The sequence below is a fragment of the Penicillium chermesinum genome (genome assembly GCF_028974085.1).
Source record: "Penicillium chermesinum strain IBT 19713 chromosome Unknown utg000008l:1.0-1752722.0:1.0-1753981.0, whole genome shotgun sequence".
Lineage (NCBI taxonomy): Eukaryota > Fungi > Ascomycota > Eurotiomycetes > Eurotiales > Aspergillaceae > Penicillium > Penicillium chermesinum.
Window position 1 is genome coordinate 1 of NW_026695318.1, and position 262,678 is coordinate 262,678.

Consider the following 262,678-nt stretch of genomic DNA (forward strand, 5'->3'; position numbering starts at 1 on the left):
CCGGTGTATTGAGAAGTCGCATTAAATTTGCCCGCACGCCAGGAGTCAATACTTTACTATCGTCGAAACTGTGATCCTGGGCAAGCAGAGGATGGTGAAGATTGATGGGCAAGTAGAAGGCACCGTATACCATTGGGCCAATGACTGGGCCGCGACCAGCTTCATCCACACCAAGCACACATGGCGTACTCTCTCCAGCATCACCAGCTGCCCCACGAGGGGTGATGGCCACTGGACAAGGCGTGTAGTATGTGTAAGACTCGCCCGCGACTAACTGGGCCGTATCCACGCTGGGAGGAATAAAGGCCAAATCATCATTGACGGTTTCCATCGGGGCGTTTTTGTTTGCCTTCATGTTCGATTGAGGATCGGACGAAGCAAAACAGGAATGTTCAAAAGAAAGGTGTTGGACAATGCGAGTGGTTCAGGAAGGCCATGTTAATTGCGGTATGTGAAAACGCGTCGACTGTTCGGGTTTAGCGGCGGCGCGCGTTTCTTCTGCGTCTCCGGAGTCCCCATCGCATCGTTCCCTGCTATGAACATATTCGTCGTTGGAGCCCTTTCAACCCTCCACCTTTTCCCCTCACCGGATCCCAGAATTGTACCAAGTTGATTCTTCCTTCTTGATTGGATTGGTCTTCTTCGCCGTGACACCCTCTCAAAATGGCACGTGGGGCGGCGAAGCCCCGCGATCTCGACTACTCGGCCCTGGGGACGCTGGGAAGGTAGGCCTGCGCGGTCCTATTTCATTTGCGCAAAAACTCCAGAAATCTAATTGTGGTTCTGATAGACGTACCGGTATATCCTTGCAGGAGAGAAAGCGCGACGAGGATGGAATGGAGGAGATGGATGGACTCTTCTCTTCTCCTGAGAAGTCTCCCGCCAAGCTGAACGGATTTGACGACGGTGACAACGAGGACTCGATGGGCTCCGATGTCATGTCCATAGATGAAGGTATGTTCGAATGACTGGGTATGTGCGTACGGTGTCTCTAATGACTTGAATTTGAGTAGGTAACGGCCCTGCCCCGGCGGACTTCTTTCATTCAGCGAAGCGCCCTTCTTTACTACCTGCCCGGGTCGGTCGCCAGCCAAGTATAATCGAGCCCCATCTGCGCGCAAGTCGCCTGTTTCGCGATCTTCTCCCGAGGTGGCAGAGGACTATGCGGCATCGAGCCCATCAGATGGTAAAGGCTTGAATGCAAGCGCTCGCCAAGAGACCTCCCCATTAACTACTCGCTCGGTGAACGCAGGCCCAAATCGACCGAAACCTAGCGCTCAGCAAAACAGCAAGCCCCGAGTGGCATCCAATTCAGCCGTGAACGACTTTTCCGACGATGAGGGCGACGAGAATTCTTACTCATTCCCGCCCGAGGAGAATGACATCGATGAAAGCATCAATGCGGGTAATGAGACAGTGATCCCGGAAGACGATGTCTCCAATGTTTCAGGAAACAACAGTGGAACCGAGAACGACTCGCTTGGAGTAGCGCCAGACCCTCCGCAGAATACAAAGGCCGGCACGTCAAGTTCAAAGGAGACCAATAAAAGCCGAGCGTCCAAAACTGCTGATGGAAAGAGCAAGAAGGCCAATGACGGGAGACGCGGCCGGCCCCCGAAAAACTCGCGTCCCCACGACGACGACGAATCGTCCAACAACAGGCCTCCAAAGAAGGCTAAAACAACAAATGCAAAGTCTCGGGCTCCCCGCGAACCCTTAGACCCCGAGCTTAACAAAGTTGTGGAGAACTACGCGCAGCGCTCGGGCCCATTGAAAGGCCGGAGCCTTTACATCTTGAAGAAGGAACATCCGGAGGATACTAATTCTACCCATACACGGTCGGGCCGAGTTTCAATCCGACCATTGGCTTATTGGAGAAACGAACGCTGCGTGTTTGGAGACGGTGAGGCTGCTGAGGGGCAACGGTACCCGATGTCCACAATCAAAGAAGTCGTGCGCACAGAAGAACTCGAACCAGAAAAGTCGAAGAGGGGCAAGCGCTCCGGGCGAAAGTCCAAACCCAAGAAGCAGCACGAGGAATCATCTGATGAAGAGGACGATCCCAATGCCGATGTATGGGAGAAAGAGGATGGAATTCTTCACGGTTATATACCAACATGGGATTCCAAAACTCAAACCACCACTGCAGATGAAGAGATTGTCGGCAAGTACAAACACTGGCATAGTAGAAATCCATCGCTAATACCCCATCTACAGATATCGCATATGCCCCCTCTGGTATCAAGACCAGAGAGGTTAAGGACTCTACGTTCCGCTTTGCCAAATTGCTCAGCTCGCACTTTATTGGTTCCGGTGTGGTAGAGCTACCAAAGGACGGTATTAAAAGACCCAAGAACTCCAAGAAGATGCATATGGTCTTTTATGTTACCCACGGCCGTGTTCAAGTAGATATCTCTGGCGTGCAGTTCAGCGCAGGCAAGGGGTCCGTATTTCAAGTGCCTCGAGGTGAGCAATGATCGTTGAGCGAGGGGATTCTGCAAGACTACTCACACTGTTATTTCTCCGACAGGTAACCATTACAGCTTTCAAAATCCCTACGAGAGAGAAGCCCGCCTGTTTTTCACCCAGGGTTGTATTCCAAACGAGGGCGAGCAATCAAACCCCTCAGAAGAATCCCATGCCGCAGCTCCAGAGAGTGGTCTGGAAGGCGAAAGTGACCCTGCTACTTCCAAAGCTTCAAAAAACAGGGGACGCCCCAAGGGCAAGGCCAAGGCCAAATAGATCCGTCCTAGATCACTTTTTTTGGCCTGATCGTCGATCTGTTCTACATCACACTCCTGTGTTGACGATGTGTCACGATACCCTATGTTCTTTTCTCTAGCGTGATATTTGTCTCCTTTCTTCCTTCCTTCCTTTTCTTTCCTCTTTTAAGTGCTTCCGGTGGTCAACGTACCAACGGCATCATTCTAATTCATTTGTATCGGGCATGGTAGGGCCGGGCTGAGGTGTTTAGGATTAGCATGTTATCTACATCAAACAAATCAAGTTATTCGACTTCAGGAATTCTGAAACCGTGAAATTTTAGATCTCCTCCATTAAGTCATCTAACTCGTCGTCCAGTCCCAAAGGAGGGAAATCCCCGACTTCCACCTTTTCAGGTTTAACAAATACTCCCCGTTTCTCAGGGCATTTGAAATACCGCTGCCCGTTAACGCTGCCGTCATTCTTCCCTGTGGGTTCATCCAATTCGATGCCAACCCAGATGGGCTGAAGCTCCGCAGGAAGGTCTCCTTCCTTTGCAAGCTCGCGGCCAGGACCCGTAATGGGAATCGCAGGCACGGGGCCTACAAATTGGATCGTTCCACGCCGGACATGCGGCGGAGACGATGGTAGGACAATGGCTCTTTTAGAGACACTAATGCCTATAGGTGCATAAGACGTTCCGGATCAGCAGGAATAATACAGGTCAATAACGACAAGCTTACCTCTCGAGTCGACTTCGCCCTTATCTTTCGTAACCTGCTGGCGTAAAGACTCCTCGGCCGATAGCGCATTAGGGTCGAAACGGCCCAGCTTCTGGTTTCTCTTCCAGGCCAAGACGGAGTCTGAGAGGGACTCGTAGGCCTCAGCAGGAAGTTCATACTTCTCGACCGACGACAGGTCTGTGAAATTGGGCCGCAGAGCTTGCGGGCGGGTATCGTGCACCTGAGGACCTTGTCAGCCATACAGTACTCATCTCGCATTGAGCCCATGGCACAAATTCACCTCGAATTCAGTTCCCTTGACCAAGCCCCAGTCCCCGATAATACGGTCATCGTCATCGGCCCACTGGTCTGGTCGGCCGGGGGTCTTGATACGCAGTCGCTGGCTCCCAGGGGGGATTCCGGTCATAGTCTCCAGCTTCGTTTTGACCTGCATGACCGTCCATGTGGGCGTTATGCGGCGTTCGGTCACGAAGCTGGGCTCTCCGCTAGCAGAGCCCAGAGCTGCATTGGTGATAATAATGGAAACATCTTTAGGTGTTGGCTGGAATGACATGGCTGAGGACAAGAATTTCGTCCAAACCGCCAATTTCCAGCGGTTGTGCGTTAGGGCTAGAATTCGATGTTGAGCACGGAGTTGAAGCCTGTAGAAGCGGGACAAAATATGGGCGGAACCTGAAGCTCAGGCAGCCAAGCTGATGATGCATAAATTGGCGGGAACCCAATAACATCGGGGCGGTGGCATAGTGGTACTGCGTGAGATTGCAAATCTCGAGATCCTGGGTTCGATTCCCAGTCGTCCCTGTTTTGCCGGTCAATTATTTTTACGTCTGGTGTATACGAACCGTGATTTATCCGAGATGTGGATTTCTGGATTTCTTGATTTATTTTTAGACTTTTTTTTTTCGCCTCTACCATCCAATCGTGGAGTACTGGATGGGTAAATTCCTCAGTGCCAATTTGGGTGGATTTGTATACTTCGGCAGAAGACCCCGGCCACGTGATGTCTTCGCTAGAACTTCTTTCCCGCACGAGCCCAAACGATTGCAAGAACAAAATCCGGGGCATCATGGAATCCCAGGCAGAAGCTTACGAGCAAGAGAATGTGCATGAGGTCTACCAGAATATCGCACAGCATTTCTCAGCCACTCGCTACAAGGTACTGAATCTCCAAACAAAACCGCGATCCAGCCACTAAGATCCCCCTCCAGCCCTGGCCTATCGTTCATCAATTTCTCCAAAATTTGACATCTGGGTCAATTGGACTGGATGTAGGCTGTGGTAATGGCAAAAATCTCATGGCAAATCGAAATGTCTTTATCATCGGTTCAGATCGGTAAGTCTACCATACTACATTTGCAAAGTTGGGGGGAAGATATAATTTCTGTTCTTGGTATGCTTTTTGCTTGCGCTTTTCTTTTTCCTTCTGGTTTTCTTCTTTTTTTTTTATTGGATTGGCATTTTTGTATCCCAAAAATGGTTCCTCTAAGAGTAGAACAAATGCCTGCATCACCGTTTCCTGCAAACTCTCCTTCCGAGCACTAGACTCATTCATCCTGAGCAGATCAGAAAATCTGGCCCGGATAGCTCTGAAGCAACATCCCCATTCAGCCATAGTAGCTGATATTCTTCGTCTGCCGCACCGGGATGCAGAGTTCGACTTTGCCATCTGCATTGCCGTCGTGCATCATCTGTCCACCCCGGAACGGAGAGCGCAGGCCATTGCGGAAATCCTGCGGACGGTCAAACGCGGTTCAGATTTGCAACCTGGAGGACAGGTCCTCATATATGCGTGGGCACTCGAACAAAAAGATAGTCGCCGTGGGTGGGCCAAGGGTGATCAACAGGACGTCATGGTGCCATGGGTCCGGAAGAATCCTACCGCTCCCCAGGAGTCCCAAACTTTCCACCGTTATTACCATCTGTATGAAGAAGGAGAATTGGAAGGGGATGTTGAGCGGGCCGGAGGCCAGGTGGTGACGTCCGGGTATGAGAAGGATAATTGGTGGGTGATCGCAACACCCAAGGTCATCTCATGAAGTCCTGCGTGCTGCGCGAGCCAGCCGCGCGCCCTGCAAACCGGGAGGGTTCATGAGAGAGGCAGAAATGGTCTGCCAACAGAAATCCAATGCGACTCCACCCGGAAATTCTCAAAATAAAACGTATAACGCAAGAGGGTGTCGGCAATCTCTCTACTGGCGCCGTGACCACTCATCAAAGGACGGTATACCTCCAGCCGACGCTATGCAAAATCGTATCAAAAGATAACGGAAATCCGAGGGGGGAAGGAGAAAAAAGAAAAGAGAGAAAAGGAAAGGAAATGTGAGAATCAATCCGAACGTTGATCATCAAATCATCTCAAGGCATCGTCCGTGGGGGCAGTCCCATGTGTGGGCCTAACATACCCGGTGGAGGAATGCTCATCTCTGGTCGTCCAACTCCATAGTACTCTCGCGGGGAAGAGGCACAGGTGGAGCATAGGCAGGCACGCCTGCCGTTAGCTCCTCGAGGAAGGAAGCTGAGGAGCGAGGCCAGGTGGGTGGCCTGGGAGGGTGCGCGAAGTAGAACTTTTTCGTGGTCGAGTCAAAGACGTGCTGGCCCGACGCGTTCGGGTGGTTGGGGGATCGATCGCATGGCTCGATAGAGAGAATGGCACCACGCCGGCGCGGCGGGCCATCTCCTGCTCTCCAAGCTGCCAGTGCATCGCTTCTGCCGCGCGCCATGGAATGGCCATTTCCTCCGCCACTTTGGACCACATTTCTGCTTTGAATCTATCCCGGGGCCTCGTTAGCGGGATTCTCTCTTGAGGCGAAGGAAAGGCGAGGGAAGGGCGAGGGAAGGGCGAGGGAAAACCTACCGTTCATATAATCGGGCTAGTTTGTTCTTCTTGTCTTCATCCCATTCGCTTCGACGTTCGAGGTAGTTTTGATAGTGAAGACGGCAGCTGATCGCACTGCGACCTGGCAACCGTTTGCTGATATCCTCCCATTTCATGCCGCTGCCCCGCAGCTCGATGATGAGAGCATCCTCTTCGGGAGACCATTTGGACTGCTTCTTGGCCGGGGATTCGGCGGTATGAGCAGGCTGCAGGCGTTTGGGAGCCCCCGAGGAGCCCGGCTTGGTCAAAGGCGGGGCTACAGACGGAGCCGGACCTGTCAAAAGGGGAGCTGCTCCTGGCGGGGGGGCCTGGCAAGGACCTCGGCGTATAGAGAGGCGGGTTGACCGGGGGGGCTTTCTTCCTCATCCTGGGGCTTGAGTAGTAGTGAGATATCCACTTTGGCGGGCGGCAAGATAGGCCGATTTTGTAACGCAATCATATGCGCGATGGGGGGCGAACGAGAGTCGAGACGAAAGTAGAAGCCCCAGATGTAGAAGAGCACAAGCTATCAAGCCTATAGTCTCCCGCTCTTTCCTTCTTCTTCCTCTTCTCCTCCCTCTGGATTTGGCAGGTCTTCAGACGGTCAAAAAAATCAAAGAGCGGTCTCGTGCAACGAATGATGAGGTCAGGCCTCTGCTGTCCTGTCCAGGGCTACGAGTCAAAATAGGCGGAAGAAAGCGTGTGTACCGTGGGAAAGAAGGTGCAGGAACCAGGAACCCCGGAGAAGAAGAGAAGTCGAAAGACTAGAAAGAAAGAAGGAAAGGCATCTGCAGAAAAGGCCCGAACATGAAGGTAGACGAAACGATCGAGAATCTCCGGATGGATCTTAAGGGAGTCTAAGACCGTGGAGACTTATACGGTAATGGTATGGAAATTAAAGCATCTAAATTGAGGTAAAAAGGAAAACGGGTCTTATTCTGAGGTGGGGGGGAGGAGGATTTGGAAATTGGGGGTTTTGGGAATTGGGGAATTTTGAATTCAGAAAACCCCCATTTTAAGCCCAAACGAGCAAAGGCCAAACATGGCCCAAGCAAATAAAAAATACAAGATTAAAAATAACGCCCTTAACCCACTATATCTCCGATCCACTTCGGCCGCCTTGAATCAAGCGGTCAGGGTCATTGCAATCCTGGCGGTTGAGTTCCTATCAATCTATGGGTTTCTGGGAGTTCTGCGATGCCCGAACCAGAAGGACCTCTAGTGGGTGCAGATGTCATGACGAGACCCGCCATCATCCTTGGGAGAAATGAAAGCAGAGCACTGACCACGTCAACGGACGCTAAACTCGCCCTAATGCCACCATGCCGTTGTGACTAAAACACGCCTGAACCCAGATCGCACTTGCTTCAACGGTTGGGGCTCCACTCATCATCACGAGGGGTCGAGAGAAGGTAAGAGGGGGTGATGCAACAGACCCTAAACCAGGATCTGGGGTGTCGTTCGCCTCGTCCCACCAGAGCTCCTTGAGCATCCAGTGCAACCTATCGGGGATTTTTGCTCCTTTCTTAGGGCTTCACGCTTAACCCTTTCCCTTGATTTTCCCCTTGATTTCCTTTTTTTTTTCCGCGGTGGATCCTGTTACGGGTTCCCGAGGCGTTGGGTGGAGGTTTCGATGGTCGCCTTTTCCCCCTCCTTCATCTTGTTCCGTCACCTTTCACTTCTTCAGCTTCGGGAGCAGAATGCCGCTGAGGGGGATGGGAGCTGTGTCGGAGCTGTGCGCGACCAACAGAGATACCGGCAGTTCTTCCAGAACGCCTATTCCGTCGGCTCAACATAGGATAAACTTGACGCTGTAAGACTCCCGAATGTTGTGCCGCAGAGCTGTCGTTCGCAGTTATTCGTTTTTGGTCACACGGCGTCGCAATTTGCCTGAAGGGCCAGCTCTAGGTGAAATTAAATGGTCTAGAACTGATCTTCTGGAGGCTCCAACAGCTTCACGAACCTCCCCGTGGTTCTTAATTTGCGCGTGAAGGACCGGATCGTCTCGGCCTTCTCCGCCTTTGGATCATCTACTGCTTGCCTTCTTGTGAAGGGGGGCCTGGCCAAAACTAGGCAATGCTGCCGAACCGTGGTACATGTCGAACGACGGGGCTAAAGGGAAGGGGGGGGGAAGTCAGTAAGTGAGAGGCAGGTTTACTGCGTAGTAGATTAAGGGACCGGTGGGTCTTGTTGGGCTGGAACACTCTTTCCCTTTTTCTCCTCCCCCCAAACAGCCCACTCTTCCACGAGCCCTTTGACAAATGCTTCAAAATTGCAAGATAAGGCAAAACGCAAAATCACTGAAGGAAACTTCCCCCCCCCCTTAGGCAGTCTCAGAACGGACTGACGCCAACGGGCAAGCTGCAGCTGTGGAAGGTCGAGTTGAACCTCCGTGATTGGGCTGCTGCACATGCAAGAGGCACGGAGCCCCAAGTGGCAAAAGCATCGACTCATCAAAAAGTACCGGCAAATGTGGTGGAGATTTTCCTCGAACATGAGTTCCTGCCAGGGGTTCCGTTGTCCTTTTTTTTTTCTGACCATCAGATATAAGCTACCAGTATATGAACGGGGGACTAGAATCCCAGCAAGACCGAAATAACGGTCGTGACTGTACGTGCCGATCTCAGTTTTGAAACAGTCCAAGCGCGAAGGATCGACATGCAACCCAGTAGAGAGCGGGCTCTGATGGATCCAGAACTTGATCAGAAATTGGGCATTGACAAGCCGCGAAGGGCTCGCCCTATCGCGACGGAGAGGACAAGGATCCCTTCATAAGAGGTATGACGGATGAGGCAACGTCAAGGCTCGAGAGGGGCTGGTCCATTTTTCTGACCCGAAGCGAGGTCGATCCGCGATGATCCCGTGGAGGTTTTTTCGTCTTCAGGCATCTCATAGGAGGGAGGACGGGAAGCTAGAAACTGTCTCGCGTATGCGATACGTCTTCTCGAGCTCTACGGATCAAGGTCTCTCTAGATCATGACTAGCACCTAAGAGGAAATACGCAGTAGCCTCTGAAGACATTCGACTTTGCGGGTTTCCTCGTCCTCGCCAGGCCTCATTTCCCGCGCGTTTCAATGAAATTAATTGCGATGCCGAGACCCATGGATTTCGTCCCTTCCAGGGTTCTCAATTTCCAGCACACTGAGATTGCTTGACCCTTAGGAGACCATGCCCATCTTATTTTGTACAAAGTACTCCGTATACAGAGCACCTATGGTCTAGTTCTCCACCTGAGCTGAACGTGAAAATGGGGAGAGAAAAGTGGCGCTCCGCCGTTTGAGGGCTCGATGGGGCTGTGCTTCGCGTAACGGCGGATCGTCGGTAGACGCGAAGAACGCCGCCGTCAAAGCTCTTCGCAAACGGGCAAAGAGTGGTGGGAAAGCTGAAGAAAACGGGAGGGCCGTTCGGTCTCGAAGCTCGTTCGCTCCGGCTCAATCGAACTCCCTTCCCTCAAATCCCAACCTTGAGACGATGCGAAATGCATCGATAGAAGTCTTGTCAGCATCCTGTACGGAGTAATGAGGAGCAGACGGGCCGCAGGTTTAAGACTAGTGTGTCTTTCCAGGGCCTATAGGAAGTTCGTTCTTGGGGAGTTACCAACCGGGGGACGCCCTGAGAGATCGTCCCCCGACCCAGAAGCCTCCTCGGAGGAGGACTCGGCCGGATCTTGACTGCGATCGAACCGGTGATGTACTTCATTTCCGCCTTCCCCATAAGGAACGGGGGAGGCTCCACTTGGGTTGAGCCACCTGAAACACCCGAGCCCTTGTGGGGAAAGCACACTCTAGGCGAAGACACTTTGGGCCATTGGGCTTCCTCGAGACCTACGGGAAAGAACCGGTTCATGAGAACACCCCCAGCAGGGATTGGAAGATGTTGGATAATGGGCAATTTTTGGGTACTTTGGGTGGTACTTTGGTTGTTCTTTGGGTTGTACCTGGTTGTAGCTTGGGCCTGTACAGGGCCCGCTTGTTGCCACAATCCCCCATCCAAGATTGACACCGTCGATCTTTCATAGCTTGACGTCTTTGGTCTAGACTCCCAGAGTCTGCGACAAGGGTCCATGATTATGATTACAGCACTGGGCTAATTAAAAGCGCCGGAGGTTTTCACAGTCTAGGCCCTCCCTCGTGGCGATCGTCCTGCGTGACAGGGGGTCCAGTCCACGGGTTCCGAGAGTGACAGCCTCTCCACAAGGTGGATAAGGGTGATGTACCTCCTGTCATTGTGAGGAGTCACAAAGAGCACGTATGTTTAACGGGATGTCCCCTCGAAGGGTCGCTGTTGCAGGGCCATGACCTACATGGAACGCCGATTAGCCTCGTAGCAGCCTTGCGATCTATCAGGTCCGACGGGATTATCCCGGCTATACCAGGTGCTCTTGTGGGTTAGTCCTACCGGGTTGGACCAGGTTGCCTCGTGCAATGCCCAATCCACCTGGGGAAAGTCGGTCTGTAGGGGCCAGACAGCACAGAAACAAAGGGAGAAGGAGTTGAAGGAGTTTGGCTATTCAGAGTCTGTGACTGAGTGGTATCTATTTGCGTGTAGAATCGTCTCCCGGGAATGACCACCAAGGGGTAATAATAGGAACATCCAAGTCCATTTTTCATTCCTTAAAAGGCTTTGGTGCCTCACCAATCCGTTCCTCGAAGCACCAAGGAATAGTTGTCTCTTTGCTCTAGGTTCCTTGAGATGAATGGTCAAGTCCTTCGAAGCTTTGGTCTCAATCAGCAAGGCCGTTTTCGTTCATGGGCTGCTACCATAACCCAAACGATCATAAGATCCTCACTTCTCGCTCTTCTTTATCGGACGTGGGAAATTGGTCGAAGGGGCCGTCTCCAAATTGTACTCGGGAGTTTCTAATCAGGTCGCAACCACTCCCTATCCATCGCGACCATAGCCACAGCCACGGTCAGGTATCTCTCTATCCTTGAGTCCTGTATGTTGTATCCAGCATGTCAGCTGGAGAGCTTAGCAGCCGTCATAGGAAGACCGCTCTGACGATATGGTGACTCCCTTGGGCCTGAAGCCTCTTGGGGCCGGAGTAGATATAATGCTGAACCATTACATACATATATGGAGGCCATTCAATCAAGATGGGGGATGAGGCCGTCGCGACCTCTACGCCAACCGCAGCTGCTAATCGCCGAGCCACGGATGTCACCGAATTGTCATTTTCCAGGCTCGTCTTCATATAGCAGTCTTCATCAGCTGGCTTCGCTGGTTGTTAGAGTGTCACATTCCGTAACCCGCATATGTACGAGCCCTAGATGCAGATGTAGACATGTCCCCGATGTTGACCAACCTAGATCACGACCGTGTGAAAGATACCTGCGATGGGATCATCAGGCAGCCCTTTCTCCTGGGACTGGGTTAGGGCTGAAATGACCGGTCCGCTTCATGGATGCTACAAATTCCTATCGAACTTCCTTCATCAGGGACTAGCCCCTTGCGAGCAATGTTTAAGAGGGCCAGCAAGGCGTGGTCAGGATCTGGCAAGAAATGTAGGGAGCATCTGGAAGACGTGATCTACGAATTATTGCAAATTTTATTTGCATTATTTGGAATGGCCTTGGGGGAATGTATAGCACTGACATCTTCCCCAAGCAAAAGCGAACTGCTTGCCCCCGGCTGCAGAAAGCAGGCAGGTAGCAGCAAGTATCTGGGCCATCCACTGGAGTTTCCCATGCTGCATGTCAATCGATTGGACTTCGACGTCAAAGGAGCCATCAGTAAGAATGCGCATAACATAGATGCTTAAGACCGGCAGCAATTTTCTGCGGACAAGTATGACGAGGGTGTAGCATCCGAGAGATCTCCTGCCCAGTATGAACGGGCAGAAGTCAAATTCCACAACGAAGAATCTGGCGCAGGCCATTATTTTGCTACCACGAAGCGCCATGCTACGCCCTGGACAATACGTGGGGCTTGCGAACGAAAAGAAACGAACCCGGGAGTGGAAGAGCAAAACCATCGTCTACGGCACCCTCCAGATCTCCTTCTGAGGCCAGAATGGAAAGATACGTAGACAACCCCAGCAGGGGCATCCATAGAGTGGTGATTTGCGCCGTTGGTATATGAGGGCAGTCATATATATATATATCTGAACAATTTAACGTTGTGGAGCTGTCGTCTTCCCGCTTCCCATTCCCTCCATTTCCCTCCCGCCTCGTTCAATTTATCCCGAGCCCATGGCCCCTCCATCGCTTCCAAGATTCGTAGACCAGCTCATCACCGAGCTGATCGCATGCCACGACCCGAATGCTAGCATAGATGATGCGAGGGATGCGCAGGCCCAGAATTTCCTATCCACCATCGCCGGACCACAGCTAGCACAAGCCAAGTCGCTGATGCTCACATTGCACTGCCTCTTCCCCAATGATCTTCTGCCTGCACTGGACATTCTGGACCGCCGGCTTGTACGGCGCCTCGTACGTGCGGATAGAACCATGGCCGATCAGCGCCCCCGAACCGAAGATACTGAAGATATCTTCCTGGTCATGTCAGCCTCGTCTATCCCACAACCGGGAGCCTCATCGACCACGCATGTGCCCGAGAAAGGCTACGAAGTCCGGCTGGATGCGTGGAATTGCACCTGTCCCACCTTCACCCTCTCGGCGTTTCGAGATCTGCAAACAAGAGCAAGCTTGCCTGTCGAGTCACCCTCCAACCCGGACATGTGGTGGGACCAGGATGAACCCCGCCGCTATCCATTCGGCGGGACTCTCGCCTGTGCTATAGACCTGGCATCCCCTCCGGTCTGCAAGCATGTTCTGGCGTCTCTCCTGTTTGCACGTTCGCCTCAGCTCGGGGGCCGCGGAGAGAATCTGTGTCTCGTTTCAGCAGAGGAGTTGGCTGGCTGGTGTGCTGGATAGGCCTCGGTTCTTGTCCCGAGAACCTGATGAGACATCCTCGCTCATCATGATCATCAGAACCTGAAGAAGAAGCCAGAAATATGAAGGTACCTCTCAGCTTGATCTTTGAGGTGGGGGGAAACTGATCTATGTTCGAAATCACGCCCCGCCCTCTAATGGGTTTTGTTAGCTCCGTGGTGTATGCACCCCGGGGTCCTTGCTATTCCATGTCCAAGGGCCGAGCCCGTTTATGATACCTATGGATTGTCTAACCCACATCTAAGCTTGTTCTCTGATGACCGACTCTGGTGGAACAAGCGGTTCAAGCACGAATGTCAGGGCCGCGACACCTTCGTCCTGCGGTTGTTGTGTCAGCTCAAAAGACAAAGTCTCTTGCCGCGAGTGTACGCGGTATGGGATGCTCATGCACACATCTATGTGCGGGGACACATTTACTTCGACTTTTATGGCCACCGCTATTCAGCTTGTTACGTTTTGGGCTGGATTAGTAGTGTATACACCTACCAACCGGAGGAGGACTGAAGCAAATGGCAACATGAAAACTAAAAGCAAGCCTATGGCCTGTGAAAGCCACAGAGCTGCGTGCTCGATTATGAACTATCTTCACCGAGACAGATGGGACTCTTGTATCTCTGGTGAGGATTCTTACTGGAATGTGTCAATTTACAGCTCGGTCCACTTCCTCGATCAGCCGTACTATACCACTGCAAAGCAGTTCTAAACGGTCATGTCGTATTGATGGGAGTTGCCTCCGAGCTATCGAAATCATATGCCTTGCTTTTTCCTTAGCTCTTCTTCTTGTTCTTATCAGAGCTATCTGGCTCCTCCTTCTGTTCGCCATTAGCGGCCCCAGTGGCCTTCTTGGCATCCTTATCGCCCTTACCGGCATTCAATTCCTGTTCCCGCTTTGAGTCGCTCTCCTCCTGTTGCTGCCGGTTCTGGATCTTGTTCTCAATCAAATCGTGGAACGCCGTGATCGCCCGGATCAAGCTGCTGATGTAGATAGCCATCAGCTGATCGTTCGTCTTGACACTCATGGCGCGTGCAAGCTCGCTATTCTCGATTGGTGCCTCCTGGCCACTGATTCCCGGTGCTTGAGTGGGAGTCGTCAGGTTGGGCAGGAGGTTGAACACATCTTGCAGGTTGCCCAGGATAGCGTGGTTGATGGGGAGCTCATGGTCAAGCACCTTCTGAAGGTACTGGCCAATGTCACGTAGTCGAAGGTGTAACCCTTGCAGCGATTGGAGCTGTGAGGTGATGCGTGTAGAGAGGGTGCCCACAGCAACGTCTCTGATATCCCGGAGAAGGTGTTCAACGCCGATCTCTTCGGCTTCTTCGGCCTCGATTATGGAAGGCGTGTGTACAAAGGTCTTGGAAGTTGTTGTTCCGTCCTGTTATCAAATCGACCGCTTATAGTTAGTATTCTGCTTAACACGCAGCGCCTCTGGGCCAGAGGAGGAGGAGGAGGAGGAGGAGGAAGCGGCTCAACAAGACTTACATCCTTGATCTCATCCACAGCAAAGTAGGCGTCTGTCGGCACTCCAACCTCCTTGGGCTGCACGTCGACAATGACCAGCAAAGGATTCGGAGTATATTTTTTGAAGAGCTCGTTGATCTCCAAGTCTGAGGCACGAAGCTTCGGGCCCGAGTGGTACCAGCCGACCAACTTCTCTCGTGCATTGATCTTCTTGAACATGTCTCTCATCGACTCAACAAAATTGTGATCTAGGAACCACACGGATGGGTCCTTCTCATCCTCCTCAAAGGGCACTAGAAACAGGGTGGACCTGTTAGATCTTCTGCTTGCCCTGCGCATGGAAGAAGCTCATGGCCGTAGACCTGGGGTAAACTACCTGCCTCAAAGCTGTTGGACACGCGCACATTGTTCCCTGAGTTCTCGCCCAGTAACACACCCACAACACGCTTCCGGGTCCCCTTGGCTGTCCGCCCATAGTGATCGGCGACGGAGAGCAGGACTAACGGAGCGACCGTGACGCTGCGGTTGACGAGGGATAATGTGTCCGCCGTGGTGGCAGGCATGGTGGAGAACGGGGGAAATCGACAGGTGCGTGTGAATGACTTCTCTGGAATCCAAGTAGAACAGTCGATTAGATGGAGAGACTAGGAGCTCTTTGACTGATCAACAAGGTTTGGGTGAGAGCCACGCAGGTGACGATGCTTTCCTGGAGCTTCTGAGATGCGCCACAGCTTGAGGCTGGAGCGGAATGACTAAGCCGGGCTTTGGTTTGCGGGCTAACCAGTTAGCGAGAGATCGAGATTGATGGACGGCATAAGTGCTGTCCAAATCTGGTCTAAAACGATCTAGCTGAAGTATAGTCGTAGCACATACATCTAGAAAGAGGAGACAGGAAGATCTCGTAGTCTTGCCGTTCGTCCGTGATGAGTTGGCCCCGTAAAAGTTGGCCGTACACCAGGAATCCGATCCGCCGAACCTCGGACGCTAAACCTTTCCCTGCCCTTGCTGCAGTTCCCCATCTTCCGCTTTACTTACTCTCCCACCACCCTCAACCTTTTCTCTGCTTTCTCGATCTTTTCGAAATCTCCCCTCTTCTCTTCGGTCACAATGGCTCCTATCACAGATGATGTTGTCTCTGGTCTGAAGGACACTATCGGGAAGCTTGAGGCCCGGGTTGTTGAGCTGGAGGGCCGCTTGGTCAATGGCGACAAGAAGCCCAAGTCGCTGACTGAGCAGATGCGCATCATTCTGATGGGCCCCCCCGGTGCCGGTAAGCAGCAATTGTTCTTGCGGTACTAGTCATCATAGGTTAATTTGTCCCCAGGCAAGGGTACCCAGGCCCCGAACATCAAGGAAAAGTACTGCGTGTGCCACTTGGTATGTTGGAATATCTCTTTCGGAGACAAGGGAAGACCGTGTGTGTTGGAATTTTGGCTGACGATGTTTCGCTCTTTTATTCAATTGGAATAGGCTACCGGGGACATGCTGCGCTCTCAGGTCGCGAAAAAGACGGACCTCGGCAAAGAGGCGAAGAAGATTATGGACCAGGGTGGTCTTGTCAGTGATGAGATCATGATTAACATGATCAAGAGTGAGCTGGAAAATAACACTGAATGCAAAAACGGGTAAGAAAGACCGCGTCAGCCTGATTCGTGTTGACCGGGGAACCCTCTTTCCCCCCAGTACAATCGACTAACGCGCGGACAGTTTCATTCTGGATGGCTTCCCTCGAACCGTCGCCCAGGCCGAGCGTCTGGATGACATGCTTGCGGAGCGCCAGCAGAAGCTCCAACACGCCGTGGAGCTGCAGATCGATGACGCTCTGCTCGTGGCCCGTATCACCGGCCGTCTGGTCCACCCTGCTTCCGGTCGCTCGTACCACAAGATCTTCAACCCTCCCAAGCAGCCTATGACTGACGATGTCACTGGCGAGCCTTTGATCCAGCGCTCTGACGACAACGCCGATACTCTCAAGAAGCGCCTGGCCACCTACCACGCCCAGACCTCTCCCGTTTGCGACTACTACAAGAAGACCGGTATCTGGCGCGGCATTGATGCCAGCCAGGAGCCCGGCCAGGTTTGGAAGAGCCTGCTTGGTGTTTTCAACAAGAACTAAATCGGCCATGTCTCTCTCACCCGAGACGCAGCCCGTAGGAGTTCCATCCCCCAAAATACAGGGAGACAAGCCGGCCAGCTTCCCTAATGCTTCCTTTTCTTTTGTTGGTGTTTGTTAATCTGGGAGCACATGGAGTCTGACTTGCATGGTTTCTGCATATGATCCGCAGAGTCATGTCTCTCTTGAGGTCATGTATAGTAGGTGTACTTATCTAGTACCAACACGCATTTTCGCTGGCATGTATCACTCTTAGCTTAGTGGAGAATCAGAGAAAAAGCTGAAATGTCTATTCACATATTCCCAATGATCCCACGTAGGTCTATTTTCAAGACGTCGGTGGATATGAGATAGCTACAGCTGCAACGGGTACTTGGTGGACTCGATAGACTCGGGGTACTTCAAGCCACCCTGTCTGCGGACCTCATCCATAACCTCCATGATGACTATACTCTCCTCCCACGGCATACCTGCACTCTCTAACCTACCGTCTCTGAGACAGCGGGCTACCTCGTCTGCCTCCCAGTACATACCGCGACCTCCCGCCGGAAATGGGCATTCGACATCGCGCACTGCTCCCAGGCCCTTCTTGGGAATGACACGGTATTTGGTAGGACGGAAAGGATTCCCGAAGACCTGGATCTCACCTTTAGTGCCCTGAATGCGGATGTTGGGTCCTGCAGTGCCCTGTTCATCTGGATCGCCTGCACAACGGATGTTGGTCAAGGCTACACCTTGGGAGCGCTTAGGGTGAGAATCATTGCTTGGGGTAGATGTAGGGAAGCTCAGCAAGATACTGGTAGACTCATCAGCCCCCGTGAGGTGGTAGGGAGTGATTTGAGAGGTGACGGCGGGAGCCTTCCTCTGTTCTTTGGGCAGAGTGTGGTAGAGAGTTTGGAACACCCAGGTCAGAGAGTAGATACCCACTGTCGACAACGAGAAGAGAAGTTAGTTTTTTTTTTTTTAGTCTTTTTTTGCGATGGGATAGCGCCTCATCCAAGGAATACTGGACACGCACAATCTAATAGAGCGCCACCGGCCAGATCGGGGTTCACCATACGGTGTGAAGGCGGGAATGTATTTTCGACGTCATCCCCGAAGCTTGTATCAGCTACGACACGCAGCACTTCACCGATGGCACCCTGCTGGATCAGCTGGCGGACCTGGATACTGAGCGGGAAGTAGCGAGTCCAGACAGCCTCCATGAGGAACAGATTCTTCTTCTTAGCGGTCTCGCACAAGATTCGAGTCTGAGCTGCGTTGACAGTGAAGGCCTTCTCGCAAAGAACATGTTTGCCAGCTTCCAGTAAGAGCATCACATTCTGATAGTGGTGAGAGTGAGGGCTTGCGACGTAGACCACCTGAACGTTCGGATCGGCTGCAAGTTCCTCGTACGAGCCATACGCGGCGCAGGGGCCGGGTATGCCAACGCTCGAAATGAATTGCTCTGCTCTTTCCTTGGAAGAGGACGAGGCAACGGCGGCAACCTGGTGGGCAACGTCACCGGCATCACGGGCCTTGGGATCTAGGAGGAGATCGCGAACGAACGCTGTCGAGAGGTGTGAGAGCGCTGGTAGTACAGGGTATGGGAGGGAGATATACTGTCGGCGATGCCCCCGGTGGCTTTTCGAGCTCGATTAGCATAAGATCACGACTTTCGCTCGAAGCGCCTTACCCAAGATACCCCATCGGATTGTATGCGTCATGCTGGGCGGTACTAATGGATTACAGAGACAAGAGACAAAATGATGGCCAGGAGGTATTTATTTTCGTTTTGAGAAAAATGCGATGCGGGGCTTCGGAAAGGCAACGTCATGATGCTACGCGCGACATGTGGGGAAGCTAAAACTTTTATGTTACAAATATCGAGATGTTACACCTCACATCTCATATCTCCGTTTTAATGCGCACCTTTTGCCCTGGAGAATCAACACCCTGGGCCAATGGAGTTAGTAGGATCATCGTGTATTTCAGTCGAGGGACTATACCTCTGCTTTGCGTTTCCCTAGTACGGAATCTGGCGTGCTGGTTCTTGCTTGCGGTTCTGGATTGCGCGCAGGCCCATCCTTAGTCACTTCATTGTAGCAACTGGCGTGGTAGATTCGAGGCCCGACTCGCACGGCGTCCTGCCAGATCCAGTCCTGCTCTTCTTCGGACCATGTGGGCTCGAACTTCTCCTGGCAAATGGGACAAGGAGTATTCCGCAGCGTGGCGTCATTGGGGGGCTCGGATCCATTGCTTTGGTGGCCCTTGTTGAGTGGCGATTCCATCGGCGCCTGCAGCGCCTTCAGCCGTAGCTTCAGCTCCGGTTGCATCCTGCTCATCATCCGCCTCACGCGATTTAATCCAGTCCTGCAACACACAATTAGGTTTTCATAGGACAGATACTATGACAGAATGAAGACACGAACCCTTTCGTCAACATACCAACTACGAGTCTGTGCTCGCTTGGCAGCTTCGGTCATGCGTTGATTGGTCTTGAAATGCCAGTCTAAGTGCCTGGCCTTCTTCTCCCGGCCTTCTTCCGTTGCTAAAAAGCGGCGTCCACAGGTTCCACACCGATTGGACTTTGCGTCGTAAAGAGACACCACTAGATGTAACCGAGGGCTATAGGTGATTCCTCGTTAGCATGATGACGTGAGACACGTTGGCGATCCTGATGGAAAGACTTACATCTTCATCGAAGCCGTGTTCATGGGCACGGATGAGGAAGAGCCGTTCATAGCAGGGGCCTGCGGCATCGGAACAGGTGTAGATTGAAGTTGACCAGGGATAAAGAAAGGCAGAGCTCCCGCGGTGGGAGGGGTGTTGTTTGAAGGGGCCATCATTGGTGGCGCCGAGGCAGAAGGTAAGAGGCCCCGGGCACGTAAAGCTGCGATAAGAGGATTTTCCACTGAAGGCGCGACATTTGGATGCACTTGGGGCATGGACGGAAGAGCTGCTGGAATCTGGGGCGGAGGTGTGGGCTGTTGGTTGACGGATGTCTTTTTAATGAGTTCGGCTAGGGTAGCTGGGTTCAAAAGCTGCTGCAATGGCTGAGAAGTGGTTTGAGCTGGCGGAGTAGATACGGGAGCAGGAGCCGAAGGTACTGGTGCAGGCGGCGGCGGGGCAAAGGTTTGAGGTGCTTGCCGTGGGATGGCAAGGGCGGATAACTGATCTCGGATGGCCTTGCGTTGTTCGAGACTCAACTGTTGATGCTGTAGAATGTTTTGGAGATCTAGTAGAGATCGCAGACGTTGCTGGGCCATAGGATCATGCGGTTGCTTAGAGAAGTCATCGCGTGCGGAAGCGATCAATCCCTCTAGTTCTCGATTTATAGCAGCCAAATCAGCATCTGAGCGATGGCCGGGGGGTGGTGTCTAATAGGATCCTAAATCAGCATGACGGGAATAGGTGGGGGATATCTCCTGCCTTACCGAAGTGCTAGGTCGCTGCCCGTGGACCGCATAGGGCTGGCTCGGTCGCCCACCCGGCGGGGTAGGAGCATTGAAGTGCGTGGGAGTGCCGTTCGCTCGCCCACGGGAAATGTCTAGTTGACTCCGAGAATGCGTCTGCTGGTTTGTGAGGAAAGCTGTTCGGGCCTTGATCAAGGCGTTTTCGATGTTGCGGGTGATTTCTGGAGGAAAGACGGGACGTGTGTCTAAAGACCCTGGGACTGGTTCTTTCCACGTTTTGAGCATCTCGTCCAGCTTGCGGCGAGTTTGCGCATCAGAGAGGGTATAGGCATCCATGAAAGTCTGATACATGTTTCTTCCCAGGAAAAGCGTGTATGGGGTCCCGATATTTTTGACGATCGAATCGACTACATAAAGCGCTGGTAGTTTCTGCAGCGGTCCGGTCTATAGAAGCGAGTTAGAACAACGCCTGATCATAGTTCGTTCCGGCGGGTTGTCTTACCGAGCGAATGTGCTTTTCTAATACTCTCGAGATGGCCATCGCGTGTTCCGTGTTTTCTTTGGCGATCACGGTCAAGTTGCTGATCTGGAACCGGTCGTTGGTGGTCAAGTCCTCCAGGGAGCTTTTGTAGTCTTCAGCGACCTCATCAGATACCAAGCCTGCCATGGTGAGTTGATGGCAGGAGACAAACGGGGAGGGAAAGGAGCTAAATATGGGGAATATGTCAGGTTGGTTCGATTATACGTGTTGACTCGGAACAGGTCCTGTGTGTCCCTTTGCGCGCTCTCTGCGTTTTTGTTTGGAGGTTTCTGCCTTCTTTCTTCGTTCTTCTCTTCTTCCTTGTTTTTTTTTTTTCTTCTTCCGTCTTTCGCTTCCGAGGCTTTTGCTCTTGTCTGCCCTGCCTCCTCTGGGTTTCGAGCCAGCCCGTGTGAGATGTTCAGGTGGCGCTTGGCCGCACTATCGACAATATCTTGTCCTTCTTAATCCGGGTGTTCCAGGTGGAAGAAGCCCTCCGGCACACAAGATTGGAGAGAAAAGTCGGAACTTGTAAATGCTTGCTAGCTAACTTTGCGAGACTCAAGAAAAAACAGATGTGCTTAGCTCCTCCGATGGACCCAAAGCATTCCTTCACGTCCAGAAAAACCGGGAGATGCAAACGCTGAGAGGGCCAAGTCACCGCAACCCCAAAAGTAACTAAAGATTAGATTAGAGAGAACCAAGAGACCAATGCAACGCTGAGGAAACGTGAAGGGGCGCGAGGGGAGAAGGGGCGGACGTTGAGAAGAAAGTGAGGTGGAGTTGGAGTTGGGAGTTCCGGTATCACGTGACACAGATGACGTTCCATCCAGAGGCATGTTGGACAAAACTTCCCTTTCACAACTCTTCCGTAATTCATCATGAAGTTCTTCCTGACTGCTCTCTTTGCTTTATTGCCTCTGGCGCTGGCTTCCAAGTCGCTGAAATCAGTGATTGTCACTTTCCCCAAGGGCACGCCATCCTCGGTCGTTGACCAGGCAAAGGACTCGCTTAGAGCCGCAGTACGCCTTGCATAGGTCACCGCGATTGAAATTCTTTTAACTAATAGCTTGACAGGGTGGCATAATCACTCATGAATACCGTAAGTGTCACTTCTTTCCCTTTGTCTAGCATTTCTAATCATGTCTTGGGTATAGATCTAATCAAGTATGACCTTATCCTTCTATGCGTCTCCAAGTAAATATGATGCTTACCATTATCTAGTGGGTTTGCGGCCGACGCTCCTGTGGACGCTCTGCAGACTCTCTCCACGCAGTCCACTCAGTACAAACCAGAGATTGAAGACGACAAAATCGTTTCCACAAATTGAAATGAGTGGACTCGTCGCAAGGGACGAGAGATGGCGGCAGTACCCGCTTGGGGATGTAGGAAAGTCCGTACTGCAACTGCCGATTGGTACAACAATGTCACGCCATACTTCTTTCTCGAGCGACCGCTAGGTATACAACTTGATTATTCCATGCTGCACCTATGATGTACATTTATCATGATCTATTAATAGCGAAAGATGTATGTTGGAAGCTGGCTGAAAGGGGCCAATGCTTACTTTGTTTTTCTTGTTTACTCTTTGCAACGCAGTGGGAGTGAGTTTCAGCCTAGTCTTATTGCATGCTGCAGTACATTAGACAATAGTTTTGTTCCCGATTGTAATCCACGACGTAAATGTACACACAAGTCGCGAATCCAGGATGGTGGTTGGACCAAAGCGAACTACGAAAACCGGAGACGATCGTCTCTCCCCACTAGTGCCCCCCGAACGCGCTCGCGTGGATCCACAACTTCCCACGTACGAGTAAGGCCCCGGCTTGCTCCTTGGAATGTTGCGTCTGCCACCAGTCTTTTGAATCATTCCTTATTCGCCATGGCCTCGGAACATAATGTGACGAAGGTTCTGCTGGAATGGATCAACAGCTTCTCCCTCGGCAAGACACTCCGGACCGTGGATGAACTGACGGACGGGGTCATCCTCTGGGAAATCCTCCAGGACATCGATCCGCAATACTTCCTTGACGAGATTCCCGAGCGCAACCCGGAGAACCACTGGGTGGCCAAATGGCAGAACTTAAAGCACCTCCATAAGCTCCTACTCAGCTACATCAAGCACCAAAACGATGACTCCCTACCCTCCGGCCTCGACCCGTCCCCCGACCTCGAAGCTGTCGCAGAAAAAGCGACTCCCAAGGAAACCAACAAACTGCTGAAACTCCTCTTGATCGCCGCGATTTCCTCCCCCAATGCCGAGACCTATGTGCAAACCCTTCAAGGATTGAGCACGTCGACTCAGGAGGGCTTGAAGGACATCATTCAGGAGGCACACAATGGCCAGCATGAACCCCTGGATGCGGCTGATGAACTCAGACAGGATTTGGCGAATCGCGATCATCCAGTAGATCTGGAGCTGCAGTTTGAGGAGCGCGTGGGCAAGGTGCTAGCAGAGAACGATCGGCTGAGCCATGAGAAAAAGGAGCTGGAAAAAGCGCTGGAGGATCTTCATAACCGGCTGGCACGTTTGCAGGAGAATAATGATACTCTGCAGAACCGCCTTGCATCCACGGAGGATCGTTTAGTCACGCTGAAGTCTGGTAAAGGAGACGTGGGCTTCAATGCTAAGGCTTTGGAAAGTAAATCACGTCAGCAGGAGGACATCATTGCGTCGCAAGAAGCCAAGCTGTCTGCTGCCCAAGACGAAATTGACAGCTTGCGTATGACAGTGGAGTCATTGAAGGTCAAAAACCAGCGTTACCAGAAGCTTCAAGATGACTACGACGAACTCCGTACTGAGCGAGACCAACTGGCACGCAAGGCGAACGCGGCAGAGAAATACCGCCAGAAGCTTCAAGCCAATCAAGATTTTGAGAGGGAAAACCAGAACCTGAAGAATCAGATCAAAGATCTCCAGCAACAGCTCAAAGACGCAGACTCACAACAGCGTTGGACTTCTGAACGTGATGTGGAGCTGGAGGAATATCGTAAACTGCTCCCCCGTATTGAGCAGGAGTGCAGTGAGATCCAAAACTTGAAGAAGCAGCTTGAGTTCAATAACCACGCGCTTACCGAGAGGCTGCAAAGTGCTGATGAGCAGCATGAGAGAGATGATGCTCTCATAAGCGAGCTTCGTGAACGCCTACGAGATGTGGAGGGTCTGCCAGGCACGTCTTCGCCAGGTTCTGAGACACCTAACATGCAAGGAACTCTGTCCAAAGACTTTGAAGCTATTGGCATGAAGGAATCTCAACTGTATGTTCTGCAGATTCAGTTCTCCTCTCGCTGCCTCGCTAACACCGCTATAGTAAATCTGAAAACGATGACCTGAAACGCGAACTGGAATCATCCAAAACCCTGTCAACAGCTGTACGTATTCTCATCACACTGATATCACTGGAGCATTGCTGACAGCTGCTAGCCGGAGTCTCAGCCCGAGGTCTTTTCGGAGAATTTCAATTCATCTGTACAAATCGCACGCACAAACTCTTCTCAAAGGTACGTTGATCCCATGTGGGCCTTTACACTCAGGGAACTTCTCATAACATATGCAGCGACGAGTACTGGAAATTATATGAGACATATACCGGTACATTGAAGAGGCTTGCCGAAGTACAAAACACCCTTGAAAACAGCAAGAAGGACCTCTCTGATGCACAAAATCAAAGTATGTGGCCCAGGCTCTTTGATTGCCCTGTGCACTGGCATGATACTAACGAAAACTCAGTAAATCTTGTCAGCCTGGAAAAAGCAGACATTCTTCAAGAAATTGAAGAACATCATTCGGCCGAGCTTGCTAGACTTCGTGAGAATTGGGATAGTCTCACGCAAAACGTGCATCATCTGGAGGCTGAAGTTGATGCCAGCCAGACTCTCGTCCGCGAAGTCTGCGCCGAGAGAGAAGAGTTGCGGAAGATGCTCGATACGAAACAAAATGAGATCAGCGCCGAGGACCAAGAAGTGATGAATGAGATGCAGATGCTGCTGGGCGAATTCGAAACCCATAACGGCGAGAGTGGCGATGCTCAAAAATCTAGCTTTGAGCTCCTAAAGCAGTGTGCTGGCGTCCTGGAGAAGAATGTTGAACGCCTTGCTCAACGTGCGGAGGTGAGTTTCCATTGCCGTATAATCTACCCAGTGCCATCTTTTGACGCGACTTGATTTGTACAGTACATTCAACAACAGAATGAACTCATCAAGTCTCTGCGCGAGAGCATGAAGAACTACGAGGAGAACCTGGATGATGGGATTCCCAAAGAACGTGAAGTAAGTCTCCTGCACTCGAAAATCTCAGGACTTCCACTCATCCTATCACAGCTGGAATTACAAAAAATCATTGATGACCAAGCTCGTGAGCTCAGCCTTGTGAGCTCGGCCTGGTACCACCTTCAGAGCCGCTGGCAGAATAATAATATGACTGTGTCTCGATACCGACATGGGGCGAGTTTGTCAGATCCTCGAGGTTGGCTGGCTAAGCAACGAGGTGCAGTTGCTGGCCAATAAGCCCGAAAGGGGTAGATTAGACTGGTCCTTTCTATTGCTCTTTTTTTGTTTTACTACTGTCCTATCCATATAGAAATTCCCCCTCCCTTTTACAGGCAACACTGAAGACTGGCTATGTTTCCCACCAAGGCTTTTATCCTAAACCTCTTATAGCCTATTCCCGCTGTCGTAGGGCTCTCTTTACATTTCATCTAATCTATTCTACGCATACGATCTCGTCCGAAGCCTTATACAAGCCTGAGGGCGAGGGTGTAGATCAGCCATCATATACGTGCCTAAGCCCCAGTGACACTGTACTCCTGGTATCTCCGACCAAGAGGAAGATTCGCACCCAACTCGAACACCTGAAAAAATCCGTTATGAAGCCCTATTCCCGCTCTGCGTATATTTGAGGCTCACCGATATTGAGCCCACCTTGTTGGATGAGCTGAAAGCCAAGCCTGGGCCATTCAGAGGCGTTCAAACAACAGTAGATCATTCGAACCGGGAAATCCTCTACAAAGTTATTGGTGGCAGACCACACGAATATATCATAGGCTGGTTCCGCCAGTACCTGAGCGAAGAACTGATACAGATGGGGCTCTCCGCTAGAAAAGGCCACTTTACAGATTTTGGGTCATCCCATTGGGAGGGAAATATGTGCGACAAAGAACCAGATTGGATGCTTGTCCCAGGAGGGACCCCCCTTTGGGGTACAGGATGCGCCATCTTTAGTATTGGAGGCTGGTGTATCAGAATCATCAGAATCACGGAGACACTTGAAGACGGCCGCTCGCTGGTGATATGCGAATACCAACAAGCAGACGAAAATTGTTGTCATGATGCATGTAACCCGCTCACCGGAGTGGACAGTTGGAATTGATCTATGGACGGAGACTGCGAACGAGGCACCTGGGCCCGTTACCCACGATAGGCCTTCCCATGTCCTATCATGCATATCAAGCCACTCATCAAGAACGGAAGCGTAGAGGGAGCACCAATCGTGATCGCGTTTGAGACACTTTTTCGAAGAAAGCCCCGCCGTGCGAGTGAGAAAACCATCGTCATTGAAGCTGATAGCCTTCAGACACTTGGAAGATTTACTTATTGACCTGGAGAACTTGAGCAGAATGTCTTATTGGGAATGCCCGCTTAGGAAATTGTGCGTTGCTTTTGAATACAGCGACAATGACCCGGAGATTATTAGGCAGGGAGGTTATCTGAAGAGGGTCGAGGGGCGGGGTCTCGGCGTATCATTATCCTATATTTCTTTCTTTTGTCTCCTTGCTTCAGATTGCTTCGTCTGAACAGGTTGAGCGGGCAGCGTATTGCTATCCTATACCCTCCTTTTTGCTGGCTCCTTCAAGATCGATTTGCTTTTTAGGAAATAGTACACCACGCACGCAAAAAGTCTCTGTGCACTCAGTCCCATTACCATCACCGTAACAACCACCCACATTTTTATTGTTTTTCCTACACCTCCCCTGGCCTAGATCGCTACCAACCTGGAAGGGTATCTTATCAAGATAACACAAAGATCCATATAGCGAAAGATACACTGGATTAGTTTAAAGAGCACAGGATTTACATTCAAGGTTGGCCTGTATACTGGCCTGATCTTAACCCTATTAAACCGGCCTGGAACATACTAAAGCGTGAACTTTTTTCGTAGATTCGAAGACCTTATGCACACGGACTTTTGCCCCACTAGTGTAGTATTGCTTAGCATCCATAGTCAATCGATTCCGTCTACTAGCACTTGTCTGGAGTCCCTGGCACTTTCAGCGCAGAGGTACTAGGGTACAATGATACGTTCAACTTGGAAGCCTGAGCCTCGGAATTGAGAGGTACAGACTGGCATTGTAATATGCGTGGGACGACTTTTCTGAGAAAGCCCGGAATGAATTATCATGCACTAGAGTACATCTGTAATGGAGTTTTGGAATACTGTACATCAATATACATTCCCATATTAGATGGGATTAGAAAAGAAAGTGGCAATAGCCCAGGGAGAGAAGGGACAAGCCTTTGCCGCGGATTAGAATGTCCAAGGACTCAGAAGCAGGGATTTGGAACAGCGATTATGCCCACTGGCGTGGATGTTTAAGCACATCCATTATCTCCTTCTCTTTAGTCTTGTCATCCGTCAGCTCGTCCTCATCAGTAGGCATGCTCTCGGTTCTCGTGCCTGATACAGCATCCATGTAAGCCCAGCTTGCGGTGCGGGGAAGGCTCATCAGGATACTCTCGACACGAGCATTGGGAGTCCGCAATCCAAAGCTAGTACCACGGTCATAAACTAGGTTGAACTCCACGTAGCGACCTCGGCGGAGCTGTTGCCACTCTTTTTGTGCGGGAGTATATGGCATATCCTTTCGCCTTTCGATGATAGGTACATAAGATGGGAGGAAAGAGGCCAAGCCGTCCGAGACGAACGAGAATAGGGTCTCCTGTGGATTCGACGAGGAGCTAGCAGAGGATTGGAGGAAGCTGGCGTCCAGATCATCGAAGAAGATACCACCGACACCCCGAGATTCTCCGCGGTGGGGTATATAGAAGTACTTGTCACACCAGGTCTTGAACTTCGGGTAATAGGTAGCGTCGTGGCGATCACACATGTCCTTGATGGTTTTGTGGAAGTGCTGAGCATCTTCTGGGAAAAGGTAAGACGGCGTCAAATCAGTCCCTCCCCCAAACCACCAATTTTTGTCACCGTTAATTGGGTCCTTCGGGTCTGAAGTCTCGAAGTAGCGGTAGTTGAGGTGTACAGTAGGGGCCATCGGGTTGTGCGGGTGCAGAACAAGGGAAAGGCCAGCGGCAAAGAATGCCAGAGATTCGACATCTGAGCCAACGAAAGATTTGTGGTCGGCGCGCATTTTCTCAATAGCAGGCCGTGGAAGCTCGCCGTAGACAACCGAGACATTGACGCCGGCTTTCTCGAAGACATTTCCATCCTGCAGCACGCACGAGACTCCGCCGCCGCCATTGGGACGTGTCCAAGTATCTTGTTTGAATTCCATTCCGTCTATTCTACTGAGCTCCTCCACAATCTTCTGCTGGTGATCCTTGATGAGCTTCTCCATTCGGAGGCGCATGGGCGAGGTTTCGCTAATTGTGGACGATTGCTTTAAAGCATCATCCAATTCGACAATCGACGGGGGATCGAGCTGAGTAGCTTCTCCAGTAGCCTAGGTAACGATTCTCAGCCAACGCTCGAACGCACGGTCAAACGATCTGGTCTCTTACCATTGAGTATATGATTGCGCCGATGAAGGGCACACCAATCGCAAGCCGTAAATAGGGTCGCCACACAGTGAACTGAGCCTTTTGGGGAGGCTGACCACTAGCAGAGTAATTACGGAACTGTTTCGGTGCATTGCGGCCTGCGATTCGGACATGACAAGCTAACGGTTGAACCAACGCTCTTCGGAGTGGCATGAGAGATCGGGAGGCCATATTTGTGACAAGGAGCCCAATGGGACCGGAGGACAGATCAGTCACACTGAGAAACACAATACCAAGTAAGAAAAAGAAGATTCCAACGCAGGGAAAAGAAGAAGGGAAGTATTTAGATCCCTGCAAAGGTTATGCGCAGACTCAAGAAGAACCGGGTGGTACGACATCAGACCATTGGCTGAGATGGTGCTCTTGTTTGTCTGGTTTGCTTCGATGAGATAAGCGATAAGGCAGACCGGGGGCTCCAGGCTCCAGAGAGATCTTGTGACTGGTACGGACTCTACTGTCCTTTCTGCGTAGCACACCCGGAGGGGAGAATGTAAAAGACAGACATGGCAGTACGTTTGATGCTTTGTGAATATCGATATTCGCAGTCTAGGGAATCTTATAGTCTTCTGCTGTTTAAGGCTTACCCAGCTGCTCTCGGTTCGACCAGCCCGCCGGGTTGCTTTTGATGCATAAGCTAACTCATTTCACGTTCAGAGTATATACGTATGCCTGTAGTGGACGGTCCTGAGAAAAGCCGTCGAGGCATATTCGGCTACAGGCACATCGAACGGCAATCAAGAAAGCTGGCAAAGTACAAAATGTGGATCGCCGTTACGGCGGGGACGCTAAACCGCTCCCGGGATTGGACTGGTGATGGAGGCTCCAACTGCAACACAATACCTGGCAGAATTCTCGGACTGGGTCCATTCATTAGGTGGTTATCGCCTGCTAGGTACTTCACAGGACAGCCGCCTTGGTGGAGAGATAGCGCTGTGCACTGTCAGTCCGGTTGCCTAGATCTCTGGTAATATAGTGGAGAAGCCCACATCGTCTGAGTCTACCGAGGGTCCGGAGGTGTGCCCGGCATGGATCCAGGGGAGAGTAATATACTGGATAAAGTAAGAACACTAGGACAATCAAAACCAGCAAATAGAGCTTTGATGATGGTCAAAAGGAGATCTTCGATCAGGAGTAAGAAAGAGCAAATGACCCTAGCCCCGTGACTGTGCAGCGCGTGACTCACCGCCTGGTGGACGTCAGCGGGGGTTGCCTTTTTGTCATCGATCTCCCCTCCTACTCATCTCTCACTTCCCTAAGTTGATCACTTCTTCCATCACTTGGCTTCTATTCCTGCAGCCCACATCTGCTCCATCTCTAAACTGCTGTTGCTCGAGCGCTCACGCTCTTACATCTACCCGACGCCCCCGCTTCACTTATCAGCCTTATCAACCATGCGGTCCAAGTTCAAGGACGAGCACCCCTTCGAGAAGCGGAAGGCTGAGGCTGAACGCATCCGCCAGAAATACGCCGACCGGATCCCTGTAAGTTCTTCTGGGGGATCTTCCTTGCCCTTTGAAATCAGCAATAGAAGATGAGAAGGGTATCAGGGGCTTGGGAACCCTTATTCCTTCACCGCTTCTTCAGCGGCTAATCAGTATCATCATAGGTGATTTGCGAAAAGGTCGAGAAGTCGGATATCGCGACCATCGACAAGAAGAAGTACCTCGTGCCGGCCGATCTTACTGTCGGACAGTTCGTCTATGTCATCCGTAAGCGTATTAAGCTTTCTCCAGAGAAGGCTATCTTCATCTTCGTGGATGAGGTTCTCCCACCAACAGCTGCTCTCATGAGCAGCATCTACGAAGAGCACAAGGACGAGGATGGCTTTTTGTACATCACGTATGTATCCTTTGCTATCGGAAAGCCACGAGGAGACTTTACTGACTTGTCTTTCCAGATACTCCGGCGAGAACACTTTCGGTGACCAGTAGAGACTGAGGTCCATGATACCTTTTGCGCTGCTTGGCCTACCCATTCGACCCTTTGATGGGCTCCCCATACTTATGAGCAGCAACTACCCTTGGGCTAACGGTTCCTTATCATTTCGGTCACGCGGCGTTCTCTCGGTGTTGTGCACATTTCCTTCTCGATTTCATCTCTTCATTTTTCTTCTATTTTGCTAGGCGACTACGCTCTCAGTTGGCTTCGAACCCAATGAATTGCAAACTATGATATCGATCTGGCTTAAGTCTGCTGTTCCTGAGCAGTAAATATAGTAGCCTTCAATATAAGCTTTTTGCAAGACCCTCTTTCAGGGGTAAATGTGCCTGGTAGATCAAATTGACAATGATGATTCATGCAGACCCTTCACTTTGGAGAATCGTGTCATTCCGAGCGCTGGTCGATCCTCCAGATCGACCCGAGGGAACTTATCGTGCCAACACAGTGGAGCGTCCTGCCTCGCCGACGCCGGACCCCGATTGGGTCTAGCGCCCCACTCTCGTGCTCAACATAAAATTTACGCAGAGCAAGCGATCCCGACATCTGACTCCTTCATCAATCGTTCTATCCCTCACAATGTCTCCCGCTCTTGCCCAAGCCGGCTCCGGCGCTGCCGCTAAGGATGTTAAGAAGGAGTCCGCGACTGCTCGTCTCCTCGGATCCGGTATGTTCGACCGACCGTAGGGGTGACCCTATGCTAACACCTCAAATAGGCTCCGCTGGTATCGCTGAGTTGCTGGTTTTCCATCCCGTACGGCTTAAATCTCTAGAAGGATCATGAATAGGACGCTAATCGGTCTGTTCAGGTCGATACCACCGCTAAGCGGTTGATGAGCAACCAGACAAGGGTGAGCGAAGACCCGTGATAAGATGCGCTGCGACAGTGACTGACAGTCTCCTTCTCTTTAGATCACCTCCGTTACCGGTTTCAACCAGGTTGTCTTCAAGGAGTACGCCAATGCCTCCGTTGGCCGCAAGTTCACCTCGCTCTTCCCTGGTTTGGGTTATGCTGCTGGTTACAAGGTATGGGACGATGGGCGGCTGAATCTATGGCCGAGACGGATGCTGATGGCTTTCAATCTTTGAACAGGTCCTACAACGTATCTACAAGTACGGCGGTCAGCCTTTCGCTCGGGATTACCTGGCTAAGCACCACGGTTCTTCTTTCGATGCTACCTTCGGAAAGGGCAATGGGAAGGCTATCATGCACGCTTTCGCCGGCAGGTAAGGGTGGTCGCCTAGTGGATATGGTATCGGCATTCAATTCTAACATATCCGGCTAGCTTGGTCGGTATCGGAGAAATTATTCTTCTGCCCCTGGACGTCTTGAAGATTAAGCGTCAGACCAACCCCGAGGCCTTCCGCGGCCGTGGTCTCTTCAAGATCATCGCCGATGAGGGTATGGGTCTGTACCGTGGTGCTGGTTGGACCGCTGCTCGCAATGCCCCCGGTTCCTTTGCTGTACGTATCATTCATCTGGGGTTGGGTCGGAGAAATCCAAGCTAACAGTGGTATCAGCTTTTCGGTGGTTCCGCTTTCGCCAAGGAATATATCTACCACTTGACCGACTACAACAAGGCCACCTGGGGCCAGAATTTCGTTGCCTCCGTTGCTGGTGCTAGTGCCTCGCTGATCGTCTCGGCTCCCCTTGACGTGATCAAGACCCGGATCCAGAACCGCAACTTCGACAACCCCGAGGGTGGATTCAAGATCGTATCTAAGATGCTCAAGAACGAGGGCCCGCTCAGTCTGTTCAAGGGATTGGTTCCCAAGCTCCTGATGACCGGACCCAAGCTGGTCTTCAGCTTCTGGCTGGCACAGACTCTGATTCCTGCATTTGGACAGGTTGTATAGACGAACCGGTTGTATAGATCTCAGACGGATGATGATTTCTGGATAGCCACGGCGTTTGTTGACCCTCTCCTCTTTTTGTTCGGATTTGCGCCTGGCCCTGTTTCTCTTCTCTTCCTTCCTGGTTATTTGGGCCCATCTCGCTCATCAACCAATGTTGTATTTAATTCTCATCCATAGGCGTGGTTTATTGGTTCAAGTGGGCTGGAGCGGCTAACCGTCAAGGCAAATAAAAGCCCTCTTCATAGAAGATATTACAGTCTAGATCGTTCCTCCGTTGCTTGTGTAGCCCCCAGAATTAATGCTACTTCCCCCGTGAAGGGGAGCATCGGTATAAATCACGTGATCACGGGCTTCACCTCTTGATAACTGCATTTCCGCAACAGACTTGGGTATGTGAACTGCATCGAGAATCTCTGAGCCAGACTCAAACCCAGTTCAATATGGCAGTCTATCTGATCTCTAAGTGGGTATCCAGCATTGAGTCAATTTATCCCCCCAGGGGCGCCTGCGGATACATTGGCGGCCCCAATGACATTCTTGCCCCGAGGCGCTTTTTGATCGTGCAAATGCAGCTAACTTGTCCTGTCGTAATATAGGCTAGCTGACCCCCTATTTGCCGTCACCATCGGCATTGCGGCTTCCGCATCCCGCATTCGCCGCGACCAGATCGAGAAGAACCCAGAGAAGGCGTCAGAAATCGGATATGCGACCATTGTTCAACTTGGCCAGCACCGTCTGCAGCGATGGTGGAACGGAGACTTCCAAGGCTTGTGAGATTGAGCCAACTCTTTAACAGAGAGCTTCTCCGCTGCGTGATATCCTTGCTGAGCCAAGGGAAAACCCTGTGCTGGATCCCGCAACCAGTGTACCTTACTCTTACCCGAGTTTGGGGACCTTTCTATTGTAGATTTACGGGCTCAAGGAACATCCCTCCAGCAAGCAAGCGATCGTCCTATTCACCGCCTGGGTGAGAACTGCTATACCGACTTTAATGCAAAAGACAAGATAATATACCCCGTTCAGCACGCCGCAAGGCTCAAGTTTTAACTGGTTGTCCTGGTATTTATTTTGGACGAGGATTACCGTTATATTCCATCTGGTTATAGTACTGTACACTCTTGTGTCTTAGCAAGCGACGGTCAAGCCTAATGCTTTCCTGGACTAGCAACCAATAGATGTGTAGATTCCTTTTTCATTCCCAAGATTAGGATATCTTATGTGTCTACAAGTTGTGTCTACAAGTCAGCTATCTACCAGTAGGCTCGGTCTAGTCAGGCACCTACAAGAGTTACAAGGAACAGGGAACAGACATTCATACTATGTCCAGTCTACAGTCTTACTGTGTTCTAGGTTTGAGGAAGTCGTAATGAATTAAGATTCTGAATTGGCTAGGACTTTTGATCCCCCAGCAGATACTCGTATCTATGCAAATCATGCGCAAAAGGAAAAGAATAAAACTCGAATACCCCATAAGTTCGTAAAACAAGACATGAAAGGGAAAGGAAAAAAATGTTTTTAAGCAAGACGGAAATGCGAGATGTTTAGTCAAGCTCCTCAGGCTTCTCCTCGACCTCATCGGCAGTGTGGGTGGCACCACCGGGAGCACCGCCGGGGGGAGCAGCACCACCGTAGGCAGCGGAGATGATGGGGTTGGCAACGCTCTCGAGCTCCTTCTGCTGGGACTCGTACTCGTCCTTCTCGGCAGTCTGGTTGTTGTCGAGCCAGCTGATGACCTCGTTGATCTTGTCCTCAACCTTCTTCTTGTCATCGTCGGAGATCTGGAGCTTGCCCTCACCAAGAGTGTTCTTGAGGGAGTAAGCGTAAGACTCGAGGCCGTTCTTGGCCTGGATACGGGAAGCCTCGGCCTCATCCTCGGCCTTGTACTTCTCGGCCTCAGCAAGCATGCGCTCAATCTCCTCCTTGGAGAGACGGCCCTTGTCGTTGGTGATGACAATCTTGTTGGACTTACCGGTACCCTTCTCGATAGCGGAAACGTTCATGATTCCGTTGGCGTCAAGGTCGAAGGTGACCTCAATCTGGGGAACACCACGAGGGGCAGGGGGGATACCAGTAAGCTCGAACTTGCCGAGCAAGTTGTTGTCCTTGGTGCGGGCACGCTCACCCTCGAAGACCTGGATCAGGACACCGGGCTGGTTGTCGGAGTAGGTAGAGAAGGTCTCGGACTTCTTGGTGGGGATGGTAGTGTTACGCTTGATCAGAGCAGTCATGACACCACCGGCAGTCTCGATACCGAGCGACAGAGGGGCAACATCGAGCAGCAGGATCTCGTTGGTAGACTTGGAGGACTGGTCACCAGACAGGATAGCGGCCTGGACGGCGGCACCGTAGGCAACGGCCTCATCGGGGTTGATGGACTTGTTGGCGTCCTTGTTGAAGAAGTCGGAGACAAGCTTCTGGATCTTGGGGATACGGGTGGAACCACCAACAAGAACGATCTCGTGGACGGAGGACTTGTCAATCTTGGCGTCACGGAGGACACGCTCAACGGGCTCCATGGTGGAGCGGAAGAGGTCCTGGCACAGCTCCTCGAAACGGGCACGGGTGATGGAGGTGTAGAAGTCAATGCCCTCGAAGAGAGAGTCAATCTCAATGGAGGTCTGGGCAGCGGAAGAGAGGGTACGCTTGGCACGCTCACAGGCGGTGCGGAGACGACGCAGAGCACGGGCGTTAGAGGTAAGATCCTTCTTGTGCTTACGCTTGAACTCGTTGACAAAGTGGTTGACGAGACGGTTGTCGAAGTCCTCACCACCAAGGTGAGTGTCACCGGCAGTGGACTTGACCTCAAAGATACCCTCCTCAATGGTCAGAAGGGAAACATCGAAAGTACCACCACCCAGATCGAAGATCAGGACGTTACGCTCACCCTCGATCTTCTTGTCCAGACCGTAGGCAATAGCGGCAGCAGTGGGCTCGTTGATGATACGCAGGACGTTAAGACCGGCAATGAGACCGGCGTCCTTGGTGGCTTGACGCTGAGAGTCGTTGAAGTAGGCAGGGACAGTGATGACAGCATTGTTGACAGTGCCACCCAGGTAGGCCTCGGCGGTCTCACGCATCTTGGTCAAGATCATGGAGGAGATCTCCTCGGGAGTGAACTGCTTGGCTTCACCCTTGAATTCAACCTCAATGACGGGCTTGCTGGCCTTCTCAACGACCTTGAAGGGCCAGTGCTTCATATCAGCCTGGACCTCAGCGTCCTGGAAACGACGACCAATGAGACGCTTGGCATCGAAGACAGTGTTGTGGGGGGTTCATGGCAACTTGGTTCTTGGCGGCATCACCGATGAGACGCTCGGTGTCGGTGAAGGCAACGAACGAGGGAGTGGTACGGTTACCCTGGTCGTTGGCAATGATCTCAATACGGTCATCACGGAACACACCCACACAAGAGTAGGTGGTACCCAAATCGATACCGACAGCGGGAGCCATTGTGAATGTGTGTATGAGTCGTCAGGAAAGGAAATTCGTAAGGAAGAATGAGACTCGTAGTGTACAAGAGGGAGAGGGAGAAAAGAGAATTTAGATTTTAGTGAAGAATGAAAAAAAGAACGAGGGGTGGGCAGGCAAATGATGACGCTATATACTTAGCGGTGTATTGTTCAGAAGCTTCTAGCAGGAGAGCTTCCACTTGCATCCATGAGGTTCCATGGTCTTCGATGCCCCAGCAACAGGCCCAATTCCCTTCTGTGAACACACCCGAGAGTTCCAGGGGGTCCTAGCGGATATCTCGTTCGTTCTTTAAGCTACAGGACGTTTCTGGTTTCTTTGTTGGGTGCCAATTCATGCTACAGATCTGGTGGTGGGCTGATTCTACAATGATTCCATGCTATATTACTATGGCGGGGCACCGTGCATGATGTAATCGTGGCACTGGCAGCTGGAGCCCGCCGGCCTTCTGAGAGTTTGGGTTCAATTTTGGCTACAGAACTGGGCTACGCTATGGGGTTCTTGCATTCACAAGTAGCCAGGTTACGTATTAGGTCAGATTGCTCTCATCGCGTCACGATGAATTAATTCATGAGCCCCTTTGGCTTCTCTCCAGGTTCGCTGAACGTACGTGAGTCATCTCATCACGTGCCATTGGTCGCCTAATTAGCGCCCGACTAGTAAGGCCAGATAAGCTATAAGGCGACGAGGCTGAAAATTTCATGCTATCTCTGACCGCCTCCCTTTCTAAGTCCCACGTCCATGGCATTACACTAGAGCCCGGATCCTCAATGAGCTGGTGTATGGACATCCGTTACGTGCCAAACATTCAAAGCTGACATAGATGATCAAAATATATGTAAGCTTCTGACACGTGCTGTTACTACAGGTGACGTATAGTATTGAGCCCAATATGCTACATATATATCCGGTCAACAGATTGAGTAATATACGTATATATCTGTCTTATCGCTTCTTTCTAAGCTGCGGATTGAACTCTAGAGCTTCCGTGTCCTCCTACAACGATATCTCGATGCCTGACAAAAACTTAGCATGGTTGCCGGTATCATCCTGGCAATTATTGGTGGATATATTGTTATGTAGGCTGAGCTTGCTGACGTCGATTTGAAGGGTAGAACCGATTTGAATAGCCGATTGCAGCTGCTTTCAACTTGAAAATGTTACTTAAGACTATTCTCCTGCTTTTTAGAGCCGAGGAGGCTTTTCCACTCATTTTTAGAGGAATAAGGCGGATTGCGTGGAACGGTGTTTTGCCCTGCAGCTTTAGCATTATTATGCCCAGTTACGAGGCTCAGTCGCGTTTCCTTTAATAGCTTTATAATAAGATTACCAATCCATGAGCCAATGGCCATCTTACACTTTTGAGCAGTAAATTATTATCTCGATTCCCTCCAGAGGGGAACATTCCATAGAACATTTAAAGGGACGAAGACTCCAATTCCAGGTCTCAGGGCACAGACTGTCACGGGCATCCCCACTAAAAGCCTCCACTTTGAGTCCCACCAATCACCGTGCGCGATCCGGCCGTCCCTTGCTGTTGCGGGTTGTTTTGATTTGGGACGAGCTACCTTACTTTTTGACCGTCTCTTCAAAACCCCCCGGTCCTCCCCCTTCATCTTCTTCTCTGCAACCTTCCGCATCGCACACCCATTTGAATAAAAAGCTCACCATGAGTGGTCCCGCCCCTTCCAACGACCCCGCCACTGCCCCCGACTACGACAAGGGCAAGGGCAAGGCGACTGACCCCACCAACGAGATGAGCATGGACGAGGAGAGCGAGTCCGAGAGTGAGCTCGAGGCTGTGAGTGTCATTGATATCTTCGAAATGCCTATTGAAACTGCTGGTAATTAACGTGACTGCATCTAGGAACCAAACGGTACGCGCCTATATCCATAGAACCTTGTCCTAGTCGCGCTCAATGCTTTCTGTCAATACAGCGGAAACCAACACCGCTTTTACTTGAATCTACGTCTACTGGAATGTCTACTAATGCTTTTCCATGACAGATGAGGAGGATGATAATGACGGCAACGACCTCGAGCCCATCGACCAGAGCAATATCATCAGTGGCGGCCGCCGCACACGCGGCAAGGTCATCGACTACGCCCAAGTTGCTGCTCAGAACGATGATATGGATGACGACGAGGATGACGATGAGGACTTCGAGGCCCGCGACGATGACGATGACCACGAGATGCGCGGTTAAATCCCTCGATCTTGACGATAATGCCCCGGGATAATTGAAATGGCTTGAAGGATCGGATAGGACTGGCGCTTATGGACATTGGAGGTTTTCTCACAATACCTTGACTCATTCTCGAGACACTGGCACTTTGCTAGCGGGCCGCGCTGGAACAAGCAAGCCGGTTATGAATCTATGAATCGCACTATCGGTCTCTCTCTTCCATACTAGATTCAATTTATGAAAAGCTATGTATGATCAAGAGCCTTTCCCAGTGAAATAATCTTCTACGTGGCCAGAAGTCTCGGTTTGGAGAACCTATTCTTGCAAAGCGTATATGTACTAGTTATACTACCTTAATGGAGGGGCTAAGGCTCGGTAACTTATAGCGCATTATGATGGCGGCTGTCAGCCCTTTCCAATTCCTGTCCAGCTCGTCTCTTAATTTTGCCCATATAGTTTCTCCTAGCTCTCGCGACTCAAAATAATCCGCGGTTCGCAACCAGGATTTCCTTCCTTGCAGACCCTCGATGCGAAATCACGTGCCACGAAGCGCTTTGGCCACCGTATTGATCCTCCCGAGCATCCATGGGCCTCGATCTCCGCGGTGTCATCAAGACATTTGTTCACTGCGCAAGCTTCATGGGCTGGTGTTAGCTGTTTTATCCCAGAGGCTGGTAGCCCCTATTCTACAACGAGCCCTTGAGGGTCGATTCCCCAAGAGAATAATCACAAATAATCATGGCTTCACGGTATAGTCTTCCAACTTCCTATCCTTGTGGCCACGCCGTGGCCTTCGGGCGACTAGACTGACAGCGACCGGTAGATTTCCACGCCAGCGTGATCCACGCGCATCCTCCTCCCTCTTCGATTCCTACGGTGGCGAGTCCCGCCCAGCTAGCAGATCACCTGCCCCCTCAGGCGGATATGGATATGGGGGTTACTCGAGTCCAGCAGGGAATGGGTACGGCAATGGCAGCCTTGGGGCTGGATTCCGGAGTGGAACACCTGATAAGAAGTAGGCCAGCACGCTTAGGACCTTTCCTATTGGTTGTCCGATTTAACATATCTTTTCACAGAGGCCACTATTCAGATGCTGTTCTCTCGTCGCTTGAATCACAAAACGATGCTGAAGTAGAAGGCATCACGGCCAAGGTGAAGATGCTGAAAGATGTGCGTAATATGACATTGGGGATAACTCTGTTATGGGAGAGGATTACTGACAATTTTCGTGGCAGCTCACATTTGCGATTGGTGACGAAATCCGCGATACTACCCATATGACCGATCTTGAGAGTTCATTCGAGAACACCCGAGTCAGGCTTCGGGGAAACATGAACCGTATGCTCCGCATGGCAGAGCGCACTGGAGTTGGGTGGAAGGTTTGGGTTGGGTTCTTTTTCGCCGTGTTCTTGCTGTTCTTCTACGTCTGGATATCTTGACAATGCAAGTCTCTGCTGCCCTCTATACCGTCAGGTTCTAATCTACTTCCATGGGCATGGGAGCATGGAGATGCCCACTCGGGTTTGGCCTCGATGACCTTTCCATCCGAGTCTTCATACATACATTGTCTAGTACAGCATGGGCTTATCCAGCCTCGGTGTTTGGGTGTTTGTCATTGAGGGTTGCGATGTATTTTGATTAAAGTCATGATAGCCATATTCCCATATATAATATAATTATTTGCCCCAAGCTAGCGGCTACCAGGGACGAGGGGGAAAAACAACATGGAGATAGGCACGAATTGTCATTCATTGAGTTCCTGAGTTCTTAGAAGCAAGCAAGACCCCCTGACGCCATAATGGTATCTTTGTGATGCCTGCATCCACATGAAAACGCCAGCGGGAAAAATGCAAATACGTAGAGGGTGCTAAACACAACCTTTTAGAATATACGTAGATGTCGGAGCTGATGGTCAGTTCAGGCTGTCTCGAGGGCCCCCAACGTGTCGCGGGAACCGACGGCCAAACCCACTGCGTCGACTGCTTTGACTCGTAATTGAAGCGCGCAGGTCATCTTCTTCAAACAGTAGGCTGCTTGAATCAAGCGCATCGCCTCCACCACTCCATCGCTGTAGGAAACGACGCTGGGCCTCCGTCTCTCGCTCCCGGCGAAGCGGAGGCGGCAACCCGCTGCGACTGTTGGGCGTGCTGGTTCTGAAGTTCGCAGCCGTAAACTGATCTCGAACAATCTCATATTCGCCACCACCCTCATCGTCGTCCAATTCATCCTCCGTATCGGTGTGCTGCCACTCGCCCTCTTGCTCGGAACCCTCCTCTGTAGCATCAGGGATGTCATCGTCCAGGTCACGGCTAAAGCCCTCTTCGGCTTCCGGAACATCGGCGTCAAGATCAGGCTGGTTATCAAAATCACCCTGCTCGTATAGCCCCGACTCCTCGTAATCGTCCTCGGGATAGCCTTCAGGAATTTCATCATCAAGGTCCCGCTCCATGAACCCCTCCCGCTCATCCAGATCATCCTCCTCAAGCCCTTCCTCTCCTTCCTCAACGAGTCCCTCCGCATCTGCATCAGGGATCTCATCATCCAAATCACGCTCCATACCTTGTTCTTCTTCTTCCTCCTCGCCCTCCTCTCTCGTCTCGACCATATCGTCCTCCATCATCCCCTCAGCATTGGCCTCCGCCGCGGCGGCGGCAGCGGCTTCCTCGCGTTCAGCTTCCTCCTCTTTCATACCGAGCATTGTCTTAGCGCATCCTGCGGGCTTGATCCAGGAATACCCGAAGGACGCGATGCCCTGCTTGCGAAGGCGCAGGGCGCGCTCCTCCATCGCGAGCGCGGCAAGTGAGTTCATAGGGGCGCGCGAAGGCATGAAGGAGCGCTGGCTGGCATGACCGCCGGCATTGCGTCGGGAGTGCGGGGATGCGTCGTAGCCTTGATGATGGGTGTCTAAGCGATGGGGCGCGGGGGCGCCGAACCATAGCTCATGCGACTGAAAGTCCAGGAAGGTAAGTGATGAACCGTGATGGGGGAGCATGTAAGCTTTCTTCTAGGAGACTCACGTCTTGTGGGGTTATAGATGGGAGAGGGAGCATGGCAAATGTACTGTTATGCAATGTTATGTGTTTTGGTAGCTGTCGAGACTTTGTAGATGTTTGGCGAGAGGAAGTTGAGGACGCGGTCGGTGTGGCACTGAGGACGCGGGGTACCGCGTAGCCGATGGTCAATTGGGGAGAAACAGTAGCAAGGAAGGAACACCGAGGTAGATAGAGTTGGGAAGAAATCAATGAACCTTTTCTAGGTGGATAGCTGGAACGGTGACAAGGATATTGTTGATAAAGCTAAGGCGGGCACCAAAAAGTCGGCAGGAACTCCATCGCAAACCGTCATTGGCTCGTCCGTGCGGGGAACAAACTCTGGGAGCTATAGATTTGCAGGTGCAATTCTTTAGAGCAGCCGTTCGTGCTGGGCTATTTTAACCAAACCCAAGACTTCTAGTAGCCTTGAAGAACCTATTTTTTACTTGCACTACAACTGATCTACTGCTATGGTTTGAAGCGGCCTGTATACTAGTATTTCTTCGCATACCACGGTTCAATGGCCGCGTAGTATGTATAGCACTGATGTTTCGGGGTCTCTCCCGTCCTGGGGGAGAATTCAAAAGCCTTCGCAGTGTTTAGCCAGGTGGCTTTCTGACCAGTTCCTTGGGAGCTACTAGTGATGTGGCCGCCACGCACTACGCCCGCAGCCGTGATTTGCAGGGTTGTTTACTGGCCGCAAGAGCCTCATCTTTAGGACAACATGATTGGCGGCACATGTTCGGTGGTAAAAAGCCATCAGGAACGCAAGACGAGTCAATATCATCTCTGGCTCTTATATGTCTATGACACGAAGGCTCGATACTCGGCCAGGGAAGCGCCGGACCTGGACGTCTCGCAATTCCTGCAGTCTTGAGCGTCCCAAGACACGAAGGAACCAATGCCCGACATGGCAACCAGTTTCATATGATTAAAACTACAAGCTCGGTAAGTTCTGGGTACCGTAATCATTACCGGGCCTTACGCGTATGGTTCTGTATCTCGCGAAGCTGCGAGACAGGCCGGTCTTCGGCCGCAGAGCAAGACGCTCCGGGATTGTCCGAAACTCACAACGTTCCACCCAGTCAGCCACCAGGACCCCGGTGAACCCAATGAGGACAAGGGTGAAGAGGCGCTAACAACACTCGGGAGTAGTCGGAAGCGTTTCAATATTACTTGGACGTGCACGCACCCCGGACTTATATTCACGTCGCATTTTATTGGCTCAGCCAAGTGGAGAAGATCTGAGGATCGGCGTGCTAAAGATCGTCCTATATGTATTGGCCTTTGGTGTTCGAATGTCCTTGCATAGAACGAAGACTGACACGCGTTATGAAAGAGCCGTAGTTACTGTAACTATAGAGTATCCAAGTCCATGCCCGGATCTGGACAGGGCTTCCATGTTGCGTCTACCGTGCCTCCTGGTGGTCACTACCACGTCGAAGTGATGACCGGATGCGGGTGAGTTCAATGCCTTTGTAGAAAAGAAATGGGATCCGATCTTTAAGTATCCGGTGGAATTACTGCTCGCACTGTCAAAATTCCATGACAAACACCTCACTCGAACTCGAAATGAAGCTCCTTTTATTTGCCATGATGTTCGGACTCGGGGTCGCTTCCTCGGCACCGCGTGGCGGGGATTCTTCTCCCAAATCTTCAATCCTCCAGGTACGAAAAGTGACAAACAATATAAAAAGGCCACAGCTTTGAGTGTATGTATTCGATACTGACAATTCAAAGAACAATCCTCTTCGCGAAGACACTAGCCCTTCCAAAATGAAGAATGTGCACTTCCAGAAGACCGTGAGTATTCCTAGTATTGACTTTCCAGCGAAAACAGAGACTAATCATATTCATTGACCTAGGCCACTGTTCTGCCCGCGCAATCTTGTGTCTACGAAGATGCTTATTGGAAATTCCGCCTGCAGAGCAAAGCACCGAGCTCATAGTGGCAGAAAACAGATATGGGGGATAATTACTATTATAACAAGGAAAAAACAAATAGTCTTAAGCTACTCTCGCTGAATAAAAAATTTACCTGTCCATGATCAACTCTAGAACTTGAGTAGCCCATCGAGCGTGCCTTCTTTTAGCCTTTCGCTTTCATCTTCCCCAAAGACCAGCCTCTTAATCCACGAGACAGCTTTCTCACACCGAGGGTCCACATGGACTGTCCACATATGAGCCAAGTAGATCAGGATAATATAGAACAAGGGGATAGCCACAATAAACGTAAGACAGCCACCACGATCCAGAAAAACAGGATTGCCCTCGTGATCGACATTATCTAGACCTTTTGAATAGGCCGAATGTCGGTAAAGAAGCCAGGTCAAGACCGTACGGATGAGCGTGTTGTGGATGAGATAGATCGGAAAGGAAATTCGGCCAAGGAAGTTCATGATGGGGTGGGAGAGGAGGCGACGAGCATCCGCGGAGAAAAAGACGCCGAAAACAAATATCGTTGTACCAATCGTGACCACGAAGCGATTCACCTCAGCGCCTTCAGGTATGATGAAACAAGTCAAATATTCGATCGTACGGCTCCACGGCATTAGCCCCGCATTGTCGTCGGGGAAGAGGCGAGGAATAGTCCACTGGTCATCATCAGGGCCGGCACAGGCCACGGGAGCACTGAGGTTGCTTTCGACCCGTAGTCTGCGTTCAGCTCTGCTAAGAACATACCGGCGTAGATATTTAGCTCCATAAGCGCTTTTGAAGTGAGTTAATCAGTTAGCATGGGTTTCATGAGGAGATGAAGTAAAACATACCAGATCCACCCGACCAAGCAAACATGTACAGACACAACAGGACTAGCTTTGTTCCTCTTGGGTGTGTAAATACAGTCGCCATGAGTGTTAGATAGACTAGCATGGATCCATGTAAGAAGAATGGGATTGTCCAGTAAGTTCTGTCGTACTCAGTAGCACCCGCATGCCAGAAAAGAGTCAGGTTCGAGAATAGCCCATAAAAGGCACTGCTCAGTGTCGGTCCAGGGGGGGATTGAAACCGCCCTGATCCAGGATGAATCAACCTGACTTGCAACTCGGTATAATCTCAGTTGACATAAGATCCAGGTTATGACAATGGCAGTGTTGGTGGGTATGACTAGCCTCGAGGCTCTAATAATCGTGTTCTGCGAAAGCTTTGAAAGCACAAGCATGCCATCTCCGCTCCTCGTTTGTTTTCTTGCATTGAAAGAGTTGACATATCCCGTAATTATGAAAAATAGCGCGATGGCAGCCCGACCACCGGTTATGAGCCGTAGGAAAGGGTATTGGAAGACCGAGATGGGACCATTCTCGTCAAACGCAGGCGAGTTCAGCCAGTCTGCAAATGATGAGCAAAGATGATAGGTCACCACCACAAGTGATGCGACACCGCGAAGTCCCTACATGAGACGTTAGTTGAAGATCCCAGCATATTGCAAGAGACACACACATCGATCCAGTTGTCAGATCGTATCGGACGCGACATTGTAAAGGCTGGAGATGGCTATATCATGAGCTGACACTTAGGTCAAAGCAAGCCCAGGACCAAAAAAGTGAGGCAGCAACAGGACATGATGCTGATATTTCCGAAAACGTCCCTACAGCTCTATCTCCCTCAACTCGGCACATCCAGATTTGATCTCGATCTTTACAAAAAAGTCGATTTTTTTCTTATATTCGAAAATCGATTTACGGTCAATATTGAAATTCCCATGGATTCCCAGGCATGCGGACTGTGAACTCGGGCGAGTATATGATCTTTTTATCAGCTAGTATGTCTATGCATCCTAAGAGAGCCTCTTGCATGGGGCCACTGTCTACATAGAGGAAGATGGGATTGTTCTTTTGGGGAAATTAGGTCTGCTTGAGCGCATTCTTGGCAAGCTGTCACATTCCAATGGCTGAAAACATGCCCCCTCCCCCGTCCAGATCATCTCACATGCGGAGAAGAGGGTTCGGAACCTATTTGCACAATGTATACTTTCTAGGAAATCTTCATGAGAGCTTCATGTCTTTACGAATCTGCCTTTCATTTTATTCTGGGCCAAGGTCGGCATTTCTACATTCTCGCGCAAGGCTCGGGATCCGTCCAATTCGAGTGTAGCTGGCCATGTTAAATGCCTTAAGAAAAGGTTTGTTCTATACTAATGAGGTAAGTGATCTGAAAATGAATGCCTCATTAGCAAGTAAAGTCCACGTTTGAGGCTCGTAGCTGAGAAAGTCTGCTTTCCGCAACCGGCGATCCTCCGCAACCATGGATCTGGTCATTCAAGCACAGCGGAGAGGAATCTTTGGATCATAGTAAATAATCAACAACCGCAGAAAAATTATTGCATTCAAATAGTATTAAGGTATTCATTAGAAGCGCAAAACAGAATTGGGATGATGGCTGCAGGAAAAGGGATTTCTCGCACCGCAGTGTGCTGATAATAACCTTTGAAATGGCCATGGCCGCTTCCGGCACTCTTTCACCCCAACGCGCTTTCAAGATGACCGAGCCGCTTCTCTGAGCAAGAGATCTTCCTCAAATATCTTCCACACCCTCATTGATATGGGTTCGAGATAGTCTGAGGTTGATGCCAAAATGACACGCCGGCTTCGCCTGAGCTTGACACTCGGCTTGGCCATCTTCTTGCTCTGGTCCTATCTTGTCTGTACGGGCCTGCATGAGGGTAGCATGCGTGCAAATGAAACCGAAACCGATAATCAACCGAGATCGAATCCAGGAGATGTGAACGAGCACATAGATTTCTGGCGAGAGTTCCAGTCTCTGCTGGTGGCTTACAAACCGACATGCAGTCCACCAACACAACTGAAAAATGCCGACACGCCGGGATTCAAGACCACAAACCCAGACCCTCGACCGGATGTGCTGAAAATGAATATGCGGGACGTGTGGCGGATGAAACGAGCACACCAGCACTTCGTCAGCGCGATCAAAGATGACCCACCCCTTCTATCGTACATTCCCGGGACCCAGGGTCTAGTCACGACTGCGGGGGGGCATCTATTTACCAGTACTTGTGGCTTCCTTGCGGATGCTTCGCCGGACTGGGTCCCAACTACCAATGGAAGTATTTCTGGCAACGGGATATGAATACGAGGAATACATCTGCGATCATGTCTTGCCGTCACTGAACGCAAAATGCATTATCATGTCGGACATCCTCAACGCAGTGGCGGGCGCGGACCAAATCAAAAAGTACCAGCTAAAGCCATTTGCCATGCTGTTCTCCTCATTCGAAGAAATCTTGTTTTTAGACGCGGATGCCTTTCCCATCTCCAAACCGGAGAATCTGTTCGAGGAGGAGCCATTCCGAAGTACAAACATGATTACATGGCCCGATTTCTGGGCATCCTCTGCCTCTCACTATTACTATGAAATTGCTTCACAAGCGGTGCCTCCTATGGAAGCTCGGCAATCAACTGAATCTGGCGAAGTGCTCATTTCGAAGAAGACTCACCTCAGAACCTTGCTTCTATGCACCTACTACAATTTCTGGGGGCCAACCCACTACTATCGTCTATTTTCACAAGGGGCCCAGGGTGAGGGAGACAAAGAAACCTTCATTGCGGCTGCAGCTGCCCTGGGTGAACCATTTTACCAGGTCAGCGAGCCTGTCTGTCCGATGGGGCACAGGTCAGCCTACCGGAACGGATTTGCTGGATCAGCAATGCTCCAGTCCGACCCCATTGAGGATTATCGTCTAACCCAAAAAGGGGAATGGCGTATCATGGGGTCGAAGGCAGCTGCGCCGCGTCCTTTCTTCATTCATGCCAATTATCCGAAGTTCAACCCAGCTACAATCTTTGAGAAAGGCGACGTGACACCCACGTTTAATGATGACGGGACGCTGACCCGAGCCTGGACCTTGCCTGAAGATAAGATTGAGGCATTTGGAAGCGATGTGGAGAAAAACTTCTGGGAGGACATCATGTGGACAGCTTGCGAGCTCGAAGACAAATTTCGGAGCTGGAAGGATAGAACTGGAATCTGCAGCAAAGTCCAAAAGTACTGGGAGGCCCTGTTTGACCCGAGAACGGCAAAGGTAGCTTGAGAAATAATCAAGCGCAAGCCTGTATCGGGCAACCAGTTCGAGGATCAAACCTATGGCATTAGTTCTTTCCAATCTCCAACTGTATTCTCTGGTGACTCAGTATAAGCTCTCCATCCCAACGTCAAGCGGGATCATGGTCTGCGACTCATTCACCCAGGATAGGAAGAACCAACCTTTTGTAATATGAGATGGCAAACAAACCACCTTTCATCAGCATCTCAAAAATGCAGGCACTAAGTACTTCAAGTTGAATCTCAAGTTTGCATTTTGAAAGCAGATTGGGGTGGGCAACCCCCCCTCCCAAAAAACTTAACTTCCGAGTCGGGAAACTTATTAATGCTTCTTTCATCTGGGATTTTAGGGAAAGCGAATGTCGATTCAACTGCGACGTTTGGCCTTATAGCGCGAGAGACTAGACCAGCCGCAAGCTCGCACTGCGTCGTGTGCCTGACATTGAGGATATCTCTATAAGTCTTAGGGATAAAAAAATAAAATCTTTGTTTTGGCCTTGAAGGTGCCCAAGAAGGAAGTCCCAGACGAAGAGGCAGCAGAGCAGATCTCGTTCGTCGAGCTTCCGAAGCGCGGTACAGACAGTGCCTACGCCAACGGCTGCATTGCTATACAGCATGAACAAACCCTTGCTGGTGAAAGGGCAGTCACCTTTGAGAAATTTGCTGCCAGGGAACAACCGGTGTCGCAGGATTTTCACGCTGCGATCTGACTGGCAGCCAAGGACCATAATCTCTTGGGGGGGCATTGGGTATCGAGAGACATGAACTACGATACTTGCCCCACCTAAATTCTTCTTGAAGGGTTACAATGTTCTTGAGGACTTTGGCCATGTGGAGCTGGAAAAGTCCTGGGTGGGACAAGCCAGGGAGTAAGGGCGAATGTTCTGTTTGTTTATCGTACTGGGATTGTATGTTTGGCGCGCTAGTCGATTCTAATTGTGGATATGCTGCGAGTCGAAGAGTCTAGAAATATTTGCGTAGTTGTGACTATGTATACCGAATGAGAGTTGAGTGTATCGTGCCTTGCCATGTCAGTTTTGAGTCTGGCGGTTGAATATCGATGGATTTATTGTTTTACTACATAGATAGAGGGGATGGACAGTTCCCGGTCGCCAACCGGGTACCGTTCTTGTGTCATTTAGAAAAGTAGACCCAGAATATAGAGCTCGTAGTCGCATTACGTATAGAACAGTGATACGTGAAAAGTGATTGTACGGGGGTTGTAGGGTATTATTAATATGTGGTAGTTGTGAAATAATGTAGTGGTAAATAGTGGCAGGACTGCGAAAACGGTACGCAGGAGAATGAGAGGACTGGAACTTCCCCAGAGGGTATTTTATTGGTTGGTTAGATCGTGCGGCATTCGCCTAGGTATCCAGGATGTGTCCTTCGTATAGTGCCGGATGCGCCCATAGAGTGGGGATATGGACCGAATTTCTAAGCCTGGCAAGGCGTCAGATAGGAGAAGCGTGAAAAGTCGGCCGACATTGCCAGGGTTCCTATTTTGCCCGAGGAAAAATCTGAACAGGCGATCGGTCTTCGCCTGGGCTAATTGAATGCACCCCGAGTGCTAGACGGAAAAAGGAGATGGATTCCGTGCTGGACGGCGCGGGTCGGCCGTGAAATGCTCGGGGCCGCTACGGGAGCGGGTGAAGGAGGGGGTTTTTATGTATTCACATTATCAAGGAAATCTTATCTGTTGATTCACGTGTCAATCCCTGAACACTCGGAGTGCAACCCTCCGTTTAGGCGAAGCCAGAAAATAGCGGGGGTAGACATAGACGGGATTTTAACTCCAGACGAACTCGAGGATGAAGTCGTCGATCGACTGGGGATCTACGGGGTCAGGACGGCTGGGCGAGTTAGAATGCAGGTAATTTGGGGGACAGCCGCGATAAGCAGATTTCGATGACCATAAACAATGAGCCGGGGAAACCTGGGCCAGGGGTGATTGGCGGATGAAGCTCGCAGTAGTTCAAGGCGGGGAAAGCCCGAAATCGGGGGCTTGGATGAGATGCAAGCACATGGAGGGCTAGTTGATTGGCCAGATCCCAAGACGCTCATCCCAGCGGCGAGGAGAGGGAGATCCCGGCTCGTCGGAGGTCTTGCCCGTTGTCGGAATTGAAACTGTGCCCCTCACGAACTGTCGTGTATACGCTCTGGGTACCCTGGGTACCCTGGGGCTCCTCATCCTCGTTGCCTTTTTCTGGTCTGCAAGTCTGCCAGGCTGCCAGTCTGCCAGTCCGCAAACTCTTGGCGGAGGAAGACTGCAGCCCCTGCCAAGTCGCTCGATTCTGGATCTCCAGCCGCAAGGAAACCAGAAGAGTATAGGATTAAGCACTGCATGGACAGCCCCACCCGACACCGGCCCATCGGGACAAGGGCCAGCACCTGCCTGAAATTACAAGCTATAAGAGCAGTTTGGTATGTTTGGTATGGAAGTCGTAGTCTGTTTGCATCTCCGGACCAATCAGCGTATCGGATTCTCTATTAGCCGCGTGGCCCCACCACCCGCTCGCTGTTAGCGGAGAAAATCCAAGGTGAGGGGGGAGGGTAGGAGGGAGATCGTGAACATGGGATTGGGGGCTGGGCGAGAAAAGAAAAGAAAATTTGAACATGCCAAGGCGAACAGAAGACATCGGCAGAGAACTTGTCCCCAAAGTACGGATTCGCCAGAAGGGCTCGACGTAACTGCCCGTACGAGGGTATAGAGACGAAATTTAAGGTATCGATACCATACGGTACGGCCAGATGTATAGTGGGTGCAAAATGGATCTTGACGTAGTAAAAAGCTAATGGGTTGACTTCAGAGGTTGTAAAGCCTTCGCGCTGATTGGCTGACCAACGCTTATCGGGGGGGATTTACACGCCGTAATCATAACGATTATCATTACTCGGACCACGCCCATGAGGTCCAACGTTCATCTGGAATGTACTGTTTTCGTCCACCCCTCCACGTATTGGGGAAATGGGGGGGATTGGCCTAAGAGCCTACTGGTAGGGTAGATCATTGGCGACCGCCCTGGGTAAATTAATACCGTGGTTTTCTCTGGTACCCCGTTTTTCTTTTGTCTCGAAAGCGTCTTAGTCCTGGCTCCGGCTCTCTTATTCGGTAATCCCTGCATCTGCCCATGAGAGAGAGCCATTCGCCACGCTTGCATGAAACCCCACACGCTGTATTTTTTGTCTTTTGGTCTTCATTTGGGGTTCGCCGGAGAAAGACTGCTATCCCCGTAATCGCTACTTAGCTCTCTTTTTTTTTTTAATCCCACCCCTCCTCTATTTTTCTTCCTTTCTCTCCTCCCCTCCTTTCCCTTCTCCTTCTCAACCTTGCTTGCAGAGGGCCCGAAAAAGAACCGCGCCTTCTCCCTCGAACTTGCCCGTGCTGCAGTGACGTACACGTATCGATTTGCGTCCCGCCCCAATCACGGAGATTCCCACCCAGACGAATATTTTACCCCTCATTTGTGCCTGTTCGTTCTCTGTCGGCCCCCGACTGAAGAATGGGTCTCAATTTGGAGGAACTCTACGGAAATGATCTAAGCCAAGAGGCCCCGCAGGAGTATTCGGAGTATCAGCCCAAGCAAGGTTATGGCTGGGCGAATGCTCTGCCCGAGCGGCAGGGTCTGTATGACCCCGAATATGAAAAAGAGCGCGTGCGGTGTAGGATTCGCTGCGTAAGTTCTTGATTGAAATTGGCATTGAGCGGATCGCTAACACAGTAGACCTAGCCACATCAAGGGTAAGGCAAGCCACAAAATTGTTAGTGATGGTAAGTCTACGCGCGGAGTCAATACCTCCTTGAATCGAACATGCGCTGACATTTCGGGTAGCTCGTAACCTGCTGTGCAACATGACCCACCGTGGAGCCGTTGGGTCCGATGCACGAGATGGCGACGGAGCCGGTGTGATGACAAGTATCCCTCATAAGTTCTTTGTCAAGAATTTCGCTCGTGAAGTGGGCGTCGAATTGCCGCCGTTAGGCCAGTATGCTGTCGGCAATCTTTTCTTCAAACCCGACGATGAGACTCTTAAGGAATCAATCAAGAGTTTTGAGGAATTGGCCGTTTCTCTGGGACTTCGTGTTCTCGGATGGCGTGAAGTGCCTGGAGACTCGACTATTTTGGGTCCCGCAGCCCGCTCACGAGAGCCCATTATTATGCAGCCGTTTGTGGTGTTGAAATCTGCGTATGGTGACGGCACTAAGCCAGAGATCACCGACACTGACAAGTTTGACGAGCGTACTTTTGAGTTGCAACTGTACGTGCTGCGAAAACGTGCCTCTCATGTTATCGGCCTGGGCAACTGGTTTTACCTGTGCTCCCTAAGCAACCGGAACATCGTCTACAAGGGTCAACTATCCCCTGTGCAAGTCTATCAATACTACCATGATTTGGTAAACGTGGACTACGAGGGCCACTTCGCTCTGGTGCACTCTCGATTTTCCACAAACACATTCCCTTCATGGGATCGTGCTCAGCCTTTACGATGGGCTGCTCACAACGGTGAAATTAACACACTTCGAGGAAATAAGAACTGGATGCGCGCTCGCGAGGGTCTCCTCCGCTCCGATGTTTTCGGCGATGAGCTGGATATGCTCTACCCAATTGTCGAGGATGGTGGCTCCGACTCGGCGGCTTTCGATAACGTTCTAGAGCTACTTATGATTAATGGCGTTCTGTCTCTCCCCGAGGCTGTTATGCTCATGATTCCCGAGGCCTGGCAAGACAATCCGGCCATGGACCCGGCTAAGTCCGCCTTCTACGAGTGGGCTGCTTGCCAGATGGAACCCTGGGACGGCCCTGCTCTTTTCACCTTCTCTGATGGCCGTTACTGTGGTGCTAACCTTGATCGTAATGGTTTGCGCCCTTGTCGTTTCTATGTCATGGACGATGACCGCATCGTTTGTGCCTCGGAAGTTGGTGCCATTGATATTGACCCCGAGCGCGTTGTGCAAAAAGGTCGTCTCCAGCCCGGAAAGATGCTACTGGTTGATACTCTAGCTGGGCGCATCATTGACGACACTGAATTGAAGCAGACTGTGTCCAAGCGTCAAGACTTCGCCAGCTGGCTGGACAAGGAGCTCTTGAAATTGCCTGCCATCAACAAGCTGCTAGTGGAGAAGAACTTGGATCTTTCAGCCTCGATAGATGAAACACCCGTGCAGCAAGACCCGCGCCTCAAAGCATTTGGTTATTCGTTCGAGCAAGTCAGTCTGCTTCTGGGTCCCATGGGTGCTGACTCCAAGGAAGCTCTTGGTTCCATGGGTAACGATGCTCCATTGGCTTGCATCGCTCAGCAGCCTCGTCTGCTCTACGAATACTTCCGCCAGCTGTTTGCTCAGGTCACCAATCCCCCCATTGATCCCATCCGCGAGGCTGTCGTGATGTCTCTAGAATGCTATGTTGGCCCTCAAGGAAACCTCTTGGAAATGGATGCCTCCCAGTGCCACCGTCTCATGTTGCCATCCCCGATCCTCACGATCCCCGAATTCAACGCCTTAAAGAACATTAACAGTGCCCACTCTAACTGGACGGTTCGCACCATTGATATCACATTTGACAAGAAGAAGGGCACACCGGGATACATCCAGGCCCTTGATGCCATCTGTGATGCTACCACTGAAGCTATCAATAATGGCGACAAGATCATTGTCCTTTCTGACCGCGCTACTAGTGCTGACCGTGTTCCCGTGTCTGCTTTGCTCGCAACTGGTCTGGTCCACCACCACCTGGTCCGCAACAAGTGGCGTTCACTTGCTGCTTTGGTGGTGGAAACTGCTGAGGCTCGTGAGGTACACCACCACTGTGTTCTCCTTGGATACGGTGCCGATGCTATCAACCCTTACCTCGCCATGGAGTGTCTTTTGAAGATGAACCGGGAGAAGTTGATCCGCAAGGAAATTTCCGATGAGAAGGTCATCGAGAACTACAAGGCTTCTTGTGATGGTGGTATTCTTAAGGTCATGAGTAAGATGGGTATCTCGACTCTTTCATCCTACAAGGGTGCTCAAATCTTCGAGGCCCTCGGTATTGATGACAGCGTTATTGACCGCTGTTTCGCGGGCACCGCCAGCCGCATTCGTGGTATCACTTTTGACTTGATCGCCCAGGATGCCTTTGCCTTCCATGAGCGTGGATTCCCCTCGCGTAACATCGTCGAGATTCCAGGCCTCGCCGAGACGGGCGAATATCACTGGCGTGACGGTGGCGAAGCCCACATCAACGACCCAACTAGCATCGCCAACATTCAGGATGCTGTTCGAACCAAGAACGACAAATCCTATGAAGCGTACGCGAAGGCTGAGCACGAGCAGATCAAGAACTGCACCTTGCGGGGCATGCTCGACTTCGACTTCGAACAGCGGACTCCCATTCCCGTCGATCAAGTCGAACCCTGGACCGAAATTGTCCGCCGCTTCGTCACCGGTGCCATGTCCTATGGATCTATTTCCATGGAGTCTCACTCTACTCTCGCCATCGCCATGAACCGACTTGGTGGCAAGTCCAACACCGGTGAAGGTGGTGAGGATGCCGAGCGTAGCAAGAGAATGGAGAACGGCGACACTATGCGTTCAGCCATTAAACAGATTGCCTCTGGTCGTTTCGGTGTGACTTCCAACTACTTGGCCGATGCCGACGAGCTCCAGATCAAGATGGCCCAGGGAGCCAAGCCTGGTGAAGGTGGTGAGCTGCCTGGTCACAAGGTGGTGGGCTCCATTGCCCGTACCCGTCACTCCACACCGGGCGTCGGTTTGATCTCTCCACCCCCTCACCATGATATTTATTCCATTGAGGATCTGAAGCAACTCATCTACGATCTCAAGTGCTCCAATCCCCGCGCTCGTGTTTCTGTCAAACTTGTCTCGGAAGTTGGTGTTGGTATCGTTGCTTCTGGTGTCGCGAAGGCGAAAGCCGACCACATTTTGATTTCCGGTCACGATGGTGGTACTGGTGCCTCTCGCTGGACTGGTATCAAGTATGCCGGTCTTCCTTGGGAGCTTGGTCTTGCCGAGACCCACCAGACCCTTGTTCTCAACGATCTTCGCGGTCGTGTTGTTGTCCAGACCGATGGTCAAATTCGTACTGGACGCGATCTCGCCATGGCTTGTCTGCTTGGTGCCGAAGAATTTGGCTTCGCAACAACCCCTCTGATCGCAATGGGCTGCATCATGATGAGAAAGTGTCACTTGAACACTTGCCCCGTCGGTATCGCTACTCAGGACCCTGAGCTGCGCAAGAAATTCAAGGGCACTCCAGAACACGTTATCAACTTCTTCTACTACGTTGCCAACGAGATGCGTGCAATTATGGCTAAGTTGGGTGTTCGCACTGTCAATGAGATGGTCGGTCGTGCCGAGCTTCTCAAGGTCCGTGATGACATTCGCAGCCAGAAGCAGGAGCGTGTGGATCTTTCCCTCATCTTGACTCCTGCTCACTCGCTCCGCCCTGGCGTTGCCACTTATAATGTCCGCAAGCAGGACCACCGCCTGCACACTCGCCTCGACAACAAGCTGATTGCCGAGTCCGAGCTTGCTCTTGAGAAGGGTCTTCCGTGCCGCATTGAGTGTGATATTGTCAACACTGATCGTGCTCTTGGTGCTACTCTTTCTTACCAGATCAGCCGCCGTTACGGCGAGGCTGGTCTGCCCCAGGACACCATCCACGCCAACATCAAGGGATCTGCTGGCCAATCTTTTGGTGCCTACCTGGCCCCTGGTGTCACCCTCGAGCTTGAGGGTGATGCTAATGACTACGTTGGGAAGGGTCTGTCTGGTGGCCGCCTCATTGTTTACCCTCCTCGCGGTGCTGCTTTCAAGGCTGAGGAGAACGTTATCGTCGGTAACACTTGTTTGTATGGTGCCACTCAGGGTACTTGCTACTTCCGTGGTATCGCTGCCGAGCGTTTCGCGGTCCGCAACTCCGGTGCTACTGCCGTTGTCGAAGGTGTCGGTGACCACGGTTGTGAGTACATGACTGGCGGTCGTGTGCTCATTCTGGGATCTACTGGCCGTAACTTCGCTGCTGGTATGTGCGGTGGTATTGCCTATATCCTTGACGTGAACAATGATTTCCACTCTAAGGTAAACTTGGAAATGGTTGAAGTCTCCGGTATTGAGGATCCAGCCGAGATTGCCTTTGTCCGTGGCTTGATTGAGGATCATCATCACTACACCGGCTCTGAGTTGGCTGCTCGTATCCTTCTCGAGTTCAACCGCGCCCTGCCTCACTTTGTCAAGGTGCTGCCCACTGACTACAAGCGTGTGATGGAGGAGGAGAAGGCTAAGGCTGAGGCTGCTAAGAAGGCCGAGTTTGCTCTGCCTCAACTCCCCAGCACCCCCGCCAAGGCCGAGAAGCCCAAGGCGCACGCCGATGAGAAGAAGGCTGATATGTTGGACATTGAGGATAGCATCAGTGACTCAAAGGCGGAGAAGAAGCGCTCTGCACTAATTCTTGATAAGACTCGTGGCTTCATGAAGTACAGTCGCCGCAGTGAGAAGTACCGCAACGCGACTACTCGTACTCGTGACTGGGCCGAGTTGTCCAACCGTCTCAGTGAGGATGAGCTTAAGTACCAATCGGCTCGTTGCATGGACTGTGGTGTTCCTTTCTGTCAGTCTGACACTGGTTGCCCTATCTCCAATATCATTCCTAAATGGAACGAATTGGTGTTCCAGAACCAGTGGCAGGATGCTCTCAACCGTCTTCTTATGACCAACAACTTCCCGGAGTTCACTGGTCGCGTCTGCCCTGCTCCTTGTGAAGGTGCCTGTGTCCTGGGCATTAACGAGGATCCGGTCGGTATCAAGTCTATCGAGTGTGCCATCATTGATCGCGGTTTCGAGATGGGCTGGATGGTTCCTCGTCCACCCCAGGTCCGTACCGGGAAGACTATCTCCATCATTGGGTCTGGACCTGCTGGTTTGGCTGCGGCTGATCAGCTCAACCGTGCCGGCCACTCTGTAACTGTTTACGAGCGTGCTGATCGTATTGGTGGTCTGCTCATGTACGGTATCCCCAACATGAAGCTTGATAAGAAGGTCGTCCAGCGCCGGGTGGATCTCATGGCTGCTGAAGGCGTCAAGTTCGTTACTGGGACTGCCGTTGGCCCTGACAACGAAGTGTCTCTGAAATCCCTCCAGGCTTCGAGCGATGCGGTGATCATCTCTACTGGCGCCACTGTCGCCCGTGACCTCAAGGTTGCTGGACGTGAGCTAGATGGTGTTCACTTTGCGATGCAGTTCCTGCACAAGAACACCAAGTCTCTTCTGGATTCTGGTCTCTCTGATGGCGAGTACATCTCTGCCAAAGACAAGCACGTTGTGGTCATTGGTGGTGGTGACACCGGTAATGACTGTATCGGTACCTCCGTTCGTCACGGTGCCAAGTCGGTCACCAACTTCGAGCTCTTGCCCCAGCCTCCTCCAGAGCGTGCCGATGACAACCCTTGGCCTCAGTGGCCCCGTATTTACCGTGTCGACTATGGTCACACCGAAGTCAAGACTCACATGGGCAAGGACCCTCGTGAGTACTGTGTCATGTCCACTGAGTTTGTTGACGACGGTAGTGGACGCGTGCGGGGTATCAACACTGTCCGTGTTGAGTGGACCAAGAGTGCCACTGGTGGTTGGGATATGAAGACCGTAGAGGGTAGCGAACAGTTCTTCCCTGCTGACCTGGTCCTTCTGTCCATGGGATTCTTGGGTCCTGAAGACCGTCTGCTCGGCGACGAGATCGAGCGTGATGCTCGCAAGAACGTCAAAACTCCTCCTGGGCACTATTCGACCAACATTCCTGGAGTTTTCGCTGCCGGTGATTGCCGACGCGGCCAGTCCTTAATTGTTTGGTAAGTGTATTCTGCTGCTTTCACTAAAGGGATTTTGCTAATCTCCTCTGTAGGGGTATCAATGAAGGTCGCCAGTGTGCACGTGAAGTCGACTCCTTCCTCAGCGGCGTCAGCTCTCAGCTTCCAGTCACTGGAGGTATCGTCCGTCGCCCTGCGATCGACTCGGTTCCCCAGACTGCCGAGACTTCCGTTGCTGCCTAAATGAAGGTATGGGTGTCGTGAAAAGTCAAATCTATTTTCGCATGAAACAAAAGTGGTCAAAGGGGGCTTGTTTATGATATGACATACAGCAAGATCAAGTGGTGATCTCGCAGGCCGGGTTTGTTTGCCTTTTTCGTCGGTTTTCCAATCGTTTCTACTTCTGTAACGATGTCTTGGGTTCTTATGTTTTGTTCAAGCAGCGTCTATGCAAGGCGTTTCGAGCGTCTGCTATGCGGTTCTTATTTATGTTGTACATACCTCGGTTTATCCATTCATATAAGTCTTTTTCGAGTTCATCTCATGCTCCGATCCCGAGTATCGTACCGCCGAACATTCCGATTGATGAATTTCCATCAATTGGGATAATTAAGAGGGACATAGCTCTCTTTCTACCATCATGTTCTTACGGTATCGAAGGGTTGGGTTCAACTTGTACTAACGAGTTACTACTATTAGTTATAGATATTCACAGCGAACTATTTGCTAGAACAAGTCATGTTGGAGAGTAGAATGATCGGCATTTCAGGCTCATTATATGGAATCGTGACAAGGGAAAAGGCTTGTGAAAAAAACGGTTGTTATATACATAATATACAAATATATCGGCGACCAACTCACGCAGTGCCAGCCGCCTTCGCTGCCTCAATATCTCGTTCCAGAGCAGCGAAGTCACCCTGGAAAGCATCCTTAGCGGGTTCAAGCCTCACATCCCAAATATCCTCACTGCTGGGCCCAGTCTTGTATTTGATAGCTTTCTTCCGGTTGTGATCTCGAATAGCGTTGCGGCGCGCGTCTTCTGACCATCCTTTTGTGCGCATACAGAGTCGGAAATTTTCCCAATGCTCACTGCAGGATCGCATCTCGCCGTATCGATATACGTTGACGAATTGGCCTCCGAAGGATTGGCAGAAGAAGGCATAGTCAAAGGCTGTGCGGCAGGACATGGTATCTGCGTAGAGGGATTCGGGTGCGATAGAAGAGATTGGCTCGGTAGGCTTTGGACTTTCATCTGCCGAGGCCGATTTGGACTTGCTATTCAGAGACTGGTCTTCTTGTCGGAGGTCGGCCAGGATCTGGTTGAATTCTAGATCGGCTTGTTCGTCGGGGGTTAACTTCTTAGGTGGAGCGGCGTTTTGTGGTACGGCCTCTGGAGTCGTCGGGTTCGGTGTATCTTTGGTAGAGCTGGATGACCATAGCCAACCCATTGTGAGAGTATTATGAGGGTAATGAAGTGAGTGCTGGGCGATTGTCTGACCGTTTATCGGGGTCGCGATGATTTTCTGATAATCGACGTGGATACGAATATCACGTGTAGATAAACAATGCGAGTAGGTTAATCACGTGAAGATAATGCATACAGTGATCGATCGATGAGCTCTACGTCATACTCATGTCTAAACCTTGACCCTCTTCCACTTCTCAGACCAACCTCGAGGGGTTATGTGAGTCCGCTAGGATGAGGCCCGTATTTCGGAACAAAGCGCCTGCCAGCGTATGGAGCTTCCTGGCAGCTTCTCGTGTCAGTAACCATCCTCGCACTCGTGGGTGGAGGCCATCTCCACTGCGTTCTGTGGGACACCGATTTACATCCTCTCATGCTGGGCATATCGAACTCTCAGAAAACGAAGGACTTCTGTTTGTGAACAGTTAGTTGCCTAGTCGCCTGAAGTGGCTTTCTGTACTCAGCTGACAATCATCAGACATTTTCCCTTACCAACTACAATGGCTTTTACGCGGCCCATTGGCCAATTTACAACCCATGGAGGGACTCCTGAAGCGAACTAACCGTCCCAACATGGCTGCGTCAGATCCCTATCACATAGTTCAACGCGCAATACCGAAAGAACTGGGCGTTGAGATTGTGGAAACAATTCCGCGGTACAAAGAGGGTGGTGCGTTCGTTAAGTACGCGCGCAAGCCAGGCATTACAGACGATGATATCAGAGCGGAGGTCCAGAAAAGCCTTGCACAGAACCCAATCAGACCATGGTTCAACCCATTCCAGACCGCCAGTATAGACCTGGTGAATGGAAAGCCTTGGATCGAGGACCTATATCGAACCCCTAGTAAAACCTTGAAGGTCGAATTCCTCCCTCAGTCGGAAGGGGTACCCCCGGTAGAGATGAACCAAGAAGCTCTTTATTCCCTATTCCGTCCTTTCGGAAAGCTCCTGGATATTCAACCGCAACCTTCTGATTCCAAGCTCGAGCCAAGATATGCTATTTTACGGTTCGCTCAAGCCCGCTCCGCGATCATGGCCAGAAATTGTTTGCACGGCTATGCTGCTTTTGAAGAAGAAGGAGGCGGCAAGTCTGGTACAAGATTCCGAATCAACTACGAGCGCAGGGTGAGATTGGCCACCATCAAAGATTGGATTGTCAATCATCCCCGAATTGTGATTCCTGTACTTGCTGCTCTACTCGCCACAGCCACCGTCGTTATCTTTGACCCCATCCGGACATTCTTTATCAAATTGAAGATCAAGTCGACACACCATCTTGAAGAGAATGCAGTCTTCCAGTGGGTCCGCCGCCAAGCGAGCAAGGCCAACAAAATCTATTTTGGCCAACGTAAAGCTGATCCTCGAGGATTGACCGCAATTTGGGAAGACCGCCAAGCTGATATCACGCAACTCCAAGCCTGGCTTACAGAGACCGCGGAAACATTCATCGTTGTGCATGGGCCTAGGGGTTCCGGGAAACGAGAACTCGTTTTTGACCAAGCGCTCAAAGATCAGACTTACAAAGTTGTGATTGACTGCAAGCAGCTCCAGGACGCCCGAGGTGATACAGCAAAGATTTCTCGGGCGGCAGCCCAAGTTGGCTATAGGCCTATCTTTTCGTGGATGAACAGTATCAGCAGCTTCATTGACCTCGCAGCTCAGGGTATGATAGGAACGAAAGCTGGGTTCTCTGAAACCTTAGATGCTCAGCTTAGCAAGATTTGGCAGAATACCGCCAGTGCTATGAAGCAAGTCGCTTTGGAAGGACGTCGCAAGACTGACAAGGATTCGCATCTCAGTGATGACGAGTACCTTGAGGCTCATCCGGAGAGAAGGCCAGTCGTTGTGATTGATAATTTCTCCTACAATGCAGAGGACAGCGTTGTGATGGACAAATTGACAGAATGGGCAGCTGGTTTGACAGCAGGAAATATCGCACATGTTATTTTCTTGACGACCGATGGGTCATTCACAAAACCACTGAGCAAAGCCCTTCCGAATCAGGTCTTCCGCACGATCGGGTTGGGTGACTGTTCTCCAGAAGTTGCCCGCCGGTTTGTGTTGAACCACTTAGAAACTTCATCCTTGGAGGAAGATGACCAAGCCGAAGCGAAACCAGAGGAGGAATCTAGATGGCCTCGATGATTGCATCCATATTCTCGGTGGTCGTGTTACTGATCTGGAGTTCATGGCGCATCGAATCGAAGCAGGGGAGACCCCGCAAGGTACGTCTCGCATGAGCTTATTCCCTTACAAGAATATTTGTCTAACAATATCCAGCTGCTGTCAACCGAATCATCGAGCAATCAGCCTCTGAAATTCTGAAAATCTTCATTTTGGGCACAGACATTGACACCTCGCCCCAATGGTCTCGTGAGCAAGCGTGGCATCTCATCAAGTCACTAGCACAATCTAAAGAGGGCTCACTGCTCTATAACAAGGTTCTCCTTGCAGACCTATTCAAGGAGAATGGTGAAGCCATTCTTCGGGCGTTGGAGCAAGCAGAGTTGATCACTGTTGGGTTTGAGAAGGGCTATCCTCGATGGATCAAGCCCGGAAAGCCTGTCTACAAAGCGGCTTTTCAGCAACTCGTTCAAAACAAAACTCTGGAGAGCCGCCTGGACCTTTCGGTATTGGGGCAGTTGATCAGCAACGAGAACAAGAACATTGCCAAGTACGAGGAGGAATTGGTCAAGCTTGGCTCCCTCCTAAGTATCCGTCGGAACTTTCATCCCGGCTTCGGTGGCTTCTGAAGAAGATTGATGATGCCCAATCAAACATTGAACGTTATGAGACGCAGAGCCTCGTCAATAAGCGGCGACTCCAGAGCGAGAAATAGGTGCTTGGGAACGACTCGGAGAAGACCAGATCTTGCAGCTAGTCATGATATACACGATGTCGACTCTGATTCTTTCATGCTACTCACACCGATATGTACATACATCCCATACCTATCTTTTCCTGTCCTCAGAGTCAATTAGAAAACTATAAATAAGCGTAAGAACGTTGTCTCAAGACTCGATCTATTCTTAGACGGCAGATGAGTAAGCAAGGGGCTTAGCTCAACCTGACTTGGTCGTTCATTTCAGTTAAATTCAGTAGTCAGTGCCATACTAGTAGAAGCCGCCCCAGCAAGACACACAGGCCGTGCATTTGAAGGTCAAAATACCATTACTCTAAACTGTGTGTGGGATGGTTTCAACTCTGAAAGCTTGAAGCAAGAGGTCACCCACTTGGTGCGGGCGCTGCAGCTCAACCCTCCAGCCAAAAATAAACAACTTGCCCGCCACTTTCAGTTTCTGCTAAAGCGTGCAGACATGGACGTCTACGAGTCGTCATCTGGCAGCCTCATACAGACGGTACGAGATGGCATGCCTGCTCTGACTTGGACAACATTCCTGGCTGTGTTGGTCTTCTCCTGCGTTGCGACCCGTGTCATCACCGGACTCCAAAGCCATCAACGCACATCAGGCACGGAGGCACGAAGGGCTCAATTGGCCCCTTACTGGATACCATGGATTGGCCATGGTGCTTCATTTCTGTGGGACCATGTCTCATTTTTTGAGTCCTTGCGGTTTGTGCCCGCAATCTGCTCCAATTACCGGATGTAACTGATCTGTACCACAGAGAAACGATGAAGGAGTCTGTCTTTCGCGTGTATATACGTGGCGAAATTCACGATACTGTGCTTTCACCATCCATGATCAAGACCATCATGTCTTCTCCGGATGCATCAAAAGCCCCTGTGTTGGATCAAGCCTTACAGAATGTCTTCGGAGACCGTGGCCTCCTGCGCAATCTACGTGCCAATCGCGATCACGAGATAAGCGATGATGTGGCAAGTCTCATTGACCGGGAGCCTTTTGCGACTGAGCATTCAGAGGCCATCACCAAATTTCTCAAGCGCAACATCGCGAGTCTTGTGACATTCTGTCGCAGCCCAGTAGATCAAACTCCGTGGGAACGTGATAGTCAGGTGAAGCTATTTGAAGACGACCAGTCAGTATGCTTGGTAGATCTCTATTCCCTGATTCGGAGCTTTGTGGGGCACAATATCACCCAACTCTTGATAGGCGAGTCGTTTGTGGAGTCCTTCCAAGGGTTCTTGACTTATATATGGACCCTCGACGACAACTTTGTTCCCATGTTCGTTGGGATTCCACGCTCTGTCCCGACGCCCGGTGTTTCTTCAGGTTTCGCTGCTCGTGACAATCTTTTACATATCATGTCAGTCTTCTATCGAGCATTCAATGCTTGGGATGATGGAATTGATCCGGGGATCGAGCTTCGTGATCTCGAAGACGTTTCGGAGCTATTCAAGCAGAGGATGCGGACTTTCCGTAAACTTGGACTATCTCCAGGCGCCAGCGCTGCCGGGAATTTATCCCTCTACTGGGACCTGCTGGGGCATAGTGCTAGAATGACCTTCTGGAATGTCGTCCACATATTCGCAGACAGCGAACTTCTCAAAGAGATCAGAAAGGAGATTTCCCCTTACGTGAAGGCTATTAGGCTTACCAGGCGAGAGACTGGATTCCCAATGGATGAGCCCCCAACGTTAGACATGGATATGGAGAAAATGCTCCAATTCTGTCCACTACTCAAGGCATCTTACTACGAAACCATTCGTCTTCACTCTGCTGGAATCTCTTTCCGAAAACTGGAATCTGACATAACTTTGACTGAATCAACAGCAGACGCCGTCGAGCCTCGCACGTACAAACTGAGAAAGGGCGAGAAAGTCATCATGCCCCATGGCGTCTTCCAAAATGATCCCAACCACTTTTCTAATCCTGATCAATTTGATCCTTTGAGATTCATTGGGGCGGAGTCTGGTAATAGCCACAAGGTGGTCAACGCCGAGGCTCTTGGGCCCATGGCAGATGGTCTCTATGCCTCGAAGCACAACAGCTTTACCGAGCGAACGATTCTCGGGTTCACCGCGGCGATTGTGTCGATGTGGGACCTCACTTCACCAGACGGAAAGAGCATTACTGTACCAGGGAATCGCACAACATGGGGAGCATTCTCACCGACAAATAATGTACGAGCCAAGGTTAGAATGGCTGTATAAGCATATGGTTCGTCATGGGGGTTGAATTTGGTCTTGCGTAGCCCCGAGAAACAAAAGCAATTACTAGCCTGCGAAATATAATCAAACCTTCTCAAACTACCCTCGCGCCTGAGGGACAGACGATTCCTACTGGTCTCCATGGACCCAGTCATGACACGCGACAAATTGCGGGGTGAAGCCGCGCGGATAAATATCCGCTCGGAGTTGGCCCGCGATGACACCATTCACAGACCAACGATATTTAAGCAGTAGATCGATTACTTGCAAGGGCACTCCTCGATCCCTGCAGGATTGAAGTTGGTATTCTGGCCAATTCAATCGAGATTTACCCACCTTCAGAATGCAGCATGCAGACGCAGAGCCCAATCGCGACTATGACTTAGATGCTGCAATAACTTCAACATCGGGCTTGCGCCAGGGTCTTACATCATATGGAGACGCGCACTTCTCCCTATTTCTACGCAAAGTCTTCATCAAAGCTCTCGGATACTCCGAGGATGCTCTCTCGCGGCCGATTGTGGGGATCATCAATACCTTTTCCGGTTTTAACCCATGTCACGCCAATGTGCCTCAGCTAATTGAAGCAGCTAAGCGGGGTGTACAGCTGAATGGCGGACTAGCGATCGAGTTCCCAACTATAAGCGTTCATGAGTCGTTTTCCCACCCGACTAGCATGTTCCTGCGCAATCTCATGAGTATGGACACAGAGGAAATGATCAAGGCTCAACCATTGGACGCGTGTATCGTGATTGGCGGTAAGAATTCCAGACATATAATAGCTGAAAGAGGTCTCCCATAAAACTGCTGGTGTCATGTTACTGACCTATTCCAGGCTGTGACAAAACCGTCCCCGCTCAGTTGATGGGAGGAATCTCGGCAAATAAGCCTATTCTTCCCTTGATTACTGGACCCATGCTACCAGGCAGCCACAGAGGTAAAAGAATCGGCGCCTGTACTGATTGTCGCAATAACTGGGCTGCGTTCCGAGCAGGCGAGATTGACATGGAAGAGATCTCAGCTATCAACGAAGAGCTTGCCCCCGCTGTAAGTTCCCACCCGCCATGATGTTTACGCCAAAGCATCCCTAACAAGAAATCGGTTTATAGATCGGAACATGCGGGGTAATGGGAACCGCTAGCACGATGGCCTGTGTCACAGCCGGCTTAGGGATGATGCCGCTTCGCGGTGCATCTGCGCCAGCCGTGTCATCTGCGCGGCTTCGAATTGCTGAAGAAACGGGTGCAAATGCCGTGGCGGTGGCTAAGGCTTCCCGGAAACCCCAGGACATCCTGACTAAAGAATCATTCTTTAATGCCATCACGGTACTTCAAGCTATCGGTGGATCTACCAATGCCGTGGTGCATCTGCTTGCCATCGCCAACAGACACCCTGACCTTCAAGGGGTGATCACTCTGCAAACGTTCGAAGAAATCGGACAGAAGACCCCGTTGCTGATCGACCTCAAGCCGAGCGGTGATAATTATATGAATGATTTCCATAATGCAGGTGGAATGCCCGCTTTGCTACATACCCTTCGACCGCTGCTCCACCTCTCTGCAAGGACAATCTCCGGACAGACTCTGGGTGAAGTGCTCGATGCGGCACATTATAAACGAGTTTCTTTCCCACAGTCAATCATTAGGCCTCTTGCAGATCCTTTGTACGCCGCTGCTTCTTTAGTCGTGCTCCGAGGAAACCTTGCGCCGGACGGGGCGGTAATGAAAGCGTCCGCATCAAAGGATCGCAATCTACTATCTCATGCAGGGTTGGCTGTAGTATTTGAAAATTCAGCAGATCTAGCCCAGCGAATTGATGATCCAGAGCTTCCCGTCACCAAAGACAGCGTGTTGGTCCTCAAGGGCATTGGCCCAATCGGAAACCCGGGAATGCCCGAAGCGGGCTTGATTCCCATTCCCAAGAAGCTCGCTGCTGCGGGAGTCAAGGATATGTTGCGCCTGTCAGACGGTCGGATGTCGGGCACTGCAGGAGGGACCATAGTGTTGCATATCTCGCCAGAGTCGGCTGTCCCCGGGTCACCATTCGGCGCCGTGGAGACTGGAGACACAATAATATGCGATGTGGAGAAGCGTACGCTCCATCTTGACATCCCAGATTCAGTGTTACAATCGCGAATTCAGCAGCGAACGCAGACTTTAGCAGGCGATGGAGTTGTCCAGGCTCGGAAGCAAAAGCGAGGGTATAGAGGATTGTACGAACGTTCGGTTAACCAGGCTCACGAGGGAACTGACTTCGATTTCCTCACAGCCGGAGGACCCCGTAATTGATTAAAAGCCCTTCGTAGCACAATACAGATATATAAAGAGCCCTGGTAGATTCCCTCTATAATGTTGTAAACTGATAACGCGATAAGGGGCTGCCCTAAACCCTATGAGGCCAGTTTGGGTTAAATCAGGTGCGCGACGCGTCGCGTCTTCCGTCGATCATTTGGGATCTCTTGGATCCGAGGGGTCTGGCAATCCGTTCTGAGCGTCTCGCCATAACAACAAATTCAGCTGCGAGACCCGAGCTGGGAATCCACACGATGAGCGCTGACATCGCTCGCCCTCGTGGGCGGCCAGCCCGTAAGTCGCGCAGCTTCTGAGCACCAACTTTCCCCTGCTGACGGTTGCGTTTCTAGATACCCCGGGAACAACGGTGCTGGCATACACACCCAATGGCAAGCAGATTATTACCGGTGGATCAAACTCGGCAATTCGGGTCTATACAAGCGGTGAAGATGGCGAACCAAAAACAATTGACGAAGGCGTGGACGGGCATTTTGGAATCGGGGCCACGGTAGGCGCTAAGCAGCCGATCGACGATTCTGGGCGCTGACACTGCTAGGATGAAACCTTTATCATGGGCGCTGAAGATGGAACTGTATGGCAGTATGAGACTGCATCAGGCCGCATGAAGAACCTCTTGGTGCGGTGCGCGCTGCCAGTACGAGACATCGCGATATCCAAAGACACCGCATGGGTCGCGGTCGCAAGCGAGTATGTTTTTCGCGCCAAATTCGATATACTATATATATATATATATGAAATCTAACCATTCTTCGTCGTCAGTGAGCTCACCGTCAAAGTCGTCAAGGTCAAGGATATGACCCAGGTGAAGTACCTGCGAGAACAAGCCAAAGGCACCAAACATGTCACTTTCCATCCTCAAGGCCGATACATCGCTGTCTCCGGAACAGACGGTATTTTGTATGTTTATTCGTTAGATGGCGACGAACCCGAGCTCTCCCGGAAACTCGACGGAGCTATTCGACGCCTTGAGCCCGATGCTGAGGCTACCTCCCGAGCTGTTTGGCATCCGGACGGTACTGCATTCGTGGTTGCAACCGCGACTAGGGACATCTCGCTGTACTCCATTTCATCATGGAATCAAGAGAAGACGTTCAGTGGAGGACACACTGGCGATATCACGGCCTTGGCTTGGTCCCCCAATGGAGCAGTGTTGGCATCAGCGGGCCTCGACGGCCGAATTGTGCTCTGGGACTCCCGGACTCAGAGTATCCTGCAAACTCACGAATATGGCAACGTCCTCAACCTAGCGTGGCATCCGCACCAAAACACACTTTCCTTCACCACTTCAGATGGCGAGCTGTTCATCTACGATAATGCCCTTCCCCGTGCTCATGAGGCATTGCTAGCAAAGCAACTGCAAGCCGCCCCGATTGGCCCTGGCCCCTTAGCGGAAGTGTCGAGCAATGTCCAGCGGACATTGGCAGACCGTTCTAGGGACGCGGTCAAACAGGCCGCTCGCGCAGGCACCCCCGATTCACTCGATGATATTCTGGGCCAGGATGAGGAGATGGCAGATTTCGTGGACGATGATGACGGCGCCGGATACGCAGAGGGGCTCAACTCATATGGCAAGCGGCCAAATGGCCATCTCGATGACCTGGAGGGCCCGGATAGTAAGCGAATCTACTCAGGCTTTTTACAACCGAAGGCCCATCCACCTATCCAGCCTGGCAGCACGCCATGGGCAGGAAGTCGGCGATATCTTTGTATGGCCCTTGAATACATCTTTTACAACACCTTCTGCTAACACTCCCAGGCTTAAACTTGATTGCCGCAGTCTGGACTGTGGACCAAGAGACTCACCATACAGTGACTGTTGAGTTTTACGATCGAGAACTTCATCGAGACTTTCACTTCACTGACCCGTACCAATACGACAAGGCTTGCATTAGTAAGTAATCATCCGATTGTGGTTGCTCCCGTGGGCTAACCGAGAGCAGATGAGAATGGAACTCTCTTCTCGAACAGTCCCGCTGATGGCCCGGCCACTATCTTCTATCGGCCTCACGAGACGTGGACTACTCGAGCGGATTGGCGAACTCAACTACCCGACGGAGAGGGCGTGCGAGGTATGTTCACTTTGCGGGTGAGATCTTCCTATTTTGCTGATCTCTTCCCATAGCTCTGGCGCTGAGCGATTCCTACATCGTTGCGGTTACCACCAAAGATTATGTACGCGTGTACACCCTTTTCGGAACCCCCTACCGAGTATATCGGCAAAAGAGCGAAGCCGTGACCTGTGCCGCATGGCGAGACTACATCATGACCATTGGCAATGGCCCGGTTGGAAGCGATGGTCGACACGCCACACTGCGGTACACCGTGGAGAATGTCAAAAGAGATGAGATTTGCCAAAACGAGGATGTGGTGGCTCTCCCGACAGGTGCCCAACTGCAGAGTGTGTTCTTCTCTGACTCTGGGGTATGTCCTAGTCACCGCATTCCGACTTATCAATAGCAAGCACTGACCGCCTCCAAGGACCCATGCATCTATGACTCCACCGGCGTCTTACTTGTTCTCCAGCACTGGCGCATCCAGGGACAAGCCAGATGGGTGCCTCTCTTGGATACAAAGCAGCTGGCTCGATTAGCGAAAGGCCGCAAGGAAGAGTCTTACTGGCCTGTTGCAGTCGCCCATGATAGATTCCACTGTATTATTCTGAAGGGTGGCGACAAAAACCCTTATTTCCCACGCCCGCTGCTCAGTGAGTTCGAGTTCCAGGTGCCTATCTCCAGCCACGCTGTTAGAGGGACGGACGAGGCGGACGAAGCACCGGCAGAGCGCAACGAAGGTGCTCGTTTTGAGGAGGCCTTTGTACGCGGTAACATCCTCCTTTCGCTTTTCCGAGATCTTCTCGCTTCGACCAATGCCACGGCCAGTCAACGTTCGGAGCTGGCGCGCAAGGAGCTGGAACTTGATAAGACTCTGCTACAGATGCTGGCCGTCGAATGCAGAGAGGGCGAGGACCGTGGTATGAAAGCACTAGAGCTTGTCGGCATGATGAGTGACCGCAATGGCAAAATGCTTGAAGCAGCAGCCAAGGTGGCTCAGCGTTACGACCGTGGGGTGTTGGAGGACAAGATCCGCGATCTCGCGGAGCGTCGAGTGATGGGACTGGGTGATGATGACGAATTGGCCTGAAATTTTAGAATGAAGAGATGTTTTGAAATACCATTCTGCTCGAAGCCACATCCGTAATTACTTTTCTTTCTTTCCATTCCAACTATAAAGCAGTCGATTGGGGCTGCCACTTTTTCAAGGGCAACCCCCGTCATTATACGGAGCGGCCCGCCTCCGATTGGCCCATACGTCATGCAGAACCCGCGTGCATCGCAACTTAGCTTCTCCCAACTCTCGATCTCCATGGCATGACAGTCAACACTGCATGGCAGAATGGCAAAGCTGTCTTGGCCTCCCACGTCGCGCGCTTGCCTCCGCACTCTTCGACCATGTGCTGCCCGTCGTTTCGCGTCTCTTCCGCGGAAACAACTCGCCCACCCGCGCCCCGGCATTCTGAACGACCCATTCCTGCCGCAGCCAACAGGACCGCTGCCACTCACATATTTCTCCCCGGCAAAGGTCTCCAAGAGCGTGACTGGACTTGGTGGAAGCCCGCAGCAGAATGACCATCAGCCTCCAGACGAGCGAGTACTGAAATTAGGAAAAAGTACGCTTATCTTGCCTTCTGAGTCCCACCGAGATGGAAGTTCCCGCTGACATGGATGTGATCGTTCAGCCCTACGAACGCTCTCGCCACTTCTCCCGACCATACTGTACAACAATCTCCCGCCAGAAATCCTATCACCCAATGTCAATCTCCACCTCTTTCCCTCAACACATCCACACCTCCCCACTGTGAAAGGGCGCAGGCTATACCGCGCAGCCTTGTGGACTGTTCCCGTCGCTTGGAGCAGTATACCCTTAGTTGGGAATGTTCGGCTCCAGATCCAGAGTGAACGGATTGTACGGGCAGGCACTGTACTAGAACCGGACCATTGTGGGGACAACGACTGCGGTGATGAACGGCTGGTTGTTCGTTGGAAGACAGAAGCCAGGACAGAGAGCCGGCCATTCCATGAAAGCTCGCAAGAAAGCTCTTCTCCAGCTCAGATACCAGGGGAAAGCAGTCCAGCCTCAAATGGCGCAGAGACGTCAGCGCCGGCCAAGCAAAACGCATCCACAGATCCGGAAGCCAGCCAATCTTCCCTCTCATCATCTACAAACGGAACCAACCGAGGGCTCAGCAAGCTTCTTGGTGGCGACGAGCCTATCTTCAAGCTCTCTCATGAAGAGCAATTCACCGGCCTTTTCATTTTTTCCTTCGATGAAGAGGGCCGTATTCTCACCCACACAATCGAGCATACGGATGAAGCGGACGGCTGGGACCGAACAGCAAAATTCGTTACCCTCACAGACTGGTTGATTGGCAAAGCGCGAGGCTCGTTGGATCCGGTCCCCAAACCTCAGCTGATGATGGAGCATTGTCACCATGGGACGCCAGATGAGGCCAGGCGTCGGAAGGGCTCCTGATTTAGTGCTATACATTGCGCCTCGACCTCTTCCTGTAAAGGGGATTGCCAACCAGGCCACGGAAATGACCGACAGTTTCTCCTCACCACTCTTGCGATCACCCACGTTCAAGTTGATCTCTGTACCATATACCCCACTCTCAAATGATTATGCTCATACACTACCAAAACAGCGTGTTAGGTTCACAGAGATAATAGATGTAGCATTTTTCCAGTATAGACTACGCGCAGAGGCAGCCACATCCATGTATATTTCCAAACGCGCTTTACTAGTACATAAATACTGCATTTCCTTCCTATAAAGTGCTGGTCCTAGTCGCCATAGTTTTCCCAAATTCGATCATTCCCCATATACATTAACTTGAAGCCCCCAGAGGATAATCCCGCCGCCAAAGCAGGTCAAAACGATCTGAGGGTAGAAAATCCCAATTTTGTACAGAATCATCATTCGGCCTTCGCATGCACAGCGGGGGGACTTGAGCAAGCTGAAGACAAGAAGGGCAACAACCGACATGGCGATTCCGCCAATGGTGAAAGCAGCCTCGCGGCCAGCCCACCAGAACAAGGTACAGAACAGGACGGGCCCAGCGGCACGGCCAGCCTGTCCCCAGCCTCGCAGACGACCCATCACTGCACCGCGGTTAGCCTCGCGAGCCTCGAAGCTACCAAGACTGTTCAGACTGGTTACCACCGTGGCAGTAGTAACAGCTAGCAATGCACCAGCCGCGTATAGACCGGTGACGGAGTCGACGCGGGCGAGGCAGAAAAAGGAGAGTGCACAAGCCACGATGCCTGCACGCATGGTCAATAGCGGTGGGAGACGTCGGACCACGGTCCCCTGCAGAAGAGAGGCAATGAGACCCATCATGGAGAGAAGTCGGCCGTTCAGAGCTGCGGGACTAGCGCTGGTAGTTCCAGCGTAGATGGTAGTTGTTATAAAGGGCAGAGAGAATTCCAAGCCGGAGAAAGGAAGGAGGAAGAGGAAATGGACGGCGTTGAGGAGAGCCGGGTTGTTTGTATGGGTGACCTGTCCATTGCTACCGGTCCCCGGTTGCGGCTTCTTGGGAGGTTCAGCTGCCTTCTTCTCATCAGCCCGGGGCTCAGACTCCTGCTCCAGCGACGTGAATTGAGGATGTGTTTCCGGCAGGCAAGCCCACAGGTAGACCGTCTCGAGGAAGATCAACGCAAGTGATACCGCAGCGGCCGCCATGAAGGGATTAGCAGCCACGACGTCAACAGTGCTCAACCCAGCGCCGAGCATGGGGCCGAAGGTAAAGGCGATACTGAAACAGGCGCCGACAAGGGCCATTGATGCGCCGCGGCGCGCTTCGTCGGTCACATCGGCGACAATGGCATTGGCTAGCTGCACATTTGCCTCGCTGAGACCGCCGACGATCCGGCTGGCAAGGAAGGTTCGGAAATCGGTAGCAGAGACCCAGAGCGCGACACTCAGAATATTCCCCACCATTGCGGTCAGCAAGGCGCGCCGACGACCATGCTTGTCCGACAAATGGCCAATGACCGGGGCAGCAAAAGCCTGGAGTAAAGAGAACAGCGAGCCGAGGGCTCCGCCGAGAAGAACAATATCATAGCGCGAGTCGATTGGGCGGGCGAAGGCATTCTTATAAGCATTGAGGTAGTGGAAGATCCGGTTGAGGAGGGAATCAGGAGAGGGGTCTTGGGCGCGGTAGAATGATAGGAGGGAAGGAAATAATGGCAGGATAAATGTGAATGAGATCTATGGATTTTGTGAGCAAAGACTCACGCAATGGAAAGAGTGTTCGGTCATTACCAGGTCCAGCAGCAGCGAGATCATCAAGACCTTGAGGACTTGTTTGCGTTGGGCACCAGCGACAGCCATTTCTGCTGGCGCCTTTGGGGAGGCAATGGAGTGTTCTGCGGTAGAGAGGGATGAACAGAAGGAGAGTAGGAGGGGAGGTTGAGGTGAAAGAGTAGAGGTGGCATGTTAATTGAGTCGCGCGTTCAGGAACAAACAGTGGGGCGATAGTGGCTTATCTGATTGCCACTAATCGCGCCATGATTTCCATGATTTTCCCAAGGTCCTCTTTACTTCGAAGTCCCGCCCATTTGATTGGGCTTGAATCAATTGCCCTGAGCGGATAGTTTATCCAGTTCGTCCAATACGCCACCGATACACACTCTTTTGCAAATACGCGCCACGCCCTACTGATCGAGTGGCCGATGTAGATCCCTCCAGTAGGTTCTTTGACCCACTCTTTCCAAGTCTTTGCGTTACTGCGTACTGTCAATAGTAGTCCGGCTCCAACAAGTTGTCATATTGTTAACTATCCCATACTATTGGCGGGCTCGCTCGGTAAATACTAGACTTAAAGGCCCTATAGTAAACGTAAAAGTGTCCTTCGCATCGCCATCAAAAGCGGTCCCATCTTCCCCGGCTGCGAAAGCGAGATCGAAATTATACGCTATCCGGGAGATCACACTTCGGAGTTGCATCAACGCGAGTTGTTTCCCCACGCAGCTATATTGGCCAAGTTGGAACGGGAAGAATGCTTCCTCGTGCTTGACGAGGTCGTCTTTCTCATCGAGCCACCGCTCGGGAATGAAACGGGAGCCAGATGGAAAGTATCGTTCGTCACGTTGGATGACATACTGTGGTACCACAACGATAGTCTTGCTCGGAATCCAGACCTCGTCGACCTGCAGACCTTCAGATGGGGTCACTCTGGGCTGGCCACTAGGCACAGCGGGTTTGAGGCGAAGGGTCTCGTGGATGACGGCTTCAAGGTAGGCCAGGCTCTGAAGATTTTTATTGGTGAATTGCGACGCCTCCGCTCCATCCCCAAAGGTATGATCAAGTTCCTTCTGCAGCTTTCGGTAGGCGTCAATGTTGCTGGCAAGATAGAACAGCGCATGCGCCAGAGTTACGCCCGTGGTATCACTTTAGACATGTGTTAGCATTTCTGACAGGTCGGGTCGTGGGACATCAACAGACCTTCCAGCGATCATCATCAGACGCCCATCTTCGTTCAGCGCTTGATCGCCCGGTGGAGCACTCGGATCGCCCTCCTCGAGGGCTTTCAGCAGCCATGATATGACGTTTGTCGGAACTTTGTCCCCCACCTTTTCGCTTTTCGAGGCCCATTTCTATTGTCGCCCGTTAAAAACCAATGTTAGGTATGCAACGAAGGATTCGTAGCCGAATTCTTCCTGGGGTGTTTGGTGGTCATGGCTTACTTTTTTCTGTTCTGAGATTCTGTCTTCGCAGTAAGTCATGAACTGCCCGTATTCACCTACCAGTCCCTGGATGGACCCAAGGATGGTCAAAATCCACGGTGCAGGCTTCAGAATCCCAAGAAACAGCATTTGCTGATGAAGCTCCTTAATAGCCTCCTGTTCTGCACCGTCCTCCAGCTGACGAAAGTCTTGAGAAAATCCAACGAGGCCCATCACATCAAAGGCAAAATACATCATCCACTGCGAGGCGTCAAGCGGTTCATTTACCCTGGAGCGGATTTGATCGATAAGAACATCGACTTTATTCTGGACGCTTGTCTCATACGCTGCCAGAGCTGTAGAAGTAAGAAGATATAATCAGTTCACCTTGCTGCCCATAGAAAAGGGTGTCTCGGCTGGGCGTACCTTTGATGCTAAACCCACGATCCCAAGCCTTCCGTCGCCGGCGGTGGACATTGGGGTCCCGGGTCGAATTCAACGAGGTCTGAGAGATATCATCCGATACATGGCTGTACCAGGGCGACCGAGTGCAGAGCGACTGCGGTCCATATATCGTCAGAACGGCTGCTGGTCGATTGATCGAGACTTCACGGGGACCCGTCCGCACAAAGTCGCCATAAGTTTGATGCATTTCCTGGAGATCCAGGTGATACTGAGTGCGATTAATGGCCTGTTTGACCAGGAATAGTCGGCTCAGTTTCGCATCCCAAGGGCCTGGGAATTTCCTGAGGGGATGCCAGAACGCTCGGTAGGCTAAGATGCTGATCGTAAGTCCCAAATTAAAGCAACACGAAGCATAAATGGCGCATCCGATCGTAGATGCTACACTCAAGGAGTAGATGTAGACATAGGCTGCGCAAAGCGCCAGCCACGCTCCCAGGTACAACGCCACAAATGACCATATCCGATTATCGATCTCGTAGGTCCGGATGCACTGGTGAAATGCGATCCCGAGAACCAGAAAGGTAGCTGGAATCTGTAAGAGCTCAGGGTTCAGTAACGCTGAGAAAGTCGCAGTCGCAGCCATCCTGTCTGGTGCTTTCAACGGCTGTTTCTCCTCGGAGGTGTAGCATGGAGTCTTGCTCTCGACTAGACGGAAGAAAGAAGTACTTTTGCAAAGGTCATCCCCGCTCGCCTCCACTCGACGGAGGAGGCCTGGTATTTTGATTCGCTCGCAACCTCGCTCGTAAGCCTTGGGCTGGACCTTTAGCTCATTCACCTCCTTGTCAGGGGTGCTCCTGAGACCCCGAATTGCATCAAATCCCGTCAGGCGCTAAGCCAATTTCCGCAATTTACCGAGGCTGGATTAAGAAGGATCCGGGGATCTCGAAGCGAAAAGAGTAGCGGAATGACGGGGAATGACAGGTCTATCCCGCCACGATGGATTTAGTGCGCATTAGCCCATTCACTGGACCCCCTGTCAGCTCTTCTATTTCCCTATTCGGTGTGTGTCCAGACCCGTCATACTGGGGAAAAATTTGGGGTGCTCGTGTCTGTTTCATCAAAATTCTGGAGAGTCTGGGCAAATATACATGATGGTCTTGGGCCAACACTTTGTTTCCTCCGCTACTTCAGTCCCTGTTCTGCCATACGAGTAATCGCTGCTAGCCCTGGAAATGTTCGAAACCTTGCAACCGGTCGCATATGCCGTTTCCTTCATTTTCTGGGCTCTTTCTACATTGCTGACCTGCTTGCGCTTCTACTCGCGAGGATGGATCATCCACGCTTTTGGCAAGGATGATTGGTGGATGGTCTTGGTTTTGGTGAGTGTGATAGAAAGCGGCCCCAAGCCTTCGTCTGACTATCCTCAAGGTGTTCAACACGGCACAGCAAGGCCTATTTTGTGCATTCCTTTACTATGGAGGTGGGCTGTATGTACTGCGAGCAGCCGGTCTGGAAATGCGGTCTAATTCAATGCTATAGCCATTTACCCCCAACGCCTGATCCTGCAAAAGTAATACTCTTGTCCAAGGTATGCTCCAGGTGCTGTCCGGATATACCCAGTGGGAAGAAAGCCCAGTCTAACGCTAACATCGACATGAGCAGCTTCTCTTTGCAGAAGAGATCTCATATATCTGGATGCAATTTATCATCAAGACGGCATTCTTGCTCTTCTATCTCAGGCTCACGAGTAGCACAACCTTCATCAAAGGTGTATATGGGATAATTCTCCTGAACACCTTGGTATCCATATCGTTATGGCTGCTCTACTGTCTGCAGTGCATGCCTTTGGCGGCCTTCTGGGACCTGCCAGCACACCCCAACGCCAAATGTCTGCCCAAATCCGTGACCTACTACGTTCCTGTTTCGCTGGTGAGTCCTCAAAATTTTTCCGCCGGGGTTGACACCTGAGAGCGTCTCATGGGCTAATCGAGTCAACTCTAGTGCATCATGATGGACGTTATTGTCCTCGCATTTCCTATCCGTCCTCTCTGGAACATCCAAGCTAGTCTCTCTCGCCGGCTGGGAATAATCGCCACCATAACCGCCGGCGGTATCGCGGTCGTGGTCTCTTGCTTGCGCATAATTGTTCTTCACCAGTTCGCAGTCAATCCGGATTTTACCTATATCCTCGGCGACATGGTCATCATTTCGGCCATCGAGCTGAACGTCGCAATCATGGTCGCAAATGCGCCCTCCCTCAAGGCTTTCTGGCTCAGGCATGTGAGAGGGTCCCTGTCAGATTACACGAGCTCAGTCAAGTTGTCGTCCCTCAGAAAAGAACGCTCAAGTAATCAGGCGGAGCGATCAAATATATATCAGCGAGATGAACGGGGCCTGAAACCTACCGATCTGATGGATTCTTCGTCGACGAATAACCTGGTTACGAGACCGGGGAGTGAGGGTTGAGTGCTTCCTTCCTCCAGCAGGCAAAGGAGACTACCTTGGTGAGAGCTCGAGGTACATACTCCTGGAGCAACTGGAGACATTTCCTAATCGTTTTGATTCTTTGATCGATCCGGGTTCTCATCTGGCAACCGGAGTGAGATGTACATTTAGAGGGCCTTTCTGCCAAAAAAGAAATATCTTCTGTCTTTCCATCCATCCCTCGCTGTCCTTTGCAAGGCTCAAATCAAAATTGAAGACTATCCGGGCTAAGATCATCCGCATCTCAGCGTATGCAAGGCTATTCAAATCAGCAGTCGTCTTGGTAGAAGGGGCCTGGTAGACTTACTTTCGTCCAAGGCAGTTCCTTGGCCCAACATTAAATGGCTGCAAGATTTCATAATCATCATTTGCAAATCGCGGGTCTCCTAAGAAGCGCTCCGGGCAAAATGTGTAGGGCTCGGTGAAATGCTTTTGTTGTGGTATAAGGCCCAATGATGTAAGGCTACCACCGTCTGTCGCAGGGCATCAGTAACAGGAACCAAAATTTCACACAAGGGAACATTTACCTCTCCGGGTATATAGCGTCCAAGGACTGGGCGGCCCTCTTGCGGTACCACGCGAGGCAACCCCGTGGGGACTGGTGGATACACGCGTAAAGCCTCGTTCAAACAAGCCAGCATGTACGTGAGTTGATTCACCGAAGTCATGGTGATATCACTTTCATTGTCGAAAGTCGACCGAACTTCCCCGGTAAGTCTCTTGAGGGCCGCAGGGTTGGACAAGAGAAGGTAGGTCACTCCAGCCAATAGTGTAGCGGTGGTTTCGGAGCCAGCCATGATAAGGATGTTGCTGTTCGATTGCAGGTTTTCAATGGTAAGGTTCTAGATGGAAAGTTAGCAGCTGCGAGCTCCCCCATGGGGTACGGGCACCCAATCGCACCAATTCTTCCTTGTTCAACAGTAATCCTTCAATCAGGTCCGATCGCTCGTTACCGGGCTCCATCCGCCTTGCGAGCTTAGCCATAGACAGTTTGGTCTGCCTAACGAACCGTGCCATTGCAGACTTCGGCACCATAGCCCAGAAGATCTTCTTCAGGGTAGGGTAGAACCCTATAGTCTGGAAAATGGTCCCCGCACGCGCAGACTCAAAGATCAAATGGACATAGGGGTGATACTCTGAGTTCTGGAGACAGCCAAAAGGCTCGCCAAAGGCGAGATCTCCAATGATGTCGAATGTTGTCCAGTTATACCATGCCGTCAAATCAAGCGCCGTTGCACCCCCCGAGCAGTTCTCATGGAGGCGCTGGACAAGCAAATCAATATAGACTTGGATCATGGGTTCTTGCGCCCGCAGTGATTTCTCTGAAAACCCATGGGAAAGCAGTTTCCGCAGCACGCCATGGTCCTTGCGATCCGCATTGACGATATTCACGGGTGATTCTTCTACCGGGCGATAAAAGTTAGATAGTTTCCCAAACTCTTCTACGCCGGGGTTATGTCCCATGATGTCTTTCCATGCTTCGGAGTTCGAGAAAGCCAGCTCGTCCGGAGCAACACGGACGACATCGCCGTATCTCTCATGGAGCGATAAGATGTCGTACGGCATCGTGCCACGTAACAGCTTCCAGCAGTACGGAATCCGGGACATCGCATGTGATGTCGGCCCCGGAAAGGCAGCGAGCGGATGAAAGAATGCATTGTAGATGGCTCTGCCGACTGCCCGTACCAGCATCTGTCGCTTTTGTTAACACTCGATCTTTGGCAATCTGGATAGGCAGACGCGTTTTGGACTTGTTGTTTACAGTCTGCGCAGCACTCACGATCGCCACCAGGGCAGCCACCAAGGGCCCCGGATTATGGAGCAAGGACTCCAGGATGCTCAACGACGCCATGTTCAAAGGGACAATCTAGGACATCGGGGAGGGTGCTTAGAAGTACGTTTAAGCGTGGACCACTACGTCAGTCTTTTTTAGCGGGACCCCAGGGATCCAGTGGAGAAACGCGGGAGATCCAGGGGCCGGTGGGATGCACAGCAGCCTATTGGGGGGTTTCGGTGTCAGGGAGAATTCCCACCTGAGCATCATCATGCCAAGCTGCCACGCTGCCACGATTTTGTAGATTTTCCAGATTTTTCGAGGTTCTAGATCAGAGCCTGGTGTAGCCGTCTGGGCTCAACTTGGCCAAACGGGTCTCTCTGCTCAGCCCTCGTTCATGACGAAGCTCATCGCTCTTCTACATATTGATCCAAGCCTCAAGGCCTTGATAGGCCATGGCATTGCGCTACAGAGCAGATGCAGTTGGGTTATCCTCGGGCTGAAAAGTCAGCTGTTCCAATGAATCTGCTCAGTCACTACCTTGGTGTGCCTCGAAGTTTACGCCCCCTGCTCGACCAGATGTGTCTCTCACAATGGAAATTAAGATACTCCATGACACATAGGACCATAGGTGGGAATAATCATGATTACAAGACACGGTCATGTGGTCGGATTTGGCCTATCAAGGGCTTATATAGCTATCCTCGAAGACCAAACAAGATATACAGATGGATATTAATCCACACTAGAATTGCAACGCTTGTATCTACAGTTTCGCTTGGAAAATATGACGTAAAGAATCAAGTCCCGAAGGGCCGTCGTAGATCTGCTGCTCGAGAGCACGAGTGTTCACCTGGCATAATGTGTCAGTTTTGCTCCAAAGATTTGAGTTCGATCTTCTTACATTGTGCGGTCCTAAATCTTCGATTTTCTCCACTCCGAGGAGACGCATGCAGGTATAGCTTTCATCTGTCAGGACTGTTGAGATCGTTAGTATCAAGTCACAAGGGATATTGCAAAGAAACAACCCCCTAAAAAAAAATCAGTGACAGTGAACTTACTCTGTAATGTCCGACGAACGCCATCGACACCACCCGCAGCCAGACCCCACAGAGCAGCACGTCCAATACCAACAGCCTTGGCACCTAAGGCCAGAGCCTTTATAACGTCTGTGCCACGACGGATGCCGCCATCCACATAGACCTCAATCTTGTCAAAGACCTCGGGGCAATATTTCCGGATTTCCAACAAGGTGTGGACTGCAGGAGGTGCAGTATCTAAGGCGCGGCCGCCATGGTTCGACAAAATGATACCCTTGACTTGCGGGGTATGAAGCGATGCCAGGTATGCGTCTTCGTGTGTTTGAAGACCCTTGAGGACAATTGGTAGATCAGTGTGTTCGGCAAGCCACGGAAGAGTTGCTTGCCAGTGCAAGCTGGGGTCAGTGCCGGCAAATAACATCTGGCCAATTCCAGCAGAGCCCTGAGAGACATCGGGAGTATCATCCGAGGTTCGAGCAGCAGCTTTGGGCGCCTGTTCCTCTTCTGCTGCGTCTGTAAGGCCATTCCGCTCGTCATCTTCTCGCTTGCCTGCTACCGGTGCATCGAGGGTCAGAACAATAAACTTAATTGCCTTGAGTTTATTGATCCGAGCCAACATTGCTTCACTTTTCTTGCGGTCAACGTTGACATACAATTGCCAGCCAAACACTTGATCAGGGGCGGCGCCCTTCACGATCTGCTCAGGAGTCATAGAAGCGTTGTTTGAGATGATCTGCAAAGCGCCAAAGCTGCGGCATCCCTCTGCGATACCTGCTTCGCCAGCTGGGTGGCCAAGCCGAGCCATGGCCGCGGGGGACACATAGATAGGAATTCCCACCTTATGCCCCAAGACAGTCGTCCCCAAATCGGCACGGGTGACGTCTCGGAAAACTCGTGGTCGCAATAATATGGACCGGTATGCTTCGTTGTTGAGTCTTTTGGAAATTTTGTCGTCGGAAGCAGAGTAGTAATAGGCCCAAGCCTTCTTGTTTACCTGTTTATGGCCCACCTGCTCAATCTCATCCAAATTCAGCAGATGGTGCATTGGCGGTGGCCCGGCTGAAGGCGCCGAGGCCTCTTGGGGCCCCTTCTTAGGTAATGTGCTTGCATCCACAGTGCCTATGCACTGTTCTGGCTTGAGTTCGTCCTCAAGAATCCCCGGAGGGTGGATTGGGTCGTATTCTTCGGTGGCATCCTTGCCAGCAAGCTTTAGAATAATTTTCGCACCGCCAGGGTGGCTCGACAGGAAATCCGTCACCTGGTAGACGTGCATTAGGGATGAGCTCCGGCAGTATGGGGACAGAACCATTGGCGCTCACATCATAGACTTTCCCATAGAGAATGACCCAACAGCTCTCTCTGGTGTTGTGTTTTGCGACTGTTCCTCGTTAGCGGGGAATGAGGAGAAAGGCTCGTGCGGAGAAGACCACTGACCCTCTGCCGCATCGAAGACTTTGGCCATGATCCTTTTTCCTCGAGATGTAAGCTGGGACAGAGGTGCTACCCTTCTTTTCGCCACTTCGTCCTGGAACTTCAGGAGTTGAAGAAGCAAGAAGCAAGCGGTTCGGAGACGTCGCCGATAGCGAAATGCTCAAATGTGGGGAAGTTGCGGGCATATGAATTTCTACTCTTGGAAACATCAATTGCCGGTTCTTGATTTTCTCAAAGGCGGCTGTGCCATTGGCGGAAAACCAGGGCGGGTCCAGGGGCTTTTCTACACGAATTAAACGCCAAGCATTGACGAGAAGGACCCGGCTGGCAGATGGTCGGAAACCATTTCTCCAACAGCCGGGGCCTTCGAAAACAGAAATAAGCTCCGTTGAACTCCCCCGATTTGATGCGGAGTACTTGTCCTGTGGGTGATGACGACATGGTGGCTGGAGTCAACATGTTAGGAAGACCAGAACACTCAAATTCGCCGCTGACATGTATATATATGATGCCTGAATCGAAAGGATATCTAACCATGGGAAGACTGCCCCCTCCTCAGGGTTTATCGGACTGCATAAGTAGTTAATACTCTCTCACTGCGCAGCTAGGTGTGTTCCAGTCCTCTAAGCTTCCTTTGTGCCATTTTTGTAACCATCAACTCTGGCAATCAAGCGCTCCAACAATCTATGCCCCAAGATATTATCAGATGGTGCCTTCAAGTCCATGCGAGCGTAAAATTTTGTGTTCAATTAAGCTCACAGGCATCGATATAGTCGGTGCTCTTGCTCGTCCTTCCCCGGATACTTCTAGTGCAGATCACATGACATCACCCGTGACCTTTTGTTTGCGTACAAGGTCAGCCGCGCTGTTGTCCACTCAAATTCCCTCTTGGTGATTCCCCGCCTTGCGGCCTCTGACACCGCCAGCATAATGTTCGAGGTGTGTATGGCGTATCGGCCATTCTATCAGTACAAGCAATCAAGCTGACTGCTCTAGCGACGTGCAGCAGATCGATACCATTTGCGCATGCATCGCGCCCGCTCAGCGGTTCTGACCAACGACGAAATCGTTGAAGTGCGTGCTGCACAGCGAACTTTCGAGGGTGCTTATGTTCGAACCGCTTTATCCCAGTTCTCCTTCGCTCTTGTCGTGTTGAAGATCTTCACCGCCGAATTCTACAGTATCGGCGCCCTCTTCGCGATCTATGGCACCGGAGTCTTGATCATTGGGCTTTTTCGCCGCTCACAAGGAAACCGCCAGTTCTTCTCAGAGGTGGGAGAGGACGGGGTACATCGTCCCAAGTTCCGCACGAGTGGAAATGCAGTTGTCGTTCTGACCGCTCTAAGTGTGGCGGCGTACGTGTGCTTGATTGGCTTGACTCTCACTCTCCAGACCTGATAAGCCAAGAATCTGAAAGGGGCCAATCCGGAGCATAGCTGGAAGCACCCCCCCGATCGGTAATCTGCACCCTCTATCAATCCCGGGCAATGTGTGTTACCCCCTGCGTTACCGCCAAGCGCCAAGGATCCCGTAGTGCCCCTATTGGAAAGGGCTGAGCTGTTCCCAGACTACCGGCTACAAACAAGCCGACTCAGCGGAGGTCTATCTACGGCATTTGAGTACGAACTTTCAGTCGTGAACTTCCCAGCGGATTGCGAAGAATCCGGGGCTTTAGTTCACGGAAGAAAGCCTGACCCGACCGGCGAGGCGGACGAGGCACAAGTTGTACAAGCGCTTTGGATCATGATCTATTCCAAAGCACGGGCTGGGCACTCGCCGGACTTGCCAAGATTGCAATAATACAGGATTTCAGACCCCAAGGGGCTCCCCAAGTTCTGGATCAGGGGGTCTCATGGGCTGAACAATCCAAGGCTGCTGTCAGGAACAAGGGATCAGGGTCGGTGGCGATCTCCCGAGTGGATAGTTAATAGATGGAACCAACACTTGAGCGTAATGAAGCGCTGGGCCCTGCAGGGGGCGCCAATGATGATCCCCCATGGCGATTTAGGCTGAGATACTCGAAGCCAAGCATTCTGGGCTGAAGATAAACGAACGCTGCTTGATCTCGCCAGACCTACCTGGGCACTCAACCCAAACATGTATATATAAGTGGGAGATGGATGATCCCGCCAAATTCATTTTAGCACCATTTAAATCTCACATGCATAGACCTTTTCGCAAACCTGACATCATCGCTCTAAATGCAGATACCCTGATCGATCCCCACTGTGGACTCGGGAGCTATTTCTATTGACAACCTTGAACTTCCAGGGCCACATTAGACCATTTCTCAATCCCTCTCTTTCTTTTCAAGCTCTGTACCCTCAAATCATTTCGAGCCTTCTAAGGAGAACTCAACGATACGTGGTATTGGGGCTGGGGCCACAGAGGTGACGCTCTAAGCTTCTTTCAGCGCGTCTGCCCACGCCCCTCCTCGACCGGAGCGCAGTGGTCCAGTGACATTCACTACAGATCCTAAAATTAACGCGCCACTTGCAGCCGTGTTTACACCGCACGTGGAATCTGCTCTCCTGGAAGGGCTCGGAGTCCTGAGAGTGACGTTTCGTTCATTCCAGATTTGCCGTCGGTTGAGTCATCCACAACCTCCGCCTTGTCCTCCCGCTTTGTCCAGAGGGGTTCATCAAAAAATCTGTCCTTCGTCTAAGCAGCGTCCTCCAAGTCCCTCCAAGTATCATCCAACCGGGGCCACGAACACTTGAATCAACTTTGCTTGTTGCTCCCTTACTGGGATGGCACAACATTCCAACATCGCCCGGTCGGCCATCATAAGCTCCGCCGACCACGCCCGACCCTGACAGCTCCGGACCAGCAGCACAACATGGAGCAGAGACCCGGCGATGGCAACACATCCAACGGGCCGAGCCTGGCTCCGGGAAAAGATGGCGCTAATATGCCTCCTCCCAAAACCGTGGTCGGGCGAGCGCTAGGAAATGACCTGCATTCCGATGCCCACAAAGCCTTACAGGCGCCCAAGGCGGAGTCGGAACCGCACTGTCTGACACTCCGATTTCTACCGCACCTCCGTCCCCACAAATGTAAGTATCCTTGTCTCTGAGTCGTCAACCCCCCCTTTCCCCGGGAACTTTGTCTATCGTGCATGTCTCTCCTGCCTATGAAAGGAAAAAGCTTATTACCTCGGATCGACATTACATACATGTTGCTTTTATCGGTGCCATCACAGGCTTTCCCGGCCGGTACACACGCTCATTTTCGTCTCCCGCTTCCATGTGGCTGAAGATCGTGCCTGTCGCGTGATTGTGTCATTTGCAAATTACGTTTCCTTTTTTTTTTCTTTATTTCTTTTGGGCCTTTTTATAGTTTTTGCTCTACGACTCGTTTCTCCTTCGAAGCTTGTTTCGACGTCTAACATCTTTACCCCCGCTAGGCTCGCCGGCACCCCCAACTCCAACTCCCGTATTCGAGCCACCACTCTTGACATTCCTGGTTTGACTAAGTCCAAGGTCTCTCCCGATGGTCGAATTGCTCAGCGCGATGTCGGTGCAAAGCTTGTTATTGTCATGGTTGGCCTCCCGGCCAGAGGCAAAAGTTACATAACCAAAAAGCTTGCACGTTATTTGAACTGGCTCCAACACGACACCGAGATCTTTAACGTCGGTCAACGTTCGTCGAGTCGCTGCGGGAAAGTCACCCACTCCAGCACCAACAAAGCTCGACCGGATTCCAGAACATAGCCTCAGCCCGCCAAACGTACACAAAGACCTTGTTGATTCGGTACGCCGACTCAGTGTGAGTGTTGGGGGCTCTGGCCAGTCAGACGCATCGCCGCCAAACGATACACCACTTCCTCCCCGGCGATGCCAGCCAAGATTCTTGTCAACGGACAAGATGCCGATTCCAAGTCTCTGAAAACAGGAGCACTGTGGTTCCTTCTATAGACGCCAGTCCTGGCCAGTTGGCCGTGGATGTAGAGGCCACCAAAGAAGCATCACCGGAGCCGATGGACCAGTCTGCGAGCTTTTTCGATCCTCAGAATCAGCGTGCAGTCAAGATGCGCGAGCAAGTCGCCCTTGACACTCTTGATGAGCTACTTGAATACATTCTGGTGCAAGGCGGCAGTGTCGGCATTCTGGACGCAACTAACAGCACGATGGAGCGGCGAAAGGCTATTGTGGATCATATCCGCAAACGCGCTGGTCCTGAACTCAACATTCTGTTCCTCGAGAGTAGCTGTGTTGACCAGACCCTACTGGAGGCTAACATGCGACTCAAGCTCTCTGGACCTGACTACAAGGGTCAGGACCCCGTCTCCGCACTTGCGGATTTCAAAAAGCGTGTCGCTCTCTATGAAAATTCCTATGTCCCCCTGGGAGAATACGAAGAGCAGCACGATATGGCCTACATCCAAATGATCGATGTTGGTCGGAAAGTCGTTGCACACCAAACTCACGGCTTCCTCTCTTCCCAGGTCGTCTACTTATTTGCTGAACTTCAACTTGTCTCCACGGCAAATTTGGATCACACGTCACGGCGAGAGTCTTGACGACCGCGCTGGCCGAATTGGCGGAGACTCTAGTCTTAGCGATAACGGTCGCAGATATGCTAAAGCCCTGGCTAACTTCATCGACCATCAGCGTCGCAAGTGGGAGGCTCATCAAGCAGAAAAGGACATCATCAATAATTTCCCGCCGCGTCCAGGTGACACAACCCCGCCAAATCCCTCTTGGAGGCCCCGTGACCGACCTCGCAATTTCTGTGTTTGGTCCTCTATGATGCAACGTTCCGTTCAGACCGTGGAATACTTCAATGAAGAACAGTACGATATCAAGCAAATGCGCATGCTGGACGAGATTCACTCTGGGGTAATGGAGGGAATGACCTACAAGGAAATTCAGCAGCAGTTCCCCGAAGAGTATTTCCACCGCAAGAGGGACAAACTGTTCTACCGGTACCCTGGTCCAGGAGGCGAAAGCTACCTGGATATCATCAATCGCCTCCGAGCTGTCATCGTCGAGGTCGAGCGTACTACTGACCACGTGTTGCTAGTCAGCCATCGTTCCACTGCACGTGTACTGCTCGCTTACTTCCGGGGTCTGAAGCGCGACGAGGTCGCCAACCTGGATGTTCCACTGGGTATGGTGTACATCCTAGAGCCCAAGCCTTACGGCGTTGATTTCAAGGCCTACCTCTACAACCCCGACACTGAGTGGTTTGATTACCAACCAGACTACGAGCTGCATCAGGTCAATTCCCATCAACTTTGATCCATCACATTTTCTTCGCCGGTGCTCTCAGCTTTAGAATTGACTGCGGCCAAATTGTGGAAGCCTAGGCCATCGTCAACATTCTTCGCTGGATATGATCGTCTTTGCTTTCCCCCACCCCCCACTCTTTGCAACGTGCTTCACCTGTTCTCGATCTAACGCGGGGCCTGCACTCTGTTCCTCCACGCCATGTGCTATGTATCACCTCCCCCGCCTGTTGCTTTTGCTTCCATTTCTCTTGATGATATTGACATTTGACTCGTGAAGGCGTCTGCGTTTGCATCTTTTATCTTTCTTTACTATCTGCTGGCTCTCTTTTGCATGGGCTCGGCGTTCAACGGAAGTGATGACTCGCCAAGATTCCCATTTCTTCCCCCCATGCTTTCCAGACTAGAGCTGGTATTTTATGACATTGAGCGAATAGATGGAGAGAAAGATTCCTACGACTACTAGTATTGCTTAAGGAATACAATTGACACTGATTATTTTCTAACCTTCGTGATGAGCCAGATGTGGATTTGAAGCCGATGTCTACTAGTAGTGGTGCAAAATAGGTCCTTAAAGAGGCACATAAGGAGAATCCCCCCCTTTTCTTCTTCGGACACGTGAAGTCAATTCTGATGTAAACGAACTTGACATTGCCGTTGTATTTAACGGCTTCAGAAAGCAAAACCTCCCCCCCCCCCCACCACCTTGACGTGGCAGAGGTAGGGTCTGGGGAAGCTGACTGGAGACCCCAGAAGGAGAAACCGTTATGGCAGGGACGATTTTAGACTCGCTCGCTTCGACCAGCCCAAGTACAGCTCTGAGCTTTGGCGTCTCACCTGTTCCACGAGCCAAGTAGTGATTCTACTAGTAACTGGGAGAAGCCGACGCCGGCGCATTCAGAAGACCCCTTTCAAGTACCAAAATCAGATGTGAAGCATCCATAAACTCGTCACGGTCAAAAACAGCCTTGAATGAGCAGCTATTAGGACATAGGACATGGTGATGTTCATCTCCTTTTGAGAAAGGCACTGAACAAGCTCTCTGGAAAGTGGACGAACGAATTAATCTGAGGATATGTTGTTGGTCACCTGTTCCGTATAAGCAAATCTTGTAGACTAATTATAAGGTAAGAGTAGACGATAAGCCTGAGACGTCTAGTTGAATGACCTTTGTTCCGCAATTTGACCAGGTGTACTAACAGAAAGGATTATAACAGTACAACTAGTAACTAGTATATAACGAAGGAGAAGAACCCAATCTGGCCAGGAACTCAGAACAAACCGACGCTACAGTGGCAATATTGAAGAGCAATAGGACTTTCATAGTAAAGTTGTCTGGTAGGAGCTTAAGGCTGGGGAAGGGGAGAGACAGGGCTATAGAGCAAGTAATGAACTTCCACTTCAATCCCTCCCCGGGTGCTGCAGTTGGGGGACGCCCCTATGCGCAACCTAGCACTTGCCGTTTTGGTCGACATGTGCTCATTACTTCTGGTGAACCCAGCCAAGAAGTAAGCGTCGGGGAGGAAATGGGGGTGGAATGGGCGCGTGCCCAGAACACGCGGGATAATGCTTTTTTTTCGAATTTTCAGAGAATATTAATCAAGGAAACTTTCTCTTCAACTTGAATGTATTTTGAGCTCTCTAGACTTTGTGGTTGTTGAGAAATTGGAAGATATCAAAAAGGCTGATGAAGTTTTTCGCCTCACTTCGACAGCCTCATTTGAGGAACAGCTGTTTATGTGTGAGTCTTCTAGAGGTATCTGGTTCGAGACACGACGCGGGCTGATATTATTTTTTTTTCTAATTTTCATTTTGATCTCGTTCTATCTCTCGACATACGCTGACAATTACTAGTAAAACTATAGGGTACCCCAGTGGTTGTGTTGGCTTATCCAATCACCGAGACGAGACTCGGGCTCATTTTTCTATTTGTCATTTCCCAATGAATCCCTATATTCGCCTGAGCTCTCCTAATGAAGTACAGTGCATTACCATTCATCATCTTTGATGCGCTTCTCATTTCCAACGTGGACCGAGGGACTTCGCGGCCCAGAATTTTCCACCAGTGCTATTTACAGCACCTGTTGGGCACGAGTCTGCGCCGACTCGCCAAACACTGTAGACGAGTTGGAGTGGACCGGGCCTCCACCGGGATTGTTCCCCCGGGCCTGCTCAAGCAGGGTGCTATACTGCCATGGGTTTTAGAATAGATGGAATAAAGACTCGGAATACAGGGTCATCTTACCTTGAATGCAAAGTTGAGAACAAGAGCACATGCTAAACCAATGCACACAACAAGGGGACCGAACAGGTTGTCCAAATCCTTGCCGCTACGCTGGCGGATGAGCCGCCCGCGCTTCTCATACATATACCAACCCCAACCAGCAGAGAATAAGGCAAAAAAGGTGTATACGATGGCAAGGGCCTGGGCAACACGATTGTGCTTGCCAGCAGCATTGTACAGCCCAAGAGACAAACTGGAGAGCAGGATGCTGATATGCAGCCACTTGATGAAGGTCCGTTGGTTGGCCAGCCATACCTTGCTTTCAACACGGACTGGGCCAGTGTCCTTGATCCAGACACCTGGGTGGCGCACACCGGGGGGCAGACGGACAGGCTCCTCTCGCCGACCCCAGCTAGCAGGGGCAATACCCCAAGACTGTAGGAATGCCACCAATCGGGAAGTCGGAGCTGCAGGCTCCGGAGCAGGCTCGGGGGCCTCGATCGCTGGTTCAGGGCGTTGGGGCTCAACAACAGAGAGACGAGGCTTCTTCGGCATCTCAATGACTGCAGAAGGCTGACGGAGTTTCGAACGAGACTCTGCTTCACGTAGTCGAGTGAAAGGAGACCCTGAAACCGCACCCGTACTAGGACTGCCAGTGCCACCTAAGAAGCTACCGACGGCCATGTCCTCTTCCGCTCGTTTCGCCAGGCGCTCTTGTTCCTCATGGAATGCTGTCTCAGGATCGCGGCGGATATCGTTCTCCAATTCACCAAGCCAGAATGGAAAGCTGTTGACTTGATCTTCGAACAACTGAGCCACGCCATGAACAAACTTGGAAAACCGCGGTGCATCCTTCACCAAGTGGGAAGACATAAGGTCATTGACCCATTCAGCTTCGTGGGCCTTTCCACGCAGCTTGATCTCAAGCAGGGCGTGAGGAAAGCGAACGATCTCTCCAGGCCGGATCGAGCTGAAGGGATATGTCATAGCTCCATCATCCAGGTCAGTACGGTGCCACTCGGCTGGATCGCGGCACGGGCGTTCTGGATCGAGTGTATCCTCTCGAATCATAGCAAGATTTGTATCAAGGGAAATTCGGATCCGATCATCGCCTGGGATCTGAAAAGCAGTGCGCGTATAATTTGCGCGGACCATAGGTTGCAGATTGTTCTCTCTAATAAAAGACTGGAGCTCTTCCACATTCCTCCGGAGAGATTCTGCCTCGGCGCCATTGTTGGCGTCTTCAATGCGGTGCACCTTTTTGTCAAGGTGGTACTCGTTATCCAAGAATTCCTTGATATGCTTTTCCTTCAGCAACACCTTGACCTCCCGGCTCCTGTCATCATCAGTAACAATCTTTTTTTTCTAAGAAGATTGACGGCTTGTCTTTCAGTTGTCCGGTCCACCGCAGACGCAGAGATCCAGCCTCGGGCGCGCGAGCAACCTTTTGGCCGTAGAGGTCGAACTGAGGATTATCGAAATAGAGGGAAGTTATGGTAGGGTCATCGAGAGTCTCCAAGTTTTTCGACGAGCCGGGGTTGTAAAGAAGAACAGGCAGGCGGCGCAGGATATAGGTCTTCACTTCTAGGACATTGTCGACATGCACCCAGAATTTGTGGGAAGAGTAGATGTCTTGACCGAAGCCTTCTTCAGGTTCTTTTTGCAGGACATCTTGGCTCAGTGTCTCCCGCACAAAGGAGTACATCACCGAGAGGCGATGGAATAATGGAGAGTAGTCTTCCGAGTTGAAGGGCAACTGTGACAAGCGGACCTGCAACAGAGGCTTAACACGGTAACGAGCCCCACGCTTACGGTCGTGCTTCTTAGCAGCCTTCAAGAAACCAGTGAAGTTTATACGGCTATATTTTTCCAGCTCGCTGACTTCTTTCGCAATGCTATCGAGCTCCTGCAAGACCTCGGATGCTATAGCGCGCTTTTCCTGGTCCGGGAGAGAAATCCCTTCTTGCTCTGCGCTTGGAACAAGGGGATGCAGCTTGGCTTCACAAGCCGTAGTACGCTCCCGCAATTGTTGAGAAGTCTCAGATTGAAAAGCATTGACTTTATCCAGTTGCACGTTCAGAAGTTCCTGCACAAAGGCTTCTTCGTCTTGTTCGGTCCATTGAACATCGTCAGAGTCACTGCCGTCCTCCGCATTGGTGTCATGCTCTCGCAGCAACGCCTTCAGTTTTCCATAATCAATGTACTTGCCCTTCCAGGGGGGGTAAACCGAATTCCGGAGTGTCTTCCCGAAACGCATGGTGCCTCAAGAGACGGGTGGACCTCGGAGGAGCTGGATTCTAGGAAGTTGATGGCCCTAAAGCGGATAGATTAGGGGATCGTGGAATGCAGAAAGAGGTCGACGCAGCTGGCACAATAAGTAACCAGGACCCCAGCAAATTCGACTTGAGATCGAGGAAAGTCTCGAAGACAAAATCGCAGATTCCACCATGAGGTGCTAAGCTAGCACGTGCACCAACGTCTGGCTTAGCTCCATCGACGCTTGCGGCCGTCAGACCAATCAACGATTACTACTGACGGCCGAGACTCTTTTAGTACACGATGACTAAGAATGACATGCCCATTCGTTCAATGAGGGGAAGCTCGAGATCGGCCCTACTATTTTTTCCGCGGTAATCGTATTACACGCTCCAATGTCAATACGAAAGCCAATCAACGAGCAAAGCGCAATGTCGTGGATCATCCCCCTGGGCTCCCGTACAGCAAGCCTAGACCCTCTACTTCGTACCAGATCCATTTAGGACCGTCAATCTCGGTTGTACAGTCCGTCCTGATGGACGCCTCCCCTGGTTTGTCTCACCATCTACATGGCGTCTTATCCACCCTCTACCGCCGGCCGTATCCACAAATTCCTAATCCCCCTGCCTGCAAGAAGCGGGCGTCAGTTGCCCTAATCATCCGAATTCGACCTTCAGATGACTGCTGGCCGACCGACCCTGTGAGCAGTGACCCGACGGAGTCCGTAGAGGACCGTTTGGACGATTTCTTTGCGCAGCCATGGGTCCACCATGGAATCCCCGAGGTTCTCTTTATCAAGCGTGCTTCGCGCGCCGGCGACCGGTGGACAGGCCATGTTGCTTTACCAGGAGGGAAGCGAGACCCGGAGGATGAAGATGACTGCGCGGCTGCAATAAGGGAGGCATGGGAGGAAATCGGGCTGGATTTGACCACCGACGACTGCATAGCTGTTGGCAATCTCCCAGAGCGAGTGGTGACCACCAGCTGGGGATCTGTCCCGTAAGTACCTCCTCCAATGTGGGAATCTTGGCATGAGATATACGGCTAACCAATCCACTAGACTTATGGTTCTCTGCCCTTTTATCTTTCTAACTACGCGAATTGATTCACCCAGCTTGCGCCTACAGCCGACGGAGGTAGCGTCAACTCATTGGGTCCCTCTAAAGGCTCTCCTGTCACCATCTCTTCGAACTGTTGAACATGTGGATATGTCACAACGGTACTTCAAACAAGCCGGCTTCTTGGGTCGTATGGCTATTCGGTCAGTGGTAGGCTGGATGCAATTCTCTGCTGTGCGCTTGGTGCCATCAGAGACTCTGTACAGCACCACCATGATAGATTCTGTTTTGGAACAGGGCAGTGAGCAAAAGTCTGTCGTACAGCGGCTATGTGGGTGGTGCTTGAGCAACCAAGCAGAATCCAGTGACACGAGCCGTCCTCTTCTGCTTTGGGGCTTGACGCTTGGTGTTCTGGCTGATTTCCTGGAGATGATTCCTCCCCATAACGCTGTCAAGCTCTGGGCATATCCCACATTCACAATGCCTGATCTGCGACTGGTTGCCAGTATACTAAGCTATCGTCTGCGGAAATTGAATGCACAGAAAGTGAAGTCAGGGTCGCGTGCCAGCAATACCGCTTCGGACAGCGAAACTACAGCACTTCCTGTGTCTCTATCTTCACATGGGACTCCTATGCAAGAGACTACTGGGGCTGGCACCCAAGGTGTTGGAAGATACTACAGCGCTACCGGACAAGGTGGTAATGGACCGTCATACGCGGTAGGTGTCCTGCTGCAAGGTTACTACCAGAAATTGCAAACAGCAATCTATATTTTCCTGGCGTTGCGCATTGCTATGGGCTCCGCTGCAGCTTTTGCAGCCTGGCGGTTTTTCCGGCGACGCTCTTGAAGCTGTACCGCCGTTATGCACTTCAAGCCTCTACTTCTGGTCGCGCATTGCATGTGCCTTAGCGTTTGGTTCGGTGGTTTTTATCATTCTCGTAGATACATAAGATAATGTAATATAACCTCACTCATATCACAGTTTCAGCGTACAGTTTTTCCAAATGTCCATTGCATGAGTTAGGCTAAACCGAGTTGTGTTACGGTAATTGGGGTCAGGCGGGTCCACGGCTCCAGGGCTGCCCAGGTGGTTGAGACCCCCCCGTTACGTAATGCTGCGTGGCCGCGGGCGGAAAGTAAACAACCGCGACGGTCCAAGCTGGTCTTACGTCCTTCTCCTCACTTTGCATTATGGCAGCCACTCAAAAGCTCTATCCTCGCGGAACTGTGAAGCGGATAGTTAAAGCTCACTCCAATCGGAGCGTGAGTAAAAATGCCGATATCCTGGTTGGTCCCATTGCCCCCACGCGATCTTTATGCTTCATAGCTAACAAGCGCTTTATTGCGATCTTGGCAGATATTCCTCGACTACATGCTGTTTATGCAAGAGTAAGTCGAAAACATAAAACCTTCGAGCTCACGCTGTTCCTTTCCTAGTCGCAATATCCACATTGGACACTAGAATTTGGAGGTTTGGACCATTCATGTGCTAATTTTACGCAGACTGATGCGCGAGGCTTCCATCCGATCGCGCAAGTCCGGTGAAAAGAACATTTCTGCGAACTCGGTTCGAAAAGTCACTGAGGTACGCCTTGTCCAAGTATTACTTTGCGATACTGCCTTCTACGCTGCTGTTGCTATCGCATTCACAACCCGCTCACTCGAAGCTCTTGGATACAGAAAACTCTACGCAAATTCCAAGGCTAGGCACGACAGTTGAACCGATTCAACCCCACCTCAATAGGAGAAAAAAAAGGATTGATGTGGAGCGCAAAATACGGGACTCTAATTCTGGTGCTGTTCTATAGTGCTTATTACGGCGTTGCGGGGAATGATATGATACCCATGATCCCTTGAGGTTTTGACTGTTTCTTAATTTACAATTTCTTGGTTGGAATCACCGTATGTGCAAACTATTTCTCAAAAAATTCATATACTAGGTATCTATGCGGTAGGTCGTAGAATGGACAGGGAGGAGTATAGCTGCATCTTCAGCTGAGGGCTGCACCGATCAGGAAAGGGTTCGGGCGACTTCCATCCACATCGATTTCTCTCCAACATCACTTTCACAACTTCCCCCATTCAAGTCTCTGCCCTGTCGGCTCTGACATCTGATCCTTGCGTGTTTGCAACATCGCATGCCCATTGCAAAACCTATCTCTTCTCACTCATTTTAAGTTTCTCAGTTGTGTCACCAGCATTCCATCATGGCTCCCGCTCCCGCCGCCACTCAGAAATCCAACGCCAAAGACTTGAAGCGGACCTCGCGCGCCTCGAGTGTCGTCTCGAAGACCGAGACGGACAGTCCGTCCCCCGAAGCCAACGGTTCTGAGCCTGCCTACCTGAAGGAGTTACAGAAGTGAGTTTTGGCTGCCCATTTGCTCCTAACGTTCCAAGTACAAGCTAACCATGAGACGCGACATTTAGGAGCCTGCGCAACGCCTCGAAGAAGCTGGTACGCTCGTTCCCTCATATTCTCACTTAGCCCTTCGGTTTATTGCCCGGGCAGAGCTTCTCCTTCCTCTTCATGAGGTTGGTTTTCCATCATGTTCAACTTGCTAACTCCTACTCTCAATGAATAGAATGCTGCCTCTAAGATCGACGCTACGCTTGCTGCGCATCCCGGAAAATCCCTCGATGACCTCGTGGGGGAGAAGGTCATCAACCCGGACCAAAAGGCGCAGGCCCTGAAGAAGCCCGCTCTTCAGGCCACGATCGCACAGCTCGAGGAGCAAGTCCGCCACTTCAAGGATTTTGCTGCCCAGTACGAGGAGAAGCTTGCCAGCCAGAAGGCGGCTCTTGAAAAGAAGCATCAAGAAGAGCTCGAGGCTGTTCGTGCAAATGCGATCGCTGATGCCACGGAGACCTCATCGCGTGTGTTACGCGAGCAATTGCTCAGCGTGAGCAAGTTCTTGTACGCTGCTGCCAACTTGCGACGCGATCGCGAATCCGCCGGAGGTGCAGAATCCCTTGAGGGGCTCGCCTTTGAGGCTGTCCTCTTCCAGGTTTATGCTGGCAATGAAAGTGCCGTGAGCTCGATGGTGAAGCTTATCGAGGGTGCGCCGGAGAAGGTACAAGATATCGAGGGAGGTGTCCTGGAATGGACTTGTAAGTGATGGTCATTCGCGCTATAGGGGTTCAAATTGCTAAATCAAATTCTGCTTCTTCCAGACAGCGATGTGAAGCAGGCAGCCAACAACTACGCTATTCCTGTTGTCGGCGAAACTGAGACTACTGAAGCCACACCCGTTTCCGACCCTACCTTGGCCCACGCTGGGCTGACGGAGCTCGAGGATTCCTCTGTCGGTGCTGCGGCCACGTCTCAAGCTGAACAGAACGCCGGTTCTCGAGCCGATCTCGTCGCTCCCTTGGCTCACTCCACTACTGCCGCGGGGGCCAATGCCGTCGCTGAGGGCTCTTACGGATCGAACTCCTTGGCCTCGTCCACTGCCACAGACGGCTGGGTGGAAGTCCCTCGCGACCCTTCCGAAACTATCGTAAGCGCCGAGATCCCACCAGCTCAAACAGAGGGCGTTGCCGAGCCGGAGAAGAAGGAGCAGTCTGGTGGTCGTGGACGGGGCAGAAATGGACGCGGTCGTGGCCGTGGCCGGGGCGAACACCGTGGTGGTGGCCATGTGGCAACCCGCGGTCGTGATGGTGGACGACGCCGTGGACGTGGTGGAGCAAATGCCGAGGCTGGGAATGGCCAGGCCTCAAAGTCTCCAGTCAAGGCGACGCCCACAACCTCTGACTAATTTTCTGCTCTGGTGTTATGGATGATGAACGTCACGAATTTTCTTTTCTGCAGGATTTGATCTTCCTTACGAAAAGTTCTCCCATTTCTGTTTCTCCGAGCATGCATACCAGACTTCTTTTCACATGTATTCTGCATAATATTTCTTCTCCCGGGAAGTGATAATTCGACTGCAAGGTCCCGAGTGGACATTGACGATCTTCTCTGACCATTTACTCCCTAGTCTGAATGATTTCAGTAAATCCTAGCAATGTTGATCCCTTCAACCAGCGGATGGGGCACTTGTCTAGGGAAAATATCGGTCTACAGTACTAGCAGTACAATAGGCCTTGCGTTGAAATGAGACAAGGGAGAAATAGGCATTGCATCCGGGTCTTATTTCAAGCAGCTTGCGCCAAGGTGTGTATACCGATTCCACTTTGTGTAGAGCTGGCTCTACTAATGTGAAAATGGCTTGCTCTTTCACGAGATGCTGCGAGTCGAAGGTGCAGCATCTCCGTACTGATGTCTTCTGAGTGAGTGTTCTGGGGTATACTGGCATAGTTGCCGATCATATCGCGCAATTGACTGGTCAGCGTTTCTAGAGCTCTCTGCTTCTGACCCAACTACGACTCTTCCTCATACCAAAATCAGGCTCAGTGGTATATTGCCATGGCTCCTCAGAGTAGCCTTCAAAAATGATTTTTGCATACAACCTTCTCCCCAATGCGACAAGTTATTTTTCGCTTCACTGCCAAGTAGCTCCTGCAATGACCAACGCTGGGGTCTAGGCATGTCTTCAGTTGTTATCCCCGGGCCACCGGCAGCCCCATGAGAACTAGCTGAGGACTTGTTGATGAAAACATGCAACAGTGTTCATAGGCGGGGTCTTTGACTTTCGTACCGAAGCTGCTCAGCTTGAAAAGCTAGATTATCAGTCAAAGAAAGTCTGACCTCAACTTAAGAACGTCCCTGCCGCCGGGCCTCTCCCAGTGGGCGCAGGATTCATTACCTTCAGCCCTGCAGGATTTGCTAAGAATGCGATTGCAGTTCCCAAAGCTGCGGCCATTTGGCTCTCTTAGCCAGGAGCTGATGCAGACCATCTCCCCATGAACCAAGCCGTTCGGCAGGCAAAACATGAGTGGAATTCTCAAATATTCGTGCAAATCGGGACAGTTCATGCTGCAGGGTGCCGGTGTTTGTTGCTCAAAGGGGCTGTATCTAAGGGCAGCAATGGGCTCGAAGCGCTAGCTTGGTATCGCTGTTGTCCGAGATTTATGATACACTGACAGCCACTGGAAGTATCCCGAACACAGCAGTCCTCGCACATGGGGGGCATTGTCAATGGCAGAGGCCGGGAACACGAGCATGTATAGACAAGGGAAGGGAGAATTCAAATTATAAGCAAAGCTAATGATACCAAGTCTGCTGCAACTACAGAACGTCCAGTCCCAGCACAGATCAAAAAAGCCATTGTATCCACGCATGATAGTGCCTTGTCTACTATCAAATCGGTTCAACAGGACCTTTTCAATTCTACTGACGTCTTTCCTCGACAATAAGACGGCAGAGCTGTACTCGGAACCAGTCACCACAAATCGAAGAGAGGAGCCACTAAAGAAGAAATTATTCAGCGATACAAAGAAGCTATCTCGAAGGAAGAAGATAATCGCCGCACCGCATGGACGTACGTATCACCTTTCTTGGGTTGTACTTTACCTTCCTAAAGCACGTCGCTCTGTATGGGAGCACTCATAGGAGTCATCAATGAGCTGGTCTCAGTGGCTGATCTGATGAATACTAATCGAAAAAATGTGAAGTCTGCTGCAGAAGGGACTAGATCACTGACCAAAAATTGGAACTAGCATTCACTATTTCACCATTGCGAGTTCCACTACGGTATTGTAATTCTGCCTACTTCTTTATGTTGAAAGCGGACTTGAGAATATACATAGGTGACTATACGTAACATTTTTCCTATGCAAGGTGGGGCTTTCCTATCTTAGCTGCCGCCGCTTTTATGAGGGCGCTCAGAGTCGGACTCACTGAGTAAATTTCAGTCCGGGCGCCAGACTCACTGAGCTGCTCAGTCCTATCACGTGATAATCAGTGAGGTCCACTGAGCGCTCAGTGAGTCTGATTGGCTGCTCACTGAGCCATCAGTGATTACTCGGATATTCATCATAGTTATCTATTTCGCACCCAGTCGAAGCTCAGCCTATACCCAAAGGAGCGCTTTGCCCCACAGTTCTGTTTATCTTCCCACCTACTTTGTGATGGACCTCAATTTTCACTGTGCGGGTACTTTCTGAGGTGCTCGATCCTCTGAGCTCTTTTCCCCTCAGAAAATGACTGACTGGGGCATGATGACGCAAGAATGGTGGGCCTAGCTCGCCCGCCATGCACTCACGTAGAAAGAGGGGTTCTGCTCTTATCGGACGCTAAGATCTGTATTTAAGTCGTGAAGTATAAAATGCAGCTATGTCCCTCCATTTCAACCGACATCACATATTCTCTTTGTCGTTTACTCTACTCTCTACTTTCATTCATTCGTTCTGGCGTTTTGTCGGGATCCTTCCAGTCATGGGTCAAAAGTCTTTCTTTGCTCAACAAGATGAGGCTGCCAAGAAACTGGCAAAGAGCGGCTATGTATTTGGCGCTCATGCGGAAGAGGATGCCATCCGTGGAAAGGATAAAAGAATAGTCAAGACCAAGAAGATATATTCTGACGCTGTCCGTCGTTGGATGGTGTGAGTTGTGACGTACTTGTCCAGGATTGCCCGCCGTATGCATTGCTGACTTGCTCTTAGCTTCGTTGAACAAAATGGAATCAAGGGCTATGATTCTAGGCCAGTCTGTGCCACTCCAGACTATAAGCTCCTCAAAGAATTCTTCCGCTGGTATGGCCATACCGCACAAGGAAAGAAAAGTAAGAATGGAAGACCGGTGATGACATCATTTCTCAACTGTGCCGAAAGGCTGTTCGGCGGGTTTGAGGAAGAATTGCAAATCAATATTGTGATGGAGGACCGAAAGGAGATATTCAACGTAAGTTTATGCTAAATTCCAAGGTACAGGCAAGACTAACCGCACTACAGTGGATAAGGAGAACATTGGCAGGCACGGAAAAGTGGGTTGAGAATGTTGAAGATCCAGACCACAGCTTCACCAAGAAGGATTTTCTGCGAGTTATATCGTCTATATGGCAGTCAGATCATCGCCAATTCATTCCCGGGTTACTGAAGGCTATCATCACGCTAGCTCTTCAACTATATCTTTTCACCGGAGCAAGAATTGGAGCTTTTATACCAGCCTACGAGGAAAGAGGCGAAAGAGGCCTAAGATATAAGGTGAGTATATTCTGGCATTGCAGCTATGCTAGGCTAATTCTTGCCTAGCACATAGAGCTGGTCTTATTTCCATCCTTGACGGCCCCCTGGAAGGTCGAGTGGAAAGTCAATCAAGTGTGGCTAAAGAATAACCGAAACCCAGACTACACTGTGTGAGTGAACAAAGAATTCATTCATTAGTATTCTGCCTATCCAGGAGTGTTCACATGCTGATATAATTTCAAGGTTTGGAATTGGAATCCGTGACACTAAGAGACCACAGTTTGCATCTGGCTATGTCCTTCTAGCTATTGCCCTTCAGCATGGTGCCCTATTTGGCATCGAAACAGTGGAGGACCTAGCGCAGTATGATCTTTCAGATGGACGACCAATTCCGTTACGCTGGAAGGATGAATATTTGGATAAGCCTGTGCTCAGAAATGTCACGGCCAACGGCCCACAGGATGTTCCACTCACCAAGGAGCGATTTTGTGAGATACTGCGTGGGAGAGTCACTGCGGCTGGATACAGCAAGAGTCTGAATATTCATAAAATTCGGAAGCATCTGGGAAGTGTAATCGAAGGTGGGACATACTATTTCCGACGTTGGGAGATAAAATATAGCTTTACTAATTGCTGGTACAGGAAAGCATGGTTCTGCATTGGTATCGCAAATATACGGACACAAAGATGCGGGAACATATCCTAAACACTATTTATTACACTGCTCTTCGATCGATACTGTTTCGGCTGTTCTAGGTGAGGAAGATCAGTCGAGTCACATTGAGTACTTCCAAGGATTTGAAAAGTTTTATGAGTGCGGACTTCCGGGGGAACTGCCAGCGGAAGTCGAGCAGAATATCCTGCTAAAGCCGGAATTGGTCGAGATCAGAAGTCGGATCGAGAAACTTGAATCCTTACATGGAGATAAACTATCCCTCGCTGCGGAGCGACTGAACTACAGAAAGTCCCTGGTTCGATGCCGCCTTTCTGAGCTGAAGAAATACCAAACCAGCTGGATACGGGAAAGAAGAGACAAAAGAATTCTCAATAAAGGGAAAGAGGAGCGGGCGCTTGATGATGATGATGACGTTTGCACGCGGGTTCAAGCTTTAATTATGCCTGAAACTTCACGAATTTCAACCTTGATGCATTTTGACGGCGAGCTTTCCTTCAATGAAATGCTCCTTTTTGTTGAAGACCTAAGGAGTCACTGTGAACGTGACTTCGATGTGGTCTATCTTCCACAAGAAAGCCCCATTAAAGGTCGCTGTCCCGCTACAGACTGCAACGAAGAGATTACACGGTGAGCAGTGTAACTGTAGGATGATGAAACTATACTAATGTTCTCAGTCTGAAAAAACTTGACAGGAGTATCCACATTCACAACTGTGTTCGACGCGAGATTTCTTTGGAGCTTGGTGTCTCAGAATCAGAGTTGAAGTTTTGCTACGAGTGCATGAAGTGGTTTCAGTTAACTCACTGGCGAGACCACTGCTCTTCCCACCTTCAGTCATGGGGAACTCGGCACTGTGAGGTGATCAGTTATCGTCACACGGTGATTCGCCCCGGCTACTGCCCCTTTTGTTTGTGGAACAAAGATCTTGTCGCTGAAGACCGCTTACACTACTGGTTGACCAGTGGTAATTTGAGACAGCACATTGAAGAGCAACACATGAACGGAGATCAGACCCCTGGAACGAAGTCGATATGCGGATGTGGCCAAATATTCGACGAAGAACGTCGCCTCAGATACCATTTGCATGACATTCACGGGCTAAACAAAGCCATATGGCTAGAACCGACGCGCCGGAAGAAGAGAAAAAATGCTTCCAAGACGGAAGCGCAAAAGTCATCAGCAAAGCCAGAGGAGCGATGCTCTAAAAGAGCTCGCTTTTACCACTATCCGCCTCCACGTCACAAGCATGAATATCAATTATCAAACCAAGTTTTCATGCCTGTTCCCGCATTGCATGCCTTTGTTGAAGAACATCCAGAGCAAGATTATTGTTCAATTTTGAGCGATAAGTCAACTAAAAGCAGCGATAGTAGTTCAGTTACTCCCTGCTCTGCGACAAGTTCTCCGCTCTGCTCACAACCGACAACTTCTGGTTTGGATGTCATTGATCCAAGAATCCTCACCCCGTTAGAGGCTGACCAAGCCTGGCGACCTCAACTCTGTGGTCAGGATACAATGGAAACGAACATGCTTGAAATTCCTCTAGATGGGCAAGATAACAAACCCCAAGCATTCAGCTTTGGAGCACATCCAGGGGATCATATTCAAGGTGTTGCCGATCAAAACATCCCTAATTTGGTGGCAATTGGTTCTTGCTCTCTCGAGCCGCCTGATCATAACACAAATGGTGCATACGAAGCTCGTGGTGAGGTTGCCAACCAGCTAAAATCCCCTAGCCTATCTCCAATCAAGGTCAAGGCCACAGAGATGGCCACAGAGAAGGCCACAGCAGTGAGTTCTATGCAATTGCACATTCTGAAAGTGCCCACCACAAGCGAAGTGAATGCGGAGAAGAAAAACTCGCGAGATGCCCAACCCGTTTCCGAGTCAGACAACCGCATATGTTTTAATGTGGAGAACAAGCTAGAAAGTCATCCTCCCGCCCATCAAATACTCATCGATGCGATCACACCTCTTGGTGGGGGTTCTACCACTGATCTCAACAAACCTCTTACTCGAGCCCGGGCAAGACAGCTGCCGATGCAACAGTTCGTGAACCGTTCGACAGAGAAAACACTCCGACAGAAGCTTAAGCCAACGGAGAAACGGAAACTTCGTGAGCTCAAGAGCCAAAATTGGACTCTGAGGCAAATTGGGCCTCATTTTGCGGATATAGATATGACCTGCTTACGGCAAGCTTGGACGGATATCACACCTCCTCAGCGATGCACTCGACCACGGGCTAATCTGGTAGGATAGTTAAGCAGCTGTTACAATCGATAGCGGATACAGCTTCTACCCTGACGCCTGCTTTTCTTTATTCAGTCTCCACTGCCAAGTCATTAGCGCGTAAAATTATTTGACGGCTAACGGTACGGTAATAAGCACTCAAGGTAATGCTCTGTATACGAGAGTAGACTTACGGTATTATAATTACGGAAGATTACACATTGGTTTCATTATCCTTTCGTCGGGGTGTACTTGGGTATTGGATAGTGCACGTGACTATAATTATGCAAAACGATTGGCTGCTCCGGACCCCTCGCGCAACCCGCAACTTACTGTGGGAACCGTCCATGTGCGATGCATCGTAGTAGTCATCAGCACGGAAACCAATGATATGCGAGTAGCCAGCTCATATTCTTACGTTGCTAACATTCCATCTTCTCAACTAGAATGAAAGAAAAGAGAGACTTTTGGTGAATCTTCTTTAAGATTTGGAAGGACCCTCAATATTAAATGCTGACATTACTCCCAATCAGGAATGTGGCTAGTTTATATATGGAAGTGATCAATACATCCAGCCTCCATATAAAGGGCGGTTTAATGTCCTGAATGCTGGCCTTACATTTCTTTTTTAGTCTATCGTTTGGAGAAAATTAAAGGATATTGACTGTTGTTTCGAAATTGGCTTTATTCATCCGGTGTTTCCAATCCGCCGGCTGATCTGACCTCGACAGTGATTTCAATTTTGAAACCCTAGGGTCTGGAGTGAAGTAGTATTACAACAGTATGCTTTTTTTGTGATTATGAAAATGAGCTGTTGGTTTTCAATATTCGTGCCTGATTGATGCGCGAGCCGGCGAATTGCGTGTAAGTAATCAGTTGTGAGTGACGAATGGGGTCAAGTTTATTGTCCATATCGAACCCTAAAGCTTTAGCAGACCGTGGGTCCAAGGCAGGGTCTGGTGCTGCTTAATGAAGTGGCTTCCAGGCTCCTGCTTTATTGTCGGATTCTTTTATTCGGCCCAAGTATCCCGATACTCCGACTAGCATGAAAGAACCTGACATTGGATCCAAAAGTCTCATAAAGTATTCACTCCAGAAACTATCTACAGAACCTTCCTCTACAATACAACGGAGGGATACCTCCGGCTAGGGTATCTAGCGGAATGAAATATTAGATTGCCAAGTAAAATCTCTCCGGTTGATTTGTCCCGGGTTGGATTGCACTGATGGCGGATAGTTTCGAGAGAGCACGCATGCAAGGGCCAGCCACTGCTTCCTAGTCGCTCTAGGCCCATCATCGCCTGACTCACGGACACTCCACAGCTTGCTTTCTGAGTTTATTGTACAGCGGTCGTAGAGACGGTCTGGCATGATCCGCTCCAGGACAATTTCCACCTCCGCGACTTGAACACAGTCCAGAGAGCCGTGCTTATCAGGATCTCATCAGCGTTCAGAACAGTCGTAAGAGGTTGAGTAACCAGGAGTCGCATGTGTGCAACAAAAATTGTTCCTACAGAGTCGTCAATTTATCGACCTTTCACTGTCACAAAGCCTTGACCAGCTGTCCAGGTACAGATAATAGGCTCTGAAAGGGAATGCACGGATATAGTAAAACAGAGAATACTGTAAACCCCGCCACAGTGTTATTCTGATTCAATGAATCCAGATGTCCGCAGACTTTGAAAAAGAGAGACAAGCGATTTCATTCCCTCCCGCTTGGATGAATGATGTGGATCCTCAATGTAGTGCTAGACATTGCCCTCATATTTAGACCCAACGCTCAGGAGACTTTGAGTCAAATACAAAAACTGAGTGCTCACCATTCGGAGCTCATCCTGGATTGCTACCAGAGACGGCGTCTATAAAAAGCGCTTGGTTTGGTAGCAAAAATTAAGTTTATATATTCTTAGCAGTGTCAGGCATTAATATGGGCTCGCTCATATTGTTCACGCTCTTAAATATTTTGTTCCACCCTTTCCAGGTGCTTGGAATTTCTAGCCACAAATATGGATCTGTCAACCTCTATAATCATTGCCCTATGATTGTTCATGTGATAGGCGTGCAACAGACAGAATACCTTAGGACGCAAATAGAACCATTACGGGCTATATCAATCCCATTGCGGGAATCATTCAGTGGTTTCGGAAATTCCGTCAAAATTACAACACAAGAAAGCGCAAGTGAAGTACTTCAACTAGAGTATAGTACTTGCTTCGACTCAAAGGAGACATGTTTCCCCTCGCAGCAAACCTACTGGGACCTGTCCAAAATAAATGGAGACCCATTGTTTGGACACGGTGTCAAGGTGACTCCCTCTAGCCCGTCCTGTTCTGGAGTCACCTGTCCTGCAGGTGTCAAAGACTGTCCTTTTGTCTACTACAAGCCTGATGACAACATAGCAGTGAAGGAATGCGATAGCCATTCTGATTTGAACGTGTATCTATGTTATTCGGACTGACGAATCAATGCATTCGTACTCTTTATCGCAAATAAAACCACAATAAAAGAAGTATCTACTTTTCTCTGAAATTATTTCCCACCTTTTGCTTTGTCGCTTATGAACACGCGCCAGCAAAGAGTCTAAGGGCGACTCATTAAAGATCTCCCGTAACTACTAAACTCATTACGAATCGCACCTGTGAAATATCCACCACCGTCGAAAGATCTAGCACCATGAAAGGGGTTTACATGTACTCAATACTATCTATAGTCAAATATTCGGGCTGAATATTATATACAAGAGGATTGTTACGGAACAACGCTACTGTCAATGGTGGCCTACGTTGGGGAACAGGAAGAACCAGCAACGGCGCTCGTATTCGAGATACTAGAACTAGAGGGGGGAAAGGAGAAGGGAAAGAGGGAGGAGCTACTGTAGCGACCTATCTACTCCTACGCGAACCTCCATCCCATCTATGCCCACCTCGTAGTTCGGACGGTCCTTTTTCCAGCATCAGGGCGGTGACAGGAGGCAGAATCGAGTGAGCGGTGACACTATACTGTAATAGTTCTAAAATATGTTATACAAAACACATTAGGATAATTAGAAAGACCTATTCTCGTATAATAATAACAGAGAATTTTACTCTTTCTCCTTAAAAATATTCTATAATCCTAAAAATTCCGTTCTAATTTTATATATCATTCTCCTACAGCACAAAACCCATTATCATTTGTAGATAACCTACATCTACATGCTCCTGGAGTCGAATAAGCACGTAGCACAGCGTACCAGCCTTATATATCAATACTGTACTGAACATTTCCTTAAACTCCTACACACCGCTCAAAATGAAAGGCCATCACGCCCAACGTGACGTGGTACCTTGGACGACTCCTCGATAGAGAGAAACCACCTGGGAGCATCCAAGCTGGTGAAAGAATCCTTCAAACTCAGGAGATGAATCAGACATCAAGAATTACAAGAGAAAAATCTTCAGAAAATCAAAGAGCCACGGCCTTTTCCTACCGAGCATAAAGTGAAAACTTTGCTTCTTTGTTGTACATAGTCAGTCTCCTTATCGGATCTGTCATCTAAGTCAAGTTGTGTCGGCTTTTGTGTCTATTACTGCTCAATCATACTAGGGGCCTGTAACCACTTGGTTCGGTGCTCAAATTGGAATGCTCAAATTGGAATGCTCAAATTGGAATGCTCAAATTGGAATGCCCAAAGTGAAATGCCTAAAGTGAAATACTCAAATTCCGATACTCGGAATGGTATGTTCAAATTTGATTAATTCACTCTTGTCACTTTGGAGTTACTGTTGCAGATCTATTACTGAAATTTGGGCAATCAAATCAGAGACCTTCCAATTATAAGTGACTACATACAAACACAATACAATATCACAAAGCTTTAGTAATTCAGCCCTAATTGACAATCTGATAGGAACGCCACTTAGAAGGAATGCACCCCCAGCAGGCCGGATGAGAGACTTAGTATCAGAGCAGAACTATGGCAAAACAAGAGCAAATATTCAGATTGTTCGGTTGTACTCAGGAGGATACCCAAGTGTATTGGAAGTCCTTCACCTGGCTCTACGCTTTGGCCCTCGCTCAGATGTTGGCGTCCCGGCAGCTGAGCACCCAGGCTGCGAATGTTTTGCCGTAAGTATCAAGAGCCGTAAACTATATGCTTATACTCTATCTTCTCCCAGTCATTGAAGAAAGTGTTCAATCTTCAGGAGACGCAAGAAAGGCCACAGGGCTGGCCATCTAAAGCACGGCTGTCCCCGACCATAGGTCCAACGCTATAAACACCTCTAGAAGTGAGGAGTAGCCGAAGCCAAAGATGGCGCATTCGAGGCAGCGCCCGGCTGTAACTTCAAATTGGACTAGACGACGAGATATCTGTTTCCGTATCTCCGAAACGAGGGACCCCTGAGCATACTGGTACATTCGGAGGTGCCAACCTCCCCGGCTCGCCCTTGCGCTCGACCGTATTTCCTGGCTGAGGAAAACGGATGTCCACGCCCTCAGCGGTAATACATCCATTGATATTCGCAATAAACATAGGTGGGAACGAGGAAAGCTCCTCCGGCAACCCTTGAGTGGATCCACCAATTATTGTGATTGGAGCACAATTCATATACATCTCGCGGTTGCCGATTCGATTAAACCACGTCCACGCCAATGTGTAGTTTCCCGGATCAATCCCTCGAGGTATGGCAAATTCAAGACCAAAGGGATGAACAGCCGTCGCACCACCAGCAAGATTACCTTCCACATTTGCTGGGCAGCCGCCTTCAAAGGACTTTATCACCATCCATTTCGATTCTTTCGATGGAATGCGGTCGGTAGTCAAACTGATCTGGCAAGAGCCCCCGCCATGCGTGGCGCTTCCTTCGAGTATCAGAGGATATGTTTCCCCCACCGCGATCATGGCCTGCTCCGCAGGGAGCTCGAATGCGCCGGAGCGTAGTTTGCAGGGAAAGTCACTGCCGTCCGCTGCGAGTGGAGAGTTGTTGAGTGTGTCTCTGCCAAAGGGTTCTGGGCTGGTCAATATCATGTGGGCTCTAGCCCATCCACTGAGAAGCATCAGAAGCCCAAGAGCTCGCGAGGTAGGCATTGCGGCGGGTACGGTGACGGAAATTTTTACTAGTTGTAAGTTGAAGTGAGGGATATGCCGACTTCGCTAAAAGAGTTTCTGGCGGAGCATGCAGTTATATAATAATACGCGTTCTGCCAATGGAGAAGAGCTCAATTTTAGGTAGGTCTTCTGGTCTGCAAAAAAGAAAGTCCGTGCCAACCGCAGTTTTAGGAGTTGCTTGGTTCAACCCAACCTTAAAGTTAACAAACCCTGGGATCGTGAGAATGACAGAATAATGTAGCATAATAGAAAATGCGTACTGCAATTTCTGTAATGAGGCCACTCTGGATCAGAATGTACTTCAGAAGAAAAAGCTCTGTTTTAATAGCTACCAATAGGACCAATCATTCTGACTGAAATTTGGTTCTATTTCATAGCCGCCGGTCATGCTGAGGGAGGTTGCAGCCCAAGGCCGGGGTGGTTTCTTTTTTTTTCTTTTGAATTTAAAAAGCAAATGAAAAATGGAAAAGGGTTATACACCAAGACACCGTATCTACACCTGGGAGGACTCGGACCAGGAATCAAGGCCCTATGCGCTGGGGATAACATCAAGAGCCTTCTGCGACAGTATGCCTTGTTCTGTTGAGCAGCTTTTCTGGTGACGTCTCCTACAAGCTGAATAGTTTTTTTTAGGCGTAGTGCCTTTAGGCTAAGTCGGCTACCTGGAGAGGAAACACCATCTAGGATGCATAGACTGCTCGAAAGTTCCGGAATGTCCCATGTAGTTAGCTTCCAGGATGATGAGTAATTTTACTCATCAAGTTACGATAAAGTTCAAATCTCCATATATAATAGCATCATAATCCTCCGATTCCTACCCCGTGGAAACCAAATCATTATGGACTTCCTAATCTTCTATGCCATTGTAGCAGGGAGCTTGTTGATATTTTTTTTTTCTACTCCGGATCAGTCCATCATTGGTAAGATTATTTGGACTCCTATTACTGACAATAAACAAGTACCTGACATACCCCTACTTGTGGAGTCGTCATAAGTTGGTTGCTCCTTGCACTCGAGCCGAGGCTTTGTTACATGCCGCGTACACCGTGCTAAATGTATTCTTTGTTGCTTTCAAACTCCCATCAGCAACAGTAGCGAGAGACCGTGCCGGAACACTATCAGTCCTCAATATTGGATTTCTCTTCTTGACGCATCATCTGGGGTTCCTTGCAAATGCTTTGGGTCTTTCATTGGTAACATACAAACGTATCCATCGGGCCGTGGGTTGGATGAGTGGTATTGTTCTTTTGATACATGTGGTAATGGCCATTATTGTGAGAAAGAATAAATGGAGCCTTGATCAGATTAACAATCTCTTCGCGCTCATTGTGTGTCCCCTCCACTCGAAATAATGATAAAAATTAACTTTTCTCTCAGGGAGCCGTGGTAATGGCGGCAATTCTACTACTGTCTCTTCCAGTCATACGTCGTTTCCTCTACGAACCATACCTTCGATTACACCAAGCCCTGGCAGCAACTTGTCTTTATTCCATATGGCGCCATTTGCCATCTGATACTTTATTGCCGCGGCTATACCTCTATATTCCTCTGGGGATAATGCTACTTGGGTTTCTGATTGAAATATCGCTATTTCTTATACATAATGGAGTGCTGCCTCCCCCCCTTACACTCGTGCCTATATCAAGTGCGATATATTACAGCAGACACCGATTCAAGACAAAGAGAATACACCCTTGAAATTCAGAGTGGCCCTTCCGAGGCCCCTGGATGTGCAAGCCGGCCAGTACATATGTATCTGGATACCAGCGGCAACTCTCTTCTCCTGGGCTCAGATACATCCGTTCATGGTAACATCTTGGTCCCCTGAAAAGCAGGACGTCCTTGAGCTTTTTGTTCAATCTAAAAAGGGCCTCACCGAGAACATCCGTCACCGAGCAGCTCTGGAGGGCCATACGTCCTTGACGGCCTTCGTTAGCGGCCCATACGGCGTAAGCAAGTCTGTCGACATGTATGAATGCATCCTAGCAGTCGCAACCGATTTTGGCATTGCAGGAGTCATCTCTTATCTTAAAAAGCTTCTATATGGGTATAACACCTCCACCTCGCACGTCCGCCGGGTGCACTTTGTATGGCAAGTTCAAACATTAGGTGAGTCCAAGCCGCCATCTATGTTATTAGCTTAATGCCATACAATTCTAATGTCTTAGACATTGCTGTAGCAGCCCAACCATTACTTAATAGTTTACTGAGTGACGACGTCTTGGACGATGGCTATGTGAGTGAAACCCCTTGGGAAAGCTTAGTTCCTCTGACCAACCGAGAAAGATTCTCGAAATGTCATTTTATGTCGCATCAAATGAGATTGTAGAGCATGGCAAGCCTTTCGGCCACCATCGCCGAGCGACAGTCTTCAATGGAACGCCGCATTACGAGAACATAATTGCAGAAGAGGCCTCCGGCCGGAAAGTCAGAAGATTGGCGAACACACATGAAGTTCGTGGTGATGTGCTTGTACTTGGTATGTCCTTTCTCTCGCACCGCAGAATATACGCTTACCCCTTAGTATCTGCATCGCCTGAAGTAAGGGATCGCTCAAGAGAAACAGTTCTTAAACACCTCGAAGATCGAGTACGGCTACACGAGACAGAATTCCAACCTTCGTAGGAAGGACGAAACACATGCCAAAAAGGTTTTTGCTTTGCTAATTAGAGGATGAGAAAGTGGGGTTGGGTGAGTGCGCAATGGCCCAGCTGTCACGGTGACCACTCGATATTGGAAAGATTGTTCGCCAAAATTGGCAGATCGGACTTATCCTGCCCTCCTAGCTTGTAAGCACCCATAATCATGATGATGTATAAGAATATCTCTCAGCCACGCAAATGAAAATCAAGAACCCGGCATAATGTACGACCAAGGACAAGCAGATAAGGCCATATCAACAAGAAGAATCTCCTGCCAATGAGAACCGATTCGCCGATCAGACCTATATAGAGCTAAAGGGTTGTAACAGCTTGTGAGAAAACAGATTTTTGGCACACAACGACCAAAGTGTTCAATTGCATAGATTAATTGAGTAGTTTGCTCTACCTGCAGGCCACTTTGGCTGCGATAGAATCATCCTTTTGGTTTAAAACACCCAGGATGGCGTTTCTACCGAATAAGACGTAATTACCAACCATTTGAGATGAGCTATCGGAGGCTGATTTCGGCCTCTATGAATATAAATTATGTTGTAATTTTCTTGCCTTCTTCGGTCTTCCTTCCCAGCGACCACAAAATGGACAAATACCTTCCGTTCTAATAGGTATATCTTGCGAGTGTTTTCTGAGATACTCACTTCGTCTTGGCTCTTTTTTGTTTCTCTTTTCTGCTATCTTCAATTTCTATCAGAGTAATGCCTCTTTGCACAGATGATCTAAGTGTCCTATGGGAAGATGAAGATCCTATAGAATGGGATACCTGGCTTGCAACGGATGCATTTCAGGATAATGAGAGCCCGAACCTCTCATATTTCACCTCAAACTACTTTGAGTATAGCAACCAGGCTCCTAATCAACGAGAACATACTCCTCGTGCTCTCATGAAGCAGTCAGAAGGTCCCCTCTTAGTTACATCTGAGGGCATAGCTAAGTGTAAAACCTGGTCCCGTGAAGGTTCTGCTGTCTATAAAACTTGCTAACCATGGACTTCTGACAAATAAAGCTTTATCGACGGCATATTCTTCCCAAGAGCCAAATGATCTCCGCGCGCTATGCCTCTTAGACAGGAATCCGCAACTCAAGCAGCCCACAGATGAAGGTGGCTTTATGAAAGAGTCGGCCACTCTGAGCATATGCGAAACTCTGATGGATCAACATGGCTCTTTCCAGCTCGAAAATGGAAGCCAGCACAATGCTCTATCCTTAACAACAGAGGCCAAACCGCAGTCTACTAAGGTGGATACACCCAATTCACTGAAACAGCCAGTTCTGATTTTAGAGCGGACGCATGAATATACTGACTGCATAAAGACAATATGTGAAATCACCACTGGCCAAATGTTGACTGAAAGTCAATCTCAAGAAATCAAGAATTGTGGCGATGATCTATTAAAGGCCATGCAGTCAGAAGGCGTGGTTACGAAGTTAAAGTTACTTCTGGCCGAATGCCATATGCATACATTACTTGATGTTGACTCAAACCGCTTCAATTCCTCAGTGACAGCGTGTGTGACATATTTGGCTTGTATCAATTCTATAACCGGTTCCGGTTCGAACTTCAATGCTGTGCGGCGCCGTATTGCACAAGTTTGTCTTCATATCCATTTCGAGAACCTGATCAATTCTTTGAAGACGTCGGAAAAGAAGGGATTTCCTATAAGGCGCAATGGTCGCTCGATTTCCACGATTGCCAGGGATTCAATTTTACAGGCTCTCCATGGCCATCCATTCTTTCCACGGAAAACAGATCGGGATATACTGAGTGACCAATGCCGCTGGGGTGAGCGTTGGTGGAAAATGGCTACTTGCATTGGCCTTGGTGTTTTGATTCTAGCCACTGACGACTTGGCAAGTCAAATGTATATACACACAAGCCCCGTGGTGTCTCCAACTGCTTGAAGTACTAACTCTAAAGCAGAGGCAAAAGGACAGCATTTCGAAATAAAATGGTAGATACGTTGGGCATTTATCTTCTGAACCGCTACCCATCTATTGCTAGTCTCTACCAAATATTTGAGCCTTTTGCTGTTGGCCTTATGCTAAGTGGTGATAGATCTTGCTCTCATGAAGACCTAGACTATTTCCTACAAGCACTTATAAAGAGTGGACCACATAAGCCAGACAAGCCGGAGAAATGGCATTTGCTCAATCTCGAATCCCAATCGCAGCTTGCGGCTTCTCGTCTGGTCTTATTACAGCGTTCCCAGGCTACTATTACCAATCAAAAGTGTTGATTTTGGTAACATCTACACTACAATGTCATGCAATGATTTGAAAATGATAGATACTGCCCTGGTCCTTCGCTCGGATAACTACTGCATATGTCACTCGGTTTTGCTGCCCGTCAGCTTCTTGGCGTAAGAGAACCTCGGACTATGGGGAGAAAGGACAGAGGACTTGTGTTGAAAATTTGGGTCTTAGTTGTTTCTGTTTTTCCTTTTCTCTTCTTCTTCTTCTCCTTGTCTTTGGTACATATCTCGAATCCCCCGCTACTATTTTCTCCCGGTAGTAATTGGCTTTGTCGAAAGTTGCTGAATAATTGTGGATGTTCACATATCAGTATATTTGTGCTCCGCTACAGTATCACTTTGTTACTTTCGCCGTGTCTGGAAACCATGAAATCCGTGGATAAAATCCAAATCACGAAAATTAGTCCGCTATTTTTCATAGGAATAGAACATCTTTGCAGTGACTAAAACAACCCGAGCGAGAAGAACCAACTCCCCTAGCAATCGATCTTTCTTACGAACAAGTGGTTGCTAGATAGAATTTAGTGTCATGTTGCTGTACTTGTAGATAGTGATAGGCGTACATCTTTCAAGGACTCAATGGACTTTACCGTCGAGAGTGCGGCGAGAAATCCAAAGGCGTCAGAGTCAACAGGCCAACGATCCACATCATCCACCCCCACTACCCCATCATCTTTAACATATTTCTGCATGATTTCCATGGTAATAGAGGATAGGGCTTTGATGTATACTTTCTGTATCTCGCTTGGTCGACTTTCAATGCACATTTCTAAGCTAGCTAAGAAAAGATTAGCCAGTTAATGCCGACAGTGAGTTTCGAGGTACATGCCGATTTTAACGACACCATCAAGGCCAAGGAGTATATGTCGACTTGTTAAACATTGATGCTTTAGTGATTTACTGCTGAGATAACAGAGACCATTCAAAATCTAAAGTTGTGAGTAGTCTGAGCAGCTGAATTAGAAGAAATGCATACCTGCCAAATCATGGAAGCCAATTCCGTCTCGGTGGGGAACGTAGTCCGACATCCCACGAGTTGCTCCAAAGTGAGCGGAAGGTCATCAACTAGAGCGTACATAGACCCGCCATCCACAAAGCATTCCCTAGCAGATAACAGATTATCATGGTCGAGGGTTTCATACCACTGAAGCATTTTATTTACATCTCCTTTCGTATACTCCCGAATAGCAACCACTTGCGAAGGGCGTGAACGGCGAGCGACAATGAATACCTCACCTGCCAGATTACAGCGAAGGCAGCGGCGAAATGAGTCCCAAGGCGATTCCTTTCTTACAACCAAGCGGCGATATTCATTTTCCCCACACAATTGAGGTAGACCGAAGTCTTTCGTGCCCCCACTCACAACTTTTCGTGTATGCTTGCCCCGGGCCGGCAGTGCTTTGCCTATTTTGGGGCTCGAATTTTTACCTGGTTGAGCGGGCAAATCAAGTCGTTCTGGTTGCCTGCTCAAAGGCGCCTGGTGTGGTTGATTCACAAACAATTCCTTGTAGCTCGCGAAGTCGACAGCTGTGCAATGTTTATCCTGTTTCGACATAACCGGATCAAGCTAGTACATTCGGGGAGGAAGAAAGTAGGCTGATATTGTAGCTGAAAGGTCAGGAGGGGCGACTTTTATAGTTGGAAAGTAGATCCAATTTCTCTGATGCCCTCAACTTGTTTTAGCAATATTGGCCACCAGGCACATGAGTAAGCACTGAATGAGTGGGGACTCTGTGTGGCGCCAAGTATTCAGGAAATATAAATTATTGGGCTTTCGTATTGCCCGAAGTCTATACTACGCTTTCAATCCCTGGTATGGACGAGAATTTCTACACGGAGACCGAGCTTCGGCTTGTGACAGAAAGACATCGAAAGTATCAAGGGACCGCAAAAATTAACATTAGTCAAATCGTTCCTCACCCGTCTGTCTCTCAACATTTGAACGCCAGAAATGTGCAAAGGCTTTGTGAAGTATTTGAAAAAGAAGGTTGCCGGCGACTCGATCTCTACAATCATGTTAGTGCTGTCGTGTCGAGCCAGCATCTTCATGATGCTCTTCGGTTGGCACAGGTGAGTGCCGCCGAAATGATGACCGACCAACCGAATCGATACCCGTACCTGCAATTCAACACCGATCAGGTAAAGTGTCTACATGGTCAACATCGATTGAAAGCTGGTGAGGAGCATTTACCACCCATCGACCAATGGTGGACCGTCGATTTGTACTCGGATGGTAAGCTCGAAGTCTGGAGACTACCAGCAAATCCCTTCTTAACACCCTCAAGATATCAGCGCCGGCCTGCAAACAGCCATAGTTGAAGAATACTCAAATGAAAAAAGCCCGACCGATGGTGAAATCTACCGCAAAGTACGGCAATATAGATACGAGGCAAATGCACACTTTGAGAACCGTTGGCTGGCACGATTGTCAGAGAACAAGGCTAGAAGACTTCGTGGATTGGAGTCTCATCCAAATGTTAGATCTGCTTTTGATTCCTTGCTCGCCATACCCGCTCTAGTAGTCCATGGTATGCAGATCGGTTCTTTTCCACAAGCGCTGGCTATTTGCTGTGATGAGGTAAGGAGTCCTACCTGAAGACGCAGAAGGTACTGATCAGTGTTTACAGGAGATCGTGCATGCGCTAAATAAACTCCTAGAATTCTGGTCATCACTTCTGGAAAATGACCGTATCAAAATGCTCAAGGTCGACCCACATACAGTGGAAGTCTTACAACTTTTGGCACCCGGTGTTTCTTCGAAAGACAGAATAACTGTGAAAGGTCTGGTGCATAGCGGTGAAGTGTTTCCTGGATTCACAGCATCAGAACGCTCGTCGATCTGGAAACGATTGAGAAATATAGAAGGCGTCATACCGTCTCTACATACCTTTTTCAAGAATCTATGGTACCTGGAGTCCTGTGCAAACTGCATGAAACGACTCGTCACACCAACCAAATCTTTCCCGACGATCAAAAGCGCCATGCGTGCCGCGTTCTTACCGTCCGACCCTGACAGTGCGCGTTTCCCCATACAGATATCGGAATCAGAGTTTCGTGAATGTTCAAATACTCATGTGGATCATGCGGAGCTTGGATACAGACAACTTTGGCTTTATGCTATGCGCCACTACCCAAGGTTATCCAAGAAAAGGCAAAAGAAGGACCATATCGCAAAGCCCCAACATGAAACGGTGGATGATATGACCCTATACGACATGGCTATACTTGCAAAAAAGCTTGGATTTAAATCACCTGAGATCGAAGAGCTCATCCAAGAATCACCAGATCGTCAAATCGCCCGAGACGCTCTTCTGAAGGCTCGCCGGCCAGATTGTTACCGGTATGACGAGGGAGAAGTTGAGGCACTCACCAGCAAAATCATCGATTGCTTCTTACGGGCCATCCCTCTTGACCATCGGCCGCCTACGAAATACGCCGGGGAAGAGAGGTCAAGAAAGAGGCTCGACAGGGACACCCTCAAGCCAGGGAGCAGTTGCAAGATCGCCAATTCCTTTTTATTGACCAAATACATGATGGGTCTCTCCCAGATGTACAGAAGGTCACTTCATTCTTTGTGAGGCGGAACGTCTATTTTACATTCTTCACTAAGCTGAGGATACCAGATATGGACATGGACAGAGACATGAGAGATGTACCTCTAGGCCCTGGTTTGCCCACGTCTCCGCTTTTCGTTCCGAGAGATAATCCACCCCAGGATATAGAAATAACATTCCCAAATACATCAAGAAACCGTGGCGCCAGTGCAGACCGGGACCGACAGAGAGAAATACGTCACGAAAGACGCCAAAAGAAGCGAGACAAAAAAGTCCAAAGACGAAAAAGACGACAGCAACGAGAATACCAGTTGCTTCGCTCGGAAAAAAATCCAAGATCCAATCCTGGCAACCTAACAACATCAAATTCTGCATACGAAATGGAGCTTACTACAATTGAAACAATGGAAGGCGGACAACCCAGGGCGGAAGTAGGTCGGATTCTCAGCGAGGAAGAGCGGTCAATGCTCAGCTACGCAGAATCCAACGCGGAACGAACAGAACGAACAGAATCCCCGCACGGTGACCACATGGAGGAGACGGTGGACGTACAGGAAGGCGAAGTGGTAGAGGGAACAAGATCACCATGCTCGACCGGTGGACATGGAAGCACACATGTGGAAACGCGGACTCTCAGCGAGGAAGAACGGTCGACGCTCGGCGATGCAGAAGCCAACACGGAACCTCAGCAATTTGAGGCATCTAGAAGAGAATCCCCGCACGGCGACCACAGGGAGGAGACAGTGGAGGTACAGAAGGGTGAAGCGGTAGTGGAAACAAGATCACCATGCTCGACGGGCGAATATGAAAGCACAATGAGGATATTGGAAGGGCATGAGACACACGATGACAACATGGAAGAGACGGTAGACGTACAGGAGGGCGAAGTGGTAGAGGGAACAAGATCACCATGCTCGACCGGTGGACATGAAAGCACACATGTGGAAACGCGGACTCTCAGCGAGGAAGAGCGGTCAACGCTCGGCGATGCAGAAGCCAACACGGAACCTCAGCAATTTGAGGCATCTAGAAGAGAATCCCCGCACGGCGACCACAGGGAGGAGACAGTGGAAGTACAGAAGGGTGAAGCGGTAGTGGAAACAAGATCACCATGCTCGACGGGCGAACATGAAAACACACTGAGGATATTGGAAGGACGTGAGACACCGACTGGAGTGCGAAGATTATCTAGGTCCACGAGCAGACAAAACCACACGTCGGAAAGCGAAAAGTGGCAACCATATGATGGGACACGGCGGCGGTACCAGATATTACCTGGGCTACCAAATTCGCCACCCCACGATGCTTTGAAGCAGGGAATGAACGCAGTGTTGCAGCCACTTACTGGCGTTCAAGATGCAATGGCAAGGCCTCTCACCACAGTTGACTTTCTCGAGGCACATCGTCGAGCACGGCCTCAGCCAGATGTAGAGCGCAGTCGCCTAGGAGCCACAGAAGCGAGAGATGCTTTGGGCTATTCAAATGGACCAACAGAAGTAGCGGATTCAGAGGGGGATCATGAACAGTCTCAAGGGATTGTACGGCCGGGTGACTCGCCGCGAGTTGATGAAGGCCTACAGCAAGAACCTGGAGCGGGAGCTACTCCTCACATTTCACCGTATGCAAGTGTCGAGGTGGCAGAAGGCCCCAGTCAACCCAAAACAGGCACGCAAGAGGATAAAAGAAAAAAAGAATACCAGGCAGAGACAGAAGCTCCAGCCGAAGCATCAAAAGTGATGATAACATTCCGTGGACGTGATAAACACGGCGCATGGGACCGTATTGTCCATCGAATGGTGGTCGACCGATCCGATCCATCTCCTGTGGAGAGAATGGCGGCAAAGAATGCTCGCGAGCGACATGCTACTTTTTATGATACGAACCTGCGCCAGGTGGCCCCAGCGTTGTGCTTTGACGCGGCGGTCGAAGATGGCACGAATACTCTCTTCGTGACATCTGATGACGACCTAGTCCACAATGAAGAAACTGTGGATTCTATCATGCGGGCAATACAGGATGACAGCGACCGGGGTCGAGCGGCGAAACGCCGGCAGTAGCAACCAGAGACATCTGGCAGCTATGGCTGCAAAGCTACCTTAGACGCCAGTTGGCAGACTGAAAGCCAAGCTTGACGGAGAGCTGTGGACGTAGGTCCAATATGGACGTACAACACGCAACATAGATCCAATATGGACGCACAACAAGCAACATAGATCCAATACAGATAATTGGCCATCTAGGCCAGTAATCTACCTTCTCTCGGCCATGCAGGCTTTCCGACATCTGTCACTTATAATGAGCTTATTAGATATCCAGGAGGACGGTGCGGACGGGCCAGACTATACAGACAGGACACGCGATAGGAATATGTAAACGGCCGAAGGTACAGGCGTCAGCGGTCCTAGTTATGGATATGACGTTTTCTATTGGCGTTTGCTAGCTCGTGTATCTCTCTGATCTGTCCATCACGTGTGCCAATTCACTGAAAAGACGTCCTCTTTTCATTGCGTCCTGAACTCGCTATCCACGCACTAAACGTGTCCATCGCTCCCTGCGGCTCGGTTATCCACGCCCACGAGTACCCCAACCCTTCTGCAGGATGCCGTTACGATCAAAGGCCGACTCCTGGAACGCCCTCGGCGCCGGTGAGGATCGCGCGGTACAAGATGGCATCACCGCACAGCTGAGACAGATCCTTGAGCAGGCCCACCTATCTGGGAGTGAGCTGAGAACCCCAGCAGCACAGGCGCAGCTGCGGGGAGCGGTCGAGGCTCGGATACCTCTGATGCCCGCCACGGTCCAGGCAGCATACTCCGCCAACCGGCGAGCCAGCGTTGAGAGCTTACTCCACTTGACATACCACGAGAAGCATCTCCATGGCCGACAGGACCGTCCTCGCTCAACGGAATCACCTTCATTCTCGATCGACAGCACCCCTGCGACCGTTTCTCCTGGACCGGTGGTCTTACTGTACGACAGCGCCATCCGAGTCTCTCGCGCCGGGGCGAGCCAACGGTGTCGGTTCCAGATCAGCCTGTACCTTGAGCCTCCTAGGAAGGTGTTGGCCAGCACGGCTATCGACGTGAACCAGCTCGTGTTCAGCAAATTCACGGAGGACCTGAAGCAAGAGTTCGGATACGACGATCTGCAGGACGAGATCCTGTGGAGAGATCCTGCGGAGACTGCCGAAGGGCCCCCGCCGGCAAATACCATCCGAGGCCAAAACACGTGGGTGACGGCGATGATTGAGATGCAGCAGGCTGGCACGGCGGCCCCCCCCGGCCGAGCTGGGCCCGATTCATTTCGAGATTGGTCCCCAACTGTCGACAGGTTCGTGAACCCCACCCTCCTCCTCCTCTTCTTCCCGTATCTTCTAATAACCAAGATGATCTAGGATCTAAGCGAGGCCAGGCCGGAGACTCTGCCAGCGAGCGCCACCCAAAGCGGCCGTCTGTTTGTCATCGCGGGAGTGACAGCAAGAGCCCAACAGAAGACCCAACCGCCGATGAAGGGAGGGAAGAGAATACAGGTCCCGCTGTCGAGGCGCGCGCTACTGGCCCTTCCGATAACCCGGGCGGTTGGGATATCGGACATGGCCCTCGCCGTACCAGTGACGCTAGTGATACGGGGGATATAGGCGGCGAGATAGCCGGAGATGCGAACAGCAGTCAGGACCACAAGAGCCCATCCCCTCAGCCAGCCGCGCGTGACCCGCCCGAGGTGATCGAGATCGGTTCGGACACGGACTACGATGCGTCCGAGCTCTTCGAGGAGGCGGGCCTGGTCGACCAGGAAGAACGGTACGCCGACCCAACAACCCTTGCCCGAGTGACTGACTAACCTCCTGATCCTTGCAGACTTCGTCAGTTCCAAGAGGCACTCAAGATCGACCAGTACACCGCAGAGCGATGGGCCGAATGCCGCCGATTCTACCAGATTGCCGAAGACTCCCAGCTGGGAGACCGTCCGTCCGACTTGATCCCGCTCCGTGGTCTGAAACGGCCGTTGCTACCGCACCAGGCCTTTGCGGTGTGGTGGATCCTGCACAGCGAAACCACGACTGGCACGGGCGGGTTCGAGGCGGACGACATGGGGATCGGGAAGACCTTGATTGCGCAAGCCACGGTGGTGGTCGCGCGGTGGGTGATGCGGGCCACCGAGGCCGTGCAGCAGGCGCGAGCGACCAGCGGCGCCACGCACCTGGCGGCCACAAACGTAGACCCTCGCCGGCGATGTCCCAGCGCGGGTCGCAACCCGTATCCGATCTGCTGTCCATGCGAATTCGGAAGCCCGACCGGCCGTCTGCAGCCCAGCTGCGGGCTCCAGCTCTTCATGGTGCCCCCGAAGCTGATGGTCCACTGGGTCAAGGAATGGACGTTGAACGTGGACACGACGGTGGTCGACCTCGAGCTCCTCCTCGGGTACAACCCCGCCCACGCGGCGCTACGGGGCGTCGGCTACCGTTTCGTCAGCCAATTGGATGACTCGCAGAAGGCGCTGCTCCAGTACCGCGAGGCGCAGGTCTGGGGCCACGCAGCGGGCCTACAACGCTACACCGCGGCCACCGGGGAAACGTTACAGCGCGAGCAGCAGGCACACCTGGAGGATATACGTCGGAATCAGCCTCTCGCGCGACCGGGCCAGGATCGGTACGTGATCCTCACGACTCCCAAATCCTTCCAGACACAGGTGGTCGAGCCGCTCGCGGTGCGGTTTTCGCAGGCGCGGCCACGGCAGCGCGGCCCGAAGGGAGGACTCAGAGCACCACAGCCGCCGGTGCGATACTTCTTCCGGGACACAACAATCTGGTCGCGGGCCTTCCGGGACGAGTGCCACGAGGAGAAAGGCCGCCAGACAAATAGCCTCCGTGCCCTTCGCGGCCTCCGCGGGCCCACGCCACGGGTGGGGCCATCCACCGATCCCGCCGACGTTGCCCCAACAACCCCCCCCGCCGGTGTGGTTCATGTCGGGGACCCCGTTCGAGACCTCCCCGGGCGATCTAAGCGGCTACCTCGAGGTGATCGAGCGGCCGCAATGGACCGGCGATGAGAAGCTTCGGTCCTGCGGCAGCGGTGCTCTGCAACAACTCGGACACGATTTCCGCCGGGCCGTCCTCCCCAGCTACGAAGTGACTGCGATCATCGACCGCTTCCGACAGGTTTTGAACCGGATCAACTACCTTTCCCGCAAAGTCTCCTCACACTGGCAGGGCCAGCCGATCATCACCCTACCACCGCATTGTTCGATTGACATCAACTGCCCGATTCCCCCCGCGTTCCTGGCACAGCTCCACCACCTTGACCGCACGACCAATGCGGACTCCCAACGGTTCCCAGGACGAGAGAGGACTCCCGATTCTCGTGCACCCGGGGTCCATCTTCGGGCAACCTTACAGCGTCTCCGGGTTTTCGTCACGTTCCCGGCCCTCTATCCGATCTACCAAGAGCGGTCGGACCTGCCCCTGACGATCGATCGGCTTAGCGAGCAGGGCTGGGACGTCCGACCCGAGGCGTCCTGGTTCGCGACGCATCTGGCGCAAGTCGTCGACCCGAGCCCGAAGCTCCAAGCGCTCTTCCGCATTATCCATGGGCTGGGGGTCGACTTTGGCGGCCGGAAGGAGAAGCTGGTCATTCTGTCTATGTACCCAGTGGTAGCGCTGATTGTGTATCTCGTTCGTCTTCTGCCCCTCTTTCCCCCGCTCGTACATGGATACTAACCGTGGTGGACATATAGGCCGTCCGGGCCGACTTTCCCGAACAGCACGCGTCGCTGATCCTCTCGACGACTCCGAACCGCCAGAGCCTTCTCGATTCGTTCCAGGAATATGATATCGGGCAGGTGGTCGACGGGTGGCCTGCGCCGGGCATCCTCATAGGCACCACGGGCACCCTTGGTACCGGAGTAACGTGCACGCGCGCATTCCGGCTAGTCTTGATGGAACCGTGCTTCATGGGGCGGGATGAGCGACAGGCTTTTGCTCGCATTCGGCGGATTGGGCAGCAGAACCCGCGCACGTACGGGATCCGACTGATTACGGATAATTCCGAATGCGAGACGCGGATCCTACACCGACAGTTCTTCCGGCGGCGGCTCCAAGAGGCTGAGGATGTTCCTAAAACACGAATAGTTGGCTCCCCACGTCCATCGTATGCCAGCTTTGAGGATATGGTATAACATGGGGAGGCTAGATGTCATCAGTCCGTATTAGCAGACTAGGAGATCGATCAGAATGCCTTGGTTATGTTGTCTTAAGGAGCTCCTTAAGTAGGCTACAGTAAATTCAGCTACAGCCCTATATAGTAGTATGAAAAGGGGAGAAGAGTAGAACTATGTAGATGGAGTTGTTGTTCTCCTAGGATAGGCCAGATAGAGTAGACAGGAAAGGCCAGACGCTCTGGGAGGGACCAGCAGAGTGTCAGCGATAAAACCTGTCTTTGCGACCGCCCAACAGCGGTAATCGAGACAAGCACCATGCTAAGCAACCCCCAGTCCAGGTCTTCAAAGATGGCCGACGTGCCATTTTCGCTAATAGAACCTCAACGCGATTGAAGCAGTGGCGAAGTGCCAATCTTTACTACCCCGACTGACGTACGGTGGTCTATAAGAGCCAGCTTGTTGACAGGGTGGCACAGCAACGGCGCTTATATTAGAGATACTCAAATTCAGGAGGGGCGAGAAGAAGAAGAGAAGCCACACCGATGACTTCTTTATCTCAACCTTCTGTAGGTCTCATGACATCTTCCAATATAGGCTGGTAACAGGCGGAGAAATGAGCAACAGTGGCGTGGAACGGTGGTGTGGAATGGTGGTGTAGAACTGTTGTGTGGAACCGTGTCTTGGAGTTCAGTATTGACTCAGTCCATATACATCAGAATAATCCAGTTTCTGGGTCGCTTCTGAACATCCCTTTGATGTGTATGCCAGGTTTGGATTATTTACTTGATCAATGTATCGTTCACATTGTAGGCTAGGGGAGCTGGGCGAGTTGCTAGCTCTTTGTTAACATGATAGGCCTTCTTATCAGTGTGTTTGATGATTGATAGGAGGCATATCTGGATCTGAGCCTTCTGAACAGTAGACAAAGCTGTTATAAATAAATAGTATATGGCTTTATATAGAGACCGGCGGAAGATAGATGATATATATTATAAAGACAGATAGCTGCCCTGCTAGGTGAGAGCAGAGAAGGATCCTTTATATGGCGGTATTTGGCAGAAGAAGAAGAGAGAGAAGAAGGAGATGGCGAGAGGAAGGTGGTATTTATAGATGTAGGGATAGGGAATGATCCGCCTAGTGGCTTATAGACAAACAGCGAGATATTTAAGCGAAGAATATGGTGATATAGAGAGGGTGAATGGTAAGTAAATGTTATAACTCTGAGATTATCACCGCTCACTCGATTCTGCCTCCTGTCATCACCCTGATGCTGGAAAAAGAACCGTCCGAACTATAGTAATATTCGAAATCAGATTTATCTCTATACTCTTCGCCTTTAACTCACGAACCTTATCTGAAACATGCTAACCTAGATAGGGTAAAACCGTCGATCCCCTAGGTCCTAGAATAGAATCTGTATTTTATATGACGCGGGTGGGACCTTGACTCTTGTAAATTACAGGAAACTGTGAGACATCGATACCACTCTACCCCTCCTTCCCCTAAGCAACGGGATTCTTCACCTGTAAATGATTCTTGAGCGACATCCTACACTAGGCTTGCAATAGGGCCCCGAGACTGCCCGCCTCCAAGCTGCATCTTATCCGAGATATGATAGAGAGCCAGTTACTAACTACTACTCAAATGGCAGAAGAGGCCGAGTGCAGCAAGGTCACGATTATAAATATTCGTAGAAACTTGCGGCAGTTCGGCAACGTCCACGTACTCCCCATTCGCATAGGTCGGAAGCTAACTGTAACACCGCTAATGATCGACGCGCTCTGCGACCACCTGTCGGAAACACCGGGCCTTTACCTTGATGAGATGGCTGTCTTCCTCTGGGATGAATTTGCACGATGATCATAACCTCAAGTATCAGAAAAGCCCTGGTGGCTAAAGGTTGGTCTTACAAGGCGGCCCGGCAATATGCAAAGGAGCGTAATGCTGACTTGCGAGAACTTTATCTCTATAATTTATCGGATTTTTACTCGAATCATCTAGTTTATGTGGATGAATCGGGATGTGACAAGAAGGCTGGGTCCAGGTGCACAGGCTGGTCACCAATTGGCGTGGCCCCTTTGTAGGTATCGTAGTTCCATCGCGACCAGCGATATCAGATACTAGCTGCGTATGTGTAGGATGGGATCGTCCTCTCGCGTGTATTTCGCGGTGTAACCGACGGTGCTGTCTTCGAAGACTTTTTAGCTCAGCTTCTTTAGTACTGCGGACGATGACCTGAGCCTAAATCTGTTGTGGTTATGGATAATGCGTGATTCCATCATTCGGAGTGGGTTTTGTAGATGTGCGCGGACGCGGGGGTGAAACTGGTATATCTGCCGCCTTACTCGCCGGACTTGAACCCGATCGAGGAACTTTTTGCTGAGCTAAAAAGCTTTATTAAACGTAACTGGAGTTACTACGAAGTGGACCCCGATCAAGGGTTTGATGTTTTTCTTGTATGGTGTATTGATACGGTCTGTGCAAAGACAGAGTGCTAGAGGTCACTTTCGACACTCAGGTTTTAGAAGAAAACTACTTAATCTCCACCACCCGTTCTTTCCCCACCGCCACCTCCGCTTCCTCCACTTGGCGCGGTGCAAACGTTCAGAATATCAATGAGAAACTGATCAGGTTAGCCATTCTCGATGTCGCAACAAAGAGTCTGGCCGTTGCACGAGCCACGCACTATAGACCGGTCAGCATAGCACGAAGCGAAAATACGCTAGATAGCAATGTGAGGAGGTAGCATACAGCTTGTACACCCAACTCCGATATCGACAGTTTTACCCAGACTCTTGACAGGAACTAGAACCTGGCAGCATTTCGGAGTTTGTTTGCTACTGTAATCAAGTCATTACTAGTAACTTACTCTCTAAATCTGCAATTGTGTTCCTTGAGGAGCCAGTTTCTGTGTGGCATTTTCAAGTCCACGAGGAATCTCTCGGCACAGGCGAGCACTGTCCAGGCTGTAGGCTTTCCATCTTTGCAAATTCGTCCTTTTGATCCTGCGATTTACCATAGAATGAACTCTTTGATCAAGCTGATGCTAGAATCTAGTGAAGCATATATCTTCGAAATGCTGAAATTTCAGAAGCCTTGTCGTACATTTCATGAGTGATTGCGCTTTTAAGAGATTATCTGGCTCAGCTCTGCACGGGCATGGCAAGACTCAATGGACATCTCTTTCGAACCAATGCGGCCAAGACAGATCAATATGCATGCGGACAAGTAAGGGAGACGTGGACCACTTCCTCTTCCGATGTCGGAAGTGGACCGCACACCGGACAGATATGCTTCAAAACTCCCCAGACACACCGACTTGCGATTGATCGTCTGTGCGGCATGCAGGATTGGTTGACATCATGGCGACAACGCCGCCGTGTTCGTCTGGTAAGCCGCCGACTGCACCGAAAGGATGAAATCTTCACCCGCTTTCAAATACTTTGTAGGAAAATGCCAACCGAGAAATCTCTTTACGAATCGCAGATTGGAGAGCGCAGCTTTTCATGCCATCTTGTCACTCACATAAAACCAAAGTGGCTAGAGTCGAAGGAGCAAGAAAATGTCTCTGCAGATCTCTAGCGGTCAGCTTACCAAACCAATTGCATGTTTCACTGGTTTTTTTATTTCGTCATGCAGAATGGTGTCTGCATCAAAAGCAATGGTTAGCCATTGGGTGGCAATCTATTGTTTGCTAAACTTTGTGGGACTGCTGTTCGACTAGCGGTGAGACGAACAGGCTGTCTTTTAGCGTGGCTGGCTGAACGATATTCATGATTATGACGTAAGTGGGAGTAGGTTGCCAGTCTTGCGTAACATAGCTGGCAGGTTTTGATTGGCGATTACGATTATTTACGTTAAAAAAAGCTTTCCCGTCAGCTATATAGATCGGATTCACGTCTTTCGGACTCTCAAAATTTGTGGAATCTAACATTATCTCTCTGAATATTATCGCATATATTGCTTCTTTATCATAATGTCCGGTAAGCCTTTGTGAACACTGACCCTTTGTGAACACTGACCCTTTGTGCAGGGCTATACAGGAGCTGACCATATCCAACAGGTGCCGCCGTCAATCTGATCGAAGGAGACCCGTGGCAGGCTACCCAGGAAGACCTGTCGCCGGATTATGACTATCCTGGGGATGGAGAAAATATACAGAGATTTGACTGGTCCTTTGGTCCCGTGATGGTATGCTACAAAACTTATCGCCCTCCCAACAGGATTTTAACAATTAGCGCGCAGAATGTTGGTTACCTGGATCTGGACACCTTAGAAATCACAGTGAATCCAATGTATATGGGCATTAGTGCTGGAACCTTGACAGGAAACTTACGGGATGGAGTGAAATTGAATATCAGTTACCACCTGGGTAAAGGAACACAACATTGGTATCTGAAAAACGGCAATCAGTTGTGGACGCATGTTGACTTCAGTGTCAGCTTCAATGGAAGCTATCAAGGCGCTTACAAGATATTCAGTTTGTAGAATCCGCTAACTGACTATATCTCGAAATTATTATCAAATACGGGCAAAATCAGCTTCGAGCGTACTGTGTATCTAAGCTCTACAATAGAACTTTGTAATACGCTCATTTAAGGCAATATGCTCATTAAGCTACCAAAAATCTGTAAAGCGACAAGAATCGTGGGCTGCATCTCGATAGCCGTCCAAATAATGTCGGTACAGCATTGTCAAATCGGTTACTCAAATTGCGCTTAGTACTATCATTAACTGAAACGACAATGGCTGTGTCGTCAGCTATCACTCGACGATTGCGGGCAACTTTTCTTCGCAAAACCTTTTCTAGCTTTTTCTCCAAGAACAGCTGCTAGAAGGCGCTTGGGGCTAAAACGAGGTCATCCTCTGTATCCTTTTCCACCTCCCGATTATTGACTGTTACTCGGCACTCAATACGATAGTGGATGCAGGTCGATGGATCCTGGTCGTTTACTCTTCCTTCCTCCCATTCAAACAGTCGGAGCAGCCTAAGAGCATCAGGTTGGGACCGATTCTCAATAACAGAGGGAGAGGGACTGTAGTTGGATCGCGTGTCGTATGGACTGCCATAGTATCCAGGAGTTGGAGCGTATTGCGAGTCGTGTTCCCCGGGTTGGGTAGCGTCGGGCTGAGAGGTCAAGTTATCGTAATCTGGGTTCTGTGTCTTTTTTTGCAAATGAGGGCAGTTCTTGCCAGGTCCATGTCAGCTTTCTTAACGGTCAGCTTTCAACCGACAACGGCGACCAATGAAGACTGCAGTGAGTAGCAGTAGCCACAGGAAGAAAATGCATATTTCCCTGCCAGAGTTAGTACAATGCAGCCTTCTATTATCTGGTGTCAAAAGGAGTGTAAGCGAAGGCTGCGTGTGGCGGGGAGATCAAAAAGAAAGCAAGGTGAAGTTGGCGGGGGAGGGGGAAGAAGGGAATCTTGCCAGATTGTTATGGTAGGTCGACCCCTTGCTTGGTTTCTTTGCATGAAAGATTCTATAAAGTTCCAAGGAAGTTACGGTATTATAACAATGACCCACTCGCTGTTACCAGGGCATACAATACAGCCTGACCAGTTCCTGCGGGAAAGGCTAAAATTAGACTAGCGTGTTTTAAGCTAGGGGTCGGGAAAGCTAGGGGTCGGGAATGAAAGTCCAAGAGTGTAGAGGTAAATCTGATTTCGAATATCACTGTACAAGGTGGGCATAGATAGGATGGAGGTTCGTGTAGGAGTAGATAGGTCGCTACAGTAGCTCCTCCCTCTTTCCCTTCTCCTTTCCCCCTCTAGTTCCAGTATCTTAAATACAAGTGCTGTTGCTGGTTCTTCCTGTTCCCAACGTAGGCCACCATTGACAGAGATGAGTCAACTTTTGAGTTCTAATAGTAGAAGCTACCAATCAGAGGTCAGAAGATGTTATTATGTGTAAGTCAAACAGAATGATTTCTGGTCTTGGATAACACTGTTTCCTTGGATTATTGTTAGCTATCCTAAGGCGATAACTATTTATTATTCATAATCGATAAAACAGATAAAGAGTGATAGAAAGATCTATTAGTTAATTTTAGTATATTACACCGCTGAAATAAAATCATTAATAGAAGGCTGAAAAGAGAAAGAGTTATAGTCCACCGAATCCAAGAGGCGATAAAGATAATTTAGGCGTTGTGGATCTGCTCAGCACTCTCCTAGGAGCTACTAAGGCGCCCTACAGAATAGCCGCAAAAAATAAAGGACCGAAGAATTATTGATCTATTTAAGAGCTTGTCATTCCTGGCCCTCAGCTTAAAAAAAAAACCCCCTTCTTCAAAACTCATATCGAAGATGCATCCAGAGTCAGACCGGAGAAATGCCGAATTCTTTACAGCCACACAAGAGCTTTCCTGGCGGCTTCAATTCGGCATTTGCCAGAGTTTGGTATTACCAAATGCCTCCTCGTCACCGCAGCAGTATGCCAGTTAGGACCAGCGTTCGAATACAAGCGTCGAACAGTCGCGAAGGACAGAATCCGGCCTTTCCAAAAGCCCCCCTCTGAAGGTTCGTGCAAGCTACATGTTCTGGATTGACATCTACAAGTCGTATGGTCACACATTCTAAAGCCTTTATGTACTGTAGGGCCAGACGAATATCGCAACTGGGCAAAGTGACCCAATTTGGCCTAGTCATCAGGAAGGAAATACATACGGTCTAGCCATGGGCAAGTGCTTAGTGGGATTTGTTTTTCCTGCTTGCTTATTTTCAAGGACTTGACTGGTCTAAGATTGTAGATACCTCATCTATGTAGACTTTGCGATGATATATTATTCACTCGATGCTGCTATCTGCCACCCTTGAGTATTAGGGGTAATCGTCTGAACTACGGAAATTGGGATGCCGAGCTTAAAGTTTCGTATCTCCCATATGTTACGGACCCACTTCGGTTGAAGAAAATAAGTCAACCACGACCAACCGATCTGTCAAGATTGACACACACGTGACAGGGGAGCCAGGTATGGCAGCCGACCAATTGGCATGAAGGAGCCAGGAACAGCTGTCTAAGGCAGCAAGGCAACAGTGGCTCATCAGCGATGTGCACTGCACATCAGCGATGCGCGGAGCGCATCAGCGATGTGTCCCGAACACATCAGTGACAGGAAGGACTGGATATATAAGGACACTCACTTGGCACCATGTATTTAGTTCTTCGCGATCAATCTCTTCTTGATTCTACATCATTGTTACTTAGGAACCACAAGATTGGAATACGACAACGGTTCATTGTTCATACTTGTCTCGAATCCAAACCTAACGACGAAGGGGAGATCCATAAGAACCTGACCTCGTCGGCGCCCTCAGCAGCTCCACGTTTACTAAGCAAGACCTCTAAGGACTTGAGCATCTAAGGCCTGTTGCCGTGTGTGATCGGTAGGCATTGCAATAGAGTGACGAGACACCCTTGGCGTGCAGAGTGACCAAGAGAAGTATCACCCTTTGAGGACCCACTCACCGAGACTCGCTAGGTAGTGCGTAACACCATAGCCCTAGGTTTTGAATCATGGAGTATCCTTGTATCATAGTAGTCTGAGCTCTAAGTTTAATAACTTGTCTATAAGTACTAAAGCTAGCGTAGGTAAGATCACGATATTCCCCGTGCTCCTTTTGGTAGACCCCTTAGCTGCCACTATATGATGATATCGCTTCTGAATGGATGATTCCATCTCTCTACATAATATACAGTATAGACCCTGTAAAAAAAGACTAGGGTCGGATTTTGAGGAAAGATCTTTGCAGATTATAGTAACTGATTTGAATATTTGATGTATATATAATTTGGATACCTAAGCTTTCTGCGGTCTTTGGGGCTGATCTATCCACATACAGTGTAGGAAAGCTGTCTAGAATACGATGGTATACTATGTCGGCTGCAAGCAGAATATTAATAATAGTTGTTCTCGAGACGTAAAGATATAAAAAGGTTATCCTCTTATGCTTTCCGATCCAGACTTGTTCTTTGACACAAGGTATTACTTGAGCAATAGCCATGGTGGAACTACGTGGCGGCAAAACTACCGATCCCGCCCCCTTCCTCAAAGGCGAAAACTCCTGGCACTGGAAAGAAAAAAGGGGACAAGATACAGAAACCGAGATCAGGTCAATCTAAGCAGAAGGAGAGAGAACGTCTTGAAAGGGCCTTGAAACAAAAAGCGAAGGAGCAGACAAGATACCAAGCTCTTAAAGACGAGGTCGCTGCATTGAGATTGAAACTGGACTCAGGAGAGTCTGACGAGTTAGGCAGTGACATTGAGGCAGAAATCGAAAATAAACTGCAACTTTTAGCGCAATGCGATGAATCTCTCAAAGAGATTCAAGGTGAGATTGACGAAATGGATGTCGACGAACCTGAAGACAATATAACAGTGAAACCGGAGCCCCAGCAGGCAACTCCTACCCTGGAGGGTTCCAGCGAAGCATATTCAGGATCAACAGAAAATGAAGATCTGAATCTTGAGTCCGGGGCGCGCTATACCAATGACCCAGAGCTCTATGGGGAGAGTCCGGAAAAGGCCGATAGTAGCTCCGATGAGCCCCACCAGTCCGATGATCTGTTTGTGCCGCCAGATGACAACATCAAGTCTGAAAGAGTGCCAATACCGCCGACTTACAGAAAGCCCACAGGCTACTGGGACTTTGAGTTGGTTGATCTGACTCTAGACGATGAAGATGCCACGGAGGATCAGCTTTTCACAGACGGCATAGTCATTTTGAAAGCCCAGTCACTCGCAGGTAAAATATATCTAAATCAATACGGACCGAAAGAATGTCCAATGGCGGTATGGAGCGCTAGCGCAGCACCTCAGGAAGTCAAGAAATGTACATTTCTCAAGGGACCTCCGCACAAAGACGCCATGGACATTCATGAATACGGCGATGATACTGGAAAACTGAAGTATAGGTTCCTGATTAACAAGATCAAGATGGTAGCTTGGAAGCCCAGAAAGGCCTGCTCTACTATGCAGGATCTGATGGATTCGGTGGAAGAGTTGAACCCTGCCAAGAAGGAAGAAAATCGAAAGTATATCTTCCCATTCACAACCGCTCTTGTCGAATTCAAGGAAACAGCCAACCTACCATGGGTCTGGGTTGGGCGTGCAGACCTTGGGAAACTGTCAAGCTCTGCGAAGAGCGAGAAGGCAAAACAGCATCGGGACATATACAAGTTGGCACGGCAGCAAGTCGAAAACTACAGAAAATGGGTAGAGCAAGTACTCGGTGGTCCACTCCAGGGCATTCATAGTAAGGAGAAAACAGACGTCCCTTCGTCGTCTCCGGGGAGCCAGTTCTCTGAGCAGTCTCCAGCTCGCCCTCGGCGTAGCCAGAGACTTGAACACCAAAATAAAGCTGGAGACACTCTGAGCGTGACCGAGATTATACGGCTGCAGAAGAAAGTGCAGGAGCTAGAGAACGACCGGATTGAACTCCAGGATACGCAAAGCAACGGCCGGCGAGGCCAGAAAGCTACTATCAAAACGATAAAGGTCACTAATCAAGTCCCAATCAGCCGTTCCTTTAGAGGGTTCGCTGCAAAACGGAATATCAAAGTTGCTCCAGAGGATTGGAGGGACCTTGCCGATGCGGACTTTGCGAGGTTCCAGGTGATGGCCGAGATATTCCTCGAACAACAGCGGGATAATGGCAGGTCGGTTGTGGATGATATGAAGGTTTTCGACGCTTTGGGTGTATCGGATTGGTGAGCCAGAATATCCTTCCGCTAGGTTTTTGGGGGCGAACTGAGTACAAGGCCTTCCTCCTGGGAGCCTCTACCTCTGGAGTGCTGTTCATTGGGCGAGTCTCTTTGTACCAGAATGATTTCAGGTCTCTTTCGTGTAGTTAATGTACTCGTTTCATGCACTGCGCGTCCAAGAGCAATCCAATTTTCTATTCGATCAACCTTTTCTTAGATAACTACAGTATCTAAAAAGCCCGCTATAGTCCATCAGATCCTGTTAGATACTAGATCGATCTATCTCCAAGTAACATGATTGCCTTCGAGATGCTGGTTCAATATTTAAACTTCCTCTCTTTTCAGGCTCCTTACAGCCGGCTTGTTAGAAGCCTTTCTAATCATATCGAGAATGCTTTCCCTAGAAGATACTGTAAACCACATTCTCCGATGAAGCTATTTTAAGTGATCCTTGCGATGGTTTACTGGCGTGCTCCTGTGACGGCTGGGGTGGGCAGAATACTTTCTACCGGGACTCGGTAGTGTTAGCCCATAGTACTCTTTTATGAGCATCTGCACCAGGATCGCTTCCCTCTATAGCGGTGCCAGTTTTATCAGGCTAGAGTCACCCATGCTACACTCCCATCTTTGGTTCCCAACGTCACTCTTACCGCTTTATGATTGCGAGTCGGAAGATAGAATGGAGGATCGCTGGAGGGAGTTAGGTTGCTGTCGTCTTCCTCTATATGCTTTCATCTCATGATGTCGGATTATATGTCAATGCATATAAGCTGGGAAACTCAGACATAACCACAAAACGGCCGTCCCACTGTATTCAGCCTGGCACTATATATATAACAAGAGACGCCTTTTCTCGAAGCGATATAATTTACAAGCTGGTATATGGCTCGCTTCGATTCAACATTTGCCCTGGGGCACGGATGTGTAAGGATCGATATAAGACAGATCTTGGGGCTCTGGGCATGACATCATAGGATCAGGGTAAACGGGGAGAAGAGGACTGCCGGGCATACCAACCTGCTCCTTCTGCCCTTCCCAGGTTGTTTCCGCATATCCATCCCCCGGCAAGCAGGTCGAGAAATAGACATTGTTCGACTCCTCCAGTTTCTTCCAGACCTTGCCGGTCAACGAAGTGGCGACGGCATGGATTTCCTCCAGAACAGTGTTCAATTCGGCTCGTCTGATATAGCCCTGGGGGTCCGACTCCAAATTCCCGACATGGTCTTGAAGACGGGCAATCTCCCCTTTCAGGCGGCCCACCTCGTTGCATGCCGCGTGCTTGTCCGCGTTGGCTTGATCCGCCATAGACTGGAGTCGAGCCTTTTCCTCTTGGCTTTGCTCAAGGTGCGCTGCCAGTTGCTGGTAACGTTGGTCCGCCTCCCGGATCATCTTCTCGCACACCGGATGAGCGGCCTTCATGGCCTGCTCGAAGTCTTGGGGGATCTCTTGACCGTGCGGAGCGGCCTCTGCGAGACACCGTGCTTAGCAACGTTACGTTCGAAAGATCATTCCCAGCAGCGGCCGACACTCACCTGGCTCTGTCGCGGTAACCCAGCACTGTTCGCGTGGGGCGCCTTCTCCATCCCGCCAGCCCACGCTCGCGGAGCTCGGGCTACGCCTCCTCCGCCTCCGCCCCGGGTGGGGCGGCGGGTTGGGTGAGTTGTGGCACCTCCCACCGTGTGTCGGGCGTTGGACATGTTGATGATCTTGATATTTTGGCTGGCTCTGGAGGTGGGGGTATGGTGACTGGGAAAGACTGACGGGGATTTAGGGGGGGGCTTTAGAATACCCAAATAGGACAGTCGGTGCTTTGATTTCAGTCGTGCTCAAATGGCGCCCAAATCTTTCTCGATCTGTGTGGAAAGGTAGAAAAAGATCTTTCTGGCAAGCGAGGGACCTTGATTCAGAAAGCCTGCCCGAGCTCTTATTGATATTGTACATCTCTATCTTACTCTAGGTACTTAGATACTTAGACCAATGATCGACTTATTTCGAGAAGCCCCCCCTCTCTGGTGCATTGCAGAATTGGGGATACAGGCTAGCCAACATGAAGAGTTGTAGCCAGTGAAATTTTGAACTATGCAAGAACTGGAAAATTAGCTGGAGAGCTATTTGGCTGAATGTGGTATCCCCGAAATGGCCGCTAATGTGGTCGATAACCGATCTAGGATGGTCAAATAATGCGTAACATCCATCATCGGCTTTCAAACCAGCTGTTGAGCATTGGGATATAAGGGTTAGTTTACTATGATTCGGTATTCGGCCCAAATTCAGTAGCTTTAATCAAACACTCGCTCAGATGTTCAAGTCCGGTATATAGATGATGCTCACATAAGGTGTCAAGTGGGATATTCAAATTGGCCGAAATTAGGTGTGCAAACGACGCTTAAATTATAGGTCTGAATAGTTAGTGCTTGAATTAGTTATGTGATTCAGGCTTAAATTGATGCTCAATCTTAGTACCGCTCATTCCGTGCTTAAATAAGGACTCAAGTAAGATACACAAATTCGCCCAATCGCATGCTTAGAATAGATGCCCAAACTTAGTACTGTTTATTCCGTGCTCAAATAAGGACTCAAGATACTTCAGTTAGCAGAAAACAGATGCTTAAAAGATGCTCAAGCTAGGTATCTAAGTAGTGCTTAGAGTAGGTGTGTAAACGATGCTTACATCAGGTGCTCAAATTAACCCAAATTAGGTGCTCAAATGATGCTCAAAATAAATACTCAAACTTATTACCGTCCATTCTGTATTCGAATAAGGACTCCAGTATGATACTAAAATTACCCATAATCAGGTGCTTAAACAGTGTTCAAAGTAGGTACACAAACGATGCTTAAATCAGGTGCTCAAAATTGGCCCAAGTTAGGTACTTAGGCAATGTTTAAACCAGGTCCCTAAATTGTGCTTGAACTTGGTATCTACATCGTGCTTGAAGTAGGTGCGCAAACGACGCTTAAATCAGGTGCTCAAATAGTACTGTACTCAAATAAGGTGCCCAAAGGCGCTCAAACTAGGTGCTCAAGTGGTGCTCAAATGGTACTCAAATTAGTTGTACAAACGACGCTCAAAATAGATGCTCAAGCTCAGTACTGTTCATTCCGTGCTTAAATAAGGACTCGAGGAAGATACTCAAATTAGCCCAAATTAGGTGTTCAAATAATGCTTCAACTAGGTACCTAAATGATGCTCAAAATTGACACTCAAACTTAGTACCGTTCATGCCGTGCTCAAATAAGGACTCAAGATATTCAATTTGGCTCTAATAAAATACTCAAATTCGGTGAAGTTGATGTGGCGCTCAGTTTAGTACTTGAATTCTGTGAAGCCTATTGTACATGTACTATAGGCACGAGCTTCAGATGAGATAAAAAAAAATAAAAGGGGGGGGGAAGCTAGCACGAGTATGTACAAGTTTGTTATACTATATCAGTATTTACAGTCAATTCACTATCGCAACTGGATGACAGTGTGATGAAACGCCCGCCAATTACATATCGAGAGCAAGCCGTATTACTGTACAAATCAATTCTATTAAACTTTTACACCCTCCTTGGATCGTTATGGGCTGCAAAAGATGTACTAGAACCCCCTACCTCTACACCAAATAATGGGTACTTAGCTGAAAGATCAATTAACTGACCTAATTAAGAGCAAAGATACTCAACAATCATCTTAAAACCTAGAGAAATTAATTAAAACAAGCAAGAGAAATATGGTAGACTATGCCGACCGTCTTCTTGAACGGCATATTTTGCTTCTAGAGGCCCAGGACACCCACAGCTCGTTGCCTTCTCGACCATCTGGAGCTAGCAATGAGTGTGTGAATTTTCGGAAGTCACAGCAGAAAGACACCGAACCCTATCACTGAGCGTAACAGTCCCCTTAGATAGCACAAGCGAGAGACTCCATGTCTGCCGTTTCCCCTAGGCCGCTGCGCTTCGTGCTGATGGTGATATTGATGGTAGCTCTGCTCAGCCTTTTCCATTGTCGACCATATTCAAGCTCTCTCCCGGCTCTGCGATGCGCTGCCCTAGAAAATCAGGTTCAGAATGTCGACTGGTCGCGCTATGCCTACATCCAATATGTCACCGGGACCGATTACCTGTGCAACTCTGTTATGCTTTTCGAGTCCCTCCACCGTCTTGGCAGCAAGGCTGATCGATTGATGGTGTACCCAGAGGCCTTTTCCCTCAAGGGCGATGATACTTCAAAGGAATCAAAGCTTCTTCGTATTGCCCGGGACAAGTACAATGTCAAACTGAAGCCTATCCACGTTCAGCGCAGGCTCGGGATCGACGGTGAGTTTACAGAGTGTCTTATGGTGATTCATAATTGACGCGAGGTAGACACGTGGGCAGAGAGCTACACTAAGCTTCTTGCATTCAACCAGACCCAATACGATCGGGTTCTGAGCTTAGACTCCGACTCCACTGTTTTACGGGTGAGCCTTATTACCGACATGGCCGCACCTAGTAGTACTCCGTTAACCCAGGGGTTTACTCAGTCAATGGACGAGTTATTCGTACTACCATCCTCCCCCGTTGCGATGCCGCGGGCGTATTGGTTAAATCCGCACGACCGAACATTGAGTTCCCACCTGGTCCTGATCCAACCGTCCAAGTTCGAATTTGACCGGGTCATGGAAGCGATCAACAATGCCAGCTCGAATGACTACGACATGGAAATCTTAAATAACTTATACAAAGACAGCGCCTTGGTTCTACCACATAGGCCATACGGCCTTTTGACTGGAGAGTTCCGGGGCGATGACCACGCTGCATACTTAGGCAATAAACTAGAAACGTGGGATCCATATAGGGTTCTCTACGAGGCCAAGTTTCTGCATTTCTCGGACTGGCCTGTGCCCAAGGTAAGACTCAACACATTCCGACTCTCAGGCTGAATCGGCTAATATGTCACAGCCATGGCTCTCCGCTCCCAAACACCTCATTGAAGATAAGCGACCTAAATGTCAATATAACCCGGAGACCAAGGAGGAAGACAACTGCGATGCTTTAGAAATTTGGTTGGAGATTTACGATGATTTCAAGAGGAGACGAAAGGTAAGCTTTCCACCGCTCTTCATATTCTTATCAGGTCTCTAACCCCCTCAGGCCATTTGCGACAGCGAAGGCGATACTGCATGATGGAAATCATAGGAACAATTGGGAATTACTGGATCATACTCCTTGGGCTTTTCAATTTATCATGATATAATGACGAGGCTTATAAGTTTATACCGATCGTCCGATCTTGGGACGCTGTATAGTATACAGGATGGTACCTGATTGTTCGAAGTCGAAGCGAACTGTATCTATTGAAACCACCGAACCTAGAAGTAGTTATTTTTCTGTTATTGAATAAGGGCGCGGAGACAGTTCTTATATATATAATTCTATGAGGCCCACGCCCAGTGCGGTCCTAGTAAGGAAGCACCGATCATGGGTTGGATCCGCGATAGCTGGTCTAGATGTAAACGGTTCAGAGAAACTCTGGACGGATCCTATCATGCGTCAGTGCCTAAGGTGTCTAACGATATCTCGGAGGCCTTAGTCCTTATATCGCTCGACCAATGCAAATCTTGACTGGATGGCTGAGCTCCCTAATATCTGTATCACCGTATATGGAGTGCTTCCGCTCGTGGGATATAGTTATTATACCCTATCCAACAATAGGAAGGCGATCGCCTTTATAGCTCCTAGGTACTAGGTCAGAGATATAGACAGATCTTATTGAATAATATGTAAGTACAGTAGGCCTTGACCCAAGCAGCTCCATTCAAAAGAGTGCACGGCCCGCGGCTGTCTACTTCTTTTCCAACAGATTCTGATTGCTTTTGAGGACTTCTATCGCGTCCAGAATGCTGGTCCGGGAATTCGAGACGTCTTCTTCGAGTGTCTGAATCACCTGCTGATACGACACGACCTCGGCTTGTAAGGTAGCAATCTTTGCATGCCAATCCTGCTCTTTGCGCAAAAGGGATTCGGACTGCTCCCGATACTGCTCGACCTGCCCAACGAGCCTTTCATTCTCCACCTCTAATCTTTGAATCACCTCAGTAAAGCTCTCTGGGTGGGGCAGTAATGTGCGGTTCTGAATAGCTGTCTTAGCTTGAATTTGATTTGCCCGGACGAAGAACGCTTACCAGACAGGCCGACGACGCTTCACTGCTCCTTGGAGTCCCCTGCGGGGTTTGTGGCCGGACGGCCTCGATGGATTTCCCCAGCTCGGCGATGATCTCTTGATAAAGCCCGACCGTACCTCGACCGAGTGGGGTTTCAAGAAGATGTTTCTGGGCGTTGGAGACGGACCACGCGTAGCCATCATCCGCCGAAGGTTGAAGACGTACGCGATCGGGTGGAATGGTGAGACCGAGCTGACGATCTGGTCGACGGAGCAAAAGTCAGTTGGTCCTGACAGGGAGCAACACGCGCGATACTGACAAATATGGTTTGCCAGTGCCTCCCGGCAGGCTTGCCGTTTTTCAGCCCGTCTTGTGTTGCTATTGGAGCTCATACTAAAGAGGGCAACTCTGTAAGATTCTGTAGGGAGAGAGCAAGGCGCTCGTGGATATATATTACCAGTGATGGGAGTCCACGGTCATTGCTCAAATTTAAGCATCCGCATTTTGTGTTCCGTGTTGCAATCAGACCCAGCCGGATTAGACGCCCAAGTTCGACTAATTGAGGTAGCTGTCAGAAAACCGCCATGCTGCCCCCCCCCCATCAACGGAGATTCGGGGCAATCAAGTTCGTGGCGCATCAAACTGGCATCCGGGCAACCAGGACTGAAGTACGTGCAATGGCCATAGCTAGCCTCGGGAAACAGTACGTCCTGATCCAACATCGTCAGCACACCTCAGTATTCTCCTCGGCCGGTCTTTCGGGTTGCCTCCCTCACGGCCCGCTGCCTCAGGATCTGTCAAAGGGCCATCAACATCAGTCCAGAGGAGGGGTGTCTGAAACCTAGAAGATCGGAGTCTACAAATAAGGGCCTACCATGATGTATCCCGCTGTGTTCGTTTACATATTGTTTGTTCTACATACTCAAATAGCACGGATGTCTCGCACCCAGAGGATCCATTCTAGAAGGCATACCGCACCCTCTGATCCCCAACGCTACCATCAACGATTGACCGGTACATCTCAGCGAGACAGGGTCAGTGCCAGCGCTGCAGGCAGCGAACAAGATCCCATCATGCCGGAGATTCAAGTCTGTCCCTCCAGCCGGCCAACCCGGATCATTCTTCGCATGGGACGGCCGCCCGCTCCCAGCGGAATGCTAGGCAGCCCAGTAGCGCCTTCGACGCAGGTGGGCCCAAAAATCAGAAATTCGCATCACAGCGCCGCGCCGAAGCCCCGCACTAGAGAAGACTGGCTCAAATGTCTCCGGTCACGCAAGCCCATCAGCACACCTCTTGTGTCCGGTAGGAACTCCGCGCGAAAGCCTCAACGCAGAAGTGGGTCGCATTCATAGAGAATGCCACTTGCCGGTTATGCTTTACGATGGGCGATAAGCCGTGTTACATACAGTACAGTTAGGAACTAGATAGAAGAGTTCTCCACCCAGTGTCCTGAACATGTCAAGGACAAGACCTGTAGATACAGTACGTACGGTATATACATGTTCACAATTAATGCTTCTTTATGTGGGAGCATTTCCATTATATTTTCATACACTACTATCCTGTCAATCAAATTATCTTCTGATCTATCATCGGCGGTCTACAGTATCACCAGCGGTCTCCTAAAAATTCTTATCTCACGGGAGAGGGCTATTTCTAGGAGTCTATCTCTAAAGCTATAGACCTCGAATATAAGACCCCATACAGTATCCGCTCTCTGATTTGTTCTGACCTTCTGTATATCATCCTATTGTATAATAGCTTCATGTAAAATTGCCGCCACGAAACCAACGATCTTCTTGGCTTAGATACCGATAGCAAGTTTAGTAATTGATATGAGTATAAAGATCATCCAATTAGTCTTACTAGCCTCTTAACAATTGGATTAATAGGATCTAAACCAAAAAAAAAAAAGAAAACACGCCTAATTTATCCCAGAAGTGGGAATTTGAGCGATAGAATAAAAAGGTCTCCCGCATCTTTTGGCGGCCCAAAACCCCAACAGGAAATAATGGTTGTACCATGAAGATTCCCATCTCTCCTATAAATATATTACCTGGCAAAGAGGTGGTCTCTATCAGTATCTGCGACCATCTACCATCAGGCAGCATGACATCTAACAACGAATATGATCTGAGCGGCCAAGAATATCAAAAAGGGCCCGAGTCCACACCCTTGACCCAGGAGAACAATCCATCCCCTATAAAATCAGACACCAGCGAGAGCCCGGTATGTATGCTGTACATGACGATAGGATGTGCTGAGATTAGCTTCACTGACTGTCTAAGCCACAGCTGCTTGGGGTGTGTAGTGGGGTGTGTAGCCCACAGGATCTCTCCATTAGTCCTTTTCATCCACTTTTGAATGAGCTGAGCAGCCTCAGCCAGGACAAAGCAGATCACGCCTCGCATTCTTTTGAGATCATCCGGTTATATTCAACTCTGTTGGAATGCCATGCCGCCAAGGTTGCATACACACTACAATTAGAGGAAGAGAACGAGCTCCTCCGAGCATCGAACGGCCATTTAGGCCAGAGGATCGAGTTGATGGACCAGCGTATTGCCAACCAAGAAGCGCTCCTGGTCTGCTATGGCAAAGTTTTTGAAAGGTTCCATGCAGAAACTGGCTCAATGCTTTATCAATGGAATAGCTCGGCGGCGAACCCGGCTGTGGCAGGGTTGGGGAGCCACGGCGGGACGATGTCAAGTCAATGAAGCCCTTGCTGTTCCGCCCGCTCCATTATCGCTGCCATGTAAAGCAGGCTAGAACGGGAACAGTCGACAAGCCGACAAGATCCAGTGTAACTAGTGCTATTTTGGTGGGATCTTGAATATTCCTCAATGGGGCTATATTCTGCAAGGGCTGCAGTTCTGGGAATGCCCTGTGAATTCTGTCATCTGATTCTATGTTTCAAGAGAGGACCCTAATACACAGTGACACAGGAACCTGCGCTCCATAGAACAGCATTGAGAACTCCAAGACACAGTCCAGTCGTGGCAAGTTCCAAATTTGAGCACTTTGACAGCGGCAGCTCTAGCTCAATTTTCGTAGTGCGGGGACAAGAAGCAACGCTCAACCTAAGATTAGAAAAAGAGAAAAGCCAAAAAAAAAAAAAAAAAAAATCAAAGGGAGGAACAGAGATTTCAGAAACAGAGCTTCATTTATTCTCCACTGACACACTGCATATAGTTTATATATTCACTATGAGAGCCATCTACCTGCTCAATTAACATCACTTGGCGCAATAAGCCTCTTCGCAACTGAGATATTACGCACCAAGGCAATTTAAGACTCAAAGTTACCTCTACCCAGCTACCAAACTATGCCTATCACATCATTAGGACGGACAGCTTAGTATAAATTAGACCCAGGCAGCTATCCCAGGCCCCCTTCACCGTCCTTTGCTATCGCTCAGAACTCGCCCAAATGATCTTAGCGCTTGACAACCACTTCCAGCTCCGGGAGGAACAGAAGCGTGATCAACCTGACATACCCAGTCCTTGGGGTGAGTGATACGATCAGGGACCCATGTGCTTGTGTACTTCGATGAGCTGACGGAAGCTGGACCAGGGTCGCCGATACCAATCCCTGGAGCGGGGACTTACTCCCCCTGTTGCGTCGCTGTTGACCGTCATCCAATTCACCCGGCTACGATGGTGGAGTTGGTATTTTATCCGGTGTACGGCAGCAACTATGGGGTTCTCTGGCCAGGGCCCGATCCATTGTCTGACCGGACGCTCAGCGCCGATCTATTTAGCACCGCGACCCTCCTGGCCCGAAGGAGACCGAGTGGATAGAGCTTCGACTCTGCGGGTCCTATTCTAGAGAAATCGAAAGCGGAGACCCACAGGTCTTTTTCTTGCCTCAGACGGAGACAGCGTTAAGCAATCTGCCTCGGGTGCGCCACCAGATCCGGGAGATCATTTCAAACACCTTGCTATGGTCGCAAGCTATGCTGCACTTCCGCTTGGCTATATACCTGCACGGAAAGGGACCACTGTCCTCCCCAGTGCACACAACAAGCACACGCTGGTCGGGGGCGTCCGCCACCTCAAACTTGCTCGATCCGGAATGGTTTGTGCTCAACATAGATGCCAATTTTGATTCGCGCGCGAGCTCAGTGGCTGAGAAAGAGGGGGGCATGGACAAGCTTCAGTGAATTACCAACTTTAGTTCTATTTCTAGGTACTCCATCGAACATTCCGCTTTGTACCAACCTACCCTTAGCTGCATTAGCCCTGTTTGTTCCTGCATGGTGCTGCTTCTCCGCTAGACTGACAGGTTATGGTACTGTAGCTTCGCCGTAGCAGCACTTTGGCCTTGATATGGCCACGCCGGGCTAGGGCATTGCCGTGGCCGATCCCTTTCCAACAGGACAACGATGCCGACAATTTTGTGGAGGAATAGGAAGGGCATGGACAAGAACGGTGCCAACACATAAGTCGATGTAGTCTAGGATTGAAGCTGGAGCACTGGTGAGGCGTTGGGTGGCACGGCAGTTGATTAGGAGGGATCTACCCGAAAGGAGAGTCCATCAAGCTATCAGATGGACACGAAGACAGGAACTCGAAATCTACGGCCCCAAGGCCCGGCCACAGCTCTGCGCTCGCCGCTGCGACGGCGAAAGTATCGCCGTCTGTAAAGCAAGGCTTGTCTTCGAACTGGCCGCGGCCGTCCTGCCCCGCCCTTGGTCGGACGAATAGCACGTGCTGCTGCTCGTACCGACCCTCGTGCGAGAAATCGCCGACGCCGAGGAATTCCAAGGCGCGTAAGCCCGTTGGACCAAACGCCCATTCGGCAAAGTCAAGAATCCCTTCCACGTCGTCGATAGGGCAGCAGGGACTAGTCTCGACCATGCCGTTTTCCTGGGCTCCGGGGATCTGCGCGTCAGCACCGTCTGTCGTACTATTCTGGTTGAGCCTGCTGATAATCGATCGATCGGGGTGGGTCTGGGGCACCGAGCCCCTGGCCGCGCTCGCTCGCCGTGCCCGGAGACGAGAAACAATACCCTCCCTGGGGTCAATGCCGAAATGATCATAGGCACTGAATCGAAAATGAAGGACGCGCACGGCTGACGTGCTGGCGTGCGGCTGAAGGTAGGCCAGCTGTCCCTGTCAGTGGGTGTCATAGACTCGGTGATCCTCACATACCATCAAGGAAGGGGAGGCGCTGAGAGCTAAATGCGAGATGCGAGACAAATCCACAACATGCGGTACGAGGGGTAGCCACGTTGGACCGTAGCCCTGAGCCCCGTCGGGGTCTGCGGCGATAACGGATGGCGCGAGACATTCATGATAGACAAGGCCCTTCAGGGATGACCGATGGTGCGCGATCGCGGAGTGTATCTGCTGCATGTTTCGAAGACGGGATAGCCTTAGGTTGAGTTGTATCAAGCCCCGAAAGGAGAGGAGGAAAGACATCAGTGGTCTGATCTCTCGCTCGTGCTCTCCACGCCCCGGGGTCTCGGCAATGCTCAGTTCAAAGCGCTGTATGCGCATGGAGGTGGTCGAAAGAGCAAGGCCGTCTAAAAAGTCTAGCTCGTTCGGACAGTCGCGCAAGATGAGCTCTTCCAATGAAGTCAGAATAGATGCTGCCGGCGGGTCCAGGAGGGGGGGTAAAGTAATCCTTGACAGTGACAACCGGGACAGGGCCCCGAGGCTTTGCGCATCGATCGTGGCATCGTCCGATATACACTGGTCAGCGATTCCAAGAACATCAGACATGAGATCTATCCCGTTTCTGCGCGTGCCGGATCCAATCACTAGCGTCCGGAGATGGTGGCGATTCTGTCGCAAACACGCCCGCAGGGCATCCACTTCGGTCGGATGCTGGACGCCTTCCCACGCCAGTTCCTCTAGGGCTGTCAATTGACCGAGTCCACGAAGCGAGGCGCCCGCGTGCGGACAAGAGGCATCCGTCACCAAGGCGAGGCTCCTCAGACTGTTGCGCTGTTTGGGAAGCAGGCCCCTTTCGTCAACAACGCCTTGCGGCAAGCAGACGCCAAGTCGCCACCTGGCACGTTCAGCAATCGGGTCGACAAGGGGTCTCGTTTTCTTTGATCTGTCCTACCGGAACGAATGGAGCTGATCTGATTCCAGGCGGCTCAGGATCAGTTGGACCTGGCGGGATATATCATCCACGAATTGTTCGTGGGCTTTGGCTTCGTTGGAGCATCCCAGGATACCTCTCTGCTCGTGGCCAGCGCAGTTGCGAAACGCGTTGAAGTACGCGCAGCGATTAAAACGCGCAATCTGGATCGGCGCCGTGAAATGGAGATTCCTGATCAGATGAACATACCATGCAGCTTCCCGCCCCCCCATGCGCGCCAAAGAACTTCTCGACATCGAGGATGTTCAGCGCCCATTCGCTCTCGGCGCGGATTGCCAGCGTGTGATAAACGATCGTTCGGTACGCAGCAAACAGGCGCGATGATACCAGGCATAACGACCGTATCGATTGGGGGCAGAGCTTGTAAAGTCAAACAAGGTATTATTAGACAGGACGTGACCGTACGCACCCATTCTGCAATGATAAGAAGGATCTCAAGTGGGAATCGTTCGAGCATAGTATATCCTTGCCAGAGGGTCAACCGCAGAATCCCCCTCCCGAAGCCATGATCCTTGGATATATGTATATATGGGCGCTCCTTGCTCAAAGTTTTCTGCTTCCCGATCGAACTTGCGTGCCACACGGGGTCGATCTTCAAGCTCGGAACCGAAAGCGAGCAATGCAATGCCGATAAGGATTTCAGCGTCTCAGTCCGTGCGGCCGCCCCACAACTCCCCACCCGAAAAGGATGCACCAAATGGAATTGAGCACCTTGATCAAGGACATGCCCGGTTGTCTGTGATGCTCGAATCCGTAACCCCGCTGTTCCGATCTATCTGCCTGGTCGGGATTCTCTCTGTCTTCCCTGATCTACAGCTTCGCTCGCCATGAATGTGGAATACCCTGATACAGCAACCTAAGGAAGAGTACGACGACACCAGCATATCCGGTGGAACACGAACACTTCGGCTAGGTAAAAGCCTACTACATATCTATCGATATATAAATTCACAAGCACTGTACATATTATGTTCATCCCGCCCTTTCATATCCGGGAAGCGACATTGTTGTAGTAGAAGATCGTAGTATGTACAGAAGCATCGTGGATAGCGCTCAAATGCTGGTAATCGACGATACACCATCCAGACAACCTCCTTGGAACACTCCTATTTTCAGCCAGATCTGAGAAGGCTGTTCTGCATCATAACCCGTGAGTAGACCAGGGCATTATATAATATCGCCAGGTGCATCGCATACAAGCTTGGCCGCCATCCGACGATGAGGTTCAATCTCTCCAAAGGCCTGACCGCGTAGTTGAGCGCGCTCATTGCAATCCACAAGGCCGACCGGAAGAACTGAGTCGTCAAAGGCGAATCCGTATACCCTGGCTCGGCGAGAGCATAGATGGCTGGGGCCAAAGACAGGAGCCCGAGCGAAACGCAGTGGTACGGAAACCTTGCGCGAGCCACGGATGCATCGGAGTCAACCCCGAGAAAGTCCACCAAATACGCCACTGCAACCAACGACAAGGCACACACAGAGCTCAGCTGGGCGGAAGGGAACGCCGTATACTGAACCAGCACGTACGGAATGGACGTGGCATTAATGAGAGTCATTGCACCGCAGAACTCAAGCTTCTGCCAGTCCGGGCTTTCGGTTTGGTCGAAAGCTTTGATGATGCGATACGTTAGACTGGTCAGACACCAGAAGATCACCCCGCCACAGAAAGTCAGCAATGAAACCATGTCCAGGAGGCCATCTGGCCTAGACGGGAAATGGAAGATGCATAGCTGGATCGCAAATAAACCAAAGTACACGATGCCGAAAAGGTTCAGTATGGCGAGGATCATGCAGTCGCGGAGACGGTCAGTGGGGGTGGGTGGCATCATGGAGGGATATCTTTCAGTGGGTTTTCACATACACGCACACAGTGCTGGGGTGGGCAGGCTGCTTTATAGGCGGCGAGGAGGAGGATACAGAGTTGGAACGATCGAATACGTTTAAAGCGAGGAGAGAGGGAGGGAATCACGAACGGGATTGTTCGTCGCTCCAGCCTTTTGTGAGGGCTTGGTGATCAGGAAAATCTAGCTACTTGGTATAGAGGGCCCGCAATTTCGTGTCCGACAAATTTGGTAGCGCTTGCCTTTGCGAAGCAATCCACGGGAGTTGGTCATACCTTTTGGTCCATGGATAGCCAGGGGGTATAGGTTCGGGTCGGATTGGCTGCTGGCTTCTCACAGGGAGATGGTTTCTCAGTAATTGCCACCATCTTGGTGTTGCAAGTACAGTATCGTCCGAACTATGCGAGTTGGGAATTCTGGATGGGAATGCTGCAAGGGAGTTAGGTCGTTGTTCCATACAGGTCTTCTCTTCCTTATATTCCCCTTCCTCTTCTTCTCTCTACTTCCATGTATCTCGAACTGCAGCGCCGTTGCTGTTCCGCTCCGCCAAGGATAGGCTTCTATTGGTAGGGGTATATTCTAAGCCATCAAGAGAGGGGGGTAGTTGAGATACAGACTACTGTACAATCCAAACGCCCGACTTAGTACTATCTTTTTTCTGTATAAGATCCCATACACAGATTTAGTTAAGATCCTCCTTCCTAGCATAGCGGTGCATATAAGCTTCACACCAAGTAATATAAAGTACAGATCTTATTCTGATAAATGATAGTTAGGTCACCGGTTTCAGATCTTCCAGTCACTGTATGTCTTACAGGTTTTCATCAGCCAAGAGCCAAGTTAAGATCAGGCAAATCAACAGCAGGTTACGGTATATCGTGAATTATAGAACTTTCTATCTTGCTTGGTATACGACGACTACACGACATTAAATTACATAGACTAATCACAGTTCTTGTGACCTAGATACAGCAACACAGTAGGGTTATAGACCAAACTACTAATGCCCCGTAAGAAAGAAGGACCGCAGACGATGCTATCACCAGCAGACCACCGAACTTCACTTTGAACTCAGCGGCCTGAAATACTCCTTGTACGCTGTTAAAAGTTACTACATATGCTATACTAGAAAGCACTGTAGCATAGGTTACACAGACCGACGATGCCTATTATCTGTGAGTAATTTGAGCCTATCCAGAGGGCGTGTATCTCTTACAACCGCAAAGAACATGATAAAGATAGTCCCATTTGCACGCCACAGCAACCGGATTCCGCATATCGTGCCTGCAAGGGTCATGAGTAGTCCGGCCATATAAGACCAAACCGCATGGGCAAGGTATCGTCTGGAATAGTGCAAAGCCGCGTTTCCATTAAACTTCAATCCCTGGATAGAAGATTGGTCCGGTGTGAACGAAGTGCTGACGACAGAGCAGTTCAGGGAGTCGGGATGGTCCGTTAGGCTATGACAGTAGTTCAGAAGACCAATGAAATAGCTGTCCTCGTCTAGCCATAAGCATTAGATTCATCATCATAAGGGACCGGAGCTTACAAGGCCTACCTTTCAAGCTTCTTTCCGACCTAGACAGGGGATGCTCTGTCATATTCGGGAGCGAAGACCCATGAATCTCGATCTGTCCTATCCTATGGGTCCCCTATGGATACTGTAATCAGACCCTGTGAGACGGAGTAATCAGGAGAGGTCCAGTACATTGATACTTCCTATCGTATGCCCATGGGAATCTATCTTTCTGCCATATCAGTGACCACCTCGACGGGGTGCGTAAACAGACATCTACCTCTAGAAAGCAAAATATAGACGGCAGTAATGGAATGTTAGGGCCAGCCAGTATAGTAGATAAACAGAGGACTACAAGCGCTGAGAAAGTCACCGCTAGCAGATAGCCCAGACGTTCAATGGCACCCATGATGCAAAGCTCCAGAGCCGCATCGCTGAAAGCTACATGATATATTACGTGGTCTCCAAGGTAGGTAACAGCGCTCGTTTTCCCCGCAGCAGATAATTGTGAGGGCAAACAATCAAATTCGATCCTGCTCAACCCAGTTTCGGGTCAGCAGGCTTTGCCGTAGCTACAGCTAGAAGGCTTCCCGGCAAATGCTTTGCGAGTCTTCATGCGACTTTGGAGAGCTTCCGTACACCGGACAGGACGGAATAGTAGCTGTGCTAGTATTCGAGATACTAAGTCTAGGGAGAACAGAAGAAGAAAAAGAAGAGAGAAGGAGAAACCACAACCAGAACCCAAATCCCCAGGCCTCCCTCCATCCCATCCCTGTAGTTTGGACGAAGGCCTCTCATGCCGAGGCAGTACAACAAGCGACAACCAAGTGACAACATCGAGCGGCAGTGACATGAATGACGCAAATTTAGCCTGGAAAGCACTTATGGTTGAATAATGCTTTCAATAACAGACTAGCCCCCGAAGAAGACAAGGTCCATTTCCACTCCTACTCTCCCTCAATTATTCCTATATTCCTTGGAGACATTCTCTGTGACGTGCTGGCGCTTCTCGGCGGAAACATTTGCGGTCTCGGTGAGCCGAGCTTCCTCGGCTGCATTGGGGATCTTAAACGATCCTGGACCGTAGGATTTGCCGCGGCGTTCCCCAGAAGCCTTGCCCTGCTCCTCGAGGGCCCCTGCATTCGATGCTGAAATACCAAGCTTAAAGTCCGTCTCCTCACGGGCTTTGCCTTGGCTGTCCTTGTTCGATGCCATTCTGGGGGAGCTTGGTAGGTATATGTGTAAATTAGACTTGCAAGGTGGCCGAAAGGGGGAATCATACGTCTTTATATTAGGGCCAAGAGGATGTGCTGGGTCTGGAAGTAGATGTGCTCACTGTAGCAAAACTCCTGAGAACGTTTGAGATGGATGGAAAGTTTGGTTTGTGAGTATCCCCAGGAAAATAGACTGCTTTTATAATGACCAGACTGCCGTTCTTCCAGAATCGCCTCATGGGCGTACTGTAAGCGCCTTTACTCTTCCAGGCAGATTCAGGTCTATTATTAGAGCTTGAATCGGAAAAGTCGTTAGCGCCGCGGTCAACTAGCCGCCGGGGCACCTATCAAAAACCAACTGTTTAACGGTCAGACCTTACTTACATCTCACTAGGAGTCTTAAATTACTTTTTACTGTTCCCAGGAGTATCCAGTCGCTGCCTGAAGATAAAAGGGATCGTTTCATAAACGGATCTGTTCCTAGGAGCGAACGGGTCACCATTTGATCAGGTAAGACTGCCCAAAGCTGCTGAACCCGATCAACTCCGCTGCATAACCTTTTTCTTTTTCTTTTTCTTTTTTTTTTCCTTTTCTGCTATACGTTCACGATGACGTTGTACACAACTGCTCCTAGGAGCCTCAACCACATTTCGCAGTTCCTAGGAGGCCTCAACTTCTTGTGGTAAGGATCTCGCGGCACCACTAATCCTATGAATACTCTTATTCACTGCTGCTTTCTTGATTCTACCGTACCAAAAAGCTCCAGACGAGCCATAATTTATGATAACGGTAGAGATGTAGTAGCCTATTTTGGGTCGGCAGGGATGGGAGCGGTGAGCAACAGACTAACTACTGTTTGAAACACAAAACTACTCAGTCTTTACCCGATCCGTAGTACGAAAGGTGGAGCCTCGAAGATTTCCATGAAAAAGTGCCTAGTTATATTATCTAGTTAGAGCGAACTCCGAAGAAAACCGAAATGAGGGTTAAAATACAATCTTCCACCCGCTTCCCCTCATGCTCGAACCTGTCCCGTAGGAACGGCAAGTTGGTTGTCGGCAAAATTCCCAAGGCGGATTCGGTCGCCACACGCACAGGAGGGCCAGCGGCGTTTAACTATGTATTATCATTGGTGGCTGTGTAGAAGAAGTGGAGCTGCCTCAACCCGTGTGCTCAAATGTTCAGTGCTCACCCCCTTTTAAGAGCGCCGCGTTGTCCTCTTCAACCATCAAGCATCTGGTGATTCCCCGTTCTTGTTTATTCCATTCACATCTTCAGAGATGCAGACTCGCATGTGCTTCGACGATGTCGCGTGGGAAAAGAGTGAGGCCATCCAAGACGATTGGGTACACGAATTATTCAAGAAAGAGACTTTGATCGCAATAGGTAAATTTATCCTGAAATATCGAAGGGGAAAGCCTATTGAGCTGTGTGATCCAAAAGCCGGGGCTTTCAATGTTTCTTTCAGAATGAAGTTTGAGGACGGCCGTTCTGCAATCATTCGATTTCCCAAACCCGGTGCTACGATGTTTCCTGATGAGAAGGTGCGCAACGAAGTCTATATAATGAGGTATATACAACAGCATACGACGATTCCCGTACCATTTGTCCTGCACTGGGGCACGAAAGAGGAAAATCCTCTTGGCCTTGGTCCATTTGTCATCATGGAATACATCGACCATGTAATGGACTTAAGCGACGTCCTTAACACCCCTGGATTTGCGGTTAAGGATCGCCCGTCCCTTGACCTAAACTTCGATGTCGCCAAGCTTGAATTGCTATACGGACAACTTGCGGATATATTGCTCCAGTTATCCACGCTACAGCTGCCTAGGATAGGATCATTGGTCCAGGTTGATGATTTTACCTGGGAGGTGGCACAAAGACCACTATCCTACAGCGCCAATGAACTCGTTCGTCTAGGGACTCTTCCGCGCTCGAAGTTACCAAGGAGGAACGAAACCTTTCAGTCAGCATCATCCTACTTCAATACACTGGCAGATCTCCACCTCGAGCATCTCACACACCAACGGAACGATGCTATAGAATCCGCAGATGACTGTCGACGCAGATATATTGCAAGATTGTTGTTCAGCAAGCTCGCTAGGGAGGGTCGATTCACGGCTTCTTCCACCAATCTAGGACCGTTTAACATCTGGTGTGACGATCTTCGGCCCTCTAATGTCTTGGTCGACGAACACCTTCAAATCGTAGGGGTTGTGGACTGGGAATTCACTTACGCTGCGCCAGTGGAGTTTTCTCAAGCCCCACCGTGGTGGCTGCTTCTTGAGCAACCAGAGTATTGGCCGGCGGGGATGGAGGCGTGGATAAAGGTGTATGAGTCACGCCTTCAGACGTTCTTGAAGGTGCTGCGCGAACAGGAGAACGTGGCCATAGACCGCGGCAGACTGAAAGATGAACAAAGGCTTTCCCGGCCAATGCCAACAAAGCTGGGAGAGCGGTGATTTTTGGATCACCTATGCGGCGAGAAAGAACTTCGCGTTCGACGCTGTGTTCTGGAAGAAGCTTGATAGCCGATTCTTTGGATCCGGAACGAGCACCGAAGACGACCGTTGGAAAGAACGGATGGGCCTTCTAACTGAAGACGAAAGAGCCAACATGGAAAAGATAGTCGAGAAGAAACTGGGACAGATGAGAACGAGGGTTTTAGCCTGGGAACCTGACGAGGAGGACATGAAGACTTTGAGCTAATACTCGAGATGGGAGTATACGAAAGGGCACGGTTTGAGAAGGCCACCTTCTTTCATCAACATTCGCGACTTACAGTATTATAGAGCAAACTTTCTAAAGTTTCATCCTGTTAATAAACCGATAGGCCTCCTCTAATTAGGGAACCGGGTCAATGACTGCCCACGAATTCTTAAATTGCCTGAATAAATTTGCTTAAATAGACTCGCGTGAATAAACTTCATAGCTATCTTTAGAGTATCTGATAGGTAATGTGGAACTGAGAGCGCACCTATCTCACTAAGAAACACTAGGGGCGGTTTGCCTCTGTTCCGTGTCTCAAAATGCCACATCAGCTGATTATAGTACTCTGCTTGCATTATTTCTTGCGGCTGTATATCAGTTGCACCGGGGAACCCAGCAGATGGAAGTCTTTAGCAACCATCGTATGTGAGAATTGGTTTGGTATCACTGTATTGATCAGCGTAAGGATGCTTCATCAGAAGAGCAGCAAATACTACCGAGCCTAGAGAGAGCCCCACACAAAACCACGCGGGGACGAGGAGGCTTCCTAGACTCGCGTCGACACCCACCTTATACAGGGTGTGACGGACAAGAGAACACATGACGCTGTAGACAATGGTCACAGTACAGGACGAACCCAGATTGAAGACCAGGGCAAGCTGACGATCGGTTAGCCACTTCGCGCACTATCGTCTGGAAATACTCACCGTCGTGGCCACGAGAACGCTGGCGTTGATGTAGCTCCTCCTAAGCCCGAGCTTTCGGCCGAAGAGCGCCGAGGTGCCGACAAGAATGACCGTCAAGACCGCGGACACCGTCCCGATCACATAGCCGACGATGGCCCACCGAAACGCAGCGTGGTACTTGCGCGAAATGCTTTTTCTCTTGCGTCGGCAGAAGGGCTTCAATCTCATCCGACAGTGGGCCGAAAATGTGTAGCAAGTCGAAAGCGAAGTCAATTGAAGGCTCCGAGCAGTTTGAGAATGATGGCGCGCCCTTGTTCTCCTGGCAATAACCGCGGAGCCCAACGGCGTAGTAGTCTGGATACTGGGGCTTGAACTGTCCCAAGGCCGAAGAGACCGCGTCACTAGCTTGGCTGGCCGCATTGCTGGCCGCGTTACTCACGGTGCTACTGACAGCCGAGACGGTCTGGGAAGCGCTGTCCGCCGCGCCTTGAACAGCTCCGGCGGCGCTACTTACTGCGTCGGACGGAATCCCGTCGGTGATACTTGCCGACCGTCGGAGCTTGAGATTCTTCAGATCGGGGAACGACGTCAAGTCGACCTAGGTCATGTAAGCTCGCACACGCCATCCATCGAGCCCAGGCTCTCCAGACGCACCTTCATGAAGTAGAGGCTCTGGGGTGCCGACTTTGAGCTGCACGCCGCGAAGAGGATTGCTAGCGGAATAATACTCAACACCGACATCGCCATGGTCATCCCCATCGCAAAACGCGAGGGGTTAGCGGCGAAGATCATCCTGTAGGAGCCCTGGTGAGACTGGTAACCGCTGCCGGTTCAGACGATAGAGTGTTGGAAGCAGACTTTATGGCCGGTGAATCTCGTGACTGCGGCCTACGTCAACTTTGTGAGCCAGATCAGCCATCAACTCAAGAGGGTGGCATATTGACAGGTGGCTCGTCTGCCTCGGACGTGAGAGACGCTTCCCACATTTGCTGCGGGCCCTGCATTCTATCCAATCCGCCCTCCCTTTCAAGGGCCTTGGAGTATTTGGGCGGCATCTCTCCGACGGCACAGAGAAGCTATTAAAGCCAGGTCGGAGAAGCGTGGATGTCGGCCAGTTCCCACTAATTCTAGCCCACGGCGTGGGACTCAAACCGCGAGTTGCAAGGAAGAGCCCGCTCCCATGCAAGAGCTACAAGCTGTCGTTCGCCAGATTGGCCGACAACAGATCGAAAACACATTCTATCGCACCTGCTATAATATATTGAAGACTCTTCAGGACACGGTGGCTCGGTCTGCCGACGATATGATGTACGTCTTTCACAACGGCTCGCACAGTTCCCTCGAGGATCCTGCACCACTGCGTCAGCTCGCAGAAGAACTCAAGTCGGCCATTGCGGAATTCCAGACACACGAGAGAAGAGCGGAGCTAGAGATGGAGGCGCTGGATGCCACCGCTAGCCATCGACCGAGCCAAGAGATGGAGTATTAAGTCGCCAGAGATTTTGTACAGTACTGTAACTAGTTGCAAGATATAACTACTTCAATACTATTATTACACTATATAACAATATCAAAATCCAATACCAAGGCACTAGCGACGAGAAGCTCCCAAGCAAGGAATCCTTCCTGGCAGTCAGCGGAAGTGAGAAACGGGCAGGCGTGCTCACCATAGGAATACGGTGCTCCGTCTTGCACAGAAGCTACAACCATTGGGGTCAAACAGCGAGGTCCTGGCTTGCCCGACCTCATCATAGCCTGGAAGCATGACAAAGTGTCCCGACCGCTACGGACAAAGTATCGATGGATAGTGGGGTCCATCACGTACGGTCAAAGTAAACCTGCGGGCAGAGACTATGGGAACCTCAGAAATGTGCCATAGTTAAAGCGTGCCTACCCCAGTCGCACTCTGTAGGATCGGAGGACCAGTCCTTGAAATGAGGACGATAACTCCGATTTGAGCGTATTTATTCTATTGATTTACGATCTGCTCACACCGCGAGAGTATAGATAGTATGAACAGCCGCTCCCCGGCTTCCAGGCCGTTGTGCTAGGTTCCGCTACGATAAGAAGATGCCCGCCCTGGCAGGGTTCCACCGGCGAAAATGGAAGCTCCCGCCGAGGCCGGTTGAACCAGGAATCGGTCGAGTCGAGCGAGCGGCGGTTGCAAAGCTTCAAAAATATCTGTTGCAAAGGTTCCGCCGTCGTCCGGCTTTCAGATCTATCGGCAGGGAAAGCCGCCTGGCGCTTGGCGGAGGGCCCAGACAACAGCGATCGGATCGCGCGCATTCTGAGAGTGCAAGGCTGTCAGCGACTGAGCAAACACGCCCATGTGCCCATCCTGATACACCCTCTACACTGGGGGTCTCATGTTTTCTTGCAGCAGCCAAGCTTGACGGACCTGGCCCTCCCCCAGCTCGGCGTTAGCCCCGGTTACACCCTCGTCCCACTCAACCGCAAAAGTCTGATCGTCGCGGCGGAGCGATACTTTCGCGAGCTTGGCACGCAAGACCCGTGGTGGATCGTTGATATTTACCTTGCAGAGCCGAGTCGGTTGCCAACGCGACACACAGCGCGAACAGGAGTTGACGAGCGTCCACAGGTAGTGAGATCGCTCGCCAGAGCGATGCCTTTCGCGCGATCAACGAGGAATACGCCAACGAGAAACGGCCCACGGACGGGCAGATCTATCACAGCCTCCGCCTGTATCAGGGGGTGCTTACCGGGGTGAGAAACGAGGCGGCGAGAACTATTGGTGGGGCATTCTCGAAGCCGAACCTGGCAGCAGGAAAAGCCGCTACCTACGCACTCTACGTCCCGTGCTCCGCCACGCGTTCGACGCCCTTCTCCCCATCACGGGGATCTGGGAAGGCATGAGTATCGGGGTGCTGCACAAAATCAATGCCATGAGATGCGATGAGGTGCGTACTGTAGGACTGCGAAGCCCCGGCATGCTGACGTCAGTTTGTTTTTTCCACGGCAACAGCCGATACGCTGCTACCTGGAGCATATACGACAAACGTTCCGGTATATTGTAGGCGACGAGGGCTTATTGCCCCGGATAGATGCGGCCAGTGTCAGGATCATGTGTTCACGGGCCCCGGCAACCTCTCCCCAGGACCTTTGCGCTCTACAGCGTGAGTGGCGGCAAGGGACCCTGTTTCAGTTCATGGAACCGCAGGACCGGCACAGAGCATGGGCCAATCTACAGAGGATCAACTTCATTATCCCGACGCTGACTACCTTCTTCCAGGATGTTCTATATCTAGAAGTCGCCCAGACCGCCATGCGGAAGTTGTGCCTCATGCCTCTCAAGGGGGATGAGACCATCGATACGGTTCTAGGGCGCCAGAACTGGATGGCCGTGCTCCTGGGAGGCGTAGCCAGCCAAAGAGACTCTCTCTGGAACCTTTGGCGGTTCGGATGGCAATACGCCTTTGAACTCACGCACAAAAAGGACCACCATCGCCGGGTGCCCCGGAAAAGAGAAGACCTTGATCGGGCGTCGCGGCTGAACCTCGGACGGGAGCCAGACTCGTTCCAACTTCCACTGATAGATCGGTTCTTTGCCTTGGCCGTGAGTTTCGGGTTCGATATCCCCGTGCAGCCTCCGATCCAGGAGTCTCAGATTCCCCCCAGTGTACCCTCGGACTTTCCACCGGATAGTGAAGACGACGTGGATCTCGAGAGGAGATGCGGGAAGCCATTCACTGACTCTATTGATGCCGATCGGTTCGCGCTCGAGGAGACATCCCTGAATCAGGTGTGGACCACCCGTCGAGTCAGTGCTGGCTTTGTCCGGCGATGTGTCTTTCACGCCTTTTTCGCATATCTACGAACAGGCGGTAATGGCTCCGGTCTCCAGCGGGTGTCCGGCTCGAGCGAAAACGATACTATATCACCAGGCGAGATTCCACGCTCAATCCGTACCGCCGATCCGTCACTGCCGCTTGTAGACTCCCAAAGAGAGGCTGAATTTCTTGAAGCATTTGGTGATATGCCGTGGGAACTGATCTAGAGCACCTAGTACGGAATCTAGTCAGTGCCGACATGTCATGAGGGAAATAGCCGAGAAGCTTCTTGAGCACAGCACAAATTTATATGTTTTCTATGAGCGGTCCCTTTATTTTAGGTCGTACATCTTGCCCCTGCGACCGACTCGACGCGAAACAAGACGCGACGATTCATACTCAGAATAAAGATGACTAGCTCAGCTGCTTGTGAAGCAAATCGGGGTAAGCCGATGCTATTTTGCACGAACGTAAGCATGTGCGGGCCATGGATCAGCGGTTGAAGCTGGGCGAATAATATAGAAGCCGATGCAAGGGTGAGTCAACGATGAGAGTTTGCCTGGACTAGCAAGTGACGGGACCCGCATTGTTCGGGAATACGTTCTCCCGATGGAGTCACAGAGTCTTCGAGTAACTAGTTCACACAAGGATCGTGGACTTTTATGGCTATGAGAGGAATTAAATGGCTTTGATGGTCTCGGAGTTCCTGGGAGCTCGAAGGCGCAGAAGACCGTCGTATCAAATAGAGGCGTGATACCCCTGAAGGCGGACACCATAGCTTTGGCAGAAACTGCAATAAACATGTGACCGCACTAGTAAAGTCAACTAACTTCATCTAGTTGGCTCTGATCATGAAAGTATCCTCTCCATATTTTATCCAAGAGTCCTCCCTACAAACGGTCTTGAGCAGACCACGCACCACGCCCTACGTTTTTGTTGTTGCTAGATTTTACCTACATTATCTTACCACAAACCGGACTAATAGTCAGCAATTTGGTGATGCTCGAGCGCCTCCCATCGCACAACATCGAAGCAGGACCAAATCAGCTCCATCCGTCATTTGCCACGATACATCATACACAAGCCTCAGTATGGACCACACAGAGAGGATGAAGGCATCTTTCTGTGATCTACCGCTGGAGATTTGGGAATCAATCGCAGTGAACCTCGACCTTCCTGATTACTTACATTTCCGTGCCCTTTGCCGTCGGACAGCATCTTTATTTGGCCGCAAAGCTCTCATTTCACCCTTGAGAAATCCACGCTTGAAAAATATGCAGGCCCTTGGAAACAATCATCTGGAAATGCAGGACAAAGATAAACAATTCGAACCACTTCATCTCATATCACGAAGCCATATTTTATCCCAGGCCTATCAAGAGAACGGGTTGATTCCAGAGGTCGATGGTCTGGCCAAGCTTGGAGCATCCTTGAAGTACATCCCTTGTGGCGATATGGTTGAGCGCGCAGCTTGTTCGCGCAATTATAAAGAGCTATTAAGTTGGCTGATCAAGCATGGTGCTTCTTTTCAAGAAGTTCCAGGTGGTATTAATCGGCTCTGTCTCGAAGCATACGAACAAGGCGACTGGGAAAGGTTTCGCTGGTTGTTCCACCGAGGGGGGTCTCTAGATATTTTGGCTGGGGAGGTATTCCATTATCCTGGTTCTTACAGGCCAAGGTCGCGTCTAGCTTGTCGTTCTCATCGAGTCTCGCTAAAAATGGCCCTGAAAGAGGGAGCAAGACCTGATAGCCACCACGAGGCCTGGGCAAATGTCGCAAGATCGCGTCGACTTAAGTACTCAGTGACGGTTGGGGAAAGTTGACCGGCTAAGTATGCAACTTGTATAGTATATTCAAAATATTAGACACAGTATCCCAGATCTGTTGGGTATAATTCTTTAGCTTGGCTAGTTGTGAAACCTTGATGTGGATGAAAGCCTTAACAGCACCTGCGACAGACGCTTCATCCAGCGCAAGACTTATTCTCGTCTTCTCAGGAATCAAGTGCAGCCTTTCCGTGATCTCCGGCCAAGATCGGCTTGAGACCAACCGTTTGACATGCGGAAACCTCGAGACGTTCTTCGTGATCAAATCTAGAAGATCGAACAGCCCAGTTGTACACTCGTCGAGAGCATCAATTACTGTACCATACAGACTGTGCTGTAGACAGTCTCAAGCTCGCCCAAAATATCGACAAAGATTTTTGACAAGGCATGCCAAGAGTTGATGCCTTCGAAGAGCTGCTTGTCTAATTCATACAATCAAGCAATCTATTCCCTATCTACAGCAAGCAGTATTATAGTATATATATAAGTAGATCACGTTATACAAGATCAATGTAGCGTCTAGCAGTAGAACTGTCTATTTGCCTGATAGCAATCGCTTGTCTACACCTGTACAAGATCTAACTACGTTCTGTTACAGTGCCTGTCCTCGGCACGATGCTATGTCAACAGCTACCGTAGCGTGTTAACAAAACCTCCTTGCCTGTCGTCGTCCTCTAAGACACCTGGTCTCATGCTCTCATCGCTGTCGCCTTGTGGCTCCGCCTGCTTGGCCAATGGACCCAAATAGTTTCAAGCTTGTAGTCCTGGGCACTGGCTGCTTCAGCGAGAAGTTGGTCACAACCCTAAACTTCTGATTCACTTCATAGAGGAGCTCTGTTGTACATGTATAGCTTTACTATTTTCTCTAGGTTTTTTCTCATATAGACCAGCAATTGACTCATTGCAATAAGCTCTTCCTTGATTCTGGTAGCAGTCTATTCTGACTGGACGATCCGTATTTTCGGCGATTCAATTATACAGGGAATCTCCTATTATCAGTCAGGTCTTTGGGCGATAGCACGCATATATTAACGAGTCGATTTTAGTCTCTGCAAAGGTTGAAGAGATATAGTAGATCTATACATAAACAAGACCTATGCTATATAGATTTGCTACCTGGTTCACGGTCGTACATAGAACAGGTAGGCGATTAATATGAGGGCTAAGAAGAAGCAAGAGCAGCGGACTGAATGCCTCTCTTTTACTTCTTCCGCAGTAATTTGAGTACCCTGACCCGAATGTAGGGGTGAATAGAGAGAACAGCCAATAAGAAGGCTTAATTGTATCAGTGTATATCTATGGTGGCTAGTTATCTTGCCCTCACTTGATAGATAGTTCGCATCGTTTGGTTTCCGTCATATTGTAACATAATATAATAATCATGCAACCAACATGTGGTAGGTGCGGTCTTTAGAAGCATCCCGGCCCTTATCATACATAAGCACCATCCCAAGCTTGTCTAGAATCGCCAATATATTGACAGGAGCAACTATGCCCGGCTGTCTTCCCACATCAGAGAGCTTTGACCGAGCGTACGCCTCCGACTCGACAGCCACAGATTCCGAGTCCGAGTATATCCCTTCTGAAACAAGTGAAGATAGGGATTTCGTTGTTTCGGATACAGATCATATATCCGATATGCTGAGTGTTTCTGGTGAAGACTCCGACAGTACGCTTGAGAATGAAAAGGCGGGTCAAGCCATTCCTCTTACCTCTTAAGAATCTCTGCTGACCTTTATATAGACAACCCTTCACTGTGCGGAGCCAGAGCAAAAGGTATACATCAAAACAATTATGAAAACGACGGCGGATACCAAAGACGGTGAAAAACTCCGCTATATGGTACTATGGTGTTCTTGGGAGACTGAGGATTCAATGAGAACAATCAAATCGTAGATGCTGGCCTACTTCGAGACACTATACGGTATGACAGTCTGGGTTGCTAGACTTAGAATATGATGAGCAGGTCTGAGAAGGCCCTCTATTACTGAGTTATGTATAATATTCATTCCCGTATGTCCTATAGGACGCTCTTAGTACAAATTCCTATATGTACCATAGGACGCTTTTGGCGCAAATTTACCGACATGGGGTAGATCATTTCTCGAGGCTCGCTGATTACGCTTCTCTTGCTCATTACTGAGCTTCACCTTTCACACCTTAAACACCAAAGGAACGATGCTATAGACTCGGCTGACGGCTGCTGGCGCAAGTTTATTGCTAGATTTTTATTTCGGAAACTCATTCGAGATCGGAATCTCAGGGATAAATGCATGTCTCATGAAAACGGCCTATTTCCCGTCTGGTGCGACGACTTTCGACCTCAGAATATATTGATCAACAAAGATGAAAGGGTCGCTGGGGTAGTGGGCTGGGAGTTTACCTATACCGCGCCCGTTGAGGTCACTCGTACTCCACCCTGGTGGCTTCTTCTCGAAAAGCCGGAATATTGGACCCAAGGCCTTGATGACTGGTGTGCCCAGCATGAGAAACGGCTTCCGGTAATCCTTCAGGCAATAATGAAGTGCGAAGAGGAGGCATGCCAGACTGGGAATGGACAGCTCCAAGAAAGCCAGCGACTCTCGAGTCAGATGCGACGTAGTTGGGAGAGCGCAGATTTTTGGATCATGTATGCTGCAAGGAACAACTTTGCCTTTGATGCCATCTACTGGAACAAGATCGATCAACGATTCTTCGGGTCTAGTGGATCTGACAACAATATATGCGATGTATGGAAAAGACTTGGTCTCCTGGAACCCGAAGAATCAGAAGTCATGGAAAAGTATTCGAGTTTGAAGCTTCAGGAGAATAAGACAAGGGTTCTGTCTTGGGGCCCTGATGAATACACCGCAGAATATATGGCCAAGATGAAAGCTTGATGCTCTTGTCAGATGATTTGAGAGCTGTTTGATTAGCGGGGAGCCTATCATCTCTCAGACAGTCAAGTCCATAACTAATTTGGAAAACTATCCGAAAATCAAAAAGAAACCCTCTTCTCCGGTTATTCAGAGCTCTATTACACAGAACCCAAAACACTCTCGCTATCCATTCTAGATAATCTCCAAGCAGCAAGAATCTCCCAGCCTTATGAATACTCTGAGAACCGGGAAATCTCTCTTAGCTCGTTATCGTGCGGAGAGTGATCAGGCAGCGTTCTTGCTTTCTTCCTGTCAACTCTGTCTCTTCGAGGTCGCTGAAATTTGCGGTAGCACCACCTGTGCAAAAAAATGATGCCACAGAAGGCGGCAGCTCCCGAGAGGATCGTTCCAAAGAGCACGGCGATATTCTGCTTATGGACTTCCATAGAAGATTGACCGATGTCTATCTGAGCCAGCTGCGCCATATCAACATTGGCTATCGTCGGAGTGGCTGCCGTGGACGTGGATGTTGTTGACGTGGATGTTGTTGACGGGGATATCGTCGACGTGGATGTCGTCGGAGATGTAATACTCCTGCTCGTCCCAGTGGGCATATTTGTATGCTCATGGGTGGGAGGGCCAGCGGCAGTGGTGTAAGGGTGGAGATCGGCAGACGTGTGTTGCCCTTGCTCGGAAGGTGCATAGTGTCCTTCGGTATTGTTCAATGACTTTGATCTAACGTTCCATCCCGACGGTAAATGGGTCTGATCAAAGTCGCCTGCGAAGGTTGTGTGGTAGATTTGGTCTGAATGGGAGAGCAAATCATGCGGCGGAGAGATCATGGGTGGTTCACTTTGGAAGCCAGTTCCTCGAACCGTTGTCGATCTCAGGCTTCCGCCCGTGGTTGAGGCTGGCGGTAGAGCAGCGGGCTTGTATGGATCGGAGATGCCCGCGGGTAGGTATTGGAATATACTCGTGGGTGCGTCAAGGTCGACTGATAGCGGGCCTGAAATCAAAGACCTGGGGCATCAAAAAATCCGGTTCTTCCCCGGGTTCACCAGAACAAAGAGACTGACCTAGGTGGCTGGTGTGTATCATGGTCTTTGGTGGCTCTAAGCTTGATAAAGCATAATATTCTGCGGTCCCTGAAGCAACTGCACTGCCGCTGCGGGCACTGCCGGTGAGCTTGACGCCGTCGGATTCTTGTGTGGCTGTCCCGTTATGGCTGGAAGAGGCCATGAAGCTCTGCACCCCCTGTGGTAAGCCCACCGCTGGACTTGGCTCCGTTATCCCCGCAATGGATGCCGGAGCTGTAGGCACGGTCGGGGCTTGGCTCAGCTCGACCAAGTTTGAGGCCGTCGCTGCATCTAGCCCGGCTAGATAAGATTGATCATCCGAACTGGTCTTTACGGTTACTGGTGACACTACCGAGGCCATATCACTCGAGCTCGGAAGGATTGACAGAAGAGTCATGTCAACAGTTTGACTTGGAATGTTCTCCCTTTTGCTGGATTCTGGCGGCGCCCAATCGACCACGCTTGACGACGTTGCTGTCTCTGGCTCTTGGGATGCTATTGCCATGGTTGAAGCCGTATCATTTTCGCTTGAGGCAGGAGTCTGGTCTGTAGGGGCCGGTAGATTAGCGAACGTGGTGGGTGGGTTGGAGAACCTGGTCATTGTTTCGTCTACCGGCATGGCCTTGTTTGATGTAGTCGGGCTGACAATGGCTACCAAGCTGGTGCCACTGCCTGCTGAGTCTAGACTCCCATCGCTTGTACTGATTGGACTGAAGACAGCGACGCCAGTAAGCGACAACGGTTCTGCGAGACTCGAATTGCTTATCGGTTTGTAGCTGGCCGTACTCCGCTCTGTCGTCTGTGGTGAAGCCGCACCGTCAGTCCTGGCTATGGTTGATGTTATTGTTAACCCTGGCTTGCTGCTAGCCGGTATATGGGATGAGCGAAGTATCGTCACGACAGGATCTTTTGTGGCGCTGAGCTCGGCAGAGGCCGCTACTGCTTCTGAGCTATCGTCGGTGGCATTCCGAGTTGACTCCGATCCGCTTGTGCTTTGTGGGTTTGATAATGGAAGGTTTGCGCTGGTAGACGGCATCACAAGTGACGTGCTTGCCCTGTCTGGAGCTATAGTGATGCCTTCACTGGACCCAAGCTTAGATACCTGGTCAGCCACATTGTGGGAGGACGGTGTGCCTCTGTCTGCCATAACAGACGGCCCTAATGAATTTGTTGTATTAGTCTCTTGCTCTATTGCCATGTTCGAGCTCTGGGTCTCCGCCGGCGCTGTGGAATGTAGATATTGAGGGGTTTGTATAATAGCTTGAAAGGTTATCTGATGCTAGACGAAACATCAAGGAGATGTTTCCGGGCCTATGGAGATAATAAGGTCAGAAGACTGTAGCCGACTACAGTATTAGCGCCAAATTACAGAAACGTGGCGTTTTTTGAGCGATGCAAATTTACGGATATGTACTTCTGGATTTGAGCAACTCTCCCATGGCTTACTTGTCGGAGTTTGGATATGGAACCAGATGGCTCAGACCCGAAGATACCCCAAGTCCCAATTCAAGCTCTAAATGTGTGCCCTGTTAGATGCTCCTTTCAGCTCGAAAGGTTACCTTTGGATTATTCTTAAGCGGAGGACAGTCTTGGGCGCGATCCCCTGGAAAGAGCTCGGCGAAAAAGTCGGACTGCGATTTTCTGTGCCCTTAGTCCTTCCTTTCTTGCAATGCGTGCTTTGAGCAGTCTAGGGACATGGGATAGGAGCCGAAAAATCTTCTCCGTGCTTTTGCCATGCACGCTGTTTCGTGAAAAATACCCTGATTTCCGTACCCTCATGATCATTCTGATGATATGCTCAGCTATCACATCTACTTGCACTTCTTGATGACCGAGAGCCCCATTGCTATCTGGAGAGCGTATCAACTCGCCGGCTGAGGGCGGATACTGTTCATTGACCACATGCCCACCGGGAGGAAGGAAATAGCTCAGTCCGGGTATGCCAGACTCCGTGATGAGCAATTGCGCTATAGATGCTAATGTCCTTTCGGTCTTTTCAGAGTTGTCAAGCTGGATGAACCGGTAGAGGACGGGCAGCAAATTGATCTGGTGGGTTGGCCGGAAGGGTTGGGAAACCACTGTCCCACGTTGAATGGTTGGGACCCCGTTAGGTCTTTCTTTGCTTCGTGGGATTTCGTCTTGGCGCCTTGCTCGACCATCATATATAATACTTTGTAGCGGTTCCTTATCCACCTCTAAACAAACGATCAGTACGATGTGGCTTGGGGTCGAAGGGAAGACGCAAAAGCCCTACTCTTGTCTCTTGTGGATGTATTCACAGACTCAATGCTCTGATGCCTGGAACTATGGACACAAAGGCAGCAAGCCGGCGAGTCTTCAGAGGAGCCCTTTCTGGCCATGTTGAACAAAGATCTGTTATAACATCTCCAAGGACCCTGTATATATCCCCGAGAATCAATAGGCTCTTCGGCATGCTGGTAGAGCCCCAACCAAATAAATAGGTCGCTTATGTATGCTGTACAGATCGTGGCGAGCTTTCTGAGAGCCCCGCAGAAAGCCGTTCATTCTAATAAGCTTGAATGTGTTATATGCGTCGAGTATCTAATCTTCCTGCGGCCCTAAATTTGAGCATCAAACAACCACCTAGTTGAGGGCTCTTATTGCCACGGAAAAGCGTCTCAACCGTGCTTGTCCTGCGGGCCAGGTATGACCTTTTGGGAAGGTCGGTAGATAAGAAGCCCTGCACGACTTTCGACGCCTCCCAGGGCACAAAACAGTTGCCGCCACAATTGCCGGCAAGACGCCGGACCACAGTTCCTCGATCCCAACAACCCCCCTCCCCCCTCCAGGACATCATGGCCCCCGTCTCAGCCGAGTGAAACAGGAACAGTTACGGAAACGGCGCAACAACCTCTTGAAGCGCCACAATGAATTCTGGCGCCTGTACTCCATTAGAAGCTGGCTAGTCATGGAGATGCCGAACGGAAGAATATATACGTACCAGTCAAATCCTGGTGTACAGATGCCTAGTGAGGAAGACATTGTAAGGTCGTTGAAAATAGCATAGTCTTTCTCCGTTTTGACCGTCTACAGAATAGCCGCTCACAATCCGCGGTTCATCGGACCCCAGCCGACTATGAACCTACTACGCCTCGTAAGCTGACCGTCCCGACGCCGCCCGTCTTTGATATGACTTAGCTGGAGGGCATCCGATGGGACAATTCCATGAGACCGCGTTCGAGCTGGTACTGTAACCGCGCAACCAATCCCAAATGTCGGCGGGCCTTCAACGCTAGAGCGTCGGGCCCAAGCCTGAGGGTAGCCGAACTTTCGATACAGGGCACTACGCAGCGGCGGGGGCCCCACCACACCCAAAGATCCTTGGCGCGTACCATCTCGCGGTACGATCATTCTGTACTGTGTCGTATGGCTACATTTGGAATCATCTATCAACTACTTCAAATAATGAAAATACGTAAAGGAAAATTCTCTGTTCATTCCTGTCACTGGTACTCGATTTTTGCCTGGTGTTACCGCCTTGGTATAAGAGACCTTCGAATTATGAAGATAGGGGCCCCGGGGGGTCCTTTAGTGTCTCAAAGAGCCCTGTACAGCGGTGGCGATGTCTATACGCTTGTATCTATGTGAATTTGCTTCGCCAACTCGCAATGCATCATTGATGACGGCGTCATTGCCATATGATCCGTTGTAGGTTGACTAGAGGAATAAAAGGTATGGTCCGTTGAGATGTGCTTAACCGGGAGGAAGATAGAGGGGAGAGGGGGACTGGTGGGACTTGTATGACCTAGGAGAAATGAAATAAAAAAAAAAAGAAAAAAAAAAACCGAAAACGAAAACGAAAAAAAGGGTGAAGGTAAAGAAAGAAAGAGAAGAAAGCAGGGAAAAGGAGGCTGGTGGTTTTACCCACACTAAGAGTTGAACGCGAAGATGGCAGTCGGAGTAAAGGGGCTACCCAATTCGGCTATCCGGCTGCCAAGGCTTCTGCGCGCTAATACAGGTCTCTATGCCGCAAGATCCAGTATAGAATATCCCGGATCTTTGTAGGGTTTGAATCATTTCCCCTACCCTCAGCTCCTGCTCAGTATGGCTTATATGTTGATTATATGACCTACGAAAGCCAAAGGTTCGAACAGGCCCAAGCCGGTTCGAGTTTTGGGTTTTTCCAAGAGGATAGTGAATTGACTAGCTGGGTCATACAGAGGGTCCTACCCGCACTATATATATAATATATATATGGAGGAAAGATATCATCCACATATTCAAGTTTGGTGGTGGGCCTTCTGTATATCCAACATCACTATCTAGTATAGCGTGGATCTCTCCGAAAGATCTAGATAGTAGAGCTGGCCCTCGCTCCCTAGCAAGCGTAGCATAGATTGCGGCGGGGGCTATACCGTGGCATTCCTTCTCCGGTCGCATATCGCACCGCCCCGCATTCATGATTTATCCAGTATGTCAGCCGTTGGCCGATTATGCCGCTCCCCACCGCCCTTGATGCCAGCACCATCTGAACTACTGTCGTCCGAACACATGCGAAAGTGGATAGTAGGGTGGTGGGAGTTGGGTATTAGATCGGTCGTTGTAGCTTCTCCTTCTTTCCCTTCTCCTCTTCCCTCCTTAGCTTTAGTATTCCAAATTGAAACGCCGTTGTTGCTGTGTCCCAACTTCGCTTAGGTTTCCCCTTGACACAGTAACCTCAATAGAAAAGATTGGCAAAAGAAATATCAGACTTCGAAGGCTTCTTGTTCCCAGAGCCTCAATATGGTACTAATGTTCCAGATAACAAGGCCTCAGCCGACACAGAGGAATACACATTCCTACAAGCACGGCAGCGGGATTGGTTTTTTCCTTTTTCCTTTTTCCTTTTTTCTTTTTCTTTTTTTTTTTTTCTCTTTTTCTCTCCTTTTCTCTTTTTTTCTCTTTCCCTTTTCTTCCTTTTCTTTTTGGGTTTCTCCTATATGCCCTTTCCTTTATTGGGGTAGAATAGAATAACCTGCAAAGTCCAGGGCACGTCCAGCTGTTTCAGGCGTGAAATACTGCGGCACTTCCAATTTCCGCACGTACCAGTGCGCCACACCCGGTCTCAATGCCTAACTGTGTACGCAGGAGGTGGGCTTGGAAGGTCGACGTCGTTTGCGCACGAGCAGTGTGAGCTTTGAAAGGTCTCGCCATGAGATTCGGCCAAGTCTTCCGCCACGACTGGTTGGATCAGAAAAAACTTATACCAGATCGAAAGGATGAGGAAGATCCCGGACGTGGTGCCGGTGACGACGAAGGTCATGATTGCCATGATGGAACATTCACCGGAGTGATTAGCCAGGACGCTGACAAGCGTGGTGAGCAAACCAGCCACGGCATTCATACAGCCGGGTCTTCCGGTCGATTAGTAACTATGGTTGAAGGAGCGGCGAAATCACGAACCACCTACAAGAAGATCTTGTTGACCACCCACGAGTAGCTCTTCCGAAAGCAGACGAAGAGATATCCCAAGAGCGTAGCCCCGACGACGAAGAACAGGCAAGCGATGGCTAGTAAGGGAGGATTCCTGATGGTCCTCAAGACCGCCCGCCCAGCGTCATTTGCTTGCAGCGTCTTCTCTACCGCAGTTGAATCGTTCAAAGAGGTGAAAGTCGCAGGAACGACCAGATACCCGGCTAAAAGGATCCAGTTGGCAGCGCTGGCAGATACGTTATATCTCCAGTTCATCTGCGCTTCCTCTTTCAGAATCCGCGTGTACTCGGTCTCATGGTTAGAACATGATGCGCAGTCATGGACACGCTGACCGACTACACTTGCGCTAGTAGCTCCAGCTCCAGCTCCAGCTCCAGCTCCAGTCTCAGCTACCTCCACACCTTTGATCCGAACCTGCCACCGCTGGGTGAACATGGTCGATGATACAGGGAGACAGGGAGACGAGTACGGTGGTTCCGTGTCAAGGCTTAAATAAGGCAAGGCCGGTTAGTCCGAAACATCGACTGGTTCCTGGGCTGCAGGAAACGGCAGCCCTCTCGAAACAGCCGGTAACGCCCTCCAGGACCCGCAAGATATGAAACGATCCACGCACACTGCGGGCGGGGGCACGGATGCGGCCCGGCCTCGTCCTTTTCATGCGGGTTGTCCGGTGTGCGTGCTGAAGTTGGCTGCCGTGTCTTAGGCTAGGCCCGTGGGCTATATCAAGGCTCCTCGGCCGCACCCCGACCGATGCCCTGGGGCAGAGGACCCGCCCCCTCTCGCCAGGTCTGTGCCGCAGTTCGCCATGGCCGCATGGCTCGATATCCTAACCGATGCCGCCGGTCGCACCCTGGTCGATACGGGACGGCTAGAGAAGCTTGTAGGAGACCTGGAGAACCCCGAGTCTCAATCGCCGTCTCTTGTGTATTTTGCCGGTGGCGACTCCCGCGTCGCCGCGCTCCAGGCCTTGTTCCCCTATAACAATATCACACGGCGAGGCCAAACGGGATTCGTACGGTTGCACATCAGTACTGACACTGCTAGGACCCAGCGCCCTGTTTTCCTGGCAGAGGGAGATCTCAGAGCCTACCCTACCAGTCAAATGAACACATGCCACTGGCCCACAGACAGGTTCCGCCGATATCCCATTGCTTCGCGGCAGGACTCATCCTTAGCAGACATACAATGGCAAATTATCTCTGATTTTATCTTGCCATGGACGCAGGTCCTATGTCTTTTTCGTAGATTCCGTTACGCAGCTGGAGCGGATGCAGAGACTCCTGCTGGCGCCCCGTCGCAAACTGACAGTGGGGGCACAGCGGCTCTCGTCCCCTTCGCAGGTGATTGTTGTCTTGACCGGGAGCACTTGCGCCTCCGTCGACATGGCCGTGGAGACGACGCTTTGCTCTTGGCAAGACGACCCCCAAATAGAAACCACCCTTGTTGACCTGCGGGGCCGACAGATGCTCTCTCCGACAGCTAGGTTCGACCCGCTGCGTCGGGCGCTTTCAACAAGTCTCCACGTCGCACAGAGACGGTGGTCTGAGAATGGCATTGCATTCTCTGCGGCTCACCTGTACGCTCTTTGGGAACGAACGATCCAGTTAGAGGTCGGGACCGCTGTCCACTCGGCGCTGGACTGTCTGGCAATTGCGCGAGAGAACCACAGGCAGACAATCTCTACAGAACACATCCTATCGTTTTTGACCGAAGCCAGCCCGAGCGGCACAGGGACAGAGGCAGAGGCGCATGCTTTCATCGCCGCGGCGCTGATCATGCATGCCTATCCGCCCCGGATGCACAGTAAGCCTCTCCGTGCCTGGACGATGCCATGCTATTACGTCTACTGATGAATGGGCCAGCCTTTCCACCAGGCGCCGTGTATAGGGAGCTTTACTGTCGGACCTTAATACGAGCTTTCGAGGAACACGGGTCATCGGATGGTAAGTTTGATAGCGGCCAGATATATCACTACTTCGAGCGCTTCTTCGAGCAGCGACAAGCTGGGAACCCAGCATCCATCATTCGGCGAGCAAGCGCGAATGCATTCCTGGTCCGCTTCGGAGGACTCCGTTCCACGTCGACCTGCTTCTCCTGTCTTTGCAGGCCGCCCGAGTACGCGCTGCCCTGCGGACACGCGATCTGTGGTACCTGCGTGATCATCTTCGGCGCCAAGGCGAGTCGAGGAGAATATCACTTTGACGTCAATGAATGCCCCCTTTGCGGGGAAACCTGCCAGATGACAGTACGGCAGCTCCCGCCGACAAAGCGACCGGTGCTCCTCAGCTTGGATGGCGGAGGGATACGGGGGATTATACAGTTGGGACTGATCTGGTCCCTGGATCAAGCGTTAGGTGGGGAGATACCGCTTAGCGAGATATTCGACTTGTGTGCGGGCACCAGTGTCGGTATGTAGTCGATTGAGCCGCCCCGGGGATCTCCCCTCACTAACCACGCCGTGGCCCAGGGGGATTGAACCTGATGGATCTGGTGTTTAACGGTTCCCGTCCGGAGACGAGCTTTCAAAGCTTCTCCGGATTCGCCAGAAAGATCTTCGAGAAGCCCGGGGTGGTCAACATGCCCTGGGCCAAGTGTCTCAAAGGGTTTCTGAAGGATGGCCAATATGACGGCCAGAATCTAGAGGGGGTGTTGCGAGGGCAGCTGGGTTCCAGCCGTCGGATCTTCAGCGCTGAGACGACTACATACCCGGGTCCCAGAGTCGCTCTGATCACCAGTCGGATTTCCGACGGCAAAGCTTGCGTCCTGGCTAATTACAGGGGGTCCGGAAATCGACAGGAAGACTCGGCATACGAGTTCCTCGTCTCTGGCACAAAGAGCGAAACCCCTTTGCTGTGGGAAGTGTAAGTGCTTGAAAGACTGTCGCCTCTCCTTCTCCACTTCCTCTCCTCATGGTTCCCCTCCCCCCGCCCGCGTCGTTCCGAAGCAAATGCTCGAGGTAGACTGTCCATATGCTCCACCGACGGAAGACCTCTGGAAAGTCCCGATTGCTGATGTGCCGCTTGTAGAGCCCGGTGCTGCGTTGCAGCCCCTTGGTAAGGACCCCAGCCGCGCCGGAGACGAATCATTGACGAGTCGCAGGTTCTTCAGCACAAAGACCCTCGCAGGCTTTGGTCCGCTGCAGGATGGTGGGGTTCGTGCGAATAATCCGCTGGCCATTGTCTTCAAGGAGGCGGCGATCCTATGGCCTGGTGCAGAGAAGCAGGATCTGCTTGTCTCGATCGGCACCGGCACGACCGTGAAGCGTCCGAGCTCCACGGGCAGCAGGCAAAACCGAACGGTACGCGACAGCGCGATTCCTCGGATGATCCGAGCGGTCTTGGCCTCGCCCTCGATGGACGCTGAGCAAGGGTTCTTCGAGGCGCTCAACCTTGTGCCAACACGGATGCGCACCGACATTCATCGACTGGACCACGTTGTGCCAGGGCGTCTTCCGCGCTTGGACGACGTAGATGCACTCGGGTTGCTCGCTCAGGAATCGTTCTCTGTGCCCGACGCGCTCATTCGTACCGTGCTAACCACGGGCTTTTTCTTCTTCGAGGTAGACCGGTACCCGCTTCCAAGACAGGGCTCTTTACTCTGCCACGGTTCCATCCTGTGTAAAGGCGTCGTTCCGAGGTCGGTGGTCCGGCGGCTGATCAGAGAATTCCCTGATGCCCACTTTGAGACCCAACAGGGTCAATCGCTTGGTCGGGTCGATGAAGACGATGGCTGCGTGGATTGCGGCTACTACCGCAAAAAGGTGACATTCCCTCTATCTAGCCGGGAGGAGTGCTTCACGATCGGAATTGCCGGGGCGGCGGGTCACCAGCGGCTAGGGGGCTTCCCGACGTCCCTGAACGAGCTCCTGCTGGCCCAGCAGGCGTTTGATTCTTTTGGACGCTCGGATCACTCCACTGTCACGTGGCCGCCGCGCCGTGTGTGCTTCTGCCCCCGAGGCTCGCGGCGAAAGGTGCATTTTGCTGAAGCCGCCACGGTGAAGAAGAGGCCTCGGACCGGAGAGCACTGATCGACGATTGATACAGCGGGTTTGTGAACTCGGGCTTGGTCGGTTGGGATTGTTGACCAGCATACAGAATGGTGTGATCCTTGACATCCTCTTTCCGGTTAGGGTGATTGATGCCGCCAAAACGCCCAAATCGACTTCCAGCGCCCGCAGCCAGGAACCAAAAGGCGTGGATTTGGCAAGCACGTATACACAAAGTCTCCGGAAAGATTGAGCATTTGAGAGGCGAACAGATGCGCACGAAAGGAGTACTAAAAGACCGGTGAATAGAATAGCATTCCTGTTTGACCCAAGGGCACTTATATATCTAGAACAATAAATGTCCGTTCTCTCTCCTGTCCTATCGAACACCTATAGCACCTTAAATGCCCTCTATCTTCTGTCATGATGCATGGTGTTCCACTGGGTAGCACCAGCGCACCCCCTCCCTATACGAGACATGGTAAGGATAGATATATTCGCGTGCTATCAAGGCCGGGCTGACATGTAGCAGACTGGAAAAGTGCCAAGGTGTTCTGGGCTGGTCAGCAAACGTGGTCGGTGGCTAAAAAAAATCAAAACCGACTATCAGATCTGCAAAGCCATCCTTAGTACTTCCAGCTTCCGAGCATCCTCTCAGGCTGTCAAAGCTCGCCAGCGTATGGCGAAAGTGTCACTAGGGATCAAGCTTCTGGACCGTAACGCTACAGGGGAACACCTGCCCCCGTGTGAACAGGGAAGGCGACGGATGGTTATGTTCAGTCGCCTGGCCGAAACCATGAATGAGATCGAGTACTACACAGGTGTGGATCCCTGTTGTTATCCCTGTGCGCAGCGCACGAGAGACTGACGGTCTTAGCCTTTCGGTTCCCGTTTCATAACAGCAGCATGAGACAAGACGGCTCCTTGAACTGTAGTCATTTCTCTAAGATGAAGCTGGGAGAATAGGTAGATCGGGAATTCTTGACAAGCTAGCCGTAATCTCATTAGCTATAGTATATACTGAATAGTAAAGATATATCAGGTTCTTATGTGGCGATTTCTTGAAAAGGCACTCGTTGAAGGGAGTTTCATAGCGTCAGCCTGATCTAATCAGTATTCGACAGTACAACCTTACGGACCGTTGTGGGGTCCAGTCCAGGAGGTTAGAAACAGACAACGACTCTCCGGCAATCAGTATATAGTGTATCGCTTAGCATCGGCCGCAACATCCCGTGGTCATCCTGCGCCCTTCCATCGCGTTTGGCCTCGAGCCCAGGGAACAATCTATATACTTCACGACGACGCTTTGGTCTACAAGAGTGTGAAGGAGAAAGGAGGAGATTGTTTTATGACCTGTTCCCTAACGGTATATTGATATCACTATAGATAGACGAAACACTAATCCAGATGCCTTTAATCAAAGAACACATCTCCTGATTACCTGGAGCGCGAGTGCTTCGAAGCCTTTTTCTGCAAAGACTATACAAGGGCTAGAGTTGTATATCTGTAGATGATATGCCCTTTCTTAGACTGGCGCGGAAGCCAGGTGTCGGCTGTATGATACATCCTGCAAACGCTACAAACAAACAAGTTGATGTCACGTGCCTAAAGCACCTAGCAGGAAAGGTGGCTTGCTAGGTCGCGTTCGTCTTAGCTCTTTAATGATGGACCCCCGCCAGACATTGACTGCCGACATGAGCCCGCCATTTATCGCGGCTAGATCACATGCATTATCGCTCATTTACGACGCCTGTACTTCTTGACCCTCTCCACATATCCTTCTACTATAAAAGGTCCCTTTCCCATACAGATCAACGCCCATCTCCTCATGTACATTCCAGACAGCGAGGTTAGTGTTCCTTGTGACGACACGTCTAGTATTTACAGCCGATCCTCCACATCCCCCAAGTTCTGGCGACCAGCCTCAACCCCCTTACCATCTCAACACAGCCTACCGGAGATCAACTCGCTAGACCACCAGATTGCACTACTCCAGGGCTCTACCATCGCACTTGAAACCACCCGAGCACGTCTACAGGCGGGCAAGACCGAGCGGAGGAAATCGGAGCAGGAAGCGGTGAGCGAGAAACTCCGGCAGTACCACAAGCAGGAGGCCGAGAACCGTTTCTACCGGACGTGTCGGAGTAATCTGCATCAGCTTCTACAAACCTCTTCCGACGTATATGATATGCTGGAGCTGCAATGCGAGTTTGAACCTGAAGTAAGCCTATTTGGCAATGTGAGATTGCGCATGGCGGCAGAAACTTTGCAAATGGCCCTGGATGCTTCACGCACCCAGGAGGTACAGGCAGAGCAAGAGTGGAAACGCGAGTGGGACCCTTCGCCAGCACACGGAGTCCAAACAGGATGGATTTAGTCGCTCAGAAGCGTGGAAACCGGCGTGGTTCCTGTTTACCTTCAGATTATCTGTCTAGTCCTAGAGATAGAGGCTAGCGAATCGTCAATAGGAGAACGGTACTGAATAAAGTCACTTGAATCTCGTTATACAAGGGGAGGTGGTTAGTCACCTAATAGTATGCCAGGCGCATAATCAGGTCATGTACCAATGTAGGGTAGACGTTCATGTATAGGTTTTTGTGTGTATCACTGGACCTGGGAGTTGAACCTGGGCGACCTCAACGGGCCTGAATGAATGAGGCCTGAGTAGTGACAGCGAAACTAGTATACTGTGTATAGCATGCTTATGAAACTTATAAATAGGGAGTGAGCTTATACCTGGCTTTTACTTGGGATGGAAAAGTCAATCCAGCTAATCTCCATTAATCTAGTTCTTCGAACCTATATCGCTATCTTCCGTATCCTCAGCTTATCTGTTGTAATCCCATTAAAACAAAACCTTAGGAAGCTGCGGCCAGGAAGGATAAGGCCCTTGTGCTTTCAAAACAGGATTCTTGGTACTGACATTGCAGCCATCAGGCTTCGTCAAGTTTTCCGTCTGCTGGACCCGCAGTCTGTTGCACATCCGTCTTCTCGCCGTTCTGAGATTGTTGATTTTGCTCGGCTTGCTCGGACTGCTTGAGCACCAGATTAAACATGGCGTCGAATGACATAGGGCTTCCATCTGGCTGTTTGATCTCTTGCTTCCCAATCAATAAGTCCAAAAAGTTCCCCATTCTGCAATTGGTCTCATAAAGGACCTCTGCAAGGGTGGCAAGCTTTTCCGACTCGTGCCGGATTTGCGCCGATGTTTGACGTTCAGCTGCGAGCGCCTGCTCGTACTTGGCTACCACCCGCTCTGCACGATCTGCGCGTGTATTGAGCTTAGCGATAATCCGGAGGACCTCCTGTTTCACTATTAGAGAGACCAAGACCACAGAGCGTAACCCTTACCGATGTTTCCATGCTCATCGTGACTGCCGCGTTCGGGTTTAGCACAAGCTCAAGTGCGAGAAGAATTGTAAGCTTATTTGATGCAGGCTATACAGTGATAGAGCCGGCGAAGTATAGAGGTAGAGACAGGCTCTTTAAAGACCTAGGACAGCGGTGTAGGGGGGGCTATTTGGGCCCGAGATGTTTTTGATTTGGAAAGCTACAGCCATCTAGCAATCTTGATACCCTTGTTAGCCCTTGGGCTAGTCGAGCTGCACTGTACATGCGTCTAAGGTTTGAGCGGAGGCAATTGTAAAAGGCTTCATAGTATCCACAATGCTCAAAACATGAACACTTGAAATTTTAAAGCGGAAAAGTCGACAGATTGGCTATTTTGAATAAGATAGTATGATACGCCTTGATTGAATACCTCCCTAGAGTGCTTAGAGTTGACCAAAGAGTGGTAGAGATATACGTGCTACTTAGTAGTTACAGAATATAGGTCATTGTAACAAGCTCGTCTTTAATCTACTCAGTCATGTATATTCAGTAAATATAAAAGTATAATTAGCTCTATATAATAGAGAATGAAACTCTCGCATATAGAGTCATTCAAAAAAGAGACTTTTGGATTTACATGTTAGAAACTGAGTACATAATAGGTCTAGAGAGATAGTCTTAATGGTAAGATGTTCAAATTTCCAAACTTAAGTATCCTATTTTTAGTATTCTACGTTGAGCACTCTGTTTTGAGCACTCTGTTTTGAGCACTCTGTTTTGAGCACTTTGTTTTAAGCTATATATCTTATTATTTAAGCATGATTTATAGATTAGATCCTATCAAATAGAACTAAGAGATCTGGTAGTGCTATCAATATCAAATTAGCTGTCTATAAGTTACTGTAAGAATGCCATACAGACTCAGATCTAGACTTGCTTATGATAATACGATAGTCCAATAGTAGACTGCTTGTAGAACCTCCAGACTAATAAGCCAATACATCCTGTAAGCAAAGAGGAAATGTATAGCACCATGCCTTTGCCTAGCCCAACAGAGGCTTGCGAGCAATACCAGTAGCCTAACCCCACAAGTACTTGCACGCCAGAGAGCTCAAGGAGTAGAAGAGGTAGCCATCCTATCTCACTGCCAAGGCCTGTGGCTCTGACAGGGTCTTCGAGCTGTGTGTTTAAAAGAATCGTCAAGCCCCCCGAGACAACTGCAGTGGCTACTGCGCTGCACAAATGCCCCTCTGATATCTGGATCAGCCTAGACTTTGGATGATGGAATTCTTCGAAGGATAAGAGGATGACGGCGAGGATAGAGACCATGGCCGCAAAAAGACCAAGGAAGCTATAAGGATACTGCTTCCTGGAAAGGGTTGGATATGCCACCTGAGAGAGCATTGCTTGGTCCCTGATATACTATCTAGAGCACGTTGTCCAACACTCATACACGCACATGTGTAGAATCAACGGCTGGGAGACTGCTACAGCTTGGCGTCCAATACGTTCCAAGGTGCAAGCTTTACGCCTTAGTCATGGACAGGCCTTTTGGTGTTCGCCTATTAGAAGGATGAAAGGAAATATAAAGGGGTAGCAAAACAGCTATATCAATTATCCGGACCAATATATATAGTAAGTAATATAGAAGGAGCGACCTGATGTATTTCGTTCAGGGTTGCCATGCGGGCCACGCGGTTAATTTCCCCAGCAGATTTGTGCCTAGAATAGTTGATGAGCTTAGAACGCCCTCAAATACATTGCCAGGCTCTTTTGAATGGCAAGCAAGACCCTGAGGATGTCCTCTCTGGCAGACTAACACAATATTTATGTCTCAAGATAGCGCAGAAGCGTCAAGCGCAACGTAAAGGGAAGCATGACCCTGGTCCCGGCGTTTAATCCGTTTATATTATTTAAATAATACTGGCAACTTGCAGCCTGCCATTATTCAGCATTGCCAGTTCTTTCAATAGTCTGGGCACAGACTGACACTAATCCATGTGTAAGCTATCATAGCCTAAAAGAGCAAGGGGACGACTCACCAAGGCTATTACTTCTGCGTCTTCAGCGCCAAGATGGACCAAGCCGCTGACAACTTCATGGCTCCCCACCAGGCGGTCAATCCAGCAGTCGACCACTCCTAGATTCCACTGATCGGTGGACGACTTCAGTTGTGGACATTGCCTCACAAGGACCCAGGTTTTCCGCTCTATAGCTTTCAGAGTTCGGTGGAAGCCCCGTCGTAGCAAAAGGAGATAAAGCGAGCGGTAGCTGATACACCGCGAGCGGAAGTATAGGAGGATTGCAATCTCCTCTCTTGACCAGGTCTCTCTGCTAGACATTGTTTCCGAGCCTACCCATGGCAAGCCCTGGTATGATAGGAACGAACTCACTCTGGGAGGTGAGTAGGAGACTTAATGTGGAAGTTCTTGGGTAGCGCAGGGCATCCGACTCTACACGATGAGGCACGGCTATTTATTATCAGGGAGCCCTGCTCATTCGGCTTTAAGTTCTTCACGTACCACACAAAGATTGGGAATGCCGAAGCAATTCAATTGAGTTGAGTGGGCCCAAGGCTTACTGCCCGGACAAGAAGTGAATAGAGATAGGAGCAAGGTCTCCTTTAGAACAGTAAGGTATTCCTACTCAGGCCCGGTATGCCATATTGGCTATATGATTGTATATATCGGGCCTACCTATATTCATGCTTATCAACTCAAGCGTAATAGAGCCGATGTTGCAGGGAAAAAGTTTACAGACTAGAAATATGGGGACAAAACCTCTTCTGCGTACCAGTCTGGGTTATTTGGAATACTTTGTTGTGATCCTATCGGGAATGATACTAGCCATAATTCAGGATAATTCAGGATAACCAAAACACTGAAAAGAGAAAGGACTAGTCCCATAGAAAAAGATAATTCAAAAAAAAAAAAAATTGAGAAAAAAATTTAGTACGGAATATATTCAGCCGAAAAAATTTGAACGAAAGAGAGAGATGATCAGCTTGCCAAGGAAAAGAGAAGCGTAGGGAGCGGTATGAGTCCACACGGCGTAAACCGGATAGGTCGGACACGGAGACTGACTGAAGCCAGTGTCGTTATGGCCTTGTTATTAGAGGGGGTTTACGACCGAAGATGACTAATACTCCTACGAATTCAGCATGAAGTAACTCGATACTAGCTTTGTAATCACAGCCATCATCAAAGCGATCTCGACATGTCCTCCGCGTGTTGATATTGATTGTGCGAGCGCTAGCGGGCTATCACGTGCGTTGGCTATAGAAATAACTAGTCGTAGGCGCCTTCCGAGGACCTTCTACACCGCCCGGTACACCGCCCGGGGCAAGTTGTCGGTCACATTGTGCGCGTGACACCAACGCACTATAGCCGGCAGGACCGGCCGGTCCAAGTGGAAAGTCGAGAAAGCGAGAAAAGTCACTGATCTAGGCTGTTGGTCAGTGGAGACTTTAGCGTAACCCCAGTAGCTGCCTCCCTAGCTGCATTACGGGGCTATAAGGTCGCGCAACGGTCAATGCATGCACAACGCTAAAAGCCTAAGGCGTGGGCCCCCTATTGGTGGGGGAGTGGTGCCGTTCCTGACAGATCTGTGCAGCGGTCGCAGGACAAACAGTGTCCTGCAAGCAGATCCACTTCCCCTCTCCCTCCCCGAGTTCCTAATGGTTCCTAACGAGTATCTCTCGCCGATCGACCGAGCACAATCTGGCCAGGCGGACCTGGTAATGAGAGCAGAATATGAAATTGAAGCTCGAAGACCCGCATCGCTACCAGCGGATCAGTATGTGCCTGGGCTTTGCCCAAGTGGCTTTGGTCCGGGGAAGGGCTAATGCACGAAATGTCGATCCTAACCTGTTCCTGCCTTTTTATGTGGGGCCCAAGGAGGCGGCTCCTCTACATGAACCATGGGTCAAGTATAGACGGAACCGACCTATGCACGATTTGGAATAATGTCCATGAAGCTCGGCAAATCGGAACCGTTGCGCTCGGAGAGGCGACGCCGATGCGCCCTGTACTTGTACTCCTGAAGCCCCGCTTGCGCGACGGCCCATTGCCCTCAAGGGCCCTTACCGGAAGGATCTGGCCGACGATCCATTCCGGCCTCGTAGATTAGTGCCAGCACAATGCCAGCTTGTAGCTCCTGTATCGCAGGAGGAATGCCGAGAGACCCCTGCTGGAGTGTTGTGCCTCGGACTTGTCTCGTCATGGCGTCCGACCTCGGCGGTCGGACCCCGGCGTCATACCGCGAAAGGCTAGTGCCGCCCCTAGCCCTGAAAATTTAGGCGCGGTGTGGCCTGGCCTGCGGTGATCGGCCCACACCGCGTGAGACGTTGGCCTGGTAGATCATCCAACAGAGAAAGCGCAGGCCATAGCGCCCCAACTTACCCCTGCACATCAGATCGAGAGTTGTACATTAAAAGCCACTCATCCCCTCCCCGCAGCGGTAACCTGTACAGAGGCCTCTGTTTCCCCTGCATTGTCCGTGACAGTCACGGTCTAGTTTTCCTGCATTCCACAATGCCAAAGATCTCAGGCACCCGCGATGCGGGACCCGTGGTTCCTGGGACTGGCCGACGGGCGGGACGAAGGCCCGTCCCCCCCACAGGAGCCTCGAGTATGGCCGGACGATGCGGTGGACTCGATTCTGTCGGTCGCGTCGCCCACGCAGAGCCACATCCAGGTAGGTCTCCGGCCAGCAGCAGCCTAACGCCCCATCGCCGAACCCCAGGCAAATACCGAGACCTGACGGTGTGAACAGAATCACCCTGCGCATGCTCCGAGCAAACCTTCGCCAAGCTTTAAGAGGGCCATGGAAGCCGCCCACCCGGATTGTAACGCGGTGATCACCCTCGCCGATCAACACTGCAAGGAGCTCCGGACACATATTGCACAGCGAGAGCGTGAGACGGCGGAGGAAATCAGCAATCTGAAAAAGGCTCTCGAGGGAGCAAATCGAGACAAACGCAGATTCTTCGAAGAGGCTCGCGGGTGGAAAGCTAAGGCCGATCACCGCCAGACGCTCCTCGACAACACGAACCGTGGCATTCCACTGGAACAATACAGGTCAGTCCTCACGGATATCTTCAACCAGGCTTCATCTGTAGTGGAGGTAGTTACAACAAGACTAGCCGAGGCGGGTATGGTGACTTTCTCGCCGAGCCCACCTGGGTTCGTGGACGATGACAAGCTTCGGTCTCAGAAGGGGGACCTATATGACTTGGTGGACCAGTCCCCTCCTGCAAACCATCCGAATCTTGAACTCTCAACGCTGGGTGCTCAGGGACCCATTGGCATCGAGCCATGGCAGACTATATGTTGACAACTACATATCTCTTTATGTACAGAAGACTTTTTCTAGTAGAATGTTAGATATAGAATGGCACCCAACCCGGATCATCCAGAGGAATCAAAGAAGAAGAGGAGAGAAAAAAGGAAACAGAAGAAACAGAAAAGAAAGAAATAAAAAAGAAAGAAATCAAAAAGAAAGAAACAAAAAAGAAAGAAAAGAAAGAAAAGAAAAGAAAAGAAAAGAGAGGGGAAAGGGCTAGTCTATTTTTGTTTAGTGGCTCCTACTGTAACAATCAGTTCCTGTCAGCAAAATTATATGTCATCAACCCGAGAGCGATAGGGGGAACGGCTCATTTCGTAAAGGATCACTGTAAATCCTCTCAAGTACCCTTGGAAAATCGACAGAGGTGGAGTTGGATAGCCCTTCACTGATCATGGTAATACACGTAACTCAAATGGCCGGAGTTGTGCGAATGCTGCTATCCAGAAGAGTGGGTAACAAAGTAAAGCAGGGAGCCATTTGTGATGCCAGGACTATCCAACTCAGTGCTGTGATCATTCCCATGGAACGTTCTCTTTAGCAGGCGGCATTGCCGCCATTCAATATGATAGGTTATAGTATCAGTGGTAGTGTCTGCCGAGCCGCTCGCCAAGACAGGCGCCGTGACCACGCCCGCGTATTCCGAATGTGGTCATCCTGATTATTTTTCTGTTAGCTACTATTGATCCCTGCGGGGCCGGTGTATTACGATAGATGATGACTGGACTGTATCAGGTAGAGATTAGAATCGGTACTATCATGCTCGAACGGGGAAATATATCGGTAGAAACCAAGGCGCCACAATTTCCCTTTCTACTCTTGCTATTGCGGCGATCTCCTAGTGCGGATTTTCCTCCGGTTGTCTGGACCCTCGGCTGACACTCCCTGCTGTTCGACGAGACCCTGGAGTCTGGCAACCTCGGCCTGCAGCTTGAGCACCGTATCTTCGAGGGGACGGATCTTATCGCATGACTCCGCCATGTCCTTCACACTTCTTTGGATCTCCCTGTTATAGTGGTGCTGTTTCTTCCAGTTGTCACTGGAATTACTGTGGCGCGGGGCCATCAATTTAGCTATCCCCTCCGAGATACAGAGTTGCGTTCTCACCTCATCTGTTTTTCAATCCTAAAGCCTTGTCAGCGAGTGCAGGGGGTCGTGCGAGGTAATGGCCGGGGAAACCCACATTGTATAGACCTTCCTCGGATCCGCCGCTGATCTATCATCCGGAGGGCCACCTGCACTATCGACGGGTGCTGTGATCGACGTTTGAGCGGGCGGCCTCTCGTCGTCCGACGGATCCTCGTCGATGCCGTGCCCAGGATGATAGTCGAAGCTTTCGTACACGTCTTCGTCGACGTATTCGAAAGGGCAGTCTGCGACGGGAGGGGGTGGGGGGGGAGTCGGGAACGCTATAGATATCGGTCGCCTTGTTGTCTTTTCGAAATTGGCGGGCTAGCCATTCGTTATAGAAATCTTGATGGCTGTCAGCGGACAGCCCGAAGCTAGCCCCCATCGGCCTGGCCTGACCAGGAACGGACATGCTGAAGCGAACGTGGAAAGAGAAAAAGACAGGTCTTGATTCCAGGGGAGCAATTTGCACGATAAATATATATATATTCATAGATAGCGGTCTACGCGCCTCACAGGGCCGGTTCATGCCCGTGCACCCCCTGTCTCTAGATCCCTGCCACAGAAAGAGTATGTAACACGGTATACGTCCCCTCAAACTCTACGCTGCGAAAGGAGCCGGGGGGGTCTTAGTCTTCTGATGGAACCCGTGCCCGGCCTCGCATTTATGCACCTGGCCCCATCAAGTCGGTGGTGGGTCGTGCATACCGTCGGAGGTTTTGGGCATTCGGGGCCTCCGCGATCTAGCGCGCAAAATTGAGCGACGCCAATTTCGCCGAGGCATGGGACGTATGTAGGAAGCGCCTTTACTTCCAATCATCCCCCATTGGCCACCGGTATTCCAAATTCAATGCACCACTCTGCATCGGGGCCGCATTTATTTGCACAGGTCGAGGAGCCCTCAGCTCGCACGAAACAAATGCTCAATCCTTTCCTCTCATCTAGCAAACTTTCCTTGTCCCTTTTGGCCCCATTGATCCCCATCCGATCCGCCGCGTTCCCACTATGCCTAGCGGCAAATACAGTACCTGGACGGATGAGGAGAAGGCGGACGTGACGGACTGGATGCGTCGCCACAAGCATCTGTCATGGGAAGCCCGATGTGTGGAATATCGTCGCCAGAAAGGCATCCACAGGACGGTGAGCTCGCTGCGAAACGGCTTCGGCCGATACAAGAATGACGGGAGCAGCCTCCAATTTCGACCAAAGCGAGCAAAGCGAGCAAATCGAGCAAATCGAGCGAATCGAGCAAATCGAGCGAATCGACCGACCCAGACAGAGCGAGATTCGTCGACCGGATTCCTCCTCTCCCCCAATGCTCAGCTTCGATCCTCTGGACCCGCGGGTTTGCGTAGTCCTCGACCATTGGGGCACGGCGGACGCTCGGCGACTGATCGCCATGGTGAGCCGGTCATTGATCGAGCACAACCAGAAACACCCGTCATCACCGCCCCTCCGAAGTAGGTCAAAGCTGGCTTCATTCCTGTGTGCTGTGGCTAACTTGCCGAAGGGACTACCTGCCTAGACAGTAAACTATCACGGGACCATAGGCGTGGCGCAAAGAAGAAGCAGGCAATACGACACCGCTACCGGTCGTGTTATGTTGAATAATGTCATGTAGCATCGCGGGAACCCAATTTACTCTGTGGGCCTGTGCCAGACTCTCATACGCGATCAATCAACGGATCCAGTCACATGTCGGGCAAACTAGTTCGAAATATCATAGATATGGACACAGGCTGTCCAATTTGGAATCATTGCGTCCCCACCAAGTTTGGCTATCAAGGCTGAGACCAGCAGAGGCCAGTTATGCCTCTCGCTAGTGCCTTCCAGCCTGGATATCGTCTTGCACAGCAGGAATTTGGATGAATCGGTGGACCTGGTATTGCCACCGCTTGGCGTGGAGGATGGTTTTCTCTTAGGTGGGTATACCGCCCTTGCCGGGGGTCTCGTTGAGTTTCTCAGTCGTTTACGTCTAAACCTTTTTTAGGCGCTAACCGACCAGAGGCTTTGCTAGGCCGCCACCGGGACGCGCGAGGCGCTGCAGATCACGCCAAGCCATGCAAGTCAAGAAGGCTCCGATCCAATCCTTCCAAGGTGACCCACTACCGGGGACTAGAGAGCTGACGTTCAGCGATCACGTATAAATTTGCCGGGACTCTCGCGCTTGGTTGTCCGCGAGGCACGGAAGTCTTTCCGCGTATTCCCAGGCCCAGGACCCACCTTTCTATGGAAGGTTCCATTTGACCAGTGTATCCGGTGTGGCGACCCAGTTTTGTTTTCCTGATTTTTAACCAGTTTAGGATTAGTATGGTATTGGGTTAGAGAGTGTGGTTCATCACCGGTGTGGTCGGCTCTCATCCACGGCATGACCCGTCATCCCCGCCTTGAGCTATTCGGACGAAGGTGGAAAAAGGACAACCTATTCGAATCGTCCGTGTGGATGTCTGGTCTGTAGCATAGTCAGGCTCATTGGACCGCCTCCAAGTTCCGGAAAACGGTGGTAGGGGCCCGAGCCTCAATAAAAGTGACCGGTTGTGGGTTGGGCTCAGCCTTGGATTTTTTATTTTTTATTTTTTATTTTTTATTTTTTTTATTTTCTATTCTTATTTTTTATTTTTATTTTTATTTTTATTTTTTATTTAATTTTATTTCTAATCTAATATATATTTGTCTACACTGGTCGTATATCCTCATTCCCGAATGGGCAAGATTATCCCGCCACATATCCTACCTCTCCTGCCCAACTTCGGATCCGAGTTACTAGTCGCCAGTGACCCAGTCCTATACAACCTTCATGGAGTTAGCCTGTGGCCAGATTTTTGCAGTGCGCAGGGCATTGAACAGGCAGCTGGCGGCCAAGTGCTCTAGGACAGCTGAGCACCAATCCGCAGCGCCGGCAGTCATTCGTTCGGGTCCATGGTCCGGTGATATTTGGTTCTTTGATTCAGCTACAACAGAGGAAGATTGGGTGATTTGAGTCAGTGCCCCACCTGGGTATTATTTATTGTATTTATGCTAGCCACCAAGTCGGCCATCCGAAGGCTTTCCTCGTCTCGATTCGAGAGAGGATATTGTACGACATCTGGAATTGCTTCCTAGCCTAGCATTGCAGAATGGGTTTACTGCCTCACAGTAACCAACGCGGGCACGGGTTGCAACGCCAACAGCCAGCGTCCAACCGTGACCCCGTGACACGACCCAGAACCAACCAGCAGCAGAGTGGACTGAATAGAGCTAGTGGTGTTTTCAAGATAAAGCATCGTGCTGCAGATCGTCCACCGTGGACTGTCTGTGAGGAAGCATTACTACAAGACCTGCCACAAGCGAAATGGAATGAGGAGGCCAAAAGTGAACTCTCGCACCTCTATCATCGGTTTGTACCTACCTGTTTCATGCTCACAATGTCGCACTAATTAACAGCGGGCGGCAGGAAGAAGCACGAGATGTGGTGTTGTATTGCGAACGAAATGAAAATGCCATGGAGAGCAGTGGAGGCCATGCATTGGCAATTGAGGGACCATGAGCAACCTCGTCAGCCCATTCGTGTCCATCCAGGCCAGAGCCTATACCCGCCGTTTACGGAATATTATACACACGAAGATAACCGGCTTCCTATGATCAGAACGGCTGGAGCTGAAAGGGAAACGCAATTGCCTCCTTTCCGGATGCTATTCCAGTATCCCAGGATACATCAATAAGTTCGATAGAGCAGACAGGAAAACATTCATTTGTTCTTGGGGCTAAGTAGCTCATGCTCCCTGAAGAAGACTATCGTGGCTATATATATCAAGGATCTTCTAAGAGGCGGCACCGATTTGATACAGGTTCCAGCGTACCTATAGCAGAATAACGTCTGTTAAACCGATCAATCTGCTTTAAACAGCATCTTCGAATACGTCGATTTCTTCTCCAACTCTGTCGTTTATGATTTATGTTTCTTTTTCTTGCTCTTCCGTCATGCCGTGTTCTCGCGGAGCTATCCTTTCCCGGATTGCCCGAAGACGTTTATCCCGCATTCTGTGTTACTAGCCTATCGCACTTGTTCAAGGATATGCTCCTAGATCGATGGAGATTTGTAAGTGATTTACCGCGCTTTACTCAGATAGTAGTTATTCAGTCTATACCATCGTTTGTTATAGCGGAACGTGCCTGCTGATAGTGGTTCAAACCCAAGGCATCATTATCTGTACTGATCTTGTGCAGTCCTGTGATCCCGCAGAGATGCTAGTAGATGAACATGGTGCTTAGGCTTGCTAGGCTACTCAAAAGCACCAGCATCAGCAAACTACATTTCTAGTAGGATAGGGGCCTCGAGAAATACTGGCCCTTGTATCGATATAAAATACGGAGTCATCTGGCTGCCGGAGCTTTGGTATTCGGGCCTCTGTAGAGGGGTTCAAGATAGGCAGAAGCTGTTCCAGTGCGCGGTCTTCTCTAATCTTCTGATATTCTTTATCTTTTTAGAAATTGATAATTTGCTATAGCCCTTTTTCAAGCAGAAATAAGAATGCTCAAACAAGTGCCCGAACAAGAGTGCTCAAATAAATTTTCGAATTAACTCGCTTTGAAATGGCTCAAACAGAACTAATCAGACAAGCACGATTACTTTGATTATTCAACTTGATTCATTTTTCAGAATATTTCATAAGCGCAGTAAGATGTGGAGACGATGAAAAGGCTCTGTTTAGGCCCTATTATAAAGCGTCAGTCAGATCCTCATTTTGAAGGGAATACCCCTTTTTTGGAGACTTGATAATTAGCACACAATGAAGCTGCCAGTCTTTCCATTCCTGGCTTTCCAAAGGATCACGAGTATACGCTGCTTTTTGCCTCAAAAAAAGAATCACAGTAAGTCTTGAATCTATAAGCTGTAATCGAAATATGTAACTAACAATGAAGAGAATGAGATAGCCACGACGCGCAGAGAATGCTCCGAGCCAACCATGACCATGCTCTTTCAAGGCTACCACCCGAAGTTCAAGCAACATCATCTTGGGAGAGAGGTAGAATCCCTCTTGACGCTTAAGCCACAGCAACAAATGTGCTATTACAGTGGGAAGGTTTTCGGGGGGGTACCTCACTTTCCTTATGGATCGCATTCTTGCAGATTGTTGCGAGGAGCCAGCGTTCACTGCAAGTCTGCATACATCATTTAAGAGGCCTGTTTCACCTGCGGTCCCAATGCTTCTGCGGGCGTGGCCAGAAAAGTTGGATGGCCGTAAGCTTTATCTTAAAGGAACTATCCAAGTTCCTGGAGAAAACGGCGAATGGATTGATGCCATTATAGCAGAGGCTTTATTTGTCAAACCAAGGCCTGAGGCCAAAATATAGAAGGAAAAAACATCTGGGAGGGAAAGGATGTCTGTGTTTCCGATTTCGATATGAGGCTCATGAAGAGTAGGGCTCAGATATAACACCAAGAAACAGCACAAAGTGAAACATAAAAGGCCAATTCTATCGAATTTTATAACTTAACTCCTCAATCAAATTCCAGTGGTTGCAAACTAGGATTCGTTTGACACAATAACATTGCAGCCAAAATCCATAAGAAAGTATATTTCTTGTATTAGAAGCGGTTCGGATGCTATAGCCGAGTATTTGTCCCTTGCTGTTCTAGAGGCGATTACTGCACTGGCACAAAGCGATCATGATAAAAATGTATGATAGTAGTGTCGAAAATGGACATAGAAGATCAGTCAGTAATCCTGTTTAACACGTCTATCGTAACTATACTGATATGAGGTCTTATTATATATAAACTTTACCCTAACCTCATGGATAGCTGTTGGTTATAGTACTGTACTATACTACAAGCAAATAGCATAGCCTGAAATCAGGAGATGGAAACCTCAGCTGAGCCACTACTAGATATATCCGAGAATTTCCGGTCAGCCTCTTAGCACTTGTTATCTAAGGGAGGAGCTACGCCGACGATCTATCTACTCCTTCACGAACCTCTGTGCCATCTTCACCAGTCTGGTAGTGTAGCATATATACGCCCAAGCTGTATAGACAGGGGCCGTGCTAAGGGAAACCGTACGAAGGCTCGAAAGCAAGAAAAGTGTGTTGAATCCTAAAGCTAACTCCTCGATAGTTCTGAGGTTAGAATGCAAGAATAATCACGTGTCCTTAGCCCCCTCCGAGCAGGCCTGTGCCGTAAGACTTTTCTGCCGGCATAAACCGGTCTCTCCGACTCCGCCGCTATAGTAGTTCGGATCCCCTTCTATCTCGAGACGGTGAGTGGCGGCGGAATCGAGCGGGCGGTGACACTCAATTAATATGTACAGAAGAACATATCTTCTTTGTCAATCCTCATTATAAATTCTTCTAAATCTCGATGGTCTCAGAATTGGAAATATACAAAGAATAAACAGAGTCTATCTTATGCAGCCTCAATAACTGTTGCTAACAGTACTCAAAAGTACATCTCTAGAGCTTATGATAGACTCCAAATTTGAGCGATTTGGCCGCACTAATCGGCAGGCATATTGGAGTTCATTATCACGGAGTATCAAGGTCTTATTCATCCATGACTATTGATGTTACGTCTCGATTATCAAGCCGAAAGCTTAAATAGTCGATGCGTCTGGCGTGCACGGGATTGATGTCCACTTCCTCTCCCGGTCTCCATTATGCATTACTTTTACTGCTTCATATTAATTGCACACCTGGCTTTGGGAAGCTCTTTGTCTGTCATACGTGACAGGGAAGGGAAGAGCTGCCGAGTGGTTTCCGAGAATAACCATGGTTGTTCAGGCTATTCAGCGGTTTTTGCGGCACTTGAGGGGGGCTCCTGCACCAGTTAGTGTCTTGCTATGGATATATGGATGTATGCTAATATTTCCAGACTTTGCATCCAGTGATTCTGGTAACAAATCGATAACAGTCGATATATGTGGAACCGAGGATGGAGAGCACGTCGCTTGGGTGACAGTAAACAAAAATGGAACTGTATCTTTCATCAATCGTGAGAAAGAATCGGCCAGCTGCTCATTAGATCATGGACTCGAAATCGGCAGCAAATGTGAAGTTAAAAATGCAGCACCCTCCCAGCCGCCAGCTTCGTTGCCTACAAATAGCAATCCCACGTCATCTCCAAATAGCAATCCCACATCATCGACAACTAGCAGCAAACCTCTTTCTAGTACTCTCACGGAAGATCACCTTTCGAGCTTTGTCAGTACACAGACAGATGTTAGCTACCAATCCTCAGCTTCGAGTTCAGCCAGCAAGTTTACTAGCCTGGTCCCCTCCCAAACTTGCCTGTCGATCCCAGCCTGCACGTGCACTTGCACACCTGTTGCGGCATAGTCAAAGAGCTTGGATCCCTGATAGATTCTAAGCCTTTGAAGTTTGAGAGATCATTTTATTCCAATGTTTATCTTGAGAATGACCTTCCCTATGCTTTCCTATGATATAGCATATAGTGGCAGAATATGGCCCTTAGTCATTAGCTAAAATCAAAAGCTAGATTAAGAGTATCTTCTGGATCTTAATGAGAACGCTCTCACGCTTCACAAAAGGCCATCGGTTCTAGAGATAGCCGCCCTGATACTATATAGAAGACCCTAATGCATTAAGACGATGTGTATATTCATCTAGAAGGGACTTACATATTTACCTTTATTCATACTCGGCACATGGTCGAATTCTGGATATTCAAAAAAAAGAGGCAATGGCAAAGCTGTCTACTAAGGCTATGCTGCATGCTGCTAGAGCCGCGTCATGTGGCCTGCAAGGATAAAGTGGGCAATTATTCCGGCTTTCCTGAACGACCCCAACTATGTGAATCTCAGCCGGACTAGCCGAAAACTTCATGCTTGCATGAAGAGTGATCTGCTACCTCAAAGCTTCTAAAACTCCCTCAAACCTCCTTTTTGTTCCATCCTGTCGATTCATTTCTCAACTATGAACCCCCTGGGCGCCTCCAAGTTTTCTGTTCTGTTAGACCAAGTCTTCCCTGTATAAATACTCCGCTCAAATTCACCGGATGGCTCGACGATACGACATGCTCAGCCACTTGACAAGTTTAGTTGCTGAGGTTATCGGCTGTGGTGAGTTACTTTCATAGGATAGGTCGGAAACTGGTTGCAACTAAAAAAATTCAAGACCTATTCTTGCCTTTGAAGCTGGCTAATTCCTCGCATATCGATAATTATATACAATTAAACGTCTAAAATGGCTGAAAAGACTTTGGACCATGAATTCTAGCCTCATATGCTAGAGTTTGGTGCTGTGGATCTTTGAGTTGACTATCAAATGGTTGCTGACATAAAAGAAAGGCCATGGAAGAGAAAGTCCTGGATCTTGGGTGCAGATGCAACGACGAAAAACGAAACTTGAATAAAAAAAAGAAAAGGTCTCTGTCCCCTCAAATGTAATGTCGCCGAGCTACGGTGGGTTATTCGATGTTCAACCCCTCACACGTGTCTATCGAATTGCCGAACGTGTTTGCGAAAGGGGTGACATCGAACTTAGGCTTTGGAATGCACGGAAAAGATATCCATCGATCAAACTAAAGAATAATCAGCGCTTCGCTGGCTCTCAAGTTAGGGAAGGGTCCAAACCGTTGCTATCCGATTACCAAGCCATAGGCACCTGTGTATCCGGGTGAATGTCGCTTTTTCAGTCTCGATCGCCGGTCTTTCGTCTTCTTGGGGTGCGTCCTGAAAGAAATCTGGCTCATAATACAGTTGGCTCCAAACATTACCCCGAATCGAGAAATCTTCAGCCAAGTATTTGACCATCTCTTCTTCTTCTTCCTCCATTGAAGGGAAAGATTGGCACTCAATGATAGAGTAATTGATACCTCCCTCCTCCTTTATTAGAAGTATATTGAGAAAGTGCGCTATCTTTGCCCATGGTATCATCTTTTCAAGCTGTTGCATCGCGGTCGGATGGAGCGCTAAACACCAAATAAAGGCGAGGCCAACATGAATACCCGGGTAACTGTTAGGGTCTTGGACCTGATCGAGAAAGATCGAAAGGGTCTGGAATGTAAGAGCGCTCCCTTGTGCTGCTATCTGTGAAGGGATATGTGGCGGCATCACCTCCATCGCGCCCGCATCTAGATCCATCATCCCGGATTTTGAAGTTGACATCCACTCCTTTGCAAATTTGTGCGCAGCTTCAGCAGTGTCACCCGGCTTTTGCGAAAATTCCACCTCCATGATTGCGTCTGGCTTCCCGTACTGCAGAATCGAAGCGATGTTACAACACGTTATATAGACTCCTTGCTGGCCTTGCCTACCAAGCCCATGATAATTTTTCCGTAGCAACGCGAGAAAATTATTCGCTGAGTCCACAAACTTTTTGTCCGGATCTTGTGTGAACAGTATACCGTGTGTCGTAATAAAAGATGTGGTAATGGTCTTCTGGCCCAATGGTTGTTCTTTATATGGATTGAAGAGCAGAACGATACTCTCTCGAGCATTCTGGAAAGGCCGTACACAAATCAGAGATTTTGTATAGTAGAACAGCTGTAGTAAACCGTCTGGACGAGCCAAAACTGCTAGATGGTGTTGAATTCTGCCGATATCCGGGCTTCGATCAGCACCTTGCTTATACCAATATCGGGAAACACCTGCCCATATCTCCCTATCTCTCATATCAGATTCCTCAACCGCCATCCTATATCGGGCCAGATCACCGAGACATTCGATCCATGCCTCTTGGAGTGCACGAGCACTTTCATACAGCAGTGTCATCATAGAGTAAGCCACATGGATAAAGTTGAGCATATATTCCAGGGACGCGGGTAGATTTTGTCGGAGTAACTCAAGGAAAGAGTGAATCCCGTATCTCCACATGCGTGCAGGCATTGCGTATTTCTCAGCAAGCCTTTTGAGGACGGGGCTTGCGGAAGGATGCTGCGACGCCAGAAAGAAATCGTGGTGCTCATAGAGCAACTTTCGGTGGAGAGAGATCAAGTCCTGCCACTGAGACTCTGATAGCTCAGCCCTAGACTCAATCTGCTGTTTATCCAGCTCAATGCATTTTTTTTCGACCATCACCAATCCTGCATAGATGCCGCGAACTTCATTGATCAACTGCTCCTCGCTAATAGGGCTGGTCACCGGCTGCTTAAACAGGGTAGGCGGAGGCTCCGAGGCCTCGGGAAGCTCATGGATAGCTTGGTCTGATGCGAGAGTTGTACGTTCATGGCCTGAATAGGTGTCTGATGCCTGAGGATATGTCAAGATTTGGGCAGAAGTCGAAACCTCCATCAGCATGGTCATTTGTATTGCATCCCTATCAACCAGAGTCGTTGCTGTCGAAGCCTCGTCCGATCTTTGATGGCGGAACGGGGCTTTCGAAGAACTTTCGTTCATTCGAGACCCGGCCCCATGTTGAGGCTCTGACGTATGAAAGGAGCCCCCAGTGGATTGCCAAGCCCGACTGTTCATCCCGGGGCTAGACCCCTGTTGCACACATTCGCCGGGTTCAAGATGAGTATGAACGGCCCTTGACCGCCGCACGCCCTGGTCCCCGTACGCCTCATGCGACGAATCACCCGTGAGATTGCTAGAATCCAAAGGGCCGCTTGGGGTGGGTGCGAGTTTCGGTGACAGAACCCGGTAAGTCATTGAAGATGAGGTGTAACCCCACTTGAGGCCTCCAACTTGTTTTCTGAGGAAATGCCGGGTTAACAATAGGATCCCTCCTCCACAAAACGGTTCAAGACTTACTCGGTTATTTAACTTGCGGGTTATAAGAACATATAGTTGCCCGGTAGATCTTGTCCTTCCCTTGTTCCAATTTATGGTGACAATTGGCTCAACGATTTTGTCAGTTGTAGAGGTATCCACGGCGGAAGTCGATTTCGGGGCCAAGGGAAATCTCACTATTAAGTACCTATAACGTCAATACCGAAGGTTGCCTGCTGAAGGTATGGTTCGCATTTTGCCACCGATTGGAGAAGCAAAGTCAGTACAAGTGCTGTGCCTGCCCAGGTGGGCACTGCAGGGTTTCCTCGGCGCGTTGTTTGACCCACATGACCCATTCGCCAGGCTACATCGATGGACTGTCCTTTCGATACGAGGATACAGTAAAAGTAGCTTGTATGGCTGCTAACTGTAATATAACCGATTCATACACAGGCTAATCCGTACAATCTGGAGGCCAATAAGAACCTGCAGGAGGACTCCAGCAAATAGCGTCTGCATCAGCGCGGGGTACGTGATCCCTAAAGGGTTCTTTGACGCCCCACTTAACGTAGCCTCGTTTACAGCTACCAACCCAGAGAGAGGCTGGCTATCTCAATACGGGAACGCGAAGGACTGCGGGGCGCAATGTTGGGTATGTATCATATCCCAGGCAGCCTTATCAATTGGTCGGATGTACCCAGTATTTTAATACCAGCGGACCGATGTATGCACTAGGCTGTCTTAGTTAAGAAAAGCTCAGGACAATTATAAAGGCACAGCAGACCGTTCTAGATGAGGACATAACATTTAAGGTGTTAGACCCGTGGGTTTCCGGAGAACTATACACCACTATCTATCATGTATGCATAACACTGACTGACGCCAACTCATCACTGCCTATAACCCCAGCGAATAATCTCATAAAGTGGTTGAGATTCTCGTATCATCGAGCCATCTGTCGAAGTTGGCCGGGGCACCTGGACAGGGAAGACCTGGTTGGGCAGAAGAGGGGACTTAGAGGCGCCCAAGGGGGTCATCGTTGAGAAATGGATTTTTGGATCAAAACTGATCAAGATCAGAACCTTATGGCCTTCGGGAAGTCCAGGACATTGTATCGAATAGATGAGAGACCGCTCGTCTGCAATAGCATTGACTCCGGTAATGCGCATGCCGGGGCACAAGAGCCGGGTCAATTCTGAGGGCGCATCTTCGGCTGGCCACATATGCGCGCCGCCAGATATGAAACGCTCTTCGGAGTGCTCGACTGGAGTCCCGTCAAGATTCTGCTGTGTAGGTTTGAAGAGGAGGCCAGCTGGCCCATCAATACCTTCTTCGTCGATCGGGCATTTCCGCTTCCGTGAGACGGCTCGAAGTCGCAGGCGATCTTGGGTCCGTACGCCCGCGGTAGGGGGAACTGGGTCGTTTACCAGATCGACGAAGGTCGATGCTGAGAGATGATACGTGCGGTATTTTGTGCGTGCAGGGATGAATTCTTTGCGCCTCCCGGGCCATGACTTGGTTCATGTTCGGGGTGGTAGTGACGGCGAAGCCGCTTTGAGGGTCGTTCATTGTATGGGCCATGGCTTGCTGTAGAGTCGTCTAGGTCCAGGGTCGCCGGAGTGATATCCTCGCCATCATGTTCATCAGCGGTACTTGGACAAGGAAGTTGCTGAGTATAGTAGGTGCGGTGGTTCTCACTTTTCCCACCCGGCCATTCCCGGCGGCATTCGAGGATGACCGGTTGACCAGTTCTCTCGTCCGTGCGGATAGAAAGATCCGTCCACATTTCATTGATAGGACCCTCGCAGTGCTCACGACGCCACAGGCGTCCACTCCATTTGCGGCGGCTGTTGCGAGGTGCATGGCATGACCAATAGTAGAAGGAGGAGCATCTCTCCGCTTCGTCACGATAGGAGGAGGAAAGTCTCTCATTACTGTCCGAAGTAGACAGAGTTGAGACGGCATAAAGGTGATCCCTATAAATCTCAAAGCACAAGGACTGGCCGAGGTCTCCATCAGCAGGCCAATCCAAAGAGCAATGGATTGGCTCGGATGGTGAGGCGATATCGACACCGAAAATAGACCAGGTCCCATTACAGACGCCATACCAAAGATAGGACCGGCTATGTCGTACGAACATAGATGCCGATGCCGGCACAGCTCTCTGGAGTAGCAGCTTTATCTGCGCACGCTGTGTCATATCGATCGCGAGTAGAGTGTCGTCCTGGGATCCGAGACCCATGACACGAAATACGACAATTCCATCTGCAAAGCGCAGCAGCTCAACCCGACCGGATGCATCGCCATCTGCAGAGCCTGCGTGTAAACCGGGGAGAATGTTGTTTAGATCAAGGACACGTTCTTGGTGGCCTGCTGAATGCACGTCGAGCAAACGGATCTCGTGGCCGACGTGGTAGCAAAGGAATCCCTGGTTATAGAGAAAATCTGTACCGTAGGCTAGAGCACAGGCCGAATAAGGAGCCGCAGTGGCGACTGCCTCGTGGATATCGAAGCGATGCCCAACCGCACTGCGATAGCCGGTCTGAGCGGTCAAGGCAGACTGCCCCTCTCGGGTGAACAATAAGGCGCTCTGGGAAGCTTCGAGTTAGCCTTGGCCTAAACCCCAAACGGTGTAAAGCTACCGGAGGAACTTGTCACGCCTACCTCCAGTGGTTTTTTTGCCAGCAGGTCACTCTTCATGGTTTCATGAATGTGTCGGCTAGTTCTGCTGAGATTGACATAGTCGCGGTCATCCAGCAAGGTTGCAATTTCATAGAAGATATCAAAGGGGAGGGAGGCCAGCCCCGGGGCCGCTGGCATGGCTGGAGGAAGTCTAACGCGACTCAATTACGTTCCGTAGAAGGCGGGGTTAAGAGGAAAAGGTACGGGGTAACTGCGAAGAGAGTGAGCGGGTATGGGGTCGAGGGAGGAGGAGGGGGGTGGGGGGAACGAGAGACGTTAGGTTTCAATATATGGGCACGATCCAGTAAGAGCCTCATCGCTCACAGTGGTCGGGTGGTCGGAAAGAAAGCGGATTAGTCTCCTGACTTGGGGGACCGAGCTTCGGCAACCTCTACGCCGATCTCAAAATGCCTTGTACTGTTCCTAGTCCGTGGTTGTGCCTTGGTGAGTAATTTTGAGATTCTGCTACAGAGTCAGCGCTGTGGAAGCCTTGTAAGTAGGAAAAGACTTGGCCTTGAGGGCTGATGACACAGTGGCCGATTAGCCATCTCGTCACGATAAGCCGGTATTAGCTTCGTCATCTTAGCTCCTGCTATGGGCTTTGGGTTCATGAGGTGGCATCCACCAGGAATTGACGGGAGACAAAGGCTAGGATCCCGTTGGCACGCTATGGAGGAGCGGTGTTCCTAGGAGCCCCAATGTGGGTCCCAGGACTGTGGCCGGAATCTGGGCTGGTAAGACCGATCGACCTATGGGCTGGCTTTTGGTGACCCACCGGTTTGTTGCAGCTGATGATGAGGCTTGGCTTTAGGCTGATCGGCATTATGTGCCCGGAAGGGGGATTGCTGTGGATGAATTGGTGTTGATACAAAAATACGAAAAATATATTTTACAGAAACAATGCTACTGGGTAACCACAATGGGAAAAGTGGCGCGGGACGGACTCGCACGTACATTCAGGCCATTGGAGCATCGCCATATGGTGGAGCGGTGGACTAATATGGGGCGAAGAGGCCTTCTCGAGCAGTATTTGCTAACGCCTACAGATTGTCGGTCTATTTGATTGTGTACAGACCTCCAGTACGCTCTCGGACTCAGGGCTGACAGAGATGATCTCTCCGTCGCTACACCTGGGCATAGGAGATCCGCTCTATCTCCAGGACTTGGAACTGATGATAAATTGGTGCACCAGCACATGTAGGGTGGTCCCTGCTTGAGTTGGCCCCGGCGCCGGTCGCTCCTTGAGCTTTTTCGGTGTGATGATCACCAACACATCTTCCCCCTTTCCATCTATGCTCTCCATCTCACAGGGCTTGAAGATCCTAAGTGGCCGAAAAACCGGCCCAAGGGAAGCGAGGATCTGGCGCGATACTCCGCCAATTACAAGGTCTTTCATATATTGTCAGCTATTGAAAAGAAGAGATGAAGCCCAGGTTCCTCTTAACGAGGCTGAGATCCCACTTCGACTGGTTGGTAGAATAAAGACAGCTAGAAACCTTGCTTTTGACGCTAGTGCTGACCGAAAGTTCCATTTTCGGCTCAGTCTAATCATCCTCGTATGTTTATGGACGCTAGCGTAATGTATCTTCCATTCTCTTTTCTTACATACCGAAATGGGTTTCTCAGGGGTGGGAGCTAATAGGGGCGGGAGCTGAGTACGACCCACATTTTGGGACTCCAAGAAACAGGAACAGCGGCAAAATAATTCATACGAATACTCATTGGCATAAGATGTTCTAGACTGGAGCAAGCTCCACTTAGATCAGACCCACCCTGAACTTGTGTGGTTCTACGCGCTCAACCTTGACCCGACCAATCCCAAAAGCCAATCATAACACATTGAAACGACGGATGTTAAAGAGATTGCTGGTCTAGAATCGAGCCACCCCTCCTGAAACTTGGACCCGTCCGGCGTTCCGGCCCATCCGGCACTCCAGCTTCGCATACTGCCCCCATAATAAACAGCGTAGATTAAAATCTTAGGTAAAGAATTATATGGCTCTGGTTCTCTACGGATGTCTTGGAGCATCAGAGTCGCTTTAAGCCCTCCAAGCCTGGATAATCTATGGCTTATTACAGGGATAAAACACCTTGACTGAATGTGGCTAGTCATCGGCATGAGATACGTCCTCAGAGGCCGGGGTCAATTTCGGGTCTAACGCCGTTTAGGAAGCTACAGCTGCAATCCACGTATTCGAGACTAAACTTCCCGAGAGGAGTACTACAAGTAATTTCACGGGATTTTTGTACGATCAGCGTCTCCACTCCTCTGTCCCCTGCAAAGTACAAGGCTTCCAGCCTCCTAAATACGGGTCTAACAACCTATTCTAGGGAGAACACCACAATCTCGTTTGGAAGGGAGACCGTACTTGAATCTATCCAGTGAGTTGAACGGCAGGCCTTTCAGGGCAAGTATACTGCTAGACAAGCCAGCCTGTATAGACACCTATTATTAGAAAAAGTCTGGTCATGATCCGGTCTGTTCCATTTTCTCGTCGTCATGGGTCCCAGCACGAACGTAATAGAACTAGATTATGCGGCATGACGGTAATATTTAGGTGCTACATCAAGTACATGCAAAATGGTATATTGCGCCCCACTTCGTCCTACTGCGAACAGAACGGTGCATGCTGTTCTAGCAACCAGTCATATATTGGCGAAAGTTTCGGGTATTGGTCGGGTCAAGGTTGAGCGCGTAGATACCCAGAAAAGTTCAGAGTGGGTCTGATATAACGGAGCCAAAGTGACCACGATCATATGGAATTGTGACCCTGTAATAATACGTCCATCCAGATCTTGTGTAACCGGCTGGCACGTATGACGTACCCAGAATACTTTCGCCCAGCGTTTAGAAGCCCTTCGTGTTCCCTATTCAGGAGAAGGTTTGGGACCAATTGTACCTCCGCGTCCGACATAAAATGGAACCTTGACAGTACGCTCATAAGAACGAGCCAAAGACCTGGCTCGTGAGTCTCGGTTTCCACAAAAGACATTCTAAGTCCATTCTGGATGGCTTGCGTCACGGACCGGGTTGGGTCTTTTAGCCCTGCGTTGCGTAGGAAATTGGCAATTGTCTCGTTAGGTATCTCTCGTAAACGCCTAGAAAGATACCGTAATGTAAGTGCGCGAAGAAAGTACCCTTTGGGGTCTAACGAGCGCACGGTGGCGTATTTAATTCTGGGATCTTCCTCGGGCTTGCCATTCTCAGACCTCAGAATCAAGCCACTGGGATCGGATAGCTTTTCTAGGAAATTTTGAGTCGCTATCAGGTCATTTGACGCATTAATAAGCAGATTTGTCGCAGTCACGGAGCGGCTATTGGATCTCACGATCCTGTCTTGGAATGCTCGATCAAAAATGACGGGTTCTGAATTTGTCATGCCGAACGGATGATCCATCGCTAGGAACCTCTCAGCCCCGAATGCCGACGCCACAAATTTTAGACTGTGTTTGTCGATGTAGAGACCGACGATCTCTCTAGACACCCCCGCCCACATCAAAAGGCCAGACCCGCCAACTCCCTGCTCTATCCAGTTTCCACCGCGCATGATAAGTATCTGGTCTGCCCGGATTCGTAACTCGGTAGCTTCGCGATGACGCAGCTCCTCTTCAGTGCGTATACTGTGGGATCCAGGATAGACTTTGAATAAGCCATCCTCTGGCCCAAGGCTGCTTATGACCGGTCTCCAAATGGCGAATCCTTCACGACAAGGATGCGCTTTGCAAAGCTTGGACCGAGCGGGACTAGAACCTAACTTATAGATGATCGGCCCCTGCCGGAGCACCTCTTCTGAACGTTCAAAGTAGGGCAGAAAAATAAGGGGTTTCACCTATCTCGCAATATTAGGAACCAGTTCTGTTTACACATGCTATACTCACATTGAGGTCAGCCTCTATAAGTTCCTCCCACGCTATTTTATCATTGGTAGAAGCCAGATCCCCCGTTCTATCGGAGATGGAGAGATGATTTGTCTCGATTTCTCCAAGTCTGAAATACCGCAGGAGGGTATCTTCCTTCATTGGTTTACTGTTGACAAAGAAGTACCCTTGGTTCTCCATCGCTGTATTTTCATCCAATTCCACCTTCAGATAGGGCGTCGTCGCTGCTTGAACGCGGGGGTGTTAGTGAGGGGCACCATCTTTCTTAGTTAGCTTCGTCGGCTTAGGTAATCGAACTTCAGAGGATCTCGGGACCTCGGATGACCACTCAATGTCAATGAGTGGAATCATAAAGCTGTTTTCGTTATCTACCCCCTTTCTATACCCGGGGCGAGCGATCCTCTTATCCAGATTCCACAAACAAATGCACGTATGCGAGGTCGATATCGGTTGTTGATTCTTGATGGTCATGGAAGCCATTTAACACCTCAAATCGATCGAATTTGCGCCGAAAATAATATCATACCACTCTGTATGCCTGCACAGAGAAGAATGCACGAGATAAAAAAGCAATCAGACTCAGCATTCAGATAAAATATCCTATTTGTTGAATATAAGCCAACGGCGCTAAGATGATAAGAAAGTAGATTGAAGGCACAGACGCTGCCAGTGGTATTGTTATACAAGGTCCCACGGCTCGCCGGGAAAGATGTCTTCGAAGATTTCGGTGAGAATCTTCGCGTCAGCCCGGAGGGTTGGGGAAATATTTTCGTTGCGGAGCAAGAATTTGATTGTTCGGCGAAGGAGATACTTGAGTTTGGAGCCTTCGATGAGTTCTTGGAGCCCGGAGCGGTATGTTGCAGCGAGGACGAGCATGTTTCCGAATTGGCTGCAAAGAACGCGGTTAATGAAACAAGTACTGACGTGGGAATCAGGTGGCACTTACGCATGAGCAGTGCCGAAGATATTGGTGACTACAAGTCGATCCTTGATGCCGTCGAAGGCCTCAGTGCTCTTTATGGCAGAGTCGACACAGATGACACAGCCTCGACGAAGCTTAGATGGTAGATCAGCGAGTTTGACCGTGGGGGGGGTTCCAGTGGAGAGCGTGATACAAGAGCGGGCGATGGATAATGTACCGAGCACCGAAGTATTTTGCTCGCATGCGAGCGACATTGATATCGTCAGAAATTTCTTCCCCATCCTTCCACTTCATGATGTCTGGAAGGCTGCTATGGAAGAGGTCTAGGTTTATACTCAATGCTTCCTGAACATGGGTAGTCCAACGTGGCTCTGCGCCCTTTTCTGCTGCCTTGTTTAGTAGGATGTTCAATCATACTGCCGTGACAGTGCTGAGGGTTCGTACTCGCTACTTTATATAGATCAGTGTGCACACGATTCAAGAGCTTCCGAAGGTGGATTTGTGCAGAGTAGTACAGCATATCAGTATCATCTGGGAAGCCGAGACTGTACTGTCGACTCGGGAGGCCTATCTGACTTTCTGAGCGAGAAATACCACTCGCTGGGATATCAAGCTCGGCAAGAAGGTCACTTTCTAGCTGCAGACAGGTCCAAAAAGTGAAGCAGATAAGATCTTGCATTTTCTTTGAAGCGGCATCGAGACTCTTCGGTGCAATCAGAACTTGACAAGATCTTGAGGCATCCGAAATCCAAGCATGGCTTTGAAATGGGTGAGCCAGCTGACCGGCATATAGCCCTGCCAACAAACGCGCTTGCACGCTCTTTAACGTGCCCACGCCTTGAAGAGTACCGAGAATCATGGTGGCATATCCGAAAAGGAATAAGCCTGGAATCACGCGGTAATTCTTTGGCCGTCCAGATCCTTCCGTGCATGCCGCACCATTGGACATTGACTTTCGAGGAGGTGTTGGCTCGATTCTTACGGGGAAAGAATGGTTCGTGCTCGGAATTCGGGTATAGAATGAGGTACCAGTAGGCAGAGCCGAGTCGGAATTAGTGGGAGAGGGAACCCTGTTCGCCGCTTGAATACCGTTCGGTTCGGGCTTCCTGGGCTGAGGAGGTCCAGGAATATATTGTTTGCGATAATCAAGTGGCCCCATCAGTCCCGGTAAAGGATCAGGGGTTTCACAAATGGCACCCAAGGCAAAGACCAAGAGAATTATTGCGTTATCAATACTCATCTCGTCTTTAGGGCTCCCGTAGCCATTCGGGGGCAGTGGATAGCCAGTGCAATGCCGCCGGGTATAGTCAATAAAGGTCTGCCATAAACTTGGCTGGTCCAGAAAGGGATGGAGCGTGTGCATCTTGCTCATGTAACAGTCATAATATCGCTTAGCAGTGTTGTATGGTAACGACGGCCAATTATCATCGTCGACCTCAGGCTCTGGGAGCAAGCCATCAGGGAGCACTGTCCCAGGGGTCTCAAGCGTTTTATTTTCAGCCATGCGGTTTCGAGCCATCGCCCACAAGAGGAAACCAGATGAGAAACTGCTTTCTCCTTCACCAAAGGCACTAATGATCGGCCGATCCTTCTCCAATTGCATAACATAGTCTTCGTCGTATCCAGGGTGGCGGATGAGACTTTTAATCGATGGCCACATGAGAAGCTTATGAGCCGCTGTTGTATGTTCCACCGGGATTGACAGTTCGCCTTCGTTGTTCTGGCTATTTGCTTGCTCATCAAATCTTGTTGCTGTCGGATCAGCTTTGGCTAGAGCCTGTGACGTGAAAGAGCCTGGCTTTTCATCCAGGCTCTCTTCTGGCAAAGTCGTTAGCTCCATCTTTAGGGGTGTGTCACGCGGAGGCCTCGACGAACGTATTCCCTTGCTTAGCATTCTTTCATAGACTGCCAATTGGCGGTCAAGGTGGCTAAATCGTTCCATGCACTTGCCCCCAAATTGCTCCAACCTGTCGAGAATGTTCTGGGGCGTCTCGTCCACTTTGCGCGGCGGCATGTACGTGCAATTTAGGTTATTATCGGTGCAATGCCTGCAAGCTGGATGGCTTTCATCACACTTCATCTTCTTGGCTCGACACTGGTCGCATGCTTGCCGCGCGCGGGCAGCCTTACGACGTGCGCCATGGGCCGGGCTTTGTGAATGGGAAGGTGCGTCTGGGAGAACGGGGGTGCCGACTGGGATCCAGGGGGGGGGCGCCGGTTGTCGTAGACTGTGCTGGTAAGCTAGTTTGGTGGCTGTAAGGATTATTGAGGATACCGTGTGAATGTTCTCCGAGACTGTTCCTGAACACGTCTGGTGGTCTTGGTGGTTGATATTGGGGTAGGGAGGGAAGTTGACGGGAACTTGAAGTATTATCAGCGTATTCATAATCTGACGGTGCAGGGCCTTCAGACAGTGACATCTGGCTGCTCAGGAGAGGAATTCCAAAAGGTCAAGGCTATATATGTGTGGATCTGAGGTGCAGGATCTTTCAGCGATATGGTATCAAAGGAAAGTAGCCTGATTCATTCGTCTGAAGTACACATGGGTGGAGTTCACGAAATGAGAGAAGCCGAAGTTGACAGACGGTGTTGGGGGTGGGGGATGTAAGAGTGATGGATCCTGGTATGATTACGGCCACCGGGGATCGACGCATTCAGCCAGTACTGCCTATCCTGGATGACGGGTAATAGGGATTTCCCGATCTCCAGTATATTACCTACTGCCTAGTGCAGATCGATTATCGGTACTCGAACCTGCGAGTGATGTCTCCAGTGGTTCATGACGAAAATCGCCCAGGTAGAATAATCCGGTATTACATATATTTTACATCCATATCGTATTTTAAATATCATCCTTGCCCCTTTGCTCCAATAATATGCAGATGCAGATGCGCGGAGGCCAGTAAACTTTCTCTGCGCCAGGAATGTCAATGGCTGGCCCACATCTAGTTACTCTCCAGGGCTCCGGGGCTGAACTTGCCGCGCTTTGTCAGCAAACGGGGTTTCCAACATCCCCCGGCTGACCTCGCTGATTTTATTTTTAATTCTAGGAAATAGGGCTCACGTAATCATGTTTTGCAGGGCCTCCGGGGCCTGCTGGTTGTATTTACAGGAGCAGAAGCAACGACGAATAATATATGCACAAGTCATGGTGGCTATTAGTATCGTTAATCTCAGGAATGTCGACGTTATCACTTCTAGGCCTATGGTTTGAAGGTAATGCCTGTGAGAAAGGTCCGGATGAAACCGTTCAATTCTGCTGAAGAACAGTATAAGTACCAAATGTAACCTCAGGTAGCAGTCTTATTCTTCCTTCAATTGCTTTGGTGGATATAGAAGAAACTCAAATAGGTGATATAGTATTTTGGATGGTCTTGGCCTAGTGAAGCTTTCATCTGTCCTTCTGAGGGGAGGGGGGACTGTTTCTTCTGTCTAGGTATGGGCATGCAGCCTAGTGGGAGCCTGGGCTAATGTTCCTAAGGTCTCGGTGGTTTTGGGAGTTCCATCGACCGGAATCGTGTTGTTAAATGTCAGCCCCGGCGCACAGTCAATTTCAATCTGCAGCAGCCAGGTCACTATGTAAGAATTGGACCAATGTTCTGTACGACAGCAATTGTGGAAGCTTTTGCGAGTAAGCCTACTTCCGCGCTTATTGCGGCATCCCAAACAGCCATGGCCGCGCAACCTGGAAAGAAGTCTTTCCACTGAATACATGTGTACAGGAGCTGGGGGGTGCGGTCAACGCATAATTGCTTTGGAAGAGACTACACGGCCAAATAGATGAATTTAGATACAATGCTTGATACCATGCGACGGAGCCTACCCTCCCTGGGGTGACTATTTTTGGTCCCCGGCAGTCTTATCAGAGAGCCAACAGGTTCTGGTTAAGTATGATTAACTTGATTTCCCAGAATACGTTCAAGTAGCTCCCATTTTTGTAACGCAAGACCTTGCACTTCCTGAAGCCGCTTGTTGAGATCGACGCAAGGCCGCTCAGCACATAGCTTGCTCTCGCAATAAACATGCATGGAGACTGTGAGGTGCCGGGTTCTATATTCCAGACTATGACAAATCGCCTTGTCAATTCGGTCTTTTAGCTCTTTCCAGTTTTCCAGTTCTTCCATGCTCTCCGCCATGATCTCCAACATCTCCCTACTCTCTGGACCCTCGCTTCTGGCGGCAATCTCAGGTGCTGTCAGCTGTCTGACAGGATTCACCAGCCTGAGATCGCTATGCCAGCTAAGCCATTTTAGCGTCTCAAACTTCCCCAGGTGAATTGCTAACATCAAAGGACTGTCTCCATTCGACTTGGTTTCATCGCATAACACGGACGAATGTTTGTCAAGCCATTCCAGCATTGGTATAGGCTCCTCCTGGTACTTGACGACTGCATGCCACACCGTTTCTCCGTCTGGCCCTCCCGCGCTGTCAATATGAGCCCCGTTGCTCAAAAGATCACTAGCGCTCTCCGGAGTCATGCCCTGCCTGAAGTTGGAATAGACTTCTCCGAGGGCATAGGAGTCATCGCGGGTATAGGAGTCATCGAGGGTATAGGAGCCTTCGTCGGTATAGTAACCTTCATCTGTATAGGAGGAGTCTTCGTGGGCATAGGGCTCTTCGTGGGTATAGAGGTCTTCGTGGATATAGGGGTCGTCGTGGATATGGCTGTATTCGTCGGTACGGGACTCTTCGTGGGTATATGAGTCTCCGTCGGTAGACGAGTCTGGCACTGAGGGTATCTGGTCGTTCCCCATAGATTCGTCCGGGGATTGTAAGAAAATTGGAGTGCCGCAACCTCTTGTCGATGGCTTTTCTGGTGAGCCGGTCCAGCTGCAGGGAATTAGCTGGGGCGAGCCGCGAGAGGGAAACCATCGACCTGAAGCCTGCATGTGCTCGTGCGAGGGCACGACAGAAGCAAGTGCGAACGTGAGTCATTGTGTTGGGAAGTTCACGGGCGTGTGAGTTGCTTGACTGCTGGGTTCAAGTATGCGGTGACCTGTCGAGGCGCTGTTGCCTTTATGGGCAGAGATGGAAATAGGTGAGTGAAATGGATTCTGCTTCAACCTGGAACCCGTCAGATAAGCAGCGACTATATGTATGATCAGCTGGACTTAGTGTCGACATTGGCAAGGGTATTAGGGCGGATTCTATCCTTGACTCCATGCCCATAAAGTATGCGTATGTCCTCCCTCGATGGGACCATACCATTCCAGCGCTCAGGCTCTACCACATCAAGCACTTCTGTGACGAGCGACCGGCTCCACGCGGGCAAGGAGCTCCGCTCGCCACTGTGGATCGTGACCGTGTGTCTGATCTCCCCGACGGCTAGATCGTCGTAATCACGGCGTCTGCGCTCATGGGCTAGGGAAAGGATTATCTAGAACAGGAAGGCGATCGCCATCACAGGCCCTAGGAACCTGGGCCTCCGGCCCGGTCAATTCTCATTGGTGAAAGTGGAGGGCCCCCGGGATAGAGCACTGAGGCCCCTCAATTTCATTTTTATTTCTAGGAAATAGGGCTCATGTAAGCATCTTGCGCAGGGGTCCATGATCGGCCTCCCAGGAGCAACAGCCGCAGAGGACAGTACATGCACATGTCCCTCACACATTGGCTGCTCTGGTCGCTTGCTACCCAAAAGATTTAGCATTTACTCTGGCCCAAGAACATGGTAATTACACACTGGCTGCACGCACTCAGCAACCAAACCTTTAGTTTTAATGGCTCCGTGGGCAATCCACTCCATATGCCGGAGTCCTATAGGCTGGGCTCTCCCCATTAGATTACACCATCCAAGAAAGGTACCATGTCCGTCGGCTACGCGAGAACCCACCCCCCCCTAGGGTCGGTGGTAGGATGCAGGCGAGACAGGATCGGGGTTGCATGCATGTGTCTATCTCGCCTATAATGCCAGGGGTCTATGGAATGATGACGTGCATGAGGCCGTTTTGTTGCGCGTTGCGTCTGTCTATGACACGAATGACTGGGTCAACAGGACGGCAACGTCGGTGTGCCCAAGACGCTCTCCATTGTGCGTGCCGTAAACGTTCCATCTGGACCCGATCCAAGCTTCTGAACCGTTCAGTGGATTTCAGTGGCACTTGGCTTAGGTGAGGTGCTTTGATTGGTTGGGCTCCGCCTGATATTAATTTCCTTCTGGATCGTTCACGCTTGTCTCGTGCTATATAACGAATCGATATCTCACTTCTCATAGAGCGTCCCGTGTTCATACTGTTCTGGTGGTTCTTGAGGTCAACGCTAGGGTATCTGGTATCGCATAAAGCCTCTTCCAGATCAGTGTGCCTTTCAAATCAATCCATCCCCCGGTGACCCCGTAACCCTTTCTCTTCCGTGGTAGGCGTGACCCCTAGAATGTTGAGATGGGAACAATCATGAGCTAACATGTAAGGGCTATCGTGCTCTTAGTGTATCTCCAGAATCACCGTCGATGGCCTACCCTTTGTCCCGGGATGCGTATAGCCCCGTGAAGCCGCCATTCCCATCATCCTTCCCACGGCATTGTGAGTTGGTTTCTCATTTCAACCCACCAGCGCCACCGCGAGGTCAATTTGAGAATGGCAGTCACCGGAGCTATAGCCAGTCGGCTCTGTCCTTGTCCTTACCGCAGATAACTCCATCTATAGCATCGCGGGCAACAAATCTTCCCGCACAGCAGCCCGCCGCCTCCCCCTACTGCCAGCTCTCCATCAGCGTCCCCTAGGAGCACGCCCGACTCCAGTCACGCCGCGGGTATTCCCGAGTCGAATACTCCCTCAGCCGACCTTACCACAAGACCCAGCGCCAGCGGGTATCAGCAATGAGCTCAATATGATCGAAGTCATTGTTGATGAGTCGGGATCTGCAAGCCAAGCTGAAAAGCGGAGAGCAAACAGAGAGGCATCACAGAGATTCCGTCGGCGGAAGTTTGAAAAGTCTGAAACGGAGCGCCTCAAGGACCGTGTGCGGGACCTCAAAAAAGAAATGAAAACCCTTCGTGAGTTAATTTCTGAACGAGACCTCCTTCGTGAGCTAATTTCTGAACGAGGCCTCCTTGTTGACCGATTAAACGGCTTATTGCCTGCTCACACGTCCTTAAGGCCGCATTCTCCACCTGCTCGACCGTCTTCGACCTGACATTTTATTTCCCATAAACCTAACCCATCACCCTGTTCCTCAGCGTTTGCTATGCAAGTTGGGCCTGTAGTTAGGATTTGCGAACAGCGAATCTTTACTATGGAATCATCTATAAACCCACCAGCATCATGAGATCGTTCCCAGTTGCCAACATTAGAGTTGCATCTCTTTGGCGAAGCTGGTATAGCTTCCCCTGCGCCTGTATTCAGAGAGTGATCTTCACTAAGCAGTCGAGAAATTGATTCAAAAGAAATACCATAGACCTTTTGAGCCGGTAATTCCTCTCTAGCCAATCTGAAGAGGTATAGGAACAATTTCCTAGAGAGCTTTTCATAAATCTTGCTTTTGTCTCTAGGACGCACCCCTGCGATATTTTTACCTGCCTTGAACTCGGGGACCTTCCTTGTCTTGTCAGATATCAGTCGATTCCCGGGGCCGAAAACCTGCCTAGTCAGACTGATTAGGACAGATTTGAGCTCATCATGTTCTATACCGATTCTCTCTGATTAACTATATTACTCGCTGCCCTGAAACGGTCGGGTAGGGCAAGGGCCTCCCGTCCAGAGTGCCTAAGCGATGGTCTAATATAAGTCCCTAAAAAACAACATCGTCCCGGTCCGTGAAAGAGTTTATTCGGTTTCAACCATCAGTAGAGACTTCATGGGGGAGTAACTTAAGTCCTGGTGCGCAGAAGCATCACCGGTAGGCCAATCTGAATCGAATTTCCCATTTAGGGATGAGAAAAGAAAAAGGGACAGCTATCTACAGACAAGCCTCGGATATATTGCGACCGGAACTTGAGTCCGCAGAAGTAGAAGTAGAAAAATCTCTAGTTCATTTAGTACTCCATGCGTTGACTCTTGGCATACTACGAAGACTTACTCCAAAGAGGGCAAATGTACTATTCCTGGAATTTCACAACTTCCACGAGACGAAGGAATAGCATGCACTTGGCTTGGACCAGGCTCATAAATCCCTAGAGTACAGGAATCTGGTCTTGCGCCGTACTGGTCTTGAGTTGACGCATCTTTGGTTGATAACCCAGAGGGTGGTGTAATGCTCTCTGATGGCTTTGTGGTGCTAGATTCGAAAGTGTCATTGCCGTAGATCTCTGTCGAAGAACGTTTAGGAGTGGGAACTTGTGACTTCATTTCAATGGTATGGGAATTGGTGGGAGAGGCAGGTACTCTGCGAGCAGAATGGGATGAACTCATTGTATTCGGCACTGAGTACTTGGGTCCCGGCAGGCCTTTCACTCGTTGTGGCTCGAGATTGGAAATTCCGCCTGTATCGGCAGTGCTGTTAAACACTGTGCATGCTTCTTCATTGCTTACATCGCTCAAAGTTTGCCGATGCAAGGCGAGTGGACATGCCAATGACTGAAAGAAGCCGGAGAAAGAATCAAAGATCCCCATATTTAGATGGATGAAATGGTAGGTCTGTTTATGAGGTGATTGGTGATTGGTTTGATCTATAAGTACTGTGATTCAAGACGCACCCATCCTGATGAAGGGTCAGGCGCAATGTCTACTCCACACTGTGATCTCCCCTGCCGTGCTGGACCCGTCGCCCCACATTTAGTAATCTTGAGCATGTATAATTAGTTACTGCCTACATGATTGTGAACGTCTAGTTTGCTGAATGTGGGTCTCACACAGGCGCATACGTAGATGTTCGAGCTGCAGGAGGGAGTCTGTAATTTACGGTATAGATTTATACAGTAGATTCCTTGTATAAGAAAAGTTATGTATATTTGCCAAGGAATAAATAACCAGTAATATAACAGTATTTTCCGACAGTATTTTAAAGGGTAACTCTCAGCTGTATATTACCATACACAGATACGGTACCTGTTATAATATATGGTACTGTTACTACTGTATTACTAGTCGCTTGTATTTCTCGGCGTATACTTATCTATGACTGTCAGGAGTCAGGACCAAGGCCTCCGAGCTATCGCTGGACAACTATGATAGGAGTCTTATGCGCGTCGTCATTCCATAGACCCCTGCAATTATCGGCGAGATAGATGCATGCATGCCACCCTGATTAGTCTTGCCTGTATCCTAGCACCAATCCTTGGGTGAGTGGGGTCTTGCGTAGTCGACGGGCATGGTCCTTGCCTTGGACGATGCGACCTAATCCTGCCAGCCTAGCCTATAGGATTCGGGGAAACGGAGTGGATTACCAACGGCTTGTTTTCTACTGTAAGCGTGCGCAGTTAGATTGTAATGAGCACTTTTTTAGGCCAGAGTCAATGTTGAAGCTCTTGTGCAGCAAGCATCCAGGGCAGCCAATTTGTTAGGGACTTGTGCATGTACTGTCCTCTGTTGCTGTTGCTCCTGGGAGGCCGATCATGGACCCCTGCGCAAGATGCTTACATGAGCCCTATTTCCTAGAAATAAAAATGAAATTGAGGGGCCTCAGTGCTCTATCCCGGGGGCCCTCCACTTTCACCAATGAGAATTGACCGGGCCGGAGGCCCAGGTTCCTAGGACCTGTGATGGCGATCGCCTTCCTGTTGCAGATAAGGTTTACTTTCCCCTAGTTCATGAGCGCAGAAGTGGTCCATACGGCGATCTAGACGTCGGAGAGATCAGACATACGGTCACGATCCACCGTGGTGAGCGGAGCTCCTTGCCCGCGTGGAACAACGGGTCGCTAGTCACCTAAGTGCTTTGTGTGATGGCACTGATAAGGCCACCCCCGGAGGATGTGGAGCATATGGCCAGGGGGCGTTGAGGGCAGAGTTCACCCCAATACCCCTTTCTAGTGTCGAGACTACGTCCAGCCGATTAGTCGCTGCTTCTCTGATAGTTTTCCGGTTGAAGCAACATTCATTCACTCATCTCACCTCTGCCGAAAGACAGCAGTACCTCGACAGGTCTTCGCATGCCTCGACCGAGCAGCTGAGTGACTTGCAAGCCCGCGGAACTCCCAACACAATGGCACACGTTCGTAATTCCTTCTGTCGTGTCATCCCACGAGTACGTGCAGTCATTAGGTCGATGGTTTCCCTCTCATGGCTCGCCCTGACCAAGCATCCTCAGCAGCTGGATGGGCTCGCCAGAAAGACCGTCGACGACGGGTTAGGGCATCCCCAGCCCTCTTACAATGCCCTGGATGAATTGATGCGCGATGAACAGAAATCCTCAGTACCAGAGTCCTATGTCGATGGAGACTCTGGTACCGGCCAGAGATACTACACTGGCGAGAAACCCCATATCATCGGCGAATACTCTATCGGCGAGAAAATCCCATACCAAGAAAGAACCCTATACCGACGAAGAACTCTATACCGACGAAAAGAAGTGCTACCATATGGTGAGGACTGGGAAGCCAGAGGCTCATGGTCTTTTACAGAACGCCACTGAGTTTGAGCTAGCGGGGAGGACCAGACGGGAGAAACAGTGTGGCATGCGGTCGTCCTCTACTACGGTGACGACAACGAGGCCTTGGAACTGCTGAGTTGCGTTCCCAAAGACTTATTTGTGAAGTGTGACACGGTAAATGGGGATGGTGAAACTCCTTTGATGCTCGCATCTCGCCTGGAGAAAACGAATATGGCAATTTGGCTCAGCGAACATAGCGACCTGAACCTAGTGAATCCTAAAACCGGGCAGACAGCTCTGGAAATCATCGCCAAATGCCAGATATTGCAGAGTGTGGAGGTGTTTAGAACTATGATGAACTGCATGTTACTTGATCACCAAGGGCAGGGACGTGCACGCCGAATTCCATTTGCAATTTGGAAAGGCTGGCAGCAGCATGAAAAATGCCTCAGATCAAAGATGCGTCGGCAGGACAAGGATTATGCAGGTGATGGCCAAGGAGACTGGGACTATAGTGAATACTTGGCGGGACTTTCAGAAGCAGCTCGGATAAGAGATCAGACGTTCGAGATCTATGAGCAAGCTATGGGAGAAAAGGTATATACAAACCTTGGACACCTTTTAGGCTGTCCCAGGCCAGAGTCCGCTGCATCGCACAACATCTTTCCCACATCATCTTTAGGTACACCTGTCTGATAATGCATTCTACCTCAAAAATTCTCCTGTAGATAGTCTTGCGAGGCCCTCTGCTTCAAACGATAATTCCTCCATACTGGATAGAATAACGTGTCGGACCTGCACCAGGCCCACCAGAAAAAGGAAAGGAACGAAAGAATTCAACGACAGTCACCTCGGCCATGGGAAGACAGATAGGTGGACGGGATGAAGGGGTTCGAAATAAGAAGAAATCTTTGTACTTCCTGGGAGCGTCCTCTGTGTTTGCAGGTCTGTTCCTCCGGTCGTGAGGGAGAGGGTTACTGATCCCACTCGCTTGCTGATATTGTCGCGGCGGTAGTGGCTTCGGAAGTCTTAAGTGACACCGGGTAACGAGCTATGTCCACCAAGACATATGTGTCCATACCTGGTATGGTGAGTAAGCGGTATAGTAGGAATACTTTGGTATCACGTACTCGCTTTTCCTGCAAGATACTTTTCCTCCTGTTCTCGGACCATGTAGATCTCATCTAGCACCACTAGCCTCTCGACAGGGGGGGTAAACATGTCCTAAACTGGCAGTGGTTTGTCGAAGCTTTTGCGCTATGATGCCATGGCTGTCTTTCAGCTCGCACAGTATATGTACCAACAACGCTACACGGTCTGGCTTCGTGAGTACAACAGAAAAAAATGCGTCACCGAACACGCCGTACCAGGTTTTAACATGTGATCCGGTTCCTTGTGCGGGATACCTGCCGGCCACCATTCAGGTTTGGTGAGTTCAGGATTCGGACTCTGTGTGGTATTCGCTTGCGCCCATTGTAAGGAAATTTTGTTCGCTTGTTTGGCTCTATGAGTTCAATATATTGCAACCTCAGGTAGCAGTCTTATTCTTCCTTCAATTGCTTTGGTGGATATGGAAGAAACTCAAATAGATGATATTTGGATGGTCTTGGCCTAGTGAAGTTTTCATATGTCCTTCAGAGGGTGGGGGAGACTGTTTCTTCTGTCCAGGTATGGGCATGCAGCCTAGTGGGAGCCTGGGCTAATGTTCCTAAGGTCTCGGTGGTTTCGGGAGTTCCATCGACCGGAATTGGGGTGCCCCTGGCGCATAGTCAATGTCAATCTACCGCTGCCAGGGCTACTACGCAAGAATTGGGCCAATGGCCCATGCGACAGCAATTGTGGAAGCCTCCCGAGCTAGCATACGTCCGCGGTTATTGTTGTATCCCAAGCAGCCATTAGTCGTACAACCTCGAGAGAAGTCTTTCCACTGAATATACGCGGACAGAAGCTAGGGGTGGGGTCAACGTAATTGCTTTGGAATAGACTACACGGACAGATAGATGAATTTAGACACAATGCTTGAAGGATACCATGCGACAGAGCCTACCCTCCCTGAGGTGACCCTTTTGGCCCCCAGTCGTCTCGTTCAGAGAGCCAACAGTTTCTAGTCAAGTATGATTAACTGGCGTTCCCAGCACACGGTAAAGTAACTCCAATTTTTGTAATGCAAGACCTTCCACTTCCCCAAGCCGCTTTTTGTCGTCGTCGAAAGCCTGCTTAGAATATAGGTTGCCCGTGCGGTTAACAAACATGGAGAGCTGGAGGCGCCTGGATTTAGTCTCCAGACCATCCAGAATCGCCTTGTCAATTCGTACTCTTAGCTTCTCCCACTCCTCCAAGCTCTCCGCTATGCTTTCCTTCTTGATGTTGTTCACGATCTTCGCCATGATCTCCGTCATTATCTTCAACATCTCCCTACTCTCTGGGCTCTGGCTTCTGGCAGCAATCTCAGGCGCTGTCAGCTGCCTGGCAGGATTCACCAACCTGAGGTCGCTGTTCTGGCTAAGCCATTCTACCGTCTTGACTTTTCCCAGGGAGATTGCTAACATCAAAGGGCTTTCTCCTTTCGATGTGATTTGATTGCAGGACGCAGAGAAATGATTTTTAAGCCATTCCAGCATTGGTACAGACTCGTCCTTGCACTTGACGACTGCATGCCACACCGTTTCTCCATCTGGCCCTCTCGCTCTATCGATCTGAGCTCCCTTCCTCAAAAGATCATTAGCCCTCTCCGGATTCATGCCCTGTCTGAAGTTGAAATAGACTTCCTCGTCGGCATGGGAGCCTTCGTCGGTATGGGAACCTTCGTCGGCGTGGGAATCTTCGCGGGTATAGGGGTTATAGGAGTCTCCGTCGGTATGGGAGCCTTCGTTGGTATAGTAGCCTTCGTCGGTATGGAAGCCTTCGTCGGTATGGGAACCTTCGTCGGTGTGGGAATCTTCGCGGGTATAGGGGTTATAGGAGTCTTCGTGGGTATGGGAGCCTTCGTCGGTATGGAAGCCTTCGTCGGTGTGGGAATCTTCGCGGGTATAGGGGTTATAGGAGTCTCCGTCGGTATGGGAGCCTTCGTCGGTATAGATGTCTGTCATTAGAGGCATCTGTTTGTCCCCCATAGATTCGTCTGGGTGATTGTAGTAGAGCCGGGAGTGCCCAAAGTTTTTGTCGACGATCTTTCTGGTGAGTCGGTCCAGCTGCAGGAGATGCTTAGCTGGGGCGAGACACGAGAGGGAAACCATCGACCTGAGGCCTGCACTTACCCGCGTGAAGGCACGACAGAAGCGAGTACGAACGTCTGTCAGTCCGTTTGAAGATTCGGAGGCTTGGTGGTCACTCGATTCTAGGTTTCAAGTATACCTGTAGAGGGCTGTCGACGTATTGCTGCCTTCCTTTATAGGCAGGGGTGCAGGTGAATGAGTGGAATGGATTTGCTTCAACCTGGAAATTGCCAGAGAAGCAGCCACTATATGTAAGATCAGCTGGATTTAGTGTCGACGCTAGCAAGGGGTATTAGGGTAGACACTAACCTTGAGGCCATGCCCATATGCTCCACGCTCCTCTCGATACGGCCATACCGTTCCAGCTCTTCAAGCTCTACCATACCAAGCAATTTTGTGACCAGCACTCGGTCCCACGCGGGCAAGAGCTCCGCTCGCCACTGTGGCTCGACCGTACGTCTGATCTCCCCGACATCTAGATCGCCACCGTCAATGCGGTGTCCACGGTCATGGACCAGGGAAATAAAGCCTTACCAGAAAGGCGATCGCCATCGCAGCTCCTAGGAACATGGGCCGGGGACCCGGTCAATTCTCATTGGTGAAAGTGGAGAGGGCCTCGGGCTGGAGCACTCAGGCCCCTCAATTTTCCTTTTTAATTATAGGAAATTGGGCCCAGGTAGGCGCTGATCGGTCTCCCAGGAGCAGGGCCAGAAGCAGGTATCAGCCAAAGACCTTTAGCATTGACTTGGGCCCGAAAAATTAGTCTTACAATCTGACCGCACAAACTCAGCAATTCGGCCGTTGGTCAAGGTTGAACGACCCAATCGGTAATCCACTCTGTTTCCATAACTCCTACAGGCTGTACTTTCAAGTTTAAGTCACATCGTCCAAGAAAGGTATCATGTCCGTCGAGTACGCGAGGAACCCACTCACCCTAGGGTCGGTGCTAGGGCGCAGGCGAGACAGGATCGGGGCTGCATGCATGCCTCTTTCTACCCTAAAATTCAAGGGGTATCGGGGATAATGACGTGCATGAGACCGTTTGGCGTGCGTTGATCTGCTACGAGAGTGACTTTGTCAACAGGATGGCAGCTTTGGTGTATCTGGGACATACTTCATTGTGCGTGCTCTAGACATTCCATCCGGCCCCGGTACCAGGAATTTGGGCTTTCCATGGTTTTCAGTGGTTCTTGAATTAGGCCAGGTGTTTGGATTGGTTGGGTCCAACATGATCATTATTTTCTCTGGGTCATCCACGCTCGCCTCGCGCCATGTAACGAGTCGATACCTCATGGGGAGTCCCATATTCGTGCCCACTCTTGCGACCCCTTGGGGTTAATACAAGGCCACTGTACGATGCTTAAAGCCTCTTCCAAAGCAGTGTTACTTTCTTATCACCTGCGCATTTTGGACTCGTCTGCAGCTAGAAAGTGATCTTCTTGCCGAACTTGATATCCCGTCAAGTGGTATTTCTCGCTCAGAAAGTCGGATGGGCCTTCCGAATGGACAGCGCAGTTTGGGCTTTCCGGATGATAACGTTCATGATCCCATTCTGACTATGATGTACTACTCTTCACAAATCCACCTTCGGAAGGTCTTGAACACACTGACCTGTATAAAGTAGAGAGTACGAACCCCATCGCCATGGATACAACACGTTTTGGCATCTTACTAACGATCAAATAGAAGCGGGCGCAGAATCGCGTTGGTCATCCAATGCCCAGGAAGCATTAAGTATGAACCTCGAGCTCTGGCGCAACAGCCTTCCAGACATCATGAACTGGAAGGACGGACAAGAGATTTCCGACGATATCAATGCTGCTCGCATGCGAGCAAAATACTTTGGTGCTCGGTATATTATCCATCGCCCGCTCTTATATCGCGCTCTCCATTTTGGCCGCGCTAGCACTCGCGTATACCCAATTGGCCAGGCCGCTTTTGACTCGCCCACGAGTTCAGCAACTACTTCTCAGACACAGATGTCTCCATCCGTCCCTACCGGCGGCCACCGAGCCTCCGGCATGGCAAGGACACTGAGTGATTTGGGCAGTGCCCCAATGGCTACTACCTCTTTCCCCAATGGCTTGACGCGTCCTGAGGTCAAGCTCGATGATCTACCATCCAGAATTCGGCGAGGCTGTGTCATCTGTGTCGAATCTGCCATAAAGAGTACAGAGGCCTTCGGCGGCATCAAGGATCGACTTGTAGTCACCAATATCTTCGGCACAGCTCATGCGTAAGTGCCACCATATTCCCAGGTCAGTAATTGTTTCATTAACCGCATACTCTGCAGCCAATTCGGAAACATGCTCGTCCTGGCCGCAGTATACCACTCCGGACTCGGAGAACTCGTCGAAGGCCCGAAGCTCAAGCGCCTCCTTCGCCGAACAATCAAGTTCTTGATCCGCAATGCACACATCTCGCCAACCCTCCGTGCCGATGCGAAGATTCTCACCGAAATCTATAAAACGACCTTCCCCGACGAGCCACTAGATCTCTCAGAACACCCCAACAGGCAGCACCGATGCCTTTAGTCCACTTACACGAAACATTAGGCCTACAGCTTATGTTCGACGAACATACTATAGTGATTGAGCTCCAAATATGACTGCGCTTTATCTCGTGCACTCTTCTCTATATGACCTTTCAGCTACTGGCGAGAATCAGCGTCGCCCAGCTGAGCTTTCACATGTGTATTATTGATTTTCATCATGCCTCAGATATGCGTGGACCTTATGGATGGATGACCTCTCAGGTGCAGTATGGCTTTCATCATCTTAATTGATAAACCATTGATCATAACACTATATAGTCTGTCATTTATTCCTCAGTTTCGCTGTCTGCTATTTGGATTTATCAGTTGGCTTATTCGATATTTACCATTGGTCCCCGATAAGAGCTTCGGGCTTGTAAATACTGTACGATAGGCGGTTGAATAACTTCAATTCACTTTTTTACTTTTCAGATTCGTAGAACAGGAACATATGCATAGATGATAATACGTTGTGAAGCGAATAGAGAAAATGAAAGAAAGACAACAGAAGAATAATCAGGCCTAGTCCTTTCGATCCTGAATACAGGCTGGGATTAAGCAGATGTCTTGAAAGAAATTTTAGCACCTTAAGCGTCGTCCTCTCTTCCGCAACGATCTAGTGCGATTGGTAGAAGTGCTCTCTGATGGCATTGATTTGTTCCGAAAATGAGGGAGCTGGGAAGACTGGGAAGACTGGGAAGATTTGGGAAGATTGGGAAGATTGGGAAGATTGGTACTGGGAAGATTGGGAAGACTGGGAAGACCGGGAAGACTGGGAAGACTGGGAAGACTGGGAAGATTGGTATTGGGAAGATTGGGAAGATTGGTAAGATTGGTACTGGGAAGATTGGGAAGACTGGGAAGACCGGGAAGACTGGGAAGACTGGGAAGACCGGGAAGACTGGGAAGACCGGGAAGACTGGGAAGATTGGTATTGGGAAGATTGGGAAGATTGGGAAGATTGGTACTGGGAAGATTGGGAAGACTGGGAAGACTGGGAAGACCGGGAAGACTGGGAAGATTGGTATTGGGAAGATTGGGAAGATTGGTAAGATTGGTACTGGGAAGAAGGGGAAGACTGGGAAGACGGGGAAGAAGGGGAAGACTGGGAAGATTGGAAAATTTCGAGCTTTCATCGACTTCACCTCTCAAGGGTGTCGTACATAATCTCCCGAACCAAGAATATCAGGAATGCTTCCAGCATTATGCGCTCGCTCATTTGAACGCATTTGCGTGAATTTTTCTCAGCCACCATTGCCTCGCCACACCTTGGCAGGGTAGCCACAGGCTATACATTACATAAACAAGGTGGTGGGGTCCACGGGTTGGGCAATCTTCTCAACTGCCTGACGTTAAATGACGATAACTTCGGATCCTTCTCTTCATCTGGATCAGTGCGGTACGTTCGCGATTTTAATAAGGACTACCCTAGGGTCTGGTAACAATAACTTTTGTTCCTATTCTACATTTTGTTATACTGACCCGTCGTGTAGACACTGGCGCCTGAAACGGTTTTGGGCCTTGTTGCATCGAGCGGCTAAGACGATGGACCAACTATCAGGGGAGCAAGTGTCGCAGGAAAACTTGGTACGCTCGATAATTCCGAAATTACGACAGACCATTCTAAGCCTTTCTCTAGCGCAAGGGTTGGAAAAGCCTGGACGAATCTGACGAGGATGCTTTCTTCGAGAAATATCTTATCCACCAATTTCACAACATCAACGCCGAAAATTTTCCGAGGATGCTCTATTACCTGAATTGCCAAGACATAATATTTTCAGGCGATGAGGGAGAAATATGGAAAACACAAGGTAGCGGTGTGATCCACCTTCCTCCGGGAGTTTCGGTCTTTGCAAGGCTTGGGAAAGTGAGGGTCGTTGAACAACATTCGAGATGAAGTATATTCAATAAATTGTGATTTCCGTGTCTCGGTAGGGCTCATGCCCCGAAGCAGGCACGCATATCGATAAAAATATTACCGGGATGACGCCTTTTGAGACTGGAATCTGTTGAGAAGTAAGGCCGGCTTCAAGGTTTTACTTTGACTCCTGTATATAGAGTTCAAACTGCCCTCCTAAGGAAGGCAGCGATCAGTTCAATCACGAGGTACTTTCACTTCTCTATTCTCTGTGTTTTCTGCTATTAATCTAAGGTAGCCAGCCCGTCAAGTTTGTACAGCCTATTTGCCAAGTGGAATCCCGCGTGGAAACCTATGCGCAAGTAAATGGTACCGTAGTGAGGTTCACCTCTCCACAAGTGCATTGTTACACAATCCGTTGTGTCAATGAGAAGGTTTTTCTTTTCCCATTGTCTTAACTGGCTGTCCTCGATGCTGTCAAGTAGTTCGGTGTTGAAAATGGACGAAATAGTGGATACGGTTGCACCCTTCAAAGTGAAATACGCACAATCTAGAAAGAAAGAATCAGAGAAGAACAGAATTAGTCAAGAATGAGCGATGAGTATTACCGACGCACCAATTTGTGAAGACTTGAGACTTTGAGCGCCATGGGCTTGATCAATTGACATGGAGTCAGAGGAAGGGCTCAACATGATCGATGCGATACTTTGACTTGCAGAAGGAAAAAGAACTTGAGCCAAGTCAACCACAGAGCCAACACTAATGCTGACTATGATATCTTGTTGTTTATGGCATGGGACTTTTGTCTGAACGCCAGAGGTCAAAGGCCCGTTCTTTCCCGAGATTATCTGGGCTGGGGAGCATTGAACAGCGCTGCAAATAATGTCTCCGAATATACGTTGTATCGAAATGAAATCCGAGGTCTCTAAGAGCCAATTCTCTCGGCTTTCGGCGCCAGTAGTCGGTGGTCTTATTTCCTCAAAAGATTGTATAAAGCGTTTGAATCTCGAGTCTTGTTCGAAATTATGGCACCGTGCGATGTGCGTGATGGTTGACCAAGCTTGACCAGAGAAGGTGTATCTCGATCGTTTCAAGTGATTCTGTAGAAACAGCACGACGTCAAAAGTTTCACATTGCCTTGGAGAAATGATCAAGATAAAGGGAATAAAAATGAACGGTTCTTCTTCGAGTACTCGGAGATAGACTTCGGACGCCTTTTTGCGCTGGTATAGGCTTCGATAGTCATGCCTTGGTCTCCGACCATTTTTCTGTCGTGGTCTGTGCTCTGACGTAGGCCCGAAGGCTATAGGTAAACGCTGGGCGAGTATTTTAGTCTCAGTAGCCGTTATACCTCTGCGTCCGCCAAATTGATCCCTGCATTTATAAATAGCTGACAGATGAGGCACCTGCGAAGCCATTGGGAAGACTGGGAAGATTGGAAAGACTGGGAAGATTGGAAAGACTGGGAAGATTGGAAAGACTGGGAAGATTGGGAAGATGGGGAAGATGGGGAAGACTGGGAAGACTGGGAAGCTCATCAAATAGAAGACGGTGGCTGGCGGCTACCGGGCCAACGTCTCCAGCCAATCGTTCGAGGCAGTTCACCGGATCCTCTCGCTTGGTCGGGAGGAGTCGGGTTGAAAATTGGCTTTACTGTCAAGCTTGGAAACTAATTTCCCCTAAGTGTGCTCCGATTCCAACTTCGCTGTAAAGAGACTTTGGCATGCAAACGGAGGGCTTTTGGATTCATAATGACTTTTATTATCACAGGTGTAGGCCTCCTACAGAAGCATTAGTCAGCTGGGCGGAAATGCCTCATGATCCTTTTATAACTTTGCGCTTTAACCGTATTAGGCTACGGATCCGGTCAATCTATCTATTTTGAGTTTAGCCCTGTGAAGGGATGATTACCACATCCCTATTTCTGTCACGGAACAATGGGATTCGACGGCACAGAGCCGTCGAATCGGCGTCGAAAGCACCTTTGAGGGTATATCGAGGCCCTTTGAGCCAAAGTCATGCCATTCAATGTCGATAGGTGGGGTCACTGGACCCTTCCGCATTCCTATTGGTCGGATTAGGGCTGAAACCCGAGCTGGGGCCAAACCCCCCCGCGAATCCCCATATAGAAGGGGCTGTTTTTTTAGAAGAAAGAGTAAGCTTTAGTCTTTGTTCAGACTGGAACCCTGCAGTGGGATCCCATCGAATATCATTGTCTCGCCTGGTCAACTGGTGCCACCCAAATCTGGCAGTTCCCTTACAATTCTAATGCTTCTCCCCGACCACCCGAGAATCGGTATCGATGGAGCGCCCACGCACACGCCAAACCGCTCGCGATAATGCACCTCCTAGTACTAGGGGGGACGAATCGACGACCGAACCTACCCCGTCGACCGCGCCCGCTCCGGAGGAGCCTACGGCCCAGGAGATCGAGGAGCTTCGCCGTCGAGTAGAAGCGAAACAGAGCTATATCGACCTCCAACAGCAACTCGAGGGACTCAACGCCACAGCAGCTGCGTTGGCACAGAATGTACCCCCCATCGCTACGAATGCCCCTGTCGATCACCCCGACCTCCGAAATCGCCTCCTATCAAAGGAGATTATCTCCGGATCTTCTATCTTGACTCTTCCATCCAAGCTCGGGAAGAATGGCTTCAGGACATACGCTTTTATTTCCGACTGAACCAGGAGTACTTCGATACCGAACAGAAACGTATCGCCTACGCAGTCACAAAGATGCATAGCCTATCTCGTCAACGTTGGTTCAACCATCTGGAGATGTAAGACGATAAAGGGGATGAACTCATGGCTAACTTCTCCGCCTTCGCTGATTGGACCTTGACCTTTTTTTACGAACGCAGCGACCGCGATTCCAGACAACTTCCGGAAGATGGCAAGGTGTCGACAGAAGGAGGATGAGAGCCCGAACGCTTTCCATTCGAGGCTGAGTGCCCTGGAAAAACTCCTCCCTGAGAAGCTCCCCGACCAAATAAGTGCTCTCCTGTTTCATACCCATCTGGTCCCCGCTCTACAGAGACGGATCGAGGAGCAGATGGAAGTCGCGAAAACCCGCGACGAAGCGGTGGCGATTGCCCAGCGAGTGTGGTCGGCATCCCAGCCTTTAGGGCAAGCGAAACGCCAGAACAATTTGAACGACCCTCCATACCCTTCTAAACGGGGCCGGAATGACACGAGCCCCCTGCAGGGAAGACCTCCCTCTCGTTCCTACCAGCAGGAAAAGGCGAATCAACCTGGATCCTCTAGTAATTCGTTGCCGATTCACCACCGATCGACACAGGCTATCTGCTATAAGTGCAACCAGCCGGGTCACATCGCCACATATTGTCCTACCCAATCGAGAGAAGAGCTCTCCGCTCGAGTACGGGAACTAATCGACGAAACGGATACGAAAAACGAGGAAGGGCTGTAGATTCGGCGACGTCTCCAGCCCCCTGGCCTTACGTACGGATAAAGTCGCGATTCCATACCCCTGCCGTTGTGGCGGGTTCGATCCAGACCAATATCGATCTGGACACGGGCGCCGAGTGCGACCTCGTCAGTATCGAATTCGTCCGTAAACATAACTTCCACCCGGCCAAGGCCTCTGCTCCCCGCCTTGGCGCTGTGGGCGAATTGAGATGCCCTACCTACGGATGCTATACGGTCCCTATTGTATTGACCGATTCCAGGGGGACTATCCGCCGGTTCGAACGGGTTTGTATAGCGGTAGAGCGGCGTCTCACGCCAGGAAGCAGCCCCGTACTCCTATCCATGACCTTTTTCGCCGACGTCGGCGTACATATCTATATCCACGACTCTACCTCTTTTTGGTTCGAGGTCAATTCGAGGACAGTCCAACTTGTGTCGGCGCGCCAGTTCGAAAAAGAAGTGCGGAACTGCGCATATGTCTACGTCGTAGTCCGACTTCCAGAGGAAGTTTAAAAACCCGAACACGCACAAATCCAGAATGTAACGTCTGGTTCAACCTCGGATCCGCCGATCCTACCCCCCCGAATTGGACCTATTTCGGGACGTGTTCGAGCCTGGAAAGTCACAGAGCCTCCCCCCGCATAGGCCAACAGACCACATATCGAGTATTACCGGGAGAACAGCCTCCATTCGGGCCTATTTACCCACTCTCACAGAAAGAATTAGGCGTCCTCCGCGAATATATCGATGAAAATATCAAATTGGGGCGAATCCGCATATCCCAGAGCCCTGCCAGAGCTCCAACCCTCTTCGTACCCAGGAAGGATGGGAGCCTACGGCTTTGCGTGGATTACAGGGGACTCAACCGCGTTTCGGTTCGGAATCGCTTTCCCTTACCACTGATCACGGAAATATTGGACCGCCTACAAGGAGCTCAATGGTTCTCGAAAATAGATATCCAGGACACTTACCACCGGATCCGTATCGCATCCGGGGATGAGTGGAAAACCGCATTCCGAACACGATATGGCCATTTCGAATACACGGTTATGCCATTCGGCCTAACGAATGCGCCAGCAACGTTCCAAAGCTATATCCTTACCGCTTTGAGAGGGCTTGTGGACTACATCTGTACCGTTTACCTCGACGATATCCTGATTTTCTCAAAGACTCGCTCGGAACACACCCGCCACGTCCATCAAGTTCTCCAACGAATGCGGGAATTCGAACTCTACGCGAAGCCTTCCAAATGCGTTTTCTATCAATTCGAGGTCGAATTCCTAGGTTTTATCGTGGGGCGGGACGGCGTACGGATGGACCCCGAGCGAATCGAAGCCATCACGAACTGGGAAATCCCTACCTCCTATCACGAAGTCCAGGTTTTCTTAGGGTTTTGCAACTTCTACAGAAGGTTTATCCGGAACTACTCCCTAATCGCGGTGCCATTGACGGCGATGCTCAAGGGAAGCAAGAACGGAAAGAAACCGGGCTCGGTTACCCTCAATGAAGAGCAACTAGCTGCATTTTATCGGCTCCTAGACGCGTTCAAAAAGGCTCCGCTCCTCCGCCATTTCGACCTCCAACAACCAGCCCGATTAGAAACCGATGGACGCATCCTATCCCGACCGAATCAGGAGGGGATCTACCACCCTGTCGCCTTCTGGTCGGAGAAGTTCTCCGAAGCGGAGCCCAACTACTCTACACCCGACCAGGAATTCTACGCGATTGTCTACTCGTTTAAGCATTGGCGTCACTCCTTAGAAGGGAGTAATCATCCTATTGAAGTTCTTACTGGTCATTCGAATATCCAGGCCTTCGTGAAACAACCGCACCCGAACGGACGCCAATCCAGATGGGTAATGGCGCTGTCTCCTTTCGACTTTGTTGTGAAGCACCGAACGGGCAAAACTAACCCTGCCGACGGGCTATCGAGACAGCTAAACGAGAATAAAGCCCCTAGAGACGTGTTTGCTAGCCTTCAAGGGCGGTTAGAGTCCACATTACCACTAAATCACGACAACACAGCCACTGAACTTATACCGCGGACAGTCGCAGAATATGGGGTTTCCCATGCTGCCAATTCTATACCGCGTACAGTCGCAGCATACGAGGTTTCTCGGCCTGCCATACCTTCTACCGCAGTGATCCAGGCGGTAAAGTCGAAATCCACAGGCGAATCCCTAGTGGATCTAGACCGAATGGAACCAGATCCAGATGAACTAGATACACTAAGATGGGAAGAGGAGTACCACCAGTGTCCAGAATCGGCCAATTGGGCCGCATTGAATGAAATGGGTCGCGCCCATATGATTCCGTTAAACTCGGTCCAGCTGATCACTGCCGAGGAAGTCCCATATCAAGAGAGGATTGGTGGCGATCTTTTGAGAGAAATTGCAAATTTACAGAGAGAAGACGGCCTAGTGTGCCGAAAGATAGAACACCTCAGGAGGGGAGAAACCTCCAATGTGTGGAGATTGAATGACGAACTGCTAACATATCGGGGGCGATTTTATATCCCCCCAGCCACAAACCTGAGGCAGGAACTCCTGAAAATCCACCATGACGACCCCCTTGCGGGCCACTTTGGCAAAAATCGCACATATGAGCTCCTCAAACACAAATACCACTGGCCTAATATGCTTCGAGATGTTACCGAATATGTAGGGAGCTGCCCTACCTGTCAGGGAACCGCTATCCCACGACACCAGCCGTATGGGGAACTCAATTCGCTTCCTATCCCCAGCAAGCCTTTTCAGGAAATTTCAATGGACTTCGTTACTGGATTGCCTCCAGTTATCTATCGGAAGGAGTGGGTCGATACGATACTAGTTATCGTCGACCGGTTCACCAAACATTGCCCCTTTTTCCCAGTCGCTTCAAGGATAACTACCCCCAACCTAGCGGAATTGTTCCACCGCGAAGTCGAACTCGTTTACGGGTCAATCGAGGGCATAGTCTCCGACCGGGGATCCCTATTTACCAGCGAATTCTGTTCGAAAGTGTGCTTTTATTCCAAAATACGCCTACGCCTATCGACAGCGTTTCACCCCCAAACAGATGGCCAAACGGAACGAGCAAACCAAACCCTCGAAAGATATCTCCGATGTTTCACGATAGAGGAACCAGTTACCTGGGCTAACCTACTACGAACCGCCCAATTCGCATGCAATAACGCCTTCAACGCCTCGACGAAACTTTCCCCTTTTCAAGCCCTATTCGGGTACGAAACGAACTTCCAGCTCCGAACAGGAGACATCAGCCAGCTACGCCAGTGCCCCTCAGCCCTAGGCCGAGTCGAGCGTATGAACGCCACAAGGGAACAGGTCATGAAATATTGGGAAGCAGCTAAAGAGAGCCAAGCCAAGTATTATAACAGAAACCATGCCAAATTGGACCTGAATCGGGGTCAACTGGTCATGCTATCTACTCGGAATCTACGGCTGAAGCTGCCAAGGAAGCTCTATCCTACCTATATTGGACCGTTTCGTATCCTCGAGAAAATTGGCACCCTGGCTTATCGACTCGCACTACCTTCCCAATATAATAGGCTACATAATGTGTTCCCGATACAACTACTGGAGCCATGGAAAGGGCGTAGAAACGAGCCCGATCCGTTACCAATGCCGGAACTGGAAGATGACGATGAATGCGAACTCGAGGAAATAAAACAAGAAGAAAAACTCGACGGCGAAACATGCTTTCTGGTCAAATGGAAAGGGTGGCCCTCCGAATACAATCAATGGATTCCGGAATCGGATATGAACGCACGAGAAATGATCACCAAATTTCGCAAACAGCAAAAGAAACGCAAACCCTGAAAATCGCTGTCGGGCCGCCAGCCATGGAGGGAGGATAGACCCCATCCCGCACTGATTCCACCGCAACTGCCTACATAGAGATTCCCGAAGCGCCTCCACGTATCCCGGATCGAGTCAGCTTGGTCCTGCGGGGCCCCATCTGCAATACCTCCCAGCGCCACACCCATAAAAAAGGACCGGATTCCGGCTTGAATCACGGGGAAGAGAGCATCTCCGGGCTCCAACCGCACGAGGGTATCCGCGAGTGTAGGAGGGGAACCCCAGTGGCAGCTGCCGCGACCCGTAACAGCTGGGGGGGACTGGATGCGAAGGGCGCGTTTCTGGTCAATTCGCTGGGAGTACGGGACCCGCTTCGCCCGACCCTCGGTCTTGTGGGACGATAATTTAAATCCGTTCTCGAGAGCGTGCGCCGCGATTGCCTCCGCCATCAGGCGGCCAAGGATCCGGGTCTCGTTATCGACCGCTTCGACGGCATTTGGGCCCCAGGTCATCCGCCCTGTATCCCCGAAGCCGATAGAGGAAGGGGAGTTTGCAGTAGGGCGGGCGTTATGGCCCCAAGCGAGGATGTCAATGAACGTCTGCCAATCACCCTGCATTCCCTCAGGAATCGGCAGGCACTGCGACCTCGGGCAGCCTTGACTATTACAGTACAACCTCTGCCCTCCAGTACTGTCTGTGAACTTGGCCTTCTCTTCTTTTATCAATTCCACTATATTTCTGTGATACGGTATCGCTGAAAGACGTGATGCCTAACATTTACATATATACATAGGCTTGGCTATCCAACCTTTCTATCACGAGCAGCCTCATTCCAGCCCATAAGGGCCCTGCCCAGTCACAGTGTGCTCCCAATAATTATGATTCACGTCGATTCCCAACGCCAGTTCCATATCCTAGAACAGATTTACACGAACCACTGGTCCGGAACGGACACAGAGAAAAGCCACAAACCACCATCGATGATCTCTATAGCTACCCAACGTCCTTGCTAGCAAATTATATGTTCCTTGGCTTCTCGATCCTAGGTGTTCCGTACGATCGCGCATATCCACGAAACCAGGCTTCTAGCACGCATTCTCATAAGACTCATCGGGCGCAGCGAGCATGCTACCAGTGCCGACTTACGAAAGCCAAGTGCGACGAAGGGCGTCCAACTTGCTCACATTGTGAAGGGAACAATCTCAGGTGAATTTACAAAGAAAAATTGCCGAGCAAACAGGACAAGACGACCGAAATCATCTCCAAAGATTGACAGAATAAACGACAAGTGGAGACGCGTCGTGTACATACACTGGAGGATTCAGATCACCAGAGATTCCGGCAGGGTTTCTTCCAAACTGAGTGATGGTCATACCGTGTCCGATCAGTAAAGTTTCAAGGCAGTAATTAGAGATTCTCGGAGCGATAGCATGACATCCGCAGTTATCCTCTTGAACTTTTCCGGCGCCACCGATGTGGCCCATTCTTCAACCTCGCGCTTCTGCAGTATATACTCAAGCAGTGTCTGTGGTAGATTGCGGCATGAGTGAAACTTTTTGAATAGTCCATAGAGCTGGTTTAAAGATTCTACTTCGAACGTTCGGTCGAATTTTCCCTCTGGGAGGCCATATCGCCCGTCATAATACCACGCAATGTGAGCTAGTAGCGCAAGGTTCTCACGGGGCTGTTGCCGTGCAATTATGGCGACTTGACTGGCAAGAAGTTCGCTTTGGACGATGGAGTCTGGGCCCCCTTTATGACATCCTTCTTGAGCACTCTGACAAGCATCCAGGTGCTTGATATTTTCCACATCCAACGACTCTAAACACCAGGAACCGTAGGCCCTCAAGAACCCCTCGGCCGCTGCACAAAGGATTTCATTCGAAAGTCGCTTTGAACCTTCCTGCCTCAAGATTAGCTAAAGGCTTGCTTAGAATCGAGATACCGTACGTTTGGACTTGAACGAGCAGCCATCTGGGCTTCTGAGTGCAATTTGGTATTAGGAAGGGTGACGATGCAAAGACCAGAAGCCAGAAGGGGTGGAAGAATGTCGAATATCAGCGAGCAAGATGTTTCCACCACGACAACGAAAGCAAGATCATCTGACAAGGCCGATGCGTGCATTATGTACAACAAAGCGCCATGGAGTGAAGTAAGGAAAGACTGGGGCTAGATAGCGGTTAATCTGTCTCATGCATTGGCACGGAGATGTGGGTCCCGAACGATTGCGCGTAAGAAAAGGCTCAGTCATACACCGAATTACATAGAGATTCGTGCACAGGTATGAGACCTGATCGATCAGACCATAATATTACTAGGTCGGCTTTCAGAAGAGTCAGCGCGTTGATTTGACCAACATGACCCAGTCTCCCGGCTATATTGACAGACTCACCTCTGTATACGAGATTACTGTGAAATGAGCGTGTATGGCCGGCTGACCGTAATAGGGTAGCCGATTCATAGTATGGGCTGTGATGGAGCATGCAGGAAGGAAGGGCCTGTATTGTACAGTATAGATTGGAAAAAATATGTAACTCTGAAGGTTCTAAAATAACAGGTACCGAGTATTTATACGGTGAGTTCCTTATACAAGAAAAGTTATGATCATTGGCCAAATAAATGAACGGTAATACGATGGTAACGGCACCGCGTGTTCCTACAGGCTGACCCGTCTGATCTGAAGGCCAATAAGAATTTGCAGGAAGACTCCGGCCAATAGCGGATGTATAACTATGCAGATGAGCTTAGTAGTGTAAGATACGTAATCACTAAAAGGCCTCTTTGAAGACCCACTAAACGTAGCGTCACTCGCAGCTAGCAATCTGGGCAGAGGCTGGCTATCTTAATACGGGAATGCGAAGGACTAGTGGTGTAGACTGCGGGGCGCAATTCTGTAATGTTGGGTATGTATCCTACGCCAGGCAGCTTCATCTATTGCTTAGAATGGGGTCCGATTGTAGTACCAGCGGACCAAGTATGCACTAGGTTCTCTCAGTTAAGGAAGCTTAAGGAAGCCTAGGATTCTTATCTACGTAGACAACCAAGGACCTGTCTTCCCAGTCTTCCCAATACCAATCTTCCCAATCTTCCCAATCTTCCCAATCTTCCCAATCTTCCCAATCTTCCCAATCTTCCCAATCTTCCCAATCTTCCCAATCTTCCCAATCTTCCCAATCTTCCCAATCTTCCCAATCTTCCCAGTACCAATCTTCCCAATCTTCCCAGTCTTCCCAGTTTCAATCTTCCCAGTCTTCCCAGTACCAATCTTCCCAATCTTCCCAAGCTTCCCAAGCTTCTCTACGGCATTCATGTTCACTATGAAAGACGAATTCGACTGGCAATTCAATCTACCTCAAAGGTCCCCGAGAGGATATCGGCAATGCTTGTAGATGAGTGGCTTTGCGTGTTAAGGCAGTGGAAGCAGGCTTACATTCGGCACCCTTCCAACGATTGAGCAGCCGTGTGCCACGAGTTTAGAATGAAACGACAAGGGCTAACGTACCACCTGAGGCCCTGACGTGAGGGAAAACTCGCGTAGGGAATAAGCACATATTAGGAATAGCACAATGTATCTGTCAATAGTTCCGGCATGCGGATTGCCCAAAAGCTAGGATCCGCATGAACGAAATCATCACGTCCATACGTCCATCGACTGTAGGAAGAAGGATACTATCTTCCCAAGGACGACATTTAAGCAGCATAAAACTCAGATACTGGTCATCGCCATCTCTAGGATCATGAAGCTCTCCATTGAGATAGGCCTATATGGTATAAAATACGAGGCGCGAAGCTAGTAAGGCAAGAATTAAGACAACAAGCGAGTTGGCCATGCAAGCACGGTGGCTTGGCACAACGACAGCCTGTCACTAATCCGACGCACTAATGATCCGGCATACCACCGGGCTGGCCGAGCCTATACGAAGGAGAATAAGAAGCTGCATGGCTCCCTTGGCCTAAGGTTTCTTCATGTGCCATGGCTTTCTGACAGCCTTGGTCTATTTGCACGACCATTAATTATCATGAGTACTAGCTCCTCGGAAGACGAAGATCGCTTCAAAGTCCTGCGAGGCCTATTCGCGCATCGCAACCGAACCTCTGTCTGCCCTGCCTGCCTTAAATGCTTATCTCGGCCCGACAAAGTGAAGGAACATTGCGATGGCGAAGTAAAGAAAGGAGACGCGAATCACGCAGGGCTTCTCTTCCGAAGCCCATCATTCGAGACAAGCTACCGAGAAGCAATTGGGTACAGTGATGAAGCGCCATTGGTCCCACCGGAATCATGGACCGCGTGTACGGCTATCGATACAATCATTGAATACAAATCATCCATCCATGCAGTGTCCCCTGCTAGCAAGCTTGAGATACTGTTCCAGATAGCCGAAAATTCAGCTATGAGCTACATCTGTCCTCTACACCTCACGACACACGACTCGTTTCAAACGCTACGCCAGCATTGGAACCCCGACTCAGGCGGCACCAGCCACGGAAAACTTGCAGCCGAGCCGAGTTACGACTTCAAAATTGCCTATGAAGAAGCGATGGGCATCACAATCCCCGAAGCATATTTGCCGCTTGATCCCAGCATCCCTGGGAGAAAATCAACTAGCCCCTATTTTGAAATAGAATACGTGATCAGACGGATGAATCTCGACAAACTGCGGGAGAGGTATGATGCGATGGCGCGTCCCCTGAGATAATACCAAAGCTCTCCAGGCTTGCTACCTAAACTGTTACCACCCAATTTAGACAGCCTGTCTAGAATAATTTGGGCAAGTATCAGAACGACTACAGTTGCATGTGTATTTAGCCAGCTGTATGATCTATTGATCAATAAAGCTCAGTGACTACTAGAACATTGGATGTTGTGCCTCTTCCTATCCATTGCCTAATTTCACTACGCTCCTGTGCACATACAAATTACGACTGTTCTTTACTAGCTACACACTCGCTACTCTTTCAACCTATCGCCATCGACCTTGGCCCTGCTGTGTATACCTGCGTGTTTCGGAGAGCCATACTACGAACTTCCGTCCCTTCAAGTTTTTGCAGTACAAAGCTTTTGGATATTGATTCGCGGATATCCCCATCACTTATGACCCTTCGACATAAAGCCCATGGCTAGAGAAGAGAGGTTTAACGAACATCAATTCGTTAATGCAATTCTCAACGAAGTGACTGCAGGCAGTAACAGATTATTACCCATCTTAAAGAGCTCCATGGAGGCCTGAACATCAAAGCAAGGGCTGCTGCTTCCTGCTCCTGCAGAAGCATGATAAGTACAGAGTCAGACACTGCTGGTGAAATTTGCTTCCATTAAGTCTAACCACGACTTTTCCACATTCCAATCATAACATCGAATCCAGTTAGGGGTAAAACGGCACTGATTGAACCCCGGAGAAAGGGAGATAACAGTCCCATTGTCACGGGCCAGGGCCCGGTGTTGATCACGTAGGACACGTGACCTTGGCGTACTAATAGCGGAGGACCGGCGCATTGAACTCCTTTCCTTAAGTTTATCGTACACAGTTCGTGGCCTAGTATAGATTGAATCAAGTCTTACTTTAGCCCTTCACACCCATAGGGAGGGGGGTGGCGGATCGGCAAAATTGGGCACAACATGGGATCGAATATCCCAAATTAGATTCTTAGGTACAAGTATTTATTTTTAGTCTTACGTAGCTCCGATTCGTCTTTTGAGAATTTGGTTCCTAATTGCTTGTGAGTTTTTCCTATTTTATTCCTGTTTTAGATTTCTTTCCTTCTTTCTTTCTTTTTTTCTTCCCCTCAGCTCTGATCTTATCGTTCTAGCCCCAACTTCCATTTTTGGTTTTTCCTCTTTTTAATTATTTTTAATTATATAATTGTGTTTTTCCTCTTTCCATTTCCTTCTAGTCTCTTTCATTTCCCAATTTTGGTACTATCTGGTCGGCTTCCTAGGTCTGGGTTCACCTTCGTATATCGCCTGTGATATATATACAGCTTTCTCGACCCTTGCCATGAATGTTTACTTTCCTTTCGCAATAATTTGCCCACCGCGAGAACAGTGCTGACACGGGCTATCGCTGCAATTGACACCATTCACGATTGATTCCACACAACTATAGAGCTGGGAGAGAAGAAACAAGCGCCACGAAAGAAGAATCAGAAGAAGACAAGAACACAAGACGCTAGACAAAGCGGGAAACGCAGGGCCACAAGAGATATCCATTCCGCCAAATCGCTTCGAAATTTTGGGAATTGTTCATTCAAGCTAGCATCCTAGGCAAGTCCACCAATATCTCCCAAGCATTAAGCGGATCTCGATCTACGCAGGTCCGGGTTTGACGGCCTCATAGATAGGAACTAATATACGAGGCAGCGTGAACGATTTAATAGCATGAGACCTTCGAGTCCGCCATGCATCAAATTGGGGGGCCCACCAGGGATGTCGCAGGCACCCGATCATGCCCCAATGGCCTACGATTATGGATACACAGGCGCTCCTTTCCAAGGCGGCTCATTGCGGTCCAATGATGTGCAGAACCATCCGGACTTCGCACGGTGGACGCTATCACAGCTAGAGCATCAACCTACGCACCCGCTATATCTACTCCAGCGACGCTCACAACAGCGCCAGGAGCTGTTCGACACATATGGCTCGGGCATGCTGTACAGCTTCAATCACCCATCTCCTACACAAAGGCCCTTCGGCTTTTCTCCGCAATACTCTAACCGGCCGTCCACAGCAAATGATGGGCTGTCCAACCCATTTTCCGTTCGACAGTATTTCACCCCAGAGGAGTCCACCGCGATGGGGGGTCCCCGCGCTGCTCAACTATCCCAATCCACAAATATCATATCATAATCTGCATATAGCACGGCGAAGAACTTCTCAGCCTTTCGCTGCCACCATGTCCGAATACCCAGTGGGTACCTTGGCGAGCAGACTGGAGCCAGCCAAACCTGAACCACCTCAATACGGCCCAGATTATGCACCCCTTAAAGAGGCTTACACTCAGTATCAGCAAGCACTACGCAGCACCTTTGACCATACGCGCGAAGGGCGATTGGTGGAGGCAAGCCGACCACTACTAGAACTTTCCGAATGGCTTGTAACAAATGCTCGGAATCTTGGTACGTTCGTCTCGTTTCTTATTTTACCTGCTTTTTTTTAAAAAAAATCCTTGCTACTTATGTCTTATCTTCGTTTTTCAATCCATTGGCCCTTTGTCTATCATCAAGAATGAGGCGAACGCCATGTTAAACCCCGCTGGGTTGTGGGGACATTGCTCTACTGACTTGCGAAGCTTGATAAAGCGTTTCTTTCTTTCATGAACATGACCCAGAAAAATCAAAGGTCGTCGTACTACTCAAACTTCCTGTTAGTCCTTTTGAACCTTTTGGACCCTTTGGACCCTTTGGACCATTTTTTTGATGTTATCTCGCTTGCAGGCATATGTCATGCAAGCATCATCTGACAATTTGCTGAAGAGACTGATTTGCCTCGCTGTGATACATAGGAATCCTGTACGACGACCATCTTACCTACCCTACCCGCCTGGAACTCTGGAAAGACTTCAATATCTGTTGGCTCGCGGTTTGTCAGAAACAGAAGGAGTTGATTCAGGACTACATTGCCACAGGCCGTCCGCCGACACAAGCAAGTCTCTTAGCCAAAGACCGTATGGAGGCTATGGGCAGATACTTGATCCAGCTTTGTGACCAGTTTGAGCAGCATGGCCTGGTAGATTATCAGATGGGGATCTGGGAAAAGGAGATTCTGTCAAGTATGTGCTATTCCAGAGCTGCGAGCCGGCAACTTCTCCGTTGAATCTTCTGCTTGCATGTGGACTCTAATCAACTGCAAAAAACCTAAACTAATCCCAATCATAGTCCTAGGCCAATGCCTCGATCTCGTGGAAAATAGACCCGAGCTGTAAATGCAAGCGATATCTGCATCCGCCATCGCGCCACTGTGCCCCTGGACTATAGATGGGGGACGACTTGTCAATCCGCCTCACCTCCAAACTTCCGCCACTCACATTATCCAAAATTCGACTTGTGTCTCCAGTCGCAACGAATGAGGCGTGAATGCCTACGAGATTCGGACCCCTGAATCCATTGCTAAGCCATCTCCAACCCCACCTTCTGCAACAACGCATGCTTTCGAAGGGCGATCGGGCCGCGACGCCGTGGATAAGCCATTGCGCACTAGCGCGCCGCAAATCGCCCCAATCCCCGAAATACGTGTCGTAACATACAATATCGTTATCAGTGTAATACGGGTCGCTCATATCTCGGCGAATACGTATAACCTTTCCTATATAAGACATATGTACGTCGTATAACTAACCACATTGCAAGCGGACCAATTGCAAATTCCCGTCGTTCTAGAAAAATCAGGTATTACATGTATTTCACATCCGTATCGTATTTTACCTATTATGCCCATTTTCTCCAATAATATGCAGATGCAGATGCGCGGAGGCCAGTAAACTTTCTCTGCGCCAGGAATGTCAATGGCTGGCCCACATCTAGTTACTCTCCAGGGCTCAGGGCTGAACTTGCCGCGCTTTGTCAGCAAACGGGGTTTCCAACACCCCCCCCGCTGACCTCGCTGATTTTACTTTTAATTCTAGGAAATAGGGCTCACGTAATCATGTTTCGCAGGTCTTACTGGTCATCTGTATAGGAACAGAAGCAACGACGAATAATACATGCACAAGCCATGGGGGCTATTAGTATCATTAAGCTCAGGATTCAGGAATGTCGACGTTATCACTTCTAGGCCTATGGTTTGAAGGTAATTCCTGTGAGAAACGTCCAGATGAAACCTTGCGATCTTGCTGAAGATACAGTATAAGTACCAAATGCAACCTCAGGTAGCAGTCCTATTCTCCCTTCAATTGCTTTGGTGGATATAGAAGAAACTCAAATAGGTGATATAGTGCTTGGATGGTCTTGGCCTAGTGAAGCTTTCATCTGTCCTTCTGAGGGTGAGGGAGTCTGTTTCTTCTGTCCAGGTATGGGCATGCTTCCTGGTGGGAGCCTGGGTTAATGTTCCTAAGGCTTCTGTGGTTTCGGTAGTTCCGGCGACCGGAACTGAGGTGTTGAATGTCAGCCCCTGGCGCACAGTCAATTTCAATCCGCCGCAGCCAGGTTACTACGCAAGAATTGGACCAATGTTCCGTACGACAGCAATTGTGGAAGCGTTTGCGAATAAGCCTACTTCCGCGCTTATTGCGGCATCCCAAACAGGCATTGGCCGCACAACCTGGAAAGAAGTCTTTCCACTGAATACACGTGGACAGGAGCTGGGGGTGCGGTCAACGCATAATTGCTTTGGAAGAGACTACACGGCCAAATAGATGAATTTAGATATAATGCTTGATACCATGCGGCGGAGCCTACCCTTCCCTGAGGTGACGTTTTGGCCCCCAGTCGTGTCGTTCAGAGAGCTAACAGGTTCTGGTTAAGTATGATTAACTTGATTTCCCAGAATACGTTCAAGTAGCTCCCATTTTTGCAACGCAAGACCTTGCACTTCCTGAAGCCGCTTGTTGAGATCGACGCAAGGCCGCCCGGCATATAGCTTGCTCTCGCGATGAACACGCATGGAGACTCTGAGGTGCTGGGTTCCATCTTCCAGACTATGATAAATCGCCTTGTCAATTTGGTCTTTTAGCTCTTTCCAGTTTTCCAGTTCTTCCATGCTCTCCGTCCTGATGTCGTTCATAACCCCCGCCATGATCTCCAACATCTCCCTACTCTCTAGACTCTCGCTTCTGGCGGCAATCTCAGGTGCTGTCAGCTGCCTGACAGGATTCACCAGCCTGAGATCGCTATACCAGCTAAGCCATTTTAGCGTCTCAAACTTCCCCAGGTGAATTGCTAACATCAAAGGACTGTCTCTATCCGACTTGACTTTATCGCAGGACACGGACGAATGTTTGTCAAGCCATTCTAGCATTGGTAGAGGCTCCTCCTGGTACTTGACGACTGCATGCCACACCGTTTCTCCGTCTGGCCCTCTCGCGCTATCAATCTGAGCCTCGTTGCTCAAAAGATCACTAGCGCTCTCCGGAGTTATGCCCTTCCTGAAGTTGGAATAGACTTCTCCGAGGGCATAGGAGTCATCGTGGGTATAGGAGTCATCGAGGGTATAGGAGTCTTCGTCGGTATAGTAACCTTCATCTGTATAGGAGGAGTCTTCGTCGGCATAGGGGTCTTCGTGGGCATAGGGGTCGTCGTGGGTATAGGGGTCGTCGTGGGTATAGGGGTCGTCGTCGATATGGATGTATTCGTCGGTATGGGACTCTTCGTGGATATGTGAGACTCCGTCGGTAGACGAGTCTGGCACTGAGGGTATCTGGTCGTTCCCCATAGATTGGGAGTGCCGTAACCTCTTGTCGATGGCCTTTCTGGTAAGCCGGTCCAGCTGCAGGGAATTAGCTGGGGCGAGCCGCGAGAGGGAAACTATCGACCTGAAGCCTGCATGTGCTTGTGCGAGGGCACGACAGAAGCAAGTGCGAACGTGAGTCATTGTGTTGGGAAGTTCACGGGCGTGTGAGTTGCTTGACTGCTGGGTTCAAGTATGCGGTGACCTGTCGAGGCGCTGTTGCCTTTATGGGCAGAGATGGAAATAGGTGAGTGAAATGGATTCTGCTTCAACCTGGAACCCGTCAGATAAGCAGCGACTATATGTATGATCAGCTGGACTTAGTGTCGACATTGGCAAGGGGTATTAGGGCGGATTCTATCCTTGACTCCATGCCCATAAAGTATGCGTATGTCCTCCCCTCGATGGGGCCATACCATTCCAGCGCTCAGGCTCTACCACATCAAGCACTTCTGTGACGAGCGACCGGTTCCACGCGGGCAAGGAGCTCCGCTCGCCACTGTGGATCGTGACCGTGTGTCTGATCTCCCCGACGGCTAGATCGTCGTAATCACGGTGTCTGCGCTCATGGGCCAGGGAAAGGATTATCTAGAACAGGAAGGCGATCGCCATCACAGGTCCTAGGAACCTGGGCCTCCGGCCCGGTCAATTCTTATTGGTGAAAGTGGAGGGCCCCCGGGATAGAGCACTGAGGCCCCTCAATTTCATTTTTATTTCTAGGAAATAGGGCTCATGTAAGCATCTTGCGCAGGGGTCCATGATCGGCCTCCTAGGAGCAACAGCCGCAGAGGACAGTACATGCACATGTCCCTCACAGATTGGCTGCTCTGGTCGCTTGCTACCCAAAAGATTTAGCATTTGCTCTGGCCCAAGAACATGGTAATTACACACTGGCTGCACGCACTCAGCAACCAAACCTTTAGTTTTAATGGCTCCGTGGGCAATCCACTCCATATGCCGGAGTCCTATAGGCTGGGCTCTCCCTATTAGATTACACTATCCTAGAAAGGTACTATGTCCGTCGGCTGCGCGAGAACCCACCCCCCCTAGGGTCGGTGCTAGGATGCAGGCGAGACAGGATCGGGGTTGCATGCATGTGTCTATCTCGCCTATAATGCCAGGGGTCTATGGAATGATGACGTGCATGAGGCCGTTTTGTTGCGCGTTGCGTGTGTCTATGACACGAATGACTGGGTCAACAGGACGGCAACGTCGGTGTGCCCAAGACGCTCTCCATTGTGCGTGCCGTAAACGCTCCATCTGGACCCGATCCAAGCTTCTGGACCGTTCAGTGGATTTCAGTGGCACTTGGCTTAGGTGAGGTGCTTTGATTGGTTGGGCTCCGCCTGATATTAATTTCCTTCTGGATCGTTCATGCTTGTCTCGTGCTATATAACGAATCGATATCTCACTTCTCATAGAGCGTCCCGTGTTCATACTGTTCTGGTGGTTCTTGGGGTCAACGCTAGGGTATCTGGTATCGCATAAAGCCTCTTCCAGATCAGTGTGCCTTTCAGATCAATCCATCCCCCGGTGACCCCGTAACCCTTTCTCTTCCGTGGTAGGCGTGACCCCTAGAATGTTGAGATGGGAACAATCATGAGCTAACATGTAAGGCCTATCGTGATATTAGCGTATCTCCAGAATCACCGTCGATGGATTACCCTTTGTCCCGGGATGCGTATAGCCCGGTGAAGCCGCCATCCCCATCATCCTTCCCACGGCATCGTGAGGCGGTTTCTCATTTCAACCCACCAGCGCCACCACGGGGTCAATTTGAGAATGGCAGTCACCGGAGCTATAGCCAGTCGACTCTGTCCTTGTCCTTACCGCAGATAACTCCATCTATAGCATCGCGGGCAACAAATCTTCCCGCACAGCAGCCCGCCGCCTCCCCCTACTGCCAGCTCTCCATCAGCTCCCCCTACGAGCACAACCGGCTCCAGTCACGTCGCGGTATATACCCTCGACTCGAATACTCCCTCATCCGATCTTACAACAAGGGCCATTGGCATCATCAAACTCGACCGAAGCTCGTCTGTCAAAGGATACCTTGTTCGGTTTCAATCATTTCGCTCCACCCGTGCCCTACGGAAAGAGTGGCGATGATTCGTTTGGCTGCGTTTTCTCTGCTGGTCCCAATATATCGGTAGCTCCGTTGACGACGGGCGCAGTTAAATTATCTTCTCCCGCAGTGGGAGGGTCCGCTAGCATGGCAGGGCCTCGTGTGGCATCGTCAGGCCCAGGGCCAGCGGGCATCAGCAAGGCGCCTGATATGATCGAAGTCACTTATGATGAGTCGGGATCTACAAGCCAAGCTAAAAAGCGGAAAGCAAACAGAGAGGCATCAAAGAAATACCGTCAACGCAAGTCTGAAACACAGCACCTCAAAGACCTTGTGCGGGACCTCCGAAAAGAAATAAAAACCCTTCGTGAGGAAAAGAGCCGTTGCAATTCTGAGCGAGACCTCCTTGTTGGCCGATCAAACGGCTTAATACCTGCTCACACACTGTCCTCACAGCCGCATTCTCCGCCTGCTAAATTGTCTTCGACCTGACATGGTCTTTCCCATAAACCTAACCATGTTCCTCAGCGTTTGCCATACAAGTTGGGCCTGTAGTTAGGAATTGCGAACAGCGAATTTCTACTATAGAATCATCCATAAACCCACCAGCATCAGGAGGGGCTCTGTAATGTATGGTATAAGAAAGGTTATGAGTATTTGCCAAGAAATGAATAAATGGTAATATAATGGTATGTAACAGGACTGCGGATTCTGGCAGTATGCTCTGAGATTAAACTTTCAGCTGTATATTACCACGTGTGGATCCGATACCTATCGTAATATGCGGTACCGTTACCACCGTATAAATATGCGGTGCCTGTCATTTTAGAACTTTCAGAGTTACATATTTTTCCAATCCATACCGTACAATACAGACCCCTTTCTTCCTGCATGCTCCAACACTAGTCGCTTGCATTTATTGACGACTGTCAGGACCAAGGCCTCCGAGCTATCGCTGGACTCCTTGGGTGAGTGGGGTCTCGCATAGTCTTCTTACCCGATTGGAGACAGAAGAAAACATACAAGGCTATGTCCAACTAGCGTCGATAAGGTGATTGAATGCCCATCTCATGTGGCCAACCCGAGTCAAATTTATCTTATCCCTATTTTCTTCTCGCTTCCTATTTTAAAGGGGGTTTTTCCTTCGCGCCGAGAAGATATTAGACCGCTCCCAGTCCACATCGGCCCGAAAGGTCATTCAATGACCTTCACAGGCAAAGCATTTAGCCACCAGATAAAAAGCATTATTCGTCCAACCCTGGGAGCATTTTCAAAGATGGGAGATGAAATCAGGAATGCATCCTACCCGCATTTTGCCCTTGTATACATCGACGACCAAGGTCATCTGCGCCAGGAAGCTTCGCCGTCGTTCCCAGGCAATGGCGAAAGTTTTATTTCACCGCAAGTGAGAGAGGCGTTTCTTGGTGCAATGACCAACTCGAGCGAAACTATACCCTCTCGTCAACATGGTATGAACAGCAAAACCCTTCTGGAATGTCGAAGAAATTCGAGGGGGGTGTGCAGGTGGCTTACTGAGAGGCCCTTTAGGAAATTTCCAAGCTCCAACGAGAGGCTCGACCGTTAGTACAAGAAACCGGCATACTTTCGAAAACGATAGGATCATACCAAGGTCCGATCTAGCGAATTTGAGCAGCCCCGCCCCATGGCAAGCACAGCAGGCCCGAAGAAATGGATGGTCGCAACCGCCAGCACAAAGCCAAACCACCAAAAGCTATAACGCAAAAAACACAGAAATAGCCAAAATATCTGTTCGGGATAAAGATTTATTGAGGAAATATTACACAAGAGCGTTCAAAAAGCTGAACTATAGGAACTGCTGCTTCATTGCCAAGGCCTATATCAAACTAGTCGAGCCGTGCAAGCAAAAGAAATTTCCGTACAGCGGACGAATATGGTTCAATGGCCGGAGGCAACAACTACATTCATCGAAAACAAGTCCCCCTTGGTGGCCATCTGGTTTAAGCCACAATCCGCCTGATAAGCTCGAAAGAAAGGGTATGATCCGGGATCCTGGGCTTCATGTCTTCTTTTCAATAGCTGACAATAAATGAAAGACGTTATAATCCTCCTGATTTGTCTGCTCTGCGACCTGCATAAGACGCATCAAATCACAGTCCAGAAATTGAAGGAAGCAGACCAGACCATTCACCGCCTGATCGGCCCCCGCAAACAGGTCATATTGGATGAAATTTACAGGGTGCGGCAGGAAGAAGAGAACTATATCGACAAAAAAACAGGTAAGCCATTCTCGAGCGCGTATGGAGTGGATTTCTTGCATAAAAGCCATACTGATTTCATCTCAGACGGGGAAGCATTGGTGACTATTTCACGGAAACACCTACCCAGCCCCTCTAAGTCTTCAGAATCGTCTGAGAAAATCGGACAAGCTTTCGCAGAACAACACAATGAAGGGGAAGCAACACCTTCGCAAGTTGCGCCAGCACAAGGGATACATACACAAAAGAGCTCGGTGTCGCTCGACTGTCAATCCACCTCGAACATGCCATCATTTCCGATCATTCCAGCCTCTACAGTCTTCTCCGATGCTGCTTTCCGAGGAGCTGAACAATCCATAACCCACGCTTATTTCCAACCAGGATATCTCTATCAACAAAGTATTGAAGCCACTATTCTGTCTGGCATGGCACCATTTGGTGGGACTGTGGATCCAAATACCCTCGACTATTCCTTCAAGGACCAGTGCCAATGATAGAGATTGACTCCTGATATATGAGGGACTTTCTCACCCAAATAATTAAGCTTCCACCTTCTGTACCGTAGAGATGTAGTTTTATGAGGAAAGGGAGAAGATGTGTTGGTGATCATCACACCGAAAAAGCTCAAGGAGCGACCGGCGCCGGGGCCAACTCAGGCAGGGACCACCCTACGGCGGCCAGCGGCCAGAAGATAAGCTCCTGCCGTTCGGAGTCAAATTTGAGCAGGTCGACAATCTCCTTCAAGATGCGCGTGCCCCAGTCACCCATCCACCATGATTCGCGCAAGTGATGCAACACTACGGCATAGTGGGCAAGGACGACCAAGGCAAAGGGCCGGCGGTCTCGGACCAGTTGCGAGAAATGCATGGGGATGCAGAAGGCCCAACAGAAGGCGAAGTCCTTGGGTTTGCCTCCATTCATGAGCCGTTCCAGAGAATTGCTCAGATGGTCGATCGTTTGGGTGTAGACTTCCTTCTCGTGGGTCGGGTCTCGCTGCGCCTCGATTTCGTTCTGCCGCCGGATAGAGAGGATCACCACGCGAGACATATCCGGCATGGTCGGTCGAGGCTCCGGCGATTGGACCAGCGGACGCATGTCTTCCGACAAAACGCGGTCTTTCGTCAAAAGCAGGGCGCCTACGAGCCGTCGCGTGAGGTCGAAGACCTCGACAAACTCGTCTAGCACGTCCGGCCTCTCGTCCTCCTCCTCCTCCTCCTCCTCCCAGTCCATGATAATGCAGTATGCGAACGAGAAGGCCAGCAATACACAGCATAATGCGAACTGGGCGTTACACCGGGAGTTTGAGAGCGTGTCGACGCCGTCGAATCGGACACCGGCTAGAGCCTGACTTTGGTGTTCACGCGCAGCCCTGATAAAGCGCCCCTTACTCTCTGGAGTGCTCCTTTGGGAAGCTATTTCAAGCGCAGAGAGCGCCAATAGTCCATGACGCAGGGCCGGCACCTGTAGGGATAGCTGGGGGATTACTGATTGCCAGGTGATCTCGGCGCTGCAGTCCCGGGCCATCGATCGATATGTGCTGGTGCACCAATTTATCGTCTAGCCCCGGGATGAACAGTCGGGCTTGGCAATCCACTGGGGGGCTCCTTTCATACGTCAGAGCCTCAACATGGGGCCGGGTCTCGAATGAACGAAAGTTCTTCGAAAGCCCCGTTCCGCCATCAAAGATCGGACGAGGCTTCGACAGCAACGACTCTGGTTGATAGGGATGCAATACAAATGACCATGCTGATGGAGGTTTCGACTTCTGCCCAAATCTTGACATATCCTCAGGCATCAGACACCTATTCAGGCCATGAACGTACAACTCTCGCATCAGACCAAGCTATCCATGAGCTTCCCGAGGCCTCGGAGCCTCCGCCTACCCTGTTTAAGCAGCCGGTGACCAGCCCTATTAGCGAGGAGCAGTTGATCAATGAAGTTCGCGGCATCTATGCAGGATTGGTGATGGTCGAAAAAAAATGCATTGAGCTGGATAAACAGCAGATTGAGTCTAGGGCTGAGCTATCAGAGTCTCAGTGGCAGGACTTGATCTCTCTCCACCGAAAGTTGCTCTATGAGCACCACGATTTCTTTCTGGCGTCGCAGCATCCTTCCGCAAGCCCCGTCCTCAAAAGGCTTGCTGAGAAATACGCAATGCCTGCACGCATGTGGAGATACGGGATTCACTCTTTCCTTGAGTTACTCCGACAAAATCTACCCGCGTCCCTGGAATATATGCTCAACTTTATCCATGTGGCTTACTCTATGATGACACTGCTGTATGAAAGTGCTCGTGCACTCCAAGAGGCATGGATCGAATGTCTCGGTGATCTGGCCCGATATAGGATGGCGGTTGAGGAATCTGATATGAGAGATAGGGAGATATGGGCAGGTGTTTCCCGATATTGGTATAAGCAAGGTGCTGATCGAAGCCCGGATATCGGCAGAATTCAACACCATCTAGCAGTTTTGGCTCGTCCAGACGGTTTACTACAGCTGTTCTACTATACAAAATCTCTGATTTGTGTACGGCCTTTCCAGAATGCTCGAGAGAGTATCGTTCTGCTCTTCAATCCATATAAAGAACAACCATTGGGCCAGAAGACCATTACCACATCTTTTATTACGACACACGGTATACTGTTCACACAAGATCCGGACAAAAAGTTTGTGGACTCAGCGAATAATTTTCTCGCGTTGCTACGGAAAAATTATCATGGGCTTGGTAGGCAAGGCCAGCAAGGAGTCTATATAACGTGTTGTAACATCGCTTCGATTCTGCAGTACGGGAAGCCAGACGCAATCATGGAGGTGGAATTTTCGCAAAAGCCGGGTGACACTGCTGAAGCTGCGCACAAATTTGCAAAGGAGTGGATGTCAACTTCAAAATCCGGGATGATGGATCTAGATGCGGGCGCGATGGAGGTGATGCCGCCACATATCCCTTCACAGATAGCAGCACAAGGGAGCGCTCTTACATTCCAGACCCTTTCGATCTTTCTCGATCAGGTCCAAGACCCTAACAGTTACCCGGGTATTCATGTTGGCCTCGCCTTTATTTGGTGTTTAGCGCTCCATCCGACCGCGATGCAACAGCTTGAAAAGATGATACCATGGGCAAAGATAGCGCACTTTCTCAATATACTTCTAATAAAGGAGGAGGGAGGTATCAATTACTCTATCATTGAGTGCCAATCTTTCCCTTCAATGGAGGAAGAAGAAGAAGAGATGGTCAAATACTTGGCTGAAGATTTCTCGATTCGGGGTAATGTTTGGAGCCAACTGTATTATGAGCCAGATTTCTTTCAGGACGCACCCCAAGAAGACGAAAGACCGGCGATCGAGACTGAAAAAGCGACATTCACCCGGATACACAGGTGCCTATGGCTTGGTAATCGGATAGCAACGGTTTGGACCCTTCCCTAACTTGAGAGCCAGCGAAGCGCTGATTATTCTTTAGTTTGATCGATGGATATCTTTTCCGTGCATTCCAAAGCCTAAGTTCGATGTCACCCCTTTTCGCAAACACGTTCGGCAATTCGATAGACACGTGTGAGGGGTTGAACATCGAATAACCCACCGTAGCTCGGCGACATTACATTTGAGGGGACAGAGACCTTTTCTTTTTTTTATTCAAGTTTCGTTTTTCGTCGTTGCATCTGCACCCAAGATCCAGGACTTTCTCTTCCATGGCCTTTCTTTTATGTCAGCAACCATTTGATAGTCAACTCAAAGATCCACAGCACCAAACTCTAGCATATGAGGCTAGAATTCATGGTCCAAAGTCTTTTCAGCCATTTTAGACGTTTAATTGTATATAATTATCGATATGCGAGGAATTAGCCAGCTTCAAAGGCAAGAATAGGTCTTGAATTTTTTTAGTTGCAACCAGTTTCCGACCTATCCTATGAAAGTAACTCACCACAGCCGATAACCTCAGCAACTAAACTTGTCAAGTGGCTGAGCATGTCGTATCGTCGAGCCATCCGGTGAATTTGAGCGGAGTATTTATACAGGGAAGACTTGGTCTAACAGAACAGAAAACTTGGAGGCGCCCAGGGGGTTCATAGTTGAGAAATGAATCGACAGGATGGAACAAAAAGGAGGTTTGAGGGAGTTTTAGAAGCTTTGAGGTAGCAGATCACTCTTCATGCAAGCATGAAGTTTTCGGCTAGTCCGGCTGAGATTCACATAGTTGGGGTCGTTCAGGAAAGCCGGAATAATTGCCCACTTTATCCTTGCAGGCCACATGACGCGGCTCTAGCAGCATGCAGCATAGCCTTAGTAGACAGCTTTGCCATTGCCTCTTTTTTTTGAATATCCAGAATTCGACCATGTGCCGAGTATGAATAAAGGTAAATATGTAAGTCCCTTCTAGATGAATATACACATCGTCTTAATGCATTAGGGTCTTCTATATAGTATCAGGGCGGCTATCTCTAGAACCGATGGCCTTTTGTGAAGCGTGAGAGCGTTCTCATTAAGATCCAGAAGATACTCTTAATCTAGCTTTTGATTTTAGCTAATGACTAAGGGCCATATTCTGCCACTATATGCTATATCATAGGAAAGCATAGGGAAGGTCATTCTCAAGATAAACATTGGAATAAAATGATCTCTCAAACTTCAAAGGCTTAGAATCTATCAGGGATCCAAGCTCTTTGACTATGCCGCAACAGGTGTGCAAGTGCACGTGCAGGCTGGGATCGACAGGCAAGTTTGGGAGGGGGACCAGGCTAGTAAACTTGCTGGCTGAACTCGAAGCTGAGGATTGGTAGCTAACATCTGTCTGTGTACTGACAAAGCTCGAAAGGTGATCTTCCGTGAGAGTACTAGAAAGAGGTTTGCTGCTAGTTGTCGATGATGTGGGATTGCTATTTGGAGATGACGTGGGATTGCTATTTGTAGGCAACGAAGCTGGCGGCTGGGAGGGTGCTGCATTTTTAACTTCACATTTGCTGCCGATTTCGAGTCCATGATCTAATGAGCAGCTGGCCGATTCTTTCTCACGATTGATGAAAGATACAGTTCCATTTTTGTTTACTGTCACCCAAGCGACGTGCTCTCCATCCTCGGTTCCACATATATCGACTGTTATCGATTTGTTACCAGAATCACTGGATGCAAAGTCTGGAAATATTAGCATACATCCATATATCCATAGCAAGACACTAACTGGTGCAGGAGCCCCCCTCAAGTGCCGCAAAAACCGCTGAATAGCCTGAACAACCATGGTTATTCTCGGAAACCACTCGGCAGCTCTTCCCTTCCCTGTCACGTATGACAGACAAAGAGCTTCCCAAAGCCAGGTGTGCAATTAATATGAAGCAGTAAAAGTAATGCATAATGGAGACCGGGAGAGGAAGTGGACATCAATCCCGTGCACGCCAGACGCATCGACTATTTAAGCTTTCGGCTTGATAATCGAGACGTAACATCAATAGTCATGGATGAATAAGACCTTGATACTCCGTGATAATGAACTCCAATATGCCTGCCGATTAGTGCGGCCAAATCGCTCAAATTTGGAGTCTATCATAAGCTCTAGAGATGTACTTTTGAGTACTGTTAGCAACAGTTATTGAGGCTGCATAAGATAGACTCTGTTTATTCTTTGTATATTTCCAATTCTGAGACCATCGAGATTTAGAAGAATTTATAATGAGGATTGACAAAGAAGATATGTTCTTCTGTACATATTAATTGAGTGTCACCGCCCGCTCGATTCCGCCGCCACTCACCGTCTCGAGATAGAAGGGGATCCGAACTACTATAGCGGCGGAGTCGGAGAGACCGGTTTATGCCGGCAGAAAAGTCTTACGGCACAGGCCTGCTCGGAGGGGGCTAAGGACACGTGATTATTCTTGCATTCTAACCTCAGAACTATCGAGGAGTTAGCTTTAGGATTCAACACACTTTTCTTGCTTTCGAGCCTTCGTACGGTTTCCCTTAGCACGGCCCCTGTCTATACAGCTTGGGCGTATATATGCTACACTACCAGACTGGTGAAGATGGCACAGAGGTTCGTGAAGGAGTAGATAGATCGTCGGCGTAGCTCCTCCCTTAGATAACAAGTGCTAAGAGGCTGACCGGAAATTCTCGGATATATCTAGTAGTGGCTCAGCTGAGGTTTCCATCTCCTGATTTCAGGCTATGCTATTTGCTTGTAGTATAGTACAGTACTATAACCAACAGCTATCCATGAGGTTAGGGTAAAGTTTATATATAATAAGACCTCATATCAGTATAGTTACGATAGACGTGTTAAACAGGATTACTGACTGATCTTCTATGTCCATTTTCGACACTACTATCATACATTTTTATCATGATCGCTTTGTGCCAGTGCAGTAATCGCCTCTAGAACAGCAAGGGACAAATACTCGGCTATAGCATCCGAACCGCTTCTAATACAAGAAATATACTTTCTTATGGATTTTGGCTGCAATGTTATTGTGTCAAACGAATCCTAGTTTGCAACCACTGGAATTTGATTGAGGAGTTAAGTTATAAAATTCGATAGAATTGGCCTTTTATGTTTCACTTTGTGCTGTTTCTTGGTGTTATATCTGAGCCCTACTCTTCATGAGCCTCATATCGAAATCGGAAACACAGACATCCTTTCCCTCCCAGATGTTTTTTTCCTTCTATATTTTGGCCTCAGGCCTTGGTTTGACAAATAAAGCCTCTGCTATAATGGCATCAATCCATTCGCCGTTTTCTCCAGGAACTTGGATAGTTCCTTTAAGATAAAGCTTACGGCCATCCAACTTTTCTGGCCACGCCCGCAGAAGCATTGGGACCGCAGGTGAAACAGGCCTCTTAAATGATGTATGCAGACTTGCAGTGAACGCTGGCTCCTCGCAACAATCTGCAAGAATGCGATCCATAAGGAAAGTGAGGTACCCCCCGAAAACCTTCCCACTGTAATAGCACATTTGTTGCTGTGGCTTAAGCGTCAAGAGGGATTCTACCTCTCTCCCAAGATGATGTTGCTTGAACTTCGGGTGGTAGCCTTGAAAGAGCATGGTCATGGTTGGCTCGGAGCATTCTCTGCGCGTCGTGGCTATCTCATTCTCTTCATTGTTAGTTACATATTTCGATTACAGCTTATAGATTCAAGACTTACTGTGATTCTTTTTTGAGGCAAAAAGCAGCGTATACTCGTGATCCTTTGGAAAGCCAGGAATGGAAAGACTGGCAGCTTCATTGTGTGCTAATTATCAAGTCTCCAAAAAAGGGGTATTCCCTTCAAAATGAGGATCTGACTGACGCTTTATAATAGGGCCTAAACAGAGCCTTTTCATCGTCTCCACATCTTACTGCGCTTATGAAATATTCTGAAAAATGAATCAAGTTGAATAATCAAAGTAATCGTGCTTGTCTGATTAGTTCTGTTTGAGCCATTTCAAAGCGAGTTAATTCGAAAATTTATTTGAGCACTCTTGTTCGGGCACTTGTTTGAGCATTCTTATTTCTGCTTGAAAAAGGGCTATAGCAAATTATCAATTTCTAAAAAGATAAAGAATATCAGAAGATTAGAGAAGACCGCGCACTGGAACAGCTTCTGCCTATCTTGAACCCCTCTACAGAGGCCCGAATACCGAAGCTCCGGCAGCCAGATGACTCCGTATTTTATATCGATACAAGGGCCAGTATTTCTCGAGGCCCCTATCCTACTAGAAATGTAGTTTGCTGATGCTGGTGCTTTTGAGTAGCCTAGCAAGCCTAAGCACCATGTTCATCTACTAGCATCTCTGCGGGATCACAGGACTGCACAAGATCAGTACAGATAATGATGCCTTGGGTTTGAACCACTATCAGCAGGCACGTTCCGCTATAACAAACGATGGTATAGACTGAATAACTACTATCTGAGTAAAGCGCGGTAAATCACTTACAAATCTCCATCGATCTAGGAGCATATCCTTGAACAAGTGCGATAGGCTAGTAACACAGAATGCGGGATAAACGTCTTTCGGCAATCCGGGAAAGGATAGCTCCGCGAGAACACGGCATGACGGAAGAGCAAGAAAAAGAAACATAAATCATAAACGACAGAGTTGGAGAAGAAATCGACGTATTCGAAGATGCTGTTTAAAGCAGATTGATCGGTTTAACAGACGTTATTCTGCTATAGGTACGCTGGAACCTGTATCAAATCGGTGCCGCCTCTTAGAAGATCCTTGATATATATAGCCACGATAGTCTTCTTCAGGGAGCATGAGCTACTTAGCCCCAAGAACAAATGAATGTTTTCCTGTCTGCTCTATCGAACTTATTGATGTATCCTGGGATACTGGAATAGCATCCGGAAAGGAGGCAATTGCGTTTCCCTTTCAGCTCCAGCCGTTCTGATCATAGGAAGCCGGTTATCTTCGTGTGTATAATATTCCGTAAACGGCGGGTATAGGCTCTGGCCTGGATGGACACGAATGGGCTGACGAGGTTGCTCATGGTCCCTCAATTGCCAATGCATGGCCTCCACTGCTCTCCATGGCATTTTCATTTCGTTCGCAATACAACACCACATCTCGTGCTTCTTCCTGCCGCCCGCTGTTAATTAGTGCGACATTGTGAGCATGAAACAGGTAGGTACAAACCGATGATAGAGGTGCGAGAGTTCACTTTTGGCCTCCTCATTCCATTTCGCTTGTGGCAGGTCTTGTAGTAATGCTTCCTCACAGACAGTCCACGGTGGACGATCTGCAGCACGATGCTTTATCTTGAAAACACCACTAGCTCTATTCAGTCCACTCTGCTGCTGGTTGGTTCTGGGTCGTGTCACGGGGTCACGGTTGGACGCTGGCTGTTGGCGTTGCAACCCGTGCCCGCGTTGGTTACTGTGAGGCAGTAAACCCATTCTGCAATGCTAGGCTAGGAAGCAATTCCAGATGTCGTACAATATCCTCTCTCGAATCGAGACGAGGAAAGCCTTCGGATGGCCGACTTGGTGGCTAGCATAAATACAATAAATAATACCCAGGTGGGGCACTGACTCAAATCACCCAATCTTCCTCTGTTGTAGCTGAATCAAAGAACCAAATATCACCGGACCATGGACCCGAACGAATGACTGCCGGCGCTGCGGATTGGTGCTCAGCTGTCCTAGAGCACTTGGCCGCCAGCTGCCTGTTCAATGCCCTGCGCACTGCAAAAATCTGGCCACAGGCTAACTCCATGAAGGTTGTATAGGACTGGGTCACTGGCGACTAGTAACTCGGATCCGAAGTTGGGCAGGAGAGGTAGGATATGTGGCGGGATAATCTTGCCCATTCGGGAATGAGGATATACGACCAGTGTAGACAAATATATATTAGATTAGAAATAAAATTAAATAAAAAATAAAAATAAAAATAAAAATAAAAAATAAGAATAGAAAATAAAAAAAATAAAAAATAAAAAATAAAAAATAAAAAATCCAAGGCTGAGCCCAACCCACAACCGGTCACTTTTATTGAGGCTCGGGCCCCCTACCACCGTTTTCCGGAACTTGGAGGCGGTCCAATGAGCCTGACTATGCTACAGACCAGACATCCACACGGACGATTCGAATAGGTTGTCCTTTTTCCACCTTCGTCCGAATAGCTCAAGGCGGGGATGACGGGTCATGCCGTGGATGAGAGCCGACCACACCGGTGATGAACCACACTCTCTAACCCAATACCATACTAATCCTAAACTGGTTAAAAATCAGGAAAACAAAACTGGGTCGCCACACCGGATACACTGGTCAAATGGAACCTTCCATAGAAAGGTGGGTCCTGGGCCTGGGAATACGCGGAAAGACTTCCGTGCCTCGCGGACAACCAAGCGCGAGAGTCCCGGCAAACTTATACGTGATCGCTGAACGTCAGCTCTCTAGTCCCCGGTAGTGGGTCACCTTGGAAGGATTGGATCGGAGCCTTCTTGACTTGCATGGCTTGGCGTGATCTGCAGCGCCTCGCGCGTCCCGGTGGCGGCCTAGCAAAGCCTCTGGTCGGTTAGCGCCTAAAAAAGGTTTAGACGTAAACGACTGAGAAACTCAACGAGACCCCCGGCAAGGGCGGTATACCCACCTAAGAGAAAACCATCCTCCACGCCAAGCGGTGGCAATACCAGGTCCACCGATTCATCCAAATTCCTGCTGTGCAAGACGATATCCAGGCTGGAAGGCACTAGCGAGAGGCATAACTGGCCTCTGCTGGTCTCAGCCTTGATAGCCAAACTTGGTGGGGACGCAATGATTCCAAATTGGACAGCCTGTGTCCATATCTATGATATTTCGAACTAGTTTGCCCGACATGTGACTGGATCCGTTGATTGATCGCGTATGAGAGTCTGGCACAGGCCCACAGAGTAAATTGGGTTCCCGCGATGCTACATGACATTATTCAACATAACACGACCGGTAGCGGTGTCGTATTGCCTGCTTCTTCTTTGCGCCACGCCTATGGTCCCGTGATAGTTTACTGTCTCAGGCAGGTAGTCCCTTCGGCAAGTTAGCCACAGCACACAGGAATGAAGCCAGCTTTGACCTACTTCGGAGGGGCGGTGATGACGGGTGTTTCTGGTTGTGCTCGATCAATGACCGGCTCACCATGGCGATCAGTCGCCGAGCGTCCGCCGTGCCCCAATGGTCGAGGACTACGCAAACCCGCGGGTCCAGAGGATCGAAGCTGAGCATTGGGGGAGAGGAGGAATCCGGTCGACGAATCTCGCTCTGTCTGGGTCGGTCGATTCGCTCGATTTGCTCGATTCGCTCGATTTGCTCGATTTGCTCGCTTTGCTCGCTTTGGTCGAAATTGGAGGCTGCTCCCCGTCATTCTTGTATCGGCCGAAGCCGTTTCGCAGCGAGCTCACCGTCCTGTGGATGCCTTTCTGGCGACGATATTCCACACATCGGGCTTCCCATGACAGATGCTTGTGGCGACGCATCCAGTCCGTCACGTCCGCCTTCTCCTCATCCGTCCAGGTACTGTATTTGCCGCTAGGCATAGTGGGAACGCGGCGGATCGGATGGGGATCAATGGGGCCAAAAGGGACAAGGAAAGTTTGCTAGATGAGAGGAAAGGATTGAGCATTTGTTTCGTGCGAGCTGAGGGCTCCTCGACCTGTGCAAATAAATGCGGCCCCGATGCAGAGTGGTGCATTGAATTTGGAATACCGGTGGCCAATGGGGGATGATTGGAAGTAAAGGCGCTTCCTACATACGTCCCATGCCTCGGCGAAATTGGCGTCGCTCAATTTTGCGCGCTAGATCGCGGAGGCCCCGAATGCCCAAAACCTCCGACGGTATGCACGACCCACCACCGACTTGATGGGGCCAGGTGCATAAATGCGAGGCCGGGCACGGGTTCCATCAGAAGACTAAGACCCCCCGGCTCCTTTCGCAGCGTAGAGTTTGAGGGGACGTATACCGTGTTACATACTCTTTCTGTGGCAGGGATCTAGAGACAGGGGGTGCACGGGCATGAACCGGCCCTGTGAGGCGCGTAGACCGCTATCTATGAATATATATATATATTTATCGTGCAAATTGCTCCCCTGGAATCAAGACCTGTCTTTTTCTCTTTCCACGTTCGCTTCAGCATGTCCGTTCCTGGTCAGGCCAGGCCGATGGGGGCTAGCTTCGGGCTGTCCGCTGACAGCCATCAAGATTTCTATAACGAATGGCTAGCCCGCCAATTTCGAAAAGACAACAAGGCGACCGATATCTATAGCGTTCCCGACTCCCCCCCACCCCCTCCCGTCGCAGACTGCCCTTTCGAATACGTCGACGAAGACGTGTACGAAAGCTTCGACTATCATCCTGGGCACGGCATCGACGAGGATCCGTCGGACGACGAGAGGCCGCCCGCTCAAACGTCGATCACAGCACCCGTCGATAGTGCAGGTGGCCCTCCGGATGATAGATCAGCGGCGGATCCGAGGAAGGTCTATACAATGTGGGTTTCCCCGGCCATTACCTCGCACGACCCCCTGCACTCGCTGACAAGGCTTTAGGATTGAAAAACAGATGAGGTGAGAACGCAACTCTGTATCTCGGAGGGGATAGCTAAATTGATGGCCCCGCGCCACAGTAATTCCAGTGACAACTGGAAGAAACAGCACCACTATAACAGGGAGATCCAAAGAAGTGTGAAGGACATGGCGGAGTCATGCGATAAGATCCGTCCCCTCGAAGATACGGTGCTCAAGCTGCAGGCCGAGGTTGCCAGACTCCAGGGTCTCGTCGAACAGCAGGGAGTGTCAGCCGAGGGTCCAGACAACCGGAGGAAAATCCGCACTAGGAGATCGCCGCAATAGCAAGAGTAGAAAGGGAAATTGTGGCGCCTTGGTTTCTACCGATATATTTCCCCGTTCGAGCATGATAGTACCGATTCTAATCTCTACCTGATACAGTCCAGTCATCATCTATCGTAATACACCGGCCCCGCAGGGATCAACAGTAGCTAACAGAAAAATAATCAGGATGACCACATTCGGAATACGCGGGCGTGGTCACGGCGCCTGTCTTGGCGAGCGGCTCGGCAGACACTACCACTGATACTATAACCTATCATATTGAATGGCGGCAATGCCGCCTGCTAAAGGGAACGTTCCATGGGAATGATCACAGCACTAGTTGGATAGTCCTGGCATCACAAATGGCTCCCTGCTTTACTTTGTTACCCACTCTTCTGGATAGCAGCATTCGCACAACTCCGGCCATTTGAGTTACGTGTATTACCATGATCAGTGAAGGGCTATCCAACTCCACCTCTGTTGATTTTCCAAGGGTACTTGAGAGGATTTACAGTGATCCTTTACGAAATGAGCCGTTCCCCCTATCGCTCTCGGGTTGATGACATATAATTTTGCTGACAGGAACTGATTGTTACAGTAGGAGCCACTAAACAAAAATAGACTAGCCCTTTCCCCTCTCTTTTCTTTTCTTTTCTTTTCTTTCTTTCTTTCTTTTTTGTTTCTTTCTTTTTGATTTCTTTCTTTTTTATTTCTTTCTTTTCTGTTTCTTCTGTTTCCTTTTTTCTCTCTCCTCTTCTTCTTTGATTCCTCTGGATGATCCGGGTTGGGTGCCATTCTATATCTAACATTCTACTAGAAAAAGTCTTCTGTACATAAAGAGATATGTAGTTGTCAACATATAGTCTGCCATGGCTCGATGCCAATGGGTCCCTGAGCACCCAGCGTTGAGAGTTCAAGATTCGGATGGTTTGCAGGAGGGGACTGGTCCACCAAGTCATATAGGTCCCCCTTCTGAGACCGAAGCTTGTCATCGTCCACGAACCCAGGTGGGCTCGGCGAGAAAGTCACCATACCCGCCTCGGCTAGTCTTGTTGTAACTACCTCCACTACAGATGAAGCCTGGTTGAAGATATCCGTGAGGACTGACCTGTATTGTTCCAGTGGAATGCCACGGTTCGTGTTGTCGAGGAGCGTCTGGCGGTGATCGGCCTTAGCTTTCCACCCGCGAGCCTCTTCGAAGAATCTGCGTTTGTCTCGATTTGCTCCCTCGAGAGCCTTTTTCAGATTGCTGATTTCCTCCGCCGTCTCACGCTCTCGCTGTGCAATATGTGTCCGGAGCTCCTTGCAGTGTTGATCGGCGAGGGTGATCACCGCGTTACAATCCGGGTGGGCGGCTTCCATGGCCCTCTTAAAGCTTGGCGAAGGTTTGCTCGGAGCATGCGCAGGGTGATTCTGTTCACACCGTCAGGTCTCGGTATTTGCCTGGGGTTCGGCGATGGGGCGTTAGGCTGCTGCTGGCCGGAGACCTACCTGGATGTGGCTCTGCGTGGGCGACGCGACCGACAGAATCGAGTCCACCGCATCGTCCGGCCATACTCGAGGCTCCTGTGGGGGGACGGGCCTTCGTCCCGCCCGTCGGCCAGTCCCAGGAACCACGGGTCCCGCATCGCGGGTGCCTGAGATCTTTGGCATTGTGGAATGCAGGAAAACTAGACCGTGACTGTCACGGACAATGCAGGGGAAACAGAGGCCTCTGTACAGGTTACCGCTGCGGGGAGGGGATGAGTGGCTTTTAATGTACAACTCTCGATCTGATGTGCAGGGGTAAGTTGGGGCGCTATGGCCTGCGCTTTCTCTGTTGGATGATCTACCAGGCCAACGTCTCACGCGGTGTGGGCCGATCACCGCAGGCCAGGCCACACCGCGCCTAAATTTTCAGGGCTAGGGGCGGCACTAGCCTTTCGCGGTATGACGCCGGGGTCCGACCGCCGAGGTCGGACGCCATGACGAGACAAGTCCGAGGCACAACACTCCAGCAGGGGTCTCTCGGCATTCCTCCTGCGATACAGGAGCTACAAGCTGGCATTGTGCTGGCACTAATCTACGAGGCCGGAATGGATCGTCGGCCAGATCCTTCCGGTAAGGGCCCTTGAGGGCAATGGGCCGTCGCGCAAGCGGGGCTTCAGGAGTACAGGGCGCATCGGCGTCGCCTCTCCGAGCGCAACGGTTCCGATTTGCCGAGCTTCATGGACATTATTCCAAATCGTGCATAGGTCGGTTCCGTCTATACTTGACCCATGGTTCATGTAGAGGAGCCGCCTCCTTGGGCCCCACATAAAAAGGCAGGAACAGGTTAGGATCGACATTTCGTGCATTAGCCCTTCCCCGGACCAAAGCCACTTGGGCAAAGCCCAGGCACATACTGATCCGCTGGTAGCGATGCGGGTCCTCGAGCTTCAATTTCATATTCTGCTCTCATTACCAGGTCCGCCTGGCCAGATTGTGCTCGGTCGATCGGCGAGAGATACTCGTTAGGAACTCGGGGAGGGAGAGGGGAAGTGGATCTGCTTGCAGGACATTGTTTGTCCTGCGACCGCTGCACAGATCTGTCAGGAACGGCACCACCCCCCCCCTCCCCACCAATAGGGGACCCACGCCTTAGGCTTTTAGCGTTGTGCATGCATTGACCGTTGCGCGACCTTATAGCCCCGTAATGCAGCTAGGAGGCAGCTACTGGGGTTACGCTAAAGTCTCCACTGACCAACAGGCCTAGATCAGTGACTTTTCACGCTTTCTCGACTTTCCACTTGGACCGGCCGGTCCCTGCTGGCTATAGTGCGTTGGTGTCACGCGCACAATGTGACCGATAACTTGCCCCGGGCGGTGTAGAAGGTCCTCGGAAGGCGCCTAGTTATTTCTATAGTCAACGCACGTGATAGCCCGCTAGCGCTCGCACAATCAATATCAACACGCGAAGGACGTGTCGAGATCGCTTTGATGATGGCTGCGATTACAAAGCTAGTATCGAGTTACTTCATGCTGAATTCGTAGGAGTAGTGGTCATCTTCGGTCGTAAACCCTCTCTAATAGCAAGGCCATAACGACACTGGCTTCAGTCAGTTTTTGTGTCCGACCTATCCGATTTACGCCGTGTGTGGATTCATACCGCTCCCTACGGTTCTCTTTTCCTTGGCAAGCTGATCATCTCTCTTTTTCGTTCAAATTTTTTTCGGCCGAATATACTCCGTACTAATTTTATTTTAATTTTTTTTTTTTTTTATCTTTTTCTATGGGACTAGTCCTTTCTCTTTTCAGTGTTTTGATTATCTTGAATTATAGCTAGTATCTTTCCTGATAGGATCACAACAAAGTATTCCAAATAACCCAGACTGGTACGCAGAAGAGGTTTCGTCCCCATATGTCTAGTCTGTAAACTTTTTCCCTGCAACATCACCTCTATTACGCTTGAGTTGATAAGCATGAATATAGGTAGGCCCGATATATACAATCATATAGCCAATATGGCATACCGGGCCTGAGTAGGAATACCTTACTGTTCTAAAGGAGACCTTGCTCCTATCTCTATTCACTTCTTGTCCGGGCAGTAAGCCTTGGGCCCACTCAACTCAATTGAATTGCTTCGGCATTCCCAATCTTTGTGTGGTACGTGAAGAACTTAAAGCCGAATGAGCAGGGCTCCCTGATAATAAATAGCCGTGCCTCATCGTGTAGAGTCGGATGCCCTGCGCTACCCAAGAACTTCCACATTAAGTCTCCTACTCACCTCCCAGAGTGAGTTCGTTCCTATCATACCAGGGCTTGCCATGGGTAGGCTCGGAAACAATGTCTAGCAGAGAGACCTGGTCAAGAGAGGAGATTGCAATCCTCCTATACTTCCGCTCGCGGTGTATCAGCTACCGCTCGCTTTATCTCCTTTTGCTACGACGGGGCTTCCACCGAACTCTGAAAGCTATAGAGCGGAAAACCTGGGTCCTTGTGAGGCAATGTCCACAACTGAAGTCGTCCACCGATCAGTGGAATCTAGGAGTGGTCGACTGCTGGATTGACCGCCTGGTGGGGAGCCATGAAGTTGTCAGCGGCTTGGTCCATCTTGGCGCTGAAGACGCAGAAGTAATAGCCTTGGTGAGTCGTCCCCTTGCTCTTTTAGGCTATGATAGCTTACACATGGATTAGTGTCAGTCTGTGCCTAGACTATTGAAAGAACTGGCAATGCTGAATAATGGCAGGCTGCAAGTTGCCAGTATTATTTAAATAATATAAACGGATTAAACGCCGGGACCAGGGTCATGCTTCCCTTTACGTTGCGCTTGACGCTTCTGCGCTATCTTGAGACATAAATATTGTGTTAGTCTGCTAGAGAGGACATCCTCAGGGTCTTGCTTGCCATTCAAAAGAGCCTGGCAATGTATTTGAGGGCGTTCTAAGCTCATCAACTATTCTAGGCACAAATCTGCTGGGGAAATTAACCGCGTGGCCCGCATGGCAACCCTGAACGAAATACATCAGGTCGCTCCTTCTATATTACTTACTATATATCCTGGTCCAGATAATTGATAAAGCTGTTTTGCTACCCCTTTATATTTCCTTTCATCCTTCTAATAGGCGAACACCAAAAGGCCTGTCCATGACTAAGGCGTAAAGCTTGCACCTTGGAACGTATTGGAGGCCCAGCTGTAGCAGTCTCCCAGCCGTTGATTCTACACATGTGCATATATGGATGGTGGACAACGTGCTCTGGATAGTATATCAGGGACGAAGCGATGCTCTCTCAGGTGGCATATCCAACCCTTTCCAGGAGGCAGTATCCCTATAGCTTCCTTGGTCTTTTTGCGGTCATGGTCTCTATCCTCGCCGTCATCCTCTTATCCTTCGAAGAATTCCATCATCCAAAGTCTAGGCTGATCCAGATATCAGAGGGGCATTTGTGCAGCGCAGTAGCCACTGCAGTTGTCTCGGGGGGGCTTGACGATTCTTTTAAGCACACAGCTTGAAGACCCTGTCAGAGCCACAGGCCTTGGCAGTGAGATAGGATGGCTACCTCTTCTACTCCTTGAGCTCTCTGGCGTGCAATTCCTTGTGGGGTTAGGCTACTGGTATTGCTCGCAAGCCTCTGTTGGGCTAAGCAAAGGCATGGTGCTATACATTTTCTCTTTGCTTACAGGATGTATTGGCTTATTAGTCTGGGGGTTTTACAAGCAGTCTACTATTGGACTATCGTTTTATCATAAGCAAGTCTAGATCTGAGTCTGTATGGCATTCTTACAGTAACTTATAGACAGCTAATTTGATATTGATAGCACTATCAGATTTCTTAGTTCTATTTGATAGGATCTAATCTATAAATCATGCTTAAATAATAAGATACATAGCTTAAAACAAAGTGCTCAAAACAAAGTGCTCAAAACAGAGTGCTCAAAACAGAGTGCTCAAAACAGAGTGCTCAAAACAGCGTGCTCAAAACAGAGTGCTCAAAACAGAGTGCTCAAAACAGAGTGCTCAAAACAGAGTGCTCAAAACAGCGTGCTCAAAACAGAGTGCGCAAAACAGAGTGCGCAAAACAGAGTGCGCAAAACAGAGTGCGCAAAACAGAGTGCTCAATGTAGAATACTAAAAATAGGATACTTAAGTTTGGAAATTTGAACATCTTACCATTAAGACTATCTCTCTAGACCTATTATGTACTCAGTTTCTAACATGTAAATCCAAAAGTCTCTTTCTTGAATGACTCTATATGCGAGAGTCTCATTCTCTATTATATAGAGCTAATTACACTTTTCTATTTACTGAATATACATGACTGAGTAGATTAAAGATGAGCTTGTTACAATGCCCTATATTCTGTAACTACTAAGTAGCACATATATTTCTACCACTCTTTTGTCAACTCTAAGCACTCTAGGGAGGTATTCAATCAAGGCGTATCATACTATCTTATTCAAAATAGCCAATCTGTCGACTGTTCCGCTTTAAAATTTCAAGTGTTCATGTTTTGAGCATTGTGGATACTATGAAGCCTTTTACAATTGCCTCCGCTCAAACCTTAGACGCATGTACAGTGCAGCTCGACTAGCCCAAGGGCTAACAAGGGTATCAAGATTGCTAGATGGCTGTAGCTTTCCAAATCAAAAACATCTCGGGCCTAAATAGCCCCCCTACACCGCTGTCCTAGGTCTTTAAAGAGCCTGTCTCTACCTCTATATTTCGCCGGCTCTATCACTGTATAGCCTGCATCAAATAAGCTTACAATTCTTCTCGCACTTGAGCTTGTGCTAAACCCGAACGCAGCAGTCACGATGAGCATGGAAACATCGGTAAGGGTTACGCTCTGTGGTCTTGGTCTCTCTAATAGTGAAACAGGAGGTCCTCCGGATTATCGCTAAGCTCAATACACGCGCAGATCGTGCAGAGCGGGTGGTAGCCAAGTACGAGCAGGCGCTCGCAGCTGAACGTCAAACATCGGCACAAATCCGGCACGAGTCGGAAAAACTTGCTACCCTTGCAGAGGTCCTTTATGAGACCAATTGCAGAATGGGGAACTTTTTGGACTTATTGATTGGGAAGCAAGAGATCAAACAGCCGGATGGAAGCCCTATGTCGTTCGACGCCATGTTTAATCTGGTGCTCAAGCAGTCCGAGCAAGCCGAGCAAAATCAACAATCTCAGGACGAGAAGACGGATGCACAACAGAGTTCGCGTCCGGCAGACGGAAAACTTGACCAAGCCTGATGGCTGGAATGTCAGCACCAGGAATCCTGTTTCGAAAGCACAAGGGTCTTACCTTCTTGGTTGCAGCTTCCAAGGATTTTGTTTAAAGGTATTGCAACAGATGAGCTTGAGGGTTTACTGTATAGAAGATAGAGATATAGGTTCGAAGAACCAGGTCAATGGAGATTAGCTGGATTGCTTTTCCCTATCCCAAAATCCAGCTACAAGCTCCCTCCCTATTCATAAGTTCCGTACAAGTAAAATGGCTAGGGACCCGCGTCCTCACGGTCATGCGAGACGAAAGGCAAATGAATACCCTTGGCCCAACATCATCACCATTCGATTATCGGCTAGAATAAGGGGACTGATAGCACAGTAGACAGATCATATGTTATCTTCGACATTGTGTCCAAGGAGAGGGCTGCATCATATCTCACAGGCGGCAAATATTGACACTTCACTGTGAGCGCGTAACAGGTTGGTCGACTTGGACCCTGACGTATTATCTTACTTTAGATTGATATACTCGGGACAATTGTCTCAAGGGGTATTGATTGCATTGATCAACTTCGTCTGGCTCGGCCCATAAATTCTCGACAATGGTTCATAGATCCACGGAAGGACGCCTTGATAGGACTTCGCTTTGCATGTCAGAGCTTATTATGGCGCTAGAAATCTATCACAAGCTGTCGCAAACTTTTCAACGAAATAAAAGGGAGATGTTCGGAAGGCTGAGGCATGATTCTCGCAGCATCGCTTCAGCGGCGGTTCAACGAAAAAGTTGAACCCCCGGAAAGTTGTAGCGTAAGCGACCCATGCCTAGTCAAAATGGAGCTGTACCAGGGAAAACAGTACTAGCGCAAATTCTCATGAAAAGAGTTTTATTGGCTAAAGCTAGTCTCCAGGGGATCCGGGGATAAAAATGGAAAAATATCCATGCGCCTTCCGCCCTCTAGGCCTGACTGTGGCTGACCTGTAACGAGCGTTTTCTGCCGGCGGAGAAGTGGCCTGCCCAATATTATTGGGCGATACCCATCACCTCTTCACTGCCTCGTTGACTGGACCACGGTCAGCCAACGAAACTGGTCCCTTAACCAGTCACCGTCAACGCTGGTCGTCCACGTCTGTGGGAATTCACCGTGAATCCGGATCCTGCCGTTGACCCACTGTCAACACAAGACCATCGTGATGGCTGGCCGTAAGCCTTCGCCGCGGGCAGCCAACACGATCAGTCAATGCAGCCAGTCAACCAGATCACTCACCATTGTCACTCATATGGTCAATCACCGCAGGCATTTACCGAGAGGTTTTAACAGTTCCCATCTTTACCGCGTTAAATCCGTCTACGGCTTCATCAGCTACACAGAATGTAATGGTTGCTGCGAACGCAGTCTACTCTGTTAATATCAAAATCATCCCACCGCGTTGAGTCAACGCCATGTCAATTCCAAATATTTTTGACTCACCATCAATATTGCGAAGAGCTTGCCAAGAAGTACCAACGTCTTCGTTGATTCAACACTTTGCATCACCACTAATGCAACAATCCCATACCATTGACGCTACAAGCTAGTACGAAAATTACTATCTAGCCTAGACGCAATTATGTGCATACCTTAGCTTCCTTGTCAGCGATGACGACTACTGATACCTAGCACTATAGAGGTGCCTGCGCGGGCTAGAGAGTCGGGATAAGACCCTGGTGGCCAGCCAAAGCTTGCCCGACTGAGCACTTTCTTACAGTCACAGGGCTCATCATCTGTGATGAAGAACTTGTTAACGCAGCAGCCTCCTACGGGTCTCAATTCTCATCACAGCATCCCCTGCAGAGTTTACTTGGCCACGCATCGCCCTCCTACGGAACACCGCTTCTTACGTTGCTGGGCTCAAGCTAGCAACAGCGGTCGTCACGGAGACCCCGGGAGGGCCGGAAGCTCTTCCTTATATCTCATTGACTTTGCAAATTCTGACCCGATCAACACCCCGAATGATTGGAGCAGATATCGGAGTCTATTTCGAACGTTTTGGAAGATATTCTTCCTTATTTTAGAAGGAACAAAGAGATTCTGTAACCCAACTATGGCAGTATGTCTAGGTTTAGTGAGGAGAAAGTGGGGAGAGGCTGGGAAGAGACTAGGGAGAGACCGGAGAGTGGCCGGGAAGAGTACACTGTACATCACGTTTGAGGTAAGAACCGGGCGACGTCGATTGGCTTAGCTCAGCGTAAGGTGGCAATTGTGGTGGGGTTTGGGCAACACCTTTTTGACACATAAATTTTTTCAACGAGAGATTCACTACAAGCCAATACCACAGTACGATCAGATCTCGTACAAAACCCCTGAGAGTCTTCACGAAGAAGTAAGCGACCAGCTGAGTTACTTGGATTTTGACGCACTGTTATTTTGAATCCGCGACACCTGAAACCATTCACTATCTTGGGTCGACTGCGTGAGACTTCTGCGATCGCCCTGTTGGTGCAGACATCTTGGGAAGTCAAGCCAACCGAGTACAGCCTAGACATGGCAGAGATAGTGAAGGAGGAAATTCTAGTAAGTTTCCAATCTTTGCCATGCTTCATTTAATTGAAGACTGATCTTTCGCAGCGCAGTCGATGGAGGAAACTTACTGTTGAACCTCACTTCTTTGATGAATGTTACCAACACTCAGCCAACTATATCTTGAAAGAAAAGTACGAAAGAGTCTTGTACTGCTTTCAGTGCGACAATATCGAGTTTCGGGATGATAAGGGGAAGACAATCTGGTCTACTACCGGCTCAGGTGAGATGGATCCTTTGCCGACAAATGTTCAGGTTTTGATAATCAATGGCAAGTCAAGAGTTAAGGATAAGAAATGATCTTTTGTGGAATCCTATGAATCATGTTGCATACAGATTATTCACAATCCATGTGGTCATAAAAAATTCAACCCTCAGACTCAGAATCCCTTTTTGTGGATTCGACCGCCACAGTTTAAGTGTGACGCAATCAGTTGTTTCTATAAGGAGAGCTTCTTCTTCCCACTTCCTGAGTTGGCTGCTTGCGATTGCGATACTTATCGTGTTGGTGAACATCGAGAAAATGGCGGCAATAGAAGCGCCGCGAAGCGTGAAATATGCGTCATCTTCCAGGCAATTAGCAAACTTCAAAAGTCGATCGTCATGTTACAACTCCTGCTAACCGTAAACCAAAGCGGAATCTGAAGTGGTATGATTGGCTGGAGGGACCAAATCATTATTCGTTACAGTTTGCAAGCCCTGGGTTGAAAGCAGAGGGCGAATTTTCTCGCTCGACACAGGGAATAGCACGGCTGCAATATCAAAAGCATTCCCAATGCTCAAGTGCACCAATGCATCCTCATTGTCTGTTCGGGGAATGTATGTCCAAACACTCTCAGTCGTCTGGCACTCGAGGCTCTTGGCTTTTTCGTTCAGAGAGGTGGTAGAAATTTCAATGGCTCTTGCGATACGTGAACCAAAAATATTTTGCATCGGTGTAAGTTCTGCCAGATAATACGCGCGAAGGTTTTGAGATTCGGCTCCAGTACTCGGTCGGGGAGGCAAAGTATCTATTCAAATGATCATGATTAGTTAGATTCAGCATGGAAAGGCAATGAGGACAGTTGGATGCGAGCCTTTTGGGAAAGTTATTGTAATCCACTGCTGAAACAATTCACTCTTTTCGATCCCCCTTTCCTGAGCTAGCTTCTCGATAACGGGTTTGTTTTCGCAATGGAGATGACAGGCTCGGCGCAGGGTATGAAGGTCACGAAAGTCCGCACTTTTGAAAGTCGCACACAGTCTAAGCGAATACTCAACGACAAAAGGAAGAAAGAGATACGGGTCTTCATCAAAAACGAAATTGTACGCTTCATGGGCTTTTTTTTTAAGATAGTGGTTCTTGTGATCCCGTCCAGGTCGCCCTCCTTTCTGACGTAGTCTGTGACCTATAATCGGCTTGGAAGCTATAACTAGACCTTCAATCAGCTTCTCAAGAATAAATTTAGGAATCAATGTACAGTCGGAAATGAAATCTCTCATATCATAGATACGTCTGATATGAAATTTCTTCATCTTGGTAGTGGGAAGAAAGGGAAGAGAGTGAGGAAGAGAAGAGTGGGAAGAGAGTGGGAAGAGAGTGGGAAGAGAGTGGGAAGAGAGTGGGAAGAGAGTGGGAAGAGAGTGGGAGGAAGAGAGTGGGAAGAGAGTGGGAAGAGAGTGGGAGGAAGAGAGTGGGAAGAGAGTGGGAGGAAGAGAGTGGGAAGAGAGTGGGAAGAGAGTGGGAAGAGAGTGGGAGGAAGAGAGTGGGAAGAGAGTGGGAAGAGAGTGGGAAGAGAGTGGGAGGAAGAGAGTGGGAAGAGAGTGGGAAGAGAGTGGGAAGAGAGTGGGAGGAAGAGAGTGGGAAGAGAGTGGGAAGAGAGTGGGAAGAGAGTGGGAAGAGAGTGGGAAGAGAGTGGGAAGAGAGTGGGAAGAGAGTGGGAAGAGAACAAGTTGCAGGACATGTGGCGAATTTTGATTGGTTGGCGTCCAAGTATGGCGCTGTCCCAACCAATCATTATAGTCAGGGTCCACTATTCATTGGATCACAAGGCGGCGACTTCGTACAGTACGTTAGGTAGGACCATACATTTGGAGATTAGAAAGCTATCGATTGGCATTGAGAGTTCAGCTTTGTACAACGGATATAGAGGTCAGACTAGAGAAAGGTGGACAAGCTTATCAATTTCTCCATCAAATGAGCTATCGAGTAATAGATCTTATCATGCAAGACTTGATGCTTTGAGATACCCGTAGTATATATAGCCCTATACATACTCCGGGGCGAAGAAAGTCCTGTCAATATATTTCATACCTGCACGACCAAATTTGAACTCTATTAAGTAAAGACCAATCGACACGTGAAGCAGCGTCTTGAGCTCAAAGGTATTGGATGATCCTTCAACTGCTCCTTATGATGGATGGTAACCGTTCTGACTCAACCTAGATGTGCTGGTTACGGTATGCAACGTACAACGGTCCAAATGGCTGCGGCTGTACTACCTTTTTGGTGGTCAAGCGTTGCACTACCGCCGAAAACCGCCCTGGACAAACACCTTGCACAGACGACGAGGGCAAAATTCGAGGTCTGCCACGCTTGTATCGTGATGAAGACAAAGGGCTCCCAGGCCGATGCCCAGAGTGTAGAGGGATGACTCCTAGCAGCTCCTGGAACTCTGCATTCGGAGAATGATAGAAATTGGGCAACAACACCCGTTTCGTGCATGACTCTTCGAGGCCTCATTATTCCAATAGGCAATAGATCCATTTTCACTTTGCCTATACTCTGGTCCTGGATCCTTGCACAACGACATTATCTGCTATTTCTTTTTTTCTATGTTGGATAAGTGTTTCGATCTCTTGAACATACCCGCATTCAAGTATTTGAACCATTTCCAAAGTTAAATCAGTAGGATTGACATGCACATACCATTTACGGAAGTAGATAATGTACAGCATTAAAGATTGATAAAGTCCTGCAGCTAATTATATGATCTTGAATGGTCGAGATGTGACTTATTCAATCGCTGACGGTATGGGTATTCCAAGCCGTCCGCCAAAGATTTATTCAGTAGGGGGGGGCTTCATGCAGTCATCGCCACATAAGCAAAGAATGCCACCCAATCTGGCATGCAAGGGGTAGGTAGTTCTGATGAACGGTCAGGTGACCGTTGCGGGATTAATAAATGGTGTAGCCTCGCAAAACACCTTCTAATTACACCTTTTCTTCAAGTCGTCTGGGAACAAAAATCTTTCAATGTCTTCTAGAAGAATCATACTGCGACTCCGGGAAATAGACTTCCCAGATATATCACCTTCTGAGATCCTTACATGCGTAAAGGCGCTGCTGGATTTTATTGGCCGCCTTCCTGAGGAGGCTCTTCAAGCGAAACACTTTTGGCACATCCATCTTTCAAACGGGAATGAAAATTCGAGGTTTCATATAGTCGTTGACATCGACAA

General features: G+C 50.0%; 106 protein-coding genes and 1 pseudogene across 107 annotated transcripts; 62 read left to right on the forward strand and 45 right to left on the reverse strand.

Annotated features, from left to right (window-relative positions):
- Window position 1: 1 nt before the first annotated feature.
- N7468_009777 lies at window positions 2-355 on the reverse strand (annotated as a pseudogene). Its single transcript has one exon. A coding segment is annotated over exon 1 (354 nt).
- Window positions 356-663: 308 nt separating this feature from the next.
- Window positions 664-2,742, forward strand: N7468_009778 (Cupin domain protein; the record flags this gene model as incomplete). Its single annotated transcript, XM_058479073.1, has 6 exons — window positions 664-725; window positions 791-954; window positions 1,014-1,078; window positions 1,150-2,164; window positions 2,218-2,466; window positions 2,531-2,742. The coding sequence occupies 6 exons, from the start codon at window positions 664-666 to the stop codon at window positions 2,740-2,742; spliced, it is 1,767 nt and encodes a 588-aa protein (XP_058325641.1).
- Window positions 2,743-3,042: 300 nt separating this feature from the next.
- N7468_009779 (tubulin-folding cofactor B) lies at window positions 3,043-3,999 on the reverse strand (the record flags this gene model as incomplete). Its single annotated transcript, XM_058479074.1, has 3 exons — window positions 3,043-3,383; window positions 3,447-3,666; window positions 3,727-3,999. 3 exons carry the CDS (start codon window positions 3,997-3,999, stop codon window positions 3,043-3,045), a joined length of 834 nt encoding a protein of 277 aa, XP_058325642.1.
- Window positions 4,000-4,512: 513 nt separating this feature from the next.
- On the forward strand, window positions 4,513-5,482 carry N7468_009780 (tRNA (carboxymethyluridine(34)-5-O)-methyltransferase; the record flags this gene model as incomplete). The annotated part of the gene is made up of 3 exons (XM_058479075.1): window positions 4,513-4,602; window positions 4,655-4,779; window positions 5,008-5,482. The coding sequence occupies 3 exons, from the start codon at window positions 4,513-4,515 to the stop codon at window positions 5,480-5,482; spliced, it is 690 nt and encodes a 229-aa protein (XP_058325643.1).
- A 381-nt stretch (window positions 5,483-5,863) lies between these two features.
- Window positions 5,864-6,760, reverse strand: N7468_009781 (MYB DNA-binding domain protein; the record flags this gene model as incomplete). The annotated part of the gene is made up of 4 exons (XM_058479076.1): window positions 5,864-6,079; window positions 6,100-6,214; window positions 6,301-6,640; window positions 6,667-6,760. 4 exons carry the CDS (start codon window positions 6,758-6,760, stop codon window positions 5,864-5,866), a joined length of 765 nt encoding a protein of 254 aa, XP_058325644.1.
- A 5,731-nt stretch (window positions 6,761-12,491) lies between these two features.
- On the forward strand, window positions 12,492-13,175 carry N7468_009782 (uncharacterized protein; the record flags this gene model as incomplete). The annotated part of the gene is made up of 1 exon (XM_058479077.1): window positions 12,492-13,175. The coding sequence occupies one exon, from the start codon at window positions 12,492-12,494 to the stop codon at window positions 13,173-13,175; it is 684 nt and encodes a 227-aa protein (XP_058325645.1).
- A 785-nt stretch (window positions 13,176-13,960) lies between these two features.
- Window positions 13,961-15,215, reverse strand: rpn8 (proteasome regulatory particle lid subunit RPN8; the record flags this gene model as incomplete). Its single annotated transcript, XM_058479078.1, has 3 exons — window positions 13,961-14,566; window positions 14,674-14,945; window positions 15,029-15,215. The coding sequence occupies 3 exons, from the start codon at window positions 15,213-15,215 to the stop codon at window positions 13,961-13,963; spliced, it is 1,065 nt and encodes a 354-aa protein (XP_058325646.1).
- Window positions 15,216-15,759: 544 nt separating this feature from the next.
- On the forward strand, window positions 15,760-16,768 carry adk1 (adenylate kinase ADK1; the record flags this gene model as incomplete). Its single annotated transcript, XM_058479079.1, has 4 exons — window positions 15,760-15,922; window positions 15,977-16,029; window positions 16,123-16,277; window positions 16,360-16,768. The coding sequence occupies 4 exons, from the start codon at window positions 15,760-15,762 to the stop codon at window positions 16,766-16,768; spliced, it is 780 nt and encodes a 259-aa protein (XP_058325647.1).
- A 351-nt stretch (window positions 16,769-17,119) lies between these two features.
- Window positions 17,120-19,089, reverse strand: N7468_009785 (Gfo/Idh/MocA family protein; the record flags this gene model as incomplete). The annotated part of the gene is made up of 3 exons (XM_058479080.1): window positions 17,120-17,691; window positions 17,784-18,397; window positions 18,749-19,089. The coding sequence occupies 3 exons, from the start codon at window positions 19,087-19,089 to the stop codon at window positions 17,120-17,122; spliced, it is 1,527 nt and encodes a 508-aa protein (XP_058325648.1).
- Window positions 19,090-19,434: 345 nt separating this feature from the next.
- On the reverse strand, window positions 19,435-20,827 carry N7468_009786 (putative mRNA cleavage factor complex component Pcf11; the record flags this gene model as incomplete). Its single annotated transcript, XM_058479081.1, has 3 exons — window positions 19,435-20,064; window positions 20,182-20,604; window positions 20,663-20,827. The coding sequence occupies 3 exons, from the start codon at window positions 20,825-20,827 to the stop codon at window positions 19,435-19,437; spliced, it is 1,218 nt and encodes a 405-aa protein (XP_058325649.1).
- Window positions 20,828-21,558: 731 nt separating this feature from the next.
- Window positions 21,559-22,007, forward strand: N7468_009787 (uncharacterized protein; the record flags this gene model as incomplete). Its single annotated transcript, XM_058479082.1, has 4 exons — window positions 21,559-21,699; window positions 21,755-21,779; window positions 21,835-21,844; window positions 21,902-22,007. 4 exons carry the CDS (start codon window positions 21,559-21,561, stop codon window positions 22,005-22,007), a joined length of 282 nt encoding a protein of 93 aa, XP_058325650.1.
- A 552-nt stretch (window positions 22,008-22,559) lies between these two features.
- On the forward strand, window positions 22,560-25,183 carry N7468_009788 (putative microtubule binding protein HOOK3; the record flags this gene model as incomplete). The annotated part of the gene is made up of 7 exons (XM_058479083.1): window positions 22,560-23,935; window positions 23,989-24,049; window positions 24,102-24,178; window positions 24,235-24,347; window positions 24,408-24,787; window positions 24,851-24,946; window positions 24,998-25,183. 7 exons carry the CDS (start codon window positions 22,560-22,562, stop codon window positions 25,181-25,183), a joined length of 2,289 nt encoding a protein of 762 aa, XP_058325651.1.
- A 2,060-nt stretch (window positions 25,184-27,243) lies between these two features.
- Window positions 27,244-28,618, reverse strand: hem13 (coproporphyrinogen oxidase; the record flags this gene model as incomplete). The annotated part of the gene is made up of 2 exons (XM_058479084.1): window positions 27,244-28,350; window positions 28,409-28,618. 2 exons carry the CDS (start codon window positions 28,616-28,618, stop codon window positions 27,244-27,246), a joined length of 1,317 nt encoding a protein of 438 aa, XP_058325652.1.
- A 1,220-nt stretch (window positions 28,619-29,838) lies between these two features.
- Window positions 29,839-30,378, forward strand: N7468_009790 (autophagy-related protein 8; the record flags this gene model as incomplete). The annotated part of the gene is made up of 3 exons (XM_058479085.1): window positions 29,839-29,928; window positions 30,054-30,286; window positions 30,345-30,378. The coding sequence occupies 3 exons, from the start codon at window positions 29,839-29,841 to the stop codon at window positions 30,376-30,378; spliced, it is 357 nt and encodes a 118-aa protein (XP_058325653.1).
- A 586-nt stretch (window positions 30,379-30,964) lies between these two features.
- On the forward strand, window positions 30,965-32,242 carry N7468_009791 (putative mitochondrial GTP/GDP transporter Ggc1; the record flags this gene model as incomplete). Its single annotated transcript, XM_058479086.1, has 7 exons — window positions 30,965-31,052; window positions 31,102-31,139; window positions 31,195-31,236; window positions 31,298-31,411; window positions 31,479-31,612; window positions 31,672-31,849; window positions 31,907-32,242. 7 exons carry the CDS (start codon window positions 30,965-30,967, stop codon window positions 32,240-32,242), a joined length of 930 nt encoding a protein of 309 aa, XP_058325654.1.
- A 440-nt stretch (window positions 32,243-32,682) lies between these two features.
- N7468_009792 (uncharacterized protein) lies at window positions 32,683-33,016 on the forward strand (the record flags this gene model as incomplete). Its single annotated transcript, XM_058479087.1, has 2 exons — window positions 32,683-32,705; window positions 32,839-33,016. 2 exons carry the CDS (start codon window positions 32,683-32,685, stop codon window positions 33,014-33,016), a joined length of 201 nt encoding a protein of 66 aa, XP_058325655.1.
- Window positions 33,017-33,783: 767 nt separating this feature from the next.
- hsp70 (molecular chaperone Hsp70) lies at window positions 33,784-35,439 on the reverse strand (the record flags this gene model as incomplete). Its single annotated transcript, XM_058479088.1, has 1 exon — window positions 33,784-35,439. One exon carries the CDS (start codon window positions 35,437-35,439, stop codon window positions 33,784-33,786), a length of 1,656 nt encoding a protein of 551 aa, XP_058325656.1.
- A 13-nt stretch (window positions 35,440-35,452) lies between these two features.
- N7468_009794 (uncharacterized protein) lies at window positions 35,453-35,692 on the reverse strand (the record flags this gene model as incomplete). The annotated part of the gene is made up of 1 exon (XM_058479089.1): window positions 35,453-35,692. One exon carries the CDS (start codon window positions 35,690-35,692, stop codon window positions 35,453-35,455), a length of 240 nt encoding a protein of 79 aa, XP_058325657.1.
- Window positions 35,693-37,379: 1,687 nt separating this feature from the next.
- On the forward strand, window positions 37,380-37,917 carry N7468_009795 (histone H2A.Z-specific chaperone CHZ1; the record flags this gene model as incomplete). The annotated part of the gene is made up of 2 exons (XM_058479090.1): window positions 37,380-37,554; window positions 37,718-37,917. 2 exons carry the CDS (start codon window positions 37,380-37,382, stop codon window positions 37,915-37,917), a joined length of 375 nt encoding a protein of 124 aa, XP_058325658.1.
- A 717-nt stretch (window positions 37,918-38,634) lies between these two features.
- On the forward strand, window positions 38,635-39,335 carry N7468_009796 (SNARE domain- containing protein; the record flags this gene model as incomplete). The annotated part of the gene is made up of 4 exons (XM_058479091.1): window positions 38,635-38,645; window positions 38,720-38,911; window positions 38,973-39,066; window positions 39,132-39,335. 4 exons carry the CDS (start codon window positions 38,635-38,637, stop codon window positions 39,333-39,335), a joined length of 501 nt encoding a protein of 166 aa, XP_058325659.1.
- A 473-nt stretch (window positions 39,336-39,808) lies between these two features.
- Window positions 39,809-40,888, reverse strand: N7468_009797 (uncharacterized protein; the record flags this gene model as incomplete). Its single annotated transcript, XM_058479092.1, has 1 exon — window positions 39,809-40,888. The coding sequence occupies one exon, from the start codon at window positions 40,886-40,888 to the stop codon at window positions 39,809-39,811; it is 1,080 nt and encodes a 359-aa protein (XP_058325660.1).
- Window positions 40,889-42,982: 2,094 nt separating this feature from the next.
- N7468_009798 (uncharacterized protein) lies at window positions 42,983-43,721 on the reverse strand (the record flags this gene model as incomplete). The annotated part of the gene is made up of 2 exons (XM_058479093.1): window positions 42,983-43,626; window positions 43,697-43,721. The coding sequence occupies 2 exons, from the start codon at window positions 43,719-43,721 to the stop codon at window positions 42,983-42,985; spliced, it is 669 nt and encodes a 222-aa protein (XP_058325661.1).
- A 1,779-nt stretch (window positions 43,722-45,500) lies between these two features.
- Window positions 45,501-47,695, forward strand: N7468_009799 (alpha-mannosyltransferase; the record flags this gene model as incomplete). Its single annotated transcript, XM_058479094.1, has 3 exons — window positions 45,501-45,933; window positions 45,992-46,965; window positions 47,489-47,695. The coding sequence occupies 3 exons, from the start codon at window positions 45,501-45,503 to the stop codon at window positions 47,693-47,695; spliced, it is 1,614 nt and encodes a 537-aa protein (XP_058325662.1).
- A 2,793-nt stretch (window positions 47,696-50,488) lies between these two features.
- N7468_009800 (glutamate synthase (NADH)) lies at window positions 50,489-57,032 on the forward strand (the record flags this gene model as incomplete). The annotated part of the gene is made up of 4 exons (XM_058479095.1): window positions 50,489-50,646; window positions 50,717-50,757; window positions 50,819-56,831; window positions 56,885-57,032. 4 exons carry the CDS (start codon window positions 50,489-50,491, stop codon window positions 57,030-57,032), a joined length of 6,360 nt encoding a protein of 2,119 aa, XP_058325663.1.
- A 614-nt stretch (window positions 57,033-57,646) lies between these two features.
- On the reverse strand, window positions 57,647-58,237 carry N7468_009801 (EMI1 family protein; the record flags this gene model as incomplete). The annotated part of the gene is made up of 1 exon (XM_058479096.1): window positions 57,647-58,237. The coding sequence occupies one exon, from the start codon at window positions 58,235-58,237 to the stop codon at window positions 57,647-57,649; it is 591 nt and encodes a 196-aa protein (XP_058325664.1).
- A 554-nt stretch (window positions 58,238-58,791) lies between these two features.
- Window positions 58,792-61,007, forward strand: yme2 (uncharacterized protein; the record flags this gene model as incomplete). The annotated part of the gene is made up of 3 exons (XM_058479097.1): window positions 58,792-60,308; window positions 60,346-60,479; window positions 60,535-61,007. 3 exons carry the CDS (start codon window positions 58,792-58,794, stop codon window positions 61,005-61,007), a joined length of 2,124 nt encoding a protein of 707 aa, XP_058325665.1.
- A 564-nt stretch (window positions 61,008-61,571) lies between these two features.
- Window positions 61,572-63,328, forward strand: N7468_009803 (uncharacterized protein; the record flags this gene model as incomplete). The annotated part of the gene is made up of 2 exons (XM_058479098.1): window positions 61,572-61,828; window positions 61,882-63,328. 2 exons carry the CDS (start codon window positions 61,572-61,574, stop codon window positions 63,326-63,328), a joined length of 1,704 nt encoding a protein of 567 aa, XP_058325666.1.
- A 340-nt stretch (window positions 63,329-63,668) lies between these two features.
- N7468_009804 (Dihydroxy-acid/6-phosphogluconate dehydratase) lies at window positions 63,669-68,778 on the forward strand (the record flags this gene model as incomplete). The annotated part of the gene is made up of 11 exons (XM_058479099.1): window positions 63,669-64,083; window positions 64,161-64,372; window positions 64,435-65,605; window positions 65,722-65,910; window positions 65,967-66,124; window positions 66,173-66,324; window positions 66,397-67,343; window positions 67,394-67,528; window positions 67,578-67,706; window positions 67,760-68,058; window positions 68,116-68,778. 11 exons carry the CDS (start codon window positions 63,669-63,671, stop codon window positions 68,776-68,778), a joined length of 4,470 nt encoding a protein of 1,489 aa, XP_058325667.1.
- Window positions 68,779-69,030: 252 nt separating this feature from the next.
- Window positions 69,031-70,167, forward strand: N7468_009805 (uncharacterized protein; the record flags this gene model as incomplete). Its single annotated transcript, XM_058479100.1, has 2 exons — window positions 69,031-69,304; window positions 69,374-70,167. The coding sequence occupies 2 exons, from the start codon at window positions 69,031-69,033 to the stop codon at window positions 70,165-70,167; spliced, it is 1,068 nt and encodes a 355-aa protein (XP_058325668.1).
- Window positions 70,168-70,506: 339 nt separating this feature from the next.
- Window positions 70,507-72,027, reverse strand: N7468_009806 (putative tetracycline transporter; the record flags this gene model as incomplete). The annotated part of the gene is made up of 2 exons (XM_058479101.1): window positions 70,507-71,904; window positions 71,932-72,027. 2 exons carry the CDS (start codon window positions 72,025-72,027, stop codon window positions 70,507-70,509), a joined length of 1,494 nt encoding a protein of 497 aa, XP_058325669.1.
- Window positions 72,028-72,482: 455 nt separating this feature from the next.
- On the reverse strand, window positions 72,483-74,409 carry N7468_009807 (cytochrome P450; the record flags this gene model as incomplete). Its single annotated transcript, XM_058479102.1, has 4 exons — window positions 72,483-73,086; window positions 73,141-73,292; window positions 73,383-73,717; window positions 73,788-74,409. The coding sequence occupies 4 exons, from the start codon at window positions 74,407-74,409 to the stop codon at window positions 72,483-72,485; spliced, it is 1,713 nt and encodes a 570-aa protein (XP_058325670.1).
- A 589-nt stretch (window positions 74,410-74,998) lies between these two features.
- On the forward strand, window positions 74,999-76,232 carry N7468_009808 (uncharacterized protein; the record flags this gene model as incomplete). Its single annotated transcript, XM_058479103.1, has 6 exons — window positions 74,999-75,145; window positions 75,195-75,253; window positions 75,306-75,354; window positions 75,429-75,536; window positions 75,603-75,695; window positions 75,768-76,232. The coding sequence occupies 6 exons, from the start codon at window positions 74,999-75,001 to the stop codon at window positions 76,230-76,232; spliced, it is 921 nt and encodes a 306-aa protein (XP_058325671.1).
- Window positions 76,233-76,349: 117 nt separating this feature from the next.
- Window positions 76,350-77,942, reverse strand: N7468_009809 (cytochrome P450; the record flags this gene model as incomplete). The annotated part of the gene is made up of 4 exons (XM_058479104.1): window positions 76,350-76,509; window positions 76,558-76,723; window positions 76,762-77,092; window positions 77,151-77,942. The coding sequence occupies 4 exons, from the start codon at window positions 77,940-77,942 to the stop codon at window positions 76,350-76,352; spliced, it is 1,449 nt and encodes a 482-aa protein (XP_058325672.1).
- Window positions 77,943-78,790: 848 nt separating this feature from the next.
- On the reverse strand, window positions 78,791-80,526 carry N7468_009810 (FMN-dependent alpha-hydroxy acid dehydrogenase; the record flags this gene model as incomplete). The annotated part of the gene is made up of 5 exons (XM_058479105.1): window positions 78,791-78,877; window positions 78,929-79,002; window positions 79,086-80,322; window positions 80,384-80,442; window positions 80,499-80,526. The coding sequence occupies 5 exons, from the start codon at window positions 80,524-80,526 to the stop codon at window positions 78,791-78,793; spliced, it is 1,485 nt and encodes a 494-aa protein (XP_058325673.1).
- Window positions 80,527-81,521: 995 nt separating this feature from the next.
- On the forward strand, window positions 81,522-81,893 carry N7468_009811 (uncharacterized protein; the record flags this gene model as incomplete). The annotated part of the gene is made up of 1 exon (XM_058479106.1): window positions 81,522-81,893. One exon carries the CDS (start codon window positions 81,522-81,524, stop codon window positions 81,891-81,893), a length of 372 nt encoding a protein of 123 aa, XP_058325674.1.
- Window positions 81,894-83,166: 1,273 nt separating this feature from the next.
- Window positions 83,167-85,738, forward strand: N7468_009812 (6-phosphofructo-2-kinase PFK26; the record flags this gene model as incomplete). The annotated part of the gene is given in 5 exon segments (XM_058479107.1): window positions 83,167-83,551; window positions 83,940-84,137; window positions 84,148-84,261; window positions 84,377-84,891; window positions 84,905-85,738. Coding segments are annotated over 5 exon segments (2,046 nt in total), but the record flags the coding sequence as incomplete, so codon positions are not given.
- Window positions 85,739-87,797: 2,059 nt separating this feature from the next.
- Window positions 87,798-90,206, reverse strand: N7468_009813 (SPX domain protein; the record flags this gene model as incomplete). The annotated part of the gene is made up of 3 exons (XM_058479108.1): window positions 87,798-87,914; window positions 87,971-89,285; window positions 89,329-90,206. The coding sequence occupies 3 exons, from the start codon at window positions 90,204-90,206 to the stop codon at window positions 87,798-87,800; spliced, it is 2,310 nt and encodes a 769-aa protein (XP_058325676.1).
- A 534-nt stretch (window positions 90,207-90,740) lies between these two features.
- Window positions 90,741-92,112, forward strand: N7468_009814 (NUDIX hydrolase; the record flags this gene model as incomplete). Its single annotated transcript, XM_058479109.1, has 2 exons — window positions 90,741-91,204; window positions 91,266-92,112. The coding sequence occupies 2 exons, from the start codon at window positions 90,741-90,743 to the stop codon at window positions 92,110-92,112; spliced, it is 1,311 nt and encodes a 436-aa protein (XP_058325677.1).
- Window positions 92,113-92,456: 344 nt separating this feature from the next.
- Window positions 92,457-92,985, forward strand: N7468_009815 (uncharacterized protein; the record flags this gene model as incomplete). The annotated part of the gene is made up of 2 exons (XM_058479110.1): window positions 92,457-92,654; window positions 92,728-92,985. 2 exons carry the CDS (start codon window positions 92,457-92,459, stop codon window positions 92,983-92,985), a joined length of 456 nt encoding a protein of 151 aa, XP_058325678.1.
- Window positions 92,986-93,472: 487 nt separating this feature from the next.
- Window positions 93,473-95,020, forward strand: N7468_009816 (uncharacterized protein; the record flags this gene model as incomplete). Its single annotated transcript, XM_058479111.1, has 4 exons — window positions 93,473-93,624; window positions 93,693-93,720; window positions 93,848-94,373; window positions 94,437-95,020. The coding sequence occupies 4 exons, from the start codon at window positions 93,473-93,475 to the stop codon at window positions 95,018-95,020; spliced, it is 1,290 nt and encodes a 429-aa protein (XP_058325679.1).
- A 2,561-nt stretch (window positions 95,021-97,581) lies between these two features.
- N7468_009817 (uncharacterized protein) lies at window positions 97,582-101,265 on the forward strand (the record flags this gene model as incomplete). Its single annotated transcript, XM_058479112.1, has 7 exons — window positions 97,582-97,748; window positions 97,809-98,046; window positions 98,097-98,348; window positions 98,397-98,500; window positions 98,574-98,911; window positions 98,973-99,633; window positions 99,681-101,265. 7 exons carry the CDS (start codon window positions 97,582-97,584, stop codon window positions 101,263-101,265), a joined length of 3,345 nt encoding a protein of 1,114 aa, XP_058325680.1.
- Window positions 101,266-105,559: 4,294 nt separating this feature from the next.
- On the reverse strand, window positions 105,560-106,303 carry N7468_009818 (uncharacterized protein; the record flags this gene model as incomplete). Its single annotated transcript, XM_058479113.1, has 1 exon — window positions 105,560-106,303. The coding sequence occupies one exon, from the start codon at window positions 106,301-106,303 to the stop codon at window positions 105,560-105,562; it is 744 nt and encodes a 247-aa protein (XP_058325681.1).
- An 859-nt stretch (window positions 106,304-107,162) lies between these two features.
- Window positions 107,163-107,676, forward strand: N7468_009819 (uncharacterized protein; the record flags this gene model as incomplete). Its single annotated transcript, XM_058479114.1, has 2 exons — window positions 107,163-107,189; window positions 107,284-107,676. The coding sequence occupies 2 exons, from the start codon at window positions 107,163-107,165 to the stop codon at window positions 107,674-107,676; spliced, it is 420 nt and encodes a 139-aa protein (XP_058325682.1).
- A 453-nt stretch (window positions 107,677-108,129) lies between these two features.
- N7468_009820 (NADPH oxidase family protein) lies at window positions 108,130-111,218 on the forward strand (the record flags this gene model as incomplete). The annotated part of the gene is made up of 7 exons (XM_058479115.1): window positions 108,130-108,433; window positions 108,493-108,564; window positions 108,654-108,803; window positions 108,995-109,015; window positions 109,696-109,917; window positions 109,988-110,843; window positions 110,903-111,218. The coding sequence occupies 7 exons, from the start codon at window positions 108,130-108,132 to the stop codon at window positions 111,216-111,218; spliced, it is 1,941 nt and encodes a 646-aa protein (XP_058325683.1).
- Window positions 111,219-111,641: 423 nt separating this feature from the next.
- N7468_009821 (uncharacterized protein) lies at window positions 111,642-112,000 on the reverse strand (the record flags this gene model as incomplete). Its single annotated transcript, XM_058479116.1, has 2 exons — window positions 111,642-111,743; window positions 111,797-112,000. 2 exons carry the CDS (start codon window positions 111,998-112,000, stop codon window positions 111,642-111,644), a joined length of 306 nt encoding a protein of 101 aa, XP_058325684.1.
- Window positions 112,001-112,030: 30 nt separating this feature from the next.
- Window positions 112,031-112,788, reverse strand: N7468_009822 (uncharacterized protein; the record flags this gene model as incomplete). The annotated part of the gene is made up of 2 exons (XM_058479117.1): window positions 112,031-112,162; window positions 112,210-112,788. 2 exons carry the CDS (start codon window positions 112,786-112,788, stop codon window positions 112,031-112,033), a joined length of 711 nt encoding a protein of 236 aa, XP_058325685.1.
- A 260-nt stretch (window positions 112,789-113,048) lies between these two features.
- N7468_009823 (DUF3723 domain-containing protein) lies at window positions 113,049-114,811 on the forward strand (the record flags this gene model as incomplete). Its single annotated transcript, XM_058479118.1, has 3 exons — window positions 113,049-113,466; window positions 113,519-113,811; window positions 113,861-114,811. The coding sequence occupies 3 exons, from the start codon at window positions 113,049-113,051 to the stop codon at window positions 114,809-114,811; spliced, it is 1,662 nt and encodes a 553-aa protein (XP_058325686.1).
- A 380-nt stretch (window positions 114,812-115,191) lies between these two features.
- Window positions 115,192-116,844, forward strand: N7468_009824 (uncharacterized protein; the record flags this gene model as incomplete). Its single annotated transcript, XM_058479119.1, has 1 exon — window positions 115,192-116,844. The coding sequence occupies one exon, from the start codon at window positions 115,192-115,194 to the stop codon at window positions 116,842-116,844; it is 1,653 nt and encodes a 550-aa protein (XP_058325687.1).
- Window positions 116,845-117,386: 542 nt separating this feature from the next.
- On the forward strand, window positions 117,387-120,961 carry N7468_009825 (uncharacterized protein; the record flags this gene model as incomplete). The annotated part of the gene is made up of 5 exons (XM_058479120.1): window positions 117,387-118,153; window positions 118,216-118,587; window positions 118,645-119,746; window positions 119,805-120,458; window positions 120,521-120,961. The coding sequence occupies 5 exons, from the start codon at window positions 117,387-117,389 to the stop codon at window positions 120,959-120,961; spliced, it is 3,336 nt and encodes a 1,111-aa protein (XP_058325688.1).
- Window positions 120,962-124,919: 3,958 nt separating this feature from the next.
- Window positions 124,920-125,431, forward strand: N7468_009826 (uncharacterized protein; the record flags this gene model as incomplete). The annotated part of the gene is made up of 3 exons (XM_058479121.1): window positions 124,920-124,926; window positions 125,007-125,134; window positions 125,189-125,431. The coding sequence occupies 3 exons, from the start codon at window positions 124,920-124,922 to the stop codon at window positions 125,429-125,431; spliced, it is 378 nt and encodes a 125-aa protein (XP_058325689.1).
- Window positions 125,432-129,291: 3,860 nt separating this feature from the next.
- On the forward strand, window positions 129,292-130,659 carry N7468_009827 (uncharacterized protein; the record flags this gene model as incomplete). The annotated part of the gene is made up of 1 exon (XM_058479122.1): window positions 129,292-130,659. The coding sequence occupies one exon, from the start codon at window positions 129,292-129,294 to the stop codon at window positions 130,657-130,659; it is 1,368 nt and encodes a 455-aa protein (XP_058325690.1).
- Window positions 130,660-131,546: 887 nt separating this feature from the next.
- N7468_009828 (uncharacterized protein) lies at window positions 131,547-132,346 on the reverse strand (the record flags this gene model as incomplete). The annotated part of the gene is made up of 2 exons (XM_058479123.1): window positions 131,547-132,130; window positions 132,208-132,346. The coding sequence occupies 2 exons, from the start codon at window positions 132,344-132,346 to the stop codon at window positions 131,547-131,549; spliced, it is 723 nt and encodes a 240-aa protein (XP_058325691.1).
- Window positions 132,347-134,560: 2,214 nt separating this feature from the next.
- Window positions 134,561-135,800, forward strand: N7468_009829 (Golgi Precursor; the record flags this gene model as incomplete). Its single annotated transcript, XM_058479124.1, has 4 exons — window positions 134,561-134,951; window positions 135,000-135,523; window positions 135,576-135,716; window positions 135,768-135,800. The coding sequence occupies 4 exons, from the start codon at window positions 134,561-134,563 to the stop codon at window positions 135,798-135,800; spliced, it is 1,089 nt and encodes a 362-aa protein (XP_058325692.1).
- Window positions 135,801-136,458: 658 nt separating this feature from the next.
- N7468_009830 (uncharacterized protein) lies at window positions 136,459-137,169 on the reverse strand (the record flags this gene model as incomplete). The annotated part of the gene is made up of 3 exons (XM_058479125.1): window positions 136,459-136,746; window positions 136,799-137,037; window positions 137,097-137,169. The coding sequence occupies 3 exons, from the start codon at window positions 137,167-137,169 to the stop codon at window positions 136,459-136,461; spliced, it is 600 nt and encodes a 199-aa protein (XP_058325693.1).
- Window positions 137,170-137,655: 486 nt separating this feature from the next.
- N7468_009831 (uncharacterized protein) lies at window positions 137,656-138,129 on the forward strand (the record flags this gene model as incomplete). Its single annotated transcript, XM_058479126.1, has 1 exon — window positions 137,656-138,129. The coding sequence occupies one exon, from the start codon at window positions 137,656-137,658 to the stop codon at window positions 138,127-138,129; it is 474 nt and encodes a 157-aa protein (XP_058325694.1).
- A 757-nt stretch (window positions 138,130-138,886) lies between these two features.
- Window positions 138,887-139,491, forward strand: N7468_009832 (uncharacterized protein; the record flags this gene model as incomplete). The annotated part of the gene is made up of 2 exons (XM_058479127.1): window positions 138,887-139,006; window positions 139,072-139,491. The coding sequence occupies 2 exons, from the start codon at window positions 138,887-138,889 to the stop codon at window positions 139,489-139,491; spliced, it is 540 nt and encodes a 179-aa protein (XP_058325695.1).
- A 712-nt stretch (window positions 139,492-140,203) lies between these two features.
- Window positions 140,204-140,936, forward strand: N7468_009833 (uncharacterized protein; the record flags this gene model as incomplete). Its single annotated transcript, XM_058479128.1, has 3 exons — window positions 140,204-140,282; window positions 140,348-140,442; window positions 140,535-140,936. The coding sequence occupies 3 exons, from the start codon at window positions 140,204-140,206 to the stop codon at window positions 140,934-140,936; spliced, it is 576 nt and encodes a 191-aa protein (XP_058325696.1).
- A 355-nt stretch (window positions 140,937-141,291) lies between these two features.
- Window positions 141,292-143,342, reverse strand: N7468_009834 (uncharacterized protein; the record flags this gene model as incomplete). Its single annotated transcript, XM_058479129.1, has 5 exons — window positions 141,292-141,882; window positions 141,928-142,789; window positions 142,847-143,028; window positions 143,075-143,245; window positions 143,295-143,342. 5 exons carry the CDS (start codon window positions 143,340-143,342, stop codon window positions 141,292-141,294), a joined length of 1,854 nt encoding a protein of 617 aa, XP_058325697.1.
- A 655-nt stretch (window positions 143,343-143,997) lies between these two features.
- Window positions 143,998-144,711, reverse strand: N7468_009835 (Hly-III-related protein; the record flags this gene model as incomplete). Its single annotated transcript, XM_058479130.1, has 1 exon — window positions 143,998-144,711. One exon carries the CDS (start codon window positions 144,709-144,711, stop codon window positions 143,998-144,000), a length of 714 nt encoding a protein of 237 aa, XP_058325698.1.
- A 2,488-nt stretch (window positions 144,712-147,199) lies between these two features.
- On the reverse strand, window positions 147,200-147,457 carry N7468_009836 (uncharacterized protein; the record flags this gene model as incomplete). The annotated part of the gene is made up of 1 exon (XM_058479131.1): window positions 147,200-147,457. One exon carries the CDS (start codon window positions 147,455-147,457, stop codon window positions 147,200-147,202), a length of 258 nt encoding a protein of 85 aa, XP_058325699.1.
- A 1,279-nt stretch (window positions 147,458-148,736) lies between these two features.
- On the forward strand, window positions 148,737-149,921 carry N7468_009837 (phosphotransferase family protein; the record flags this gene model as incomplete). The annotated part of the gene is made up of 1 exon (XM_058479132.1): window positions 148,737-149,921. The coding sequence occupies one exon, from the start codon at window positions 148,737-148,739 to the stop codon at window positions 149,919-149,921; it is 1,185 nt and encodes a 394-aa protein (XP_058325700.1).
- An 862-nt stretch (window positions 149,922-150,783) lies between these two features.
- N7468_009838 (uncharacterized protein) lies at window positions 150,784-154,869 on the forward strand (the record flags this gene model as incomplete). Its single annotated transcript, XM_058479133.1, has 10 exons — window positions 150,784-150,792; window positions 150,843-151,028; window positions 151,192-151,461; window positions 151,522-151,649; window positions 151,986-152,336; window positions 152,384-152,496; window positions 152,552-152,675; window positions 152,925-153,456; window positions 153,548-153,772; window positions 153,838-154,869. The coding sequence occupies 10 exons, from the start codon at window positions 150,784-150,786 to the stop codon at window positions 154,867-154,869; spliced, it is 2,970 nt and encodes a 989-aa protein (XP_058325701.1).
- Window positions 154,870-155,493: 624 nt separating this feature from the next.
- Window positions 155,494-156,465, forward strand: N7468_009839 (uncharacterized protein; the record flags this gene model as incomplete). The annotated part of the gene is made up of 1 exon (XM_058479134.1): window positions 155,494-156,465. The coding sequence occupies one exon, from the start codon at window positions 155,494-155,496 to the stop codon at window positions 156,463-156,465; it is 972 nt and encodes a 323-aa protein (XP_058325702.1).
- Window positions 156,466-157,959: 1,494 nt separating this feature from the next.
- On the forward strand, window positions 157,960-158,187 carry N7468_009840 (uncharacterized protein; the record flags this gene model as incomplete). The annotated part of the gene is made up of 1 exon (XM_058479135.1): window positions 157,960-158,187. One exon carries the CDS (start codon window positions 157,960-157,962, stop codon window positions 158,185-158,187), a length of 228 nt encoding a protein of 75 aa, XP_058325703.1.
- A 554-nt stretch (window positions 158,188-158,741) lies between these two features.
- On the forward strand, window positions 158,742-159,347 carry N7468_009841 (uncharacterized protein; the record flags this gene model as incomplete). Its single annotated transcript, XM_058479136.1, has 1 exon — window positions 158,742-159,347. One exon carries the CDS (start codon window positions 158,742-158,744, stop codon window positions 159,345-159,347), a length of 606 nt encoding a protein of 201 aa, XP_058325704.1.
- A 1,471-nt stretch (window positions 159,348-160,818) lies between these two features.
- On the forward strand, window positions 160,819-161,646 carry N7468_009842 (uncharacterized protein; the record flags this gene model as incomplete). The annotated part of the gene is made up of 2 exons (XM_058479137.1): window positions 160,819-161,130; window positions 161,179-161,646. The coding sequence occupies 2 exons, from the start codon at window positions 160,819-160,821 to the stop codon at window positions 161,644-161,646; spliced, it is 780 nt and encodes a 259-aa protein (XP_058325705.1).
- A 1,911-nt stretch (window positions 161,647-163,557) lies between these two features.
- Window positions 163,558-163,758, reverse strand: N7468_009843 (uncharacterized protein; the record flags this gene model as incomplete). The annotated part of the gene is made up of 1 exon (XM_058479138.1): window positions 163,558-163,758. One exon carries the CDS (start codon window positions 163,756-163,758, stop codon window positions 163,558-163,560), a length of 201 nt encoding a protein of 66 aa, XP_058325706.1.
- Window positions 163,759-165,467: 1,709 nt separating this feature from the next.
- On the reverse strand, window positions 165,468-166,270 carry N7468_009844 (uncharacterized protein; the record flags this gene model as incomplete). Its single annotated transcript, XM_058479139.1, has 3 exons — window positions 165,468-165,756; window positions 165,813-166,170; window positions 166,237-166,270. 3 exons carry the CDS (start codon window positions 166,268-166,270, stop codon window positions 165,468-165,470), a joined length of 681 nt encoding a protein of 226 aa, XP_058325707.1.
- A 370-nt stretch (window positions 166,271-166,640) lies between these two features.
- N7468_009845 (uncharacterized protein) lies at window positions 166,641-168,700 on the forward strand (the record flags this gene model as incomplete). The annotated part of the gene is made up of 4 exons (XM_058479140.1): window positions 166,641-166,932; window positions 167,081-167,638; window positions 167,752-168,243; window positions 168,303-168,700. 4 exons carry the CDS (start codon window positions 166,641-166,643, stop codon window positions 168,698-168,700), a joined length of 1,740 nt encoding a protein of 579 aa, XP_058325708.1.
- An 82-nt stretch (window positions 168,701-168,782) lies between these two features.
- On the forward strand, window positions 168,783-169,862 carry N7468_009846 (Acyl transferase/acyl hydrolase/lysophospholipase; the record flags this gene model as incomplete). Its single annotated transcript, XM_058479141.1, has 1 exon — window positions 168,783-169,862. One exon carries the CDS (start codon window positions 168,783-168,785, stop codon window positions 169,860-169,862), a length of 1,080 nt encoding a protein of 359 aa, XP_058325709.1.
- Window positions 169,863-171,648: 1,786 nt separating this feature from the next.
- On the forward strand, window positions 171,649-172,197 carry N7468_009847 (uncharacterized protein; the record flags this gene model as incomplete). The annotated part of the gene is made up of 1 exon (XM_058479142.1): window positions 171,649-172,197. One exon carries the CDS (start codon window positions 171,649-171,651, stop codon window positions 172,195-172,197), a length of 549 nt encoding a protein of 182 aa, XP_058325710.1.
- Window positions 172,198-172,753: 556 nt separating this feature from the next.
- On the reverse strand, window positions 172,754-173,189 carry N7468_009848 (uncharacterized protein; the record flags this gene model as incomplete). The annotated part of the gene is made up of 2 exons (XM_058479143.1): window positions 172,754-173,125; window positions 173,172-173,189. 2 exons carry the CDS (start codon window positions 173,187-173,189, stop codon window positions 172,754-172,756), a joined length of 390 nt encoding a protein of 129 aa, XP_058325711.1.
- Window positions 173,190-175,094: 1,905 nt separating this feature from the next.
- N7468_009849 (uncharacterized protein) lies at window positions 175,095-175,492 on the reverse strand (the record flags this gene model as incomplete). Its single annotated transcript, XM_058479144.1, has 2 exons — window positions 175,095-175,124; window positions 175,193-175,492. 2 exons carry the CDS (start codon window positions 175,490-175,492, stop codon window positions 175,095-175,097), a joined length of 330 nt encoding a protein of 109 aa, XP_058325712.1.
- Window positions 175,493-176,685: 1,193 nt separating this feature from the next.
- On the forward strand, window positions 176,686-176,994 carry N7468_009850 (uncharacterized protein; the record flags this gene model as incomplete). Its single annotated transcript, XM_058479145.1, has 1 exon — window positions 176,686-176,994. The coding sequence occupies one exon, from the start codon at window positions 176,686-176,688 to the stop codon at window positions 176,992-176,994; it is 309 nt and encodes a 102-aa protein (XP_058325713.1).
- A 227-nt stretch (window positions 176,995-177,221) lies between these two features.
- Window positions 177,222-177,938, reverse strand: N7468_009851 (uncharacterized protein; the record flags this gene model as incomplete). The annotated part of the gene is made up of 2 exons (XM_058479146.1): window positions 177,222-177,429; window positions 177,703-177,938. 2 exons carry the CDS (start codon window positions 177,936-177,938, stop codon window positions 177,222-177,224), a joined length of 444 nt encoding a protein of 147 aa, XP_058325714.1.
- A 36-nt stretch (window positions 177,939-177,974) lies between these two features.
- On the forward strand, window positions 177,975-178,484 carry N7468_009852 (uncharacterized protein; the record flags this gene model as incomplete). The annotated part of the gene is made up of 1 exon (XM_058479147.1): window positions 177,975-178,484. The coding sequence occupies one exon, from the start codon at window positions 177,975-177,977 to the stop codon at window positions 178,482-178,484; it is 510 nt and encodes a 169-aa protein (XP_058325715.1).
- Window positions 178,485-179,315: 831 nt separating this feature from the next.
- Window positions 179,316-180,348, reverse strand: N7468_009853 (uncharacterized protein; the record flags this gene model as incomplete). Its single annotated transcript, XM_058479148.1, has 4 exons — window positions 179,316-179,541; window positions 179,601-179,618; window positions 179,677-179,902; window positions 180,330-180,348. The coding sequence occupies 4 exons, from the start codon at window positions 180,346-180,348 to the stop codon at window positions 179,316-179,318; spliced, it is 489 nt and encodes a 162-aa protein (XP_058325716.1).
- Window positions 180,349-180,626: 278 nt separating this feature from the next.
- Window positions 180,627-181,085, forward strand: N7468_009854 (uncharacterized protein; the record flags this gene model as incomplete). Its single annotated transcript, XM_058479149.1, has 1 exon — window positions 180,627-181,085. The coding sequence occupies one exon, from the start codon at window positions 180,627-180,629 to the stop codon at window positions 181,083-181,085; it is 459 nt and encodes a 152-aa protein (XP_058325717.1).
- A 7,088-nt stretch (window positions 181,086-188,173) lies between these two features.
- Window positions 188,174-190,210, reverse strand: N7468_009855 (DNA/RNA-binding domain E.t1.c1-type; the record flags this gene model as incomplete). Its single annotated transcript, XM_058479150.1, has 1 exon — window positions 188,174-190,210. The coding sequence occupies one exon, from the start codon at window positions 190,208-190,210 to the stop codon at window positions 188,174-188,176; it is 2,037 nt and encodes a 678-aa protein (XP_058325718.1).
- Window positions 190,211-191,160: 950 nt separating this feature from the next.
- N7468_009856 (uncharacterized protein) lies at window positions 191,161-193,090 on the reverse strand (the record flags this gene model as incomplete). The annotated part of the gene is given in 3 exon segments (XM_058479151.1): window positions 191,161-191,717; window positions 191,732-192,838; window positions 192,913-193,090. 3 exon segments carry the CDS (start codon window positions 193,088-193,090, stop codon window positions 191,161-191,163), a joined length of 1,842 nt encoding a protein of 613 aa, XP_058325719.1.
- Window positions 193,091-195,665: 2,575 nt separating this feature from the next.
- Window positions 195,666-196,972, reverse strand: N7468_009857 (uncharacterized protein; the record flags this gene model as incomplete). The annotated part of the gene is made up of 3 exons (XM_058479152.1): window positions 195,666-195,723; window positions 195,779-196,782; window positions 196,832-196,972. 3 exons carry the CDS (start codon window positions 196,970-196,972, stop codon window positions 195,666-195,668), a joined length of 1,203 nt encoding a protein of 400 aa, XP_058325720.1.
- Window positions 196,973-197,509: 537 nt separating this feature from the next.
- On the reverse strand, window positions 197,510-200,139 carry N7468_009858 (uncharacterized protein; the record flags this gene model as incomplete). Its single annotated transcript, XM_058479153.1, has 4 exons — window positions 197,510-197,720; window positions 197,778-197,843; window positions 197,971-198,139; window positions 198,198-200,139. The coding sequence occupies 4 exons, from the start codon at window positions 200,137-200,139 to the stop codon at window positions 197,510-197,512; spliced, it is 2,388 nt and encodes a 795-aa protein (XP_058325721.1).
- Window positions 200,140-201,637: 1,498 nt separating this feature from the next.
- N7468_009859 (uncharacterized protein) lies at window positions 201,638-202,642 on the reverse strand (the record flags this gene model as incomplete). Its single annotated transcript, XM_058479154.1, has 1 exon — window positions 201,638-202,642. The coding sequence occupies one exon, from the start codon at window positions 202,640-202,642 to the stop codon at window positions 201,638-201,640; it is 1,005 nt and encodes a 334-aa protein (XP_058325722.1).
- A 5,187-nt stretch (window positions 202,643-207,829) lies between these two features.
- N7468_009860 (uncharacterized protein) lies at window positions 207,830-208,258 on the forward strand (the record flags this gene model as incomplete). Its single annotated transcript, XM_058479155.1, has 1 exon — window positions 207,830-208,258. The coding sequence occupies one exon, from the start codon at window positions 207,830-207,832 to the stop codon at window positions 208,256-208,258; it is 429 nt and encodes a 142-aa protein (XP_058325723.1).
- A 932-nt stretch (window positions 208,259-209,190) lies between these two features.
- On the reverse strand, window positions 209,191-209,437 carry N7468_009861 (uncharacterized protein; the record flags this gene model as incomplete). Its single annotated transcript, XM_058479156.1, has 2 exons — window positions 209,191-209,297; window positions 209,347-209,437. The coding sequence occupies 2 exons, from the start codon at window positions 209,435-209,437 to the stop codon at window positions 209,191-209,193; spliced, it is 198 nt and encodes a 65-aa protein (XP_058325724.1).
- A 1,128-nt stretch (window positions 209,438-210,565) lies between these two features.
- On the forward strand, window positions 210,566-211,524 carry N7468_009862 (uncharacterized protein; the record flags this gene model as incomplete). Its single annotated transcript, XM_058479157.1, has 3 exons — window positions 210,566-210,787; window positions 210,835-211,288; window positions 211,352-211,524. The coding sequence occupies 3 exons, from the start codon at window positions 210,566-210,568 to the stop codon at window positions 211,522-211,524; spliced, it is 849 nt and encodes a 282-aa protein (XP_058325725.1).
- A 1,643-nt stretch (window positions 211,525-213,167) lies between these two features.
- N7468_009863 (fungal specific transcription factor domain-containing protein) lies at window positions 213,168-213,965 on the forward strand (the record flags this gene model as incomplete). Its single annotated transcript, XM_058479158.1, has 2 exons — window positions 213,168-213,667; window positions 213,725-213,965. The coding sequence occupies 2 exons, from the start codon at window positions 213,168-213,170 to the stop codon at window positions 213,963-213,965; spliced, it is 741 nt and encodes a 246-aa protein (XP_058325726.1).
- A 665-nt stretch (window positions 213,966-214,630) lies between these two features.
- Window positions 214,631-215,131, forward strand: cgnA (collagen triple helix repeat protein; the record flags this gene model as incomplete). Its single annotated transcript, XM_058479159.1, has 1 exon — window positions 214,631-215,131. One exon carries the CDS (start codon window positions 214,631-214,633, stop codon window positions 215,129-215,131), a length of 501 nt encoding a protein of 166 aa, XP_058325727.1.
- Window positions 215,132-217,219: 2,088 nt separating this feature from the next.
- N7468_009865 (uncharacterized protein) lies at window positions 217,220-217,495 on the forward strand (the record flags this gene model as incomplete). Its single annotated transcript, XM_058479160.1, has 1 exon — window positions 217,220-217,495. One exon carries the CDS (start codon window positions 217,220-217,222, stop codon window positions 217,493-217,495), a length of 276 nt encoding a protein of 91 aa, XP_058325728.1.
- A 1,217-nt stretch (window positions 217,496-218,712) lies between these two features.
- On the forward strand, window positions 218,713-219,764 carry N7468_009866 (uncharacterized protein; the record flags this gene model as incomplete). The annotated part of the gene is made up of 2 exons (XM_058479161.1): window positions 218,713-219,092; window positions 219,188-219,764. The coding sequence occupies 2 exons, from the start codon at window positions 218,713-218,715 to the stop codon at window positions 219,762-219,764; spliced, it is 957 nt and encodes a 318-aa protein (XP_058325729.1).
- Window positions 219,765-223,139: 3,375 nt separating this feature from the next.
- N7468_009867 (uncharacterized protein) lies at window positions 223,140-223,665 on the reverse strand (the record flags this gene model as incomplete). Its single annotated transcript, XM_058479162.1, has 2 exons — window positions 223,140-223,162; window positions 223,218-223,665. The coding sequence occupies 2 exons, from the start codon at window positions 223,663-223,665 to the stop codon at window positions 223,140-223,142; spliced, it is 471 nt and encodes a 156-aa protein (XP_058325730.1).
- A 767-nt stretch (window positions 223,666-224,432) lies between these two features.
- On the reverse strand, window positions 224,433-225,172 carry N7468_009868 (uncharacterized protein; the record flags this gene model as incomplete). The annotated part of the gene is made up of 2 exons (XM_058479163.1): window positions 224,433-224,951; window positions 224,999-225,172. The coding sequence occupies 2 exons, from the start codon at window positions 225,170-225,172 to the stop codon at window positions 224,433-224,435; spliced, it is 693 nt and encodes a 230-aa protein (XP_058325731.1).
- Window positions 225,173-226,076: 904 nt separating this feature from the next.
- N7468_009869 (uncharacterized protein) lies at window positions 226,077-226,358 on the reverse strand (the record flags this gene model as incomplete). The annotated part of the gene is made up of 1 exon (XM_058479164.1): window positions 226,077-226,358. The coding sequence occupies one exon, from the start codon at window positions 226,356-226,358 to the stop codon at window positions 226,077-226,079; it is 282 nt and encodes a 93-aa protein (XP_058325732.1).
- A 709-nt stretch (window positions 226,359-227,067) lies between these two features.
- On the forward strand, window positions 227,068-227,745 carry N7468_009870 (uncharacterized protein; the record flags this gene model as incomplete). The annotated part of the gene is made up of 1 exon (XM_058479165.1): window positions 227,068-227,745. The coding sequence occupies one exon, from the start codon at window positions 227,068-227,070 to the stop codon at window positions 227,743-227,745; it is 678 nt and encodes a 225-aa protein (XP_058325733.1).
- Window positions 227,746-229,472: 1,727 nt separating this feature from the next.
- Window positions 229,473-230,967, forward strand: N7468_009871 (uncharacterized protein; the record flags this gene model as incomplete). The annotated part of the gene is made up of 4 exons (XM_058479166.1): window positions 229,473-229,845; window positions 229,904-230,161; window positions 230,548-230,814; window positions 230,921-230,967. The coding sequence occupies 4 exons, from the start codon at window positions 229,473-229,475 to the stop codon at window positions 230,965-230,967; spliced, it is 945 nt and encodes a 314-aa protein (XP_058325734.1).
- A 1,532-nt stretch (window positions 230,968-232,499) lies between these two features.
- N7468_009872 (uncharacterized protein) lies at window positions 232,500-233,570 on the reverse strand (the record flags this gene model as incomplete). The annotated part of the gene is made up of 1 exon (XM_058479167.1): window positions 232,500-233,570. One exon carries the CDS (start codon window positions 233,568-233,570, stop codon window positions 232,500-232,502), a length of 1,071 nt encoding a protein of 356 aa, XP_058325735.1.
- A 2,068-nt stretch (window positions 233,571-235,638) lies between these two features.
- N7468_009873 (bZIP transcription factor) lies at window positions 235,639-235,983 on the forward strand (the record flags this gene model as incomplete). The annotated part of the gene is made up of 1 exon (XM_058479168.1): window positions 235,639-235,983. One exon carries the CDS (start codon window positions 235,639-235,641, stop codon window positions 235,981-235,983), a length of 345 nt encoding a protein of 114 aa, XP_058325736.1.
- A 784-nt stretch (window positions 235,984-236,767) lies between these two features.
- On the forward strand, window positions 236,768-238,222 carry N7468_009874 (uncharacterized protein; the record flags this gene model as incomplete). The annotated part of the gene is given in 3 exon segments (XM_058479169.1): window positions 236,768-236,960; window positions 236,971-237,507; window positions 237,567-238,222. The coding sequence occupies 3 exon segments, from the start codon at window positions 236,768-236,770 to the stop codon at window positions 238,220-238,222; spliced, it is 1,386 nt and encodes a 461-aa protein (XP_058325737.1).
- Window positions 238,223-238,352: 130 nt separating this feature from the next.
- On the reverse strand, window positions 238,353-239,252 carry N7468_009875 (uncharacterized protein; the record flags this gene model as incomplete). The annotated part of the gene is made up of 1 exon (XM_058479170.1): window positions 238,353-239,252. The coding sequence occupies one exon, from the start codon at window positions 239,250-239,252 to the stop codon at window positions 238,353-238,355; it is 900 nt and encodes a 299-aa protein (XP_058325738.1).
- A 219-nt stretch (window positions 239,253-239,471) lies between these two features.
- Window positions 239,472-241,154, forward strand: N7468_009876 (DNA/RNA-binding domain E.t1.c1-type; the record flags this gene model as incomplete). Its single annotated transcript, XM_058479171.1, has 1 exon — window positions 239,472-241,154. The coding sequence occupies one exon, from the start codon at window positions 239,472-239,474 to the stop codon at window positions 241,152-241,154; it is 1,683 nt and encodes a 560-aa protein (XP_058325739.1).
- Window positions 241,155-248,354: 7,200 nt separating this feature from the next.
- On the reverse strand, window positions 248,355-248,705 carry N7468_009877 (uncharacterized protein; the record flags this gene model as incomplete). Its single annotated transcript, XM_058479172.1, has 1 exon — window positions 248,355-248,705. One exon carries the CDS (start codon window positions 248,703-248,705, stop codon window positions 248,355-248,357), a length of 351 nt encoding a protein of 116 aa, XP_058325740.1.
- A 594-nt stretch (window positions 248,706-249,299) lies between these two features.
- N7468_009878 (uncharacterized protein) lies at window positions 249,300-250,016 on the forward strand (the record flags this gene model as incomplete). Its single annotated transcript, XM_058479173.1, has 3 exons — window positions 249,300-249,655; window positions 249,714-249,731; window positions 249,791-250,016. 3 exons carry the CDS (start codon window positions 249,300-249,302, stop codon window positions 250,014-250,016), a joined length of 600 nt encoding a protein of 199 aa, XP_058325741.1.
- Window positions 250,017-250,847: 831 nt separating this feature from the next.
- N7468_009879 (uncharacterized protein) lies at window positions 250,848-251,357 on the reverse strand (the record flags this gene model as incomplete). The annotated part of the gene is made up of 1 exon (XM_058479174.1): window positions 250,848-251,357. The coding sequence occupies one exon, from the start codon at window positions 251,355-251,357 to the stop codon at window positions 250,848-250,850; it is 510 nt and encodes a 169-aa protein (XP_058325742.1).
- Window positions 251,358-251,393: 36 nt separating this feature from the next.
- N7468_009880 (uncharacterized protein) lies at window positions 251,394-251,636 on the forward strand (the record flags this gene model as incomplete). Its single annotated transcript, XM_058479175.1, has 1 exon — window positions 251,394-251,636. One exon carries the CDS (start codon window positions 251,394-251,396, stop codon window positions 251,634-251,636), a length of 243 nt encoding a protein of 80 aa, XP_058325743.1.
- A 694-nt stretch (window positions 251,637-252,330) lies between these two features.
- Window positions 252,331-252,636, reverse strand: N7468_009881 (uncharacterized protein; the record flags this gene model as incomplete). The annotated part of the gene is made up of 1 exon (XM_058479176.1): window positions 252,331-252,636. The coding sequence occupies one exon, from the start codon at window positions 252,634-252,636 to the stop codon at window positions 252,331-252,333; it is 306 nt and encodes a 101-aa protein (XP_058325744.1).
- A 1,163-nt stretch (window positions 252,637-253,799) lies between these two features.
- On the forward strand, window positions 253,800-254,197 carry N7468_009882 (uncharacterized protein; the record flags this gene model as incomplete). The annotated part of the gene is made up of 2 exons (XM_058479177.1): window positions 253,800-254,099; window positions 254,168-254,197. 2 exons carry the CDS (start codon window positions 253,800-253,802, stop codon window positions 254,195-254,197), a joined length of 330 nt encoding a protein of 109 aa, XP_058325745.1.
- A 2,073-nt stretch (window positions 254,198-256,270) lies between these two features.
- Window positions 256,271-256,703, forward strand: N7468_009883 (uncharacterized protein; the record flags this gene model as incomplete). Its single annotated transcript, XM_058479178.1, has 2 exons — window positions 256,271-256,288; window positions 256,335-256,703. 2 exons carry the CDS (start codon window positions 256,271-256,273, stop codon window positions 256,701-256,703), a joined length of 387 nt encoding a protein of 128 aa, XP_058325746.1.
- Window positions 256,704-262,678: the final 5,975 nt, after the last annotated feature.